The sequence below is a fragment of a genome, unplaced genomic scaffold, assembly GCF_019419815.1.
Source record: "Pyrus x bretschneideri cultivar Hongxiangsu unplaced genomic scaffold, Pyrus_bretschneideri_v1 Contig22, whole genome shotgun sequence".
Lineage (NCBI taxonomy): Eukaryota > Viridiplantae > Streptophyta > Magnoliopsida > Rosales > Rosaceae > Pyrus > Pyrus x bretschneideri.
In genome coordinates, this window is record NW_025999524.1 from 4,391,690 (window position 1) to 4,634,087 (window position 242,398).

Here is a 242,398-nt window from a genome sequence, read left to right on the forward strand (position 1 = left end):
AATTGTCACACGTATACGCGTGTGGCAAAAAACTAGTTATCTTTTAGAGAAAAACATTTTAACCTCAAAATTATAGGGAAAATTTGCTAATTATTCAACAATTGCCAAATACTTGAAAAAGTAATCAATTTGTGCCACAATTTTATTTGTTGTTAGACGAGTGGAGCTCACTCACTCCTTGATCCTTGTAAAAAGTTTGAAGCTTGAAACTCGAAGAGTAAACTGCCGATTTGCCCCTTAAACTATCATCCAACTTTTGATTTCTCTCATAAACTTTTTAATTGGAAAATTAAGGACTTAAACTAATTTTTAGGTCAATTTCCCCCTATCATTAGTTTTTCATAGATTTCATCCAAATTAACGTTAATTCTTATCATGTGCAAATCATGTAACTCTCATTTGTGAACAAAACTGTCACTTCACTAGACATTCACACACAAAAGTTATAGAATCACATATATTTGCATAGGTTTATAATTTAGAAATATAAGATTTTAAATTATTTTAAAGAATGAAGCGACCGAACTACTCACACATGTTGTGCACATGCTTCTATTTAACAAAAATTTGGATGGAATGAATGAAAAATTAACAGTAAGGGGCAAATCGGCCAAAAAAAATTAGTTTAAATCTGTAATTTTTAAATGAAAAAGTTGAGTAGAGAAATTGAAAATTGAATGATAATTCAAAGAGCAAATCGCAGGTTACTCAAACTCGAAATGTAGGAAATTCAAATCCAACCTCATCTAAAAAGCAGCGACAAATTCCCCATTTTTCTTCGCCAAAACCAAAAAATAAACAAAAGGAAAAGGAAGTTGCCCAAATTTCTTTTCTTTTTCTTCAAAAGCAGAGAGTGATATTTCAGTTTACCAACGCCACACTCTTGCAGAGAGAGACAACAATGGCAGTCTCAATACCCATAGTCGCCATCGTCACCTCCCTCCACCTCATCGCCTTCATCTTCGCCGTCGGCGCTGAACGGCGCCGTAGCACGGTACCCACCCCCATCTCCCTCTGTCTGTCCGTTTTAAGTTTTAATTCTTAATTTTTAATTTTTATATTTAAGTACTTCAAACCCTAACTGTTACTGTTTGTGTTTGTGTCTCTGAATTAGGCGAAGATAGTGCCCGATGAGTACGACGAGCGTACCTACTGCGTGTACGGCACGGACGCCTCCACGGTGTACGGATTAGCGGCGTGTGGGCTGCTTCTGGTCAGCCAGGCGGTGCTTAACGGCGTCACCAGGTGTCTCTGTTGCGGCAAAGGTCTAGTCACTGGCTCCTCCACGACTTGGACCGTCTTCTTCTTCGTCTTCTCCTGGTGATTTTACCCATTTTATCCCCCTCTCCTTAACCATTTTTAATTTCTTTATCTTGGTTTAATTATTTGATCAACGGTCTTAATAGTTCCATATCTTAGAAATAGTCAAAGTAACTAATTGACTTGGTCACTTGGTTGGTATAGTGTTCCTTTGGATGATCTAATTGCTTGCTTGTTGAGTTGTTACACATTGTCATTTACTTTTAATTGTTTGTATTTTTCTGGAATCTGATTTGGAGATAACTAAAGACTTGACGCAAAACTGAGTACTATGACGTTCTAAGATTCATACAGGCGGCTTCGTTTAGTGAGATAAGGCTTTGTCGTTGCATTGTTAGTGTACTGTGCTTGGTCCATGAGTGAATGTAGTTCTCTACTCTAGTATTGTGTTTGTGTAAATAGCAATCCCATTTGCTTCATTTTGCTAAACCAAAATCTGAAGCTTCTGAACTGTGAATTAATCAGGACAACCTTTTTGGGAGCGGAGGCGTGCTTGTTGGCTGGGTCGGCAAAGAATGCATACCACACCAAGTACCGGGGAATCTTTAACGCAGATGACTTGTCCTGTGCTACTCTGCGCAAAGGGGTGTTTGCCGCCGGCGCTGCTCTTACGCTGTTGTCACTGGCAGGGTCAAGTCTTTACTACTGGGCACATTCCAAAGCTGATACTGGGGGATGGGAGAAGCACCGAAATGAAGGCCTTGACATGAGCAGTTCTAACTACGGGCAGCATGAGCAGCAGCAACAACAAGCCAGTGGATTTCAGAAGGTATAATTCCGCTATTAGTTCTGCAGTTTTGATGGCTTTTGTCGATCGAGGGGAAAGAAATGGATGGAGCAAATATGAAATGAGCTAAAGACTTGTATGTGCTATGTTATCATATATATGTTAGAAGTGGAAGTAATTCCCCAGTCATATACATTCCCCAACTTTTGCTGGTTGCTTGATTTCCCATATTTATTTGACTCATGTGTGTTGTGTTTTGGTATTATACATATCTATGTTTGACATTGGTTCTCTGGATCAGGCAACAGCACCCAAAAAAAATTTTAGTCGGAGAGGAACTAACTCTAGGGGACTCGTTGTTTTGTTAAGTAATTGTAAAAAATGATGATAAACCAAATTTCAATTGTTAAACTAATCAATAACAAATATCTTAACAACGTATTGATAAAAAGTGAACGACATCGTTATCAGATATCGATTAGATACTTAAAAATTTATCATCTCTCTGTTGTGATGTGCTGCAAAAAGAAAATTGAAAGTTTCGAACTCGAGTACAAGTGGATGGGTAGGCTATTAATAATAATTTGATTTGAATTTGCTTTTCACGAAAATTGAATATAACTTTTCACCTACAAGTGAAGAGAAATATCACTAGACAACAGTACTAATTGGCATCAATGGTGCTATTTAAATACAACAACAACAAAATCTTATCTGATTAAGTGGGGTTGGCGATGAATCCTAGAATGCCACCGTGCTCGGTTTTGTGTAAAGTCTTCCATTAGCTTCAAGTACTCTGTCTTTTCTTAAAGTCTATTTCCAAGTCTTCCTAGGTTTCCTCTACCTCTTTTGCTCTAAACCTATTTTTCCTTGAGCCTTTGTCTTATAATTGCATTTTTTAGCATCTTAGGTCTCTGCTTCACTTGTCCAAACCATCGTAACCGATTTTCTCTCATCTTATATTTAATTGCAACCACTCCCATTTTACCTCAGATATTTGCATTCTTAATCTTGTCTTTTCTCGTGTGCCCACATATCTAACAAAGCATTCTTATCTCTACTATACTCATTTTTTGCACTGTTGATGCTCGAACACCCAACATTTTGTGTCATAAAGCATTACTGACTTTATTGTCATCTTATAAAATTTTTCCTTCAGCTTTAGTGGTATACAACGGTCGCCATAATGTAATGCTAGCCTTATTGCCGACCTATTTAAATGAATTGAATTTTTTACTTTTATCAACAAATCGGCGAACAATCCAGAATGTTTTTTTTTTTTTAATCAACGGATCCATTAAGTTTCTTTATTTTTAAGAAAATTAGATCAAGTTTCTTGAGCTCAATGAGCTGGACGTTTATGCTGGAGTGAAATGTAACGCGAAAGATTGGATTGAACTGTAGGCCTACGTAAAAAAACTTAGTAAAAAGCTTCATTAATATACCTTCAAGTTCAAGGCTTCCAATTCATGATAAATCCATCTCCCACAAGCACAAAAACGCCACTACTATTAGTTATTAGCGGCTGATAATTAAGACGATAAATAAGAAAGTGGTAGCTGAGATTAAAGGCTAATCAAGCTTAGCATGTGGGGAATGGGGAACCACAAGTGTCGGCGACCTTCTTGGCGTTTGGGGAGTTGACAAGCTTCTGGAGGTTGGGGTTCTTCACATACTGGCAGAGGCAAGGGCTCTGCTCCTTGAGTTTTCCGCAACACACGGCGGTGGGAGAGTTCGAGGACATGATTGCGGCGGCGCATGGGGCTAGCTCCATTGGGTTACAAGTCACGGCTGCCTCACCCACCTGGGTTTCACTGACCACGACAAGAAAAACTACAAGGCACAATATTCCAACGTTACAGTAAGACATTGATCTCATCATCTTCAAGCTTAAGTTGAAGCAATGTATGTTGCCTACTGTATAAACTTTGGTGCAGTGCAGGTGAAGCTCAGTTCCATCTCTTGCCAATTTATAGAAGAGTGGCCAGGGATAGTGATTAGTGCAAATACTTGGAAAGGGATCCTCTCCGGATCCCTTCCTCCTAATTCATTAAGTCCGGGGATCCAAGCTGTTGAAATTTGATCCAACGGCTACAAACAAGGGTCCACTTTATAAGTTATGATAACTTTAACTGTTGGATCAACTTTCAATAGTTCGGATCCCCGAACTTGGTGAATTAAGAAAAAGGAAATCCAAAGATGATCCCTTTTCCAATTAGTTGGGGATCTTCAACAGCGTTATCATACGCTAGTAGTAGTACACTACTCTTCTCATTACAAGTTTATACGTGAAAAAATGCAAAACGACTTGCGACTTATCTATATAACTCATATTTACAAGATTATATTATTTACGTACACAAAACTAAAACTTCATATTAAAGATCAAATTCACAAACAAAATGTGTCAACATATATTTTAGTTTTATATGTCAATATAAAGTTATACAGCATTTTACTTCGATCACGACCAATCTCCCCCTAATTTTTTTTTTATTAAAGCGAAATTCCCTACTTTTACTTTTACACTCGCGTTGTCATGATGATTAGCCCAACACCGAAAAATCGTACATGTGAAATATGTTCAACAGAAGTACTAATTTCATTTGGTCAATGGTCAAAGAATTTTTGGATCCAAAATGATTTCAAGATTATATGAATTTATGCATGCCTTATGCGCGATAGGTTTTTCAGTGTACTCTGGATATGAATAAATACATTATATGTTATTATATAAAATGAAAGATTTATGAAAAAAAAACATTCTCATTACTTGTTAATATATGACATATTATTCCGTGTTTTAGAAATATTGAAAATTCTCTCCATAGGAGCACTAATGATGATAGTTGGAGCATGCTTATCGGTGATCAACGTGTTCATATCCTCTGCACCCGTTATAATTATAACCAATGTGGTCCAATCACATAACCCACGAGTAAATTACGATTAACTTTCTTATCTGTTTTCACTTTTGTAAAATAAATTGGTATTATAAAAAGATCTTCACGCACTTTAATTTACATGACATCTTTAAAGTTAAACTGCTAGAAATATGATGTTTTTTTCCCCGTCTTTAAATCCAAAAATTGGACCAACAAAAATAACTAAGTCCAAAGATTGGTCCTCTATCGTTGGAGAAGAAAGGTCCAAACAAATGGCAAAGCCCAGTTAAGTTGAGTACATAGCCGTACTCTTTCGTTTTTCCTGGATAGTTTCATAGTTTCTGTGACCAAACAAGAGTTTCATAGTTTTTTCTTAGGAAAATGAAATGCTATTAGAATTTAACCTTAAAAACCAGCCATCTCATTCCTCACTTCACTGTTTTTAACTTTTTTCTCATAACCGTTTAACGCAAGATGATTATTTTAAAGTGCTAATAAATTGAATTATTGCAAATAAACTACGGTAGGAATGCCCTGCTCCATATTAATGTTCAACTTTCTACTTCAAAAAACTGTGACATTCAAAATCATTAAACGACATTTAACATTCCTTGCACGAAAATGTAAGATTTAGTGCCTGCATGAAGATTTTTATTAATACATATAAGCATTAATTTGAAATAGGCATGCGAGGAAGAACCAATCTTCTGCGCCATGCCAATTGCCCATTCCTTAATTTCTTCCTTTTTATAAATAAGCTTATAGATGTAGGCCTAGCAGAAAATTAGTAGTAATTAACATTGTCGCATTGAACACAACCATGTCTCATATTCGTGCCATTCTTGGAGGAGGAAAAGGTAACTTCTGTAATTTCATTTGCAACGTAACCATTTAGGACATGTTTGATAACTATTTCGTTACTTGAATTTGATTTTTGCAGTGGCTAACATATTATTATGGAAGAACAAGATAATATCTGCTTTAATCTTAAGCGCGCTCACAGGCATATGGATTTTTTTAGAAGTACTAGAATACCAGTTTCTTACTATTCTTTGTAACACCCTCACGATCACCATGCTTGGTATTTTCTTCTTGCAGCAAGGAGGAGCGAGACTAATCGCTCGGTAATCTGTTTTTTAATAATATAATCTGTCCACTTAATTAACATCAGTATCTAATCCGGTTTCTGGTTCTTAGTTTCTGTTTGTATAACGTTATTCATCGTAATTCCTTGTTAGGTTTGGTTTTGTTCCACCTCATTTGGATGACATTAAACTCTCATCGGAATCGACTTGTAGATACTTGTTCGAAATATTTAACCTGTTCTTGCTCAACGTTTTGGAAATTTCATCTGGAAAAGACTTGAAACTCCTATTTTTGGTAAGTAATCTTACTTGATTTCGACATTTTACGTACCCTGACCAGTGACCTTTCTCCAAGGATTTTGACATTGATAAGTGCTCAATATACATGCAGGCAATGGCTTGTCTATGGATATTGTCGGTTATTGGAAATCATATCAGCCTTCTGAACCTTTTATATACGAGTGAGATCTCCGACCAGACCAACGCCAATACACTACACACACAATACATTATTGCAGATCGATAGTTTTAAAGTTTGATTAATAATCTTGTTTGAGACTAATTGATCGTTTTCTGTGTTATCGGTATGAAGTCATCGTGTTTGGAGGAACAGTGCCAGCTTTGTATGAGCGATATGGTGCTCATCTGGATACATTTGCTGCCAAACGCATCCAAGATGTGAAGGACTTGTACCGATTGTTTCTTAACAAGATTCCAAGGCGAGAAGCGAGAGAAGAATAAGTTAGATATAGTAGTTCGTCAAATCATAAAATCATTAGTACCTGAATAAATTTGATTCAGAGTCAATAATCTCGAACAAATTTTTATAAGTACTTTGGCATGGAACATCATCAGTACTCTAGCAACTATATATATATATATATATATATATATAAAAACCTTGGTAACCTGCTTCATTTTAGTGACTGTCTGCTACTTTGTTGTCACTGATTCGATGTGGGTGTCACCACATGACTAGCCATCACCTTAGATTTCTACAAAGATTGAAAAGTACTCTCTCGTAATCAAAAGCGAAATTAACGACGGAATAAGACAATGTGCAAATAACTTTCAACATAATGAAACGGAGAATAAGGGGACAGAAAATGCACCTGGTTTATAAATGGCACTTTCTCGTTGTCACTAGCTGTGTTTGGTGAACTAGACTCTCCAGCTTGGTTAGCATAATTGAATATGCGGGAGAAATTTGTAGCAAATCGTGGCTGAACCATATTTGATGTAGCCGCGGTCGTGCTAGGCATTACTTGCGAAGCAAGGAATGGAATTTGCATTTGCACTTGAGGATTAACAGGTAGAACTCCTGGTCCAGACATCAGTGGCAACGCTGCAGTTGCTGAGTGAACTGACATGGTTGGAAGGCCTGTTGTATAACACATATTAATCATTCCCAATCCCATCCCAATTTCATACGCATTGCTCGTTCCCAGTCCCAGTCCCATGGGAAAATACGGCTTAAATTGGGACATTTGCGTGCCTTGAATCCCAGCAAATGATAAATTTGGAGTCTGGTACACAGCTCCTCCACCCATGGACATCATCTGATGTTTATAACAACATTTTAATTAAGGCAATTAAAAGTTTAATTGAAAAGAAAAAGGAAAAGAGATGTCAGGACATACTTGTACTTGAAGCTGCAAGGATTTGATATATTTAATCGCATCGTCCAGCATTGAAGCTTGGTCTGTCTAAAACTGGAAAAGCAGTATCTTTGATTCAGTAGTCTTGAAAGTTTTAAATAAATACTTCAAGGCACAGATGAACAAAGGAAAATAATATACAAGAAGATCATCAGTCAGTCTCAGCTAGCTTGTTCATCTTAATCAGCACCTTGCACAGTCAACAGATTCAACAGCTTAATGTTAGAGATGATGAATACACGAGTCAACAATCTGCTAGGTCTATTTAGATTAGCTTAATTTGGTGTGATTAATTAGTTGTTTAATTATGTTTAGTTACCCATCTAAGCCGGATTCTTGAAGATCATCTTAATTTATGGAAAATTAATTTCCACGAAACTATAAACTCTTTTTTTACAAGTAATTGCTAATTACAAATCATTCATCGTATTAATTACTACTAACACTGTCCAGATGGCATACTAAAAATACTTTGCTAGCTTAAGCATTGAAGCTCTTTGGCCATACAAAACTACTTACCCTAATTGATACCTACTGAACTTATGATTAGTGGAAAGCGAATCTGAGACTTCCACGAAATTTGGTATAATTAACCATTTTTTTTCCGAATTTTTTAATATTTTTGGATTATTAAATACATATATATATATATATATATATGTAATATATAAACAATCTACAAATTAATTAAAAGGTAATGCTAGGTAGACTAAATTGTTAAACCAAATGATGTGTTTATTGATGATTGAATTATTACTTAATTACTGTTGATTAAAGTGTTTATTTTCTAGTCATAACAGATTTGCAAATTTGATTTAGAAATTTAATCTATTACAAGATAGACTAAATTGTTAAACCAAATGATGTGTTTATTGATGATTGAATTATTACTTAATTATTGTTGATTTAAAGTGTTTTTTTTCTACTCATAACAGATAATAGTTGTTACCAAAGAAGAAAAAAACTAAATTGTAGTGTTTGGCTTCATAGGTGGGACAATCTGCTCTAATACCATGAAGAAAGTTGGGGTTCCACCATAAAACCAATTGAAAATATGGGAAATAGCCCAACTTCTTATAAGCTCATGCAATGTCCCTTATCCCATCAATGTGGGACTCATTCTCAACAATACATCACAACAAATTACAGTGGGGTGGCACCTATGTTAGAAGTCGGATAAGTGAAGTTATATATACAAACAAATAGTTTTGTGGGTACCATCTCTAGATCGATCGAAGCTAATTTAACATCAATATATATTAAGCGGCAAGGGGAAGAAAGAAGCCATTATATACGTATATATATACAACTTGTTACAGTTGGGTATAATCTCCTGTAGCACCTTCTGCTTCCCCCGGATTTTGTTCCTACGCATCTACTCATGAAAACAAGCAAGCGTAATTAATTAAGTTAGTTTGATTAGTAAAATAAAGTATATAAGTTGGCGGTGGGTGGTTGGCTCACCCTCTCAGACATATTATGCAGTTCAGTAGCACGGCGTCTTTTGGGCCGTTCGTCTTTGCTTGGCTTAAATTCTCCAGAAAGTATTACAGGTTTAGTCTCCTAATTAAACAAAAATAATTAATTAACAAGAAATACGAGAACTCCACACATTAGTTAGAACTAGTTAGTTAAGTTAAATATGTACGGACCATCTCATGGGACGTCGTCGTCTTTCCACTGAATTCTCCTTTTTCCAAGCTTAACCCACACAACATAACCTCTTTGTCGTGCGAGAAAATATTGGGTGTGGGCTGCTGCATTTGTAACAATGGATCAAGCTGAATATTCGACAAATTCTGAAATATTTCTTGAAAATGTTTATGGTCATCTCCTCCTCCAGCTGCCGCAGTTGCACTAATGCTACTACTAGTATTGTTCCAATGAGCATTATCAGTTGGAGGGTCAAGGACAACCGAATCAATAGGGAGCACACCGAAATTTTCATACGGAAAACCTTGAGAGTATTCACCCTCATATGTGGTGGTGGTGGTGGTGGACGACTTGGCGATGGTAGTTTTCCAGTCGGGCAATTGGTTGCGCATGTTAACTATAATGTGTAAACGCCACTTGACTTTAGCAGCTCAGGCCACAAACAAACAAATAAAAGCAACTCAAAGAGGTGCACCGCTATGTGTGTATATATTATTTACAAATAGAGAGAGAGAGAGAGAGAGAGAGAGAGAGAGAGAGAGATGAGTCCAAAGGGGTTTGTCAGAGAAACTGATAGAGAACCTTCAAAGCTCTTTTTCTTCCACCAGCACTCAACTAGCCTCTTCATCGCAGTCTCAAACTGAGAGTTATAATTTTCTAAACGCTTTGGTTATCCATCTTCCCATCTGAGAGAGAGAGAGAGAGAGAGAGAGTGGCAAAAGCTGCACTATTTGGGATATATTCGTAGCTATGAAGAGTTGGAGCTAGTGATCATGTGTGGTGCTGTAAGTTTTAGTTTTCAAAATCCATGAATCATGCACGAGCTAGAGATAGCGGGAAATGAACCAACAAAAAACCAACTAGTAGTAAAGACAATGTAGGAACAAGAGGTAGATTTATAAGGAAATATTATTTCGAGAAGATATGTTACGGGGTTATTCATGTACGTAAATATATAAATATGTTATTAAAATTATCTTACACAAGAAGATGGTGAATCAATAATACTGCGGGATTGCGTTACATACGCATGCGCGAAATTTTGGCGCGTTGTGGTTGTACATGCGTAATATTTTCGGGTAATCAGTAACATGATGATGAGTTTGTCTGTTTGCCCGTATAAATCCATAGCAGCTTTTCCCTTAGTCTTCAGCGTATCTCCAGAATCCTTGATCAGCACTGCTGTTCTGTAGTGTGGGCTACATGTCGGACCCTGGATGGCACACGTCTACACAAATGACTCGTGTCTACTCGGGGAGCTTCATCCCCATCAACTTGACTGTTTTTTTTTTTAAATTTGTTTTGTCTCTCAACTTACTCACACCAATGTTATTTTAAGGGAACAATGTGAAGCCGAGTTTTTTAGTATGCTCGAAATACAATTATATATGTCATATATTATTACATAACTAAGAATACATTGAAAAATCTCTCCTCGTCAAGATAATTAATGCATGTTTGCTTGCACCCTAAGAGATTATTGAATGGCATTGCTAGTTAGATTGTATACACTTATGAGTTTGTCTACCTTTTACGTGTTTATGTCTTCATCACATAATAAACAAAATTGCAATGCATTTAGTTGGGTGAATTACGTTCTCAGAGGCTACTCAAGATAGAACTTGTAGATACATGTATGTTCATCGAGATTTATGAGACTTAATTTTGGGCAGAATTACTCATTTTAGTTTGTGTTAAATCATGTAGGATGAGTTTCTAATTGAATTCGGCATAGATGTACGTCGTGAACAAGAAATATATATCGATCTTATATTCTTATATAGATTTATATATACTACTATTTATGCTACATACCATCCATGCTAGGGTTTTGAGTTTCAGATTAATTGCACGTTCATCTATTGGTTAAATAAAAGGAAATTGGACAGGAAAAGAAAAATATCTGTTAGTCGCTGCCTGAATAATATAACCCTAGTTCCAATGTTCTGACCAAGTTTGTTTCTATGATGGAAACGATCTTCACGGCTCATTTAGTGGACAGGACATGAAGGTTATTGTTTTTTAATTGTTAGAGTAGAATTTGAAGGTTAAGGTTGAGATACATGTCCAGTGTCTGGTATAAACAAGTCAATTAGATAGGTTGGAATATGAAAAACATTTAAAAAATATCTTTCAACTGCAACAACAAATTTTGTGTCATTAAGTGGCATCGACTGTATAAATTCTAGCAACTATCTCTCTACCAACAGGCATAATCTGCAAATAGACTGCAACAACGATCGCGATCTAGCAAAGATCAAAAGTCAACTCGCAACAATCGCTACCCACAACGAAAATCAAGCATCAATCCATGTCGAGGAAGATGAGCAGAAGATGATGCAGTGAGGAGAAGGCATCAAAACGGAGGCACGAGCGCGATTTGCTTCTGGACTTGTAACCCAAACCCCTGTTATCCTAGATTTATCTCATCCGTGATATTGTTTAGGCGCATTAAACAATGGTTGGTACTCAAATATAATTTACTTGATCACATCCCATCCAACTAGCGCACCAAACAGAACCTCTTATAAAAAAGCTTGGGATTTGCAGTTTGGAATCACAGCATTCAAATATTTGATTTGGTTAACGAAATGGAGGTGAGGACTGAACTATTTTTGTCACTAACTTACGTTATTTTTTAGAAATTAGGACAAAACAAGATGCGAGTCATATATGAACGTGTTCTTACCGGTAACAACACATTCATTAGTATAGTAGAAAATTACAATTGTTCTTACCGGTAATAACCTTTATAAATTTTTAGATCAATCAGTAAACATGTTCGTATCGATAAGAATTCTTCATATATAATTGCCTACTATGTTGTAGTAATTTTTCAAAAAAATAATTTAAGGCTTTGGGGTCCACTCTTTCTTAGATCATTTTTCCTTTTACATGCATTTTGCCAACACTTTTGCCTACTATATATTTTGGAATAATTTAGAAGCGAGGCTAGTGTCGGCGCTAACAGCGATGTTTTGGCGTGCCATAATGTGAGGGTTAGCGTGTCAAAGTGTTAGAAAAATGCATGACATGACACACTAACTAGCACTTCGTGGCACGGCAAAACATTAGTGTTGACCCCAACATATCCTGAAATGTTTTGAGTTGTTTATCGTGTAGACCTTGGTACCATAAATGATATTTTGATCAACATTCAGCTGCACCGTGTCAACTTGGCCGAGAGAGGATGAGATTGAGAGCACCACCACCTCCTCCTTTCTCTTACTCTTTTCTTCTGTCTTTGTCATGGTCTCTCTTCTATTTGATTCTTTTGGGTCTCTTTGCGTTTTCGGCTTCGACGGCCCTATATTAATTCTTTTATGACCCAAACAAGAAAACCCATTTTCCTCCCCACCTCACCGTAACACTTTCCACGTTGTGCTTTCGTACAGCGTTCCAGTTTATCTCCTATCTCGTCCAATTGGTTGAAAAAATCGAAGTTGTAGTACTACACAATATATATAAAGAAAGTAAATATTTCATTAAAAAATTAATTGACAATATGAAAAATAACTTAACTACATATAAGTACATGCAAAATTCTTCATTTTCTCGAAAAAAACAGAAAATGAATGGCATATTTAATATCAAACGTGGGCACATTATCCTTGGGGATTTATAATATTATCCATACTACATGAAAAAAAGAGAGAATAAAAAGACCAAGTAGAAACGACGCAGAATCGAAGACCTGGCATTGTCAATGTCAGCACCTTGATGATGCTGATACAGTCCTTGCCGTAATACGGATCCTTGGCTTCATATCTTAAATGAAACAAAGGCGATTGCGCCCAAGTCTTCCTTTCTCTAGGTCTTCACTTTCTAGGTCACTTATTCTCATTTTTGTAAACAAAGTCGGCATCGCCGAATTAGACCAGGAATAATGTGTCCATCTTTCTGCATCCGTTCTCTTTCAAACTATGCGGTCCATAATTTCGGTAAACTTAAGATGATTCGTTTACACTTTGGGCCAGTGGTGCATGCATTGAGCGGCAGGGGGGATCACTTCCTCTTGAGGATTTCGGTGAACGTTCATGAATACCTTAGATACTGATCTTACGAACTTCAGTGAATGTCCATGGATACCTTGGATGCTGCCTTTTTGAAGATTAGAGTTAGTTTCATACATACCCTCCAACTGTTTAATAAAATGTTTGAAAAAAAAAGTGAACGAAATGGTGATCTTAGTGAATAACAAAACATCATCATTCTTTAACAAACATATTAATGGGATGCAATGATATCAATCATTGTTAGTGTGTTCAAGATAAGTGTGTTTCTTTGTTAAGTATTCATATGGAAGCAGTCTTGGAACATGTTAGTTATCCTCGCAAATGAAGCATTAAAAGGTGTGCAGTATGTCTTTCCAAATAACTTCAAACCTACCTAGACTTGAAGAAATGACGATATACATGTTATTTCTGGTAAAAAAAATTGCACGTTGCGCACTATTCTTATTGATCCCTTTAATATTATTTCTTGGATCCTGACCATATTTTTAGTTTAACCATTTTAATATGTGTCCGTATACATACACGCGCACACCCCTCCAACGCGGAGAAGTGCGATTGGCTAATGGGCACCAATCACAATATATGAGGGCAACTGGAAAGAAATATAATACCTCCTTTCGACAAGATTAGACTACTAGTATGTTGGTCAGCTTATCAGAAAGCCTTATCAGCCATTTCTAAGAGAGAAGGTAGGAGCTTGCAGTTTATCACTTCATATGGTGAGGGACTGGAAAGAGCTCGGAGGTGGAGGTGGAGGGACTGGTTTAAGCGGCGGGAGTGCATCAGTTTTCGTGATGTTGTGGGCAGCTCTGGCCACCTTTGTTGTTATCTCAGCCATCATCTTCTCCTGTGCAGATGGTGTTCCCAAGGACAAAGCCTCCACCAAAGGTCACGATACTTACGGTTCTACTTGCGCCACTGCAGGCTGTGGAGCCGGCTGCGGTGCTTGATCAGCAACCGCCACCCGGCGCGCGACTGAAACTCAGCTTCCAAGAACCACGCTTGTGGCTGGTGAGATAGCAGCAGAACACAACTTTGAAACAAACAAATTGGCCGGGGAATAGGAAACTGTAAATTTTGGCTCTTTAGCCAAAATGGTTAATGAGATTGTTATAACTTTTTGTTATGGTCTCTAAGATTCAAAATCGATAGAAGTAGACTCTCAGATTGTCCATCGTCATTTTGGTCATTCTCTGAAAAATCTCCGTTAAATTGAAATAACCATCAGTACAATGGGAATGTTGGTTTGACAAAACTATCTTCAATTTAACGGAAATTTCTCACAAAAGACCAAAATGATTAACGGTGAACAATCTCCAAAACCACTTAATGATTGACCGTGAATAATCTCAAGAATCACTTTTATCGATTTTAGATCGCAGATACCAAAGTGAGGAATTATAACAATCTCATGAACTATGGATAAAAAGCTTGTAAAGTTTTATTTTTACTTTTTATTACTTGATTTTGATTGAATTGTTTATTTCGAAGATAAAGGTTACCTTTGTATTACAACCTTACAAATGGGATGTAATTATCATGATCAATGGATAATGAATATATTTTTTCCGAATGCAAGTAGTTCTCTTATCTGACCCTTTTGATTCCAGTGGCTGACATGTTGCCATGAGCTAGCGTTTGGTTAGGCAAAGTCACATGTCTAAAGCATAGCATACATCCATCAAACTCACCAGATGCCTTGAAGCCGTGAGAACAAGTTACACGCAAGATGACGACGATGTTCTTAACCATTCACACGACGCTATGTTGAAAGGTGTAAACATATGACACCACAATAATAGGTATAAAACAATGTCACCTTTACCGTGTCCCTCCCATGTACAACTTTTACTGGATATGTCCTCTCTTAAACATATGAAAACACTCTAGTTCTTGGTATCGCATTTTATTCAGCGACATATTTACTTTCCAAGCTGTTTCCTAATTTCGGTGGATGATAAATCCACGCGGAACTTATCTTCTGGTATTGAGATGAACATATCTCTTAACTGCTCAGGAATATCAAAATCTTCAAGAACCTGACGAGGTAATTACACAACAGATCGAATAAACAACTTTCGTAAAGAACGGTAAAATGGATGGATGGTCAGTAATGATCGCAAAGCTTACCTTGAAAACACCATGTACATTACGGCCACCCACAAGAAAAGTGGTCCCTGTTTTCTTGCATCCAAGAAGTATCTCCAGCATCTTCTTGTAGTCCCCATCATAGTACTTCGGCTGTAAGGGAAGAAAATTAGCTCGCAAAAGTGATTAAAGTAGTGAGAACTTCCATATGTAACTTCAGCATGCATATCCACCATCAAGATACAACTGTTATAAAACTAACTGCTCCATCTAACTTTTAACCATATGCATTGAAGGAGCATACATTAATCAGCCTCGCCGCTGTGTCCGCACCAATCACAAAAGCACTGCCCGGGAAAAGTTCAGCTTTCTTATAAAATAATGGCTGATTGGATATAATGATTGTTTTTCCTGTTAGACAAAGAGAAAAATTATGACTTCTACATCAAATAAGTAATGACTCATTATCCATGTTATACGCATATATAACGTGAAAAGATTTTCTCCTCAAAAAATTTCACCAACTAATCCCGTATAAAGACTCATTACCCCTCAAAATCCTGGAAAAGGAAAAGGAAGACAAACAAATGTCATAGATAATCAGCCTCACCAACTTTTTCAAACAGCTTGACACGATCTTTGATTTCTGATACTGAAAGTGGAGGTTTATCAGCATTGACTGCTGAAATCTCAAAGCATGGATAGCCATTGCCGCATAAGCTGCATATAAATGAGTGATTGGCGAGTATTATTATACATGCCTCTCAATTTTGGAAAAGAGAGAGTGCCAGTTAAAGCAAGCTGTTGTACCTAGTAGCAACCTCCAAGAGCTTCAAGTGACCTTCATGTAATGGATTAAAAGAACCAGACAATATTATCTTCCTTTCTGCAGTCGACATGTGTGGTTCTGCAAAACAGTCGATTAAAAACAAAGCATTATGCAAACAGCCAAGGACACTGACCTGTATAACTATAGAATACATAGTGCTAAGGTTATGTTAATTAAATCCTACCACTTGAAAACGGATACACCTTAAAGCATATTTGCCCATTAATAAGTTGCTCCAACTCTTCATCTTCACTAAAATTCGTTTCACATTCATCAGGTACTTCAGATTCAGTGAGCTCTGAAACAAATGTCCCGGGAACTTTGCATGAATTTGCAATTGCCTGTAACAAATTAATAGAAAGAAATATGAGTTTAAGCAAGTCACATTTAGCAAAGCTACGAAGCTAATAAAGGGGTAGAATTACGTTGCTAAATTTTATTTCCCTATATATAAGGTCCCCAGAGTAACTAGTAGAAATTTTCTCAGACCTTGAGTAAAAGATGACTTGCAACCATATCTTCTTCCTCTCGATTTCGTAGACCCTAAAATGACAACAAGCATGACATAAGAGAATGGAAAACTTGAAGATCATAATCAAGACAATAATAAATGACAATCACCTTAGAAAGGGTCACTGTTGACACCCAAAGTCTGTCAGATGTCCTTGTTGACAAGTGAAGCCTAAACATCAAGAAGAAAGAATGAAGTAAGCAGGCCTAGGTTGACGAAGCATGAAGAAAACACTAAATAATGAAGTAATCAGGCCTAGGTTGACGAAGCATGAAGAAAACACTAAATAAATAAAACAAGCCCTTATGGGAGGTGTTATGTGTGTAACATATCTTAAATTAGAAACCATAAGACAAAGCTATAATATGTACAATGGCACAAACGAATTGGATTTTATGAAAACCAACAAATGTCAAAATGCAGTTTCTTACCTGGATCCTCTGTTTCTGCAATCATTACTCAGTGGCTCTATTTATGCATGCTAGAACATACAACAAGTGCATATCCAACTAGATCAAATAAAATATGCACACATTCAAATTATACCTGTGGTCTCCGAGTTTTGGACGTGAGGTAGCCAAAGTAGCAGTAAAACCTACACCAAGAACCGGGGAACCTATTGCACAGAAAAAGATGGGGTATAAGAGCCGCATTCACATAATACCTAAAACAATATGCGTGTGTTCGTCGGCACTTAAGCTACAGATGCCACCTCATTATCCAGTGTTTGGCACTAGAGCAACTAGAAAGTTGAAGCTTTCCACGCCACGCAAAGCTAGTCAACCAACTAATCATATATATGGAATGATGTATAGCGTACAAAGCTTGGAGGAAATGCAACTCCAAGACATAGATTTAAAACACTATCCGAATCTGAATTCAGAACTCAAGTATGATTCTATACTTATAACCGTATATATGTACGTGTAGATATATATGGACCCTATATATGTATAACCACATAGTGAACCAGTGAGTGTGAATTAGCACTAACCTGGCGAGGAGAGCTTGAGAGCGCGATTGTAGGCCAACGAAGCCATTTCTTCAGCAGTGTGTGCACTACAAAACTGGTTCGGAATCTGCAGCAACACAGAAAGCAAACAAATTTCGATCAAATTCCATAAATTGACGAAATAATAAACAATTAAGAGCGAGAAATAGAAGAATTAAAACCTTGCCGAGCAATTGGATCATCGACATTCTGGAGTAGGGCACCACCGCTTCCAGGACCGTGTTCGATGCTCCGGGAATCGACAGCAGCCACGCCACGGCCTGATTTATGCTAATCCTGATTAATTAACCATGATAAATTCTCAATCACACACATTAATTTAGCTGTAAATGTTACCTGAGAGGCTCCGCCGACGAGATAGAGGACGGACTGCGTGGGGCTCGAGTGAATGGCTTCCACTAGTGTCCTTGTTCTCACGCTCATCATACTAGGGCGCGCAATCATGACAGCCTTCCTTCATTGACGTCTCCTCTCCTCCATCGTCGTCATCCATCGGATTCTCTCTCTCTCTCTCTCTCTCTCCCTCTCTCTCTTTCCTTTTCTTCAGTCTTCTTCTGTCCGCAGCCCGAAAACGGTGTCGTTCTATTCTGTGTTAAAGAGTTCTGTGGGACCATTCAACTATGGGTCCCGCCACCTGCCCAAATGATCATAATGGGGTTCGGCCCATTCCATTCTAGTACGTTGAGGAGCCCGATACAAAGGCCCATTAAATCTGGGGCCCAATTGATTTAGACTTGTCAGTGCCTAGCTATATAGCCACCATAGTCGTACATTGCAGGGTCTGTCGTTCAAATAATTTTGCGCTGCTTTGCTGATTGATTTGATCGTTCATCGGAATGAGTTGACTCATTTTTTATTTTATTTGATCGTGGAGAGATTTTCGTGCGCGATAGACGGAGAGGGCAGCGGGGTTGTTTTTCTTTCTCCAAAATTTCCAAGTTTTGACGGTCTCTGCTGCTGCCTAATTATGCTCTCAAATTCAAATAACGTCGGCTTGGCACTCATGACGAAGCACATGAGTTGCTTTCCAATTAAGATACCAATTATAACAAGATACATGTTAATACTAGAATAAAGTTCATTAAGTTACACATCGACAGCAGACGAAAGCAAAAGATTTTTCTCAATTATAAAAAGAGATCATTTTTCCACAATTAAGGGCTAATGCCATTATTCCACTTAACCCATTTTTAATACTTACTAATGGTAATTATGCTTGAACCTTTGTAATATGTAAAATTTATATTATTAATGAGAATTCCTTTACCCTCGTGGATGTAGTCCAAGTTAGGATGAATGACGGATATCTTTTGTTTACTTTCATATCTCTATCTTTTTACATATTATCTACATTTGGTGACTAAAGCAACCTTACGAAGATCACACATCGATAAGTTAGAGGTCAACCTGATTTTATACATTAACAGTGAACATTGTGAAAGACCGTTGTTATTTGCCGAACTCGAGTTGATTCACAGGCACATTCAGAAAGAAAAATCGAACAAATGAGATTTAAATTTGGCGTATAAACCATTTGAGTTACAAATTTTTTGCCAATGATGATTGTTGTGACGTAAATAAAATGTTCCTACTTTCCTCCATACCAATTTAGCAAGAACAAATGCACGATGAAATTGGACGGCACATATATATGGCTGATTGCTGCTAAAAAATGGAGGTCCATTCTCCGTTGTGGGTGCTGCCAAGAAAAATTCTTTGTATAAAGATATGTCAGTGAGTTGGCGTCGTCTCTCTCATTTGCAATGGCAATGCAGTTGCAGACAGACGCGAGTGGAGAAAAAGGAACCTTTAAATTAGACAAAGATACTTTCTGCTGTAAAGCTCCTTTTGTAGATGGTGGTGGCCTGGAAGGAGCCTGCTGTGTCTTTGTCCTCGCCTCAAGTCGCCATTTACCGACACACAAACAAGTAATTAACGTCATATTAACTTATTAATCAATTAACGTTGATCGGTTGCTATTTATTCTTACGTTGTTTTTTAATTAAAATCAGTTCATAAATTAATTAAAAGGTTGAACCTTGAACCGTTGGCAATGCCATCCATGTCCTGCCCTTTACAAAACTCGGGTCCAGCCAGCCACCCCAAATCCCTACACTGGAATTCCCAAATTGCAACTCAGGCCCTCCAAAATGATTTATTTACTCTTTAGTCTCTGTAAAGTACGAAGCTTTATAGAGTGGGCCTCACCACTGACAAACGGCTACTCTCTAGACTCTCCCACAGTCTGAACCGAAGTTCACATGTCAATTTATCTCCATTCCCCATTTCATTTTTTCGCGATATTTACAACTGTTTCTTTCTATTTTTGTCCAATGCCATGTCAGCAAGAGTTTTGGCCATGTTTCCAGTGAATTTAATAAGGGACCGGATTATGATTATGCCCCTTTAACGGTTTATAACCCGTGTGGAACAATCATCACCCTCTAATATGCACTATTGCACTTGTTGTATAAATTTTTCAGTAGATTAAGAATACGTAACGAAAAATCACATGTCATATAAATTTTTATATGTTTTTTAAATTGTACATTGACATGTTTTTTCAATTGTACAGTGATATGTGATATTTTGTTTCATATTCCGAACACATTGAAAAATTTATCCACTTGCTAGTTGCCTCCCTCGCTCTTCATTTCACCGCATCGTGATTAAAAGAAAATTTAGTATCCGATTGGCAGCGGCTTAAGTGTTTGTGCAATCAGACATACAAAAATTGGGTGTCCTATAGTTTGGTATCATCCATACTCACCCATAGTTTCACCCCATTTGAAAAACGATGCATGCGATTATTTCCATACAGGAATCCGTTCATATGTAAGGCATCTCTCTCAAGTGTGAGACCAATATCAGTGTGGATGTGAGACCATTGTGGGTCAAATCAAACCCTACCGTAGAAGCCCATATTTGTTTATAAGGGCTATTCCACAAATGATCATAAGTGATAGATCGTAATGAACGACAAGATTAAATATTTTAATTGAAGCATACAAATTCAATGAGTTTATTCCAACAGCCTCATTGTTAGCAAGGAATTAATTACTTTGGTGATTAGAACCTTTTTCATTAATCCGTTATGTTTAGAACTCAAACCCTACTCCATCTTTTTAATATAAATTAGCATAGAATTTCGACTTAGAAGTTAATATAAATTAGCATAGAATTTCGACTTAGAAGTTAATATAAATTAGCATAGAATTGTAATATAAAAGTAAAAATAAACAACTAAATTGCACTGTTCCCATGGACAAAAGCATAGAGTCCAACAAAATATCGCGACAAATTGAATTGGAGGGATTTGAGACACAGTTCCATATGGATCCCCACACCAACTTCTCTTTTGCCATTTTTCTATATTCCCAAGGTCCTTGCTTGCTGAGCCCCTCTACCGTTCTCCATCACTGTTGAAGCTTTCACACTTCCTTTCTCTCCCTTCACCTCCATTGTCTTTCTCAGCTTTCTCCACAAACCCCCACTTGGTTTCCGCAGCAGAAAGAACGGTAAAGGTAATCCCTTTGAACTCCGACTCTGTAATTTTCTGCTGGAAATGTTCTATAATTTCATTTTGGTGCTTCTGCTGCTCTGCAACTCTCATTCCCTGGTGGATTCCTTGAACGAGGAAGGCTACGCCCTTTTGTCGTTCAAGCAGTCCATTGCGGAAGACCCAGAAGGGTCTCTGAGCAACTGGAACTCCTCTGATTCCAACCCCTGCACATGGAATGGGATTACATGCAAGGACCAAAGGGTTGTCTCTCTCAGCATTCCAAAGAAGAAACTTTCTGGGTTTCTTCCTTCCGCCATGGGAGCCCTCTCCGAGCTCCGCCACGTCAATTTAAGGAACAATAAGTTGTACGGAAGCTTGCCCCTTGGGCTTCTCCAAGCTCTGGGGCTCCAAAGTTTGGTGCTTTATGGAAATTCCTTATCTGGGTCTGTCCCAAATGTGATTGGTAAGCTCAAATACCTTCAATCCCTAGATTTATCAGAAAATTTGTTTAATGGTTCGTTGCCCGCGTCGATTATACAATGCAAGAGGCTCAGAACCATCGATCTTAGTCAGAATAATTTCACTGGCTTTCTACCAGAAGGGTTTGGAAGTGGTTTTGTTTCTCTAGAAAAACTTGATCTTTCTTTCAATAAATTCAATGGCTCGATTCCAAGTGATATGGGAAATCTGTCTAGCTTGCAAGGCACTGTTGATTTGTCTCATAATCTGTTTTCTGGTGCAATCCCGGCTAGCCTTGGAAATCTTCCCGAGAAGGTTTACATTGATCTTACATATAACAATTTGAGTGGTCCAATACCGCAAACTGGTGCTCTGATGAACAGAGGACCAACTGCTTTTATTGGGAATCCTGGTCTTTGTGGCCCCCCATTGAAGAACCCGTGTTCTTCCGAAGTTTTGGGTGCTAGTCCACCATCCTCAATTCCGTTTCTGCCGGATAACTCCCCCCCTGGGGATTCTGACGATAATGGTGGAAAGAGTGGGAAAGCAAGAGGGTTGAGTAAAACAGCTGTCATTGCAATTATAGTGAGTGATGTAATTGGCATTTGCCTTGTTGGGCTGCTTTTCTCATATTGTTATTCGAGGTTTTGGGCTCGTAGTATGGTTAAGGATGAAAATGGTTTTGGCAAGGGAGGTAAGGAAGAAGGAGTGCTTGTGCTTCAGAAGAGATGATACAGAGACATTATCGGAGAATATGGAGCAGTACGATCTAGTGGCATTGGATACACAAGTGGCATTTGATCTGGACGAGCTTCTTAAGGCGTCTGCTTTTGTTCTTGGAAAAAGTGGAATTGGAATTGTTTACAAAGTTGTGCTTGAAGAAGGAATCACCCTGGCAGTGAGAAGATTGGGCGAAGGAGGTTCCCAGAGATTCAAGGAATTTCAGACAGAAGTTGAAGCAATTGGAAAGCTAAGGCATCCTAATGTCGTTACTCTGAAGGCATATTACTGGTCTGTTGATGAAAAGCTGCTCATATATGACTATATTCCTAATGGCAGCCTTACCACCGCCCTTCACTGGTAAGCTTACCCGTTTTTCCTTGTCTAATTTTGGGTATTCATACTCGTGTTAGTGGTTGTTATATTCTCTTATTAATGGTAGGTGTATTTAACTCAGATTTGCGAATAAAACTATAGGTGTGGTGTTTTTGTTGATTTGATTGTTTTGTTATGTCGTTAGGGAAGCCAGGGCTGGTATCATTTACACCGCTATCATGGTCTGTTCGGTTGAATATCATGAAGGGAATTGCAAAAGGCTTGGTCTATCTGCATGAGTTTAGCCCCAAGAAATATGTCCATGGAGATTTGAAGCCAAATAACATACTGCTTGGACAAAACATGGAACCCCGCATTTCTGATTTTGGACTTGGACGCCTTGCAAATATCGCTGGAGGGTCCCCAACTCTACAATCCAATCGAATCCCCACTGAAAAATCACAAGAAAGGCAACACAAGAGTGCAGCGCCAACTGAAGCTTCTGTGGTTAGTTTGTCCAGCAATTTGGGATCTTGTTATCAGGCTCCTGAATCTCTGAAAGTGGTTAAACCATCACAGAAGTGGGATGTGTATTCGTATGGGGTAATCTTACTCGAAATGATTACCGGAAGATTGCCAATAGTCCAAGTGGGTTCCTCAGAAATGGACCTGGTTCAATGGACTCAGCTCAACATTGAAGAGAAGAAGCCTCTTTTAGATGTTTTAGATCCAAATTTGATGCACGACGTGGATAAGGAAGACGAGATTATAGCGGTTTTGAAGATCGCAATGGCTTGTGTTCACAGCAGCCCTGAAAGGAGACCAATAATGAGGCATATTTCCGATGCTTTGGACAGGTTGACCACATCTGCTGTCTGAGATATGATGCGGCGAATTCAATCCACTTGTGAAGCTTGATGTTTGGGTTAGTTCAATCTTAGTGATCGTGCATTTGTGTATTTGGCGTAGGCATTCCAACAGTAAGATTTCTGCTTTCCTTACTGTTATTTGATAGAGCTAGGTTGAGGTAGTTCTGCTGAAAGAGCATTGTTAACTGGATTGTGCATGGATTGGCCCTTAACTAGTATATATGTGAAGGATGATATCTTCATGCTCTTATTGCAGGCCCTTTGTATCTTGTTGTCCTTGTAGGTTAATGAAGTTGTTGATTTGTTTCTTGTTCATTACCCTCTATCTCCCAGATAATCCTTTAACCATTGAACGAAACGGGTTTGCCTTCCCCCTCTAGGATATGAACGATAATCGCCACTGAATTTAGACTTTTTAGCCAAAAAGATCCTTGAGATTGGCATAACTCATCACTTTGGTCCTGGGATTTAAAATCGATAGAAGTCGTCTCTGAGATTGTCCACTGTCAATCATTTTGGTCCTTTCGTGATAAACGTCAGTTAAATTGAGAATATTTTTGTAAATCAACTGCTCCACTTGAACCGTTGGTTTCTTTAGTTTAACGAAAATTTTTCATATAAGGATCAAAATGATTGACTATAGACAATCTCATGAACCACTTCTATTGATTTTAAATCTCAAGAATCAAAGCGATGAGTTATAACAATCTTAGGTACCATTTTAACTAAAAAGCCTTGGAATTTATTCTTGTTATGTTAGCAACAAATGTCAGCTAAGCTACATTGTTAGAGCGAATGTGTTTACCTGTGCACCTAAGCTGGAATCTCGTTTATCGCAACTTAGACTAGTTTAAGGTAGAATATAAACTATCTTTTGTTAGCAACTGGCTGGTAAGTGTTTTCAACTGTCTCGTGATTTCATCACGTTGTTAAACAGTAGGATTAAGATTGTTGACTATCTATGTACCTACCATTTAGCGCGAACACAGGGGGAGTGGACTCCACCAAACTATTTAATCAAGATTAAGACAGTAAGATTCCAGCTGTCCTTTGATCAGTTTAGTAATTAGTAATTAGTAATTAATCTGCGTGTTCTGTTCTATTGACTTAAAGCAGAGTTTCTTTGTCCGAATGTATATGGTCTAACTTGTCCAATTTTGCATTCTGTCACTGACCCTTCAGTGGCCTTGTGGATTCTGATTTTCTCCCTCACTAGTCACTGCAGTAAACAAACACGTGAACGTCTCCCGTTTACGTGTCGGTGAGGTCGCGATATCTTAAGTGTAATCGGATATTTTTCACGTGATGCGAAATCTTAAGTGCAGAATGCTCGAGTTCTTCACGCTCAGGTTAACCCGGGGCCAATCTATCAGAGCATCATACCCCTCCAAGCTCACCACTAGACAAGAAAATGCAATTATCACACGTTAAAAGCAGGATGGCACAATTGTTAAAGAAAGAAAACGCAGACATATGTGAGTTTGGCCAGTTGGCCTGTCTTGAACCAAGTTGGAATTCTGCTTCAGACTAGTTTACAATATCTCTCGTGGAAGTGATCGAAGAAGAAAAAGGTAGGAAGAAGGAAGGTACAATGTGCAGATGGACGGTAAGTTTCAGGCTGCAGAGCTCTGAGGCTGAGACCAAGATCATTGATGGTAATTACCAGTAACAAGGCTTGTAAATATTTAGCTCAAATACTGAACATGTTCTTACCGATAAGAATATGTTCATTTTTAGATAAGAACATGTTCATTTTTAGAGCTAAAAATTTACAAGTGTTCTTACCGGTAAGAACACGTTCATTATTGTAACTAAATATTTACACGCATTCTTACAGTAAGAACTTTGTAAATTTTCAGCTTAATCAGTGACCTTCATATATAATTGCCTACTATTTTGTAGTAATTTACAAAAAAAATAATTTAAAGACTCCGGGGTCTACTCCTTCCTAGAATAATTTAGAAGCAAGGCTAATGTTGGGGCCAACAGCAATGTTTTGGCGTGCCACGATGCAAGGGTTAGCATGTCAAAGTGTTAGAAAAATGTATGGCATGACACTCTAACCCTCACATCATGGCACACCAAAATATGCATGTTGGCCCTAACGCGACAAGCGTCGCTAATTGTCAACAGAATGCATGTCATGACACACCTTGCATTCTGTCGACAATTCTCGAAACTTGTTATGGCGTGCCACTGGGAGGGCTTAGCGTGTAAGAAAGCTCGATGTATTCCGAGCCATTAAATTTGACTCACTACTTAGCTTTTACGACATCTGCTGCTGTATACTGGAAGCAGTAGTGAGTAGACATTGTACCATGGGAGACAGAAAGTGTGCCTCCATTACCAATCACCCAGTGTTGTGTTTGCTTATCTACTTGTGCTGCTACAAAACATGCAAGTACAAGTTAGGAACAAAACTCCACAACGACAAGGGATGGTCTCTGTGATCCTGACAGCATTGGTTAGATTCTGCAACCCAAGCTTGCTACAAATTAAGGGTTCGAAAATTCAAGTCGGAATTCAACGGAAATCGAACGCGGGAGATCAGCAAATTAAGGTCAGAATTCAACGGAAATAGGACGCGGGAGATTGGATTCATCAGCCGGTTCGACAAACTTGCAACGAATTAAAAAACATGCCCTCTAAAGATAAAAGACATGAAACTTTCAAAATAATAAGATTCTCAACTTCTTACTTTCTCTTCCACCGCTCCATGAAATTTATTGAGAACACGAAACGTACAGCTACAATAGTGGACCTTAACGTCACATGATGAGAAAGATACTAATAAGATATTACACTCTTTGTAGGACTTGTACCCAAGAATATAAGGAAGAAAACAAGATATTGATGTACGGCCACGTGGGTTTGTAATCCGTAACTTGGTTACACCACGTAGCTATGTTCTAGAATCATACAATAATTTTTCGAGTTCAGTACTATGCTACTTGCTGACAAAATGCTGAAGGTGAAAAAACTACTCCTCCATCATGCTGTCCTCAAACAAAATGGGTCACCTGTGTATTAAGTTATACTTTAGGAATTTACGTTCTTCCTGTTGTGGAACGCTTCTCTGCACCCGGTAATCGTAAAGAACTTGATCAGGTCGTGCACCAATAAACATGATGAAAGCCTTTCAAGCTGGTTGTGAAATAAAGCTTACTCCCGTAACAAGTTGAAGGGATTAAGTTTCATCGTTTTGCTAATTATTTGGAGTCGTGCTGACAAAGAAATTCGACTATACATGGATAGACCTGCTCCACTGCCTGCAGTTCAAACGCATATAGCTATAAACAAGTGACTGTGCAAACAAATATATCAATAGAGAACGTCACACTATTGTACCATAAGAGAGGGAGAGAGACGGAGAAGAAAACTTCGTACCAATTTGCCTCCGACCAAATCATAATGAGCGTAGTGTGGACCACCGGGTTCTCCAAATAGTTTATATGTAACCAGGTGCTGTGGAATCAGCTTCACAGTTTCTGGTTGACCAAAGTATCATGAGCACGAATCAAAGAAAATTTAGAGAGAACATAAGCCGTCTATGATATGAATTTACCTTCTACAGCTTCAGGTGGGCAAATTAGATCCTGGTCTCCAGCAATTGCCAAAACAGGGACACTACTTTTGTTTAAATGGTCCTTATACAAAAAGGTACCGCTCCTGTCACGTAATCCACCCTCCCGAAAAGCTGTTGTTAACTGCAATAGAAGTTTTGCGGGTATGGTGCCTGCCATTTGTAAAAAGCACAGAATCACTAATGGTTGACTTGTTGATGAATCAGTAAGAGACATCCATGGAGAGTGGCTCTAACAACTTCTTTTTAAATAACCACCCATCATGGTTGACTTCGAATTTCTCAAATGGAATTGACAAAGTATATCGTGTCAGTAGGAATACTTACAAAAGTTATTCAAAACGAGTTTTTTCAACAACTCTGGATGCATCATGTCCTCTGCTGAAATCAAGTTATTGAGCCAAGAGAAAACATAAGGAGGACGGTTTGAGAGAGGATAAGTTGCTGTCAGTAGTGTTCCTAAGGGAATAGCTGGCACATTGAGAGCCTGGGCGGGATCAGCCTGCATGACAAGTTCCTTGACATTAGTTCCTTAACAATGTTTAAGCTACACTTACACACATTCATTGTACTTAACTTAGAGATGATCTACCGCAACTCTGCATCCACTTACAAGGGGTATGAGCAATTTGAGAATTGACTTTGAAGATGTGTAATCAAGTGACGACGCTAATGTTACAACAGCTGCCAATTGAGACTCTCTTCCTTCAGAACCTTAAAGATGAAATAATGAAGCTACCAGATCAGATTCATATACTGGAGCATTTCTCACACGTATTACAAAATGAAAATAGTACCAAAGCATATCAAGGAATCAAATCTGGAAGCATTCAATCAATGCTATATGCTATCAGTATTTAAGCAAGTTCTTAAGAGAAATTTTCATGTAACTGAATAACACTCAACCGGACTCAATTGTATTGGGGAAAGAAAATAACACATTAAAACACTGCATGAGGGGTAGGAAAACAGCACGTAAACCAGTATGCAACCAATCAAGTATCAACAATGATACATAGAGCAGCAAATTCCACCCAAAAGGCAAATAAAGATAAAGAAAAAGAAATGCATGGGGGAAAAAGGGATTCTCACCGCATCGTGAAAGCATTGCATAAAGCAAAATACCACCCATTGAGTGTCCAATGGCTAACAACTTCCCATCCTTTGGCTTACTCTCTGCCATTATATATTCCATCTGTAAAGATGACATTTGAAGACCATAAATTCATCACGTAAAAGGAAGGATAATCATCTGATTCAATATAATAGAGAAGATACTATGTGTAATCAAAATGGATGCTTCTTCTAAAGACTAAATTCAAAAAGGGCAATCATATGAAAGCCTTCCATCAAGATAAATTGTCACCTCACCGCAGCAGGTACATCCTCTTCCAAGTAATGGTCAAAGTCCCAATCATATTTCACCATCAATTCAAGTTGTTTCTGGAAATCTTCCAGCGTGGAATTAAAACGCTCTTGCAAGTCAAACAATGGAGGTGAAACTGATCGCTGACCTTCTTCAATGATATTTACAAGCCTTTGACTGAGGTCCTTGATCTGGCTAGCAATAGATGAGTTTTGTCTCATCTCTAACAGGCCTGAAATCTTATCGTTTATCTCATTAATACGTTCAGATAATGCAGAACCAGCAAACAGTTCTGAAATTTGGTCAAGCAACTCAGCAGACATGATCTTCGATTGACCTTCACTAAGAAAGCCAGAAAATCTTTCTGACAGCTGCGTAAAAGTTTCTGTCAACTTTGTCACTGATTTTGATTCATCCCCTACAGTTATTATATTTGTAACGTCTCCACTGAAAGCTGAAATCACTCCTTGAGCAGGAATCTTAGATGCTGAGGCACCAGACTGCTTTTCTGCAGAAAATGCTCCATTAGTGGCACTCTTAGAAGCTGAATTATCATGTTTTTCTTCTCGAGCAGGAGTCTCAGGTGCGGAGGCAACAGGAAAACCATTTGACTGCTTTCCTGCAGGAAAAGCTGCATCAGTTGCACTGTCAGAAACAGCTTCCATCTCTTCAGATCTTTCATGGGCAGATTGCTGAATTTCCTTGCGATCCGATTCTTGCACGCTTAATCCAGCACCACGAACTTCGAGAACCCATGTCTCGAATCCTTGCCTAGACATGTAACGTGCAAACGAAGACTGCAGATATGCCACATTCATCAGCAATCACAAATAAACAAACTCATAAAATGCACACGTTGACACTGAAAATTCATTCCTTATAGTATTCTTTCTCAAAAATTATGAACAAAGCCGTAAATTTGGGATTTTTTTACAGCTTTTCTCTATCATCTGGCTATAAATTAACAATATTTTAACAAGAAAAATGATTTTTTTTTAATAGATATATTAATTAAACGATTAATTGAGCATTACTAACAATTATATCATGCAAATGTTACCTCAGGAGAGAGATCATATCCAATGGCGTTGGTCCCCACTCCTGATAACAGCAGCAACGGATGCTTCCTCTGAGGCGCCTGTTTCAGTCAACACTCAACCTCAATTTCTCGTAAATTATAAGTATTAATTCCTAAAATTTGTTCCATTTAAATCAAAAAAATTAAAATTGAACAGAAATTAATTCCTTTTCAAAATTTAAATTCAGTACCTTGGGGCACGGGTGGTATCGCCAGAGCGCGAGCTTCCAATCGGAGTTCGGCACGGACACGTAGTGGAGCTCATCGGCCGTGCATATCGACGGCTTCTCCGGAAGCTTGACGGCGGCGGCCTCTCCGGCGCCGGTGGAGAAGGCTCTGAGCCGGAACGACGTCGTCCAGCACGAGGTCGACAGCGAGAGGACTCGACGCGCCGCCGAGGCGCGCGAGCCGAGGAGGGTGGGGCAGAGGGACCTAATCGTGGATAACGACGGCGGTGACGTGGATGATGATGCGTGATGATTCAGGAGAAGCGCGCAGCGAATGTCGTACTGGATTGCCGCCATCTGAAGCTTGGTCTTTCGGTTGTTACAGTTTGAGCATTTCGCGGTGGAAGAAGCTGAGACGGTGGAGTGGGGCGTTGAATCTGAACCTGAGTCTATTGCGACACCTAAGGATTCAGGGATAGGTGTGTACAGACGGTTCGGCTTCCACCTGTACAACTTTTTATTTTGTTTTTATTTTTATTTTTTTAGTTTGTGGAATATTAATTTAGATTCAAACTTGGACAAGTGGACTGGACAAGAATCAATTGAAGTCGTAGTAATGGCCGCGCCACGTTCGCTCCGGCGGGTACACTCGCTATGGAGCTTAAACAATGTTTTAAAAGACGTTGGTGTCAAATTTCATAGATGATGAATTCGATATTAAATTAAGTTATTTATTGTGTGACTTAGTCGAACTTCCTCTTTATTTAGTGTAAAAATACTGTTGTACTCAAAACAAAATAATAAAAAAAAGACATTAGGGGCTAGTCTTGCAATGGGTTGGGACTAGCGCCTAAATAGTTTTAAACATACCAGGAGGGTTAGTCAATAACTAAGCGGGTCTAGACCAGCGCCTCAGTAAGTTAAAAGAACGTGTAAGCAGGTCTAAACACCCTTCTTAATTTCCAAACGCCTATTGCTTATTTGGGGCTTGAATACTCTAGATGGAAATTTTTACGACAATAATTTTGAATAGGAATATCGATATTTAGGTGTAATAGGGCTTGAATTTATAGTTTTTAGCCCCAAGAAATAGGTCTTAGATTTTGGGCCTCGCGCCATTTGTCTAACAACGGCCCAAACACTCCTTTCTTCCTTACTCTGACTTGTTGCCGAACCAGCAAAAGCAGAACGAGAGCTTCCAAGTTCCAACACCTGAAGGCTGAAGCCGCCGTCAGTCTGCCAAACCAGAGCCAGTTCTTCCACCATGTCTAGCGGAGATGATCGAGGGGGAGGGCGTGGGGTTGGAGTGAAGGGAGTGTTCATAGGAGCAGGCTGCAACAGAATCGTCAACAACGTCTCGTGGGGTGCTTGTGATTTAGTCGCTTTCGGTGCCCAAAACGCCGTTGCTATCTTCAATCCCAAGGTCCTCTCTCTCTCTCTCTCTCTCTCTCTCTCTACCTCCTTTATGAACTCAGTTTGTATTGAAACTAATTTTCTTTTCATTTTTTACAAAAATGGCTGCAGACTGCCCAAATTTGGACTACGCTTCCAGGTCACAAGGCTGCTGTGAATTGCACGCAGTGGCTCCCAAGTAACAAGTTTGCATTCAGAGGTACTTTTGGGACTTCTCAGAAACAAGTGAAGAAAAAAAAAGAGTATTTTTAGTGTTTTCTGAATTCAAATTTATATTTTTTAAGTTGTTATCTGGGTTTCTGACTAGATTTTGCGGATTTCCACAGCTAAACACTTGGACTGGCATTATTTGCTCTCTGGAGATGCTGCTGGTGCAATTATTTTGTGGGAGTGCTCTGTTCTTGAAGGAAAGGTATAATCTTGTCGTTACCGGTGTTCATGTTATCGCAGTTCTTATTGTTTTTTGTTGGTGTTTTCTTAAAGTTTCCTTCGCAACTTATCAGTACAGTAGGTTGCATTGAATTGCCGAACGAACGTATCGAATGGCTAGTTAAAACTGTGTGAAAAGTTGTAGTTTTAGGTCCTACCATTTATTTCCTAGCTAGTTCGTTACTTATTTCAGTCTCGGAAGACTGTTTACTTGAAAGAATTGTTTTCTGTTGAAATGTGTTATCTTCATGGACTCCCCTTGCTTTTCCTTTACAGTGGAGGTATGTGCAACAACTACCTCAGTTGCACAAGAAGGGTGTCACATGCATAACTGGAATTATGGTTTCTCAAACTGAGGCAGTCTTTGCCTCTACGTCTTCCGATAGTACGGTTTATATATGGGAGGTTGTGTTTCCATCAACTAGTGGAGGTGAGCCCAAAGTTCAATGGACTAAATCAAAAAATTTTAACTTTCATAAGTTTTATAGATTTAATATCTAAGTTGATTTGCTTTAGTTCTACACATTTGATTCTACTGACAATGTCAAAGAAGGGGTACAAGACAATTCATGAAGTGACAACACCATTCCTCCAAACTCTTCCCTAAATCGATCTACTTAGGTTCATGTTATGGACTTGAAACAACCATTATAAAAAAGTTTTGAACATCTCTCTAGCACGAAAATTTCATGTTTTTGTAATGAATGATACAGCCAAAAGTCCTCCCTTCACATCAAATGAAAGAATTTCAAAATCAATTGGAAACATGACTTTTCTGAGTTATTCTAGGTGACTGTGAACTGTTGCATCTGGATTCTCTCTCTGTTGGTACAAAACCCATGGTAGCGCTATCGTTATCAGAGTTGCCTGGAAGTACTGGGCACTTAGTCCTGGCAATGGGAGGACTGGATAACAAAATTCACCTTTACAGTGGGGAGAGGAGAGGAAAGGTATGTTGCATTATATTAATCAATCTTACTGTCTTATTTTTTTAGACATTTTTGTGCCTTAAATATGTTTTGAATTCTTGTCATATGTACATGTAGTTTGTTCGAGGGTGCGAATTGAAGGGGCATACAGATTGGATCAGAAGTCTGGATTTCGCATTACCTACGTGCACCAATGGCGAGGCAAGCAATGTACTACTTGTTAGTTCATCTCAAGACAGAGGCATACGCATATGGAAGATGGCTTTAAAGGAGCCTTTGGACAGCAACCAGAGTGCTTACCGGAAAGAAAAAGTAAGCTTAGCATCTTATATTGAAGGCCCTGTACTTATAGCTGGCACAACGTCATATCAGATATCATTGGAATCTCTTCTAATTGGACATGAGGATTGGGTGTATTCAGTGGAGTGGCAACCCCCGTCAAATGCATCTTCTGAAGGGATTGCCTACTGTCAACCCCAAAGCATCTTATCTGCATCTATGGACAAGACAATGATGATATGGAAACCCGAAAAGACATCTGGTATCTGGATGAATGTTGTTACCGTTGGAGAATTAAGTCATTGTGCTCTAGGGTTTTATGGTGGCCACTGGAGCCCTAATGGAGATTCAATATTAGCACATGGATATGGTGGATCTTTCCATCTCTGGAAAAATGTCGGCACTGACTATGAAAATTGGCAACCACAAAAGGTTCCATCTGGGCATTTTGCAGCAATAACAGATATTGCATGGGGAAGATCTGGTCAATACTTGCTGTCAGTCAGTCATGATCAGACAACTCGAATTTTTGCTCCTTGGCAAAATGAGGCGTCTCCTAGAGACAAGGAGTCTTGGCATGAAATTGCTCGACCTCAAGTTCATGGTCATGATATTAACTGTGTGGCCATCATCCAAGGAAAGGGGAACCATCGATTTGTCAGCGGAGCTGATGAGAAAGTTGCCAGAGTGTTTGAAGCTCCATTGTCTTTCTTGAAGACATTGGGTCATGCCATTTCACAAACATCTAACTTTTCAGATGATTCCCAAGTAAGTGTTCAGATTTTGGGTGCAAATATGTCTGCTCTTGGGCTATCACAGAAACCTATTTATGTTCATGGTAACTCTCTCTCTCTCTCTCTCTCGCCTTTCTTTCTTTTGTAATTTTAATGTGGTTTTAATTGAAGGTATCGTTCTCCTTTTTTTCCTTAATCAAGTTTTGTAAATTAGGAATTGTTTTTACGGGCTTAATTTATTCATTGATTCTGTTTCTTTTTGTCAGCTGAGCAGCATACCCCAGACAAGAATGTGAATGATGGCCTCGACACATTTGAAACCATTCCTGATGCTGTTCCAGTTGTGTTGACTGAACCTCCCATTGAAGATCAACTGGCATGGCATACACTATGGCCAGAATCACACAAACTTTACGGTCACGGGAATGAGCTGTTTGCTCTGTGCAGTGATCATGACGGGAAGTTTGTTGCTTCTTCATGTAAGGTATGTGGAGTCATTGTACTTGCTGGGATAATTACTGAAACATGGGTAATCTTATAAAGTTCTTAGGCAAAACATTGCTCCGGAGAATGGAGCGCACTTGACTGGTGGATAATTGAAGGAAATTATTTGATAGTCCCGAAAGAAGTGTAAATCATTTGAAAGTAAGGCATAATAAGAATAACTTGTTTCATAAGTTATCGTTAATTTGTTATACTAAACATGATTATGTTGCAGGCCCAATCAGCAGCGGTAGCAGAAATATGGCTATGGCAAATTGGTTCATGGAAAGCAGTTGGTCGCTTGCAGTCTCATACTTTGACAGTGACACAAATGGAATTCTCTCATGATGACAAATTCCTGTTGGCTGTGTCAAGGGATCGCCAGTTCTCTGTATTTTCAATCGATAAAGCAGGTACTCTTTAGTTTAAGCCAATTGGTACTTTCACTGTTACCAGTGCCCGTCAAAAGATTGTAAGACTTCCCGTGATACATAGTTCATCTGATGTCTTTGTTTAGGCACCGATGAAATTACTTACCAGCTCATAGCAAAGCAGGAGGCACACAAAAGAATTATATGGGCATGCTCTTGGAATCCATACGGGTACGAATTTGCCACAGGCTCGAGGGATAAGACAGTGAAGATCTGGACTGTGGAAAATGAGTCTTCAGTGAAGCTGCTTGCGACTCTTCCCCTGTTCAGTAGTAGCGTCATGGCCTTATCTTGGGTCGGTGTTGATTGCAAGAGCAACGAAGGGCTCCTCGCAGTTGGAATGGAAAACGGACTCATTGAACTGTGGAATCTATCTGTTAAAAGATCTGATGATGGAGTAGCAGGCGCAGTTGCTTCCCTTGTCGTACGGCTTGAGCCGTTGATGTGCCATGTCTCTGCTGTAAACCGTTTGGCGTGGAGAAACTGCAAGAATGAAGATTCCGGTAGCTTACAGCTCGCTTCATGTGGGGTAGATCAATGTGTGAGAGTGTTCGAGGTTAACATTAACTGATCATATTATCGTTTTACGTACATGTAAAATCATTTTTGCAAGGGCCAATATTAATTTACCAATTCTAACGTAAGAGCGAGTAATGTTATTGAGATAGGCAGTTTTGTTGGCGCATTTTTTAATACAAGTTCTAACAAGTGAGTAAGTGAAACGAAAAATATTTTTGACAATAGTGGGCCCCAGAATCCGCATTTTTGTGCTTGCATTATACAAGTAGAAATCAAATAAAGCTCTTGTGGTGGGAGCCACTGCAAATCGGATCGAATCCAAATCGAATTCCAAAAACAAAACTTTTCCTCTTGTCTATGAATGTGACATGAGATGATGAAGAATTAATGGCGCCGATTTCTTTTGTCAGAGCTTTCTTTGTCTTTCCCAAAGCTAGAGATATGAGATCTTATAAATAAATAATTCGTTAATTAAATAGTATACCCCATCTGCCAAACTAGGGATCAAAATATGACATTTCACATATTCTTCATGTTGAACATTCAATTGGATTTTGAAAGTGTCAAATTTCATGGTCCGTCCCTCTTTCTATTTGGACTTGTTTGATATCCGCTGCAAATTGCGTTATTCTAATCTAAATTACGGGTAGAACATGCTCTCTTGCATGACTAACTCGCTTAACTCGTATTTGCTTTCATTAGCATAGTAGTCGTAAATTGTTGCTTAAAACTTAAAAGTAATGAGCTACTTGCCTTCACTTAGACTGAAGTGGAGGCAACAAGAAATTTTTCAGTATGCCAAAAATAAGGCTTATTACGTCAGATGTAATAATACAATTTGGTGAAAACTTGGAAAAAAAAAAATTCAACCAATTATAATGTGACACTCGGTTTATCAAATCGTATTTCCGATACATTAAAAAAAATTCTGAAAAACAACTTTGGCGTGCCATGAGAGTTGAAAAACTTTGAAACACGTGTAACTTAATTATAATCACAGTAGTACAACTATCTCTGAAATCTCCCTCCCAGCCCAAAACCAAAACACAAACCTCGTACTATCACCGGCCATTTAATTACTAGGTTAAATAAAACAAGAAGAATCTAAAACGCTGTGTGTGACTGGTTTCCTCACATGAAAATCAGTGAGCTGCCGAATACGATGCACTTTTTGCTACGGGTCAATTTTGATCTGATGAGGTTAGCTGATTGTGGTTGGTCGACATTATTTTTTTATTTGTCTGTTTGTTAAGTTTTCAAATTTTGACGAGATCAAGATGTCGTTGTCGGTTGATGTTACTCAATTCCAATTCCACACAAGATTTGTCACCGTCCTCGCAGATGCCATTACCAAGTTTAAAGGCAAAGCTACAGCATTTGCTTTGGTGGGGATTTATCCAAATTATAATCCACAGATTTTATTACAGAGAGGTAGGAATTCATCGAACGAACAACAGTCTTTTTTTGTATACGTCAGGAGTTTTAAATTAGAGTGGTGGGGACTAGTGTTTTTTGACAATAAAAAAACGTTTATGAATATATTTAACGTAAAATCACTAAAAACGTTTTTAGTTTGTAGAGGATGATTAGCAACATTTGGATTGAGAAACGGCCCGGACTCCTGCGGGGGTTAATAATGGGGAAGCTTGACCCATGGGGAAAAAACCGGTTCCGAGAATATTTCGTGAGCGAAGAAGGGCAATGCCGTCGTAAAGCTCTTTCGTCAACTCGCAATCATGCCGGCAGTCAACATCAAGAAGCACATCCCATTATAACGAAAGCACTTATGAGCAGAAACGTTTCCTTGAAAACCAATCGCAAACGAACCAAAGTGACTGCTTGTGCTTCTCCCTCTCCCTCTCATCACGAAACTGCGATTACAGTGGCTGCTTCTGCAGACAAATTTGCAATTGAGTGGCGAAACATGCACAAGCCGTTCTCATCCAATATGCACTAAGCAAAACAATATTAAAAGAAAACCATATGTTACTTATAAAACATTTATTCAGAAACTGATCTGCACAAGCACACAATACTATGTTTGGTTGAGTTTTCCAGCTTTTACAGTATATAATTATAATCCCAGACACCAACTTGTCATATTCCTATCCACTTCTCTTGGATGACGACTACGGCAGCGGCAATGGAGCAGCAACCATATGACCTTACAAGAACGAAGATGAAGACGACGAGGAGGATGAGGACGACGAGGACGACCAAAGTTTGCTTATTATCTATCACAAATACATACCACAACCAAATACCAATACCAAAGCCAAAGACTCTAGAAACAGATATATAAGTTTTAAAGATAAAAATCAAAGCTTCCCACTTCCCCAAAATTGTTTCCTTCTCCAGGCATTGTTCACTTCCCTCATCTCTGCTGCTTGATGCTGTCGGTGGGAAGCTGAGCAGAGACTTCCGGCAGCCCCATGGCGGCCGCGGACGTCATGGTTTGGTACTGAGAAGGCATTGAGGGCGCCAGAGGCTGTGTGTAGTATATCTGCGCATGAGAGGGATCAGTAGCATATTCATAGGCATAACTGGCATTGCCCCCAGAAGAAGGAACGGCCGATTGGGACGGATGGTGCATCTGGGTGGGGTAGCCGACAAATTGCTGCTGATGCTGAGCAGATGGGACTTGAACTAGAGGCGGAGCTGCTGTGGTTGCCGTTCTGTACACCCCTGTTGGGGCACCCAGTTCGGGTTTGGCAATTTGGGGATTCCTTATCTGGTTGTAAGGCGCAGAAGGGGAGGACATGGCAGGGTTAGGAGGCGTTTGGGAGCGGGTCGAAGGGATAGGAGCGGCAGAATCGCTGATATTCGATTGCTGAACTGGCAAAGTGGTGTAAGGTTGTGGCTGCCTGGTAGGCATGTAATAAAATTGGTATTGCTGCTGCTGCTGCTGCTGATCAAGCTGGGGATGATGATGGTGGTGCTGTTGCTGCTGGGGCGGATATACTGGGTAGTACGCCGGAATGGGGACCGAACCTGGGTGTTGCTGGATGTAATGTGTTCCGGGGTGTATAAATTGATGTGGCTGTTGTGCTTGTTGTGGGTGTTGTTGGTGTTGCTGCTGCTGCTGTTGATGATCGAATTGCGATTGCAAAACGTACCCAGAATCGTGAACCTGTTGTTGCATCTGAATCCGAGTGTTTGGATCGGAAAGATTTAATTTCGGATCAACTAGGTTTGCCGGAAACCTGGCGTTTGCAGAGGGGATTTGAACCACTGGGTCTTGATAAATTACAGGTTTTGGGCGAGACATGGCATTTGATAAACTATTGTCACTGCAGAATTGAAATTATAATCCCCAATTAATCACTTGACCATCACCCCAAACAACAACTTATAAGTAATTTAAACAGGCAGATAATTAAAAACAAAAGTTCTAAACGATTAATCAAGCCAATTATCGTGAAAAATTAGGCATACCTTGAAACAGAATCTGGGGAGGGCAAATCAACAACGCCACTAGATTTAGGCAGCTGAGACTGAGGAGGCAGAGTCTGTGGCTGAAGCTGAGGCTGAGGAGGCGTCGGTTTCCGATACCCAACTGGGGCGCCGTGATCGGATCGCTCGTCGTCCGAAACTACTCGATTCAAGTAATCGGTGGCCGTGCTCAGTGGTGCGGCGGATGCCACGATGGTAGTGGGAATCGGAGGAGGCGATGAAAGGACCGCGAAGCCACCGTCGTCTTGCCTCTGCCCAACAGGGCCAACACCACCACCAACAGTCATCCGAGCGAACTGCTCTTCTATCCCCATCTTCTGATCCTGCACTCTAATCCGATCTCCACCTCCGCCGCCGCCACCATCTTCCACGTGGACCCGAATCGGCGGCAAGTTCGCAAGCGATGGCGACGATGACGTGGACCCAAACGAAGAGGAGTTCTCAAGCATCGGCGAATCGGGGACGGAGTGAACGTCCTGCCCGTTCCCACCGCCGCCACCTCCGCCCTGTTTGGCATTCTTGCAATTCGCAGGAACTGAAGCCTCGACGTCTCTCGAACCGGAGTCCAAATTATTGGCAGCCCCGCCTGAAATCGAATCGTCGTCGAGACCCAGCAAGCAATTGACGGAGGCGGAGTCGGAGAAGCCCCGATTGAGCATATCGGACTCGCCATTGAGCGCGTTCAAGAACCAGTCCTCAGACTTATTGGCTGAAATATCGAGAATGGGCCCCATCGATTGCGACGACTCGGGCTTCAGGGGGAAGAGAAAGAGACGGAGGCGTGAGGGTTTGGACGAAGCGCCGCTGTGGTTAGCCGTGCGTTCGTACTCGTCGATCATGTTGTCGAGGTCCTCGTCGGTGGTGACGGAGATTAAGGAATCGAGGTCTTCGCTGGGGAGCTGGTACTTGAGGGTGAAGGGTCGGCCGTTGAGTAGAGTCTTGGAGAGGCGGTTGGAGAGTTCGGAGAGGGAGGTCTGGCGGTCGACGACGACGATTCGGGTGTCGCCACCGACGTAGCATAGCGACTTGTCGTGGGGGCGGGGGACGATGTGGCCGCCGTAGCTGCACATGAGGCGGAGCCTGTTGGTGGAGGGGATGGGATCGTCCCATGAGTCGGTGTTGCGGGAGCGAGGGGAGGAGTCGAGGGACTCCGGGTAGTTGAGGTGGTGGGGTTGCAGCGGCGGGGCCACTGGTGGTGGGTCCATTGCGGCGGCGAAGTGGAGTGAGTAAGAGAGTATTGTGGGGGTTTTTTGGTGGGTGGTGGTGGTTTAGAATTTCAACTCTCTTCTTCTCCTTCTTTTGGGGGTGGAGGAGGAGAGAGATGAGAGAGAGAGAGCGAGAGAGAGAAAGAGGAACGGAAGAATGGGGAGTGGATGCTCATATAGTTACCCCAAACCTGGTCTGCTCTTCTCAAAGCTCCAGCTGTTTTTTTTAATTATATATTATATTTATTTTTTATTTTTTAAAATTTAATTTAATAATTTGTTTGGTAAATGTACTAAGACCATCTCTAATGGTTGGGCTAAAACCCAAATATTTTAGCCCTCCAATCGTTTCATCTTAAAATTTTAGCCCGGAATTATTAAAGAATGAACTTAGGCTTTTTTTTTGTTAAATTAAATTTAAAAAAAATAAATAAATATGTAGACTATCATAAATTAATTTTATGAACATTTTAATCTAAAAAAATTTAAATTCCGATAAATATTGGATGGAGTCCACTTCGATTTCTGGCCTAAATTTTGAAGGGAATTTGGCCTTGGTTTAGCATTTAGCATTTAGCCCAAAATTTCCCCTTAGGTTGAATTGGGTTTGGGGAAAAATTTTATAGGGTAATTTGACTTTTAGCCTACCATTGGAGTTAGTCTAATAGGGGATTTTGGGTTAATTCTTTGGATTAATTATGTTAAGTAAAAATAAAATTGTGAACATTTTATTGGGAGGGGGGAAACAGGAAGGGAACCGTGGGGAAAAGGCCAAAGTTGGAAATGAAACTGTGGGTATATTTTTGCTGATGGGTTGACACTTGACAGCTAGTTTACTGATGGTATATTTTCGTTCATCAAGTGACATTATGATGTCATGGTCATTCTCTTATTTATTATCGTTAATTAAGTTTAAATTTTTAAATTTGTGCAGTGAATATATTCAAAATTAAATTTAAGTAGAGTATAAGAAAATTTTCTAATTTTTATACGGATTATAAGAAAATTTTCTTTGAAAATATATTTTGTAGAACATGAAGATGATAGTTTTGTGTCGTTGTATGTGAAAAACAAAAATTTAACAAAAATAAAAAACAAAACATTAAATAAATAAATTAATGACTTAGGTGTAGGGAGACGCAACCCAAACTCATGCCCTCAGGAATGCCCAAGGTGCAACAGAAGTAGTGGAGGCCCATGAGATTTAGGGATTAGGGGTTTAGATTGAGGAAAATATTGCAAGAACTTTGGATATGGTCTACCGTTTATTAGGTTCTGAAACTATTTTTTATTGATTTTTAAAGATGAAAAATATCGTTAAATTTAGGTTTTAAATCGTTGATTCCAAGTTTTTCAATATGAAATATAATAAATTTTGCACGGAAAAATATATTTTGAAGAACATAAATATGATAGTTTGTTATGGTAAGAAAGATAAAAAAAAAATCACAACAACAAAACTGAAAATGTAAAAAAATTGAAAATGGGGGGATCGGTATGAAGTTAGCGACTTGTTTTATTAAAGTCGCTAACTTACTAACGATATATCTGACTAAGAATCGGTATGAAAGTACCGATCGTATCCTTTTCATTTTTTTATTTTTTTCTCCTTTTTTCTCTTTCCATTAATTTTCTTTTTCTTCCACGCTACTTTATCTAGATTCAAATACCTTTAAATTTATATTCTTGTTTTTGAATTTTTTTGACATGGATTATAAGAAAATTTTCACCAAAATACATTTTGTAGAATATGAAGATAATAATTTGGTGTTGCGGTATGGGAAAAACAAAATAATTTAAATTAATGGGTTAGGCGCATGGAGACGTAGCCCAAACTCATGCCTTCAGGAAGGCCCAAGGTGCAGCAGAAGCAATGAAGGCCCATGAGATTTAGGGTTTAGAGGCGTGTGAATAGTAACAGGTGAAGAGTATTGGGCCATGAAAATAACACCCTTAGTTCGGCGAGTTTCAGTTCCTGACACACTCAAATTTTTCCCTCACAGCATCGTTGTGAACAAATGTTTTTTTTAAGAAGGGGTTTCTATGTTAAAAGTTACAACTTTAGTGTGAATATGGTTGATAACGGTTTATAAATGCCCCACCTCGGCAACAAAGCTTCGTCCGACAACCATGGTTGACCCCCTGAGATCCCCTATTGATGCAGCCTACAAATGCCTACCCCTGGCACCAATGCTTTTGTGGGTGACAATGGTCGATCCATGAGATTAAAACTAAACCTACCCTATATAAATGCCTACCCCGGCCCATATGGTTCATACAGTAAACATGGTTGGCACATGGGATTAAAACTAAACCTGACATAAATGGTTCATATAGGCAACAATGGTTGACTTGTGAGATTAAAACTAAATTCTACCCTATATTGATAGCAGCTTATATATGCTCTACCTTTGACACCAATGTTTCGTGAGGGCAACAATGGTTGAACCGTACGCCTGGGCCAGCATTGTTTGGCATGCGTCGGTCTGCCTCAATTTTACATGCACTGACCCATCTCAATTTTCGTGTGCCAGCCTGCCTCATTTTACATGCCATTTTTTGGTCGTGCACTAAGCTTGCCTTTAGTGTATGGAGCACACTTTGTTTTTCTTGCCAAAAGCTCATCTTGTTTTTTGTCCTCGTTTAGGCATGTAGACAACAAAAACAAACAACACAAATAAAACCAAAACCTTAAACATCAAAACCCAAATTGCCGCCGCTGTCTCATTCCCAAAAGAAGCCATCACCAGAAAATTAAAATAACACCCACAACAAAAACTAGGTTTTTGGACCGAGAGTGTTCAGCAAGAGGTACAAGCTTCTTCCTACCATCATATTCACCCCGCAATTTTTTACTTGAATTCTTTAGCTTAATAGGCTTATTGTAGCCGCCTCCAGTGAAGAAATACGGGGGACCCATCGTTAGTGAAATCTCTTCTTTGATGACATAACCCACAAGGGCTTAGAGTCATAACATGGTGTTTGACGAGGGACATTGTTTAACTACTTATACGACGTGACATCACTTAAATATTTTATTTAATAAATATCGATCCTTTCATAGATGGATTAAATCAATATGAATCACACAACTTGATTATGATATTTAACACATATAAATAGACTTTAAATTAAATAAATTCTTTTAATTATGATATTTAAATAGACTTTAAATTAAATAAATTCTTTTAATTATGATATTTAGATGATGATAAAATAATAGCAATCTAAATTCTAACGTTTATGTGTGTAGGTAATGACTCGCTGTTGTGTAAAAAGATATAGCTCCTTACGTATATAAGAAGCCTAGAATTATATAGAATAAGTATGACTGCTAAATTGTGAGAGATCAGCCTTCAGGAATCAGTTCTAATTTCAGGTATTTTCTCATATTATAGGATAAAATGTGACATATTAAGGCCACTTGGTTCTACAATATAATGATATTTCTCTTTACTTGTAAGTGAGAGATTTTAGGTTTTAGGTTCGATTCTCACCAAATGCGAATTTAAACGACATTATTATGGCTAGCCCTGTGTGAGACTTATCTCACTTATCTATCGTTCACCATTTTAGTGTAGATAATATCATTTGTTAAAAAAAAAAAAAAAAAAATCTACTAGCTGTGCGTGGATTCAAACATAAAATCTGCAAAATAGTGGACAGAAAAGCAAAACCAAAAGGCAAATTTTACCTCAAAAATAAAAAGACATTATAGACACCGCAAACTTAAATTACTCGCAATTCACATAAGGAAACAAGCGTTTTAAATGCGTAGCGGAGCCTTGAATTATGCGGGCTTAATCCCAATTAGGAACGTGATTAAGAAATAAAACAAGCTTCCCCACTCCCACTTCACAACTTCCACACAATCCAAACGGGGTCTTAGCCGCAAATTTGGTAACTCATCACCCACCACCCACGCGTGACGTAATTATTCCTCACTTTTTTGTTACTTAAACAGATTACAGATCGGCCAAAATCAAAGAACCACGCTCATCCGTTTCACACGCGCCAGAACGCTTGCTGCGATTGGCGGTCATCTGGCAAAACCATGTATTATTGGCAGGTGTGATTGAGAAACATGATGGTTCACTTTACCAAAGGCAGACATGAGGACTCCCTGCTGTGAAGTGACGACGTTTTGTAATTGCCAGAGGCTGAGTTTTTATGTTTACCCGTTACTCTCCGCGTGCAAAAAAGCGTTATTTGTTCTATAAACATTGTAAATTCCTTCAAAATATTCGGTAATCTCATTTATTAAAATCTAATCAATGGTTAATTCTTAATCACATAATTGATGGAAAGTTTCAGCTACTAATTGTAATTGATGGCCTTAATTGATATGCTTTTTTATCTTCTACAATGATAGACTTTTTCTCCGTTTATAATTTAACATGATTTAGTGAACTAACTCATTTGCTTTACAATCGCAAAATAATCAAAAGAAAGGAAATCAAATTTTTGTATCCTTGGCTTTAAGATTGAGTACCGTAAAAAATTTACAACTCAGACGTTTAAAGAACATTTTTATATGCATCAGTGATTGTGTGTTCAATTTCTCCTTTTCATATTCTCAAGAAGAAGTTTAAGAATATTTTCTACGAAAAAACAATAATAGCGATAATGATTAACAACATAACTTGTTTACAAAGACAGGGTGGAGTATGAGTAATGAAAATGAAATTTGTATCTTAATCCCACCCTCATGACTCATGATGTAGATGACGAACCAAGTTGCACATTTTTTCCTTTTTCTTAGGCACATATAACATAATTGAGGGTAGATCCAATTTTAAATCATACACTACTAATTGTGTTGGGTGACTTTATTTATCAATCCGGGGCTAAATTTAGTTAACAAAGAGGCATTAACATTAAAAGTTTTTTTTTTCCTTTTTTTTCGTCAGGAAGTAAACTTCATTAAAGATGTGCGGAAATTATAATTTGTGATAAATGGATTAAGTCCAAACAAAGCACAAAATACAACGAAAAATTAACACAAACATAAGCCTGTAAGCAACATAAACAAACAACAGCATAAAAACCATAAGCTGAAGCAATAGAACTCAAACAGCCACCGCCGCCCCCGCTTCATCCCCAAAGGAAGCCATCACCCCCAAAATTAAAATAACCCCGAATCAAAAACTAGATCCGGAAGTGCTCAGCACGATATAGTAGGAACTTCTTCCTACCTTCATATTTCCCCTACAATTTTACTTGAGTTATATAGCTTTATAGGATTACTGTAGCGCCTTCAGTAAAGAAATGAGAGGAACCCATCTTGAGTGATATCTCTCTTTGATGACATAACCTATGAGGGTTTTACAAGAAATTATATTTTAATGAACAATGTCAAGCTATATTTAATACCATTTCCCATCGAAGAGGTCAAATGACCATATGCCAAACATAATTTATTATTTTAATTGAATTAATATAGGTTAATTGAATTGAACTATTATATTACAATAAGGTTTTCAGACATATTTTGAGCACCACTTGTCGCTAAATTAATAAGTCTTTGGATTTCTAATCTTTATAGAATGAAAAGGATCTGAAAATTGGTGAAGAATTGAAATAAAATGAGGTAAGGTAATATGAAATTGTGGAAATGATGTGAGAAATAAGGTAGATTTGGCTTAGGTATTTATATATAAAAAAATAAATTAGATTTTTATTTTAATTTTGTCAAAAAAAAAAATGTCAAACAGTAACTTGACATCAGCATGACATTAGGTAGCATGTGCTTGGGCTAGGCTATAGGGCATGAGCAGCCAACCCTTTTGGCTGGTTCTTCCATTTTTGGCCAGATGGGGCCCACGAGCCCTTTGGCTTGGCCCTTGATTGAAGACATTTTTCATAGCAAAATGAGCTATTTTTAGCTCTATGATCACTTGGCCAGGTCGGTTAAAGATGATCTTAGAACCATACCATGGTGTTTTGATGAAGGACATTGTTTAACTACTTATACAACGTGACATAACTTAATATTTTGTTTACAAAATATGAATCCATTCATAGATAGATAATACAAATAATGTAACGATATTATTTGTTATTATGATTGTAAATTTATTTGGCATATATAAATGGACTTTTTAAGTTTTTTCTAAAAAATAAATAATTTAAATTATGACGTTTATTCGTGTAAGTAATGATTCGCTGTCGTGTAAAAAGAAATAGCTCCTTACCTATTATCTAGAAGAAGTATGACCGCTGAATTGTGAGGGAGCAGCCTTGATTCTAATTTCAGCTGACGTTTTTCCAATTAAACAATTTATAGGGTTAAATGTGACCTAATATAATGTGGCGCATCGCACCGCTCTCCAGCTCACCCATGTGCATATATCATCTTAAATTATTGTTTTATTCTGAAAAATTAATATAATACAACACAAACTTGAATTGGAAACCTTCACAAATGATAATGATACGTGACGCATCCCAAAGCAAAATATAATAACGGTTCAACTAACGAACATCTTAAACCTGAAATTGAGGTGAGGTTTCTCTATAACTAATTTTTTTTTTTTTAAACAAAACTATCTGTTAGTTTTATTATGACAGTCCATTTTTAAGAATCCTAAAGACTCAAAGAAGCATTTTAGGTTCTTGCTGGCCACCATCGTGTAATTCATGAGTGCCAAAAATTGATCGAGGACATGTCGTGTGGAATTCGAGTATGGAATTCGTCATCAACTACTGGACATCCTATGGTGGTTGTCCTTTATAACTAATTAATGATACATGAAGTAGCACAACTTCTTTTAAGTTTTTTGCTGATGGGTTGACACTTGACAGCTAGTTTACTAATGGTATATTTTCGCTCACCAAGTGACACTATGATGTCATGTTCTTCCTCTTATTTATTACTGTTAATTAAATTTATATTTTAAAAGTTGTGTGGTGAGTATATACAAATTTCAATTTAAGTAGAGTATAAGAAAATTTTCGATTTTTTATATGGATTATGAGAAAATTTTCTTTGAAAATATATTTTGTAGAACATGAAGATGATAGTTTTGTGTTGTGATATGTGAAAAACAAAAATTTAACAAAAATAAAAAACAAAACATAAAATAAATAAATTAATGGTTTAGGTGTAGGGAGACGTAACCCAAGCTCATGCCCTCGGGAATGCCCAAGGTGCAGCAAAAGCAGTGGAGGCCCATAAGGTTTAGGGATTAAGGGCGTTGGAATAGTAACGGGTGAAAAAATTAAAATTTTAGCTTTAGGGATTAGGGGCATTTGTTATAACTCACAGTTTTAGCTTTAAAAAATATTTTCCGTCGCAGTTGAGGAAAATATTGCAAGAAATTTGGATATGGTCTACCGTTTATTAGGTCCTGAAACTATTTTTTATTGATTTTTAAAGATGAAAAATATCGTTAAATTTAGGTTTTAAATCATTGATTCCAAGTTTTTAAATATGAAATATAATAGATTTTGCACGGAAAATATATATTTTGAAAAACATGAATATGATAGTTTGTTGTGGTAAGAAAGATAAAAAAAAATTAACAAAAACAAACCTGAAAATTTTTTAAAAATTGAAAATGGGGGGATCGGTATAAAGATAGCGACTTATTTACTTTGAAGTCGCCAACTTGATAACGATTTCACCAAATATGGATCGGTATCAAAGTACCGATCGTATCCTTTTTTATTTTTTTCTCCTTTATTCTGTTTCCATTAATTTTCTTTTTCTTCCACGTTACTTTATCTAGATTCAAATACCTTTAAATTTATATTCTTGTTTTTGAATTTTTTTGACATGGATTATAAGAAAAATTTCACCAAAATACATTTTGTAGAACATGAAGATAATAGTTTATTGTTGTGGTATGGGAAAAACAAAAATTCAACAAAAATAAAAAAATCAAAATATTTTAAATTAATGGTTTAGGCGCAAGGAGACGCAGCCCAAACTCATGCCTTCAGGAAGGCCCAAGGCGCAGTAGAAGCAATGGAGGCCCATGAGGTTTAGGGTTTAGAGGCGTGTGAATAGTAACAGGTGAAGAGTATCGGGCCATAAAAATAACAACCTCAGTTTGGCGTGTTTCAGTTCTTGACACACGGGATTAAAACTAAACCCTTGTTATAAGTGTCTTACACCTGACAAAAATGGTTCATATGGGCATCAATGGTTGACTTGTGAGATTAAAACTAAATTCTGCCCTATATTGATAGCAGCTTATATATACTCCACCTCCGACACCAATGTTTCGTGTGAGTAACAATGGTTAAACCGTACACCTAGGCCAACATTGTTTGGCGTGCGTCAGTTCGCCTCGATTTGCATGCACTGACCCATCTAAATTTTCGTGTGCCAGCCTGCCTCATTTTACATGCCATTTTTTTGTTGTGCGCTAAGCTTGCCTTGAGTGCATGAAGCACGCTTTGTTTTGCTTGCCAAAAGCTCATCTCATTTTTTGTCGTCGTTTAGGCTTGTAGACATCAAAAACAAACAACACAAATAAAAACCTAAACCTTAAACATCAGAACCCAAATTGCCGCCGCCGTCTCATTCCCAAAATAAGCCATCACCCCAAAATTAAAATAACACCCACAACAAAAACTAGGTTTTTGGATCGAGAGTGTTCAACAAGAGGTACAAGCTTCTTCCTACCATCATATTCACCTACCATTTTTACTCGAATTCTTTAGCTTTATAGGCTTACTAGCTACCTCCAGTGAAGAAATACAGGGGACCCATCGTAAGTGAAATCTCTTCTTTGATGACATAACCCACGAGGGCTTAGAGTCATAACATGGTGTTTTAACGAGGGACATTGTTTAACTACTTATACGACGTAATATCACTTAAATATTTTATTTAATAAATATCGATCCTTTCATAGATGGATTAAATCAATATGAATCACACAACTTGACGTACTGTAAAGCTACTATTTATTATTGTAATTGTTAATTTATTCAATACATATAAATAGACTTTAAATTAAATAAATTCTTTTAATTATGATATTTAGATGATGATAAAATAAAAACAATCTAAATTCTAACGTTTATGTGTGTAGGTAATGACTCGCTGTTGTGTAAAAAGATATAGCTCCTTACGTATATAAGAAGCCTAGTATTATATTGAATAAGTATGACTGTTGAATTGTGAGGGATCAACCTTCTGGAATCAGTTCTAATTTTAGGCATTTTCTCAAATTATAGGATTAAATGTGAATTATTAGGGCCACTTAGTTCTACAATATAATGGTATTCTTCTTTACTTGTAAGTGAGAGGTTTTAGGTTTTAGGTTCGATTCTTATCAAATGCGAATTTGAACGACATTATTATGACTAGCTCTGTGTGAGACTTAACTCACTTCTCTACCCTTCACCATTTTAACGTAGATAATATCGTTTGTTAAAAAAAAACATCTACTAGCTATGTGTTGATTCAAATATAAAATCTGCAAAATAGTGGACAGAAAAGCAAAACCAAAAGGCAAGTAATTAAAACCAAAAGGCAAATTTTACCTCAAAAATAAAAAGACATTATAGACACTGCAAACTTAAATTACTCGCAATTCACATAAGGAAACAAGCGTTTTAAACGGGTATCGGAGCCTTGAATTATGTAGGCTTAATCCCAATTAGGAAAGTGATTAAGAAATAAAACGAGCTTCCCCACTCCCACTTCACAACTTCCGCGCAATCCAACCAAGGTCTTAGCCGCAAATCTGGTAACGTACCACCCACGGGTGACGTAATCATTCCTCATTTTTTTTGTTACTTAAACAGATCATCAATGCGCCGACATCAAAGAACCACACTCATCAGTTTTACACGCGCCAGAACGCTTGCTGTGATTGGCGGTGATCTGGCAAAACCATGTATTATTGGCAGGTGTAATTGAGAAACGTGATTGTTCAGTTTACCAAAAGGCAGACATGAGGACTCCCTTCTGTAAAGTGACGACGTTTTGTAATTGCCAAAAGCAGAGATTTTAAGTTACATGTTACTCTCCGCGTGCAAAAAAGCGTGATTTGTTCTATTAAAATGTTAAATTCCTTCAAAATATTCGGTATTGTCATTTGTTAAATTCTAATCAATGGTTAATTCTTAATCACATAATTGATGGAAAGTTTCAGTTAATCATTGTAATTGATGGCCTTAATTGATATGCTTTTTTATCTTCTACAACGATAGATTTTTGCTCCATTCATAATTTATTGTCAAAACATCACAAATGTAGCATGATCTAGTGGATCACCTCATTTGCTTTACAATCGTAAAATAATCAAAAGAAAGGAAATCAAAATTTTGTACCCCTGGCTTTAAGATTGAGTACCGTAAAAAATTTACAACTCAGACGTTTAAAGAGCATTTATATATGCATCAGTGATCATGTGTTCAATTTCTCCTTTTAATATTCTCAAGAAGAAGTTTAAGAATATTTTCTACAAAAAAACAATAATAGCGATAATGATTAACAACATAACTTGTCTACAAAGACAGGGTAGACTATGAGTAATGAAAATGAAATTTGTATCTTAATCCCACCCTCATGACTCATGATGTGGATGACGAACCACGAGTTGTACATTTTTTCCTTTTTCTTAGGCACATATAATATAATTGAGGGTAGACATATTAATTCGGGTCAAGTTTTAAATCATACCCTACTAATTATTTGGGTGACTTTATTTATCAATCCGGGGCTAAATTTAGTTAACAAAGAGGCCTTAACATTAAAAGTCCTTTTTTTTTTTTTTTTTTGTCAGAAAGTAAAATTCGTTAAAGATTCGTGGAAATTACAATTTGTGATAAAGGGACTAAGTCCAACAAAACAAAAAAATTTAAATAGACAAAACACAAAATACAACAAAAAAAACTCTCACAAACTTAAGTTTGTAAGCAACATAAACAAACAACCAACATAGAAACCATAAACTGAAGCAATGGAACTCAAACTGCCACTGCCTCCGTCCCTGTTCAGCAAGATAAAGTAGAAAGAGGTATGATATCTACACATCTTATTTTATTTCTTACACACCTCTTGTTAATTTCTATCAGTTGATTTTCTTCAATTCTTCCGATCTGACTGAAAATTAGAAAGATATATAAAAAGTAAAATAAGGTACCGTGAAATTTTGAATATCACAATTCTAGTAGGAACTTCTTCCTACCTTCATATTCCCCCTACAATTTTGCTGGAGTTATATAGCTTTATAGGCTTTCTGTAGCCGCCTTCAGTAAAGAAATAAGAGGGACCCATCTTGAGTGATATCTCTCCTTGATGACATAACCCATTAGGGTTTAGAGCCATACCATGGTGTTTTGATGAAGGAGATTGTTTAACTACTTATACGACGTGACATAACTTAATATTTTGTCTACAAAATATCAATCGATTCATAGATAGATAATAATCAATATGAATCAAACAATTTGAAGAGTAATGTTACGATATTATTTGTTATTGCAGTTGTAAATCTATTTGGCACATAGAAATATACTTTAAAATTTTTCTAAAAAATAAATAATTTAAATTATGACGTTTATTCGTGTAAGTAATGACTCGCTTTCGTGTAAAATGAAATGGAAATAGCTCCTTACCTACTATCTAGAAGAAGTATGAGTGCTGAATTGTGAGGGAGCAGCCTTCTGGAATGGATTCTAATTTCAGCTGACTTTTTTCCAATTAAACAATTAAACAATTTAGGAGGGATAATGTGGCGCATCGCACCCATATGCATATATCAGCTGACTTTTATTTTTATAGATATTGGAAACAATTTTTTTATTCTGAAAAATTAATATAATACTACACAAACTTGAATTGGAAACCTTCACAAATGACTATGATTTGTGGACGCATCCCAAAGCAAAATATAATAACGGTTCAACTAACGAACATCTTAATCCTGAAATTGAGGTGAGGTTTCTCTGTAACTAATATTTTTTTTTTTAAGAAAACTAACGGTTGATTTTGTTATGGCGATCCATTTTTAGGGGTCGTAAAGACTTACAGAGGCATTTCAGCTCTACTGGCACCATATTGATTATGAGTGTCGATTGATCAGGCTACTGTGTGAAATTCGAATTTGGAATTCATCATCAACTACTGGACATCCCGTGATGGTTGTTCTTTATAACTAATTGATGATACATGAAGTATTGCAACTTCTTATAAGTCTTTTTTCAATGTTTCATAACTTTATGCTAAGAGACAATTTTTCATACCCTCATAAAACTGCTCCATTTTTTATAACTAATTGATGATACATGTAAGCAATTATGTAAGGGCCACTCGCATTTTGTTTACAATTAGAAGGTTAAATTATTCATCTAGGTGAAGCTAAGTTTTTTTTTTTTTTAATTTTTTAATTTTTTTTAACAGATAATGTAGTTCAAATTCGTAACCTCATAATGAGCTATCAATAATGTAGTTCAAATTCGTATTTGGCGAGAATCGAATCTAAGATCTGTCTCTTACAAGTAAAAGGTAATATCACTAAATCATAATGCTAAGTGCTTTAAGATGCACCCATGTTTGTTTGTACTCTCGGTAGCATGCTTCCGAGATGATATTCCAAACGGTACAAGACATGTACAAGATTTTTGTATGAAACCACCTACTCGTGGGGTTTGTATTTTTCCCAGTTTGTTGAAGCTAGTTTCTAAGGGATAAGGCAGACTAATAATTTAGGTCTTGACGCAAAAGGAAAGAGCAATCGAGACGTTGGTTGAGTTGACATGAAATAAACGCAATCTGTCCCAATGCGTTTCCTCTCTTAAATTTAAAATAAGATGTCAAAATTTGGATTCTTTTGGCGTCTCTCATGGGGAATAATATATTGTTTACGTAAATATTGCACATCATTGCTTTAAGCTTGGACTCCTTTTTCAATAAGATGATGATTTCCATTGATTGATTGCAATTTTTTGGTGTGAAAAACATGACGGCATGGATAAAAAGTAAGTTGCATCCGTAACGTTGTAAGTAATTTATTATGCCAAGGCATTTCGGATGAATTGTATTAACCCGGTTTCATATGAATAAAATGATGGTATAATTTGAAATTTGCACGTAGTAAGTAATTTGGCATGAATAAAAAAAAGTAAGTCATAATCAAGATGTACTAGGTAATTTATTACATGAATGCTGCTTGGATGAGATGCAGTTGAATCAATCGTATGTAAGTGCATAAAATTGGCACATTGAGTCTTGCACTTATTAGTGCTTATTGTTGTGCTAGCATCAATCGCACGTGTTGTAGTGAAATTATTTTTTGGATATTTTAGAGTGTGTGCTAATTATGGAATTAGGATGGAAATGCAATTAACTAAGATAAAAGGATGGAATTAGGATGGAAATGCAATTAACTAAGATAAACGGGTGTAGGAAGAGACTGATTGGACATTGAAGGGAGGTGTTTTGGTCCAATGGTCTTACAGTAACACTGTTAGGACCACTTTAGGAAGCAGCTCAAGTATTCTGAGTGTTTTGTTTTTGTTTTAGAAGATCGAGATGTCGTCGTCAACGTTAACAAAGGGAAGTGCCACCTTGACTTCCCGGTTGGATCTGAGACGTTGGAACTTGGAACCCCTCCCTCTTCTTTTTCTATTATTTCTTTCCAAAACACTCACTAGAAATCCGGATGTTTGGTAAAAACTCTCCTTCCGTGTGAGAGCTTCTCTCCTTCTCGGTGAGCAGTGTGAGGGGAGGGGTAAAATGTAAAAGAGTGCAAGGTTCAATCGAAGCGGTTATTTTTACATTGGAAAATGTAAAGTTTTGAGTCAATATTCATAGCAGAAAATAATATCTTCACCAAAGCGATTATAAGCAGTTATATCAAAGCCAATATAAAAAGCTTAAACTGGATTCGAAAAAATGTTAAGCTATAGTCAGGCAACGAAGTGGGGCCAATCAACTACGCACCTAGGCGAGATTTAGGCAGGAGCCTAAATGAATTTAAATTATTGTAAAATAAGCATTAAACAATATTTACATTATTTTTAAAATGTAATACAATATTTATAGATAATGTAAGAGTTTAAGATAAATATGGTGGGGGTGTTTAAAGAGAAAACAAAAATACATACAAGAATAAATAAATAAAAAAGGAAAGAAATGGGTAAAGTGGGGTCAAAAGAGAAAAAAAAGGGGGGAAATGGGTAAACAAACAAGTGGGGCAGAAAGGTAAAGACTAGAAGATAAGTGGTGGGTGTGGGTCAGTACAGCGTTGTAAGAGAGAAAAAAAGTAAACAAATGGTCAGCATAATGAAATCGCTTTTTTTTTTTTTGCCAAACGACGCCGTTTTGTATAGGGAATATCAAACTCATAATCCTTCTTCTTCTTCCCAAGTTCGCCGCTCTGCAACAAGTGGCGAATTCAAGATTTTAACATTAGATGGTCCCAATATAAAGCACTAGAAAAATTAAACGAAAGCAACATTGAATAATTAAACAATGAATTACAGTTTTTCATTCATAATCTTTGTACAAACAACATTACAAGCTACAAGGACTAAATTTCTCCACGACGAGATTATACTTTGAAACGTGTCATGATAATTTTATTGTCAATACAAGAAAATACATATTTCTCAATGTGAACAACAAAATTATCATTTAACCATTGAATCTCTATTTTATTGCAGAATGAACTCTTAATGATATTTATGGCGGGAAATACTTTCCACCGTAACACTTACTCAAATTTTGGAAATGAGGGGATTATTAGGTGGTGTAGAAAACAAACAAATTAGAATTTGATAAATTGAATAGTTAATTAGGAAGTGGACCATATAAAGCACAACACGTGGCTTTTTTGAAATTTTTTAACAACAAATGTTGAGGCTTTCAGCCTCCCATGTAGCTTGGGAGAGTGTTTTCAAACCTATACCAAAAGCACACCGTTTTGCTTAAATGGTTAGTCTCCTTCTTCTTATGGTCTGCAGATAGCCATAGCAGAGCAGCCGTCACTGCTTTTTCCCTCCATCACATACCTAGACTTGGGTGGTCCAAGGAGGTTTCATAACCATTGATCTAAACTTTTGGTTGGTCCCGGGACCACCCAGGTCCCTTAATAGATCCGTCCCACCGAAGCGGGAATTCTCATTTCCAACAAGAGCAGAGGGGCTGAACCAGCTCTCCTAGGCGTGTTTTCCGACGAGGGGAGGGGAGGCCACCACTCCTCACCCTCACATAGCTTCGCCACTGTCTGTGAGAGTCATTCCCCCCTTTTTGTGAGGGTTTCCATCTTGTCCATCTTTTTTGGCGCCGACTCTAGCTTTGGCTGGAGTTGGTTGCCCATTTTCTCTTTCTTTTATTTTCTCCTCTTTTCCCCTTCTCTGTTGTGTCTTATTTCCTCTTTTCTTCTTCTTATTTTCTTTTCGCTTATCCTGATGTTTCTCCCCAATTTTCTCTCCAGCTTGTCCTGTTCTGCTATTCTTGTCGATATCCCTCCCCATCTCTCCCTTTGTTCGATCTTCAGTCACTTTTCCTCTCGAGTTTGTGTGTAGAGTTGGGATTTTTTTCTTGGCTTGGGTGTTTCCAACACCACCACGTTCTCCTTGCTATATGTTGTTTCGACAATGTTGCTCGTGGGTTTTCCCGAACTCCTTCTAGGTAGTTGGCTAATCCCTTTTTGGTGCCAACTATCTCTTGTTAATGGTTGTGATATGGTTGTTGTTCGAGGTTGATGGTGGTGTCTACATCGACAATACTCGATGGTGGATGACGCTTCAGTTGGCTAGTCTGGATCTTTGTTGGTGGAGGGGATTTCAGGAGAAGTTTCTCGGCAGTTATGTGTTTTTTGGGCTGCACTGTTGTTGGGCCCTCTTTCTATTTTTCTTTTGGTTTTGGCCCTTTTCTGGTTGTGTATAGTTGTAAGTAGGGCCTTTGGTTTGCTTGTAATTTTGGGCTTGTTTTAATAAAAGTTGAGGGAGTTTGTCTGTAGCTTTACTACAGTCAAACTTTTACCAAAAAAAAAAAAAAAAAAAAAAAACTCACTATAAATCTCGTTTTCCTTTCCGCACAGGTTTTCTATACACTGTATAAGCTTATTGACGTCATAGAATTGGCGTCATGACTCACGCCAATTCTACTAATAAGTCTTATCTCTCGTTTCTATTTTGTATTAGGGTGTTTTTCTTCTTGTACGGGACAAATTTAACTCTAATGGGGACAAAATTATCATGATGTTTAAATTATGCAATTTGAAAAAAAAAGACTTTCGCAAGCATTGTCCAACCCGTGAGATGTATGCAAGTATTACCTTTGTATTATTAGTCTAGAACGTCACTGTAACGTCCCAAATTGGAATCCTTCTTCTTTCCACCAAAACTGACCGGCAGTAATCCACATTTCTTAGTACTTCATATTAAATTAGAATATTGCTTACATTTAATAAAAAGAGCATAATTGCATCATGGCCCTTTTTTTGCCTGTAAAAATAATTGGGCTGGAGTATGCAGTTGGTAAAAGGCCCATATTCTATCTAATCCGCAACCTTATAGCCCATACAAAGCATCGCAAAGCCCTATTCGGCCCAAACAATTTGATTAGACTCCGGCTTAAACCCTATACCATAAACCCTAATGGAGAGGCAAGTAGCAGGTGCCTAATTTGTGAACCAAAATTTGCCGGCAATCCCATCATTAGGTAGTGGAGAGCGGGCCACATAAACTATTCTCAAATTTGATGGGCAGGTGTTCACGTGGAAGTGGGACCACTCGGTGCAACCAATTCATCCTTAATTTCCTCCCTAAACAAAAATTCTTCCTAATTAATTCAAAGTTAGATTCATATTAAAGGATAATATTCCTCGAAGAGCTTGTGGCCGTCGTTGTCAATGGTGGTGAGTGGAGAGTGGTGCTAATCATCTTTTAGTTTCTTTACCTTAATCATGGGTTAAATTAATTAAGTGACATTTGATGTGGATAATCACATCATTTAAATTAATTAGCATTTAATTTCAATTAAAAACTATTCAATAAATCAATAACTAATAAAAAGCTGGTTAATTAAATAATGATTGTAGTATAGAGCAGTTTCCTTCTTCCTTCCCCTTTCAATCAGCTTCTTCCTTTCCATTTCTCTTTCACATCAAATTTTAATTGATTTCTGTTTATTTCCATGATTATGATCAAGCTTTATAGAACTCGCTCATATACCACAATCGCCATTGATTTCTATTTCCAGACTCATGCCTCGTAGCCCCAATCCTCTTTTCCCTTCAAGTATTTTCGTCTCCAATCTTCACTAGTACTCCTTGGCTTTTCATCTCGTGATTTTTTTCTTTTTTCAAAATTTTTTGTGTGGTTTAAAAGAAGGATTTCATTTGATTATTTCATTAAATAATGCCTATTAGCTTTTATGAGAATTAGGAGTTAAAATCAAATGTGTATCAGATTAGGGTTCATACCCAATTAAGTTATTAACCCAAGAGAGAGACTTTAAGTTCGCAACTTTCCTTATTTAAGTGTTTTAATTAACAAGAAAAATTCAAATCAAAATTAAATGATGTGGCTTGTCCAACTCACGTGCCACCCTAAAATGGTAAATAAATGTGGTATAAAATTATGGTGAGAATAGCTCAAAGTATACGTAATTAATTCAAAGTTAGATTCTTATTAAAGGATAATATTCCACGAGGAGCTGGTGGCGGTCATTGTCAAGGGTGGTGAGTAGTGCTAATCATCTTTCAGCTTCTTTACCTTAATCATTGGTTAATGTTTCTTAATTATCATGGTTGCAAGGTGGCCAACTTCCTCATTTTTGGTAATCTAACCCCAACTCATGAATCACATCCCATCCACTATTTATGGGCTATTTGGTTGTTTACCATTCAGGATTTACAGAAAAAATGTTATATTAAATCTCGATCTAATAACATACGGTTAAAAACATAGCTACCATAATATTTCTAATGTAGCCAAAACAACAATAAAAACACCCAATACTTTTAAAGGTAAACTTATGAAAAGAGCTTGAAAATTGAGTTTTAACGAAAATGACAAACTAAAAGGTAAAGTAAATAGTACCAGGATTGACTTTTTAGTGTAAAAATATAATTTTTAGTTAAATTGAACAGTACCAAGAACTTTTCGTTAAAGTTCCATACTTTTAAACTATGTGAGATTTATTGGAAAAATTCTGTACTAATATCTCGATCTAATAATGTATGAGTTCAAACATCGTTACCTATTCAAAAAGTGTCAGTCGATTGTTGAAGTTAAGAAACTCATTACTCCACGTAAAGTGCGAACCACACACTCAACAAGAACAAAAGCAAACAAAAAAAAAAAAAAAAAAAGGAAGAAAAATCAGAAGAAACGGGTTTAGAAAATAATAAAACGACAAGTCGCTTAATGTATAGTTGTGAGGTGAATGGACCAAAAGCCCCGCCAACCGAAGGTAACCGTCGGTACCAATCACCCATTCCGGCATTTATCCATCCTTCAAAGCCCCATGTTACAAGCAGAGCTGTCATCCGCGATAAAACGACGCCGTAGGCTCGTAGCATTCAAAGCAATAATGCTCCAACGTGCCGCACGGCCGCATACGTCAGCAAACAGTTGATCCTTCTACGACGGTAAAGGTCAAGACATCGGACGGCTTCTGCGAGATCGCTTCAAAGTCTTGACCCCTCCAAACAGAAAACTGCCAAAAAATTTAAAACGGTCGTTATCTCATCCTCCAGCCTCGTTAATATTCACACAACTTTCTTTTTCCAGAGTTCACAGCAACCCTTCTTCTACTATATCCTACATTGTTGTTAACGTTGATGTTCCAAGAAATCTTAACCGTCCGCAGCCAGAAGAAGAAATTTTCCGCACTCAAATTTTAATGGAAAGTGCTCGCGTTTTTCTGGAAAAATATTTGAAGTCTTCTTTTATTAAGGTATTAGAGGCAGACCAAGTTGCTGACGCGTCCTTGCTTTGAATTCAATTCAGTTCACTACTCTTCTTCTTTTTCTTTGTTTCTTTGCTGTTTGTGAGTTTTTTATCCTCCTCTTTCTGTTGTGTTTGTTCACTTTGACAACTTTACCTGTGGATTTCTGGGTTCTGTAGGTTATGGCGTGGAGGAATCTGGGATCGCTTTTTAATTTCCGGGGTATCTTTCAGGTGGTAAATTAATCTTGCTTTTGAATGTACTGTTTATCGTATTGGAAATTGGAATAGTGACTGTACTCTGTGAAAAGTTGGACTCTCTGCTATCTCATGTTTTTGGCACAACGTTGTATAATATTGGGATGGGAATTGATGTTAAAATGTAGGGCAGCGGAGAATCTATGAAGAGTTCCACTTTTGAGAGAGAACCCTTAACATTTCTCATTCTAATTTACGCTGTCATCAGTCACATGCCTCTTTTAGCAGATTTTTACTTTGTTAAAGTATGATTTATTGTTTAAGAATGATTGAAGTTCAATGTCTCAGGTTAAATTGGTATCAAGTTTTTTGTGTTTTGGATGATTAATTTGTAGTACCTTCAAACTGTGACACATAAAGCGGTAAACTTTTGGGTTCTTTTTGTCTATTTGTTGATATAGATTTGGAGACATCTTTTACTAAAATTTCAAATGAAATCAAATATTATCTTGGCCAATGTATTTCTATTGGGAAGAGAAGTGATTTAGTGTATTTGTTCCAGCAGGGAAGAACTTCGGAAGTCGAACTGGGAAGGTACACGATTAAATCCCATGGAGCTGCACTTGCAAAGAAGCACATGCACGATTGGCTTATACTGGTGCTCCTTGGAGTGATAGATCTCATTTTGTTCATCATTCATCCGTTCTACCGTTTCGTGGGGAAGGATATGATGGAAGACCTTAGATATCCCATGAAAGAGAGCACGGTGCCTCTGTGGGCTGTCCCTGTACGTTTTTCGCTACTTCTTTTAGCCCAATTCTTTTTATCAATGTTCATTTGGTTGGATTGTATGGATTTGATATCAGTACTAAAGTTAACGGGATTGATTCTTTTGTCGATGTCTTTAGATGTACTCGGTTTTGTTACCTATTGCAATTTTCCTCTTTTTCTATATGCGTCGGAAAGATGTCTATGATCTGCACCATAGCATTCTAGGTAATATATTTCTTTTGCTGTTTGATTAGTTTTATCAAACGGAACCTTTTATTTGTTTATTGTTCTGTGGATTAATTTGGTTATATATCTATCTGCAAGAGCAGGCCTCTTGTTCGCCGTGTTGATTACTGGTGTTATCACGGATGCGATTAAAAATGCGGTTGGCCGGCCTCGACCAGACTTCTTTTGGCGTTGCTTTCCTGATGGACAAGATGTATGCTTCCATTAACATCCTGATGGAAAGTTTGTTGTAATGTGATATGGAAATTTGCTCTGTATCGTGTAAAATCTGATACTTATATATCTTTTTGCTTTGTGTAGGTTTATGATCGGTTTGGGGGTGTAATGTGCCATGGTAAGGACAGTGACATAAAGGAAGGACATAAGAGTTTTCCAAGTGGTCACGCTTCATGTAAGAAATGCTTCCTGCTGTTATACGCAGTTTAAGTCCACTAGACCCGTTTACTTCTCGAATTTCAGCATGTATGTCCAATTGTCCATACAACTGATACAGCTTGGCATTGTTCTACAGGGTCCTTTGCAGGTTTAGGATTTCTCTCGTTGTACTTGTGCGGGAAGATTAAAGCATTTGATCGCAAAGGGCACGTGGCAAAACTATGTATTGTCTTGCTTCCTCTACTTGCTGCATCTCTCGTTGCCATTTCAAGAGTAGATGACTATTGGCACCATTGGCAAGATGTGTTTGCTGGAGGCCTCTTAGGTCATGTTCATTCCCGATCTCTTTTCTTTAGTTAACGCTCTAATGTAAGAATGTGAGAGCTTTATACGCGGTTCATATTTTGCAGGACTTGTTGTGGCTTCGTTTTGTTACCGGCAATTCTTCCCTTCCCCTTATCACGATCAAGGTCACATCTTCTTCATCTGTTCCTTATTTTTCCTGTATACTTGCACAAAATACCGGTGGCTAGACTACGTTTGTTCTTTATGTTTGTTGTTTTTGCTTTTCAGTTTGCTAACTATTTCTTGATGAATTCAGGATGGGGTCCTTATGCGTATTTCTCTGCATTGGAGGAAACACGTAGCCATTCAAATCCGGGTGTCAATCCTACGAACAATGCACTGAGTGTGCAGGTGATCGGGGCTCAGAATGTGAACGAACAACACATACAAATTGACGATGCACTTGCAGCATTCTCTCACAACCGATACACAAGCATTAGTTCGCATGAAATGGAATCGGGCGAAAAGTAGTATTGTACATGGCGGGCTTTGTTTAGGTACTCCGCGTACTGCTTATGCTTATGTAGATATCGGTTTAAGACACATTGCGTAGACAGGTTATTAGTTTTTAGTACCATATACAGAGTTTAGTTTGCTAATGATGAATATATGAAGAAGTCTAAATCTGCAGTTGGCCTAACATTGCTTCCATTGATCTAAGTCTAAATCTGCAGTTGGCCTAACATTGCTTCCTTTGATCTAACTTTTCATTTTTTCCTGATCAAGGTGTGACTAGAGACTAAAGTAAAGATTTAGATACCGTCACGTAAGTAAAAATACGAAACATAGAGAATAATACGGTATCTGGGAAGTAATCCATAGACTCTACGGTACCGAGTACCTGACTATTTGAGGTAGATTTTATGTATGCCTCAAGATGAATGTGTGTATTTTTCCGTAAACTCTATGATCGTACTTCACCAAATAATCCTCAGGCTTTTTAGCCAAAATGGTCATTGAGATTTGCATAACTCATCACTTTGGCCCCTGAGATTTGAAATTAATAGAAGTTATCCCTTAGTTTGTCTACCATCAATCATTTTGGTCATTCCATTAAAAATTATACAAGTACCAAAATGACAAAAATACCCTCAATTTAATAAACAATGGGCCAAGTGATTTGGTAAAAATTGAGGGTATTTTCATCATTTTAGCCTTATTTAATGGATTTTTTCATAGAATGACCAAAATGATTGATGATGAACAAACTCAATGACTACTTCTATTGATATTCAAATTTCAGGGACCAAAGTGAGAAGTTATGCAATCTCAGGGATCATTTTGACTAAAAAAACCTAATCCTTAATAGCTTTGACTCCATGCTAGTTGGCACGTCCTGATTGGATTAAATTAAATTATTGGAATAATTAATCTTGCTAAACTAGCTTATCTTCTAATATAATTAAGTTAATCTTGATTATCTTAAACTCCTCCACAAATGGTGTGGTGCCACCTACTCTCTTTCCTTTAACGGTGAATTTTTTTGAAAAGATATAAAAGTAGAAAAAGCATGCCCGTAGAACAAGTAAAGAACACGGAGAGAGAATCACCAGTTTTGTGGTTGGTACATGAATGTTAAGCACCAAAAGAGCTTCTCTTTATAAAGACATTCCCTTTTGGAATTTTGAATCGAATCCCATTTGCCTGCAACTAAACTCCAATAGATGTGAGATTTGAATACATGATCTCGAGCCTCCAGTAGTAAATATTTTTAATTACTTGAGTTGCAAGTTATTTATTTTATTTTATTTTATTTAAGAGAATATTGAGTCAAAGATTGATGCTTTTAATTGCTCGAGTTACAAGATTCAAGCAAGATTTTAAGAAAAAATTTACTTTATCAAATTTTTAATTAATAGAAATTTGTTAGTTGATATTTTAAGAATTGCTTCTATTTTCTTTACCTTTGTTAATTTATATCATTTGATTTTATTCAATTCATTTAATGTTACGGTTGAAATTGAGAGGAGTGTATAAAAAAGATGAAAAAAATCACAAGTTCAAGCCTGGATATATTCATTTGCACGTTGTGAAGCTAAAATGACGCCTAAGCATGTTGTTAATCATTTCATTTCGGATAAACCTAAGTAATTAATACTATTAAACGTGATTAGTTTTGATCAAATTATGCTTGGATGTCCGCAATCAGCCCTCGGCAACAAGCCGCGATTTCTCACTGCTTTTGGTTAATATCCAAAATCCAAAATTCAAAATGTCTTTTGAAAACTCCGTTGTACTTTCTTTCACTCCACGCTTTTCCTTTTTCAGTTTTCTGGTTTCCGCTCTTCTTCCCCAAAAACCACTCACCCTGCTGCTCCCTCCACCGCCTTGAGATCGAAGCCGGAACCCCGCCCACTCTCACTATTACTTGCTCGGAGACTGCTCCTGTCGTACGGAATTTGCATGTACTTCTCACTCTCTTGCTCTCTCTGTAAGTTTTTGTAATTTTTTATGCACATTGTAATGTTCTTGTTTCAAATCGTTCATTTCGTTTTTAATTTTTACTCTCTGTATCCAGCTTACTATGGTTTGTTTCTTCAAATTTTCTGGCTTTTTTTTTGTACTTATGTTTTGTGTTTGGTTGCACTAGAAAATTTAGGAAAGTAAAAGAAACTAGAACTTCACGTAGTCGCTTTTGTTTTCCCGAAGAAAGAAAATTTGGAAAAACTCGATGTCAATCAAGCCGAAATGTTGAATTTAATTTTATTGTTTAAATTCATTTCTTAATTTGGAATGCCAGTGAGATTAAGATATGATTACAGGATAATTACAGTGTTTTTCTTTTTGTTTTTCATTTTCCAGCTAGTGAAAAATGCCAGAAATTCAGTTGGGTTCCCACACTGTAAGGTCCCATGGAGTTCAGGTGGCAAGGGTTCATATGCATGATTGGCTGATTCTGTTGGTTCTCGCTGGAATTGATCTCGGTTTGAACCTGATAGAGCCGTTTCACCGCTTTGTTGGGGAGGACATGATGACAGACCTCAAGTACCCTTTGAAAGACAATACAGTTCCCTTCTGGGGTGTCCCGGTAGGTTTTGTTTTTGTGAAAACAATGTCATGCTGGGAAAATTTGGATAAGTTTGAATTTTGCATTGGTCTCGCTTTTGTGATGACACTGTAAGGAGAAGAAGAATCTTATGTTGTACTTATGGTAACAGATAATTGCGGTACTGTTGCCGCTTGCTGTCATTCTTGTGTACTTACTTCATCCGAAAGGATGTCTATGATCTGCACCAGGCCATTTTGGGTAACTATCATCTCTTTCTTTTTCGTTTTTGTGATTTCTGCATTCGGTGATGTTGTTTGCGTGTTGTTGTATTTTGTTGAAGCTTACATTGTCTATGTATGCTCATTCAGGCCTTCTATTCTCTGTCTTCATAACCGCCATTTTAACTGATGCAATCAAAGATGGTGTTGGTCGACCACGTCCAGACTTCTTTTGGCGTTGTTTCCCTGATGGAAAAGGGGTGGGCCTTCTTTTCGTTGTTTAGTTTTGATCCTCCTCACTTATACACGCATATGATACACGATTGATCCACTGTCCACGTCCAGGTATTTGATCCTACCACAAAGGATGTCATGTGTACTGGAAGCAAGAGTGTCATTAAGGAAGGACATAAAAGCTTCCCAAGCGGGCATACTTCATGTAAGCATTTTGATACTTCGAGAAACTGTACATGAAAGAGGATTAAAGTTTAGGGCTGCATGCTGCCTATCTGTTTCCTATAGGTTATCTGCATATTCTGTCTTCGTGTTACCCATCTATTTTCTTTAGTGCATATATATGTTTGACATTGTACTGTGTAGCTCAAACGACAGTGCCATTGTCAACATGCAGGGTCCTTTGCAGGTCTTGGTTTCCTTGCATGGTACTTATCGGGAAAGTAAGGGCGTTTGATCGTAGAGGACATGTTGATAAGCTTTGTATTGTCTTTCTACCACTACTTATTGCAGCGCTGGTGGGAGTTTCTCGAGTTGATGACTATTGGCATCATTGGCAAGATGTTTGTGCTGGCAGCCTTATAGGTACCTTGTCTGCCTCTGGCATCACCGGCATGATTTTGTGGGAAAACAATGAGTTTGTCTGGTTTTCCCTTTTACTTATATGTTCTTTGTGCAGGAATCACCATTGCTTCATTTTGTTACCTGCAATTCTTTCCACCTCCATACGACGCAGATGGTAATTTTATCTTCCTTATCTTCTGTATATATAACTCTGTCTTCCTTGCAAAGGCTTTCTAATTCTGTCGAGTCCCATGAACATTTTATCTTGCAGTGAAAAACTGTGATTTCTAGAGTTCGTTATTTGAACTCGTGTGTATATTAGTAGCCCCGCGGACTCATTGTTCACGAGATTCTTTCTGTTTATTTGGTTGGATGGGCAGGTTGGGGACCTCATGCATACTTTCAGATGCTGGCAGAATCTCAAAATCGTGATGAATCCTCGTCTAACAATGCCAATAGTCTTAGTGTGCAGCCAGCAGAGCTTACGAGTATATACGTCCAACCTCGGAATGGTGCTGAATTATCGCGAGGCAATAGCGGAGACACGAACTACATGCTACACGGACACGAAAATGGGAGAAGGCACCCGAGTATAGGCTGTTTGTAGAGTAGGATAGTGTTAATGAGCAAATGTTCATATTCTAGGACCCATCAGTGTGAATTTGGTAGACGGATATAGTTGTTTATAATCTAGATGAATTTTGCGTTTTATGAGTTTTGCGTTGTTTGTACTATATTGTTTATTGTTGGATGTTAAGGTGAAAGATATTCTATGTATAACGTGATCATATACCTTTACTCAAGTTTTTCTCCGCCATCGAGTTGGAGTGTGAGGGACAGATTAGTTTGAGAAACAAATAAAAGAGAATAGTGACGTGACATGCTATATGCTTTGTTTGAAATATATGAGATTCGAGAAGCAGCCAAAGTCAAGCACAGGATTTTCTTGATCAACACTCCCTGCCAACCAGATGCCAATATTCGCGTTCACATTTCACATCATAAACTATATTATAAGCATGTGTTCGCGTCCAGAAGCACAATGTGGGGCGCATCGCTGATTTTTTTAATCAATGGGCCAACCACCATTTTCTTCTTCAGTGGGCCCAATACTGGTTGAGTGAAGTAATCTTCTAATAAGATGCGGAAACATCTTAATTTGGAGAAGTGATTTTGACACCATTTTAGTTTTTCACGCACATTTTTATTATTTTTAACCACTAAATTGAATAATCAAACGAAATCAACAATTAGAAATTTAAATGCACTTTGCCAGAAAATGGAAAATCAAGCTTCCATTTACATTTAATTGTGTCTTTATTTTAGTTTTTCTATAATACACTGATGTATTGCATTCGTCATTTAGAGCCGTTAGATCCAACCCTTAGAATTACATCAAAGGCTCCAAATGCAAGAATATTTTGTACTCAGATGTATTATAGTCAATACCCATATTTTCTTCGGAAATTGAAAAGGGAAAATGGGCATTGAAAAAATTAAAAATTAAAAACAAACCATTTAAATATCTAATTTTCTATCGAACCATTTAATATTGATCACACTTCAAAGCAAGCACCATTTGTTGGTATGTACGGAAGAGTCCTGTTTAAGTCAGAGTTAGAGCATTAATTAGAGATTAAACCTGGGATTACTACCGATTGGACTTGTTAATCCAATTCAATCATAGAATATTCGACGAATTAACCAAATAATATATACAAATGCCACGCATTGGATTTAGTAACCAATTTATCAATTAAAAGCATATTTTGACCCAACATATTAAAAGCATATTTAACTTAATCAAACCTAATTAATTATTCAACTGCATAAGATTAGCATCTGCCTGGTCAGTGGCCAGTGGCCACACACACGTAGACGGACAATATTGACCAAGTACACTGTGCCCTACAAAGCCCTCATTTCCTGGAGAAACCGTAGTAAGACCAAGCCCTCATATTTTGACTTGAAACCCAATTCTTCCCCTCCTCGCCTCTCTAATCTCTATATATAAACCCCCCTCTTCACTTCCTCTCTTCACACAACTCTCCGAAACCTCAAAACCTCAAAAACCATCAGTTCTCAACTTGTTTGTCTGTTTCAGTGGCTACGGCCGCGATTTGAGGCAAACACTACTGCGAGTGCGAGCTATTTATTCCTACTTTTTTTATTGAAATGGAGATTGTTCCGACTACGTACTACGACAACTTGAAGAGGTACTGGAGGAGGAGAAGGTACCAAAAGCTGAATGGTGAGCCTAGAAAGAAGATGAGGGTCACAAGGCTCGGCGGAGGAGCTAAAGGGAGCACTAGTCCTAAACGGAGTTGGAAGCTCAAGACCAAGCTGAGGCTGATGAAATTTGTTTCACCAATAAAGCTTTTGACAAAGTTGCATAACGGTTACGTGGACCTGATGATTCGGATGGCGGGAAAGGCCGGCGGCGTTGGGAGGATTTCCGCAAAGAAGATTGCAAAACCCCAGGATCAGGTTTCAGTGGCTGCCTGTGGTGATCAGTTAGTTGACAGCAGATTGGTTTTGGAGATTTACAAGAGATTGGCAGCTTCTCGCCAATTGGCTGATCATGGATTGATAGTTGAAAGCCAAAGCAACTTCTTCAACTTGATGGATATGTAGTTTCGTTTTTAATTAGTGTTACCATTTTGATAATTCTGTTTGTTAATTGTTAAACAAAAGTTTGGACGTCTACAGAAATTGTAAAGTTTTGGTACTCTGGGAGCCTTTAAAGAAACTCAATATAAATTGGTTGAATTTTTGGTACGTATGTCGGTTAATTTTAACACTCATACATATTTCATCCACCTAGACTTGGTAACCGAATATTTTTTCAGCACGAAAGAGAAGTGCATGAAGCTAAAAATGAGTGTGTATACAAAGTCTGCAAGCCATCTTTGAAAAAACGTTGTACTCCTGAAGCGGCATAAGCAATGAAATTTAGAGCTTGATTGAAACTGTTTTTTAAATAGATGAAAGTGCTTTTTGTGGAGATGTTTTTAGAACCAATCTTTTGTAAAAATATAAGTGAATATTTGAAGTGCTTTTAAACACCAGTTATCTGCTTCTTGCATGCAGGAAGCACTTATGTAACCCAGAAACATTTACTCTAAAAGCTTTTTTAGTCATTTTAAAAACATTTTCAAACGAACCTTAACTTTTCAAACTATGTGTGCCTTGTGAGTCAAACCACATTTTCCATAAATTTTAGAACTCAGTTTTACTATTTAGTAGAAAATATTGCTGTCCTAGTCTTTCTAAATAGTCACGTGAGAGTTTTTAGGAAAGCTAGGGTAAAATAGCTATTTATGTAATCAAGGGCTAAAATGTTATAGTTTTATTGTAAATAACCTATACTGATAATGGTTAATTAATTTGAAAAGGTAATGCTAGGGAGATCAATTATTTAGACCAAATTTTATAAATCATATGACGTGGTTGTTGATAATTGAATTATTACTTAAGTGTGGATTAACATGTTTATTTCTTATTGATGACATATCACATGATTTACAAATTTAGTCTAAATACTACCTAGCATTACCCAATATGAAAGCCTTAGAATTGTTAGTTTGAAGTTCTTACTGTTTAACTTTAGGACAATAAATTGCACAAATCAGTTATATATACTTCACGAATCATTCAACAGGAGCACAAGGATATGGGAATTATTTAATAATTAATAAGGATAACAAGAAAGTCGAGCCGCACTCCGCTTAAGAAATTTTTGATTGTAAATGGAACACCGGGGATACATCATTTGTTTTTATGTAAGTTATGATAAATTTTAATTTTGAAGTTATTAACATTTTAATACACATACCCATCATTTGTATAGTAACACGTAGTGTATCACTCCATGTTCCAATCACACTAAAAAATCTCTCATTTTACGGGTTGATCATGAGCTTCTAACTGGAATATATTTGGCCCTTCAGCGGCCAAGTCTTTTTCTATGTGCCAAATCTTGTTTTTTGCTTAAATAAAATTATTTGAGAAGAGAATATTATTGTTTTATATAATATTGATGTCGTTTCCATCGGAATGTGGTGTGAATTTGTTGATGTTGATTTTATACCCTTTTGTATTGTTTGTTTTTGTAATGGATGACAGCAATCATATGTACCAGGGACTGGATTAGTAATCAAATTCGAATATATAATATTATGTTGATTCATTATTCAAACAAAAAATGATTAGCCCTTGCCCAGTCAGACATATTGATCAAGTTCATTATACAAAACTGAATACATTCACATAGTTGTTTGATATTTCCCGCACTCAACCATAAGACCTAGCCTGCCGCCTTGACTTGGCACCCAAATTCTTCTCCTCCTCTATATAATCCCCATCTGACTTCCTCTCTTGACACACATCTCTCAAGCCATTTATACACACACAACTTAAGAAACTGCGTGCAGACGCATTAGTACTACTAGAAATCAATTAAAATGGAGATTGTTTCGACCACTTACTATGACAACTTGAAGAGGTACTGGAGGAGGAAAAGGTACCAGAGGCTGAATGGTGACACCAAGAAGAAGATGAGGGTGGCGAGGCTCGGTGGCGGCGGAGCTAAAGGGAGTCCTAGACGCAGTTGGAAGCTCAAAACTAAGCTGAGGCTGCTGAAGCTTGTTTCCCCCATAAAGCTTTTGGCTAAGTTTAATAACGGTTACGTTGATATGATGATTCGGATGGCGGGCAAGGCCGGCGGCGTGGGAAGGATTGCGGCGAAGAAGATTGCAAAGCCCCAAGACCAGATTTCAGTGGCTTCTTGTGGTGACGAGTTAGTTGACAGCAGATTGGTTTTGGAGATTTACAAGAGGTTGGCAGCTTCTCGCCAACTAGCTGCCTATTGAATCTTGATAGTTGAAGCCCAAGCAACTTCTTCATATTTAGTTTCATCTGCAGTGTGACCAGTGTTTGATTAGTTCTATTTGTTACTCAAAAGTTTGTAATTGTGTAAATTTTGTATTCATGGCAGCTTCTCAAGAACTCAGTTATTTATTCAATTAATTTTTCTTTGTACGTGTTTGTAATTTTATGACTTAATTAACCATCTCCGCTTCAAATTCAGTACCTTAAACTTTTATCTCTGCAAACAAAAGAGGAGGATAGAAAGTCAAACCACAAGTGTGCGTGTATGAAGCAATGAAATTGGGTTCATTTGAGAAATGATATAGCATATTGCATGCAGTGCGTTTATTATAAACATGTAGAGACTTTGATGAAAAATTAAAATACTTCTTGAAAATATATTTTTACCACTCATAAGTGCTTATATAATTTTTGACAGACGTAGTAAAAATATTTTGGGTTATTAAAATAACCTCTTCTAATCATTTTAAAAGCAATCTCAAGCAAACATTTAATCTTTTATTAGTCAAATCACATACGAGTGAACAATAGATTCATTTCTTTTTCTTTTTTTTTTAGCACAAGTTAAGTCAATTGCATGCGGTTGATGGCTTTGATCGGAAACGGGACCACTGTGAAATTGGATACCGATCGTGAGAAGATTATATATAGCTAATTTATGTAGTCAAGGGATAATCATCTGATGAAACATGGTTAATTTGAAAGCTTACAACTGTTGTTGTGAAGTTCTTAAAACTAAAACATATGATCATGATCAAAATTTGCACGCATACAACAAATTTAAGATGATCAATTGCACAAAGTCAGTCGTATATAACTCACCATTCATGCATATATGGATTTTTGATACGAGAGTTTCCTAAGTGAAATTTCAACCCCCAATTTTTTTCCCTAGCTATGTGCCAAATTGTGTCTTCCTTTTCATTGCTTATCAAATTATATAACAAGATAATATTTTTATATTTATATAATTGATTCCGTTTTCCATCTGAATGTGGTGTAAATTTGTTATATTAATTTTGTGCCTGTTTTCTTGTTTGTTTTTGCAAAGGATATGGATGATAGCAAAATGGCTCATTTGGAAGTATCTTTAAAATGACTGAAAGTACTTTTAGAGAAGATATTTTTGTGTTTTAAAAGCACTAGCTTGAAGTGCTTCATGCAAGAAGCACCCGTTATGTGTTTCTCACAAGAAACATCAGTTATGTGCTTCCTGCAAGAAACACTAGTTATGTACTTCTTGCAGGAAGCACTTCAAGTTATTTTCTAGGATTCACTTGAATTTTTACTAAGAATTGATTTAGAAAAAAAATATTTTCACCAAAAGTACTTTCAGCTATTTTAAAAGTATTTCCTGACAAGCCCTAGTAATTATACAGATATAAGTATGCCATGGATTGGATTTAGTGTAATCATTTAAGTATAACATGATATATCAATGTTGATTATTCAAATAAACAAGATTAGCCCACCTGGTCAGACGTACAATATTGACCAAGTACACCACAAAACTCACTTATATGTATTCTCATAAATTAGTATGATTATATTCCGAATGTAAGACCTAGCCTTACCATTCTGACTTGGCACACAGTTCTCCTCCTCTATATAAACCCTTCTTACTTCCTCTCTTGGCACACCTCTTTCAACTCCTCAAAACCGTATCTTTTTATATAAACACAACAAAGAAACTGGGTGCAGACACACTACTAGCTAGTAGAAATCAATAAAAATGGAGATCGTCCCGACAACATACTACGACAACTTGAAGAGGTACTGGAGGAGGAGAAGGTACCAAAGGATGAATGGTGAGACCAGAAAGAAGATGAGGGTCACCACGCTCGGCGGAGGAGCTAAAGGGAGCAACAGTCCTAGGCGGAGTTGGAAGCTCAAGACCAAGCTGAGGTTGCTGAAGTTTGTTTCACCAATAAAACTTTTGGCAAAGTTGCATAATGGTTGCGTTGACATGATGATTCGGATGGCGGGCAAGGCCGGGGGTGTGGGAAGGATTGCCGCTATGAAGATTGCAAAACCCCAAGACCAGATTTCAATGGCTTCTTGTGGTGACCAATTAGTTGACAGCAGATTGGTTTTGGAGATTTACAAGAGGCTGGCTGCTTCTCGCCAACTAGCAGATGACTGCTGATTCGAATTCAGATGTACATTTAGTTTCATTTTATTTACTTCACTTTTCTTCCTGTTTATCAGAAGTCCGAAAGTTGGGCTGTTTGAGACAGTGATGTCGTAATAACTAAACAGTTTGTAACTGTGAAAATGTTCTCCTCACTCCTCATGGGACCTTTTGAAGTACTCATCAAGTGTGTTTAAAATTTTCCTACGTGCCTGTCGTTTTTATATATTTTGAGAACTCAATCATCTCTCAGTAGATAACTTTGTGACTTTTCTTTAGACAAAGGTAATTTGTGATTGAATTCAATGATAAGACGAATTAATTATACAGTATGTAACTATTCCAGTCTTGCTTCAAAAAGGGTAAGTAGGAAAAGAACATACATGATGTGGATCATTCGCTGAGGACTTTTACAATATCGCAGTGTCAATATTTTAAACTAATAAGATATTATCATATAAGAAGTTAACACGTATAACATTATGTGATTATTTTCTGTTACATAACGCATTGACACACAAGTAAGATGAAGTGGAATTAGCTTGTTTGGTAAGAGAGAAGAAGAGAGAAGCCAACTAACAATTTTTTTTTGTGTTGTCAACATGTCACTCAATCGCAGCCGCAGGATCAAATCAGAAGGTAAGAAAAATATTCTGTATTCATGCTCAGTTGTACTGAAGAAAAATTGAACAATTACGGTAAAAAAGAGAGCAAAATAAAGAAAAGCAGATCCCCACAAGCCTCAAACTTGTCAATTTATGGCAGTTCAGTTGCCAGCAACGCAAACTAAAGATCATATCTAGCGTTTGGCCCCATTTGACTTAACTTTCTAATAAGTTCTACCCACCATTTGGAAAAATTGCTTTTAGCTTTTATGCTTGAACTCTTTGGTCCATGTGTTTCTGTTTGACTGTTAGGTAGCTATCTCTATTTATCAACAGTTGACAGATCTTTTAATCTTTCAGTGCTTCGAGAGATCGACCGATCGAGGGCAACAAGTGATAGCATGGAGGAGGAGGAAGATCCTTGTCAGCCTCTTCTAGGCGGAGACGCCATTTCTTCCGACGACACTCGCCTGAACCAGCTCGGTTACAAGCAAGAGCTCAGTCGTCACCTCTCGTATGAACCCTATCCCCTTGAATTTCTTTTTACCCTTAACTTCTTCTGTACTGGAATCCGATTCTGCTGTATATCTGAAGGCACTTTTGAGTTTTGACTTTTCTGTATTGGTGCTTCTGGGTTTATGCAGTTAAGCACTTTTCATTGCATGTCCATTTTGTTTCCCACATCACAATCACATATTTTGAAGTTCTGTTTACTTCTGGATGATTATCATTTATTCATCAAACAGCTGTTTTGGACTTTTAGTCGTTGAATATCGGTTCTAGCACGAGCACGTATAATAAGATTGCTAATTTCCACTAAAATATCGAAAATGCATCAGATATTTTGGTACATTTCTTGTCACTCTCAACTACTGTTTAAAACATTAACATAGGTGAAAATAACGAGAAGCAAATTTATAAAAATATCGATATAGATTGTCTTGGACATTTGTAATATGGTGGGTATATCAACTTATTTATATTTAGTCGAACTTAGAAAAAAAAATTAAAAAGAAAATTGAAAGTTTGAAACCTGCAATTACAAAATTTTTGTAGTGAATCTTCATAAATTTTCCTATATCCACAATTTCATAGATATTTTAAACTAGGAAAAGCTCTTTCTTTTAATTTTTAATGTTTCAAATTGCTTGTGGGGTTTCATGCCATTTATTTCTTTTGCATATTTTCCTGGCCGTTGTTTTTGAATATCATTCATTGATTCAACATGTCACATTCGAGAGTGACTTTGAATAACATTTTTAAACAAATATCTAGTCAATTTATTTTAATTTTCTACTTTTCCGCTTGATGATTCAATTGGTCACACTAAATAAATAACTTACTTAGCTACGACCCAATCTGCAATCAAAAAGTTACAAACGAAGAATAAAAAGAGAAATAACAACTAACGTGTATAGATAACATTACAAAATCGAATCTAAAATTCTTGATTTATAAATTAAGTAATTTGTTAGGCAAGACGAGAAAATCCAAAATTGTTCATAATCTCGTGTAACTCGTTTTTGTGATCTTGATTTTCAAGAGCAAAAAAAGGGTGGGGATACGCTACTCACACGGTGCATGTTATGTTGTGTAGGGCATTAGCCAACTTCTCGATGACTTTCTCCATCATATCGGTTCTGACTGGTCTCAACACAACGTACAGTGTGGGCCTCAGATATGGTGGGCCCGTTACCATGGTCTACGGGTGGCCCGTAGTGGGCTTTCTCACACTTCTGGTGGGCCTGTCCATGGCCGAGATTTGCTCTGCTTTTCCAACTTCTGGTGGGCTCTACTTCTGGAGCGCCAAACTCGCTGGCAAACGGTGGGGCCCTTTCGCTTCTTGGCTCACTGGCTGGTACGTTTTTTATTTGAGAATTTTAACGAAAAGCTTTCAGTACTGTTTATTTTAACGAAAAATTATATTTTTACATTAAAAGTTAATCCAATGCTATTCACTTTACCCTTTATTTTGTTCTTATCGTTAAAACTCAAAATTTTCAAGCCATTTTCATTAGTTATCTTTTTTTATTTTTCTCTTTTGATTTTTATTTTTTGTCAAAATATTTTTATTTGTTTCTGAAGTTTTTTTATTTTATGAAAGTATTAAATATAGCATTAGAATTTAGAATCGAATTATTTTGTTATTTAAGCGATTTTCTAATATGAGTTTAATCGTGGAAAAACGTTTCAAATTTAATTAGTTCGAAAGAAAAATAGCATGCTGTTCTAACCAAATTGGTCACGCTTAAATTCAACTCCTAAGAAATGAAGATTTATGCTTGAAAATTTGATGGATATGGGCCAATGATAATTTAGAGCCCAATTTATGAAGTGGGTCTCCACAATTCGTGAGCTCAAAGTATTAAGGAAGTGGTAGGCCCAGGGCCCACTTAGTGGGCCACCATTGTTGTTTGTCCATTGACGGGATATTTTTAGGAATTTTTTACTTGCTCATTGATTGATTAATAAATGTTTAATTAGACTGTTAGCACATGGGCAACTTGGTCAAATGCTCAGATTCTTCTTTCTGTGGCCATGTTCAAACCCACAGGGACTAATCATTTGAAATCAGAATCTCTTATAATTGCATTTTATTGATTTTTATGTTCCTAAATAAATCACGCACGGACGAGTGCATAATAATTAAGTTTGATTTTTGTGATAAACGAATTTGATCTACTTTATTGTTAGCGTATATTGAGGCTAGGCCTACTCCTCACATCCATTTGTGTATATTCTTTGTTCAAAAAACAAAAAACCAAAGTGATATTTTTTGTAATACGAGAAAATTTTTAGTATAGCGAAAACATGGCTCGGTAATCAAGTGTCATGATACAAATGATTGAAAGTTTTCTTTTTCAAATATTCACTACTTATATTATAATACTTAATGTACCAAACAGTGTTTTTGATATATGAAAAAAAATCTCTAGTGCAACATGGTATGTCTATCATATCATTTATTGGGGAAAAATCCGAGCCAAATGAGCAAAAAATCCGAGTCCTTGAAATTTAATTAAACGGCTAAAATTATTATAATTTTTAATAGGATCTCCTGTTTTTAATCATTTAATTAAATTTCAAGGATCTAAATTTCTTGTTCAGTTGACTCAGGTGAAAGGATCTGAAGAGGATCCCTTTCCATTTATTAGGGTTATCACTTATGGTATGACACCCCTTTCCATTTATTGGGGTTATCACTGACGGTATGACACTAGTTTGTCCTCCCATATTAATAATTGCCATGCAATCAATGACCTGACATAAAATAAGTTGTCAGCTCATGAAAATTCATTTCTCTGTTTTACCAGGAAAATTACACACACGACTTTGTCTGTTAATAAATCGTGTTTAATTCGGTTTCAATTAACAGAAAGTGAATTGATGAAATTTTATATTCGATTATATCTAAATTCGATAATTCAATTATGAATAAATTCGTATATATAGATTAATACAGATTTATTCTGAATCTTGTTACACACAAGTGTTAGATTCGAAATTTGCAACGTATCATATAACAAGCCTTTCCTCAGAGTTACGTGTTGCTTCATCTTTGAAGCCAAATTATACATGACAAGAAAATTCAACGTTCACACCAAACAAATAGGAACCCAAAGGTTTGGCACCAATTGCTGAAAATGTTTATGGGACGACGATGAAACGCCGTTAACAGAAAATTAAATTAAAATAATCATATTGTCGTTGGGGAAGTCCCACGTTGCAAGCATCATCTTCTCCGCGCGACAAGGTGCTTTGCCTACTGGTACTGGCTGATCTGTTTGGCCTCACCTCTTCTTCCAAAAGCTCCCTTCTTTGTTTTTCTATTCCCACCCATCCCGTTGACTATTCCTACCCTGCCAAGAAGTCAAGGAAACAGAGTACCAGAAGAGGTTTGATTCTTTGAATCCGAGAAAAAATGGTGTCTGGTGGCGGTGACAGAATGGCACTGCCGTCTCATCAGCCTCCAAACGGCGGCGTTTCACAGGATTCCGGTCACGCCCGCCTCCACGAACTCGGCTACAAGCAAGAGCTCAAGCGTGACCTCTCGTAATTTTTCTAAACTTGCACTCTTTTACTTCGTTTTGATTCCAAAGCTTCAAGCTTTTCTGATTTCTGAGGTTTTTTTGGTTGATGGGTTGGCTGGTTTGGAATCGCAGGCTGCTTTCGAATTTTGCGTTTTCGTTTTCCATCATATCGGTGCTCACCGGAGTAACCACTCTGTATAATACTGGGCTGAGATACGGCGGCCCTGTGTCTTTCGTTTACGGGTGGTTTATAACGGGTGTCTTCACCATCTTCGTTGGGTTGTCAATGGGGGAGATTTGCTCTTCGTACCCAACTTCTGGGGGTCTGTACTACTGGAGTGCCAAGCTTGCTGGCCCCAAATGGGCACCCTTTGCTTCTTGGCTCACTGGCTGGTACTACTTTCCTCTCCTTTCAGTTGTTTTACTTTTACTAACAGTGCTACTCACTCACTTAGGATTTGACTGCCTGGAAAATGAATAAAACTTTGGAGTTTTGTCTGTGAGTATGTGTATTAAGTTTAAGTTGTTTTTACTAGTTTGAAAATCTTTCCTTCTTCATTGCTATGATGCTTCATTGCTAGGATTGGATCGAATTGGATAAGTCACTAGATCCAGCGTATGTTGAAGACATGCATGTCAACTTCCAAATTTTGTGAAGGAAACTTGATTTGGCATAGGTTGATGTGTAGTTCTTTTTTTGGTTGCTCACAATCGTGGTGGGGATTAAATGTAGGACATGCTCACATGAATAGCTCTGTCTTTAGATAAGGTAAATTAGACATCAGGACGGTGATGATGATCAGTTTTAATAGAATTAATGTGGAATGGAGGAGGGAATAGGCTCTGATGCATCCGCTTTAGAGTTTTTTTTTTTTTTTTTTCCGCTTGTGATGTCTCAAAGGAGAGATTTTTCAGTGTGACCAGTACACAGGGTGATACATCTCATGTCACTATTCAAATGGTGGGACATATGTGCTAAAAAGTTAATAACTTAAAAAATAAAATTTCCCACCACTTCTATTAAAACACGTGGTGTATTCCCGTCATAATAAAAAATTTCTTGTCTCAAGGACACTAGAATGGTGATATGATTACCATGTTATTCTGAGCCTAAAACTGAAATGTATATTGCCCTGCAACTTTAATCACAAGACAGTTCCAAGTTGATCCTTCTGCCATACTATTTCTGACGACGGAAAATGTTTTTATGTTTTGCAGGTTCAACATAGTTGGTCAGGTACTTCCATGAATTTTTACGTTCTAGAGTTTAAATTCCTCCATTGTCCATTGTGATATCAAGCTTGTTAATGCTGTGATATAATCCAATACCTTTAAATTGCAGTGGGCAGTTACAACTAGCGTGGATTTCTCACTTGCACAGCTGATTAACGTGATCGTTCTCCTTAGCTCGCGTGGAGGGAATGGCGGTGGTGGCACTTCGATAAATAAGTATGGAACCATTGGTATCCATGCAGGAATCTTGTTTCTACATGCTCTTATAAACAGTCTGCCCATCTCGTACCTATCTTTGTTTGGACAAGTCGCTGCTGCGTGGAATGTTGCAGGTGTAAATTACAACGTATTTTCAAGCTCTTTTTTGCTAGTTTTCAGTTTACTGTTTGAGGCCTTCTATATCTTGGATTTCTTATTGCTTTTGGAATATTAGGCGTCTTTCTCCTCATGATTCTCATACCCTGTGTTGCAACGGAGAGGGCCAGTGCGAAGTTTGTATTCACTCACTTCAACACCGATAACGGGGAGGGAGTCAGCAACAAATTTCACATTTTTGTTCTGGGACTTCTGTTGAGTCAATATACCATAACCGGCTATGATGCTTCTGCCCATATGGTTAGTATATATTTCGCTTACTTTGAAATTACTTGGCCAAATAATTCTAACTAAATCCTTGTGTTTCCGTCGACTTCTGTTTCTAGACAGAGGAAACCAAGAGTGCTGATACGAATGGGCCAAAAGGAATAATTAGTTCCATCGTGATATCCATTATCGTTGGATGGGGTTACATACTCGGCATCACCTTTGCAGTTACTGACATCCCGTACCTTTTGGATGAGAACAATGAAGCTGGCGGTTATGCCATTGCTGAAATATTTTACCTTGCATTCAAGAGTAGATACGGCAGTGGAGTTGGAGGAATTGTATGCTTGGGAGTGGTTGCGGTTGCCATATTCTTCTGTGGTATGAGTTCAGTTACTAGCAACTCCAGGTAAGCGAGCCTGTTTTATTCTTCTCCTACAACAAGAGCCATCTGGGTAGGTTTTAGTCTCTCAGCTGTTCGCTGCACTTAATTTTCTTCTCAGGATGGCGTATGCATTCTCTAGAGATGGAGCCATGCCATTATCACCCTTTTGGCATAAAGTGAACAAACACGAAGTCCCCGTAAACGCTGTTTGGCTTTCAGCTTTCATATCGTTTTGCATGGCACTAACAGTAAGCACATGATCACTTGTAGCAAAAATTTTATCTCTGCTTTCTTCGGCAACTGCTAACCATGTTTGTTTCGATCTTTGCAGTCTCTCGGAAGCCTTGTGGCATTCAATGCCATGGTTTCTATTGCAACCATTGGACTGTACATTGCTTATGCCCTACCCATCTTCTTTAGGGTGACCATGGCACGCAAATCCTTTGTCCCGGGACCTTTCAACTTGGGACGCTACGGGGTCCTTATTGGTTGGATTTCAGTTCTTTGGGTAGCAACTATCTCTGTCCTCTTCTCATTGCCCGTGGCCTATCCAATTACCATCGAGACACTCAACTATACTCCCATTGCTGTTGGCGGTTTGCTGATCGTCACAGTTTTAGCTTGGATACTGAGCGCTCGGCACTGGTTTAAAGGTCCTATAACGAATATAGAAGCATGAACTTCTGTATATTCAATGATTTTCACTTCTTGCAATCATCTATAGACTAGGTTTAGTTTTTAAGAAAATCTACACATGGAATTATCAAAAGCTGATTGGCTTAATTTGTGTAAATTACTCATTGTATGGTAATAATTTTCCAGATTATAGAAATGAAGTCTCATTTGACTACAAATATTTGATTTGATACAAACAAACTTTTAACCAACATAAAGATGGAAGAGAAACAGGAAGTCTTCTCTAAACCGATACTAAAATTACGAACTTGAAGGAAATATAATGCATGCTTGAATGAAACCCTGCATCGGAGCCCATGAACTATAGTGAATCCGGGCTCTTTTCAAGGAAAGTTTCCGTCAGCCATTCACGGTAACGATTGGCATCACCTGCATTTGGTGCACTGTCAAACGGCTCAAACCAATTGAACTTCTCTGGATCTTCTTCAAGCAGCTTCAACAGATCATCATACTCCGACATGGGTTGGTTATTGTTTGAACTAGCTGGATGAGCCTCTCTTGCTGCAGCATCCAGCTCTTGGCTTCCACCGGTAAAGTTTGCTGGAAATGTTTCTGCATTGGTTGCATTGACTGAAGGTATCTGTTCCGGCACAACCTCAAGTACGTCAGTTGTTCCGGTGACTTCCGCTGAAAAGTGGTTCTGACTTTGGAAGTAGAGTGGGGCAGTCGGGGCTGGAGTATAATACTGTGGTTGATTCATGCCTGCTTCAGTTGTTCCCATGACATCCGCTGAAAAGTAGTTCTGATTTTGGGAATTGATAGGAGTAGTCAGCGCTGGAGCATAAAACTGCGCTTGATTCATGCCTACTTCAGTTGTTCTCGTGGCTTCTGCTGAAAAATGGTTCTGATTTTGGGAATTGATAGGAGTTGTCGGCGCTGGAGCATAAAACTGCGCTTGATTCAGGCCAACTTCAGTTGTTCTCATGGCTTCTGCTGAAAAATGGTCCTGGTTTTGGGCATTGAACGGAGCAGTCGGTGCTGGACAATAATTCTGCGCTTGATTCATGCTGACAGACGCATTCGGGACCTGAAAAGTATTTGCTGGTATGTAGGGAGAACCAAACTCTGGTGTCATGTAGTTCGTACTCTGTAAGGTTCTTTCGCTTGCTTTAAACATGATCTCTTCTAATCCAAGTGGTTGGTTTCTCTGGATTTCATTCATGTCAGCACCTAGTGTGAAACTGTTTGTTTCTAATATCTGGTCCAAATTCTCAAACTTTCCTTGAGTTCTCAGATAAAAGTCATAGAGGCTTTCGCTTTGATGATTTGTGTTGTGAGACATGACTCTGTGTTCTGTATACAGATTCTGCCTTCCGTAGTCATTGAATCCGGTGAAAGAATTCGGAGTCATTAATTGCGTTGGATTGCCTTTAGCTCCAGAACTTGAAGTCCCTTGTTCGTACGGGCGGCATACCAGAGAAGTCTGCCTTGCTGGTGGAAATTCATTTCTGTTATTCCAAATGGATGATTTGCCTAATGAAGGTAAGCTTGTCGTGCCAACCTCCTGAATCCGGTGTACGTTTTTTCTATATCTCTGGAAGGAAAAAGAACCTAACATAAATCCTTCTGAAAACAATTACAAATGTGAAAAAAAGTTACTTGAGATACAAGTAGAAGAGAAACCTGCAGATGGCTTGCAACCTGGCGCACCGTTATATCAGGCACATTCATCCATTTCAGAATCCTTCTAGGACGGGCTTCTGCATGCAAAAGAAAACCAGAAAACGAAAATAATTTAGCACCTTTTCAAGGTGAAAGGAAAACTACAACAAAATATTAGATTGTTTTATGAGAAGGAAGAATTACTTTGATCTCCTAACGCACTTATGGCTGCTGTAAACTTGAGATGAAGTTCCGTTGTCCAAACGGGGTGCCGCTTCTTCTGTTTGGAGCTGTCATCGCAATCTTGATTTTCCATTCCTTCCTCATCGCAATCTTGCTGTGTGTTTAGTTTAACCTTCTTCGCTTTTTCTTGGTCTTCTTTATCATCGACTGGTCTGTTTATCCCCAATGCTCCTTGTGTATAATTCTCTGCGGCTATCTGCGGTTCATTGCGAGTGTCTTGTGTGTCAAGACACAAATCGCGTCCAGTGGGAAGCCTAGACACACCGCCAACCTCATGGATTCTAATACCTCCAGTGGGAGGTCTAAGAACACCACCGGCCTCGTGAATCTTCTTGCCACAATTTGTTTTATGTGTGTCCCTCCTTGGGTTCCTTACCTTCCGATAAGCGTGTTGCCACACATTTTTCAGATCCTCTGAAGAAACTGGTTTCTGAAGAAAAAAGCACGCTCCTTCAGCGAGGGCCTTCCTGGCGACATCAATATTCACTTCGGAGGACATGACTGCGATGAAATATAAGTTATGGAACAGTTAGTACACATCTAGAAGAAAGTTCTAGAAGCCAATCAATCCGAATAGGAAAGTTCTAGATAGATTGAGGCTTACATATGACAGGAATCTCGTTCTTATGAAGCACCCGTAAAAGCGAAGATCTGTCTTTATCTGGCATGTTGATGTTAGCCATTACTAGATCGTAATGATACTTTGTTCCTTAATCATCGACAAAGCAACAGAAGCCAGGGCGGTTGTGGTAACTAGAGGAGAAACGAGAGAGAGAGAGCTATTAACCAAGTTACAAAATATCAAGATTTTTTTTCTTTCTTTTTTTTTTGAAACTTTATGTGCAAACAAATTATGTATATGAAAGAAAATTAATACATATGCCTATACACAATAAATGTTCAAGTGATAATTTTAACGAAAAATTATACAGACAAATAAACAGATAAAATCAGAAAAAATTTATCTTAATGTTTATTTAAGGAATTATCAACGAAAAATTATACAAACAAATAAACAGATAGAATCAAAGAATTTTATCTTAATGTGTATGTCAAGAAAGATTTAATGCAATATAGAGACAAACAAATTATATAGACTGATAATATTAGGATAAATCTTATATCGTTGTGTATGCGATAACTACTTTAATCATTTAAATGTCCCTTGTTCATAAGAAAATCCCTGTTATTCATAAGAAAATCCCTGTCATTTAAATGTCCCTTGTTCATAAGAAAATCCTTGTTATTCATGCCTTAGATCCACACAAACAAGTTCAAAATTTCGATCTAAAATCAATTACTTTGTTATAGACGTGTATACATAAAATGTAGGTGAAATTTCATATCGATGTCACTATGGAATGATTTACCTTTGAAGGAGTATTTTTCTAACGTCGACGCTGTGCACATGAGGGACAATGTATCATGATCTACCACCAAGATTTGGAGGCCATGGGCAAAGCTAGGGAGACCATTACTTTCTTTAGGGCTCATGTCTTCCATGGACACCAAAACAATTACAACAAAACTAAGTGCAACAGAGAAAGCACGAGATCCAAAAGCTTGAATCTGAACAAAAAGAAATCATTTAGAAGTTAGATTAGGAGGATTAATATCATAGAAAAAGGATTAGATATAGATTAAGAAGCTTCAAGGCCTTAAACCTTGAGAGAGAGATATAGAGAGAGAAAGATGTAGAGAGAAGATGAGGGTTACCACCAATGACATGAACTTTGAGGTGCTTAAGCAAAATTGAAATTTGTTTGTTGTGAGAGCTCACATTTATCTATATAACTGAAGAAATTGTAGTGAGCCTGAAATTTTGAGTGAAATGGCCACACTCTGGTCAACACAGTGTTGACCAATGTGGTTAAAACTAGAAACTGAAGTACCAAGAAAAAGTGAAGGAGATTTTCAATTATTTTCTTATTTTTCATGCATTTTTAAGTTTTAGCCATTCATTTTGTTTCTGAAAACAGAAAACATTACAACGAAGATTGTCGATGTAATTTTAAACCGTACATGTCCAAACTGTACTTAGTTTCTTACGGCCGGTTCCACTCAATTAAGACTTGATTGTTATTATACTTCTAAAAAAATTGCAGATGCATGTTCTGCATAATTACAAGGAAAGTATAGAACAAGAAAAAAAATTATGAAAAATTTCCCTAATATTAAGGTTTTTGACCAATGAGCTTTTTAGGCAAATTAATTCAAAAGTCTAATGACTAATTTAGAAGCCCTTATCCTGATTAACAATAATGTTTAATCCCAATTCTTAATTTTGATGGAAAGTGAAAAAAAATCCAAATAATGTTCAAAGTCAGCAACAAACTCTGACACGTGGCTTGAATTGACTTCTCTTGAAAGTATAAAATTGCTCCAAGAAATGATGAGTCGAAGAGTTAGTTATTTGGAGTTTTAATGAGGTTTTTTTTCTAAACTTAATTTCCTAATATTTAAAATGACTAGTATTATTTTAAAATAAAAATTATATTGCAGCTTAAGCTTATTACTCATGAGTACCAGATAATGTTACTAAATCTGTTAATTACGAATAACTAGCCCTATATATTACAGACGAATTTAATTGGAGTCAGATTACTCAATAATTAAATAGAAAATAATTTGAGCAACTAGTTTAGTCACGATTAGTGTGAATAACTCGTTATATTAAAAATTAAAACAAAGTTTGCGCCTGTTGGCGTGGCGGGAGTAGCCTTAGGCTTCTTGGTAAGCGCTCCCGCACTCCAATCATTTTTTAATTTGTAAAACTTCCATATATTATTAATTCAATATAACTTTTGTTTTACAAAAGAAAATTCTCGTTATATGCCATATAAAAAAAAGAGAGGAGTGAATTACCTAAAATTATTCAAACGTTCAGGTTGATTCCAAACTGCTACTTGAACTTTGCTGAGCCATCAAAATTCCGGTACTAATTTGAAGTCGACCTTAAACTTTGAGAGTCTTAAGTAGTTCACCCAAGTAAAAATGAATGATTATCTTTTTTATACAACAATTTTAAATGTCACCTTAAATAAGGGTTCAAGGAAAATATCATCGCAACTTTTCAAAATCCTGTCATCATACTTTAAAATCATCAAGATTTCTTAGACTCGAATTTCGTGACTGACGGGTTTGATATAAGTTTATCCCCTACTCGTAATGTATCATTGAATAATATAAAAATTTAAAAACCATCCAGTTTTTCAAAACATAATATGTTTTATTAAGTTGTCAAATATTTTAAGCATTTGGTCTTCACAAATCCGTACAATGAGAACCTTAGAAGAGCATGATTCCTGCAAAATATTTGGCACGTTGGATAATTGGATCAATAGATCAGGCCCAGCCCAGAAATTGAAGGACCCCATGTTCGGAATTAGGTTAGGACCAAACCCAAGGACAAATTACTAACCAGAAATTGAAGGAGCCCATGTTCTTAAGTAGTTTGCCCTTTTTTTCTTCGAAACTGTGTTTGATTAGGCTGCTTCTTTCGGCGGGACGCTAAAAAAGCATGAGGATTCCATATCCTCACATCTCACATGGAGTTTATCATATATTATTTGGTAAAAAATTATTTGAATTTATTATTTAAAATTAAATATATAAAGTATTAACGAAAATTGACGAGCATGATATACGAGGAATGGTTAGGATGTGGGAATCTTTTAAGATACCCACCATTTGGATCCGGATGGGATCCTCTGCTTTAAACCATCACTTGAATTAAATTGAATTGAAAAGTCGCAGAGTCTGATTTCTCGGGTCGACAATGGTGAGAGTCTCACTCCATACGCATTAGGGTTTTAATTTGTTCAAATTTCAATTTTTATTCTATAACTATACTCAGCAGTGGTAGCACATCTCACTGTAATTTCTGATTTTCCAGGAGGATTTTTCCGAAGAGCTCGAGCCCTTATTCGATTACAGTCGCGTTCAGCCCGTCAATCTAATATGCCTCGACGGTGAGCTCTTTCCTCCTAATTTTGGTCGATTCAGTTGACGGGACGCATAAATTATTCAACTTTTTCATAAAAAAAGCTTGATTCGATTTTTGTTTTTGTTTTTATGTTTGTATAGACGATGAATTAGATGCTCCGTCAGCTTCTCCTCCGAAAAGGAGGGAAATTTCCGATTCCGCGGTAACAATTTGTTATTGAAATTGTACTATGTCTCTGTGTGTGTGTTAAATTCCATATGATAAGGGGAATTGATGTAAATTGCAGTATCTGTTGACATTATTTTGGATAATATTGTGATTAGGTTGAGAAGGTTGACGAACCTGTGAAGGTAGTGAATGTTATTAGTTGTGAAGATAAGGAAGAGGAGGACTGGTTACGTCCTCCACCCAAGGTTTCTGCCGGCGCTAAGCGGAAGGGTGAGGATTCTACCATAATGGAACTGAGGTATTTGGATTTTGGGTTTTTGTGGGTTTTTTTATTGTAATTATTTTATCTCTCAAAACATATAGATTATCTTTGCCTCAAGAAGAAATTTGTGATGCGTTAGCGGCTAGTGCATGCGCTTTCCTGTTCATTAGATTCAAGTTGGTAATTGGAATTTATGCGTTTATTGTTTTATGAAGGAAGTATAGTTCAATGTGGCCAGTTATCTTAGAACATTAAGGCTTTATTTGGGTCTCAGATATAGTGATGACTAGTTATGCTTGTTGTTTTTGCTTTACCTTTTTTTCATTTTGGTTTCTCTGTTGCAATTCAAATTTTCCAATTAAGTGTGGTCTGTGAGTGTAGGAAAAAGAAGCAAGAGCTGGCATCATTTGCACAATCAGCTGAAAATGTGTTGAGGTCGGTAGAGGAGTCTGTGAAAAGAGAACTTAGTAGCTCATTGGAGGCTGTTGAAGAACAACCTCCAAAGCCCCGCCCTGAAAGAAACAAAATAGTTATATCTATTCAAGACAAAGATGGAGTTAAGCAGTTCCGTATCTATGCGGTATGTTGTGCAGAATTATTAACCTTTACAATATTTTTGTCTAGTACTCTTTGGCCTAATCTCTGATGTATGTACGGGCTATGTGATATTAAACAATGTAATATTTCAATTGTGTTTTCTTCTACTTCAACAGGACGACAAGTTTGAGCGGCTCTTCAAAATGTATGCCGATAATGTTAAACTTGACCTTCAGAGTCTGGTGTTTTGTTTTGATGGGGACAAAATAGGTCCAGCTGCTACGCCTGATGCCCTTGGGATGGAGGAAAATGACATTATTGAAGTGCATTTTACCTCGAGATGACATGGTAATGCATCAATTATGATTTCGCAATCTATCTTTCAACTTGCATCGCTTTTCACATTCTTGCTTTCGGGTACATCCTTACACTCATGATATTGACGTTTTAGGTATAAAAGTATAAATACATCAAATTTTCTGGAAAAAGGAAACTAGGAGCAAAAGCCTTGGCTTGGTTTTTCTTAAATTTGAAAGAGTGGACATGGTTGGGTTGGTTAAGAGCAAGAACCTGTTTTGCTGGCTTCAGAACTGGGGAATCTCATAAACATGTTGCCACATTAAAATCATTAGATGTACCAGGAAAGTCTGTTCTTAGGCAGAACCAAGTTACGAAGTTTTGATCTCGGAGTGGAATAATTGTCATATCGTGTAACCGTGGCTGGTCCTAAGGCTGAAATATCAGTACTCTAGATATTGATTCTAGCAGTTGAGTTTATTGTTTTAAGAAATCTAATCCAACTTTGCTTCGTTACTGCTGCTGTCGACAAATATTTGTTTTAGATGCTTATTTCTCGTATTTGCACATTGTCTGTGTTTTAGCTATAATAGTTTGTGTTTCTGGTTCCTTTCAAACTCATACGGCTTTCCTCTTTGAATTCAGGTGTTTCTTCAACCGAAGAACTTAATCCGTCACCTTGATGAATCTTTGACGGGGACTGGAAGGGCCTTTGACCGGCGTCTTTTGGTGTATGCTTGTAGTTTGTGCAGTACCTGCTCCTTAACTGTATAGCGTGTCATTATATTGTGAAATTATTGTTCACAAATCTCATGTGAACGTGGATAGTGGATCTGATTCAATACTCCCTAATTCTGTTTTGCATTAAACGGGCACATAACTTTTTTTGGCTGGAATTTGTGATTTGTTAGGATTCGTTTAGAAGTGCCTTTACAATGTTTGAAAGCGATTTTGGTGAAGATTTTTGGAGCAAATCCTTGTAAAAATGCAAGTGAATCTTGGAAAAACACTTTAAATGCTTCCTACAAGAGGCACATAACGTTTTTGGACTCAAAAATATTTTTTCTAAGAACTTTTTTAGTCATTTTAAAAACATTTACAAACGATCCAGTTATCTGCAGATGTTCAATTTTTTGAGGTGCTATTTCCATCTCTTAAGCCATTCGTAATCAAAATTCAAAACCAAAATGGCTATTTTCAGCCTATTTCGATAACGGGAACTGCAGAATTCTTAATTGTGGTATTATTTCAAATCAATCGTGTGAAGCGAAGATGTGTGGATTAGAAACCGAAAGAAAATTGAGAAAATGAAACAGCAAGTGAGACTTCGGATCACATGGATCGCGTAATTCACGTGCTTTCACACTTTGTCTCTCAGTCAATTGGAACTGGATAACATGGATGATGATCCTATTGCCAAGAGCCACGTATCCGAATCCACGCTGGAAAAGTTTCCCCTCTTACATGTCCACGTCAGACCCATAAAGTGCGATAAAAGCAGGAAGAAGAAGGAAGTAGAAGATAACCAAAACAAACGAGCTCTGTGCTCTCTCTCTCTCTCACTCACCTTTAATTCCCTGCTCTACGGAAGAGGTACTTTTTCTCCTAATTTCGTCTAACCTTTTTATTTTTTTTGAAATTATAATTGAATTTTCTATATGATGTTAAAATTTCAAACTTTAATGCAGCCTTAATAACTTGTTTAACCACGCATCATTAACTTAAACACACAATCCGAACAGTTTATTTTTTAGATTCTCGTTCAAAGATCATCTCCCTAGAAATTCACCGAAATCGGAAATCATTTAGCCGTTGGGTTAACGCATAAAGATTCATTGCCTTGTCTCTCAACCATCCGCGTCCGATCCAAAAGCTGAGAAACATGAAGCTCTGATCTTATTAAGATCTAATCAGAAAATCCCAAATAGTATATTTGTTTATTTACATGCAAAAAAGATTGTACATTTCCTGTTGGTTATATCTGACAGAAATAGGGCTCGGCAGATTTGGGGTTTCAAAGTTTGGAAGGATATTAAAATGGAGAAATTTTGTGAGTTCTGCTTGGCATTGAGGCCGGTTGTGTACTGCAAAGCTGATGCAGCACTTCTTTGCCTCTCCTGCGATGCTAAGGTCCATTCGGCAAACACACTTTTCAACCGGCATTTGCGCAGTATCTTGTGTGATTTGTGTAGACATTTCCCGGCTTGTATTCAGTGTTTGGATCACAAGATGTTTATGTGCCGTGCCTGTGACCGTGCTTTGCACACGATCGCCTCCCAACATCCAAAAAGGGCAATCGGCAGTTACACAGGTGAGTTTTTCTAGTACGCATCAATGTATGCACTACATTCTCAACTGGACAGATAGAAGATAGAACTGGTATATCTGACGGCCGCAAAATATGCAGTACATACATTGATGCATTGTAGAATTTTCGTACACAGGTTCCCCGTCTGCTGAGGACTTTGCAGCATTGTGGGGTTTCAAATTGAACGAGACAGACAATTGTAGTGCACATTTGGATTTGAATGGGACTCTGTCCAATTCTTGTGGCTCTTCGTGCGACTCAAGTGCGGTAAACTTGGATAGTCTAGAGCAGTCTTGCTCTCGAGCTGAAGGCCTTCTGGCAGCAAATTCTCTCACCCGGATTTCAGGTGCTGAATCTGAAGCGGGATCGAGCAGTCAACAATACAAGGTATGCAGGAACTTTTAATTGTTCTCCTTAAACTTGGCTGACAGTTTAATTGGCACTGTTTAAATATACAATATGAATTTGGTATGTAAATATTCGTTAACTAGTTTATATTTGTCCGCGCTTAAAAAGCGTGAGAGTATCAGAATTGGAGTTTCTCTTGATATTGAACATCCGCCGTTATTGATGAGGTGCAGTCTTCTGTGACTAGGTTTGGGAATTCGCTGTAGTTTTTGTGCGTTGAAGTGTATCTCAGTGCGTTCTATCTTGCAGATATCTCCTGAAGGTCAAGAGAACAATTTCATTCTGCACCAGATTCTAGATTTGAAAAGGATTCAGTTTTCTGAGGGAAATGGCCCTTCGCTGCTGATACCCGGTAGAGAGCAAAGTGACCTATCTTCCTCGGTACTTCAGACATCAAAGAGGCTCGATGTTCATCTTGATCAGCGTTTTCAACATTCTCAGAATGCCGGCATTAAATTTAAGCAAAGGGACAGTCCAGTTCAGGAACTGAAAGTTGATCATTTATCATTTCCATTTTCTCAAATGGAGCATAATATGCAACCATCTTCAACTGCTGGACTTCCATTGCATACAGAATCATTTTGGCAGTGCAGAAGTCCGGTTCAAAGTAATCAGGTTCGATCAATGCCTGTGAAATTGATTCATTTGGAATGATATGTAGTTACACACCACTTGTTATTCGTTTAAACACTGATCTGCTACCGTTTAGAAGTGCCACGAGAGAATGATTAAGTTTTAATACTGTCCAACAACAACTGAAAAAGTTAGGCCTTGTTAGTTAGAGATAAGAACACATTTATTGGTTTTGCAGCTGTGGCCTCAAAATATGCAAGACATAGGGGTTTGTGAAGAACTTGTTTGTCCCGATGATTTCAATATACCTGACGTTGATCTGACGTTTCAAAACTTCGATGAACTATTCGGAGGTGATCAAGATCCTATCACAGCAGTGCTTCATGATAAAGATGTGTCATACTCGTCAGTGGAGAAGGGCATATCCCTTGATAAGCAGATAATGGCAATGCAAGTGCAGCTTACGAATTTTGATTTTCCTTCTCTTCTGGTTTCTGACTTAAACTCTTTTCTCATTTCTATTCCTAAATGATCATTTGGCAGGAACATGATGCATCAGAGGCTTCGTCTGTTTTCATTAATCCGTCTGCTCACTTGGACAACGATAAGGCTTGTAACAAACCTGAAAACCAGTCAAGAAAACATGGATTCTCCATGTCCTATTCAACCGTGTTCTTCAACTCAGTCGTTCTGCATTTCAAGGCTCAGCACCGAAAGCAGTGGGAATGATTGTCATAACAGCGAGATTTCCCCCATCACCGGAGGGGAGCGCTCAAGCAGCATGAAAGCAAAAGGAGGAGGAACAAAGATTGGAAGCATTCCCGACTGTAAGTACAAGGATTCTCTGTTCTTCTAAACCTTTCAAATACGAGGTTCTTATCTAAATCAATAAAATCTGTTCTCGTCTATGTTCATACTTCAGAGTAAAAAATCGATATCCATCTTGAAAATCTACGCCTGACTTAAGAAGGCGGGCAAAAGGTAGAGTTGCGAGGAGAGAAGACTCTGATTTGGACGCGAATAACGTGACTTCTGATGAGAAGAAGAAGCTGATTAAACTTCTGCATTGGATGCGTCTTGTTCTTGTACATATACCTGTACAGCTTGATTTTCTGGTTCAAAAATACTTCACTTTTCATGCTTCGTTTAAAATTTTTTATTTCGTCTCACATTACGGTACACAATAAAAAAATTTACTTCAGTTAATGCCATATGATTTCCTTGTTGGTAAATATCACGTTTGGAAATTACTTTTCGAGCCTCAACGCAATGGAAAATTTACTCATTTGTGAAGAAAAGATCACGAGTTTGAATTATGGAAACGTCTCTTTACAAAGTAAGAGTAAGGTTGCGTACGAATTCGTAAACTCGACAAAAGAAAGAAATAAGATGGTTTAGAACGCGCCTTACGTGTGGTGAACCAGAAACCCAAAAACAGTTATTTATTGTCCACCAAATTGTGGTTAACGAGTTTTAACATACACTTGTCCTAATCAAAATGGTTCATTTTCTTAATTTACACTTAGATAATCGTATTTGCAAGAAACGTTCAAAATGAAAATGCTTTAGCCATCCTTTTTTTTGGTCTGAAAGGATAATTCCATTAATGCGGTTGAAAGTTACAGGCCAACATAAATGAAGGCAAAATAACTCAAATACATTGGGAGAAACATGTACATAAAAGTCCAACCTAATTAAATAAACTAAAATGGAAACCCAAATCCCTAATTTTTGAACGCAGAAAGCAGCATCCGTCATCAACGTCACCGCCACAAAAGTCTTGCCAGCAGCTACCGAAGTATCAACAGCAGAGAAAACGACCAAGTGGTGAAAACGAACAAGATATCACAACACAAACGTACCAAACCTGCAACAAGAAGCACACCACATCTAGATTTCTTCACCAAAGATGCGGAACCAAAAGATCGCCACCAGATTCAAATCGCATTCACAAATCCCTTGAAATATATACAAATACAGTAACACATGAATAGAATGTGAGGCTAAGGGGTATGTAAAATACCCTTACTTTGGCCGAAGCCACAGTACACTCGGCCTTGGGGAAAATCGACATGCCGTTTGGGGGAGACAGTGAGGGAAGAAAATAAATCTGGCAACCATATTTGACCCGGAGTCTGCAGATCAGAGCAAAGGATGAGGCAGGGACAGTTTATGGGGAAGGGAGGTAAGGGGAAAAGTGAGGGGAGATGGAGTTTTGTGTTTGGAAAAGAACGACTAGATGAGAAGGATGGGTGGAGAGAAGGGACATGAAGCCCAAAAGTGAGACAAACTCATGGGAAAATTTGAGACAAAGGTTAAGAAAACTAAGAAAAATTTTAGAGGAAAATTGAAAAAGAGAGAAGAGTACCAGGAGAAAGAGGGAAAGAGGACAAAAAGGAACTTGGACAGGGATAGCCACGGGCACCCAAGCCAAAGGCTAGGGCCAATGGCAAAGGAGTTTGCAAAGTTGGGAAACCAAAGAGAGAGTCTCACACGTTGTCAAACGAATAAACAATTAATCACAACCATCTTATTTGTTACCAAAATCATTAAGTGTTTCATACATATAAAAAACTAAACTATCTTCAAATTTATTGCATAGATAATCTTTAAATGATGAACAAAAAAAATGAACAGTCCTCTCATTAAATATGTACGATGAAAACTTGAATTTAAAAAATAAAAAAAAAGGTTGCCGTTCAATGCTACGGTATATTCTTCTTCATTTAGAAGTGAGATATTTTAGATTCAAAACTCTTAGATGGCGAATTTGATACCAAATTAGGCAGCCAATTGTGTAGTTTTGTCAAACGCCCCCTCTCCTTAATATAAAAATATCGATGTACTAAAAAAAAAAAAAAAGGTTAATTAGATTGAGGAGAACATGTGTTACTAACTAGTGGCAGTGCTATTGGGAGGCAGTCAATGTGGGATCAGTCATATTATTATCATTCACCACCAAACATCGGATATTAGATTTTGATGGGAGATCAACTCTCTCCAAAGCACAAGCTGGTTGTTACACCTGCGGCTGTGTTAAACAAGCAACCTCCTCCCCGTAACCATAACCGATAGAAAGTGATGATTATATTCCATCTTTCATTTGAATGCTACTCACGTCCTAATCGCTCCTTTAATTAACCCCCTTAATTAAAAATTAATGGAACAAGGCTAAATGAAGCAAGATCTCCCCCCTCACCCGTCTCTCAATTACCTTCCAAACCAAGCAATAACATAACCTACATCCTCTAGCTGTAGCTCTAGCATTCTCTCCTTTTAACAATATGTATATGGATAGCGATCACAATTCGGAAAAATTCGGAACATAACACATTACATGACTCGAAACTTTTACGAATACAAAACTTGATGTGTATATTGTTAACACTATTCAATTAATATTATATAAAAAATACAATGACATTTCTTTTATCTTTTTTTGTCTTATATCTGTTTTTAGTTTCCACACACCGTTATTGATTTTTTGTCATTGATCTTCTTTAATTTATTCGATTCGATGACTAAAAATTAAAAGGGATGTGTGAGAAGTAACAATGGTGTGTGAATATCACTACCCTTACTGTATTATTACCAGGGTTTTGTGAAGCCTTCTTCTACGAATTGGTTTAGCATGAACTAGTAAGGTGCTTGCTTTAAGTGGACCACTTCTTGCTCTTGCCCCTTCTCGGCTGATAGAATGTGTACGTTTATGTCAATTAATCCATAAGTTGATACAAATTAGACAAATGATTCATGACACAACTTTTGACATACGTTTTTGTTGAACCTACTTTGTAATATATTTTAACGATTCAAACCGTCTATCTTTTAGGTATTCCCTCAAAAATCATGTCCATAAAAAATTACCCAAACCTGAAACGATATGACTACTAGATTAAGAGTTTTTTTGTAAAGTCGTATTCGTTAATTTTATTCACTACAAATGTTTATCTTAGTAGTTTTGAATTTATCTTTTTTTTTTTTCAATAATTTATGAATAATGTTCTAAAAATAAACGATCGTTGATCAATTAAGTCATTTCAATTGGATGGTCGGAATTTGTAACATCTGTATTTGTTACTGTTTACTAATTGGCACTCTCTCAAAAGAGTAATCATCTGCGGGGGGCGCCGTTCGTTATATCTCATCATTCCCCGCGTTTGGCGGGACCTAGAGGTTTTGAATCCGTTCGATCAAGCACATAAAAATCCAAAGGCTCAAAGTAGCTAAATAAACAACTTCTTGCTTTTCAGTCTTAACTAATTGTTGCTACTGAATGACTTAAAAACCATGAAAAATGCAACGAAGCTGGTCTGATAGTGAGGGCAGATCAGGCAAAACAAGGCTAAGCCGCCTCGATTGAAATGCTGATGAGGCATTCAGTTAAGCGCTTGTCCAAAACAGTTTCGAATCTGTTTTGCTCCTCCCTTTCCCTCCAAATCTCTCCTCCACCGCCACACCTATAAAACCAGCCTCCGTACCCGAGCACCTCCATTCGTCACTCTTCTCACTCCAACGGAGGAGAAGGAGAAGGAGGAGAAGATCTTCTGTCGCTTCGGAAGGTAAACAACCTGCTCTCCGTTTTCCCTCTATCCAAACAGCTTTTCAGTCTCTGCTTTAATTCTTTGTTCGATTTCTCATCAATTTTTTCGATAATTGTGTTCATTTTTCCAATATATGTGAAATTAAACCTAGATCTGATTCCGTTATTTAATTAGATTGCTTCAGAAATTCACAACAATACTCCTCTGTTAAATTCCAGAGTAAAATTGAAGAAATCAAAGCGAAATTTCGAGAAAAAGTACGATTCCTGTACGCTTGCGTGCTTTTCTTGATTATAAAGCGAGAGGTTTCTTGTTTTCCTGTCGCGAATTGAATTTAACGCTACTTTTGTGCAGCGAAACAACAACAGCGCAGATGCAAAACGACACCGCGTATGGCGGCCACGCCACATCTGCAATGCCGCAATCCCACACAGACGACGCCGTCTTCGCTTCACTCTACTCGGCCATTTTCGATCGCAAGGCTTCGACCAGTCAATACGACGTCGAATCGGACCACAGCTCGTCTTCAGCTCACCGCCATCGCCAACTCTACAATTCGCTCCTCGTTCAAGATCATCAGGAGATGGTGAACCGCCACAGCCGCTGCCTCAAGCGCCTCCAAGAAACCTCCGAGGAAGCCGACGCTCTCCGCCGCGAGAACGTTCATCTCCGCTCTCTCAATCTCGAGCTCAACAAGCACCTCAGTCTGCTTATCCACGCCTCCGTGCAGAAACAATTCGGTTCCCCCTCCTCTGCTCAGACGACCGCGCCGTTTGGGATCGTTAACGGGCTTCGCGACATGACAATTGATGACAAGCGAGCAGAGCAGGACATGTCCGACGAGAGCCCTATGAGTGTGATTGAGAGCGAAGGCGGCGATGCCGAGAATATTGATGTGGAGAGGTTTTCGCTGCCTAAGAGCATATCTGTGAGGTCTGATGGATACGTGAAGGCTGCTCCTCAAGGCGGTGCTAGCACTGCCGCTCGGACTCGGACCGCCTCTCGACCACGCGCCGCCACTACATTCAATGCTTCGGTAAGCTATTTCCTACATCCTCCACTATTGATTTTTCTTTAATTTAATTCACAAAATAATATTTTTCAGTCTAATTTTAATGCCGTTTTGATTTTACTTAGTTTGTTTGATTTGCTTAATTCTTAATCTAATTTCGATGCGGCTTTTAATTTGCCACTTGTTTATTTCGGAAGTTCACCAATGGCGGATGACATACAAGGTGTTTGTGAAATTTTCCAACAGAAAAAGTGACTAGTTGGTTGCTTTTACAGTTTTTTAATAAACAGTGTACTAATTTTCAGTTTGATTTTGTGTAATGATGGTGGTGGGAACTGATGATGACGATGGATGATGCAGCAAAAGGTGTTCGTTCCGAGAGGGGTGAAAGAGGAGGACCCACCGCTGGAATTGGAGGTGTACAACCAAGGCATGTTCAAGACAGAGCTGTGCAACAAGTGGCAGGAGGTTGGAGAGTGTCCTTACGGCGATCACTGCCAGTTTGCACATGGGATTGAGGAGCTCCGCCCTGTGATCCGCCACCCACGCTACAAGACCGAGGTCTGTAGGATGGTGCTTTCGGGTGTTGTCTGCCCATACGGTCACCGCTGCCATTTCCGCCACGCCCTCACCGAGAATGAGAAGATGATGGTTCCAAACAAGCCCAGGCAAAGGCAGTTCAATCTGGACAGGTAAAATAAAGGGGTATTATGATGATGGAGACAACAGTAATAAGATGAGAAGGAGAGCCAAATGTTTATGTTACATATGCCTCCTATCGGAAGATATCGTATATAAATGGTATATACCAGGTATGAAGTAAGTATAAATACGGACATAAATACGTAAAATAAAAAATAATTAGTGTCATATGCTACGGTAAATTTGTTGAGGTAAAATGTGGAAAGACTTCATGGCCCGGAAGGTGGACAAAATATGAGCTCCTATTTCATTTTTGTATATGTTGATTTGGGTTCTAACTAAATTGAACATCTGGAAGCATCATCATATATACTTCAATTTTATATAAATCTACTTAAAACAAAAATATGAAACAAAAAAAAAGAAGAAAGTTTGTGGTTTCTGTTGGGCCGGCTCAGTGGGTCCAATATTGTACTGGGCCCGAATAGTTTTTGGTTGATTAGGGCTTCGTGACGCTCTCTGTGTCGTGTCTATAAAAGGGAGTAGGCAAGCGTTGCGTCGCGTCCGTCGTCCGCTGAAGGAAGAAATATGACGTGAGAGAAGGGGGAAAGGGAGAAAGAGTTTGAGGAAGTTATTGGACTTAGTTGCTCGGTGAGAAAACCTGAGGATCTGGAGTTCTTCTTCTCCTACCGATGCCACTAAGTCCCATGATTTCCTCTGCCTCCTCCTTTTCCCACCTTTTTTCTAATTAAATTATTATTTATCATTATTTTATGCGTTTTCAGATGCGGGTAAAGTCGTCAGATCCCTTACTCTCTCGTATTCAATTTCCTTTGTTTTTCCTTAATTTTCTGTTTATTGTTTATAATATGTTGATTCAAGAAAGTTGATCTGTTTTATTGCGTAGCAAAAATTTAACTGATGTCAACTAGCGGCTTAATTTGGTTCGTGGAATTGGTCCCTTGTTTGTAAAAGAAATGGATAAATTTGAAAGAAAAAAAGGGCTCACAGAAACTTTGTAAATTGCACTTTGCTTCCCTGAAATTATTTCTCATCTTGTTATATTTTAAGCTGCAAACTGTAAATCCTGCAATATTTTGGCATGGAATTTCCAACGCCATTGACAAATACAGGAAATCCTGCTACCTTTGCCTGCCTACGGGCAGGCTCTGTCCTTTTGTTAACGTTCACCGGACTTGGGTGTCGAGACTTTGCTGGCCTTGTGTTTATTCATTTGGCGTCTCCGCTCCTCCCAGACTCCAATTTCGAGTCCGAACCTTGCTCGGAATCCGTTGTATTGTAGAATTGAATGAGAAATTAAACCAGAGTAGAGAAATTGTAGATGAACGAGTTGGAACGCTAAAACATTTTGATGACCCTGCGTTGTTACCGACTGTATGGTTGCCCTACAACTCCAAACCGATGAGTTCATGAGTAAAAACGATAAAGAGTGAAAAACGTGGGATCCAATTTCCTCCCAAACACTTTTTTTATTTTTCAGTATATCTTGTTACGAATTTATGCACTTTACCATCACATAAAAAATAAAAAATGAAAAAGTTAATTTAAGGGGTAGGTTTGGGTGGGGGCTGCAATAGAATAAAGGGTAAAAAAGGAAACAAAAAAATAGCTTAGGCATTTCTTTCCCACCCCCTCCCTCCATTCCTTCAACTTCCAAAAATTTCTCCCGTTTCCTTCCCCTCTTGCGTATTTCAACATACATAAGCAAATAGTGTGTTTGTTTGTTTGTTTGTTTGTTTTGTCGGAAGAGAAAACGCGAGTGAAAACAGAAAATTGTGGAATAAGGGAAAAAAAGATGAGTTGCATAAAGTTGTGAAAATAGACTGCGTTTTGGGAAGAACACGAAAATATTCTAGAGTTGTCTCCAAAACTGCTCATTCTAATGACTTTTTGCATCTCTTTGTCTTTCCCTAACTTATCCTCCATCGGGTTCTACTTCTGCCTTGAGCTTTTGTGACAGGATCTTCTGCGCCCAAAATGGGTCCACACCCATTCTGAGTGAACTTCTCTGCGATGTGATCTCATTTTCCTCTTAACTAATCATCTTCGTACTTTAATATTTGTTTTTTGCGGCACTATTTTTTGTTAATAGTTACTTTTGATTTGCCCCTTTTTTGCATTGTTTAATATTTTGTAACATTTATTTTTTACTAGATACATGGATTAATTCTAAAATTCGCGATTGAGACCTTGATAATTTAAGATTTGTGTCTATCCACTACATATATCTCGAAATTTAAACTCATGTGAAAAATAAAATGTGACCATTACTATCACTTGAAGGTGGTAAACAAAAATGCACCTTTACAAAATTTCAACTCGTAATGATTGTATTTGCACTAACCGTGATTTGAAAGATAAAAGATATTCGTTCCAATTGTATTTAAAATAAATAAATAAACAAAATGAAACACAAAATATTTATTTACTACAACAAAAACAAAGACAAAGAATACAGAGTGTTCACCAGTACATATAGGATTTTATGGAATACGAAAAGACATGGTGCTCTCAATTCCCTTATGCGATGAGATGATATATGGTAAGACATACTAATAGATGAGTTGTGCCTATGACCAACAACACAGACCTAACTTTAGAGACTTGATAGAGAAGGTGTTGGAGGACTTTTAGGTCAAGGTGGATTTGATCTTTGAAAACGTCTTCTAGTCTACTTTGGTTCAGTTTCGAACCAAGTTTTGGAATATCTCGAAAGAGTTGCCTCGTCTAAGGAAATATCTTGGTTAGATCAATAATTTAAAAATGACATGATTAAGTAAATAACAACTTGTTCAAGAGAAGTGTGGCGTGAATGCTAGAAGATTATTGGTTTAGCATGAGAGAGAGGGTTTGCGTGGTGTGATTTACACAAATGCATGCCTTAATTAACGTGGCATATCATGATTACAAACATAACTTCTTCTTGATTCCGTACTTTGGCATGTATTTTGAGCTTGTTTGAGGCTTGTATGACAATTGGACTTTTGAGGCTTTATTGAGCTTACATTTGATATTTTGGGCTTCAACAGAAGAAAACAACAATTAACACCAAATTATTCTTTAATACAATTTTTTTTATATATAAATAAGTGAGCTATAATAATTTAATGTCAAACTAACCATGCACCTAAAAAGTACGACTTACAAATACAAAAAAATCCTACTCGACCTAAAACTAATTGACACACTCACACTCAAATATTAGAAGAAAATATAAACTTGAAAAATTAAAAGGAAAACTAATGAAAATGGCTTAAAAAATTTGAGTTTTAATTAAAAGGACAAAAAGATGTTGTAAGGAATAGTACCAGAAGTGACTTTTTAGAGTAAAAATGTCATTTTCATTAAAAGTGAACAGTACCGAGAGTGTTTCGTTAAAATTCCCAAAATTAAAAGGTTAATTTTGAGGGGTATGGTTAGGTGGGGGCAGTAACAAGAAGTTTAACAATATATTTGAGTAGTGATTGAAGGGGTACCTAGGTTTAGGGGTGGTTCGGTATGGGATACCATACCGAAATTAGTATCTCGAATCTCAAACCCAAAATTTTCGGAACGGGAATTTGAAGACCAATCTCAAACCAAATTTTCGGGATTCCCGAAATATTTTTGGAATTTTGGGACAAATCGGGAATCCCAAATTGAAATATGAAATTATGAATTGTTCTTCAAATATATAATTCAAGAACACATTCATGAACTAGGAATGTCATTTCATTCACACTACCATTTAATCGAACACTGGCATGCTTGACTGTTTTTATTAGAGTCAAAATTCAAATTAATTAAACCTTTTTTTCAATCTGTTGAGAGACAAAATGATCAGGCCTTCTGAAATCATCAGCCATGACAGCAGCAATAATAAAATCCAAATGAATATCAAACAGAACATGAAAAATATGCAAGGTGCAGGGCATTCCGGGTTGCAGAGCATGAATTAGAAACTACTAGCATCAATTATAAAAGAATAATATATATGTGTATATATATATATAATAATTAATATTATATATTTTCGGTTCAGTATAGGATTCACAAAATATCGATAAGCCAATTCCGAGTCCCGTACCGAAATTTCGGTTTGGGAAATTTTTTATTTAGGATTGAGATTTTTTGCGGTTCGGTTCGGGATTTTTGGGAATTTTTTCCACCCCTACGGCTAGGTTGATCAACAAAACGAATAAGGATTCCTAATGCAGAACATGGACATCGATTGGGCTAAGATCAAATTGAAAACTCAAGGCCCAAAATAAACAAGCCCAATGTAATGTGAAGCCCATATAACATAGAAAGTCGTCCAAGCAAGCACGCCAGCTGAATGCATTCAAGTTCCAATCGATGCGTGTTTCAAATCGTTCGAATTCCGAAACTAAAAGCCTCACCAACCTCTGTACTTTTATGATTTATCCTCTCCCTCTCCCTCGTTCTTTTCTCTTCTTTTTCCTTTTCCTTCCATCCCCTTTTATTTTAACGGTTATGGTTAAGCCACGTCAATATCTTATATTAGTTTTTTTTTTTTTATAGAAAGAGAAAAATAAAATAGAGAATGTGAAAGGAGGGGATGGAAGGAGGAGGGAAGAGAATCCTAGTCCCTCTCCCTCTCCCATTATATATACAAACACACCATCTTCTTCTTCTATGTGAGCTTTGGAAAATCAAATAAAAAGGAAAAGGGGGAAGGAGAGGAGTGGCATGGAGTTATTGGTGTAAGTGGATCGGAAAGAAAGAAAAAAAAAACCCACAAATATTTAAAAAACAAATCAAAAAGTGAAGATTATTCTTTCGGAACCACTTACACCCATAATTCCATGCTTTTTTACTCTTTCCCTACCGTTTCCTGTTTAATTTGAGTCGCTAGGGAAATTAAACTCAAATTAAAATATAAAGGATAAAGGGAAAAAGAGAGGAGAGGCATGGAGTTAGTGGAATGAGCGGATTGGAAAGAAAGAAAAAAAATAATTCATATAAATTCATAAAGTGGTGTTTTTTTCTCTCCCCAAAGCCCCTCATTCCAATGATTTCATACCTTTTCGTCTCTTTTCCTAGCTTTTCCTACTTAAGTTGTTCCATCAGAGGAAGAGGTGCATTTCTAGTTGTGGGGTAGATAAAATGGTGATCAAAGGAGTAAAGGGGAAAGAGAGGAGTGGCAGGAAGTTGTCGAAATGAGCGGAGTGGAAAGAACACAATCTTTGAAAAAGAAAAAGAAAAGTTCTTTCCAATACCGCTCATTTCAACGATTTCCTACTGTTAATCTCTTTCCCTTTCTTTTCCTGCATTTTCTTCCATCGGCAGCTTCATCTAATTTTCTTCCTAATTAGGTAGTATTTGTTAAAGATGCATTATATTAATTAATCATACTATGCAGCTTCATCTAATTTTCACGAAGATGATCCTTGGTTTTTGGTAATTTGGAGTTGTCTTCTAACAGTGAGAAATTTGGAAATCTCTTTGCGACTTCTTAATCCACTTTTCCTTTGTGTAATTATTTTGGACCTTTGTTTTGTAACTTTTCTTGGTAATGAATTTTACCATTGTACAAAAAAAAATTAAAATTCATGCTGAAAAATTTGGAACCAAATCTTATTTCAATCATTTTGACGATATTATTGACCTGGTTAACCGATCTTATTGAACCAAATGTTACAACGTTGTATTTTTGTACCATGTATTCTGATCTCATTGGACCATGTATATAAGACCTTGATCAATCTGAGACCATGAATGAAGTTGGATTCAATTGGCAATATGAGGAATTGTATAGCTCCTTATAAACATATACAAATTCGCTACTTTCCCTTATTGTGGGATTCATAATCTCAATAGTTTTCAGTCAAAAACTCAAACTGTTGTGCAAATGTTTGTTAGTATTAATTAATCTAGTCTATATTTTGCATCGTTTAAAGCCTGAAAATTAATTTGTATCATAATATTTTAAGCCAAAATTAATGAGACTATAGACGAGCTTAACCTTGACACATATGGTGAGCTGGATGGGATTAGGCCTTTGAATATAATTGGATTGGCAGAGACATGTAAGACAGGACTTGCAATGTATGTATAAGAATATGCTGGATAGACTCCTCTATTGTGGATTCATAACCTATCATGCATGTCCATTTATATCCATATCATATTTTGCCACACATGAATAAGGACCGGAATCAAACTATTTTAATTTGTCACAAACCTATCCCAAACAGCCCACCAAAAAGACATTGAAAGATTACTCATAGCCACAAGAGCTTAATCCCAATTAGAGAGTAATTAATTATTAAAAGTTGTTGTTATTGTTATTCGACAGATCAATGCAAGAGAGACAAGGGGTGAGGTTGCATGGAATTATGGCCTTCTGTGGACATGGACCGGGGATAATAGTAACACAACGCTCAAATATTTCATATATCATTCTTTAATGTCTAACAACGCAACTCTTGTCAAATTCGGGCCGGGTGAGATTATGCTTAACTCAATCGAACATGTTAACTTATCGTGTATAATTATGAACTATTTATAAATTTTACAATACGTCATGTCGTACTGTGTTGTATTTCACCTGTTTACTTGTTTCTTTTCTTTCATTTTGTCAATCGAACAAAAAAACATAAAACATATTCGAATCGTATCAAATATAACATAGAGAAAGCACGCTATATATAAAGCCATGAAATCTTATGTCAAAAGCATTCTTATATAACAAATGTCCAAACCATTTGACCATGAAAATCATACTTGGAAAATAAGTTATAACGTATACTAAATGATTTTCTTTCCTACAAAAAAAGAGATAAAATCATATATGACAAAGATAACATCTCATTATCGTGTTTCGCGAGTAAGCGCTGATCCAACCCTAAAACCAACATATGAGCATTCGTTTTGTTATCCTTGAAACTGAAAGTCCGAGATGTCTTATATTAATTTTTTTATAAAAATAGAAAGATAAAATAAAGAATGTAAGAGGAGATAATGGAAGAAAATGGAAAGATAAAGGAAAAGAATTCTAGTCCATGATAAATTGGTAAGAGAAGCCCAACATGAAGCTCGTATAGGCTGTCGTTTAGTGCTCTGGAGAGAATCAATAAGTCAGACTGCACCGTATCTCCCATAATCTTCCCAGGCAGAGGAGCCAGCTGCATGCAGTCTGCATGCATTCAAATTCAATGCTTTTGAATTCAGGAACTAAAAGTCTCACCCACCCTTTGTACTTTGATCTCTCCCTCTTCCACTATACATACACCCCCATCTTCTTCTTTTGGAGAGAATAAAATAGAAAGGAGGAGGGGAAAGGGAGGAGAGACATGGAGTTATTGGTTTGAGTGGATTGGGAAGAAGAAAAATCCACAAATATGAAAATCAGAAAGTGGAGTTTTTTTCTCTTCTTAAAACCACTCAAGCCAACGATTCCATGTCTTTTCATCTCTTTCCCTAACTTTTCCTGCGTAGGAAAAAAAGGCTTGTTATAAAATAGAGAGAAAGCAGTAGGACTGTACGAGGGAACGAGAGAAATAACATGGAATTATTGGCTTTAGTGGGTTAGGAAGAAGAGAAAACCTTAAACTTCATAAATCTGATATGATGGGAGGTTTTTCTTCTCTCCCTAAAACCACCAAGGCCAACGATTCCATGTCTTTTGGTCTCTTTCCCTTCCTGCATACTTTGTTCCCTCGAAAAATTAGGTGTATAGTTGTGAGGGGAAATAAAATAGAGAAAAGAGTAGAATGGGAAGGGAGAAGTAGCAGGAAGTTGTGGAATGTGGAGATTGGGAAGAAGGCAACAAAAACGAACCAGAAAAGTTGTGTACTGAAATGCTATATGTGACTATGAGCTAGTTCTCTGATTTAAATGTTCCATATATCCTTCGTGGTTCATAACTTGTATCTTACCTTGTTTTTTTTTCCCTCTAATCTTATTATTTGTTGCTTTTTTTTCCCTCTAATCTTATTGTTTGTCGTTTTACATGAGGAGGCTGTGTAGTATCCAATCCGTTTAATTTCTGTTTGAAAGTTAAGGCCTGTTAATTATTAAGATTTATGACCAAGGGGAGGAGCCTGGTCATTGTCTCTTTCCATATTGATGGTGGAATTCCCAGGACCCAAATCTCACAGAGAGAGACCGGAATCCTCAAATCCTCGCCCCCAGAAGTAATATTAAATCACTACCTTATGCAAAGGGCATATCCCTGAAATGATACATCATATCAAAGATGACAAATCAGTCCAAGACAATATAAAAGAATAAAGAGAGGATCCCAAACAGAAAATGTTAGATTCTCGACAAAAACAAATTTGAATCATATTATTATATCTTGCTCGTTGTGAGGATTAACCATCCTCCCACCATTAATGTAGATAATATCGTTTGTTTAGAAGAAGAAGAAGAAGAAAAAAAAAAAAAAAAAAAAAAGAGGAACCCAAAACAGAAAAGGGAAGGCCAAGTAAACTAAATAGATTGTTTGAAAAACCCATCATCAACGGAAAAAAAGGAGACTATTAATACTGAACTTATGCGTTATAGTGTCTTTTAAAATTTTATTTTAGCCAAAATCTCTTCTTAACAACTAACGTTGTTAAAATTAACATTTGCAGAAGTAAAACTAAACGAAAATAACATAACGGTAGCGGTGAATTTAAATATTTATAATTGTTCAAGTAGAAATTGCCCAAAATAAAAGTTTCGAGTGCAAATCAACAATTAAGGTAAAATACATGAAATACCCTAATTTATTTCTCCGTTAAGTTTGTAATCAGTCATGTTACCTGGCCTCCATTAACCACAGTTAATAAAAGAAGAAGAAAAGTAACTCTTTTTCTTTCTTTATTTGGGCTTTTACAAGCCTACGAGGGATCCAATGCGGAAGCGTGCGTGCTGGCTCGGTTGGACGCTGCTTTCTGGTCCAATGGGGCGCCGTATTTGACCCGAAACGGCTAAAAAAGGATAGGGGGTTGGGAGGGGACCAACGCGGTGCTAGCTGAGATGGACTATCGAGGCCTCACGCGCCGCTTCCTGTCCACCAACCACTGGACACTCAAGGAACACATGGCGCTTTATTGGATTTTCCTCACGAGGACGACGACAGTTCGATATATATCGAGTATCCAATGATTGTAATTTCATTTTATTTTATCTTCACTACTTCTGGACGTTGCTTGCATTCTCTCCTTCTCCTTTTACTGGCCGGATATGATGAAATTACCAATCATGAACTTGGGTTGGGATTCGGGATGACTCGACTAGTTTCATGGATTATCACTCTCAAGCTTAAAAAATGCTTATGTATGCATGGATAATCTGAATTTGTTATCTAGTTCTTATACGTGGCACAAAGATTTACCGTAGCATTTTAGCATTTTTTTTATTATCATGTGTGATTTACATCGCGTTAAGAATCAAATTCAGAATGTGCCGTATAAAATGAAAACTTGAAATTCGTTCTCAACCACTATGCCACTTCATAGGAGTTCACTTCTCTAATACAATTAGGTTGTTTATATTAGGTACAAGACTCAAGTTATACTCTCAATAAATTGATAGAGGATGTGACTAATTTTGGGTGAGTAAATAGCACAATTACTTTCAAAATTATATAAAAAAAGGTTTAACCCTAAGGCCAACCACTAGATGAAGAAGATTATCAGCGTTCACTTGATGTAACAAATGACGTAATCAAGACGTAAAACTTGGCGTTGTTAATTAATAACGATGATATGATCAACTTTTAAATATATTTTGCGGGGGGAGGACTGTAGGAGGCCACTCAGTGAGGCTGAGCATGAAAAATGCTAGTCCTCAAATTCTACGATCAGGAGCTGGGGCCCTACCTCCAAATGCGTAATGGGTCCCATTTATTATTGCTCCATGATGTATCAGAATGTCAACTTTCACGACAACTACCACACATAATTGTTGTCAAAACACAAGTCGTTTGATCAGGATCAGACGGCTGTTCGAGGTAATGTTCTGAAAAAACACAGATGGAGACAGTCCAACAACTTCTTGTAGACTGGTTGGCACAGTATCATCCATTTGTTCATGACAATTCAAAACACCAGATATATTTTTTTAAATAATTAATAGAGAAAATAATGGGTAAAGTGAGAGAAAGAATCTGAGCGCTGACTTGTGCATCGTCTTTATAAACTTTTGCTTTATCATGTCATGGACGTATCCTTGGCAAAGTGATTTTGCTTCATTTTCTTTGTTTGTTTCTTGGTTTAAGGCAATCAAACCACCCGCACGATCTCCCTTTGACAAACTATCAATAATTTGAGAGATTTTTTTATGGAAATCTAGAGACTACAAGTTAATATGGTGTATAATGTTACGTGTTAAATTGAAAGTTGACGATTTGGCTGATATTTCTCATTTCTAAAGTATATTTTAAAAAGAATAGTGTTGTTCACATATCTATTTGTATTTCTGATTAATTTTGAACATTAATCTTTTTCAATTCATTTGATCCGATGATCGAAAATTGAGAACGGTGCGTTAGAAGTAAAAATGAGTTATGGATAGCTTTGATCAGTACAATTTAACCTAGTATTTATATATTTTGGAGACATGTAAACATGCCGTGATTCCTTGCCAATACATAGTGTGAAAAGAGGAAAATCTAAGACATTTGTGATTTGAAAAGGTAGAGATCATTGAACCCACTGAAAATATAATGATTTAGCTTTAAAGTTTGAAGCATCAAAACATGCATGGCCAAAAAGATATCATGTGATCCGGTTTGATCATGCGGGCATATAGAGGAATATGCATGCTCGCTAATCATAACTCTACAAAAAGGATCATCTTAACGTTGCCTAAACTTAATCTTTATATTCTTCATTAGCTTCATCATTATTATTATTAGTTCATCCTTCTGCATTGATTAACGACTAAACTGACGTATTAAAACGTTGAAACAAGAGAGTCTTATTGCTCAATCATCCAGCCTTTTCCTTCGTATTGCATAATTCGCATGGCACAGTTGAGACACAGTCAGATTTAGCTGAAATCCGGACCATTTGTCTGCTTCGAAATTCCATGCATGCACAGGGTTCTATGCAAATGACCCACCACGCATTCACCTCATCCACCCAAAAACCCTAACCCTAGCTACACAATTATATGGTAATGGAGGTGGATTGTATGTCCTCCAATTTTCATACGCTCTCCATATCCTTCTGTGATGTGTGATCACGGTTAAGCCACGTCAACATTTTATATTAATTTTTTATAAAAATAATAAAACAAAAAGTAATAGGAATATAAAATGTTGACGTGGTTTAACTGTGATTATACAAATAAGAGGGCATGAAGAGAGTATGGAAATGGGAGGGCAGACAATCCATCTCCATATGGTAATAACCCATAAAGTTGCCCATTAATTTTTTTTTTGAGAAGCGTGTAGGGACTTTCTATAAATTGGATTTCTCTATGAATTTACCTCATATTTTTTACATAATATTTTATAAAGTCGGCACGAGAATTAACTTTAAATTGTAAGATAATAGAGATTTAATGCACAATATTTTATAATTTTGGCATAAAAATTAAAGTTAAACTATGAAGTGATGGAGGAGTTTTTCAGTGTGACCAAAACATAGATAGTACATCACGTGTTTCTATATAAGTGGTGAAAATTTTTATTTTTTAAGTTATTAACTTTTTAATACACATATCTCACCATTTATCTACACGTGATGTACCATTCCGTGTAACGGTCATGTTAAAAAAATTTCTTGAGATGATGAATTCATGAAAAACTCATTTTTAAGAAATTCCCTTTAACATTTCTAAGATGTTTTTGTCTTGAGCTCAATGGGAAAATTTGCAACTTTGTATGCAGCAAACAAGTCACGTTCACGCACACAGACAAATCAACCCCATCCAGTTCCACTTTTCTTTTTTTGTTTTCTCCTTTTTTTTGCTCTTCTCCATGAGAGAATAATATGAAAAATCCAAGAGCTTTGGAAACCGAGTTAGTGGAGTTATTTGCATTCCCCACAAACATGCCCTTAACCAGCTTGGAGCAAGAATTTCGACCTCACTTTACGAAAATGAAATTTTATCAAATAAATAAATAAAAAGAAAAATGTGACGCTCATATTTCAACAAAAAGCTTACAATCTCGTCTTTATATACGGCCTATCATGTCCCCTCAGTTCTACACTCATCACTCTCTTTCTGGTCCTTTCTTGCTAGCCATAAAATTTTCATCTCATCAACTACATAGCTTTCTCATTGACAACTTACGAAGCAAAGTCGACCATGATAGCCAGCTGCCACCAGTGGGACTTCGTCTACTTGTGTGGAGGGCATGAAGGTGGCGGCGGTTGGCAGCGGCAGTACTGCGGCGGAGAAGGGTTGTGTTGTAAATATGGATGAAAAGTGACAGAAAAACAACATACAAAACAAGCTTTGCAATTGCGCTCTCCTGAATTTCTAGCCTGCTAGCACACAAGTGCCGGGCAGAATCGGGAGAGCGGCATTATTGCATTGCGGGGAATTGAGGGTAGCGGTCCGAATTTACCTTAACAACTTAGGTCTTTAATTTTCTTTTATCACTTACTTGACTTTGGCCTCTTTGTGCTTGAATATGTAAGTCTTTGCTCTTAATTAGTTCTCCTTTTTATTTTTATCTTTTTTTGCATGTTTAATGTTATAAAACATGGGATGTAAGAGATGCATACGAGGTAGCCAGTCTGTATTAATTAAGTGGTTTTTGTTTGTTTGTAATGCTGCTGGGCATGCATCGCTTACACCTATCATGTAATTTGCTTTGTTATCAAGAATTAATGGAATTGAGAACTTTAATTTTCTTCTCGATCTTTTGTCTCTCCCCATTAAACCTTCTTTTCCTTTTTGTTTTTGGTGTTATCTCTCTTGTTCTTGTTCTAGCTAGAAGCTGATTCAAAGTAGAATCTGATTTTTGTGAAAGCTTGGCAGCGTGAAATTCCATGCTTTCCTTTTCTTTTTTCTGCACTTTGATCCTTTGATAATTAATTAATCTTTAATAATTACATTAATTAAGTTCATATTTTAGCCAAAATTAAGTAGTAGAATTTCACTAAATATAATGATAATCCAGATCTAGGGTTAAAACTGCGAGCTAGCTAGATGCGAATTTTTGTCCATTCCATAAAAAGAAAAGAATCGGCCATTGTTCCCGACGTTCATAATTCATTTATTCATAGTTTATCATATATAATATAATAACAAACTCCAGTGACAAATCGTCATTATATATAATTGTATATAATTATTATATATTTACACTTTTTTTTTTTGTTTCCCTGTCTATAGTTGGGTTCGTTTGAAATTGCTTTTAAAATAGTTAAAAATTATTTTGTAAAAATGTTTTTGAAATCAAATTTTCAGTAAAAATACAAATAAATTCTGAAAATAGATTTATAATTGCTTTTGGAACCAAAAATATTTTTTCAAGAAGTTCTTACAATCATTTCAAAATCACTTTCAGACGAGTCCTTACAATCATTATTGTTTTTTTTTTTTTTGTCCAACATCCCATTATTGTTGGAAGGAGGAAGATGGTAAAAAGAATTTTCTTTGATAATAATTCATAATATATCATTGAAAGAATCAAAAAGCAAATGCAACATCTGTCTCTGTGCCTGAAGTCTGGACCACACCTTCCCCGGTTCGTATGGGGAATTATATAGACCCACTATTCTTTGGGCCAGAACGACTTCGTTTTTGGCAGTGAACGATTAAACGCTTTAGGCCCACTATTGTACTAATGGTCAACGAAAAATGATTTACATGCTACTATCCTACTAGCATGACAACAAAAACTCCTTCGATTAAGTATTTTTAGGACTTGGATTCTCTCCGGATTCATTCATTCGGATCTTTCGGATTCTTCAATTCTGAAACTGGAGAGAGACTGTGAGAAAGAGATGGAGAAGAGGAAAGAAGATGAACATGAGAAGTGAACATGGAAAAAGACGGAAGAAGATGAACAAGGAATTATTTCTTGACCGTTCGATTTTGGGTGAATGGATAGGAATAAAGATTCAGATGGAAGGGTTCCGAAAAGGATATCTTATTCTGTATTTCTGGCTCATATATAAAAGCATTTTCTAGAGAAGCGTCAGATACCATGCTTCTTAAAGAAGCACTTTCAATTACTTTTTCATAGAACACTTGGATTTTTTATAAAATTTCTACGAAATTTAGTAAAATCACTTCTAGCAAGCACGCTTCTAAACAAAGTACTTTCTACAGTGTTCCAAACAAGCCATCATCGTTAATCGTTACATTCCCCAAAAGCAAAACAGGAAAAGAAAAATATATAGTGGCTATTCACCATTGTAAATCTTATTTCCCCTTTTGGCTGAAGATCAAAGCAGAGCTTGCATTATTTGTAACCTAAAGCGCAATGTTAATAAATTGATCATCATGTGAGCGAGCGTAGCATTACTTGAACTCCATGTTGCGGCCGCACTGTAAGAAGCCGGTAGGGCGAGTGGATGTAGGCTGGGGAAAGTGTGAAAGAGAAGCGTTGTAGAATCATCGACAGAGCAATCTTTGTTTCCATGGTTGCAAAATTAGATCCCACACAACTTCGAGGTCCCAATCCCCATGGTAAGAATGCGGCTATGTTGTTCTTTGTAGCTTTAGCAACACCTTCCGAGAATCGCTCCGGTTTGAAAAGTAGCACATCTTTTCCCCAGATTTGAGGCTCGTGCTGAAGGGCTAAGCATGGAATGGTTATTTCAACATTAGCAGGAAGGACATGTTTTCCCAGCCTAACTTCCCTTCCAATTTTCCTCTCCATGGCAACTACCGGTGGATATAACCTTAGCGACTCGTTGAAGATCATATTCATCTGCTCGAAAAATGAATCATGAAAAAGAATCGAAAACAGAACCTCGAGCTGCAAGGTAACATATATGCCGCAACAAAGACAAGAAAATGAGTGAGTTGTTGACATTCTTACAATTTTTAGTTTGGCAATGCCATCGAGATTAGGGTTTTGTTTTCCAAATATTTGGATCACCTCCTTCCTTGCTTCCTCTTGCCAATCGGTATGGATTGCCAGAAGAAAGACAGTCCAAGCAAGTCCACTACTAGTGGTTTCTTGTCCACCAAGGTAAAATGTCTTGCACTCGTCAACTATCTCATCAATCGAAGTTCTCTGGTTCTCATCGGCGTCATGATGAGCTTTTATGAGTACTCCAAGAAAATCATCACCAAAGCTGCCTTCTTCTCCAACCATTGCCTTGTCTTCTCGTTTCCTGATCATCTCCATGATAGAGTCGCGGATACTTTTCTCAAGCTTTTCTGATTCTATCTCATCCTTGGATTTAATAAACCTACTGAAGTATTGATCAAGGGCAGATTAAACATCAGAACCTAAGTAGTGCAATGTTCCAATTCATGGTTATTTAGTTAAATGGAAGTAGTTACCTGATGCCGGGAAACCTGAGGTTGAACGCATTTTTGAATGATAAGTAGGCTAATTTCTCCAGGTTCTCGAAAATGTTCTTCCCTTCTAAGTAGCTGCTGCCAAAGGCCGTCCTGGAAATCACTTCTGAGGTGTACAACCTAAATTCTTTAAACACATCAATCTCTTTGCCGTCGTGTTCTTTCCAATTTTCCAGCATCGTCTCAGCACTAGCTATCATTGTTGGAGCCATACCCTAGCAAAAGCAATTAACATATTTGTTCCCTATTTGCTCTTAGCTTATTGTACGACGAGAATGATTCAAACTAGAGTGCAAGAGAACGGGCACATTACCTTGACGGACTAACTTAACCAACACACAAGTAATATTACCTTTAAGATCTCTCCGTGGAAGGCATAGTTGGCTAACTTTCTCATTTTAGCCCATTTTTCACCATCACTTACCACAAGTCCATCTCCTAATAGCCTTCTCGCATAGCCTTTCGTCTCGCTTTTCGGATAAGCTTTATCTTTGTTCGTAAGTATCTCTTTGCACAGTTCAGGCTCTGTGATGATCAATTGGGCTTGAGCACCATACCATTGAAGGAAATTTGCTCCTGTTGTCAAAGACGAAACAAATTTAGATTAGAACAATGATTTGAAAACTATCAACTGGTAAAAGGTTCTTCACCATATGTCTTTGTCCACAAGTGTATGTGAGGTTGAACTTGAGAAAATATGTCATGTGATAAACTTTTGGGCCTGCTCATGGCTTCTTCTTGCATGCTGGAGATCTCTTTGGTATTTCCATGGACGAATCGGTAAGAAGGGCCTTTGATTCCCTGCAGAGCCACCAGATTCTGTATTCGAATCGGAGTCCACCATAGTTTATGAAAGATCTTGATGAGAGCTAAGAGGAGGAGCAAACACAGCAAGCTTGAAAGAACGATCACCGTGCCTCCCACAGATTTCATTTTTTCGTTTTGTCTTCGTCTTTCTCTTTGGCTGAAACCTACTGAGTTTTTAACATTTCACAAATTAATTAATGAATTAATTAGATGACATAACCCATCACCAACTTTAATATTATGAAATATTCTAGGCCATCTTACTTTTAAAATATGCATATATCAGTACCATTTGCTGATAAAATATATAATCCCTTTGATTTTCTGTTTGCTTGTTTGGCAAGCAATCCTCTCACCTATATAGTTCTTTGGCTTGATTCGATCACTAATCAGTGTACTCGACCGGCCTAATTTGTTTATTAAGGTGCTTAATTAATGAATCGCATTTGTTATAGACATAGATTAAGGCGCTGCTCTTCTTGAAATACGTACATCTTTCGATCTAAGTAATGCTTCATACTTTCTAGTCCGAGTCACTTTAAGGGAGCTTTCGAAATAATCTTCAAGGTTACGGTCACACTCTTTTTCGACTTCATGGATTAGAACATTACGAAATAGTTTTGGATTCCACATACAAGTTGAATACAGAACATTACAATCTCCTTGTACACGAAAATAGAACGAAGAAAAAAATTGAATCAAACTTTTTAATCACACACATAAAGGGTGAATAGGGTAAGGGTTCGTGATGTGGTTCAAGACTGGCTGATTGTTGGCGTCAAGGATTAATACTTAATTCGGCAGACTCTTCGCGGTGTTATCAGCTGCATTTCGTCTTCTCTGACATCTTCGGATAACGAATACCAATATAGCAATGGCAACCCCCAGAGCAATTAGACCTGAAAATGCAGAAAAAATATTTCCATCAGTTGCAAATCCCCACGAAATCGAAACCGGCAAGAAAAAAAACTAACAAGATTTTCAATGTTTACAAATAAAATTGTAAAAAATGCCTCCCACAACGATTGCCGCAATTATTAATTTTCCTTCAGTACTTGTCAGCGGGGCGAAACATTTAAAAGAAAACGACTAATTAATCAAGTGACTGTAACTGATATGTGTAATTAAATTACTAATCCTAAAGTTAAGAACGAAAAACGTACCTCTTTCACACCTGTAGGTGATCGGGTTAACCCTCGAGGTTACTACGCAGGGTTTACCTTTCAGAGCGCAATCCCTGCACTGAAGCGACCATCCAACTTCAAAGCCAGCTTTCAATAGTTCCATGACGTCCTCATAAGAATTGAACTTCGTAACACCTTTACGAAGACCGACACCAACGAAATGACAGAGCATGACGGTTGAGGAGAATAATACGAGTATTCGCCATCATAAACAGTGTAGACATAAGTCCCGTTTCTTGTCAAGCAAGGAATTGCTGTGTGATTAGCAGCTTCCGGCACGCTGCTGATGTTTCTTGAGCAGTGTAGGAATCTGAAACGGCTATCAGGGTCTGAGACACGTCTAAATCGTATATCTTTGAGAAATCCATCCGTTGTTAATACAGAACCAGACGGAAGGCTGCAGCTGTCATTGGCATCGGCGAAGTTGGCATCAACCAGACGGAGTGTTTGATCGTCGTACGAAATGCTTGTCACATAGAATTTTCTGGAGAAATTTCCAAGATTGTTTTGTTGTTGACACAAGAGAGTTCGTAATCGTGGTCGCCGCAGCCTGACGGATCTTCCTTTAGGCGAAAAGGGTAGCTGATGTTTCGGATTTCCCCACAGGAAGGAGCAGAAGAACAGAATTCTTTGTCACTTCGAGCTTCGCCATTGATGAAAATAAGGAAAATCAGCACAGAAAAGAGAATAGTGGATGCAGTTTTCGATTCTAATCCTCTCATCATTGTATTATCTTTGAACTAATTTATAAATTAACAAGATATTAACTATAATCCAAAGTTGTAATCCTCTTATGTATGGAAGGAAGTGTTGGATCTGTATTTATACTTGATCCCCTGCAAGTTGATGGGTGGGATTCGGTCAGAGTTTTCTGCTAGCTCTGTATCGTTTCTTCTCAGGTTAGATAATTAGGGTATGAACTTTGAAGCCGTCTATAGACGTGAAGTGCCATAGTTTGGAGGGAGGAGGGCTACGCGTTTTGTTAAAATAATGGATTTAAGACAATTCTCCCTCGTTATTCTTTTCGATCAATCAGCAAAGACGCAATTTGTGTTTGAAAAATCAAACGGTCAAGAGTCATTAGGTCAGGGTCAGCCAATCCATGACATATTATTTATTTTTCTATTTTTAAATAAATAAATGAGTGAGAATGGGTCATATTTTTTTTTTCCCCCGAAAAGAATGGTGTTATGTTAGGTAAATAATAGATGAACGTCTTGGTTATCGAATATGTTGTTTACGTGGTACATATGTAAATGGGTATGTAAGATATTTTATGTTATATAACAAGGTTAAGGCGCTAGGTACTACTAAGACAGCGGTTAGAGGCTTAGTGCCTAGACGTATAAACGGGTATAGGCATTTTATTTTTAGTTTTAAATTTATTATATAATATATAAATAAATATCCACTTATACTAAGAGAAATACATAATTATATTGAAATACATAAATTGAAAACTACAAGAAAAAATTCTTAGAAGCCGTTCTAGTCCATTTTCTCTCTTGCACGAAACAACCCCCCTCCCCCCTTCCCACCAAAAGTCCCCAGGCTTTACCACCGACCCCAACCAACCCCCTTGCTACTCCTTTTCTTTCTTCTCTCTAGCCCGCTACCCCTCCCTCAAACCCTCCTCCTTCCCTCCCATCTTCTCTCCCCTACCTCCCCATTCCTTCCAATAGTTTATGGTCCCCTCTTCTCAATTTTCCTGTTTTCTTTCTCTTCCTTGTTTCCAGTAACCTTCTTAATTTCTAGTTTCCTTGAAATTGTCTCAACCTCTCTGAGCTTGTCTCAAATCTGGATTTTATGCCTCTTTCTTCCCCTGTTGCTTTTACCCATCGTCAGTCCTCAACAGCTGACCTTTGATATTCAGCCCATCGTGCATCCTTTCTCGATGGCGCACTTTGGTGTTAGGTGGTTATTAAAGTGCTTTTAGCACTATTTGTAGGATTAGTGGAGTGCTTTTTATGCAGGTGGCTTGCTCGCCCTCATTTTCCCTTCATCCAGCTTGTTCGTGGGTTCTTTCTCTTGATGGTGCTGGCTAATCAACAATGGCTAGGGGTGGGCACGGTGCGGTTCGGTGCGGTTCCACCCCTAAATTGGAACCGAAACCGAAATATATTAACGGTTCGATTCGGTGCGGTTCCACTTAAATTTATTACTAGAACATTACGGTTTGGTCTACACCGGTTCCGATTCGGTTCTTGCCGGTTTACGGTTCCTAATAATAAATTATTTGAACACCAAATCATTATGCATTCAAATACATCTTCTAAAACTGATTACATAAAGTTGCATACAACACATCTTTTTTAATGCAAATGTCTTTGTTAGTGGCACCAAGTCAACAAAAAGAGACAACTAAAATACATATGCACTGGTCAATCAGTCAACAAACAAAAAAATGATGAAACAAATTGCAGGTTTTCAGACTTCAGAGAGCAAGCGAGAAGCAGCAGCTCCTGTACACAATTTTTCAACCTATTTTTCAACCTATTATACCATGACATGTGTGTGTGTGTATATAATTTATTTATTTATTATTAATAAAACGGTTCGGTTCCGTCGGTTCTTGGTTATTCGAAACCGGAACCGGAACCGGTTTGAACGGTTCGGTTCAGTTTTTCACTCAAAGTTGACTTTTCCGATCAACACGATTTTTTTCGGTTTTTTTTCTTACGGTTCGATGCGGTTTTGCGGTTTGGCGGTTTTTATACCCACCCCTAACAATGGCGGGAGCAGCTGCTATGGTGGAGGCAGTAGTCTTCCAAATCTAGGGTTTTTGTTGTTGTGGGCTTGTTTTTTTGGGCATTTCTATTGTAATTTCTTATGGGTTATTCTTTTATTTGGACTGCCTTTGGGCTTGTTATTTCATGCAATAGTTTTTGTAATTAATGAAAGTTTCTAGTTTGACCAAAAAATAAATTAACATATAAATTAAAAAATATGAGAACATATTGAAAACATGGGAACAACCATATAATGAACGTTTATTCAAGTATTTAATAAGTCTCTCACAATTTATTGAAAAAATAAAATGCAAAATGAAAGTTATCTGTTTTCTGCCTAGGTGAGAGTCACAACCTAGGCAGGCTAGACAGGCACCTAAGCATGTCTATGCGCTATTTCTTAATTTTCAAACACCTAAAAAGTAATCGGGACGGTGGTCAGTAGCCTAATACTGAGATTTTTACAGCAGTGGGTGTGTATATGTATATATATATATATATATATATATAAGGAAATTTAAGATATTTCACGTGTATGTTTTTTTTTTTTTTTTTTGAACCAACAATACTATCTACACTAAAGGAGTGTGGGAGAGGGTTATGTGCCATAATGACTAGCAATAATGTAGTTCAAATTTGGCTTTGGCGAAAATCGAATATGATACCTCTTACTTACAAGTGAAGAAGAATATCATTAAATCGTAGTACTAAGTGTCCATGTGTAATCTTTATATCAAACATAACAAATGATGGAATTCACGTATCCGATTACAGGCCAAAATTCACATTTGATTTATTTATCCTGGTAATTTACGAAATAATTTGGAATTACACTTAGTAATTTACTGAATTATACATCCAAAAAAAAAGGGAAAAATCGAGCTACATTCTTTAAAATGCATTACAAAAAAAAAAAAAAGGAAATAATTTTTTAAGGAATTCACGCATCCAAGAATTTCTGATTGTTGGCTCAGGCATCAATCCGATTCTGCAGATTCTTGTTCGTGTTATCTCCTGCATTTCGTCTTCTCTGACATCTTCGGATGACAACTACAATTATACCAATGATAACTCCCAGAGCAATCAGACCTGAAAATGCAGAAACAAGATTTTTATCAGTTGCAAATCGGAACGGAATAAAAAATGGGAAAAAAATAACAACTTTGTCAATGTATGTATGTATGTCCAAATACGATAGTAATACTACCTCCCACAACGATTGCAGCAATTATCCAGTTTCCTTCAGCTCTTGTCAGTTCTTTGTATTCTGCATTAAAAAAAAAGTGCAACGTTAGGGAAAAGAAAACATAATCAAGAGACATAAAGTGCAATTGATCAAATGTTACGAATTCGAACTGTGAAAATAAATTGCGTAATTAACGGTTAGACATGCGTTGAAGAATTTTAGGAAATTTAACAGACGAATTTAAACCACTTAAAGGGTAATGTAGGAACCGACCTTTTGCACAGATATAGATGAGTGGCTTATCCATTGATTTTACTACGCATTGTTTACCAGCCAAAGAGCAATCTCTGCACTGAACTGACCATCCAACTTCAAAGCCAGCTTTCAATAGTTCCATGACGGCCACATAAGAATTGAACTTCGCAACATCTTTACGAAGATCAACAGGAGCCAACGAAATGACAGAGCATGACTTTTGAGGTTCATAATACGAGTAATCGCCATCATAAACGGCGTAGACGTAAGTCCCGTTTCTTGTCATGCAAGGAACCGTTGTGTGATTAGCAGCTTCCGGCACGCTGCTGATGTTTGTTGAGCACTTGACGAACCGGAAACGACTTCCTGGGTTCAACCCGTATCCCCTGAATCGAACATCCCGGATGTAGCCGTCCGTTGTTTCGACAGGACCAGACGGAAGGCCGCAGCTTCCGTTTGCAAAGTTGACGTCGACCAACCGGATTGTTTGATCATAGTAGGAAATATTGTGCACGTAGTATTTCCCGGGGAATATCTCTAGGATGGCTTTGTTGTCGACACAAGAGAGCTCGTAATCGGAGTCACCACAGCCGGATGGATCGCCCTTTAGGCGAAAAGGGTAGCTGATGTTTTTTATTTCTCCGCACGAAGACGAACAGTTGGGTTGTGCTTGAATTTGAACGAAAAATAACATAATCAGCAGAGAATAGAGAAGAGAAGATGTATATTGGACCGTCCTCATGATAAATATTATATGCTTTTGCAGAATAATGATGCAATTCAGAACTTTGGGTGAATAATTTGGGATGAAGCTCTACGTATATATAGTCTCGTGGAATTTCAAAAAAATGTTTAGGCGTGTTGATTTTTATCCAAAGTTTGGAACGCCATGGCCCTATCTTCTTCTTCTTGAAGGAAATCTCCATTGATGTTCCTTTGTTAGTCAACGAAGGGGAGTGGGTCAAAACTTTCCAGCCACATGCTGTGGATCGCCCTTTAGGCGAAAAGGGTAGCTGATTCTTTTTATTTCTCCGCACAAAGACGTCCAGTTGGGTTGTCTTTTTCTAAAGATAGTAATGACTCTGTCAAGTTGCCTGCTATAACAGTTGGAATCATTGAAGGGCATTTTGTAAAGCCCACACCCACACTGTATCTTAAGATGTTAATCGTTTATCTGTTAGCAACATATGCAATAAGATGAGAGAAAATCAGTTAAGATAGTTTGGACAAGTGAATCGGAGACTTACAATTGCTTTAATCAGAGTTGCGATTATGAAATGTAACCTCAAGAAAAAAAGAGTAGAGGAAGATCTAGGAAGACTCTGAAAAAGACTATAAAAAAATATGAAGTACTTGGAGTTAACGGAATACTTGACACAAAGCTGAGTCCAACGCATTTTATGATTCATAAAATCGACTTCACTTAATAGGATAAAACTTGATAGTTGTTATTGTAAACGTCTATTTTATAGGGTCTTTTTTCAAAAATTATGTAGGACGTCTTTCAAATAAAATTTTATTTGCGAGACCCCTCACTAAATGAGTAAATTTGAACCTAGTGCAACTCACTAATATTCATATGACATAAACGCGTTATCTGAAATTCTGAATTTTGAAGACCGAAGATGTCTAGTGTCTTGGATTGGATAAGCTCATGGGCAAGCTGACTGTTTGTCATTGGAGCCATTTAATTGTTGGGACCATGGTGTGCCCAGTTTTTTAATTTATTAGCTGGTTATTTTTATAGGGAAGTGTTATTGGTACTCCAAAAATCTCATTCTACACTCCTTACAAGTGTATTTTTCTTTTCAAATATAGAAAGTTTAGAATGTAGAATGAGATTTTTGGAGTGACAATAACAATTCTCATTTTTATAATATGCAATTTCATGTTGGAAGGAGATTATAGTCTTTTGAGAAACAATTTATAACAAGTGGCCCAATGAAATGAGGCCTATTTGGAAAATGTACAAGGCTCAATGGCCCATAACCAAAGAACTAGACCAAACTGCCAATAGGCCCAAATTGACCCAATATCTGAATTATTTGCATGAGCACCCCAGGAGCTTTTGAACTAGACCAAACTGCTAATTACACAATAGTTTCATGACGGCTTCGTACGAAGTGAACTTCATGTCCGGATGATAATCTACAAGAGCCATTGCAACAAGCGAGCACGACGGTTGAGGACGATAATAATACTCAGGGACATAAACCGCATAGAAGTAGCTCTCATTTGAAGCAGCCAAACATGGAACTCTTGTGTAATTAGCAGCTGTTGGCAGGCCGCTGATGTTTTTGAAGCACTTGACGAATCGAAAACGACTAGTATGGTAGATCACAGCTCCTTGGAACTGAAAATCCTTGACATTCCCGTCGCCTGTTTCGACAGTTCCAGACGGAAGGCTGCAGGATCCGTAGGCAAAGTTGACGTCGGCCAAACGGAGGACTTAATCATCATATGAGATGTTGTGCACGTAGTATTTTCCCCGGAAAATTTCTAAGATGGTTTGTCCGTTCACGTTCGCAAGAAAACTAGTCGTCAGGATCTTCGCAGCCAGATGGATGTCCCTTTAGACGAAAAGGGTACTTGATGTTTTAGATTTCTTCGCAGGAAGTAGAACAATTATATGTTTGGGCTTTGCAATTATTTAACGGCCCAATCCTTTTCTTTTCTTTTTTTTCTTTTTTTTTTTTGTTTTATGTCACTTAGCATATATAATTAAAAATAAATAAAAATAATACAAATGATAGTACAAGTATATCATTACTCTAAAAAGAAAACATAACCCACATTTTCTCTCCCTCTTCTTTTTTTCACATTTCTCTTCAACTTCTCTATTTTTCATATATTTTTCTTTTTCTTAATTTTTATATTTACACACACTATGACTTCTCTCTTTTCTATATATTTTTCTTTTCTTTTCTTTTAATTTTTATATTTACACGAACATAGAACTAGTAAAACCCAAATTAGCATATAATTCCCACTTTTATTTACCATTTAGTAACCTTTTTAAATTTCTAATCTTAACATTCATCATAGAATATATTAAAAATGGCGGTAAATACAAAAACATCCCTCTTCCTTATTTAATTAGCACACCAAAAATTTATATTCTAGAAAAAAAAAAGCCAGAGAGTTTTTTTTCAAAAAAAAAAAGAAGTTAGAAGGACCAAAGAATCCATGGCCAACAACTCTCTAAAATATCAAAAATAAATAAATAAATAAAGGAAAAAGCAGAGAAGGAAAAAAGGAAGAAACCGCCGGCGGATGGGCGGATATAAGTGGACACCATGTGATCATATATTTATGATGTTATCTCCATTGATTCTCAGCGGATGGAAAGCCAGTGGCGGAGGTCGCGGGAGAGTCGGGAGCTCGAGAGCGCGCCGCCGTCGCGGTGTACGACGGGAGAGCGGCAGAGAGGGCAATTGAAGTTGAGGTGGTTGAGGCAGGAGTCGAAGCATTGCTTGTGGAACACGTGGCGGCACTGGAGCATGCGGACCTGCTCCCCATCCCTTAAGGTGCACAAGCACACCACGCAATCGCAATCCCGTGCGGTGGCCAACGGCGTCGTCACGGTCGTATGGATAGGATAACTGGCGGTTGATGGCGAGCTGGTCGGACAGGTTAACGGGACCCGCGAGTCCCGAGCCCACGGTCGGGCCCGCAATATCGCCTTCGTCGTAGTCTGTGCCTGGACCGGGATGGGGGCTGAGGCCCAGAAAATGAAGGAGGGTGAGGAGGGAGGAGCGGAGGTGGTTGATGGAACTGGCGATGAGTGCGATGAGTAGGAGTGGGATGGAGTCGGATGAGACGTCGTTCAGCTGGCTTTGTAACCCCATACTAAATTAATGGATTATGATCTCTCTCTCTCTGTATATATATAGCAACAATATAGTCTATAGATACATATATGTTATATATATGATATTAGCTTAGTTCTCAAGGGTCTTTCAATGGTGGATGTATATATATGAAGTGAGAGGAAAAGTGGTTGTGAATGTTGTGAAGGTGAGATATAATATACAGCTATGTATATATATATATATATATAGAGAGAGAGAGAGAGAGAGAGAGAGAGATTGGGCAGTGGGCATGGCAATTTGGTAAATACATAGGGTTAAAAAGGTAAGGAAATCAAAAGGGCAAAAGGCAATAGGTGGGGGGAAAAGTAAAAATTAGGGGAAAAGGAGGGTATACAGTGAATGTACTGGGTAGTATGTGTGGGGAAGAGAGGGAGGACAGCAGGCAGCAGGGAGGGAGGGGTGGGTGTCTGTGAAGGGGCGACTTTACGATTGCAAGTTGCAACCTTCAGGCCTCTCACTTCTTTTCTTCGCTTTCTTTTGTTTTGTTTCAGTTTTGTGATTGGATGAGGAAGGAAGCAGGCCAACTGTGAAATAGGATAAGACTGATTGACTGGAGGACACGGTTGTAGATAAAATTTTGGAAACTAAAATATACGAAAATTGATCATTGATTTATTATTTAAACGTTGATAAACGTGCTTATTTTTATTGATAACATATAATTTAATTTCTAAATTTTGTCTCCAAATGTTATCTCTCTAACATTACCCGGAGGAGGCAAGGAGCCAAGCGCTCCACACTTGAATTCGAACCTCTCTTTTATGCAACGGAAACTTGCATAAAACAAGAACATTAAAATACTGGCATCTTAAATAAACTATACTTAATTTAAGTTTTTAACACAGTTTACATTGTATGATTGATTAGAAGTACTTCCCCCACCATCACAATGAGCCCTCATTTAATTTTACACATTAAATGAATCTGATACACCTATACGTCAAAACAACCACACGAAACCCTGATTAGATTGATGTAAATTACATCTCCCACTCCACGTGAAAAATAAGGGGAAAGTGCAGGTGTGCATGCCAAATTGCCAACTGCAAAGCCTAATCATGCATGTTCATCCATGTGGTTTCTCATCATATATACTTTGGATCTTCTTGCATGAGATCTTGACAATACGAGGAGAACGACTTTTGTGATATATGTACGACTTTTGTGATATGAGCACACATTCATTCTTATTCCGTGTTAATAATATAACTCTATGTCGAGAAAATTTATACAAAATATTGTAGATATTAAAATAAAATGTCACATTGCTAGTATATCTGTAACATATAAGTTGCTTTTCAATACGGAAGAAATCATTAACCAATAAATATAGTTTGCGTACGAAATTACGAGTTGCCGTCCATCCAATATACTTTATATAAAATCCAAATCAACCCCGATCCTAGTCCTAATGAATATGAAAGTTTCTTTGACCTTTTCGAATTTTCGATGCATGCATTACAGTACATAACCAGTAGAGCTGTAGCTCAGCCTGTCTTAGTCTGAATATATGTGGCCACGCATGGCCCGTCGCCACTAGCTAGTTTCGAGCGTATGGTCATCATTTTACTCTTTCGAGTTAAGAAACCTATTTTCCTAACATTAATGTGCGATTGATACATTTGATTATTTATAAGATAATTATTGAATTAATATATAATTAGGTCCTCTCGAGCTAAAGACTATAAGCCACATTTAGCCATAAAAAATTGTAAGCATCAGTATCCAACCACAGGGCTAAAGGAATTCGGGCTAACAGAATCATGATTAGTTTGGTCACAAGGCAGGTAATATGTAGCCTCAGAGTAGACAAAGTTTGGCCCAAAAAAGTTATAAAATATGAAGGAGGAATAAAATAAAGCACCGCATGGTTTGAGATGAAAAAAAATTAGCCCTAAATTAGTCTGTAAAATATAAAACATTTACAGGGCTAAAACATAGTCAAGGGTTACGTTTAGCCTTTGATGACTGAAGATGACCCTCATTTGTAGGTGGTGGATTGTTCATTGCATTCCAAGTTCAAACTTTTCTCCCTCATCGTATAGATTAATGTAGAATATTGTTTATAACACTTAGACCCATATAATTTCTTTTATTTGCATTACAAATAAATTGATTTATTGGCAAAATAATATGGTTTGATCAATTTGTTAGTTAATTAAGTTTAAAATAATTATCTGTCCTGTTGATAAAGCCATGCTGCTTTATTGGTAGTAATCAATATAAAATTATTAAACAGGTAAAGGTCACATTTACATATCTTGCTAAAGAGATGATTAGCATGTTGATAAGGAAAAAATAGTAATTAAAAATAAAGAAAAGAGGATGTATGATAATAAAAGCCAAATCTTCTTCTATTTTTGGTTGGAATTAACCACATTAATAATTAGTGACAGTGACCATCATGTTTGAACTTCATGAAGTTGATTAGAGACACGACAATGTACTTCACCTTTTACACCTAATTATTGAATATTTTGTTGTAATTTAGATAATTTAATGTAAAGTATTGCTGATGTAAAAAACTTAAAAAAAAAATATTAGTAACGATCCATATCCAATAAATTATGTGCATGAACTCCAATTTTAACCATAAAAATAATTTTATAGCAAATACACAGATCATTCGTAATGTTTTACCAATTTTGTTTATCTATTTTTATACAATTCGATGACTAAACGATCTTAGTTCTATAAATTGTCGACGAATAGTTTTGAATAAAAACTCATACTCATCTTTTGAGTAGTAAAATATTGTTCTATATATAAAGAAACATGCGTGATTAGTGGAGAAGGATTTTTTCGTGATCTCCGCTGACTGGTTAATCAAGGATACATTAAAATTGAGGACTAAACCTACAAATAAATTAAGATTAGTGACCCCTGTGTTTGTTTATTAATTCATCAGAAAGAGAGAAATAAAATAATTAGAAGATGCATGATGCAATCGGATACGACCACACTGTTTTTTTTTTTTAATACATTGATATCAATATTTTTATACTAAGGGGAGGGAAAGTTCAGCTAAGCTACACAATTGGCAACCTAATTTGGTATCGAATTCGTCATCTACGAGATTCGAACCTAAGACCTCTCACTTTTAAATGAAGAGGTATACCACTATATCGTAGTATTGAATGATCAATCTCATTGTTAGTTGTCAACCCCCTCCCCCTAGATAATATCTCTTTTTTTTTCATAAATAAAATTCCAAGTTACCCAAAAGGCCTAAGCTTTTCTGTTGTTGAGAATAATTATTAAGGCTTATTTACATCAATGTCCCTCGAAACTCAATTATAATCTCATTTTGTTACTTAAAATTCAAAACGTCCCACTTAATCCTCTAAATGTCAATTTTGTGTCTCATTTCGTTAGCTCTGTTAAAATTTCAGTTAAATCATCTTATGTGACAAGGTGGGCCTATTAACTTATCACTTTTATCATTTTCTTTACAAGTATTTAGAAAGAAAAAAAAATTACATGTAAAAATAACGGTATTACAAATCAATTATGCAATATTATGTAAGTAATAAAAAATAATGCATAATAAAATTAGGATAATGTCGCTTTAACTTTCTGATTGCATATAAATTTTCAACATAGAAAACAATTGGTGCAAACGTGATATAAAATTTGCTAAAAATTGTGCACATTCATCTGGGAGTGAGGGAACTCAACTATTCACATTAAAGATGCAAAGGAAGAGCTAAACCAACTCAGCTTTCCAAGTTTAACTTCTTTCATTGAAGATGCTCTTAGACGAAATTAATCGCAACTCCTATTGTACCAAATCAAAACCTTATCATAAACAAAAGGTGCATAGGGGTATCCAATCTATGGTCTACTCGACGAAAAAGTGCCAATCATATACATATTATAATTTAGTCAGTCCAAAGACCTTATTAGAAGGATCAAGACAGGAGGAGATTGTTTGCCCTTCTGTTTAGGTGTCATTTTCATTCTCTTTTATTTTATGCGTTCACGGTTAAGTCACGTTAACATTTATAGAAATAATAAGATAAAAAACAATAAAAATATAAAATATTAACGTGACTTAACCGTGACCGTACAAATAAAAAAAAAATGAGAAAAACGGGCCTCCATCGAGACGATATTTGATTCATGATCAACAATGATATCGACGACAACGACAATGAAAAGGACGACGGGTAGGACGGTATATAGGACACCCTAGCAATGAATTAGAGTAAACTAATCACAATTACTTCAAGAAAAGGCTTTGAAATCATATTATAATTACACGATCACATCCCCGTAGGAACAGTCGAGAAGAAAAATAATATATTTATTAGCAGGAATCATTTTCGGATGCCTTGTTTGTAGGTATTCGAGAGTCGAGAAGAATCCCAGAGAAAATTTTGTAGGTAAAAGAAGATGACTTGGAAAATCATTCCCATTCATTGTACTTGAGGCTTGAGAGAGGCCACCTAAAGTAGAAACTTTATTTAAAATTAAAAATCACTACTACTGTGATTAAGATATGTTTATGTTTCTTTAATAGTTTGTGCCCAACACTAACGATTAGTTCTAGGGTTGAGAAGAAAACAGCAATTTTGTTTGTTGACGCTTAAAATTAGGAGGTCAACAAAGAGCAGTATGATTAACTCTTGATGGGATTTGAGATCACGATTTTAAGTAACAGACAATAATATTGAAGTTGTTCACCCCTAAAATTGAGTTATGTCTATTGTAGTTCTTCGTATTTATATGACATAGGTTATTAGAAACGCTCGGTAATAGTGTATCGTTCCATTCGATGACTACAGGAGGTACTTGCTCCTCGTTAGTCTTCACACAGGCCTTTTGTGAGCCAAAAAGTCTCACAAAGTCTTGGCACTAGAGTATTCCGCTGTTCTCGTATTGGATGGTCAAAACACACAAACCCAACCAACAAATTATTCTTCCACTATCTAAGTAACACGTGGAAGTGAAGTGACGTTTGCTCCTAGTTGCAATGTTTCCTAATCGAATACATGTCGAGCGCTTTGCTCAGCCCTGAGCTGTCAAGAGAATACCACCCCGAACACTTGGTCTGACAATCTTTATGTTTCTTTGTAAACTTCTTTGCTGATAGTCAAACGATACCATGGAGCGGTCAGGCCTCATTCATTTGGTCCTATCGGGTTGGCTTATAAACTCATTGACTTGATATTTTTTCCCACATTAATAGTGTATAATTAATCCTTCTATCTTTACCCCATTAATAGCACTAACACTAACACGTGTGCAGTGTGTTCATGAAATTAATTTCAGAAGGGTACTTTTACCTTGACCATTACCTATCGATATATTTTTTTCTTTCAAATATTGAGTATTTAAGGAATACTTCACATGTCATGAAAATAGAGGAAATGATATAACTTTTTGTATCCTTTCATTTATTTTATGACACGTAAAATACTTGTTTGAATACGGATATGGAAAAAATTTCTCTTATAAAAAGTTTAAAAACTTTATATCTTGTTTGGTACTCTACTTGAATATAACTTTTTAAACTCAAAAACAATTTTCAAATTTTAGGCCTTAAAAACTTGTTTGGTAGAACTATTTTCAAAAGCTGAACTCAAGACTAACTCAAAAATATAGTTTATTATCTAAAAACATAAAAAGTGAGTTTTTGAAGTTTTTAAACTTAAACTCACTTCTTTATTTTCTCTCCCTTCTCCCCTCTCACTCCAAATCTATCTCTCTATCTTTTCTTCTTTCTCTCTCCTCATTTTTATTTTTTATTTTTTACTTTTTTTGTCTCTCCTCCAATCCACTCCCTTCATTCTATCGGTTCTTTCTCTCACTCATCTTCCTCTCTATCTCATCCGATCATTTCTCTTCTTTCTCTTTGACTCAATCATCTCTTACTTTTTTTCCTCCTCTCCTCTTTCTCCCTCTCCTGCGATCCCATCTTTTTAGATATCTTTGTCTAGTTTAAGTTGTAAGATTTAAACTTTTAAATCGCAAACCAATCAAGTTTTTGAGTCTTAAAGAAAGTTGTTTTCAAGAAATGTTATTAAAAAATGTTTTGAGAAATGATAAAAATTTTCAAATAGGATACCAAATAAGCCTTTAGATCATCTCCAACCCTTGGGCTAATACCTAAAATTTTTAGCCCAAAAAATTTAGATTTTAGCTCAAAAACAGCTTTTATACTCCAATCCTTATGACCTAAATTTTTTAGTCTGAGATTATTAAAGAAAAAATTTAGGCTAATTTTTTTCTTTTAAAGTAATTAAAAAAAAAATTATGTACAGTATCATAATTTAATTTTATGAACATTTTAACCTAAAAATATCTAAATTCCGATAAATATTGAAAAATCACTAAATTTGGGTGAATTTTGAGTTAAATATATATTTTTAATTATTTCAGCCATTGGATTTAAATTTAGGTCGTTGGATCTTTTTTTTATCGTTAGATTTAATTATATTCGATCTCAGCCGTTAGATTCAATAAATCCTGGAAGACATGCCCATGTGGGTGGGGTCCCGTTGGTGGTGCCCACACCATTTTATGGGCTAAATCCTAGGGGGGGAATTTGGCTTTTAGCCCACACATTTAACATGGGTTGGGTTGGGTTGGTTGGGAGGGGGGGGTGGAATAAAACCTAAAAAATAACATTTAGCCCAGAGTTGAGTTTGGTCTTAAGATGTCCTTTTCTGACATTGAACACTATTCTTACCTAATGGTTATTTTTATTTTTAACACTCGGTTAAACTCACTTTCTTTGTAATCGAGTCAAAGTGTCACCGCCACTCATATTCACGTGGAAAATTGTGATCGGATGGTTGACATTCTTACTTTTATATGGTAATATGTGATGAATGCAGAAGGATAATTGACAGATTCATGCACGCGTAACGACCTTTGGGATATGGATTTAAGCAACAATATACCATTTGGTCCTAAATGGCTTGCTTTCTTACACCAATTCCTTAAGAGCTAGTGTTGTGGAGACAGACCTACTGAGTAGACAAACAGAGAAAGCATGTTTGACTTGAATATTTTGATCAAACGTGTAGAACGAGTTAAACTAAAGATGGTGTTGAGTAACATCGTCTTTCATGTTACCAGAGTGGGTTTTCTATACTTTGAATTTCATGAGATTTGTATGTGGATGGTGGGAGAGAAACTTACAGCAGAAATGCCATATTGCCATTGCGGGGTTATCCAAGCCAATCGCGCAATGTCAAGTACAGTCGTGTGTGACTACATAAAAAGGGCACAACACAACACAGTTACTTGTCGAACTGGGCATGCTAAAGCGTTGAAACACACAGTGAAACCACACCGCCACCGGCCTTTCATATTACTAACATATAGCCCGACTGTAGTCTGTAGTAATGGATGGAATACGAATTTGAAAATAGACACGAAAAACGTCTATGTGCTGATAAGGATGAGATTTTACAACTTCATGAGCAAAAGTTGCAAGATGAACAGATCAAGAAGAATCGGAAGTAAAAACATAAAAGAAATAAACAGCTCAAGCAGTTTGTCCATCTCTCTTAAGTATTTCCTGTGAGAAGAAAATCAGAGGTCAGAAGTTAATGAATGCCAAACATGGAAACACGCTGAATATTTTTCTCTGTCTCATCAAATATTCCATACCAGTTTGGTTGCGGCAATTGATTGGCGCTGCCTTTCTTTCTTCTCACGTTTGCACTCTCCACACCAGTTGGAAAAATCTTTCTGATATTTCTTCAGCTCCCTAAAGACCGAACTACAAGAAGATTGGGGATACAAAGTAAGTAATTTGGTAAACAAGAATGCATAATTGAGATAATCCTTGCAGTAAAACCCTATGTTTGACAGTTTTACTGTAAGCATACCTAGAAAAGCTTCTGCAAAACTGTTCCTAAGTAAATTCACCGGCACACAGGAAAAAAATCCTAGAATCTAACGAGCCCAAGATCCAAAGGTTACTTAGCCTTAAATAAATTCTATTAATTTCTTAGATGACACGTTTTGGTAATGTATGTTTACAAGGCCATTCAGTGTGTTTTGCAATGTGCACAATCAATTGAGAAAACAATTGAGGACATAGCGTTTAGGAGAAACCAACTGTGTGAAACCGGATATTCCAACATTTCACTGAACTCTACTTTAAGACCAGTTAGGGAGATTGTGCAGTAACCAGAAAGTTAGGGAGATTGTAATATCCTTGAAATCCTTGGGTTAGGTTTCTTGAAATTCTTCTAGGGGGGGATTAAATGTGGAGAACGGTACCTTCTGCACCATAATAGTAAGTTGACTCGACGCCCTGATGTCGTGGCTCTAGCACCATGTCGATGGCGACCACGATGAAGAATGGCATGTCCCGGGACATGAGGATAATCAAAGATTTCCTATAAATAGAATTCCAAGAAAAAGTTCAATACATATATGGTAAAATGTATGAAAATAAAAGATTTATTACAACTATTTATCATATATTAGAAATGATATCCAATATGATACCTGAAAGTCTTTGTATTACTAAAAGATGAAAAATATGACCCTACATAAAAAAATTGATCATAAAGAATAGCATACCTCAGATTGTGTCTCTGAATTAACATGTTTATCACATCGAACACCTCGAAAGAACAAATCTCCACCTGAAAATTGCTTTCCCAAGCAAACATTCAAGGTGACTTCTGAATCATCCACATGAAAACCTGCAATATAAAGCTGTTGCGGATTCATAAAAGCTTAACAAGCTATAAATCTAGCACAGGGGTTTAAGATGAAGACACACATACAGTATTGAACAATTGGACACAATTACGAAAACATAAGGAGAAATAATGCCATATCAGCTAAACCAACAATATAATCAGTAGAAATAACTCAAAAATGCAATAGAGTACATTATCGTCCCGTCAGATACTAAAGCCTCAGTATTTCTCTGCAGTCTACAGCATATCTCCCTCAACTAAGAAAATATAAAGAGTGGAAATGGCAGAGAGATAAAGGCTTAAGTACAAATGTTTCTTTCGAAAAACTAGATCTAAAACCTTTAGATGGATGAGCACCTACCAAGCTCTACATCCCTATCAATTCCATATTCAACAACAAAACCGTGATGAGTATCCAGTGTGGATCCACCAACTTCCGGGAAGAAAACTGCATCAACAAAAAGAAGTATAACCTTATTTCTAATCTTTCACATATAAGAACTTTTTCTAATTACAATTTCACAATACTAGAGATGAAATACCTTTGGAAATAGGACATATAAAGTCCTCCATCAACTTGTCAAGCATGGTTTCCAGGCCAAAGTCATCAAGAACACAACCGTATCTATTCATTGTATTTGGTCGCATGATTCTGAAATTTGTCTCATTGACCCACCCTTGAAAATTTTCCACCTAAGCAATCAGAATTTGATAAGAAAATAGAAAAGGTAACATAAAGGAAAATTAACTTTTATTCAAAATGATACCTCAGTTACTAACAATTCACAGAAATCCGGCTGAAGCATTTCAAATGTATAAACTCCAGGAGAGGGTTCAGACAGTATACTTCTAAAGCTATCCTCTGTGTTCTCACTGATTGCTCTGAGAAATGAGGGGACAAAGAACTTTTCAGCTTGCAGAGTGTACAACTCCCTTTTTAGAGGCTGCAAAGAGGAAGGACCGATTAAGAAGGAAATACTTAAGTTTGTTGACAAGCCATCATGACTAAATGTCTAATGCAGAACTCAAGCCCCCAATCCAGGAGTACCAAAAGAAGGGGCTTAACTTTAATGACTGCAACATTCGACCATGATCCATAAATGTGTTGTTTACATATTACAGCAAGTTTCAAAATGTTAACCGCATATTAGCTGTTAAATGCACCTGATAGTGTGTGATGATCTTCTGCCTGTATTCTCGATGTCGTTGAACCTGTTTATTCAAACAGAAAAAAACATATGAGCCACTCAGGAATGCAGTGACTGCCGGATTGACTAATTAACCAAAGCACATTGCCCCTGCCTGTTCTGACTATATGTTATTTCTACTCAAGCTTATCTCCCTGGACTAGGCACATAAACTAAATCCGCATCAACAATCAAAATTTAACACAGGAATTGTATATCCACATCAATCATTTCTGGAGAATTCAAAGAAATTACACATTCTACCCCAATCGCAACTGAAGCAAACTCATTTCACACATTCATCCAAATATTCAAATTCACATAACAAGAAATTCTGAAACTTCCAATATTCAAATTCATTTTCAGTTTCATGCATGCACCAAACTTGAGGGAGAGAGTTATCATATCTTACACGAGTGCGTTCGCTCTCGGGTGAGTACCGGAGGAGAATGTCCCTCATGTACTGGAGCTTGAGGTCACGTGAGGCATTGAGCATGGTGGGAGGCAAGTAGCGCTCCAGCGAGCTGAAGAGCAAGGGACTGAACTCCAACTGCTCCAGGTCCTCGTAGCTCTCCGCCTTGTGATCCTTGTTCGGCATCAGTCTCAGCCTGTTCGACAAGCTCATCACGCAGTTTCCGTTGTTGCCTGTTCTCAGCGTTTGCGGCGGTGGCCTCCGTCGGTCCGCCACGCCGTCCGTAGCCATAGTCTTCGACTCTTCGTGAGAGAGATTGGGGATTTTCAGAGAGATATAGTGACTGAATTGGCGGAATTTTGTTAGGGTTTTGAAGAAATGAAAAATGAAGAAGAAGAAGTTTGAGCTGCAGGTTAGGGCTTGGGTTCCCTGTGGCGTGGTTGGTTGGTTGGTTGGTTAAACACTTGACAGTGGACGCGCGAGCGGGATCTGGACGTAGGGTCCACCGTGATGACGTGGGGTGGTTTTTATTTTAGTTGTGGGGACGCTCTGACGTGGAGTGTTGGAAACTTATCCACAAATTTTCAAGTAGTGCATTTACTTCTTTTTCCCACCTTTTTCTTTCCACAACAGTTCATTGAGCATTTTTTTTTTTTGGTTTAAATTGTAATTGCAATTTTATCGGAATCTGATGTAATTAATAGGTTACAAACAATTTTTAATACGAATCCGTTGTAATTAAACCGGTTATCATTACAATCCTACTCGAATCTGATGCATTTTTTTCAACAACAATTCATTCCGCACTTTTATTTTTGAAAATGGCAATTACAATCTTATCTGAATGAACCGAATCTTGTGTAGTTAATAGGATACGAACAACTTTCTAAACGAATCCGTTGTAATTAAACCGGATATCATTACAATCCTATTCAAATTCGATGCATTTTTTCAACAATTCATTCCGCACTTTTGTTTTTGAAAATGGTAATTACAATCTTATCCGAGTGAACCGAATCTGATGTAGTTAATAAGATACGAACAACTTTCTACACGAATCTATTGTAATTGAATCGGCTATCATTACAATCCTATTCGAATCCGATGCAATCTTGACTTACTTTCTAATTATTTAGACAAGGGATAGCAGCCTTAGCTAAAAAAATAGTGTCTTAATATGCACTCAAAATTTGAATCTCTCTTTTGTATAATTTAATTAGTATGAATTAAGGTATCATTTGTATTAAAAAAAATGAACCGTTGAGTTTTGATTTTTTTTTTTAATACGAGAAATACTATATTAAATTAATCTAAATCACAAAAAAAAAAAAAAAAAAAAAAAAAAAATCGAACTTGAATGCATTAAGAGAAGCACACTGCTCCAACCAGGTAAGTGGACTGTTGATCTTGTTTTGGCAACATACACTTGGCACACCATTCTCCCCACATGAAACAAATAGGTAGAAGAAAAACATTGAAGAAACATGAGGGTCATTGTTTTCCCTTACATTTTCTTTCAAAAAGACAAAATGGATGTATACCCTTCCCCTCCCTACCTTGGTAAGCCCTGCATATGTAAGAATGTACACCCAAAAACCCTGGTTTTTCCCACTAAATCTTACCTCTTGACTACTGTTCACCAAAAACGAAAAGACCAAGGGACTAGAAAAACAACACTCATTGAGCTCAAGTTTTGTTACTTCCCCACATAGCCATAATTCTGCAAGCTCATCTCCTGGATTCCATAAGCCGCGTTCCATTCGCCTGTTGCGCTGCTGGCTCTGGGATAAGTTGTTGGCTTTGGTCACATTGTTGATGACGGGTAACTTGACAATGAGGTGAACCTGCATGCTGGACTACGATGGCTGCTGCACTGAATGCTGGAGCAATGATGTCATTTCCTGCTGCTGCTCCGTATTCTGTTGTAGCAGCTGGACTGGTGATCTCATTACCGGTTGCATCCGCTGTTGGACCGGTGATCCCAATTCCTGTTGATGCATCTGCCGTTGCATCTGCAGCTTAAGTGGTGATCCCAGTCCTGGTTGATACATCTGCGGTTGTAGCTGCTGCCCAACTGGTGATCTCATTTCCGCTTGATACATCTGCGGTTGTATCTGCTGCTGGACTGATGATTCCACTTCCGGTGGATGCATCTGTGGCAGTATCTTCTGCTCAACCAGTGATCTAATTTCCGGTTGTATCTGCTGTTCAAACGGTGATCTCATTTCCAGTGGATGCATCTGCAATTGTAGCAGCTGCTGGTTGCTTAATTTACTAGTCACGCCTGGAAAATTTGATATGTCCACCGAAACCCCAGTCCTCAAGGCTTTCCCTTGGCCTTCTGCGGCCCTCAGATGATCAGAAACCGGGCCAAGAGGCAGCTTGCTGTCATTTAAACCAGATATTTCACTGCCAAGATTGTTAAACTGACCTACATTGCCAACCCAAGGCATCCGTCCTCCCAATTCCGTAGGAGTAGAGGACCTCAAGCCCATGTCATTACCCAACAAACCAAGACGAGAATTTCCAAGTACCTGGACTCCACCCCGTTCAATCATACCTAAACCACTTGGAGTTACTCCTCCACCTCCTGATCCCCCCTGCATGAATTGATTTCGTTGTTGTTGTTGTATTTGCAGCGTCTGATACATTGAATAGGCACAATTATTCAGAATCTGCCGGACTTGCGGCATCATCAATTTTCTTGTGTAGCAATGCTGAGAGCTTGCTTGGGTATACCAGTGTCCGGGAGTTGTGCAGCTAACTGTATGATTTCAGGTGGGAGAAATTGACCTCCAGAGAAAATGTTCTGTGAAAGGCGTTGCATGGATATGGGACTAAGTCCTGAAGGTGATAACCTTGGGGTCAGAGTTGAGGAAGGTAGGACGATTGGTCGAGCTGATGGAGTGGCACTAATACTAGCACTATGCCACTGACTGCTGAAGCCCCCGTCAGCCTTGGGAGAAATCGGCTCTACTTGATAACTAGATAGGTAGTACCCTTCACGCTTCATCTGTCCAAAAGAATGACGAAAGAGTAAATACCGAAGTATTATTTTATGTTCTGAGAAACAAACCTAATCCATGAAAACACTTACCAGTGTGGTGAACTGAGTAGCCAAGAGGTATGCAGAATGCTGCCAAGAACAACATATAAAATCAGATGCTTTCTTCATCAAATCTACACAAGCAACGCGATTCTAAGATGTAAATTGGCTTCTGTTTCTTATTATATACAGTTTGCTAACGGAGGCTGGATAGATTTTAATCTCAGTAAAATTATAATCACAAAATAGACCTACTGTTGGTTCGAAAAAGAAAATTGGAATAAGGAAATATGGGACCGCGCAAATAAAAACATGGGACACCGCAATTCGGAAGTAGTTGACAAAAGATATAAGTGCTCATTAGTTACTTGAAATATCAGGGAAATATCTGTAAACCGTGAGCTTTGCAATGTAAAATAGACCACAGGGTAACAAACTCAAAACAGATGTCAGGGGATTAATAATCGAGATTTATTGCATTCCAAAAGGAGCGTCGCAATCATATATCAGAAGAGGAGACTCTGAATAATCACAAATGGAAACTCACAGTGCTAGTAGAAGCTGGTAGAAGAGGATAATCAATTGAAAACATCTCTTTTTCGGTTCCATAAACAACACTTGCTTTCATCATTCCCTCATTAAGCTTCTCCGATATGATCAGTCTGACCTGAGCCTCTCTATCAACGATGGGAGTCTCATTTCCTAGGATTGCATAGAATTACTCAAATGAGAAGAAAGGAAGCGATAAGGGTTGAAAATTACATATATGTACATATATGACATGCATAGAAGACAAACATAATCAGTTCTTTACCTTGATGGATGTGAGACTGACGTAGAAAAGTCAATGTCCGAGTTTCATAAATACCGATACCACAGTCCAGAAAGCATTCTTTGAGAGAAACTTTATCTGTGGAAGTATTCTCCCACTTTCTGTTATCTCCTGAAGATAAGAGTTGGTAAGAAACCAATGGAGTTACGGAAGAAAAGGGTTTCCTTCGCAAAAATGGGTCCAATTTGTACTCCCTGTTATGTAGTCCATACCTGATGCATTACAAGGCATTACACATCATAACAAGCAAGACTGCAGAAACAGAACTATTTGCAGTATAACTGGCATAACTTTAACTATGATATTACCTCACAGTCACTGCTTGAATCTTCAAAAAGCTCTCAGGGAAAGATCCAACTTTAGGTCTTGATGACCGAGATGAAGCAAGATTCATGGAAACATGGTTTGCATCAGCAGCATTGGTATTGCCCATGCAAGCACTAGAATCATCAGTCTTTTTTCTGGAGCGTTTAGGACGAGGATTTGTTTTCTGCTTTGGAGGAACAACTACCTCTGATGGCAGAAAGGTTATGTTTGGAGAACTTGCAGACGCACAATTCTCAGGAGCCGCAACCTGAAATATATCTGAATCCGTCCTCAATTGAGAGACACTTCTGTGCATCCTCATAGTTGTATTTTCGTCAACAGGTTGACCCCTGTGTATCCTCATATTAGTAGTTACATTATCTCTTAATTGAGATGATGATTGTTGCTTTTGTGATTGCTGGAGATAAGACTGAAAAGGTATCCTGTCCATCACATGGTGCTCATTTTTGGTCTTCCTAAAATTTGAACTGGGAAAACTATCTTTTTCAGGCTCTAACTTAACATTAGAAGTGTCGAAAGCAGCCTGCAGCTCTGAGATTCCTTGAAAACCTCGTGTCTGACCATTATTTATTATCACCGAGGGACGCACTTTCTCCTGGATTCTTTCATGTACAACTTTTCCACCCTCACTGCGTTGATGCAACAAATTTTTCTTCCACTGTAGATAAGGTAGAAGACTGGTTTCAGCTTGGCTTCCAGTAAGCTGCTGATAAGAGAAGTCCACAGGCTCTGGCTTGGGTTTCTTTAGCATTGGTGCTTGAACTGCTTGTGTTTCACATCTGACTCTCTTATCTAGAGCCGATGAACCAGGCATACCCAAACCATTATTTGAGTAGTTAAGACTTGGTTTGGGTAAAGTGGCAAAATCAGATGCTGCAACCATCGGTAAAGAAGCCTGGCTACAATTATATGCACCTTTAGATCGAGGCTTGTGATGTCAACAGATCGGAAAGTGAGCTCCCCAATTCTCTTGAAGAAGGTTGTTTTCTTGTGGATAATAAGTTCTCTCGTACAACATTGTGCTCTGAAAATGTAATGCCTCTTTCTTGATACGATAAACCAGCTAGAGAGCTGCAACTCTGAGTAGCACAATTAACGGTAATGTCAGCTACACGATGACAGTTGTTGAAACCTATGTCGGTGTCTGATGCATCACTCAGCTTTCGCCTTTTCCAGCTCCACACAATTCCAAGATCGATCTGCTACAAAATGTAAGAGTTAGGTAATATGCTTCATGCATTTGGAACTTTGGCACACATTACACGAATTCTATCACTTCCAGTACCTTCTTTCTTAAGGATTCTCCAGAGTATATGTCCTGCAATGGCTGTGGATTTAGATGAAGAGCAGGTTGCAGAGCCTTGACAATTTGGGACTCAACTTCCTGAACAAGAACAGGAAATGAACATGAAACGAGGCAATAAGCTTGAGTGGAAAGCCGAGGAGCATACAGATGCTCACTACGAAAGTCTACCAACCAAAAAGTCTCTGTAGGTCCAAGAATTATTGGAGATTGACAAGATGTCTTTGACAACATTTTCCGTGCGCATATGCAAGAGAACCTTGTGAACACTTGGAACTTTATTTATAGGAACAGTCGCTCTTTCTTGGATCAAACAACTGCGGTAATCTTGAATCTGCGAAGGAAACATCTTTCAAGAAGACAAACCTACCATATCTAATGCCAATGACCAACTAAACACTAAAACAAAGACATCACCTCACAAAGGATGGCTCCATTGACATATTTGCAGGGTAAGGCATCAAAAACAGCTCCAGGTAACCAACCACACTCAATCGCCTGATAAACACGACAAATATAGAAAACCAATCGCTTTAAGGTTAAGAACCTGCAGCTTGCTTTAAAATATTAACGAATCGCTTTAAGGTTGAACAATATTCGAAGATTTTATCTAAAAATAAAAGAAAAGAAGATATCAAAGTTCCATGACCGTTCATTCCAGCATTTGATGTTCAATAACAACTAAACAAACCCCAATATGTAGGAACTTTTTTTTCAATAGCTCTATCCAATATTCCCCTAAAAATTTGTGATGTTTGCGGGTTTTAGGAAAAGAGGTAAGCTGTTTATCTGGCGATAAAATGCGTATGGAAACTGACCTTCCTATCTTAAAATTTTAACCGGGTTTTAGGAACTCAAACAATTAACAAGCATAAAATGCAGCACAAGCAGCATAAGTAGAAGCAATCGACCATGAGTGTCGTCGTGAAAAGCCACTGGCTATGACCCGTTAAGATCTAAGTACAACAACAAGATAGCAAGGCTCATCTAACAAAAACTTAAAGTCACTGCCAAGACATTCCGGTGAATCGCACCGCGCAAATAATGAATCACAGACTTACCGTAAAAAGTTTCTCTGATGCTCTATCATATGGATGCAAGTGCTCTGGTACGCCATTGAGCAGCTACAAAAGCATTAAGGTGTGCGTTAATGGCCGGTGGAAAGATTACAAATGACACTATAGTTTAACAAATGCAAGCAACTTCTGTAAGAATCTATCGTCATAATTTCTGACCTCGTTAGCTTTTCCCACGTTAAATCCATTCTCAAACAACTTCAGTGAAAAGCATACCTCAAAATCTGCACGAAAAATTGACTCTCAACAAAAAAAAAATTCTCAGCAGATCATAAGCTTACAAAATCAAAGTGGTGCGTTACCCTCTGAAACTGAGTGGTTTTGAGGATTGACTAATACACTTGAAGGATCAGCAGCAGCAACCTTAGCTCCCATCCCAGTACAATTAACCTTCACAAAACCATTGGAAGATTTAATAATTTAAAACCCTTACAGGCACTTGAAAATGTGTTTCAACTAAACATCCAACTTATTAACTAAATTATTTTTTTAAAACGTCCATTTTATATAACAAAAGACAACAATTAAAGGCGAAATTTTGCATCCAAGCTCCCGAGTTTGATTCTCCTTTTCCAACATCGCTTGTATAAAAAAGGGCAATCTTTCGATAAAATAAAAAAAAATCGAAAGATGGGGGAAAAACAAAGACACATAAACAAGTGACAGTTCACTCTCCATCAACCTTCAACCATGCAAACAACAAATCACAATTACAGGGAAAAAAAAAAAAAAACAGGTGGTGCTATCCAAACACTCATTTTTATCTTCCACACCTCTCTCTCAATTTTTAACCGTCGGATCGAATAAATTGAAGAAGATCAAACGACAGAAATTAACGAGAATGTGTGAGAGGTAAAAATAGGTATGCATATAACACCACCCGAAAAGAAACCCATCAACCAAAACCACATAAATGTCATAGAAACCAGAAACCCCAAAATCCAACCGAGACAATAAAACAACAATACAACGAACAACAACCGATCAATCAAAATAATACTATGAAACAGGTTGAATAAAGGGTTGGCTGGTGAAAAACTCGAACTCATAACATCTACAAGACCTCGTTCTCTCGCTGCTGAGGGTCAGAACCCGAGTCGTTTTCACTGCTGTCTTTCTCCTCAGTCGGAAGCAGCTTCGGTCTGTACCTCGTACCCGTCTTTGCAACCTGGAACGACACACCCATGTCTCCCTCACTTCACTCAGAATTTCCTCCACCACCTTTTGGTTACACAGAAAGGAAACGATGAAATGGGTTTGAGAGGGACGGCGGGAATGTGCCCTAGTTGTATCGGAAACTGCCCGTTTCGCTCTGGTTCTCGGAGGGTCACGATTTATAGGTTGATAACTTAGCCATGAACAGAAACACGTAGTATATATACAGCTCCAAATCCAATATAGTATTACATGGAAACTCTATAAATTTACAGCTTATGCTGTGATGGCGTTATACAATTTTGTTTTATCTTTATATTGCATCGGTGGATGTGGGGGCTCTTGAATTCAATTCACTTTTTGGAATTTTTCTGGGACTTCTGTGTTAAGGCAACGGCCATTTTGGCACTTTATGGTTGCATGAGTGAAATGTGTTGATCATGTAGGTGATTTGGTGGGAAATGGATCTGGTCTTATTTGCATCTCCAATGTGATAAATCACTCACCTGGGGAATGCTGTGGTGTAGTTGGGCTGCATCGTTCTTTATGGGTTCTAATCCTTATACATGACACATCAACATCAAAACAAGTGGAGTTTTGAAGCATTTTCTTGAAGGCTTTTTAGCTTAAGGGTTTTATAAGATTGACATAACTCCTTACTTTGATATCTAACAATAAAAATTAATATAAGTGGTATCTGAGTTTGTCCACTATCAATCATTTGATGAGTTCGTGAAGAATTTGTCAACGTGCTCGTTAAGCGGAATGGTTGGTTTGACAAAAATACTCTTAAAAAGGTAATCACATGGTCATTTACATGACAACTTAATAAAGATATTGACAGATTTTTCCCAAAATGACCAAAATAATATACGGACAAACTCAATGACTACTTCAATCGACTTTCACTGTCATAAACCAAAGTGATGAGTTATACTAATCTCAAAAACCATTTTAGATTAAAAAAAAAAAACAACAAACCTATTTTGAATAGGGTTGAATGTTACACAAAGCGAAATTTTTACTATGCTTCAGTTTATGACATGTGCTAAATAAACACAAAGCTAATGCGGCCAAGGACTCAACAATGGAAGATTGTGGTGTATTTTATACATCAAAGCATACAAGAAAATTCATACTAAAAGATATACATCATTGTAATGTAACATTTATTTGTTTGTTCGTGATTCATCTGTTCAACTTCCAGCTTAGTTAATCTCGAATAATGATAAACCGTTACAAAGAACAAAAAAAACAAATACCATTAAATAGAAAAACACCTGACAACATATAGTGCAGCCAAACAAATACCAGTATCATAGCTGCAAGACACGAATGAAAACAAAAAACAAGATTGTTCAACTGTTCACTAAAAATAGTTAGTAACGTGATCTAATATAGAAAATTATTTTAACTGCATTATACGTTCCCATATGTAAATTATCACATCCCGGCCCGGGGCGGATCACTTCCCGGGCCCGCTCCACCACCATAGCACGATATTGTCCGCTTTGGGCTCCGACCACGCCCTCACGGTTTTGTTTTTGGGAACTCAAAAACAAAACTTCCCGATGGGTCACCCATCCTGGGAATGCTCTCGCGCGCTACTCGCTTAACTTCGGAGTTCCCATGAAACCCGAAGCCAGTGAGCTCCCAAAAAGCCTCGTGCTAGGTAGGGATGAGAATATACATATAAGGATCACTCCCTGGGTGATGTGGGATGTCACATAAATAGAAGAGCACGTCTAAACAAAAAAACACCTGGTAATGTATAATGCAGCCAAATAAATATCAGTATTATAGCACCAAGACACGAACGAAAAAAAAATATTTGTTTAATTGTTTACTAAAAATAGTCAATAATGCGATATGGTATACAAATTACTTTTGCTGCATTATACGATCCAACGTACAAATAGAAAATTACCTAGCAATGTTAGTGTAGCCAAACAAAACCCAGTATTATAGCTGCAAGACACGAACGGGAAAAAAAAAAAACAAAAAAACAAAAACAAAATTGTTCAACTACTTACTGAGGCATCCCATGGGTATAAAAGATTTTTTAGTGTGCTGGTAATGCGATTATAGAGACAAGCGTTATAGTGCAATTGATTGAAAACTGAAAAAGAAAATTCAACTAATTATATTATAACAATTAATGTTCAAAACTGTGTTTTTAGCATATTAAAAAATTCTGACCGCATGTGAAATAGAAATCAAGGTAACAAGTAAAACACTAATATCATTAGGAGTTGACAATCATTTGTTTATTATTTATTAACACGTGTTGAATTTAACGTTTGACTCAGTGTTCAAATTGAAAATGGGTGGGCCGTGGGCTTCAAAGACAAAAAGGAATGTTTTAATATTTTATGGGCTAGGCTAAGAAGAATTTAGATTTTCTCCTAAGCTAATGAAGAGGATCCTCTTCATCAATCATCCTGGGTCGTTGGATTTTTATCCAACGACTACAATCATTATAATTTTAAAAGGACCTTCCTGTTTGTAGCCATTGGATAAAAATCTAACGGCTCAGGATGATTGATGAGTAGGATCCTCTCCATTAGCTCAGCAGAGGATCCAAGTCCGGCTAAGAATATAGCTCACCAAATGAAGACATCATATAGAAGTAAATATTATCTTCCTTTTTTCTTATAAAACGGAAATTATCCGTTAATACTTAATTCACCATTTTCAGAAAAAGGAAATTCTCCTTGACCTTTACCAAACATAAAATAAAGCCTCCTTTTTTGTTTTTTGGAAAAAATAATAAAGCCTCCTTTGGCCTATGTCAAACTTGTCATACAAAGCAGGCGTCTGGCTCTTTTGTCATGTCCCGTGGGAGGTCGGTGACTCGGTTTCCTTTTCATTTCATTCTCTTTTGTTTTTTTTCCTAATTACATTTTTTATAACAAATAAAGAAAAAAATGAGATCAGTTAGTACTATGATTTAGTAGTATTCCTCTTCACTTGTAAGTGAGAGATCTTAGGTTCGATTCTCACCAAAGACGAATTTGAACCATATTGGTGCTATTCCATTGTGAGACTTAACCCATCATTTTTCCATTAGTGTGAATTATTGTTTGTTTAAAAAAAAACAAAATTTTCATTAAGTGTAACTTATAATTCTTTAATGTATAGCGTTATATCATTATTAAAAAAACAAAAATCAGTAAAAATCAAACTCGCATCAATACATAATAATTAATTTATGCCACCTCACTAAAGCGTTATTTGAAAAATGAAATAATCACAATTTCCTACATAATCATAGTTTTTTTTTTTATTTTTCCCCCGCCAACCTAAAACAAGCCGCATTGGCAAAGCTGTCAATTGTTAGGTAAGGGTAAACGTGACCCGACCCAATGATCGTCATTTGGCAAAGGGTAATCTGGTAAATCACACAATGATACAATAAGGGCCGTTTGGTAGTCTCGTATGTTGCTTGTCCCATTACAACTCGTAAAGCCAAGTGCGGACTCACCAAGAATAACGTCTTATTTTTATATCACACCCTCTCTCTTTCTCTTCGCACCCACCAAACCCCTCCGTCAGGCTTAAACATTTTCTCGGGAAACAAACAATCAGTCGACCTCTCCAAAGTAATTTCGAACGTCTCTGCTCGAAGCCATGGCCTGTTCCAGCTTAGCGAAGCTTAATGCGGCGTCGTCTCAGTGGATCGGACAGCAGTCCTTCACTCAGCGTCCTGGATCGTCGACTAGCCTCGCTACTCGCCGAGTCGCTGTCCCGATCCGTGCCAAGGCCTACACCGACGAACTCCTCCTAACTGCCGTGCGTATTCTCTTTAACTTGTTTTCGTTTCGCTAATATTTATGCACAATTCGAGGTTTTTGTTTGGTGATTTCATCGCTGGCTGAAAGTTTGAATCTATTTTAGACTGATCATTTTCTTAATTTTTTTTGTGATTTGATTTGATTTGATTTGTTTGTCCGGATGTGAATTTGATTTGTTTGCTTAATTCAACTGATTAATATGTCTTGCTTAATCAATTGATTAATATGTCACTATCACTGTCTTGTCTAGTAGTATTCCGCTTATGAAACGTCTCATGTTCGACTCGCTCAGACGGCGAGTTTCTTACCTAATTATTATGCTCATCGTGTGGTCTAGTGCTATTCCTTTCAGTTGATTAGTATATCACTATCACTACGGTGTCCAGTAGTATTCCGCTTCACTAGGAAGTGAAGGGTCTCATGTTCGACTCGCTTAGATGGCGAGTTTCATACCTAATTAGTATGGCTTATCGTGTGGTCTAGTGCTATTCCTCTTCAATTGATTAATATATATGTTCTTGTTTCCTATGGACTTCCTAAAGAGAATAAATAGATTTGGTGTTCGATAGAATTGTTGAAGATTTTGGTGACTAGATTGGAAAGTTGTGTTTCAACTTTCCTGTGTAGTTTGATCTAACACTGCTTGTAATTGATTTTATTGATTTCTCAGTCACAGCTCTATTATTATATATTTTAACTCGTTTTTGCTTGTTTTTGGATGGTACAGAAAACTATTGCATCCCCTGGTCGAGGTATACTCGCTATTGATGAATCAAATGCAACTTGTGGAAAGAGGTTAGACTCGATTGGGTTGGACAATACCGAGGTTAACAGACAGGCTTACAGGCAGCTTTTGTTGACGACCCCTGGTCTTGGTGAATACATTTCTGGTGCCATTCTTTTTGAGGAAACACTTTACCAGTCTACAACCGATGGGAAGAAATTTGTGGATGTTTTGCGCGACCAGAAAATTGTACCTGGAATCAAAGTTGATAAGGTAAGATGCCACTAGAAATCTGGGTTCTATATAGTTTGTGAAATTTCTTTACATACTTCAGATGAGATCCTTGATTGTCATTCACGTGCTTCTTTTGTGGTTCAGGGTTTGGTTCCCCTCCCCGGGTCTAACAATGAGTCTTGGTGCCAAGGCTTAGATGGATTGGCTTCACGTTCTGCGGAGTACTATAAGCAAGGTGCTCGTTTTGCTAAATGGTAAGTTAACTAGTATCTCTTGTGGACATCTGCTATATAGAGTTTCTACTATTGTTCAGTCCATTTGGTCTATTCTAGTTAACAGATAAACTTATCGAAGTGTCCTCTCATTGAAATGTGCAGGCGTACAGTTGTTAGCATTCCTTGTGGTCCTTCTGCTCTAGCTGTTAAGGAAGCTGCCTGGGGACTTGCTCGTTATGCTGCCATTTCTCAGGTATGTTCAATTTTAGATAGCTATGTTAGTTGGATTTGGTAAAACATTTTATGTTGTAAGAGTGAAATTATTTTTTGCCAACTTGAAAGTAAAATATAGATATTTCCTTTTTTTTTTTTACCCATTGGTAATAATTGTAAAACATTCTGGGTATGATTCATTGGTATGACATTATTTGCAGGACAATGGTCTTGTGCCCATTGTAGAGCCTGAGATTCTTCTCGACGGGGACCACCCAATCGAAAGGACACTTGAAGTTGCAGAGAAGGTCTGGGCAGAAGTATTCTATTACTTGGCCGAAAACAATGTGGTGTTCGAAGGAATCCTTCTTAAGCCTAGCATGGTTACCCCAGGGGCTGAACACAAGGAAAAGGCTACTCCAGAAGCCATTGCAAAGGCTACCCTCACAGTACTTAAAAGGAGAGTTCCTCCCGCAGTGCCAGGAATCATGGTAAGATTGTTGCAAACAATACCGAACTGTACAACTTGTTTTTTCACCTTCTGGCGTTGTTGAATATTACTACAATAATATTACTAAAAGAATGTAATACTCATGATATTTGTTACCATCGACCCATGGGCTAATTGATATTTCCTCTGTTTACTTCTCAGTTTTTGTCAGGAGGACAATCCGAAGCAGAAGCAACCCTCAACCTTCATGCAATGAACCAGAGCCCCAACCCCTGGCATGTATCCTTCTCGTATGCACGTGCCCTCCAGAACTCTGTGCTTAAGGCATGGCAAGGACGTCCTGAGAATGTGGAGGCCGCACAAAAGGCACTTTTGGTGCGAGCAAAGGCAAATTCCTTGGCTCAGCTAGGAAAGTACTCTGCCGCAGGTGAGGACGAGGAAGCCAAGAAGGGTATGTTCGTCAAGGGCTATACATACTAAGCCAGAGTCTGAGGTAATTCATTCCTCTCCTTGGGAGTTGAAACTCGAGACGGGTGTAATTTACAGCAGTTTCTTTTTCGGTGCTAGCGTATGCTTGAGTAAAAGCTTTTTGATTTCTTTCTTCCCCATTAGAAGACTCGAGGGCTTGAATAAGACCGATGATAAAACGATATGTTTTGCAAATTGTAACTTATGAAGGTGGGAGTAGTGAAAGTATTTCTATCCTCTCAAGGTTAAGATCCTCCTATTTATTTGTGATTGTTGAGATTGTTTCGTGCTTCCTGTCTAGTAGTTGACTGAGTTTGGAAATGCTTTTAAAATGATTAACAGCGCTTTGGAATCAATCTTTATGTAAGTGTATGTGAATCCTGGAAAGCACTCAAATTCTTTGTTCAAGAAGCACATAACTAGTGCAGTATTGCATAAAAATATAAGCAATCTTGAAGAAGCATCACTTCCAAATGAGGCCGATATGCACTTTTTCCTCTCAATGACATTTTTAGATGACAATAGCAACTCCTTTTCTGAAAATTGACGTGAAATATTAGAATTACTATGAATTTTTCTCAATTTCCTCAGGTACACAAATAAAAACTATGTGAGTGCCACAATAAATCCGTAACTCAATGCCTAAATAAAACCTTCCAACCCTATACCTTGCACATAAGTTGTCATCTAAAATAAATTTTTTATCTGGAAAAAGTGAAAAAGCATGTATATTTTCTTGTAAAATCCGGGTAGAAAGGAATCTGGATAGGATCATAGGATCCGAGAAGCGTGTTTGTTCATCGTACATCATCTGGTCAGAAATGATTTTAAATAATTTTATTTAAAATTAAACACAAACAATACCTGACAAAAATCGATCGCATAATATACTATGAACGGACATGATTTATGAATTCTCTGGATATTCACCGAAAGGATCCGGAGAGGATCCTGTTGGGGCAGAAGGGGGCATCGAATTTTGTTTTATAAAATAAAGATAAATAAATTGTAAATTCCAGAGTCTGAAAAGCGTTTTATCTGCAAAAGAGGCCCAGAGCATAAGATGTACCAGGTGCAGTTTAAAGCCCAAAGTGCAGCGCTAACGTGCGAACTCAAAGTACACTAAAACTCTTCGCTTCCGGAGACTCATTCCTCTGATATCGAACACGACGCCACTTTGCTGCCTCACCTTGCATGCCCTCTGTTTTCCTCCTACTCCTCCCCCATCTCCTCCGTCTCTGTACAATTCCCTTGGGGCCGTCGCCTTCGCATCCAAAACCCATTGCCTCCTCCTCCAAACCCTCACTCCTGGCGATGAAGGACCGGCCTCCTTCCTCGTACGGCTCCGTCTATGTCCCTCCCCACCACCGCCTCCGCTCCGTCATCAGCACCCCCAATTATACCTCCCCTGCTTCAATCGGCTCCAAGCTCCGCGAAAACCAGACTGCTGCTGCTGCTCTCAACCGGAGGAGCAGCACCAATGGTGCTCTGGCGTACTACCAGACTCAGCAGCAGCAGCTGCAGCAACAGGAGCAGTTTCAGAAGCCCAAGCTTCAGCACACTTCTGCTTACGACGACGGCGTTTCCGAGGAAGGCTCCGATCGCGAAGTTGAGTTACCGTCGCATCCGGTGAGGTTTTATATGTGAATTGTGCGCGCGTAGAGTTGTTAATTGGGTTTCAACTAGGGCTCAGACTCTGAATTTTGGAAGTGGTAGTTGGGTGTTTCATTTATAGCTTTTGATTTGGTTGTTGATCGAGTCGTGTACTTGGTGCGATGTGAAATGCAGTGTTGATTTTCTATTTGCGGTTCGGGTAGTTTATTCGAAGCTTAATCTGATTAGGTTGAGGACGATGATTGAAAGTAGTGGAGAGATTTTGTTGAGTTTGGTTTAGCAGCTTAAATCTTTCAATTTCATTTGTACTGCTTTCCATTGCATACTCAAAGGCATTGGGAGTTAAGAAAATCACTTTTGCCCGTTGGGAGTTAAGGTGGGGAGTTTTCCAGCCACATTTTCCCTCGCAGACAATATATGGAGTGTTTTCGTTAGCCCTGCATGGAGTTCTCATCAACCACTAATGGCTCGAAATTGCATATTAATTTAGCCTTTTCATGCCCGTACATCTTAGGTTAATTCAAGGCGTACCATTATGACTGATTTATTAAGGCATCAAAACATGATGTTTACAGAGATTTTTATCCAGTTGAAAGGTATAACATAGATAGATGCTTATGGTCTTTGTTTATCTGAACATTGCAGACACTGAGTCCTTACTCATCTGATATTGATGAGTGGAAACAGAAATTAACCATGCTGTTACGTGACAAGACGAAGCAAGAGTTGGTTACGAGGGAGAAAAAAGATAGACGCGACTTTGATAAAATAGCTGCTTTGGCAAGCAGAATGGGGCTTTATAGGTATCTTTGGTTTTTGTCAGCGTTTAAGTGTTTCATTAACTTTATAGAAGTCTGACTGTAAGGATTTTTTACAGCCATCTGTATTCGAAAGTTGCTGTGTTTAGTAAGGTTCCACTGCCAAACTACAGATTTGACCTGGATGATAGGCGCCCTCAGAGAGAGGTAATTCTGATTGTATTGTTTTCCTTAAAGTTGACGTTTCTGTTTAACATAATCTTATAGTCATTCAAAACATACTGCCTTTAATTCACTGAGTTCTAGTGCTAATGGGGATTCCTTTTGTTGATAACCCTCACTTCTTGCTCCACCATCTTCAGTTGATGTTTCTTATTTTAATTTGTCCCAACATGACTAGTTTACTTATGTGAAAATGTAATAATGGATTAGCTACGAGTTTAGGATGGCTTCCCTCCACCTCATGATGTTTTTAATGCCTGAATATTTTGTACTTCATTCTACACGGTTCTTACGTGAAGGTTTTTAAATTTGAAAGGTGACCTTGCCTCTTGGGTTGCTGAGGAGAGTTGAGAGCTATCTTGGAGAGTTCCTTTCCCAGAAGTCTAGGACAAGGAAAGCTTTCAAAATCTTTCCTTTTCTAGATCAAACAGTAGTGGCAGCATTGCTACTGACGAAGGGCTTTTTGAGCAACCAGAATCATTTGCGTCGAGTAAGGGTGTGATGGAAAAACTTCTTTGGCGGAGAAGTATGCAGCTGCGCGATAAGCAACAAGCTTGGCAGGTTTGTCTTACCTCGGCAGATTGCTCTGCATGATTGCATTCACTTATAACTCATAAGATGAATCATGTGTTTTGTTCTATGTGTTTGTGATATATATTTTTATTTCAGGACTCTCCTGAAGGTAAAAAAATGCTTGAACTTCGTAGAAGTCTTCCTGCTTATAAAGAGAAGGATGCATTATTGGCAGCAATTTCACGGGATCAGGTTAGTAATTATTTTTTCAGGAAAAATTCACGCAGGACTCTTATTCTGGCTTTGGTCCTAGTTTTACAATTCGGTAGTTGGCCTGTGTTGATGGTCAGCTCTTTTCTCTTGTAAGTGGTGGTCATTCCCTTCTTTGTTTTATGGGTTGCTTTCAAAGGTAAGGTAGTAGATGTGGATACATGGTGAATCATGCAATTATTTTAGTTCAATTATTCAAGGTGGCCTGTAACCTGACAGTGTACTTTTTGGCACGTTTGTACCTGCAGGTCGTTATCATATCAGGTGAAACTGGCTGTGGTAAGACTACTCAAATTCCACAATTCATTTTAGAATCTGAGATAGAAGCTGTTCGTGGAGCTGTTTGTAGTATTCTATGTACACAGCCTAGACGGATATCTGCTATGTCTGTTTCTGAAAGAGTTGCTTCAGAGAGAGGAGAGAAATTGGGTGACTCGGTGAGTTTCTCGGGATACTTGACCAAATTATTACCCTTAAATTAAAAAGAACTTCTGGTGGTTTCTTTTTCTTTTAACCTTTTCCTTGCATTCCTTTGGTTTTAGGTTGGGTATAAGGTTCGGTTAGAAGGTATGAAGGGAAGGGATACTCGCCTTCTCTTTTGCACCACTGGCATTTTGTTGAGAAGATTACTAGTTGATAGAAATTTGAAAGGTGTAACTCATGTGATTGTGGATGAAATTCATGAACGTGGAATGAATGAAGGTAACTTAGAGCTAGATCAAGGCTTCAATTTTGGATGATGAGGGGTGATTTCTCACTGTAATACTTTGATGCCAGATTTTCTGCTTATTGTTCTCAAGGATCTCCTTCCTCAGCGACCAGAACTGAGGTTGATTTTGATGAGTGCAACCCTAGATTCTGAACTTTTCTCATCCTACTTTGGTAGGGCTCAGATAATTCATGTTCCAGTAAGTTTGAAATTCCAGTGTATTTCTGTTAAAAGTTTGTATTTCCTATATTTGAGGTGGTTGTTGCGTATTTCCGTTTGCTTCCTGAGGGAAGTCTTAATGATGATTGCAGAGATGGATAATAATGTCTGATATGGTTTTTCTATCTCTGTTGTTTTCCCTCTAAACTAGGGTTTTACATATCCAGTTCGGACTCATTTTCTGGAGGATGTTCTGGAAATTACAGGATGCAAATTAACTCCATACAATCAGATTGATGATTATGGCCAAGAAAAGATGTGGAAAATGAGCAAACAGGCACCAAGAAAGAGGAAAAGCCAAATTGTTTCTGTTGTTGAGGTATACAAGTTACTGTGTAAACAGTTTTGTCCTTTTTTGTTTTCCGTATCATCTCAATTTATCCCTCATGGAATGTATTCAGGACGCACTTAAAGCAGCCGATTTTAAGGGGTATAGTCCACAGACTCGGGAGTCTCTAGCATGTTGGAATCCTGATAGTATCGGTTTTTATCTGATTGAGTATCTCTTGTGCAATATCTGTGAGAGCGACAAGCCTGGTGCCATTCTAGTTTTTATGACTGGGTGGGATGACATCAATTCTCTGAAGGAAAAGTTACATGCCAATCCTCTATTAGGCGATCAAAGCCGAGTCTTGTTGCTAGCATGCCATGGTTCTATGGCAAGTACTGAGCAGGTAATTTTTAGTGCTCCAATAGTTGTACTATCGCTAGCATGTTGTGCATGCTTGTTGTACACTGTTCGGCATATATTGACTTAATTGTCAATTAATTAATTAATGCTGCCATAATTTGTTTTCACATTTAGTGATCCATCCTGGATAGATAATTCCATAGTTCTTTGTTATCTATGGTGGTGAATTAAAGAATTACTACCGAATCTACTTTCTAGCCAATTTTCATATGGTGTTTTCTCTTATTTTCATCGTTTCCATGTTGTGACTGCATGCAGAGGCTAATATTTGATGAGCCTGGGGATGGAGTGAGGAAAATAGTGCTGGCTACTAATATTGCTGAGACAAGTATCACAATTAATGATGTTGTTTTTGTACTTGATTGTGGAAAGGCAAAAGAGACTTCATATGATGCACTGAACAATACTCCTTGTTTGCTTCCTTCCTGGATTTCCAAGGTTTCTGCTCAACAAGTAAGGATATGTTCTGGCTGAAGATTTTTCTCTCTTAGACGAAATCTATCCTAGGTTGTTAACTACATTGTTGTGTGCATGCAAGTGTGGTAAAATGAGTAGCAGAGAAAACGTTCCTGAAGGCAACCTCATCTTTCTGTTTTTTTAATTCTTTTGAGATCATTAGGTTTTCTGTATAAACACCCAGCAGGAGACGGTCTATAAATGCTTATTTACATGTTGGTCTTTCTTTATGAGTGTGCATGCTTATGTGATTTCTTGTGGGCAACTTTGGTTTTCCTTTATGTTTTTCAGCACATATCAAGTTTCAGTCTGTTACATTGATTGGTTACAATCTTCTCTGCTTATATATTGTAGAGAAGAGGAAGAGCAGGACGTGTCCAGCCAGGGGAATGTTATCATCTCTATCCTAGATGTGTCTATGATGCATTTGCAGAGTATCAATTGCCAGAGATTTTGAGGACACCTCTGCAGTCTCTCTGTCTGCAAATAAAAAGTTTAAACCTCGGAAGCATTTCTGAGTTCTTATCTAGGGCTCTGCAGTCACCAGAATTACTCGCGGTAACACTGTAGCAGTCAATTTATATTTCTCTACCTAATGTTATTTTAACTTAAATCTTCAATTGCATAATTTTTTGTTGCTGAAAGCTTATTGAGAATTGTTGTAATTTGCTTTTCATTGTAGCGTTACTTTCTTAAACTGATTAGAGCTAAAGATTGTTAATTCCTTAGCAATCAGTGCCTGTGCTTATTAATGTCTGTCATGTTATCTTAGTGGCATATGGTGGTTTAGTTGCACCCTGCACACGTGCAGCTCAAGGCTTACCCTAAATTGTTCCTCCTGAAATGATGTTGTGCTTATTTGTAAATTTTGCTGCTCATCTGCAATTCACCTTATGTCTCTTGATATCTTTTACAGGTGCAAAACGCCATAGAGTATTTAAAGATCATCGGGGCCTTGGATGAGAATGAGAATCTGACTGTTTTAGGTGGGGAGGGATTTATTATTCTTTTAATATTTCAATTATGCATTGTGATGCTTGCAACTCTTTGTAATGGTTGAGAGTTTAAATTTGAAAATCATTAGCCTAATGCAGTTTAAATCACTTGACAGGACGCTATCTAACTATGCTTCCTGTTGAGCCAAAACTTGGAAAGATGCTCTTGGTAGGTGCCATCTTCAACTGCCTGGATCCGGTTTTGACTATTGTTTCTGGCCTTAGTGTCAGAGATCCTTTCCTTACACCATTTGACAAGAAAGATGTAAGCCACTCTCCCATTTCATTATGTATATCGTGCTCTTTATTTCTTCGTCAGAACTGGAGGCCAAATAGTTGAATTGTTATTTTGACGTGCTTGCTCAAATTATTGTTTTTGTGGATATATTGCTGTGCCTGGCTGTACTAGTTGGATTTATTTAGTTATATTCCTTGTTCACATTGTAATTATGTATCACTTACTTTAAAACAAGACTATGAGGGAGGAGCGAGTCTAGAATTAAAGATAATATATTTTCTTCGCATCTGGTTTTGGCTCGGTGATTAGAGGCCTCTTAGCGACAAATTGTTGGCTGAAGTCGTTTTTAGTCATTTTCAGTGGGGATACAGCATTGTAAAGTTGCATCAGCCTGTATCATTATCATTAAAAACAATTTATGATAAATATTGTATTTGGTTGTCTTTGTAGCTTGCTGAGGCTGCAAAATCTCAGTTCTCCGGGACAATAGTGATCACCTTGCACTTGTGCGGGCCTATGAGGGCTGGCAGGTTGCTGAAAGAGACTTTGCTGGATATGATTATTGCTGGAAGAATTTTCTTTCAGCACAATCGATGAAAGCTATTGATTCCCTTAGGAAGGAGTTCCTCTCTTTGCTTAGGGATACTGATCTTGTTGATACCAACACCACCACTCATAATGCATGGAGTTATGATGAGCATCTCGTCCGTGCAGTTATTTGCTATGGCCTGTATCCTGGAATCTGCTCTGTTGTGGTAAGCATAGATCCATTTTCTTTTCCTTCTTTAATATAGCTGAGCAAGATCTATTCTGTTCACTTCCCTAAATTCTTGATGCTGTCAATCTCCTACATATGTTGGATTCATGATGTTTATATCATAATGAATACATGTCTTACTAATCAAATTGGGAAGTAAAGATAAGTTAACCATAAGAATGTAACTGAATTTGCTTTAGTGTTTGTTATTGAGTTATATGGTTTGTCCGATACGCACAAGTAGGATTCCATTTCTTCTCATATAATTTTCTTGAGGACTTACATATATTGAATGCAGCACAATGAGAAGTCATTTTCGCTGAAAACCATGGAGGATGGCCAGGTGCTGCTATACTCGGTAAGCATTCTTGTGCATCGGGTTACGAAAAAGTTGGCTCTCTTCTGTTTCAATTTAGTCTCATGCTCTTTTCATTTGTCTAGAACTCTGTCAATGCTAGGGATTCTAAAATTCCATATCCATGGCTGGTTTTCAATGAGAAGATAAAGGTGAACTCTGTTTTCCTACGGGATTCAACAGCTGTGTCTGACTCAGTGCTCCTCCTATTTGGTGGAAGTTTTTCGAATGGGGATGTTGTAAGTATTTTGGTTCTGGATGCCTTTTGTTTTCTGTACAAGTGATATAATGCAATTGATTCCTGTTCTGGCAGGATGGACACTTGAAAATGCTGGGAGGATATTTGGAATTCTTCATGAAACCTGCTATAGCAGAAATGTATCAATGCTTAAAAGAGGAACTTGATGAGTTAATTCAAATCAAAGTACGTGAAGCTATGAGCAAACTTCATTTCTCTTAAGTCTTAACCTGATGGAGCTCTGTTGTTTCTGTTATTATCGTTTCTTTTACTTCTCAATGTCTGGTCTCCTTTCTACTTTACTTTCCCAGTTGCCCAGTGAAGTGGATTTTGAATGTATTTTCTCCACATGTTACCGCTGGCTAATGTCAATTATTGTGAATCCTGAACAGCTACTGAACCCCAGGATGGACACACACAGTTATCATGAACTCCTTTCTGCAGTGCGGTTGCTGCTCTCGGAGGATCAAGGTGAAGGTAGATTTGTATTTGGCCGCCAGGTCCTTGCACCCTCAAAGTCAAAGCCGTCTGTGGTGGCAGCACAGCCAGCCTTGGTTTCAAGAACTGAAAGTGGACCCGGGGGTGACAATTCCAAGAGTCAGCTCCAGACATTGCTCACACGAGCAGGATATAGTGCACCCACGTACAAAACTACGCAGCTCAAGAACAGCCAGTTCCGAGCTACAGTAGAGTTTAACGGAATGCAAATTATGGGCCACCCATGTAACAACAAGAAGAGTGCAGAAAAAGATGCGGCAGCAGAGGCCATTCAGTGGCTGGTGAGTGGAACACAAATGGGCCATGAGTACATCAATCATATGTCAATGATGTTGAAGAAAAGCAAAAAGGAGCACAAATAAATCAACTGTTTGCTGTTTTCCCTCTCGAAAAAGGACTTTACGAGGGGGCGGTGAGCACAACTTATGGTGCATGCTTCGGAGAGACTTAGAATCAATGTGGTCACAATGTCCGACTTTCTACCTGTCGCAAAAAACAGTTAAGGTCGGGCAGCATTATCAACTAAAAAGCCAGCAGACCTGGCCTTGTATCTACATTCTTTTACACCCATAATTGATCAGACATCGCCAGCAAATAGTATCCGAGGTGCCAAATTTGTGGTTGGTTTTGGCTTCTTGGATCATCTGCATCGGGACATAAAGATACATCGGAGCTAAAGTTGAGGGGATGGAAGTCGACGTTTTTGGCCATTTCAGTTGTTGCATTTGGATCAAGACATTGATGGTGACCAAGGTATCTAATCAAAGATGGGTACAATTGTAGTTAAACATTACTTAGCGTCGAGGAGAAATATACACAACGCATTCGCACAAGTGAAAAAAAGTGACTTCACACGCCGGGCTCAGATTTTCACTTTGCTGTAACATATTATTCTTCTGGATAGCTTGCAAGGCTAGTGTAGTGTAATCGTAACTTCCTTCTCTCCCCTGTGTTAGGCCATCTTCAACCGGGATGGCTAAATATAGTCCTGTTCAATATTTTGGTCCGGTAAAAAATTATTTAAAAAAAATAGTATCAGGCTATACTCATACATCGTCTCCAATCGAAGGCCTAAACGTAGCCTCATCAATAATGGTTCGGTGAGCTTTATAGAATTATAACTCAAATCATCTGTTAGAAATAAATTTTAAGACAAATTATGCTGTTTTTAGGTTTTGTGCTTTTAGCCCTCAATTGGAGATGGCTTAATGGCTTCCAGTATTATCCTGGATGGATGGATTTAAACCTGACACACTTGGGCTCACCAAACGGGCAAGCGCACAAATGGTAGAGTGGGAGTGAAACTTACATAAAACGGAGAGTGATATGCAACTTGGGATAGGTAAATTTTTCTCGCAGAGATGTTAAACTTGAGTAAGCAAAGTACAAAAACACAGGCGGATTGGAAATTTTACATATTTTGCATGTGGGGACCTATCCATACCCAATTGCCCATATAACGACTTCCACCTGCATGTGACTGTTATAATAGCATGGGAGATAAAACCGTGGGTCTTTGATTTCGCTTTATTAAAACAAATTCTATTTCTTTCCAAGAAAAAAAAAAAAAGAAGGGACCACAATCACTTTTCAATTAAAATAACTTTTTGCAAAAAATCTTGAACCCGGCTTCTCTGCCCTTCCAGTTTTCATACATTCTCATCCCCTCTTATTTTGTGCGGTCATGGTTATGTCAACATTTTATATTGATTTTTTTTATAGAGATAATAAGAACAAAAGCAATAGTGATATAAAATGTTGACATGACTTAACCGTGATCATACAAATAGAAGGGGATGAGAGTGTATGAGAACTAGGAGAGTAGAGAAGCCAGATCTTAAGAGCAACTTAGACGGATCAGACCATGGTGCAGAGACATAATTTTAGCCTAGAAGGTCAAAAAGTCTCAATTTGAAACGCCTTCTTGATCTTATAAAAATTACCATGTCGTGTGGTAAGTAACCGACCATTATCGTTTTGAGTATAGTATGTTGTCCTCACCATCCTTTCCCTTAAATCTAAACCCTAAACCTGTATGATTATCTTACTCTCTCTCCCTCCACTGATCCCCAAACTCGAGTCTCAAAAGCAATAGATTGCATGAACTCCCTAGGAGCCACAAGCCTCAAATCAAACCCGATAAAAGAAATTAAAATAAAAAGTCAGATTGGAGTCTTAAGCCTACGAAAAACTTTGAAAATGATAAGTATAACACTAAATTTCTTTGCATAAAAAAAAAAAAAAAATATCAGGATGAGCCTTAAACCATCCTAGTACCTTCGTAGCTCTGCCTCTGAGACCAAATGCATTTAAGTCAAATAACACTGCACTAGGATTGTTCCCAGCCACAAACCAATTGAAGCATCGTTGGCATTTTGTGATGATAAACTAAATTAATTGTTTAAAATATGGAAAACACAGAAAGCAAATTTCGATCCCACTTCTTCCTCGAAATGCGACAACGATACGGCTGTCGGGTTTTAGGCTCTTATTGATTCGGTAAATAATGTTGAAAAAAAATATGGAATCTGAACCGTAAGAGACGAGTATGGGACAGGCTGGGAAAGCTCTCTGCCCCTTTCATGTCCAATGGTCCATATGACCGTCTAGTTCTTAGGACGCATTAAACTTGAAGCATATTACATTTTGGGTAGATATTTAGGGAGGTGACAAAGACTGGTTCTTTTTGTGCCCAAATGAAGCTCTCAAATCTCCTCAAAGTCTCAAATCATGAATTTTTCAGTATGTGCCATTGCACTTCCACATTATATTATTATTTTATTTATATTGTAATACGTTAATTAATGTGCTAATCATGCAAACTGGCAAATGGATCGTGTCGTGTCAAATCCGTTATTTCAACGGGTTCGTAACAAGTTACTTAATAACAAACTGATTTGTTAATACGTCGTGTTAGTTCGTGTCGGGTTAATGGGTCAAACAAGAAATTGTTATGCCTAATGTCAAAATCTGACAAACAATATCTTATCGTGTTCTTAACGGGTGACTCAATAATGACTTGACTCGTTAACGAGTTCTTAACGGATGATTCGATAATAACAAGACATGTTAACATGTTAACTCGAAACTTGTTATTTTCGTGTCAGGTGAACTTGTCAAGCTTAACTATGTTCATGACATATCAATCGTGTTGTGTACTCATTTTGTAACACATTAATGTAACAATATAACGATTACACTGAGAAAATTCTTGAAACAGAAAATTCTCGAAACCATAGGACCATGTGAGGAGGAGGAAGCAGATTCGTCGTTGCGCTGTGTGGTCGTTGGATCCGGTAGCGAACTGAAATTGACGGAAGTAAGTAAGGTTGGCGGACCCCGTTGGCCCTTATATGTTAACAAACTCAAATCAGAAAACAAATAAAAGAATGCAAGTGTGTGGGTGGATTGTGTGCGTAGGGAGCACAAGCTTGGGCCACTTAGTCCGATCGCACATCGCAGGGTTTGTGAATCCCGTGACATTAATTTAACGAGTCTCAACTTTTATAGAAAATAAAATACTAGGAAAAAGGAGGAACCTGTCAGTCTACATAGACCATGCAATTAAATACAACTGATTCCTAATCAGAGATCTATCTCGCGACCATTGGGTTGAAATGAAAATGTTAATTTAGGTACGCGTTTGATGGAGAAAGGTTTTGATTGGGATATCCAATCATGCTATTTGTGAAACAACTCTTACAAAAGTATATCATTTTTCTTGAATTTTGGTGCCACTTGACCTTTCGCTGGTCTCATCTGATGTAAGAGTTTTTTATTTAGGTGACCTTACCAAAATTGCTCGCGCATTAGAATAGGTTTAATCGTCAAATTTCACAAACATTTTGTTGTTTATAGTTACAAGAGAAACTAAACAAAGAAATGCATGTACAACAGAGGTTTGTACAACCAATGTTCTAAAAAACGGCTTAGGCGCTGGGCAATGGTGAGCCGAGATGTTTTCTTGCAAATCGGTGGGAAAAATCGGATGGGCTCTAGGCGGGGTAGGCGGTTTTTTTTTTTTTTTTTCAATGAAATGAAAAAAAAAAAAAAAAATCCTATCTAAGTCTAAGTGTTTAAAATTGTGAACTTATTGTACATGTGTCATCCTATAATATTTCTCACTAGGTTATATGGCATATATGCTTAATGTGTTTTTAAATTTTAGATTTGTTGGATACTCTTTTTGCATTTTATCATTATTTTATTATCTTATCTATGAATTTCATAAAAGTATAATTTTTTTGTAAGTGTCAATATGTACTTATTTATAAGATATACAAGAAATTTACCTAAATTCGCTTAGATCTCGCCTAACCGCCTAAGCGCTAAGCGCCAGAACACCGCTCAACTAACGCCTAGCGTTTTTTAGAACCTTACGTTTAACAAAGGAAATGGTTGAATGAGCAAGTTTTGAATTCAACGTTTTCGACTAATTCTAAAGTCAAATCTCATAAAATTGAAATTGATCCATAAAAATAAAAAAGAGAAATGCATGCACCATGGTCCATGAAGGGTATGTGTGTACAACAAAGGGACGGGTTTGATGAAGTCATAAGTGGAGCCATATCTTGATGTGGAACAACTCAAAGCAAATATTCCCCAAAACACAGAAGCGTTGGTAGTCGTAGTACCACCAGCTGGATTATTCTTCTTCCTACCTCCGTTCAACATCAAACTACTACAAATTATTATTATCATGATTATTATTATTATTTTGTGGTGCTCTCTCTTCGTTTTCTCATTCAATACTTATGAGAATATTTAATCACTCTCAAGAGTGATGATGATGCTCAGCATCTTATTTATTGTAGGTGAGTTTAATTTTTAAGATCTGTGTAATGAATAAATATAAATCTCAAACTTTAAACTCATCCGATGATACTAAATATGGTGGTGATCATTACTATCACTTGAGGGTAGTGAGCATTACTGCCACGTTAGGATAGTGAATAAAAATACACCCAATATTTATTCACCAATTATCCCGTTCACTTTGGCTTGTTTTATAATAATTGAAAGTGCTTTTAGAAAAAATGTGTTCGGGTTCCAAAATCATTTAAAGTGTTTTCTACAATAAGCACTAGTTATGGGCTTCTTGCATGAAACAATAAAGTGTTTTACAAAATTCATTTATTATTTTACTAAGGATTGATTTTAAAACCATTTCCACAAAAAATATTTTCAATCATTTTAAAAACACTTTCGAATCAACCTTTATTAATTCTATATAGAACCCCCAACCCTACACTTTACACGATTCTTCATCATCATTAAATCAACGCACACGGACCACATTCAGTCATAGTAATCAAGTACCCCAACAAAATTTCAACAAAGTACTTAAGTATTAATCAAATGCCTTTTGTCTTTGATTGGAGCATAATATTGATTAATTTCATTAATCATTTCAAACACACAAGGAAATCTGCAGTAGGTGGCACTAATTGCCAAGAATGATTGAAAGTGGATTTTGACAGTCAAATGTTTTTAATTACATCTATTAGGTAAAGTTAAAAGTGTTTAGGATATGTTTAGTATTCAACTTGAATTTAATTTTTTAACTTAAAAACAATTTTTAAATCTCAACTTGGTAATTCTTGTTTAGTAAGACTATTTTTAAAAAGTAAACTCAAACAAACTTGGAAAATTAGCTTATTCATAAAAAACCAAAAAAGCAGTTTTTGATGTCTTTAAAACTCATCTCTCTCTATTTGATATATTCTTTTTTTTTTTTTCTCTCTCCTCCCAGTCTCTCGTCTCTCTTCCTATATTGCTCTGATTTTTCTCTCCTCTCTCCCAAGGAGGTGGATTGTCTACCCTTCCATTTTCATAGTCTCCTCATGCCCTTTTATTTGTATGGTCACGGTTAAGTCACGTCAATATTTTATATTCCTATTACTTTTTTGTTTTATTATTTCTATAAAAAATTAATATAAAATGTTGACGTGGTTTAACCGTGACCACATATCACAGGAGGGCATGGGAAGAGTATGAAAATGGGAGGGCAAACAATCCACCTCCCTCTCACAATCCTTTCCCTTAGACCTCAACTTTCTCTGTCTCTGTCGTCTATCTCACTCCGGATTCTCTCTCTTCGTTCTCTCTTTGTTCTTTTGATCCTCTCTCTTCTCTCTCCCTTTCTTTGAATACAATTTTGAATTTATACCAAACAAGTTTTTTGGTCTTATGAAGTCTTAAGAAAAAAAAAATTTGGAAATAATAAATTTTTATTTTGGATAGAATACTAAATAGGCCCTTAATTACTTCAAACACATGACAAGTGCTTCTTCTTGCAATGCCTAAACTTTTGCTAATGGTTTGTGTGTGTGAATACTCATGGAAGAGTTAAAAGTGTTTTATGACAATGAACGATACTTTTGACTTTTGAGCGTGTTTGGCAGAAAAAAGTTTAAAATTACTTTTGAAATAAGGAAACAAGAATTTCTAAAAAAAACGCTTTTGAGTAGAGTAGAGGTGATTTCTAAATGGAACTCTCAAATGCTTTTACGTGGTAGTATCGAATGGCTCCAGAGCCGTCGAATTCTGAATTCTCAACAAGGCGTCCACTCGAGTCTTCAGGATACAAGCTGTACCAACATTTTGTACAAGTACCAACTTGTTTAAACGGAAAATGCATACTTTCTTTGGTCACACGGGCTTCTATTTTTCTTGGTCGTTTCCTGCTTGATTTGATCCCCTTTCCGTTTGATAGTCTGATTATTTTATTTGTGAATTCAATTAATCTGAAACGAAGACTTATAATGTTCAGGTTAGAGAATGCATTGTGAGACGGAAGCTCTGAGTAAAATAAGTAGAAAAAGATCTAGGAAATTTGAAAAGACTTTTAGAAAAGACATAAAGTACCTGGAACTAACAAAAGACTTGACATAAAAATGAGCGACACTGAATTCATACAACCGATCTACTTAATGGATAAAACTTTTGTTATTGTTGATGTTGAGTTGTGTGGCTCATGAGTCATAAGTGCTTCTGCTTTTTCTCATCGATGACTCTTTGCAGTGTCGTGCCCGAAGGCCCCTTTCATCATGACATGGACATTGAGAGCAACCCGTGTGTGCTGATTGAATGGCTATGAGTGCACATTTGGTGCTATTCGTCTTATCAATTGTTTTGGTCAAATTTCAACCCAATGTTTTAATTACTTTATAATTGTTTTGATTTAAAGCAATCGATTAAGTTCGTACACAACCACCAATGTTAAAAATGTTTCGTTAACAAGTGCCAGATTAGGTCGTCTACACGTGTAAACGAATCTGAAAATGAGTGGACATTGAGTGCTTTTGGTCTTACTCTTTATCACATGTTTTGGTCAAATTGCATTCTAAGTTTTAATTTTTCATTGTTTTGGATTTGAAGCAATCATATTAAGATCATACACAAGTAAATTAGTAATGCGACGACTAATGTTACAAATGTTTCCACTATGAGTGTCATGATAAGTCGATTATATGTTCAGGTGGATCGCGTGCTCAGTAAATAAGAACTACTAAAATCAGCATTGTCGATGTTTTTATTTATAAGGTACGAATGACAATTTAGTCAATTAATAATATCACAAATGATTCCAAAACAAGTGCTATGGTCAATTGAGTACATATGCAGGCGAATCGTATATCTATAAAATAGGAACAGCCAGAATCAGTATGATATTGGATTTCAATATAATCAATCATCAATGTCACATATGTTTCATAACGACTATTATGATCATTTGACTACATGTGCAAGCGGATCATTGACCCACAAAATAGAAACGACCAAAACCAGCGTTGCCAATGTTTTAACTGACAATATACGAATTCCAATGTAATCAATCATCAATGTCACACATGTTTGCATAACGACTGTTAGGATCAATTGACTATACGTGCGAACGGATTATGACCATTCATGCTTTCTCAAAATAGTAACTACTAGTGCCACGCCCTGATCTCATGACATGACTAAAAACAAACCATTAGTACTACATTGTAGTACCTTTTCATTTTATTTTATGGTTGTACCTAACCTTAAGATTAGACTATCTACGGACTTGATGAAGGGATAAAGCCAGTTGTAGTTCACCATTTTGTTAAACTAAAAAACATAAAGTTCCATAACCACTCAATGGAACTCAACAAGTATGAATCATTACATTCAAGACTACTCAATGGAACCATCCAACCACTAGGATTCCAGACAACTTCATGAAATCCCAAGAATATAGTGCTTCGGACCAACTAAAAAAAATCATGCACGAAGTAGGATTCCAAGCCGACATTGCCATGTTTATGTTGACAAGACAAATTCCCATCGATTAGAATTAGTCTAAACTGTAAAAGATGAATGATATAGTTCAAATAATTGGCCCCTTCAAACGTAATCGATATAGAGAATTCAACCTCGAACACAATGATACATTCTCTTAAACTGATGTAGGCCATGGACCCACGTCATTATTATATTAAACAAGTGGCAGCTGGAATTTAAGTATTATAATTAATACGTGCATTTTTGGAGCTACGATGCATGTGTGGTGCTTTAAATCTATGGCTTATGATTATCTGAAATCTTTTAGTTTTCTAGGAGTTATATTGTATGTCTTTATTTCATTTGTCTTCTTATAGTTCTCACTATAAGTTGCAAGTTTATAAATACTTGTAGTTGTACGGTATAAAAAGAGAGGAAGTTTTTGAAATTATCATATTGATATTTGAGTTGTAAACTCGTTTTTAAGTGTCTTTCTATTGTGAGATTGTTCATTTTTGTTCTTTTAGTTGTTTACGTCGTAGGTTAGTACTAAAAACGAAGTTTTTAAGATTTTTAGATCTCTTCTCGCACTAAAAGATGATAGACCATACGTACCTATTCTTTTACCTATCATTTCATTTTTATTTGACCACCACGTTGCATCCTTTGCATCATAAACTAAAAGGTTACCATCATATACTAGCATCTAAAATAAAATCAAAGGGAGTCAAATTTAAAAAGGCAAGCATGATGAAAAACATGGGAAAAAAAGGAATCAATGGATCATCAATGATAATATCCCGCAATTAAAGAAGATCCCCAGGGGTACTTTCGGCATAAAGGCATCGTTTTTCTTGCCTATTTAATCGTTGCATCAGGCATCTCTCTCAGGTTCTCAGTTCTCAATCCAACCGCATCTGAAAAAACATAAAAACATCTTCAAAATCTCTTCCCCTTTTATTTCTCTGCTGACACATCTTCAAATCTCCCTTTGACCGCCGTGAACTGTCTCTCTCCCCCTCTCTCTCTCCTCTGCAAAATAAATATATAAATACAAATAAATATATATAATTTGGTTTTCCAGTTTTTTTTTTTTGGGTTTTCTCCCATCATCATCCTTGGCCTTTTCGCCGTTCTTGCAGAGAAAGGCTCTACCCGTGTTGTGAGATAAAGAAGAGAGAGAGAGAGAGAGAGAGAGAGAGAGAGAGTGATCCCTTTCTTATTTCACTTTTGGTTCTCTCTGGCACTGCAAAAGCTTCACACATCGTGGATTGGATTGATTAAATACATATCTTTTTCTGTTTAAGTGCATCGCTTATCTCCCTCTTCATAATTTAACTCCCTCTCTCTCCCTATCTGCGCACGCCCTATCCGTCTGTTCGAAGTTCCAAAAAGCTCTGATCCGACGGCCACGATCTTCTCGTCCTTCACTCGTACTACCACTTCCTCTTTATTTCTCTACGTAAGTATTTCTCCCTCTTCAAATACATAGCCTTATTGACCAACCTTTCTCTCTCTTCACTCTTTCTACGCTGATATATGTACATGGGTATTTTTATATCACTATATATACACGCTTTCTGTGTTCTTCTCATTTGTTTAATGTTGTATCTTCATAAATCTTATGTTTTTGTTTCTTCTGTTTCATTCGAAATTATTAATTTTCATTTCGTGAAAAAAACCCATGTCTTGTTTTTAAAATCTGACACTTAATCTTTGATTAGTTCCAACATGCAGTGATTTAACTTTGGATTATATGACTTGTTAACTGATATGGGGATTCTGGATTTTAGCTACTGATATCTGATTTACTTTTTCTGTTGAAATCTGCTCAGGGGGTATTTGAGTTTCTGCATTTCGTTTGCTGAGTGTGTTTACTGCTTGTTAAGTACATGATCAAAGCAGTGTTTGATAGCTTTTAAAGCCGTAAATTTCGAAAATTGCTTGATGAGTATTTTTTGCTAGTGTTGTCTGCAGCTAAATTTGATCTTGTATATATGCGTGTGCTGGTACACCTTATAAGAGTTTGTTAGATTTCGGTGGTACGGTTTTGGTGAACTATTAAGCTTAGTTCGTGTTGTTGAATGTAATCTAGTGATCCTTGCACAGTGTGTATAATTGTTAATTCGTTTCAATTCAATGATGTGTAGAACTTCTTTTGCTTTCTGGGTTTGCAAAACTAGGTTAAGAATTTTGAGCATAGATAAAAACTATAGGGATTAGGTTTGAGAGTCTTGGACCTTAAGCACACATGGGTTAAGTGTGGGGAAGAATTGTTGATGAGCTTGCTTTAGTTTGAAATATTAGATATAAACAGGTATGCGCTTTGCCAAATCAAATACCCTCGAAAAGACATTGGGCAAATCAGTCTATAGATGCCTACTCAATTATGTCCAAAACACACCCCTAAAAGTTTGAACTTTATATGGTTTTGTAGGTGGAAGTGGTCTATATACTTGATTAATTGAAGGATTGTTGTATATTTCCGCTGTCTTTGTAAATTTCTATAAAGGAGAGGTAGAATTTTATGTGGGAAATTTTGTATGGAAGGGGATAGTTACTTTATAGAGGATGATGCTGGATGTTTATAGCCTGTAGGACAACCTGCAGGGACTGTACCTTTATGTAGGGCAAGATGCATCACATTGTGTGTGACTAGATTTTCCATTTCTTCGTCAAATTTATGTCCCAAACATGTAGGACTCAATGGTTTTGTGGGAATCGAATATCTGCTTTGTAACATTCATAACACTACAAGGAATGGGACCTTTACGGAACGGGACACTATACCTTTCTCTATTGGTCTTTGCTTTAGATTTTATGTTACATCAATGACAGTCATCTTGTATTAGGAGTTAGGACCCAATTTGGGAGGTTGTGGATTCTATATGATATGATCTTTTCAAAGCTGAATTCTTTTCAAGAAAAAAAAAAAAGAAAACTTAGGGCTTGTATGGGAAGTGCTTTTAATTCACTCAAAGCATTTTTTGAGAAAATGCTTTTGGGTTCCAAAAGCACTTCCTAGGGTTAACTTGCTTTTGTACTAAGTATTGGTTTCAAAAACATTTTCTCTAAAAATGCCTTCAGTCATTTAAAGGCCCTTCCCAAATGAGCCCTTAATCTTTATAAAGCTGAGGTATTGTGGTGATACTGTGATAGCATATGTGTCTAAAACTACCACTTGCATATCTGTTATAAGTGGGTCATGAATAATTTACTTTTCATAGCATTTTGAAAAGCTTGTGTTTATTTATACTTATCATGCAAAAATAATAACCTTAACATTGTTATATATTATTTGTAGTGAACAAGTAGGCATCCTTGTACTCAAGGCTGATGGAGCCTAATGGTCATAGGAGAGTAAGGAGAAAGGATGTCCTAGAAAATGGTGACATGAGTCAGTCAAATTCAGGTGATGAGCTGGATCCATGGACTGCGTGGGCTTACAAACCTCGGACCATTTCAATGTTGCTTATTGGCGCATGCTTCCTTATGTGAGTGCTCTTTCCACTAAGTAGATTTTCTAAAAATAGTAGGTATACAGGTTATTTTATGGATCACAAACTAAATACTTCTGGTCTTCTGCACCATTTAATACAATCCCTGCCAAAGCTATTGGGGCATCTGATGGTTTTGGCCGAGTAATATTCTCATGGATTTTATTTTCTTCTTCTTACAGTTGTCATATAGAAGTAGTTGAGTTGTTAGATTTCAAGCTTATGTGATTGCATTAGCACGTCAAATTGTCTACCACCGACATAGGTGATGCAATGGTGCTTTTAGGTCCCTCTATTAGGCTTACAGAATTTATTTTCCAATTGTAAATGGCGTTATTAGGTTTTTGTAGTCTCTTTTTAAGGTTTAACAGTGTATCTCTCTAATCATTTGATGAATTTTCGTTCATGCAATGATAGTGACTGTTACAAATTAGCATGCCTTACCCACCACATCCCAGGCCTTAGGTCTCCTTTTATACTCGGCTGGTCATTGTTGAAGAAATTGTGAGCTGTGTTTGTATTAAACAATTGGTTAATACATTTTCTTAGCTTGTTGTCTGTTTAAATGTACCAGTTGGGTAAGTGGATCCCTAGACCCAGAAAGCAGTGCATCTGGAGATGTTGTTACATCTGTAAAAAGGTTAGTTCTTATTTGTTAAATTTGGTGATTAGTTTGACAGTAATACTCTTATTTGCCCCTTACAAATACAATGCTGACTCTTTTCCTGCAGGGGTGTATGGGCGATGATTGCAGTTTTTCTTGCTTATTGCTTGCTGCAAGCCCCATCTACGTAAGTTCTTGGATTGAGCTAGTTGTATATTTTTTATCGTAGAAAAATGTTTCTGCTAACATTTTACTGGATGGTTGTTTCGGTAACGAATGGGATTAAAAAATTTTGATTGGTTTTACTTTTCCTTGTTCGTTTTTCCTATATGAAAGTACTTCTTTTGCTGCTAGTAGTCACAGTAGTAATTGGGTGAGAAATTGTTAGCTTTATGTTCTACTGTGTTTCATACAGAGTGCTTATCAGACCACATCCAGCAATTTGGCGCTTGGTTCATGGAATGGCTGTTGTTTACCTAGTTTCTCTCACATTTTTGCTTTTCCAGGTCAGTTTTTGGCTTTATTATTATCATTGTTTTTATTTTTATAGTATTATAATGAGATTTTTCTTTGTCGGTTCGGTGTATACATGTATGTATGTTGGTATATGCGAGTATAAAACCTGAAAGTCTGTTTGTTGGAAGTTCTAATGTCTTCAGTATTGTGATAGTTAATTTTGGTTTCTCACTTTACAGAAGCGTGATGATGCTCGGCAGTTTATGAAGTTTCTCCATCCAGATCTTGGTGTTGGTAATGCAATTATTATTTTTTCTTTCAAACCTATTTAAGTGGAACTTTAGCTGATAAGTTTCTAACCTAACCTTTCTTATCTTACTATGGGTCACAAGATTCCTTGTTATAAATTTTTAATATGGCGTTTTAACTGATAAGGGATGATTTATCATTCAATTTGTTATGCGTATGAGATTTGTAAAGCATTTTATACTCAAATTATTTGGGATGCTTTAGGTAGGCTGCATAATCAAGGTATTCATCCGTTGTTTGTATTTCTTGATTTCATACAGAACTTCCAGAAAAATCTTATGGTGCTGATTGTCGCATATATTTGCCTGAAAATCCTACTAGCAGGTTTAAGAATGTTTATGTATGATTTCTTCTTTCACGCCATGAATTTTAATTGTTTCTCATGTATCGTTATGTTCTCAATCTACATTAATACAGTATCAGGGTCTGAATCTTATAATATCTCTTTCTCCTTTCTCCCCAGGAAACTCTTTTTGATGAATTTGTTGTGGCTCATATAGTTGGATGGTGGGGAAAGGCTATACTGATCCGTAATCAACCCCTTCTGTGGGTGCTTTCGATCGGATTTGAGTTGATGGAGGTTAGATTCTCGACCCTATACCTAATTCTATGTACGCTCAAGTGGTTGACTTGATATTAATTGAAAGCTTATTTGGCACGTTCAGTTTACCTTCCGCCATATGTTACCAAACTTCAATGAATGCTGGTGGGATAGTATCATTCTTGACATTTTGATCTGCAACTGGTTTGGTGAGAATTCTCTTACATTATTTTGAGCTTCTCTTAGCATAACATCTTGCATATCTTAGCAAAGGAGTTCTGTTATTTGTCCCATTTTCTGTCGTTTATTTAACTTTTTGGTATATTAGCAATTAAAAGTTTAGTTTTTATTTTTAGTAAAAACATTGGGGCTACGGCTGTGGTGCATGGGATGTATCTTGGTCAGTTCCTTTGTAGTATACTGAAACTTTAGCTTACACTTGAGACTGTTCTTCGGATTCAAATAGATTGACTCACTTGACTAAAATCTTTTTGATTTTCCATTTGTCAGTTGATCATAATCTCTGTTTATTATTCGATTTGCTAAGAACTTTAAGACCACCAGTTGCTTATTATGCAAAAACTGGCACGATGAGATCTTGTATTTGCAGTAATCATTTGCCAAATCTACCATTGTTTTTTCAATAAAGTTTATAGTCAAAAGTCAATATCTAGAGATTATTGTTGTGGCCTCCTGAGTTTTCTGTTTGGGTACTTTGCAGGTATCTGGGCAGGAATGCATACGGTCAGGTACTTTGATGGAAAAACATACAAGTGGGTTGGTCTGAGCCGTCAGCCGAATATTATTGGAAAAGTATGTTTTGGGTTTCAGTTACACATTTTGGTTGACCATGATTGCATTATTTTTGCTAATTGGCTTGTAGAATTTTTTAACTGAAACAGTTGTAATAAATTGGAAGTAATCATATAACGTGGGCAAATTTCTTTAGCTACTGCAATTATAATAAATAGTTAGCGTGGTTTCGACATTGTTATTTGCAATTGGTTTTCTGTACGTAGTTACTCGCAATATGTGATTTTGGGAGATGCAATCTGTATGGTTTCAGGTCAAACGAACACTGGGGCAGTTTACACCGGCTCAGTGGGACAAGGACGAGTGGCATCCCTTGCTTGATCCATGGCGTTTCATTCAAGTCCTCACTCTTTGCATTATATTCATGACTGTAGAGCTTAATACATTCTTTCTTAAGTTCTGTCTATGGGTTCCTCCCCGGAACCCCTTGATCGTTTATAGGTTAATCCTGTGGTGGCTAATTGCAATTCCGACAATTCGCGAGTACAATTCATACCTTCAAGATCGGTACTCTCTCTCTCTCTCTCTCTCTCTCTCTTTTCTCTCTTTCACACACACACACACACACCACATTTCATCAGAAACTATTTGCAGTGATGTAGTTTACGGCTTACTCTTTTTGCTCAACTACCGTATTTGCAGTAAACCAGTGAAGAAAGTAGGGGCATTTTGTTGGCTTTCTGTAGCTATTTGCATTATTGAACTTCTCATTTGCATCAAGTTTGGACACGGTATGGCCTTCTTTTCTTCGGGTTCCTTGGTTTTGTGAAATTTCTCCATCCATTGATTGACAGATGCTAATTTACGTGATCAGGATTATATCCTAAACCAATGCCATTGTGGCTGGTAACGTTTTGGGCATCCGCCGGAGCGGCCCTCGTAATATTTTTGATAATCTGGTCATGGCAACTGCATCAAAGTATACGGCGAAAGAGGCAATGAATTTACAATTGTGTACATCATTCTTTGATTTGCTGCGTCGTCTCAAAGGGTTTCGATATCGATGCGTGTTGTAAATATTTATCAGCTTTTTATTAAATTTGTACATCCATCCTGATTTTCTTATAGATTAGCGGATCACAGTTCCTTGAGTAGAGAATATTCATTCTTTTCTTGCTAGGCAGCTCGGGAAATTACTGGTTTGCCCCCATTACTGGCAGATTTTTTAGAGGATGAGCCTTGCTCAATTACCGATTTCTTCATGCTAATGTTTAGTTTTTTATTTTTTATTTTTATGAGTTAAATTTTTGTTTTTTTTGACAAAAGGTTAAATGTCAGGGGAAGGGGAATCGGTGGTGATCGAATTTGTACAAGTGTGCATAAGTATTATTACCTTCTGTCATTGTGATAAAGCGTCATCTGCAGGTTAAAAAATTGTTAGTTGCATGAATATTTCATCTATGTAATAATGTACCAAATGAGTCATGGCAAACAGCTGAGTCAAATTTCCTTGAGAGTATAGAATTTGTCAATCCGCTTCACTCGTTCGATATGAGGAAATGTTCAAGGTATACCGATTGTATGGCACGTCTCGCAAAATGTGATATTTATATTTTGTACCACCCGACTTTATATTGGTTATATCTGACTTGAGAGTTGTCTTAATTAGTCCATTCCATTGTAGTTTCTCTCTAGAGTGGAAGTCGAAACGAGTAAAAGTATGTTCTGTAAACAATTTTAGTGATGAATTTACTATTATTCTTTACAAATAGTATTACGACAATGGCTGTACAAATTACAGACCCAAATGAAATGACTCTTTTTAATCAAAATCCCTGTACCCTTTACCATGAGGCTTAAAGTTCACTTTCTTACTTTCATGACCACACATTAGACTTATTTTCACATTATAGAATCCATAATGTTTCTTGTTTTTTGTTACCCTATTTTCGAAGACTCGTCATTTACACGTCTGACTCATTTATTAGGATCTTCAGTCAGCTTCGACGAAGCTAGCAAGATCCGAAACAATGAAAGATCCCGGGGCTTAGACCTAATCCACAGCATGCTCTTTACTATTCAGGGCATCCCATTTCCTAGAGGACAAGCTTCTAAGCTCCTTTGTGATACAATTTTTCTACATAGATTTTGATGCAATTTTTCTACATAGAAGCAAATGGGGAGGGCTCTGGTTTTTTCTTCCAAACAGTCCGTCCCCGAACAATCTCTTCATCTTTATGGTTCCCAGTTGTTTGGAGGAGATGTGTATATCTGAATGGCTGCTTCTCAAGGGAGCCCAAAAACACGCTGTTCTCAAGAATCCCAGCTCCCAGAGAAAATCCATTCAGTAGACTTGTGTCATGATTCTCTTGTTTCAGTCCCTCTATCAACATTCCATCTTTGTCTGGATCGCAAAGCGATTGAACAATATCTGAACTCCCACACTCCTTTCTGTATTCTAGTGTGATTCCAGTCAGTTGGTGAGACTCCAAAATATTGTCAGGAATCGTCTGTCGAAAACATAGATTAAATTGGTCAATTAAGAGTTAATTATGGTAAAAAGAAACTTAAGTGACCGTTTAGAACTACTTCCGAGATTTTAACCCTTTCAGAAGCAGTGCCAAACATGCTTTTAACGAGGGGAGATAGATTTTATTTACCTCAAGCATCCATCGTACGTACTTGACATTGTTGACATGCTGGTTCATGTCCAAATCACTTCTCTTGGGCTACAAGTAATAAGAAAATTGCATATTCAGCATATGCTTAATTCTCGCAAGTCTCAACTGTATATATGGATGTAGCTCTGAAACGTGGGAATAATTTGGACACGAAATGTTACCTTCAAATCGTTATTGACATACTTAGCGTTGTTGTCCAACTTGACGATTTTATCAGGGACATCGTCTGGGATTGCCTGCTTCTGTATGAACCAAGGTGCAATCTCACCCCTCACTCCCTCTGGCATTTTCGAAAGGCGCCTAGTTTTCTGGTTCATCATCACCCAGGTGCTGTTCCATGTTTTATTACAACCATGGTTAATCAATGACAAGACTGAAATAAATCATTCATCAGGAGATCATGAAAGTGATTGGAAGTTTGAAGAAATTATACAGTACCTGGTCGCACGAGCGAAAATATGGCCCGTAGCTTGGCTTCGGATCAACCAGTCTCGCTTCATACCATTCTTCCCTGATGCTTGAACCCAAGTGTCGATTTCCAGTACCTCTCCCCTGCAGGATGTGATTGTCACATTTATTTTAACTTAAAAACTGTTCAATGCTACAAAGAGTCCTACTACCTAGCTTTAAAATTTATAGAAAAAAGAGAACAACTCCATGTTCGAGTCCCCTCTCTGAGGTTTAAATTAGATTAGAATATCGCTCGATCACAATGAAAACCGATGATTGGACTTACCAGATTGGATACTGGTCAACTTGAACTTGCATTCTTGAAACAACCCAAATAAGATCATTCTTCATCATTTCATGTGTTGCTCCAAATCCATCACTCAGGAGTCCAGACATCCAAACATGATTCAATGCCGTCTCCTGCATCATACCCAAAAAAATTCAGTATTTTTGAGTTCCGAACACTGTAACACAATCATCACATGTAAGAAAAACAGCTTTCTTAACTTCATCACCTGAAGCAGATTGAGGATGCTCTCAAGTGTGGCAGTTTTATCCGGGCCGACCTCATAGGACCTAATGACAACCCTCTGCCTGTACCCCACGCCGCCTTCGATGCTAAACGCTTGTCGGAAATGATCAACGGACTGCTTGGTTGTCGGAATGTTCTGTCTAGCCTGCTGCTCAGTCACGAAGTCATTTCTGGTTGCCACACCAGCTGCCATATCAACTTTGGTTGCGGTTTTCGTGGAAGTTCCATTGATCTTGATGCTGCTCAGCTTTTGCTTATTGGAGTCGTGGCTATCTCTGCTGGAAGAACACCTCACTGGGAAGTAGGTAAGATAAGAGATGGTGGTCATGGCATGAAACCTTTTTTCTGGGGGGTATTTTTATTTCTTTTTTTGTTTTGGTTAGAAGAAAGGTTGAAATTTGGAAATGGGGAAGGAGATGGTTAAATAGTTGTTTGTGGACGGAAAAAGTTAGGAAATTTGAGAGGACAAAAGAGGAAGGAGTTGTATATCTCAAAGAATTGCCTTGTGTGTGTTGAAGGTTAAGTTTTTGGTGCTCTAAATTTTTGAGTTGTGATAACATAGGTTTCATCGACTTCACAAAGCAGACAAAAGGGTTAGTGTTTCTGTTTTTGTCGCATATTTTTCTTTTGTTTTGTCATGTTTTGGAAGAGAGATGCAAATACAAAGTGAACATGACTGGTTGGTCTAGCCACGTTTGGGTTTTCACTTACTTGAAGGGGGTGTTTTGAGTTTAACTCACGCAAATGTGACGATGATATCATATGTTGAAAGATTGAAGGATTGCGCATGTGCTAAAAAAAAGTTAGATTACTTCTAGTACTGTTGATTAATTTTATGACGAAACTTCAACTTCTTTTCAATTTATGTATATAGTGAGTTTGTCTCCATTTGAGAGTGCTTCTGCAAGCACTAAAAGTGTTTTTTGACAACAAAAAAAAGCTTCATGAGGATGCCTTTTCATGATGCACTTCCAAATGCTTTTCTAGAAAGCACTTGCAATTTTTTTTTTACGCATTTGCAATAAAAACGCTTTTAGCTGAAAGGCACCCTTTTTTTAGAGAAGTTAAAGTTAGTCTTTTTGGTCATATACGTATAGTATCGTTCGTATTAACAAAAATGCAAAATACAAAGCGAGGCGGATGTGGCGGTTTTAAGGCATGACAGCAGCGTGAGGATCGTAGTTTTGTACGATTTGATGCTCGTAGTCTCCGATTAAGCACGGTTTGAATTTAATGCATGATTGGATTAATACAAACAAACAATTCATTCCAAACCATTCCGTGGTAAAAGGACATTTGGGGGAACCAATTGCCTGTTGGATATAGAAAACCCAAACTCTTCCTTCTCTCCAAGACTTGCCTACCTTGATTTGATTTTGGTTCTTGCTTTTGAAGGTTACCTTTGTTTTGGAGATGATTCTTTCCTCTCTTTTTTCCCTTTGTTTTTTGTACATTTCTAGGTAGAAAGTAAAATTGATGTTATGGGATGTTTCACAGTTAAAAGTTATCGCAAAGTGATCTCCGCAAATCTTTTTTTTTCCATCTCAGCCTAGTAAGACATTGTTTGCTTTGATCATGCTAGCAAAAAATTTGTATCTCAGCTATTAAGCTCAAAATGCGTCTTTACATGGAAATGTAACGCACCGGTTAATCTACAAGTGTCCTTTCACAAGCTCACACAACCCTTGTTATTACTTCACTTTTTGTGAAATAAAACAATTGCATATTGACCAAAAAATAAAAATAAAACAATTGCATATGTTTAGTACAAGCTATGCCTTGAGTTGTAGGAGGTGACTTATGGTGAATAAATTTACATTTACCATTCTAATGTTACATCCGATGTGAAAGAGAATAAAACCACAATCAAGCCTTATCTTACTAGGTGAGGTTGGTTGTATGAATCTTAGAATACCACTGCATTAAGTTTTGCGCCAAGTTTTCCGTTAGCTCCAAATACTTCATATCTTTTCTTATAATCTCTTTCAGAGTCTTTCAAGGTCTTCTGTTATCCAATGAAAAAGAAATCCACAATGCTGCTGTAATACAGAAAACTAACACAAGACTGGCAGTGCATAATTTTTCACTGCCTCACGAAGTTGATTCTTGGGGTCCACCGTACACGTATTCCTCAATGCCAAGTTACAGTGTGAACTCAAACTCTTATCAGTATTTTTCTGTGGAAAGGATCCTCTTCGGGTTCCTTTCCTTTTTCTGCATCTAAGTTCTGGAAAAATTGTAACACGTCGGTGTCATTCAACATCAGCAAAGTCGGGAAATTGCTCTGTTTCTTTACGCCCAAGCAAAGTTTGACCTGCAACAATGACGGTGTCGCCGTGAGTTAGTGAACAGGCAAGAGTTAGGGAGATGAGGTTGGGGATGCCTTCATACGAAGGGAACAAACAAGCAAAGCCAAAGGGAGAATTAAGGAATGTGTCCATCAAACATAATGAGACAAGCAGTAGACTCTTCTGTTTGAACAATTAGTAAAACTAAGCACGACCGATGGCTACCATGTCGATTATGCAATTGTTTTCCCTTGGTCTGATTATGCTAAGCATCAGGTTGAACGAATGTTTGGACTTTTAGACATGTTGCTCTTCGAGATTAAGTGCGTAATTAATTACTAATTATCATATAAACAACATTCTGTCCCACATTGCTAACAGGTGGGTTCATCAGAAAGAACAAAAGAGGCGATTATAAATTAGAAGTGAATGTGTGCAAGTGAGACTCTTTGGCCCCCTTGACCAACATCTACAGATAAATTTTCTTTCAGTCACCTCACACGCACCTCATGCAGCAACCGAGGAGATGCAGACCAACAAGAATCCTGTGTTCATTTCTGCCCGGAAGGGTAACGAATGTAGCGGCCGTTATGTTTCAAGTTGAAGTTCTACTTGCCACATTTTACGCCTCTGGAAATAATTGAAGAGACAGGCAAACGTGAACAAAACTGAAACATGCATGTCCTCTGAAAAGAGTCTTTCTGTACTGTTAAAGTTCTTGAATCACAGGAACCTACATTTCATGGTTACAGGAAGGCTGTCCAAGATAACGCTACAGCAACATTAACGATATTTCAAGCTGAATTGGATAAACTAGAAGATTTCACTATCTGCTCAGTACTAAATAAAACTCTGTTAAAAACAAAAAGTAATACATCAGATTTTAAACTGGACAAAAACCACATTCGTTACAACAATCCGGAACATGGCAGCACTTCCATCCTTCCTATTACCTCATGAAACAAAATAAGAAGGAAAAGAATGAACCAATAATCTTGTCAGATGTTTTATTTGGAACAATATGATACACTTGAGAGTTTTATCTGTACACTCTGATGTTGACTCTTCCGAAAAAATGGTTTCTGATAACTAATCAATAATCCAATTCAACAACTGCTTTTGAGTATATTCTTCTAAAGTTGGCAACAGCAAAAAAATCTGGTAAATATGGACTCAACCTTTCAAGTTACAGGTTTGCCAAACTCACCAATCAACATCAGCAACCCTATTTAGCAAATGACCTGTAAAACATCGAACCGGGAAAGCTGTCAAGCCAAGAAGAATATTAAAAGTTTGAGAATGTGCTATGTTGAAGCGAAAGTTGAAAGGAGATATCTTACTTGCAGTATAACTCAAGGGAATTTGGTGGTTAACACAACAGAGTTCTCTCGGAGTTGAGAAATCCCTCTTACTATCACATGCCTCTCTTTGAATAGTCAGCTGATAAACCTTGAACTCCACCAATAGCCTCATCAATATTTTAAACGAGCAGTTCCTTCACTAGCTTGAAATTAAATTCTCAAGGTACCGAACTGCATGCAACTGATAGTCTTTGTCTAGATGCTTAAAAAGTGCACTGTGTGTACAAGAATCAGGCTCGATCTCTCTGTCAAGCATCTGTTTATACAACCTCAAAGCCTCCTTCCAGTTGCCTATGTTGCAGTTCTCATTTATTAGAATAGTGTATGTATACTTATTTGGAACTATTCCTTTCTCCTCCATCTCAGCAAACGACTTGTAAGCCTGATCCATTCTCATCACTTTACAAAGGCCATTTATCAGCGCATTGTAGGTGACCACATTTGGCAAAACACGCTTCTCTTGCATCTCTGAGAAGTACATATATGCCAGTTCTAGTCTTCCCTTAGCTGCGTGTGCATGAATCAATACTGTGTAAGTTATCACCGAAGGAGACAAACCTTTGCTAAGCATCTCATAGAACACCTCTCTTGCCTTCATGAGTTGGCCACTCTCCAGGTGAGCGTGAATGATGCTAGTATAAGTTATATGGTCTGGAACGATACCATCACGTACAATTTTCTGCAACAAGGTATATGCTTCATCCAAATTGCCCAATTTACAAATCCCATTCACAAAAATATTGTATGTGAACAAATCAGGAGGGAAACCCCCTGCCAGTATTTCTTCTTGCATGCTAAATGCCTTGGAAGGGTCACCAAGCGTCAATTCACCCACTATTCGAGTATTGTACGCAAATCGGTCCGGCTTCACTCCTCTATGCAACATCTCATCAAATAACTCCTTGGCCATCGATAAGTTTCCCGCCTTGCAAGATCCATTTACCAAGATGGTATATGTAAAAACATCAGGGCAAGTTCCTTGATTGGTCATTTCTTTTTTAAGCTGTCGAGCAACAGCCAAGTCTCCGGATCTGCAAAGACCATCCATAAGTGTGTTATAGGTGACGACAGTAGGAGTGAAAGTCCTATGCCTCAACTCATCAAACAATCTGAAAGCATCCCCCAAGTTCCCTAATCTACAATACCCGTATATTAGAGTGTTGTATGACACTATATCCGGCCTTATATTTCTCTTTAACATATTGGAAAACTGTTCCCTGGCATCAATCACTCTTCCCCGCTTGCAGAGTCCATACATTAACGAATTATAAGTAGCCACGGTGGGATTCGCTCCTCTAATTACCATTTCTTTCTCAAGACATAACGCCTCTTCAAGCAGTCCTTTGTTGCAATACCCACAAATCAAAGGGTTATAAGTAAATGCTGTAATCCTCAATCCAGATTTCATCATTTCCTGGATCAGTCCCTTGGCCTGCTCCAGCTCCCCTTTCTTTGACAGCCCATTGATCAACACATTATACGTTACATCGTTCGGAAAACACTCTATCTTTTGCATCTCTGACAAAAGGTCAAGTGCTTGTTGCACTTCTCCTTCCTTGCAGAATGAATCCAACATGGTGTTATAGGTAACAATCGTCGGCTTAATCCCAGCCTCGCCCATCATTCTGTAAACGTCTTTAACTCTAGCCACAAGGTGTTTATTTCTAAGTATCCTAAGAACCCTATTGCAGTTCTTCACGTCTGGCAACAACCGGTTTCGAACCATCTTATCGAAAATCCAGAGACATTGCTCAAGCATCGATTTTTTTGTATAAACCCAGAACAAGAGATCGAGAAGCTTCAACGAGACCTTCGAAAACACATACTCATTAATCAAAACATCCACAATCCCATGCATATTTACACTAATCACCCTCTCCATAACCCAATGCGCCGGCCTCATCAAATTGTTGTGAGCCAGAATCTCAAGAATCACACAGAACGCAAACTCGGATCTTTTAAAACCCGGTTGGCCCTCGACCCATCGGAAAAACCTCAGAGCGATTCTGGGTCGGGTCCTAATCTCGACGAGGACTCGAACAAACAAGTCGGGGTCGACAATAACAGCTTGGAAACGATCGGAGACCCACTTGGAGTTGCAAAAAGCCCAGGGCTTTTCGTCAATGGTGTCGAAAATAAGGTCCCGGTAATGCGTTTGGGAGAAAGCTGTGGTGGGTAGAGAAGTAATTGAGGAGCAGTTGTGGGAAGACCCAGAGAGGGCGAAGAAATGGCGTACCTTGAGAGGACGGTGGTGTACGGCGGAGGCGGAGGAGGCAGTGGCGGCTAAAGCTTTTGAAGCTCTGGCGCAGAGGGTCATTGAGTGCAGAGGCGACTCATCCAGTGGCGGAGGATCGGCGAGAGAGAGGGGTTTTGGGTTTTGGGTTTCGAGTGAGTTCGACGGTTGATGGACGGCTCAGATCGAAATGAGCTTGGGTAAGTGTGTGGAAGCAGCCATGGTGATGGTGGCTATTGTATTGCGGACCCCAGCCCAAACCAAAACACTGGACTTCGTAATCCGAATTTCAAGTGTACTGTTAGGTTTTACTCTATGATCCACAACTGTTTATTTTTTTAATTCACACTTTAAAGATCAATTCGACCAAAAATCAACTAAATTCAAAATTATTTAGACGAATCATGTTATTCATTTTTTTTTAATGAAACATGTAATACTGTTGAAGCCTCAAATTTTGAAAGTGTTAATCAAATAGAAACACGAACTGTGCAACATTAAATGATGAGAAGGAGAGCTCAAAAATATAACAAGAATGTCTAACTGAAAAAATCAGCAGCATTTCCTAAATTATATTAGACTGTAGAGTATCTCCAATCACGCTCTCTTTGCAGTTAAAATTATCAAACATTATGTTAAGAGCTCTTTAAAAAAGTTGTACTCCATTCATACTCCCTACTTTAGCGCGTCATAATGACTGCATATTGCGCTTTACCGCAATGACAGAAAGCAATAATGCTTTTACATAAATAAATTATTTATATTGATACACAAGCAAGATCAAATGAAACAAATGCTAGAGATTACACCACGTCTTGTGATTATGATACACATGAAGCACATGAAGCAGCTCCCTTCAGCAACTCTACTTCTGACGATCCATTAATTGTTGAAGAATTGCCTGTCAACAACACAAACAACAACTCATGATACCCACGTGGTCTGGTACACGTTATTTTCGTCATTAAGATCGACGACGATGACATAAAACCTAACAAAAAGTTCTGATACATGTTAAAAACTTTTCCTACATTGTGATTAAATTCCTCGAAAGATCGGATTCAGTTGAGCTTTTGATGTATTTTATCCACTGCACAAGTTATTTTAAGTTGCAAGCACATGCAGAAAAAAAAAACACAAAGTTTTGTTGTCGTGACTTACAGGACAGGATCCGTATGATTTCATCCCCTGATGTAGTTCATGGGATGAAATTAAAAGTTTTACAGGACTGAATTCAATGGATTGATTCTGTCCTCTGTTGTCTGCAAACCCAATTAGTTCACGTTGTAGAAGGTGTTCGAATGCCTGCAGAAGCAAAAAATGAAAATGTTCTGCTAAAATGTAACACAACAATAAGATTTGTTATAACACAATTTTAGCAAGGAGCTAAGCGTACCCGCAAGCAAACATTTCTTGCAAAATAGTCAGCTGTCTTGACCGAATCGTGTATGCTTTTGTACTCTGCCAGACATACCAAACATGTAAGCGAAAACTTAATAATAGGACTTAGAATGACAAGAATCACATATTCACCTTTCATTACAGCGTTGAAATTGTATGAGTTCTGCTCTTTAACTTCCAACCTCTTCATGCATACCAGAATGTAAAGTTCCAATACAGAGCAATCTGCTTAAATCGTTGATTTTCATAAGAAAAAAAAAGGAGAAAAGGAGAAAAGAAGAAGACAGGAAACAATACATCATTGCTTTGCTTCGCTTCATAGTTATATACACAAGTCTTTGGCAGGCAGAAATGATGGATATGGGAGGAACAAAGAATGCAGATAATGAAGTCCAACAAAGAAAGATATAAATTCTCAGACCTTTTATGCATTCCAACTTTGGATGCCTTTGGATATTTGAAAGTGCGGTTTTGAAGTTTTCTAGTGACAGCATTCCAGATTCTAAATCCATATCAGAAACAGCGCGGAATCTAGTACCATGGTCCATGACGAGTAACTTTAGTATATGACGAATGATGAACACTAAAAGCAATACATTCATTCAATTCTCTCACTATCAAAAGAAAAACTTACAGATATCTTAACAAATGTTTGACGGTTGAATCAAGATTCAGATATGTATTAATGATCTCTTTGAATCTCTCATCAGCCAATATAGTCTGTAAAATGTCAAGGACTTTACAAGCTGAAGGATCTGATCTGCTAGAATACTATAGAATGAAAAATTGTTTTAGATGAATATTCTATGTTATCTCATTAAAAGACATAGTCAGGAAAGGATACTTGAAGTTTTGCATTGAATGCAATAGCATAGTCTGGTGGAAAGCTTGAGTCTGTTGGCAATAGTAAAATGTGCTCCAACAATCTGCCTCGTTTGGAAATTAAGCAAATCAGAAAAGCAACTACTACATTGGAAGTGTCAATATTTGGGAAGAAACAATAACAGCACCCAAGCCATAAGTTAATAACTTTACCGTTGTATGTCTTCATAAGCAGGAGGAAGAAACAAAAGCTTTCTATGTGAAAAACGAGATCTTACTCGTTTGTCCAAAAGCATATCAGCATCCTGCATGAAAATTTCTTCTCAACTTTGATGCAACTAATCCATATGCTAACATTAAAACCTAGGCATTCACAGTTATGGCAACAAAAGTTAACAAGGAAAAGATCACAGCAATTTTAAAGCAACATACCAGTCGCGAACTCACACCAATGACAACAGCTTGAGATGTAACTGACTGCATTGCATCAAGTAAACTATAAAGCAATCTCTGTTTTCCCTGTAAGGAACCATAAGTGAAAAAGAAATATTGAGTCAATGGTTGTTTATTTTTATTCTATAAAGACAGCATGAATTTAAGAACTCAAAAAGGCATTTGCATCGCATGAGTTGCACAACTTGCAGAGATGCGACATGGGTCAAAATTCATATCAGTCAAGACTCATAACATATTCCCGTGAGTAACCGACAAGAAACTCTTTAAGGTATGCGTAGGTTTAGCTTGTAAGTCATACACTTCTTACACCTTATATGTTGCACAATATTCGTATACCAAATGGCGTCTTGTCTTAATATTTATGGTTGATACTTCAACCAAAAGCACCCAACCAGAGTCAATTTTGAGAAAACAAGTATGCTGATTTGAGCTCTGATCAAGCAAACCCCTTTCATGAAAGCTCCAGTAGAGAGAAAAAAGTACTATATTTTCTCTAGGTTATAATTACATTTTCATTGACATTCTTCCAACATTTAGTTTCAGTAGACCGAAGAGTGTGTGTGTTCTTTATGTTTCAGTCTGCACGTACTCTTCTTCAATAAAAGACTTAAATTACTCCTTACGAAAGGATAAACTTTCCTACGATTTCCAGTGTAACTTTGCAGCCCAAGATAAGATTCACAAGTTTTTACATGTTAACTAATTGCTTTTCACAAATCTTCACCAGTTTCAAAGAACGAAGAAGCCAAAGATAAATCATGAATGTCAAAGAGCAAGGCTGCAGAATTGAAAAACAAACGGGCAAAGGAAGATGAGGTCTTACCAGAGCAAACAAGTCAAACTCATCCAACACAAAAATAATTGTTTTATGCGCTAATCCACACTCCCTAATTAGCAGAGAAACAGATCTGTCAGAACCTCTAATCCATTTGACAAGAATCGCACCACGGAAACTTTATACGCACCTTAACATGGCTATCATAAACTGAGAGTTATCATCAAACGATGCCTACAAAATGATCACAACATCAAGAAACCAGAAGTTTTCGGAAGTACAATGCTTCAAAAGTGGTTTCAGATAAAACTATGCACTTACCATTCTCGAGAACACCAACTGATGCTCCACGCATAGCTGCCTAGCGATTTCCTGAATGACCAACAACCATATTAAACAAAGAAAAACATAATGTTACTATCTAGGATTCCTGAATGAATCATCACAATTTCAACCCCAGACCTGAAAAAATAAAAAGAAAAGTAGACAGAATCATCAACCTTGAATGCGCAGTTGTCACTGCTATGTAAAAGGCCACTCAACCTAATCTGCAGCACAATTTCCACTCCAAATTAAATTGCAAATAAACATTAAAACGGGAACAAAAAAAAAAGCAGGAAAATGCAAGGAAATTATAGAGAATAAAAGTGAAAAATGCAAGCATACCACTGAAATCATATCAGGAAATTCTTGTAATAAATCGCTGAGCACAAGCTCCAATACCTAAAACACGAGTAGAATAATAAAATCAACTGTATATTTATATTACAATTATAAGAGGATTGAAGAGGAACTACAATGGAAAATTTGGGGGGCATACGGCAATTTTTCCGGAACCACGGGGACCCAGAAGCAAAATGGAGTTGTTGCAGGCCTCAGTGATCGAACTCGAAACTAAAAATTTCAACTTGCTGCAAAAAAAATAAAAAAAATAAGAAAATCAAAGCCAAAAAGCCCCCAATTTTTATTTTTAAAAATTGAAATTAGGGTCGAAGCGTGTGACTTGAAGGAAATTGGGGACCTGTAGTTTGAGTCGTCGGAGTGAGAGAGAGCTTTGAAGGCGAAATTTGGGTCGCAGAGCCGGCTCCGGAGCAGACATAGGGCTTTCTCCGCCTGATTTTCCCGCGCCATTTCGAGAAGCAAGCTCGGAGCGGGATGAAATGAGACGAGAAAGAAATGGCGGGAAGGAATGCGCAGTCGGTTTATACAGTACCAACATGTGCCCCACCTAAGACCGAAGGCCCAAGTTAACTATGGGCCGAACTGAACCTTTTCGGTGGGCCGAAATTGCAACCGGGAAAGTGCTTGTGAGGCCCATTCTACGCCATACATTACGTCATCGGCGCATAGTAGAAAACAAATAGAGAACCCGCTACGATGCGCCATTGGCCTTGGCTGCGATTCCAAAAATATCGTCCCGACGAGCTGAAGAAAGAAGCACCGACCGGTCATTCGCATTCAGACATCGTTCAGAAGAACCAGAGGAAGAAGAAGAAGCAGCGAACTTGCGGTTGGAAGCGTCGGAGGAGAGATGGGAAGCATCAGTTATGCTTCCATTTCCAACTTGAACTTCATCCGGAATCGCACCCACAATTGCTTCGACTTGCGGGGACCAATCAGAAATCAGCTGGGTTCCGTTCGAGTCCACCACTCGAGGAGGCCGAGACCGGAGCTCAGTGCTCTGCGGATCCGGAGGAGCCTCCGCGGTGACGTCGTTTGCTGCGCTGTTGATGATGATTTGAGAGAGAAGCAGCAGGAGTTTGGCGCTGGACCTGGGGTTGGGTCCGCCGTCAAGGAGAGGCCTTCTACTGGTAACACTTAACATCCACAATTTGTAAAAAAAAATTCACTGAATTTGTTATTAAGTTAATAAGAGCTAAACATGGATTTTCTTACAATTGTTAGTAATTCTAGTGCTTTTGATTCTTTGCTAATCTGAGTAATTTGAGTATGTTTAGAAGCAAAATATACCTTAAATCTGATCTGGGAGCTCTGTAATATCCGTTAAGTATAATAATTGTCTGGTACTGATTCAAGAAGTAATTTGTAATTAACCCTGGTAAGCATTTTGCTGGCAGGAAGCACTTTTGCTAGAAGTGCTTTTCTTAGAAACACATTGAACTTTTTACTAAAAATCCAGTGCTTCTTGGAAAAGCAATTGGAAGTACTTCTTGAGAAGCACCTCTAGAAAGCGCTTCACTTCTAAGTTTTTCTTCCAAATGTAATTAGAAGTGCGTTTGATTGAGTGGAAGAAAGTGCTTTTGCTACTACAGAAAAGAAACCGAGTTTCTTTAGCTCCTAGTGTAATTTGGACCTTTTTCGAAAACAATTCGTTTGTACAGGTTTTGCTTCTGTAAAAGCATATAAATTTACTCACTTATCACAATTTAGATCTTGCCTTGAGAAAGTACGCGTTAATGTCTTCAGTTACAAGTTTGACATGCCATTTTGATGTACAATATAGATTTGGTTGATGGAGTGAAAGAAGACAATGGAGGAAGTTCGATTTCCAATTTTCTGTATCCTAGTCAAGAGCTCCTCCCGGATGATAAAGAGATGACCATATTCGATCATCTGGAAGAGCTGCGTCAGAGACTTTTGATATCAGTTATAGCGGTTGGTGTTTCTATTGGGGGGTGCTTTGCATATTCTAAAGACCTTATAGTATTTCTTGAAGCTCCGGTTAAAGAACAAGGTGTAAAGTTCCTGCAGCTAGCTCCTGGCGAGTTTTTCTTTACTACTATAAAGGTTAGACTCAGTGAATATCTATCCGGTCCTTGAAATGATTGCTGCATTTAAGATTTTGTTTTCCGGAAGTGCAAATCAGTCTGGCTAGCTATTGCGGAAGTGTAATGAAGTGTTGTAGGGACTTTATGATTAGTATTTCGCATAAGAATCTCAGTCTTAAATGAGAATATTACCTCTTGCCCCTTTTTTTCGTGTTTTCATTTGGTTATTTCAGAAGTAAATCACTTTAACAAGAAAGTTCTTTTGATTGTTTACTGCAGGTATCAGGATATTGCGGCATTCTATTGGGGAGCCCCATCATTCTGTATGAGCTTATAGCCTTTGTTCTTCCAGGATTAACGAGAGACGAGAGAAAATTTCTGGGGCCAATTGTTTTAGGCTCATCGGTTCTTTTCTATGCTGGTATCACCTTCTCCTATATGGTGTTGACACCAGCAGCCTTGAACTTTTTTGTTACGTATGCAGAAGGTGTTGTGGAATCTTTATGGTCCATCGATCAATACTTTGAGTTCGTACTTGTTCTCATGTTCAGCACAGGCTTGTCTTTCCAGGTAACGACTCTCCTCTCAAGTATTCTTAACCGAAATTTACTGTTGGTTTGTGCCCCTAAAATGCATGCATTGAAGTGGATCTCTCAGTAGAAGCTCCGTTAACAAATTACCTTTCATCTTATTCTAGGTTCCGGTTATACAATTTCTCCTTGGACAAGTCGGTCTGGTATCAGGAGACCAAATGCTATCAATTTGGAGGTATGTTGTGGTTGGCGCTGTTGTGGCAGCTGCCGTGGTTACCCCGTCAACGGATCCACTCACTCAGCTTCTTCTGGCAGCACCCCTCCTCGGTCTTTACTTAGGGGGTGCCTGGGTGGTTAAGCTTACTGGCCGGTGAACCCTATTAAACGCATGAAATTTATTTGCAGTATCGCGCATTCAGTGTTTGTAAGGATCTTTACATTTGCAACATGTAACATAAATGCGATCTTATATAGAACAAGGGTGGATTCTAAACTCGAATTCAAATGTCGAAACAAGATATATTTTCTTCTCGAAAACAAGGACTTACAAAGCTCTGCAAAATCAATTTCATCTCTCTCTCTCTCTTTCTCTCTCGCCTAACTGTTCAAATCAATATTCTGCACACTGGTTTCTAAATCAACAGTATTAGGAGAGGCCACTTCAGATTCGAGCTGTCTCAATGAACTCTTCAAACAATTGCACGCCTGACTAAAAGCTTCCAGATTTCCGTTGAGATTCTGCAATTCGGATTGCATATCATCAACAAAACTGGAGATTTTCTCGGATGCTGCGTTGATAGCGGGAACCTCTTGTGGGGGGTATAAACAAGCTCCAAGCTCGTCTATTTGTATTCCGATTTCTTTACACATTATCAACAATTTCTCCAAGGAATCCACAAGATTACCGCTGCCATTTGGGTTTTCCAGTTTAAGCAAACCGCTGATGGTGCGAATTAGTTCCTTTATTACCACAAGAGCCTCTGACACAACGGCAATTGCCAATTGAGAAACTCTCATCTCTTCAGGTGACAAGTCATTGCCCAGATCACCATCACTTAAAATTTCATCATCATCGGGTTCAATCTCTGCTTCAGTAGAAGGCTCGATAGAGGATTCATCTGTCGGGTCAGAGGAAGCTGGCTTAAGCTCCTTCATCTCACGAAGAACATCCTTCACCGAAACTGCAACCTTTGTCATTGCTCGCCCAATTGCTGTAATATTTGTGGCAGGTGTCATTTTGAGAGCAGAACACGCTTCCCATACTGCACCGACCCACTGTGGAATTGAGAGTTTCCCATCTTTATTCCGTGCTCCTGCAAGTGTATGTTCCAAGTGAAGATAAGGTTCCTACTAGCTAAAGTAGTCGTCAAATCTTTAGCCAAGACAATTGCACTTCCAACTACCATAATATGCAATCAAATAGACTCTAATGGTTATTAATCAGCATTAGCCTCCAAAATTTGATGTCAATGATCTACACGAAAGCTAACTCTAGAAGCTGAAGTTCATGGTCACTTTGAAGTCATACACCTGAAGTTCATGGTCACTTTGAAGTCATACACCAATGACAGTGTGTATGTGATTTCAACAAAAATACAAAGCATGCAGTGATTTTTAAGAACAAGAAATGCTACAGAAACAATGTATGGTTTAGAGGGGGGAGAGAGAGAGATTACCATACAAAGAGATAGATTCCTTCCACAGCTTAAAACTGGTGTCAACAACTTGCTTTACAGACGTATGGACACAAGAAGCCAGCGTAGGCCCTGCACCCACTGTACTCCCATGTGAAAGCAGAAGAAAACCTTGCAGGGTATTGAAGTAGGAAACCATGTTTTCTTCAAGTGATCTAACTTGCGGTGTTTCTCCTCCGGTCCAAAGCATTCCAACTGCATTATCAAGTCACATTTAGTCACTTGAGCATCAGGCATTATGCAACAGAAGGGAGAAGAAGAAACTATACAGCCAGATCACGAATCGAAACATAGATAGACAAAAACCATATACGTCAGATCTCCATGGCGCCTTTTTTCAGAGTACATGATCACTCAAGGCACATTGAAGAATATGGAAAAGTTGTTGAGTTACGGAAGCATATTTGTAAGGGTAATAATGCTAGGGAGACTAAATTTGCAAACTAAATGATATGTCACCAATACGATTGAGCATGTTAATCAACGCTTAAGAATAAACCAATCATCAACTTCCATATCCTTTAGTTTCCAAAATTTAGTCTCCCTAGCATTACCCTATTTGTAAAGTCCAGAAAGGTGAAATCAGAATTCCTTCTATAAATTTTCCAGATTTTTCCATTCGAAAGGACACGTTTTCGAATTAACTATACCAAGATATTAGCAGTGGACACAGATGAAAAAAAAAATTAAAATAAAAGCAAGAAAAATAAAAATTGAAGATTGATAGGACTTACAAATGGTAGCTTGTTTGGAGACTTGATCGCCCATCTTTGTGACCTCCACCCAGCTCACCTTCTCAAGTGTTGAAGGTGCGGTTTGATCCAACACCTGATTTCATCCAATTCAACAAACAAAACCATAAAAAAATAAAAAATAAATAAAAAAGAAGGAAAGATTGAATTTCTAGAGACAGAGAGAGATTGAACCTGGAAGGTCTCGTGGACGGTGTTGAGGTGGTGATTGAGAGTTCGAGTCAGTTGGTCTCTCTCGGCTCGGCCCATCGCTCGGCGTTTGACGGAAGGAATTGCAGCTGCAGCAGCGGGTTCTCAAAATTCTCAGAGGTTTAGGGGTTTTGTGGAGGGGAAAATCTTCTGCCGCCAAGTGCCAATAGGGTAACGCGATTAACAGCCAGTTCCGTTAATCGACGACGTCTCGTCTTTTGTATTGGGCTAAATGACCTTCGGCCCGTTATGGCAATGAGCTTTATTTTTATTTATTTAATTTTGTAATAGCGTATGAATTTTTTTGCTAGACCAATCTTAATTAGATAAGTAAACTAAATCTAGGATAACAAGGAAACTTAGGGAAGAGAGAATAGTTGAAACTAGAGTGGCTAAAGTGGGGGAATATTGGGAATACCGATTTGTGTATGTGGAACGGTGTGCTTTCTCACAACTTAACCACGAAACCTATCCATCACTTTTTTAGGAAAAGTATGATATTCGTTGATGAGGTAAATGAATAAGTACAATTGTTTGGACCCAAATTTACATCATCGGCCTATGCAATCAAGGCCGTTGAGTGAGCATAGCTCCCAACCTTCGGATGGAAAAATAAAGATAATTATGTTATTGTTAAAGGATAATATGATGGTTTTTATCATAATAATTATCTTTTAATATGAATTATATTGGCATCTTCTTAAACCAGATAAATAGGATGCAAATTATATCCCAAAGCAGTACAGTTCGAGTTGATTTGGGATGTCTGATGGCACTTGGAAGCTAAAAATGAATTTAAAAGGTAATGAAATTATGATGATGTGATAAGCGTGGGATTTGATGGTCTTGGATAATGGTGATAAGAAACCTAGGTAGGCTAGGTTATTTGAGTAGTGATGGATGTTGTTAGATGAATTGATGATGGAATCACAATGCATGCCGTGTGAAAGACTACTTCCCATATAATTATGTACTGCGAATTTGGTGGTGATTATCTCCAATAAAAGGAACCAACCACACCAGTGCAGGTGGATTGGTGGTTGTTTAGATGAACATTATTTGTTCAAATCCAAGCATGCAGGCTATATTAGGATTCAATGTGACAAGACGAAACACAAGGATTGAATTTGGTTGCATTTTTGACTAAGTTCAGAGTCTGGGGAGTAGTAAGGTTTATCCGAGGCTTAAGTCAGTGGAAGAGTTCTAATAGCATGGCAGAGTCTTTATTAGCTCATCAACCAACACAGACTCATCCTTATAAATACAAGACACCGTGCAGCAAAAAAAGCCCTCTCCAATTCAACACACAAAACTGTCCTGCACAAACTCTCGCTTTATGCGAAATCTCTCAATAACCTTGAGATTTTTATTTTCTTTTTCCGCCAACACATTTTCAGTTTGGATAAATAACACTGTGAAGGTAACCGACGAACATCTTCAGTTTGGATAAACAACGTTGTTGTCGTAAAATCAACCGACCGAGGAGCACCTTCAGTTGGATAAATAGCACTGCGTCGAGGCCAACTGGTTATTTATCCAAGTCTCGGTCGAGAAGGATTTTCGAATCCTTATTGGCAGAGGTCATCTCATTAGCCTTCTTGGCGAAGTAAGGTGTTACAGGTTACTACATTCAGCACATTGAAAGCCGAATTTGATATTGAGCTTCCCAAGACTAGCAGCCTCTTCAGACTCTAGAACCCGAAGGCCGATACGTGTTCCTTTCTCAGCCACAGTCGCAAGATCAAGAAGTCAGTAGCGCGCTTAACGCAGCATCAGCACATTTTACTCATCGGCCGAGCTCGGTCTACGAGTTGGCACATCCTACACACAACCGAAGGATGTAGTTAGTTTACTAATTACTCGGCCTGCGCGCCACGTAGGCTTGGTAGTTTTTAGGGCCAACAACAATACAAGGATATGATGCCTTTATTTAGGCCTGGATAAAACATTGTCAGAGATTTTAACCTGATCGAAAAGAAAAAAGTATCACACACTAATTACAATTAAATTTTATCTTCGAATAACAAATCACCAATTATATCTAGAAGGTCCTTGAACTTGCTCCATTGAAAGGCCATACCTTTACCACTTACTTTAATCTAAATCTAGATATATCACTTCCTCTTAAAAGTAGGAAATATATTCATACCAATTTCATATACTTTCCTGCTTTTTAATTCTCCAACAATATGTTGTATACGCTTAAGAAATCACAAACAGGCTTGTGAATTTCGAGTTCAAATATTCGAAATCGATGCTGTCCTTTTTAAGATCACACAACTTCTTCCTTTCCCTTTTGAATTTACCTTTTTATTCCCAATGTTGCACAGCTTTGGATTAATGACAGAGTAAGGAGCTGCTTGCAGACTTGTATTCCAATAGAAAATATGGGAAAGTAAAATATACAGCCTCTATCTTCTTAAACCTGAAGGCGAAAATAAACTCATTCCTAATATAATAAGTGAACCCATCCGAAAGGGAAAGAGATTTTCCCTAATATCTTTGGACTTTTAATGTATGTATGTATATCTATATATATCACGTCACAAAAACCAAGCTTCCCTCATAATAATATTCAAAGAATCTGATAGCACCACCACCATTCTCTTGTAGCTCCTCCTTGGCCTCCCCCTCCACAGCACAGTAGTGCATTCAAGAGATGGAAGCGCAAAATTCCGAACGTGAGCGTATAATCGAAGTACGTGAAGATGTTCCCGCTATAGAAACCAGCTTGAGTAGGACAAAGATATGTCGGGATGGATCCTGCGGATTTTTAAATGATAAATCTAGTTCCAAAGATGCACAGGGACGTTTTGCACTTCGTTGCGTTTTAATGAGCGTGGAAGTTGTTGGCAAGGGCGGAGCCAAGTACAAGGCTCCTCTAGGCTATATCATAGGGAGAGTATGACTCTTCAAGCTTAAAAATATTAATTTTTAGATTAGTTTATGATTTTTAATTGTCATATTTCACATAAGAAATGAAATTTTTTATTAGTAAGCTTATTTTTAAGAATAATAAGAGCTAATAGATGTTAAATAAACTCATCACTTTAACCAATGGTTCCTTATTTTATTTACTTGAAAGCTTTGAAGACTAGAAACCTAGAAAACATAGTATAAAATTCTTGCTTTAAATTACTACATTCAAGTTTTTACTATTATATAACTTTATGTAGGTAACGTAGGATTAAAAACTTGATAATTTTAGCTTAGCCTACCCACTGAATAATTTATGGCTACGCCATGGGTTGTTGGAGGTATCAAAGCCAACAGTCTTGCAATTCTCACCGATGCATCTCATCTGTTGACGGATGTTTGCAGCATTTGCAATTTCTTTGTTCTCAGTTTGGGCATCGGGATGGGAGGCAACTCCTCGCCAATCGTACGGCTTCTACAGGATTGAAATACTAGGCGCTCTAGTTTCGGTCCAGCTGATTTGGGCGCTTTCTGGGATACAAAGAGAAGGGACTTACCACTTTTGAAAAAGAAAATACTAGAAAAAAGAAAGGGGGGACATAGACCATACCCCTTTTGAAAAAGAAAATAAAAGAAAAAAGATTGGGTGGACATATACCCAAACCCCTCTATAAACCTTAAAAGGTAAGAACCTGCAAGACAAGCTGCAAAACGAAAAAGGAAATCCAAAAAGATTAGGTAAAAAAAGGAAATCACACATCAAGAATGGGAGACAAACCTGTAGGCTGGCATGCCCAAGAAATTTGAGTGCAGAAGAGGAAGAATCTCTATAGGAGGAGCAGAATGCCAAACAAGTGAAGATAAGAGAAGCCCTAAATTGGCTAATTTGTCAGCAACATCATTCCCTTCTCGAAATGTATGAGAGCAACGGAAAACCATGTTTTGCAATCGGAGAATACAATTGTTCCAGCGTGTCTGGAGTGATCAAGGAGGAGAGAAGGATCCAGAAGCGAAACAGGATATCGCGTTAGAAGAATCACTTTCAAGCCATAGATTTTGCCCACCCCGCGCATGAGCCAATTCCACAGCAATGATGACAGCATGGAGCTCCGCATAGAAAGAAGTACGATACCCCAAGCTTAGGGAGAAACCACCAAGAAAATAGCCTGCAGAATCTCGGAAAACCCCGCCACAAGCCGCAGGACCCGGGTTACCTTTAGCAAGGCCATCAGTATTCACTTTGACCCAAGAAAAAGGAGGGGGATGCCAAAGAACAGGGACTATAAAAGGAGCTTTACAAGATTTAGCCAAGATTCCAAGAGAGACTAAAAGTTGCCTATCCAAAATGCCTCGTACATGACCAGGGGTGAGAACTCCAACCTGGCTAATCCAAGCCAAGGTGGAATGGCAAAGGCGTGAGAAGGAAGAGGGTTTACTTTCAAACTTCACTTTGTTACGCATCTTCCAAATAGCCATTAGCAAGAAAAACCTTGAAGCTAGCCATACATTGCGAAGTTGTGGAGAAAACCGTTTTGACACAAAAGTAAGCCAAAAGTCAAACTTCACTTTCTACGTTTGGTTTAGTGGTTAACATTAGCATGGCATTCTTATTTTGTCATGAGATCATGGATATGGACATGGACACGGACATGATAATCATCCTCATAGTCATGAGGATCCCGATGAGACTCATAACCATGGGATTACTGTGACGACACATCACTCTTACCATCATGAGGTGCACTGCAATCACGATGGCAAACACCGTCATATAGTTGAAACCGCGGAACCTCTACTCAAGCATAGCTGTGAAGGTGAATAGAAACCGAAGCAAAATGTGCAGGGGGCTTATCTTCTTGTACTTGGCGATTCCATTCAGAGTATCGGAGTGATGATTGGTGGAGCAATTATATGGTACAAGCCCGAGTGGTAGATTGTTGATCTGATATGCACCCATGTATTCTCAGTAATCGTGTTCTCGACCACAATCCCGATGTTGAGGAACATTTTGGGTGTTCTGATGGAGAGCACTCCCAGAGAGATTGATGCTACAAAGATTGAGAAAGATCTCTGTGAGGTGGATGAGGTAGTTGACATTCATGAATTGCACATCTGGGCGATAACTGTTGGTAAGGTACTAATGGCTTGCCATGTTATCGTTAAGCCAGATGCTAATGCCGACATGGTACTGGAAGAGATTATAAACTACGTCAAGCGAGAATATAATATCAGTCATGTAACGATTCAGGTAGAGTGTCAGTAGAGTCTGAGAGAGATGATTTGCCAAAGTTTTTGAGTGTTTTAATTAGGTCAGTTTTGTGTTTTAAGACTTCAATTTTCCTCCATAGTTAGAAAGATCATCTGGTATCTCTTTGGTTGCTCTTATATATGTTTCTGATGTAAGACTTCACTTTTGTCAACATACTAAACCATAGTTACAAATAAAATTCCATCTATATATCATTCGTTCGAAATCGCCCAATAGGTTATTTTCTGATTTTTTTTTATACAAAGAATATTTTTATTTTAAATTAATTTAAACTGTGATCAATGTCGCAACTGACTCATGTGTGGGTAAGTTTCTCTCAATACACACAAATACTTGCAAAAATTTGGCATTCTAAAAGGGAACTGGGAATTTGGGAGGTCACTATAAGTCATATAGAATCAGGGTTTAATATCCCACTAATGTATGTTTAGTGTCGTTCGAGTTCATTTTCGATCAAAGTTTATAATCGGGCCTATTTGTGCATACTTCACCAAACACAAAACTTGCCAAATTTTGTATCTTGTAGGGCGTATGTTTGAGATTACTTCTAGAATGACTAAAAGTCTTTTCTGATAATAAAAAACACTTTTATGAACATGTGTGGCTCATGATCTCATGTATCACCACGTGATGTGTGAGACAACATGCGGATATATAGCCGGGTACGTTCATGGTTTAGTAAATTCAACTGCAAAAGTGCTGATATGTAAGATCTGATGGCTATGTAAATGATGAATTATCTTTGTGAGAAATCTTTTGTTTTTCCTTTTTCGTCCTATCGCATAGCTTCGAGCATGTCCTCTTCTTAGTTTAACTTGAAATAGAAATATCGTTTGTAAATTTGTAATCATTCTCTGATTGCACAGGGCACAAGGAAGATATGAGGCCAATCTCTTATCTTGCAAATGATTTCTTAACTCGATCAAAAACTCACTCTTATGGTTCTGATCGATCGAGATTAAAATATCAAATTATATGCTTTGTGCATACGAGTTCACAATGTATTTCAACAGTGTGAGTAAAATTGTAAATACCGAGAAATATAAAGCTCTGATAAATAATAAAAGAATGTAAATTTTGGCTTGTATAGGATAGGTGGATTTTTTCAAAGGAAATTAATTTCATCAAACACTACTCGCTCGTTATAGTTAAAGAGTCATTTCTCTTTACCTATAAAACCGTTGATAAATATACATAAGCGACGTATGAAAGCATTTTTGAACATGTGCTAAATTGTGGTATGCATGTACGGAGGAACAAGTACGAAGCCAAGATTTTCCGTCAACCTTTGCTTAGTGGCACAATTGATTATCCAATCGAAGCCTTCTTCTCAAATATCCTCTCCCTTGCCTTCCTTGCCTGAAAAAACAAAACCCAAATTCTATGAAGATCCGGAACAAAAACTAAGTGCTACTAGACTAAATGATCATATGCCGAAATTATGAAGAGATTGAAGTTAGAAATAGACCTGCTTTTCCCAGTTTGTACGAATTGTTACCAAGGAGAGCAGAATGGTTTGCACAAAAGAACCAACTTGTATCCCAATCCAAAGTCCCCTTCCTCTTTGGTGTACCAAGAAAGCCAATAGTGCAGCAACTGGGATCCCACAGAGATAAAATGCTCCAAGGTTTATGTAAGCCCCTATATGCTGCCACCCAGTTCCTCTAGCAACACCTGATTTTTAATCTCGAGATTAAAAATTTAAACAATGTAATTATCTCTAAGCAAGATGCTTAATTAGCTTATTGGCAGTAAAAATATAATAAAACATTTAACCTGTAAGGACCCCTTGAAAGCTGTCTAGAATAAGAGACAGACAAATTAGAGGTGCCATGGCTATGACATAATCGACGACGTCCTTCTCCTTGCTAAAAATGTAGCCAAATATGTACCGGCAGGCGAACAGGGTTGTGGTTTCTATACTGGTCTCTATGGCTGCTAGAAACACTGCGACGCGAGCAGCTAAACGCGCACCTTCTGGGTTACCGGCTCCTAGTTCATTTGCAACCCTAGTACTATACAATTTTACATGCAAAATGTAAAGTTAAATGATCGATTTGTTAGTTAATTTTTATGCAGATTTTAACTGTATTGATTAAGCATACCTTACTGCAGCACCAAAGCCATATGGTATTGCATAGAGTGTTGAAATGGTCTGGAGACTGTCCAGAAACAATTTGATTAGATCTAATCAAATCCAAATTCAAAAACTGGTTTTAAAATTTCTACATAAATTATAGAACGAAAACATAAAAACTTACCATACAGACAGTACTGAAGTTTCGAGGGCCGGATTTGGTAAAAGCCCGGAGAGCAAGATAAGCAATTCGAATGACCACCACTCAAGGCTACAAAAGCCATCAACAAGAATCAATCGGAAAGACTTTCGACGTTTACTGAGGAGCTAATCTCACCTAATCCTGTATTTATTTACTTATTTTTAATTTAAAAAAACAAGGAAATATTTTATGAAAACATGTCAGAAAATTCTAGTTGAAGAGCTACCATAACATTAGTGCAGAAGGGATTGAAAAGCGAAAGAACTCTCCGATTCCTTCGAATATCTCCTTAGAAATGGGAGCTCGGGTTTTCGAACAGGCAGAGGAAAACTTCATGTACATTCCAAGTAAAATCAAATTGAGCCAGTAGGATATACTGATTGCTAATGCTCCTCCAAGGTGATCCAGCCCGGACTTGAAGACGAGAGCCCAACAGAGAGGAATATGGATCAAGAGGGTGACGACAGAGCTTACAAGCATAGGAAATGTCAAACTTTGTGCCTGAAAGTATCTAACGAGTGGTTGAAGGGCAGCATGAGCGAAAAGACCAGGTAGAAGCCAGATTGTGAATTTTCTGGCTTCGCGAGAAATGTCAGGGTTTTGACCCATAAAAATTAGTAACTTGTCCATGAATATCCATATCAAAGATAAAGGAAAACAAACTAAGGTGAGGGAAAATATAGCAGTGTAAGTATGAAGTCCAACTTTCTTAAATTCTTCTGCTCCAAATGCTTGTCCACATAAAGTTTCCAATGCACTTGCCATCCCTAGCTGTTAGCATGTTACAAAAATATACTCAACTAGTTTCTACAAACAACGAAAGAACAAAAGTGGAGGATGAAAGGCTTACGAAAAGACTAAAGCCGGTGACCCCAGAGAGGGAGATAGCTATGGAGGCGCTAGAGAGAGCAAGCTCGCCAAGTTGACCTACCATCATCATCGAAACAACGCGCAATAAGCTCTGGGATAAGTTCACAGCAATCATGGGTGCTGCTATGTAACACAACCTCTTTGCTTCTTGGAAGGAAGAACGCCATGTTACAACGGGTGCTTTCACATCGACCATGACCTCTCTCTAGGATGAAGTAATAGTCTGTACTCTCCAAATTTCCATTATTTATGGAATTTTGAGTAAATTAAACTCACGTTTTCGTGCGATCTCTTGTTTTTATTCTCTTCCTTTAAGAAAATACAAAGTGAGATTATTGATTTAAGGGAGTTTTAATGAAAAGCTTATGGTACTGTTCACTTTAATGAAAAATTACATTTTTACACTAAAAAGTCACTCTTGATACTATTCATTTTACCCTTTATTTTGTCCTTATCATTAAAACTCAAATTTTCAAGCCATTTTCATTAGTTTTCCTTTGATTTAATCCCCACCAAAGTTTGTGTGTATGTGTGTAAACTCCAGGAATCAAAATAAACAAAATGTAAATGTTGGCTTGTATTGGATAAGTGGGTTTTATCAAAAGGATAGCAGAGTAAATGAATAAAACTCGACGTAGTTCTTTTAGCACGAAATGTTTCTCGATGAATAAAATTAAGCTCATCAAGCTTAAATCAGTTGTACAATGCATTATCCATCATTAGAATTTAGACATCGTCATTGATATATCCACTCCCTTGCCTTGGTTGGAACATAGAAAAACCCAACATATGTTAAGATCCTTGTAATTAACAAAGACTGATAAAATTGAGAGATTTTTCAATGGACTGGTATAAGGGTGGTACACCACGTGTCACTATACAAATGGTGGGATATGTATGCTAAAAAAGTTAATAACTTAAAAAATGAAATTTCCCACTTTTATTAAAACACGTGGTGTACCACTTATATTCCCGTCACAATTAAAAATTTCTCGGTAAAATTAGGCAATTTTAATAATAAAATGTTGTTGTTTTGTATTAGCTGCTATATCAATGAGTTTTACCATAACCTTTGTCGTTTGGTTGCCAAGACAATAAAAAGGAAGTACCAATACCGAGGGCGAAGTTTCAAGAAAACGATTTTCAGCTTATAGTATAGAAAAATGTTTGCACGAAAGCGAAAGCGAGTAGAATGGTTTGCACGAAAGATAAAGCCGGTGACGCCACAGAGGGAGATGGCTATGGAGGTGCTAGAGGGCAATAAGTACCGAGGTAGAATCACGGCAACATGCATTTTGGCAATAACAAGATCTCTTCCATATCTGTCTGTGAAGTGTCTTGGCCACCTTTTGCACGCTCAGCCTGCGTTAAAGTAATATACACACAACTATTCGGTCTTGGTTGGTTGATCACTAAATGACGGTACGGTCGTTACGACCGAATGACTAACTGTTCGGTCTTGGTTGGTTGATCAACTAAGTATCCGGTCTTGGTTGGTTGATCACTTATTTGACGTAGTGTGTCGAAATATTGTAGAAAATAGCGGCGGGATTCTGCTGAACATTATTTTAAGAAGCAATTTTACTTCTTTTTCCGGCCTTGTGTTCGATTAATTGATTTTCTTGAAGAATGATATGAGAATCTCTGAATTTAGAAGAAAAATGGAAGTCTTTCCAGAAAATAGATGCGGAAGGCGATCTAAATTATTGAGTAGTTGGTGTTGAATAAAAAAAGTTGTGATTCTACCATAACGATTTTTTTTTTCCTAAGTCAAATGCCTAGAAAAAAAATTGTATCAAAACATAGCCATTTCTTGTACATAAATAGGATCACCTCCTCAAAACAACAGGGATGATGGCTAGGACTGGTTCAATTGGTGCTCTGGCTGGGCCAACTACTGAATGGAATCAACAACTTACATTAGTACTTACATTAGCTTAGATGCAGTGGTATCCGCATTTTTTCACTGGGAGTTCCAGATTGAAGAAGAGGCAGATCAAAATATGGTGCGGAAAAACCCAAATCGAGATGAATGGAAGATGCATTTGGAACCAACTTGTTTTTCTAGATTAGTAGAGGTATTCATTGAAAAGTCTTAATGCTATCTTCGACAGTCTTGAGACCGTAAAAGCAATATGGGAAGTAGCCCAACCTATAAGCTCATGCAAAGTCTTTCCTCCCATCAATATAAAATTCATTCTCAACATTGACTGTACAAGTTGGGGAGCGGTAATGGAGGAAGAATCGGGAGGGGGGGTGTGGGTTTGTTGGAATTTTTGATTCGGTATTTTAAAATACAACTCTTCATTAGTCACTTAATACTATTCAATTTGTTTTAAAGTCTTAATTTCAGTTTTTATTTGTAAAACCAAAACTGATGCTTTAAAAGGGGTTTATAATGTTAGCATTTGATTGTGCAATAATGCTCTTTGAATTCACATTATCTGGCCAACGTCCTTTTGTGATTAAGCTTATATATACACTACTATTGCGTAAATAAAAAGATGAGAAATATAGAGCTCCAATCTTCTGTCCTTTTCACTTCTCTAAGTCTTCAATCCATATCTTTCATTGTTCACTTTTATACTAAAGTAAAAATTGGGCTGTTCATCCAATTCAAGTATTGCAAGTGTAAGCTTACAAGGATCATAGGTTGTTGTATTCTGAAGGGTAGGGCACCATAATCTGCTACACCGAGACCTAGTCTTAGAGAGGCGAAATCTACTCTTAAAGACAGTGAACTTACACGCCTCAACCTAAATCTTGTTCTAATCAAGGATCGATGAAGAGTATTCTCTACCTACCAAAGATAAGTATTTCATTGTTGTTTCATTATTTTTATATGGTTTACCATTTTTGTAAAGGAAATTTTATTTAAATCCATGTAACCTTTGTTTACACTCAACTTAAATTTTAAATGTTAATTGTCTATTACCCTATTGCTGAATTACTATTAAGTACAAAATGAAATTAATAATAAAACTCAAAATTATCAATAAACTCAAACACTATAATTAACTTTAAACCCTAGGATCACTCTTTGTCTATCCTACATTCATTCCGGCTAAAACCCTAATAGCTCTCATAGAGAAAACCAAGTTTATTTATTTATTGATGGATCGTGATTTTAAAGTTTTGAATCCTCCAATTTATCCTATGTTTATCAAAATACCAATGCACCAATATTAGTTCCAGCTTTACTAGCTAAACAACAGTCAATGGCATCAAACGATCGAAGCTCCCACAAAGAGCTTTAGCTCGACTCGATTTCTTCTTCTTCATTCCTCTTTTGATGATCTCCTCCTCTAGTCCCATAGATTTTTTCCCAAATGAAACTGAGGCCTGGGTCAAGATATGTGCCATATTACTATTGTCTTTTGTTGCACCTCTATGAATAAGTATCCTAGTAATCCCAACGTAGTGCAAAGACTCAGCAATCTGCAGTGCAGTCACACCTTTGTTAGTTCGAGCTTCAGCATCATCTCCTTTCTTTACCAACATCTCAATCTGTTGGAACCCCAGTCCCACATCGGACAGAGGGAGAAGAGAAGAGTGCTTTAAATAGAAATACCCCTCTCTAATCTGCAGTGCAGTCACACCTTTGTTAGTTCGAGCTTCAGCATCATCTCCTTTCTTTACCAACATCTCAATCACATCCGCATGTCCTGACTCCGCTGCACAGTGCAACGCGGTGTATGCAATCCAGACTTGAATATTAGAAAATGCCGATTGCTAATGATCCTCCAAGGTGATCCAATCCAGACTTGAATATTAGAATCCAGCAGAGAGGAATATGGAATAAAAGAGTGGCGAAAGAACTTATGACCATAGGCATTAATAAACTCTGAGTTTGGAAGTACCGAACGAGTGGATGAAGAGTTGCATAAGCAAATAGAGCAGGAATAAGCCAGATTATGAACTTGCCGGCTTCACGAGAAATCACAGGGTCTTGACCGGTGAAAATCAGTATCTCCTCCATATAAATCCATATCAAAGATAAAGGAAGACAAACCAAGTTGAGAGAAAATATGGCAGTGTAAGTTTCAAGTCCAAGTTTCTGATATTGTTCTGCTCCATATGCTTGCCCACACAGAGTTTCCAGTGCACTTGCCACTCCTGTCGGTTCAAACAGCAAGTTACAAATCAAATTAGTTTTTCGAGACAGATTATTTCTACGCTAAAATTTATGTGGTTATGCCAGTTGGTCATGGCAGTTTGTACCCGAGTTCAAATCTCATCTCAATAGACGTAGTAGCTTAGAATATCATATTGTGAAAAGATATGGACTTTTGATTCATAAAAAAAGAACAGAAGTTTCATGCATTCTATACATGGTAAGGTTAACTGGGATTTCTACCAACAGAAACCAAACAAAAGATGAAGAAGAAGATGGAAGGAAGATAGAGACTTACAAAAAGACTGAACCCGGTGATGCCGGCGAGGGAGAAAGCAATGGAGGAGCTAGAGAGAGCAAGTTCACCCAGGTGACCAACCATCGTCACTGAAATGAACCGCAGGATGAAGTGGGAAAGAACCACAGCAACCATGGGTCCTGCAATGCATCCCAACCTCTTCACTTCTTCGAAAAAAGAACCCCATGTCAGACAACAACTACTACTACTACTACTTGAATTTCTACTTCTTCTTTGTTGCTCTCTACTGTAATCTGACAATAGCAAGCTCTCTTCCATGGCTGTGTCTTTTGCTGTGGAACTCAATTGCCGTGGCGGCATTTGCAAAGAGTGGTTGTGTACAGCCAATATGACAGCAAGAGAAGCAAACCAGTTATGTAGCATCATTATTTGCATAGAGTGGTAGTTTACATATTTTCTATTGATTCTGTGCAGATTTTTTTAATATTATACAAAAATGGAGCAATTATTTGCTTGCTTTATTTGCTAGGCTACAAAAAAAGAGCCAATGTGATAGCAAGAAAAACAGAGCAAATATTATAGGGGTTGAGAAAGAAGTAATCCTTGTATTGGATGTGTGAATAAATTGCATAACTCAGCTGAGTTTTTGTCAACTTTACACATCTTATCATGATAAATTTGCTGATTCAGAACTCAGCTGTTCTTTCTTGCCGGATATTGCAGTACACTTTCCAGAGACATTCTGATACAGATGTTGGGCAGGAACTGCAATGCAAGCTATCAGTAGATTCAGGACACCATGTTGCATTCGAGAACGTCTATCTCACTTGATCGTAGTCAAGACCGAATACCACAAGTCTATATGTGTGAATCATATTCGAATATGTTATTACAAATTTTTTTAGTGCCAGAAGAATGGATAAAGCTAATACTTTCTTCTTATTCAAGCGACAGAGAAAATTGTGCTCCTCAAAACTCATTACTCTCTGCCTTGAAACACAAGTCATTAACTTGTGGGGAGCTTCCCTCAAATATCCTCTCCCTTGCCTTAGCTGCCTGAAACATTAAAATCCTTTCAGCAATGTAAATTGTTGCTTCTATAGATAGCTACTACCATTAAGGAAATACCAAAGCCATGGAGAGTTTGAAGAAATAGAACACATCTTGGGACAGTTTAAGAAAATTAGACTTGTACTCATAAGATTTGAAATGTTCTTCATCTCCCTCCCAAATTCTTTCCAACCAAACAGAAAATAGTGGAATAGAACAACATTATCAAGAAAGTTAGGGTTGATGAATATACCTGCTTTTCCCAATTTGTACCAATTGTTACAAAAGAGAGCATAACGATTTGCACAAAAGCACCAACTTGTATTCCAATCCAAAGGCCCCTTCCTCTCAGCTGTACCCAGAAAGCCAATGTGGCTGCAACTGGAATCCCACAAAGATAACACGCTCCAAGGTTTATGTAAGCCCCTATATGCTGCCACCCGGTTCCTCTAGCAATACCTGGTTTAACCATCCACAAAACACATAACATTAGACTAAAATGAAAAAACTCAATCGTTTATTGGTAATAGGAGAAGATAAAGAAAAAAACCTGAAAGGACCCCTTGCAAACTGTCTAGGGCAGCAGCCAGGCAAACTAGAGGAGCCATGGTTGTGACGTAATCGATGACTTCTTTCTCATTGCTAAAAGTGTAACCAAATACATTCCGGCAGGCAAAGAGGGTCGTGGTTGTTATACTTATCTCTGCGACTGCAAGAAACATCACAGAAAAAGTAGCTATTCGAGCACCTTGTGGGTTACCAGCTCCTAGTTCATTTGAAACTCTAGTACTGCACAATAGGCGAAGAAAGAAAAAGATAAGTTGATGGTATAAATGTAATCTGATGGTATAAATATGCTTGAGCATACCTTGCTGCAGCAGCAAACCCATAAGGCATTGCATAGAGTGTCGAAATCGTCTGCAGACTGACCACAATCAGTTAGAATAATCACTTTTCTTCTACATGGTGATCAAATTGACAAATTAATTTTTATTACACAGAATATATACCATACAGACAGAACTGAAGTTTCAAAAGCCGGATTTGATAAAAGTCCAGACAGCAAGATAAGCAGCTCATATGACCACCACTGAAGGCTACAACCATCAATAAAAATCAATCAAATAAAGAAATGATGTTTGAAATAAAATATTGTAAGAATCAAGCATAGCGAATCGTCTTCCTGAGACTAAAATGCAAAAATAAACTGGGTACCATATCATTATTGCAGAAGGGATGGCAAAGCGAAAGAACTCTCCGATTCCATGGAATACCTCCATAGAAATTGGAGCTCGGGTTTTAGAACAGGTAGCAGAAAACTTCATGTATAATCCAAGTAGAATTGCATTCACCCAATAAGAAATACTGATTGCTAATGCTCCTCCAAGGTTGTTCAGTCCAGACTTGAATACTAGAAGCCAACACAGAGGAATATGAAACAGAAGGGTCGCACAGGAGCTTATGAGCATAGGAATTATTAAACTTTGTGTCTGAAAGTATCTGATGAGTGGCTGAATAGTGGCATAAGCGAAAAGCGCGGGAATAAGCCAGATTGTGAACTTGCCGGCTTCGCGGGAAATTATAGGGTCTTGACCCATGAAAATCAGTAACTTCTCCATATAAATCCATATCAAAGATAAAGGAAGACAGACTAAGTTGAGGGAAAATATAGCAGTGTAAGTATGAAGTCCAAGTTTCTGATATTGTTCTGCCCCATATGCTTGACCACAGAGAGTTTCCAATGCACTAGCCATTCCCAACTGTTCAAACAGCAAGTTACAAAATCCACTTAGTTGTAAGAAAGAGATCCATAAAAAAACCAGTACATGATTTACCCTTCAGCAATGCATGACTAATGGTTTCAATCTTGCATTATCACACTAAAACCCGTCATTATTCGATGTTAATACTACATCTACGATGAACTTCGTACTCAATCATCATCAAAATTTGTTTCTTATAAGATTATAATGAAGTGGTGGTTTCATGATATACATCATAGCATCCTTACATCTGCAGTCTTTTTGCAAACCCACGGTGCACGGAGATTTAATTTCTACGTGGTTTGTGGACAATGTTTGCGCAGGAAGCATTTTTTAGTGGACAAAATAGTTTATGAGAAGAAAAATTAATCTGAAAGCGCAACTGTTGTCATGCAGTGAATCTTAGCAAAGATGCCCCAATAGCAGCAGCAGCAAAGTCCAATTAAACTCGTGATCAGCCGGTTGGTGGCAAAATCCTAATGAACCTCTTATACTTAATGAAGTATATCCTTAAACCTTTGGCCAAAACAAAAAGACAAATTTTTATGCTTTGTCTCGACTCTCTTGTCATAGATAGATACCCAGTGCAGTGGAACTAAGTCATTCATGATTCCGGTGCATATTTGTTGGTAATATTTACCACCCTATTTATTACTATTGAATTGGATTAAATTTTCAGATTTGTATTTATCCGCTACACATATCTCAAAATTTAAATTTAATGGTAATAAATGAGTGGCGAATATCACCATCACTTAAAGAGTGTGAGCAAAAATATTCCCCATATCATATAGTTCAATAAAATCGACAGAATCCAAAGGCAATCTTTGGTGCCGTGGTGTCGTATTCATCAGAGAATATCAGAAGAAGTGATTAAAAATACGGTAGTGCTATTCACACATTCCATGCACTTTTGTTAATTTTTATCCGTTGATGTTCTTCATTTCATTCGATCTAACGGCCAAAAATTGAGATAGGTGTAGAAGTAAAAATAAGTGTGTGGATAGCACCAGCATAAATATATAGCAAAATTGCAACCCAATACAAAAAAATTAAAACTGTCCAGATGCAATGCAACTGGGTGTAGATTAGAGCAAATATTCAAATACAATCATGCAGAAAGTATATTATAATCTATAGTGCTGGTTTGGTTTGTGTTTTAACTTTTTCACTCACGAGAAAGTTTTACCGTGTTAGGCTAGTTGATTGATTAAGGTCTTTTGCATCCGGATTCGAGTCTCTTTCCCAACAAATTATAGTAGTTTAGAATCTCGCATTTTGAAAAACAATGTATACTTGATTCATGAAAGAAAAAAGATAGAATGTTTATTGGCATTTCTACTAACACATAGCAAACAAAAATAGTTGGACATTAATTCCAAAAGATACGAATGAAGAAAGAAGGACGTACGAAAAGACTGAAGCCGGTGACGTTGGAGAGGGAGATGGCGACGGCGGAGCTTGAGAGAGCGAGCTCGCCCAGGTGTCCGACCATCATCATCGAAATGATCAGCAACATGTTCTGAGATAGAATCACGGCAACCATGGGTCCCGCTATGCATCCCAACCTCTTCACTTCTTGGAAGAAAGAAGTCCATGTCAGAATACTTGTAGTACTATTTATTCTCTGTTGCTGCTCTTCTTCTCTGCGTTTTGGTAATAGCAAGCTCTCTTCCATGGCGACGTTTGCTGTGGAAGCGTGGAGCTCAATCAATGAGTAGTCGCCTAACGACGTTGGAGGTTTGGATTTGGAATATATATGGGGATTGAGGAGGGAGAGGTGGAGAAATTTTATACCTTTTCAAGGACAGAGGCCAGAAGTTTTCATTTTTTTATGACTGCGTGGTGGTAGTATACGACCAATATGACAGCAAGAGCAACGGACCAAGTTGTACAATTTATTTGCTAATCTACAAAAACAGGCAAGATTTAAATTTAAAATAATATAAAAAAAAACTGACACTATTATAAGAAAATAAAAATGTTTTAGTATCGTTCTCTTCACTAAACCAAAGTTTAGTCTCTCTGCCAACAATCTCTCTTGATAGGTGATCTTGTAGTATGCACTCTCTCTCGGGTAGCCTCCTTTCCTCCTCAACTTTTGCAAATCAATAAAAATGTTTTATTTCCCCGCTGCCGGGTAAAAGGAAAACGTCCATCCTACCCCCCTTGTATTGCAGGATAAATTTTACGAGACAGTTGAGGGATGGAATGGTCGATGCTGGTAGATTCAGACTGCAACTATTGTGTAAGTTTAATTAATCCAAGTAAATAAATATTTGGACCAATCCCCCGGACAAAAACACGATTTCTGGTTAAAACTTCAAAAAACGTGTGTTGTTTGACTGTGGTTAGAGATGAGCTGAAATGCCTTTAGTTGCATTAAAAATAGTCTTACCCCGAAGAATACCTCATGCTTCAACCAAAAAAAATACAACTTGACAAGTGACAGACAATGAGACTTTTGGAAGTTCTGCTGTATCATATTATCCAACCCTCATATTTTTTGTGTTTTGTTATTTTCTATTCTCACTAAGTTTTTCTACATTTTGGATGGGTTTTCTCTCTGTGTGGTTAGCAGTAATAAACAAAGTCAAGTGGCAAAGATGCTAATTTAGTGAAAAATGGCAGAAGTGAGCTCAAGCGTTAAGACTCCGCTAATTCCAGACCATCAAGAATTTGATGGTGAAGCAATACCATCTCAAAGAGGAATTTGTAGAGATGAAATGTTGTTGAAAAAGCAAACTTGCAGCTATGGCTGGCAGGCCCTCTGATTGCAGTGAGCTTGTTACCTTGCAAGTCACATCAGTCATGTTTGTTGGCCATCTTGGAGGGTTGACACTCTCCAGAGCCTCCACGGCCTCTTCATTTGTTTCTGTCACTGGTTTCAGTGTATTGGTAAGTTGGGCTTCTCTTCAACACCAACATGAAATGAGGATGATCGGGTGACAATTTTTAAAAACTATAGCGCTTTGTCGTGCATTTTAACTTTTTTATATTGCCAATATGATTGGCTTGCGATAGAACGACCTTCTTTTCCCATTTTATGTAACTTGTCAACCGGTTGATTAAGATGATAATAAGATATGTATTATTCAAGTTTAACTTGATCCAATTCTTATTGCACCTAACTATATTAGACTGCAGACATGGACATCTTTCAAAACTTTGTTTCTTTAAGGTCCCGTTTAAAAAAAATGACAAGATTATAAGAAAATAAAAATGTTCTATTAGGGGTGTAGTTAAATAAGAATTTAAAAAATATTTTTAAGTGACAAATTTCATAAGATTATGCAGACTTCTACAAAGATTAAATAGATAAGAGTACCGCTATGGTCATGCACAAATTTATTTCACCACCTATTTTGTATGAAATTGTAGTGACACATTTCAATTTTTTTAGCAGCAACTGCAATGCAAGCTATTAGGAGATTGAGGACACAAGTCTATATGTTAGAATCATATTCGAATATGTTATTACAAATTTTTTCTGTGCCAGAAGAATATGGATAAAGCTTATACTTTCTCCTTATTCCCGCGATAGAGAGAACCATGCTCTCAAAACTCATTACTCTCTGCCTTGTCACACAAGCCATTAACTTGTTGGGGGGTTCCCTCAAATATCCTCTCCCTTGCCTTACTTGCCTGAAACATCAAAAGACCAACATCAAAATCCTCTCAGAAACATAAAACGTTGCGTCTATGGATGGCTACTACCATTAGTTTTGGATAGATGTTCTGTTTTAAGTGCCAAGATAAACCAAGGAAATACAAAAACAGTGGGGAGTTTGAAGAAAAAGAACACATCTTGGGACAGTTTCAGAAAATTTAGAATGGAAGTCATAAGATTCAAAATGTTCTTCGTCTTCCCTCCCAAATTCTTGCCAACCAAACAGAAAATAGTGGAATAGACGATCAACATTATCAAGAAAGTTAGGGTTGATGAATATACCTGCTTTTCCCAATTTGTACCAATTGTTATTAAAGAGAGCAGAATGATTTGCACAAAAGAACCAACTTGTATTCCAATCCAGAGTCCCCTTCCTCTCAGCTGTACCCAGAAAGCCAATGTGGCTGCAACTGGAATCCCACAAAGATAATACGCTCCGAGGTTTATGTAAGCCCCTACATGCTGCCACCCGGTTCCTCTTGCAATACCTGATTTAACCATTCACAAAACACATAACATTAGACTGAAACATGAAAGAACTCAATCGTTCATTGCTAATAGAGAAGATAATGAAATTGACCTGAAAGGACCCCATGCAAACTGTCTAGGGTAACGGCCAGGCAAACTAGAGGAGCCATGATTGTGACATAATCGATGACTTCTTTCTCATCGCTAAAAGTGTAACCAAATACATTTCGGCAGGCAAAGAGCGTGGTGGTGGTTATAGTTGTCTCTGTGACTGCAAGGAACATAGCAGCGAAAGTAGCTATTTGAGCACCTTGTGGGTTACCAGCTCCTAGTTCATTTGAAACTCTAGTACTGCACAATAAGCAGAGAAAGAAAAAGATAAGCTGATGGTGTAAATGTAATCTGATGGTATACATGTGCTTGAGCATACCTTGCTGCAGCAGCAAACCCAAAAGGTATTGCATAGAGTGTCGAAATCGTCTGCAGACTGTCCCAAACGATCAGTTATAAAATCACTTTCTTTTTTTTTTCTGTCTACATGGCGATCAAATTGACATACTGATTTTTATTATACAGAATATATACCATACAGACAGAACTGAAGTTTCAAGAGCCGGATTTGGCAAAAGTCCAGACAGCAAGATAAGCAGCTCAAATGACCACCACTCGAGGCTACAACCATCAATGAAAATCAATCAAATAAAAAAAAGATTTTTGAACTAAAATACCATTATTGCAGAAGAAACTGGGTACCATATCATTATTGCAGAAGGGATGGCAAAGCGAAAGAACTCTCCGATTCCATGGAATACCTCCATAGAAATTGGAACTCGGGTTTTTGAACAGGCAACAGAAAACTTCATGTACAATGCAAGTAGGATCACATTCACCCAATATGAAATACTGATTGCTAATGCTCCTCCAAGGTTGTTCAGTCCAGACTTGAATACTAGAAGCCAACACAGAGGAATATGGAACACAAGGGTCACACACGAGCTTATGAGCATAGGAGTTATTAAACTTTGTGTTTGAAAGTATCTAATGAGTGGCTGAAGAGTGGCATAAGCAAAAAGCGCGGGAATAAGCCAGATTGTGAACTTGCCGGCTTCGTGAGAAATTACGGGGTCTTGACCCATGAAAACCAGTAACTTCTCCATATAAATCCATATCAAAGACAAAGGAAGACAGACTAAGTTGAGAGAAAATATAGCAGTATAAGTTTGAAGTCCAAGTTTCTGATATTGTTCTGCTCCATATGCTTGGCCACATAGAGTTTCCAATGCACTAGCCATTCCCAACTGTTCAAACAGCAAGTCACAAAATCCACTTAGTTTTTGGACAGAAATCTATACAGAAACTTGTCATTATTTCGTTATAATTCGTACTTAATCATCATCAATTTTTTTCTTAATCATTAAGTAGCTTCATGATATAAATCATAGCATCCTCACATCTGTAGTCTTTTTACAAACCCACAGTGCAGACAGATTTAATTTCCACATGGTTTGTGAATAATGTTTGCACACGAAGCATTTACAGTGGACAAAATAGTTACGAGAAGACAGATTAATCTGAATGTGCCACTGTTGTCATTTAGCAAAGATGCCCCAGCAGGTAACAGCAGCAGAGTCCAATTAAACTCGCATATTTTGCTTAATATAATCAGTGATTAGCTGGCCCCAGATTGGTGTCGTATTCGTACTCATCAGAAAGTATCTTGCTCTGATTAGATAAAGACATTTTAGCCAAAATGGTTCATGCGATTAGCATAATTTTAAGTTCTTATATTTGAAATCGATAGTAGTGGTCCGTGAGTTTGTCCACCATTAATAATTTTGGTTATTCCGAAAAAAAACTCTGTTAAATAAGGATCAAAATGATGAAAATACCATTAATTTAATTAACAATATGCAAAAATAATTTAACAAAAATTGAGTGTATTTTTGTCATTTTATCCTTATTTAATAGAGTTTTTCTTCACAAAATAATCAAAATGATTGATGGTGGACAAACTGGACCAATTCTATAGATTTTAAAGCTCAATGATCAAAATAAAATGTTATGCCAATCCCTGAGACCATTTTGGCTAAAAAAAAACCTTAAATATATAGCAAAATTGCAACCAAATACAAAAAAATTAAAACTGCCAATGCAACTGGGTATGAATTAGAGCAAATATTCAAGTACAATCATACGAGAAGTATATATAATCTACAATGCTGGTTTGGTTTGTGCTTAATTTTATGTTACGAGAAAAGTTTTGCAAACATATGTTAAGTCAGTTGATTAATAAGTCAGTTGATTAAGATCTTTTGCACCCATCTCTTCCTCACACAAATTATAGTAGTTTAGAATCTCGCATTTTAAAAAACAACGTATTCTTGATTCGAAAGAGAAAAAACGATTGGATGCCTTATTGCCATTTGTATAGACACATAGCAAACAAAACAGTTGAACAGTCCTTCCAAAAGATACGAATGGTGAAAGAAAGACTTACGAAAAGACTGAAGCCGGTGACGTTGGAGAGGGAGATGGCGATGGAGGAGCTTGAGAGAGCGAGCTCGCCCAGGTGGCCGACCATCATCATCGAAATGACCAGCAACAAGCTCTGAGATAGAATCACGGCAACCATTGGTCCCGCTATGCATCCTAACCTCTTCACTTCTTCGAAGAAAGAAGTCCATGTCAGAATACTTGTAGTGCTATTTCTTCTCTGTTGCTGCTCTTCTTCTCTGCGTTTTGGTAATAGCAAGCTCTCTTCCATGGTGACGTCTGCTGTGAAAGCGTTGAGCTCAATCAATGAGTAGTCGCCTAATACGTTGGAGGTTTGGATTTGGAATATATATGTGGATTGCGGAGGGAGATGTGGAGAAATTTTATACCTTTTTCAAGAACAGGGGTCAAAAGTTTTCATTTTTCTCTGACTCTGAGTAGAGTGGCAGTATACGACTAACATGACAGCAAGGAAACAGATCAATATGTACAATCTTTACTTGCTAACCTTAAAGAAAGGCAAGAATATAAGAAAAATAAAAATTTATTAGGCTAATGAAGGTTGGTTGAGTTGGTAAAAAAAAAGGACTAAGCAACTCCAGCGTTGGAGCCCTCCCCTCAGGCAATGCACTATTCAATCCACCTAATGAACAGTAACTGCCCTTAATGAACAGTAAATAGCCCTGGCAATAGAATTTGCATCTCCACTGTTACACTTCAATAGCCCTGGCAATAGGCAATAAAATATTAGTATTTTTTTTATTTATAAAATAATACAAAATAATTTTAATTGTAATATCGGATAAGATTTTTAATCGTTATCGTTGCGCCACGTGTCATTATCCGAAGTATTATTAAATAATACAAAATAATTTTATAGAAAAGTAAAAACAATTTTTTTTACATTTTTTTTCAGATTTTTCAGATTTTTTTTTAATTTTTTTGAATTTTTTACAAATTTTTTTAAATTTTTATTCAATTAATTAATCTCTGCCGTTGGATATAAAAAAATTTGAATTCCAACACTCCAGATTGTGCCACGTGTCACAACGGTAACTTTTCTTAATTTTAAAACTATTTTTTCATTTATTTTTTTATTTATAAAGAATATTAATATCCACCGTTGATCTCAGATCGAACGGTGGATATTAAATCTGACTTTTTTTTTTTTAACCGTTGAGATCGAACGGTCCAAATTAAGTAACCGTTGAGATCTAACGGACCGTGGGAAGCCACGTGGCTTCCCAATGGTAACTGACAAACTTTTTTTTTTTTTTCTGATTTTTGTGTCGGCGACGCGCCCCCACGCGCGAGTGGGGTGCACGCGCCTGACACAAAAAAAATTTAATATTCCCTGACGCCAGGCTGACGTCAGCCTGACGTCACATAGCCCTCAGGCTCTCGGGCTGGCAATTCGCCACGGGCCCGGAGCTCGAGCCTCCACCTTCGGTCGGGCTAGCCCACGCTGGAGCCCTCCCACCGGCCCTCGGGCCCTTGTTTTCTCCACTGTCCCCCGAGGCAAACCCAACGCTGGGCTTGCTCTAATACTCTATCTGTAAGTTTTCAAAGAGACTTGCGCCCTGGAATAGGGTAGCTTCTCCTCCCTGTAAACTTTATTTATTTATTTTATTTTATGGAAAAAATAAATTTATTCAAAATGAAAAATCTGGACTACAAAATACAAATGTTTCCTATACAATAAAAAAGAAAAACTTTTTTAGCAATATTGGGTAAACAAGCATCATGAATGGAGTGTCCATCACTAGAAATGACATCAGAAAGAAAGTTAACATTTCAGAAGACATGAGCCCAAGGTATAGAAGAAAATGATCGTGCAAGTAATTTGATATCCACAATAATAGTAAGAAACTCACCATGGCGTTCTGCATTTGTTTAAAATGGAATCAATAATGGGTTGAGTCATCTTAAAACAGACATTCTTAAACATTTGATTTTTGCAAATTTCAATGCATCACGTAAGGTAAGTGCTTTAGTAATAAATATAGTATTCTCCCCAAGATTGTGCGTCCTGGCAACAATAGAATACCCGTTATAATCTTTAATGACAAAATATGCAACCACAGTAAAATATTATCGATGGGTTTATAGATGAGTTAACTTAACAAGTGAAAGGACAAAAACACAGATGAATCTGCGGTTGAAATTTTTGAAAACATGTGTATCATTTGATTGTGGCTAGAAATGAGTAGAAATATCTTTAGCCCATTGGAAATTGACCCTACCATTCAAAGTGTGGAATAATTCATGCTTCCATAAAAAACACTTGACAAGTGACAGACAGTGAGACCATTGAAGTTCTCCTCTGTCATGTTACCCAACCCTCATATACTTTGTCTTTTGTTATTTTCTGTTCTCACCAATTTTTTATACATGTTGGATGGATTCTCTCTCTGTGTGGTTAGCAGCAATAAACAAAAACAATCAGATTCAAGTGGCAAAGATGCTAATTTGGTGAAAAATGTCAGAAGTGAGCTCAAGTGTTGAGACTCCTTTAATTCCAGACCATCAAGAATTTGATGGTGAAGCAATACCATCTCAAAGAGGAATTTGTATAGGTGAGGATGTTATTGAAGAAGCAAAATTGCAGCTATGGCTGGCGGGGCCTTTGATTGCAGTGAACTTGTTGCAGTACAGCTTACAGGTTACATCAGTCACGTTTGTTGGCACTCTCCAGTGTTTCCATGGCCTCTTCATTTGCTTCTGTCACTGTTTTCAGTGTGTTGGTAAGTTGCGCTTCTATTCAACGCTCATATGAACAAAAAAAAAAAAATCATGTTGTACACGTTAATTTTCGGTATAGGGTAAAGAAGTAATTGTTGCAATGGATGCGTGAATTTTCATCATTTATTGTGGATAAGTTCAATGTTTTAAAAGGCAAAAACAAAACCACGTCGTTTTATGAATAATCTCGTCTAGACGATAGGCTTGAGGTGTGAGGCTAGAGTACCCAAAATAATTATAGTAGTTAATATATATAGTTTTTTGTTTGTGTGGGAACGGCAAGGGCTAGTGTTGAAACCAGGAAAAAAAAAACCTAAATGATTGATGCCATGTAGAATTATTATAATTTCATGAATTATATTAATAACACAAGTACAATATCTTATTTACTAGTCTATCACTTAAAGAGTACAAGTAATTCAAAACCCACAGGATTTTACAAGATCGAGCCCAATAAAATTCTAACCGGATTCTCCTACACTAACACATTCTTAACAATCAAGCAAGCAAGCCAAGGAATCAAATATTTGACTGCTATTATTTTTTTCTCTATTCACATCATAAAGCCATGAATTTTATGAAAAAAATTGTCCAAAATGACATGGTTTTGGGTTCGGGCTTTTTAAAAATATAATTTTGAGCAGCAACTGCGATGCAAGCTATTAGGAGATTCAGGACACCATATTGCATTCGAGAACGTCTATCTCACTTGATTGTAGTCAGGACTGAATGCCACAAGTCTATATGCATGAATCATATTCGAACGTGTTATTACAATTTTTTTGGGTGCCAGAAGTACGGATAAACCTAATACTTTCTCCTTATTCCCGCGATGGAGAGAATTGTACTAATCAAAACTCATTTCTCTCTGCCTTGTCGCACAAGCCATTGGCTTGTGGGGGGCTTCCCTCAAATATCCTCTCCCTTGCCATACTTGCCTGAAACATCGAAAGACCAACATCAAAATCCTCTCAGAAACATTAGTTTTGGATAGGTATTCTGTTTACGTGCTAAGAAAAACCAAAGCTGTGGGGAGTTTGACGAAAAAAAACACATCTTGGGACAGTTTAAGCAAATGGATAAGAATGGTAGTCATAAGATACGAAATGTTCTTCATCTTCCCTCCCAAATTCTTGCTAACCAATAGAAAATAGCAGAATCGTTGAAACAATTGCAGAAGATCAGCATTGTCAAGAAGTTAGGGTTGAGGAATATACCTGCTTTTCCCAATTTGTACAACTTGTTACTAAGGAGAGCATCATGGTTTGCACAAAAGCACCAACTTGTATTCCAATCCAAAGGCCCCTTCCTCCCAGCTGTACCCAGAAAGCCAACGTGGCTGCAACTGGAATCCCACAAAGATAAAACGCTCCGAGGTTTATGTAAGCCCCTATGTGCTGCCACCCAGTTCCTCTGGCAATACCTGGTTTAACCATTCACAAAACACAAAACACTAGGCTGAAACATGAAAGAACTCAGTCGTTTATTGCTAATAGGAGAAGATAAGGAAACAAACCTGAAAGGACCCCTTGCAAACTGTCTAGGGTAACAGACAGGCAAACTAGAGGAGCCATGGTTGTGACATAATCGATGACTTCTTTCTCATTGCTAAAAGTGTAACCAAATACGTTCCGGCAGGCAAAGAGGGTCGTGGTTATTATACTTGCCTCTGTGACTGCAAGAAACATCGCAGCAAAAGTAGCAATTCGAGCACCTTGTGGGTTACCAGCTCCTAGTTCATTTGAAACTCTAGTACTGCACAATAAGCAAAGAAAGAAAAAGACGCTGATTTTTTTCCTATAAATATGTAATCTGATGGTATAATGTGCTTGAGCATACCTTGCTGCAGCACCAAACCCATAAGGTATTCCATAGAGCGTCGATATCGTCTGCAGACTGTCCACAACAATCAGTTAAAATACTTACTTTTTTCTAAATGGTGATCAAATTGACAAATTTATTTTATTATACAGAATATATACCATACAGACAGAACTGAAGTTTCAAGAGCCGGATTTGGTAAAAGTCCAGACAGCAAGATAAGCAGCTCAAATGACCACCACTCAAGGCTACAACCATCAATAAAAATCAATCAAATAAAGAAATGACGTTTAAAATCAAATATTGTAAGAATCAAGCATAGTGAAACGTCTTCTTGAGACTAGCATGCAAAAAATAAACTGACTACCATATCATTATTGCAGAAGGGATGGCAAAGTGAAAGAACTCTCCGATTCCATGGAAGATCTGCACAGAAATTGGAGCTCGGGTTTTGGAACAGGCAGCAGAAAACTTCATGTATAATGCGAGTAGAATCACATTCACCCAATATGAAATACTGATTGCTAATGCTCCTCCCAGGTTGTTCAGTCCAGACTTGAATACTAGAAGCCAACACAGAGGAATATGGAACAGAAGTGTCGCACACGAGCTTACGAGCATAGGAATTATTAAACTTTGTGTCTGAAAGTATCTAATGAACGGCTGAAGAGTGGCATAAGCAAATAGCGCGGGAATAAGCCAGATTGTGAACTTGCCGGCTTCGCGAGAAATTACAGGGTCTTGTCCCATGAAAATCAGTAATTTCTCCATATAAATCCATATCAAAGATAAAGGGAGGCAGACTAAGTTGAGAGAAAATATAGCAGTATAAGTTTGAAGTCCAAGTTTCTGATATTGTTCTGCTCCATATGCTTGACCACACAGAGTTTCCAATGCACTAGCCATTCCCAACTGTTCAAACAGCAAGTTACAAAATCCACTTGGTTATAAGAGAGAGATTTATACAATCTACCCTTTAGCACTGTTAGACTGAAACTCGTCATTATTTCGATATTAACACTGCATCTACGCCGAAATTTGTACTTAATTATCTTCAATTTGTTGCTTATAAGATTATCATTAAGTAGTTTCATGATATACGTCATAGCATCCTTACATCTTTAGTCTTTTTGCAAAAGCTACACGGATTTAATTTCTTCATGGTTTGTGGACATTGTTTGAATGGAAACATTTTTAGCGGACACAATAGTTTGAGAAGACAAATTAAACTCGCATACTTAATATAATCCATGATTAGCTGGCCCCATGATTGATGGCAAGTGGGCCTAGACGTTAACAAAGTCAATTTTTTGTGCTGCGTCTCGACATTCTTGTCATAGGTAGATACCAAGTGCAGTGGAATTGAGTCCTGGATGCTGTCTAGATACCTAATTTTACTTTTCAAACTTTCTTTTCAATTTTTAGTCGCCGAATTAAATGAACTGAAGAGGCCAAACAACAAAAATTAAAAAAAGATGTGTGAAAAGTAAAAAAATGTGTGTGAATAACGCAACTCGCCTTCAATAGAATCTAAAAGGTAGTCTTTGGTGTAGTGTTTGTATTCATCAGAAAATATCAGAGGAATCAAGCGTCTCGGTCCGATCATTTGCTGCATCAACACTAGCAAATCGGCACATACCTAGCTTGTTCTGAGTTTTTGGCTACCAGCTAGTTCTAATAAAAACTGCCCAGATGCAATGCAACTGGTATAGATTAGAGCAAATATTCAAGTACAATCATACAAGAAGTATATATAATCTGGAAATCCTGATTTGGTTCGTGTTTAAGTTATTTAGTTTTGCAGACGTGTGTTATACCAGTTGATTAAGGTCTTTTGCACCCGAGTTTGCGTTTCTCCCCTAACAAATTATAGTCGTTTAGAATCTCACATTTTGAAAAACAATGTAATCTTATTCATAAAAGAAAAGAGATACGATGTTTTATTGGCATTTCTTCAAACACGTAGCAAACGAAAACAGTTGGAAATTAAAAGCATAATTCCAAAAGATATGAAGGAAGGAAGAGAGGGCGCTTACGAAAACACTCAAGCCGGTGACGTTAGAGAGGGAGATGGCGATGGCGGTGCTGGAGAGAGCGAGCTCGCCCAGGTGGCCGACCATCATCATCGATATGACCTGCAACAAGTTCTGAGAGAGAATCACGGCAACCATGGGTCCCGCTATGCATCCCAACCTCTTCACTTCTTCGAAGAAAGAAGTCCATGTTAGAATACTTGTAGTACTATATCTTCTCTGTTGCTGATCTTCTTCTCGGCGTTTTGGTAACAGCAAGCTCTCTTCCATGGCGACGTCTGCTGTGGAAGCGTGGAGCCCAATCAGTGACCCGTCGCCTAATGACGTTGGAGGTTTGGATTTGGAATTTTATAGAATATATGTGGATTGCGGAATGAGTGGAGGAGAAAGTTTGACCTTTTCAAGGACCGAGGCCAAAAGTAAATTGATCAACCGAGGAGGGAGGGGAGGGAATTTTATGTAAATTGATCAACCCACTGAGCTCTAGTTGTTGCTCACTGTTGCACCGATGATGTTAAAAATCTGTAACCTCTGTAGTCTGGATTTTCCATCTTCGTTTTGGTCGAAGAGCTTTGGGCTCTCCGTTTAAAACTTAGGACAAGGATTGGCTGCCTTCCACTTTCCACTTTCGGTGTCTTTGGTATTCTTCTGTTTGGTCCTGGTTAAATCACGTCAATATTTTATATTACTATTTATTTTTGTCTTATTATCTTTATTAAAAAATAATATAAAATGTTAGCGTGACTTAACCTTAGGAGAACACGGCATGACACCGAAAATAGAAGGACATACAATCCTTGTCCAAACAACCATCCAACGTTCAAACCCTAAGGCCTCGTTTGGCAGCTCGGATTGTATTGACTATTTCTGTCGGATAGGATAAATAGCCACCGGATAGTTAGACTAAATTAGTCGGCTGTTTGGTGCAGTATCGGACTAGTGACTGTATTATTTATACTGTGTTTGGTATTATACTAGATAGGAGGAATTAAACTTTAAAAAAAAAAAATTTAAAAAAGTGAAATCATTTTTTTGTTCCCAGATCTCTCCGCACCCCCCAAACACCCTCCCTCTCTCCCTTCTTCTTCCCCGACTACAGAAGAATCCCAAATAATTGTTCCCCAGCTCTCTCCGCCACACCCCCCAAACTCCCTCCCTTTCTCTCCCATATTCTTCTTCCCCGACTAAATAATCCGGGCGTTTTGGTTGGTTTTATTAAGCGGGTGTATATCGTGTTATCCTATCCGATCGGTTAAATTAATCCGGCGCTTATTTAGTACGAGTGAACGCCAAACACCCGAGTCCGTATAACTAATCATATCCGATCTTTTATCCGATCTGCCAAACAGAGCCTAAGCTTTTAATCATGATGGATCCTACCCCTCAAAATAGGTTCTCTAGTAGGAATGATTACTTAACAAAGTCATTCAATATATTAATGAGTAATGAACAGGAGTACCATTTACGAGTTTCAGAATAGGCTCCATGCTTGCGATCAGAGTTGATTACGAGAGAAGATCAATCACCAACCTGGACTTATTGTAACGATGTCAATCCTGAATAGGCTCCATGCTTGCATTCAGAGTTAGCAGCTTCCAAAGCTGATGAAGGAAAAGTCTTAGTGAATACAACGAACATGTATATAAAGCATAAAATATTTAACTTTTACACAACAAAAAATATGTAAAGTTGGTAGAGATATTTATGAACAAGACTAGGAAAGAGTAGAAAGTTAAGCTGTGGGACTTAAGGAAAATAAAATGCTTGATTTTGGATTTTTATTTTTCAAATGAATGTAAAGATAAATTTACATATTGAATTGGATTTGTGAGGGTATTTAAGGTAGTAAATTTGAGTTTTAAAAGATATTGATGGTTTAGTTAAAAACCAAATGGGTACAAGAAATAAGTTGGATATAGAAATAGGTTACATGGGTTTAAATAAAAATTTCTAAGTATTAATAGGCAAATATATGACACAAAATTTTAGAAACTAAAGTATATGAAAGTTGATGATTGATTTATTACTTAAACGTTGATAAACGTACTCATTCTTAGTGACATATCATTTAGTTTATAAATTTTGTCTCTAAATTTAATCTCACTAATATTACCAAATAAAAAAATGTGATCGTAAGACAAGAACTCAGGATAAAAAGAAAATGATAATTTAGGAATTTAAAAAGAAATTTTAAGAAAATATATTAATAACAAAACAACTAACGCAAAATCAAGTGCATTAACTTTTTAAAATTCGTTTAACAAACTATACCTAATGAGAAAATACTTTGTTATCGTCTTGTCATTTCACAAAATCGCTTACCTACCGTCGTACCCCTAGCCCCTAAATCACGCCCGTCCTCTTCCCCCTAAATCACGACCGTCCCCCCCACTTTCAATCACGACTGTCCTCCGCCCCCTCCCCGCCGGGCGCCCTCGGGGCAAAAGGAAAACGTCCGTCCTCCCCCTCTTTTCAAGCACTTTTTTGTATTGCAGGATAAATTTTACGAGACAGTTGGGGGATGGAATGGTTGATGCTGGTAGACTCAACCTGCAACTATTTTGTAAGATTAATTGATCCCCTTGTCAATAAATATTTGGACCAATTCCCTCACAAGATGATTTCTGATTGAAAACTTTAAAAAAACGTGTGTCGTTTGATTATGGTTAGGAAGGAGCTGTGTCAATAAATATTTGGACCAGTTTGATTATGGTTATGAATGGGTTGTGTCAATAAATATTTGGACCAATCCTCCGACAAGATGATTTCTGATTGAAAACTTCAAAAAAAAAACGTGTCTTTTAACTGTGATTAGGAATGAGCTGAAAGTTTACTCTCATTTTTTTACCGAAATCTCTATGAGTTGAATGATGTCACTCGAATGTTGAGCTTTAAAAGGCTTTTTAACAAGAAATGCTTAAAAAAATATTTGACACGTGACAGACAATGAGAGTTTTGGAAGTTCTCCATCATATTAGCCAACCCTCATATTTTATGTGTATTGTTGTTAGGAATTGTTATTAGCACTCCAAAAATCTCATTCTACACTCCAAACTTTTTATATTAGGAAAAAAAAAATACACGTGTGAGTGTGAGGAGTGTAGAATGAGATTTTTGGAGTGCCAAAAACACTTCCCTTGTTTTGTATTCTCTCTAATTTTTTTATACATTTTGGATGGATTCTCTCTGTGTGTGGTTAGCAGCAATAAACAAAAACAATCAGATTCAAGTGGCAAAGATGCTAATTTGGTGAACAATGGCAGAAGTGAGCTCGATTGTTAAAACTCCTCTAATTCCAGATCATCAAGAATTTGATGGTGAAACAATACCATCTCAAAGAGGAATTTGGAGAGGTGGGGATGTTATTGAAGAAGCAAAATTGCAGCTATGGCTGGCAGGGCCTCTGATTGCAGTGAGCTTGTTGCAGTACAGCTTACAAGTCACATCAGTCATGTTCGTTGGCCAACTTGGAGAGTTGGCACTCTCCAGTGCTTCCATGGCCTCTTCATTTGCTTCTGTCACTGGTTTCAGTGTACTGGTAAGTTGCTTCTCTTCACATGAAACGAAGATGCTAAGGTGGCAATTTTTCATCTTTGTCGCGCATTTTAACTTTTTTGTATTGCCAATATGATTGATTTGCTACACAACGACCTTTTATTCCCATTTCATGTAAGTCGTTCATTAGTTGAGTAACATGGACTTCTTTCGTTACCGTGATTCTTTATGGTCCGTCAGCGTTTTTGCTAAAAACACTTTAATTTTGAGGCCCACCAAAATTTTTTATTAAAATTAAGGTTCTTTATTGTGCTTTCACAACATAAGAGCACTTTCAACTTTTTCTATAGAACATTGCACTTTAAATTATCTGAAAGCCCTAGGTGATTTTCCTCTAATTTTCTCTCAAAAACATGAAATATGTCTCAGAGTTGGGAATGGGAAGTGCATTAGAAACCCTATGTGGACAAGCCTACGGAGCCAAACAGTACCACATGCTTGGAGTCCACATGCAAAGAGCAATGCTTACACTATTAGCAGTAAGCATCCCCGTAGCAGTCATCTGGTTCTACACAAGCACCATTCTCATGGCTCTTGGCCAAGACCATGAGATATCCACGGAGGCAGGAGCCTTTAACCACTGGATGATTCCGAGCCTGTTTGCCTAGTCTCCTCCAATGCCTCAACAGATTTTTACATACACAAAACAGTGTGTTTCCAATGATGATCCGTTCTGGAGTCACAGCTCTTCTTCACATTGTGGTTTGTTGGGCACTTTGTTTTGGATTCGGACTGGGAAACAAAGGTGTGGCGTTGGTAATTAGCATTTCAAATTGGGTTAATGAGGTGTTACTGGCATGTTACGTGCAGTTCTCGTCCACCTGCATGAACACTTGGACTGGATTTTCAGAAGAAGCCTTGAATGATATTGTCAGCTTTGTCAAACTTGCGATTTCATCAGCTATAATGATATGGTAAGTTTCTCATCAATGACATATATGTGAAAAACCCTTTTTTATTCCATCTGAATCACTAACTATACTCTTTCGCATTGCAGCTTCGAGTATTGGTCTTTCGAAATGGTTGTTCTCTTGTCTGGTCTTTTCCCGAACCCAAAACTGGAAACATCCGTATTATCGATAAGGTAACGTTATCATATGTAACAGATAAAAACAGAAACAGGAAACACAAAGTAGAAATTAAAGTTTCTCATCGTTAAAGAAAATTCGAATAGATTCTGAACTTTTATCATTAATGCAGCCTTAACATATGTTGGATGGTTTATATGATCTCAGTTGGTCTCGGCAGTGCTATAAGGTCCGTGATCCATGTAATTTTCTTTAGCATACGAACGTAAAATGTTGTACTTGTATACGTGTTTTATTCTAAGAAATTGAGAATAATATTTCCCTGTTATCATAAAAGCACTAGAGTGTCGAATGAATTGGGAGCAGGACAGCCGCAAGGCGCGCAATTAGCTCTACGGGTCATGACTGCAATGGCCTTGTTAGAGGGTGCTGGAATCGCAACAGCAACGGTTTTGGTACACTTTGTTTCGGGAAAGCTCTACAGCAATGAGAATGAAGTGATCGTATATGTTGCTAGAATGATGCCACTGCTTGCAGTTTCCGACATCTTGGATGGATTCCAATGTGTGCTTTCAGGTCCTAATCAATCTCTGTATATTACTGCATCGAACTGCTTGATGAAACTTTTAAATTAACATGTTTTTCTTGTCTAAATTCTGCTTTCGCTGCTAAAAAGAATTATAATTGGCTATCTAGGGGCTGCCAGAGGGTGTGGATGGCAAAATCTTTGTGTAGTCATAAACCTTGGTGCTTACTATGTTGTCGGAATTCCTACTGCTGTGCTTTTTGCTTTCTTCCTCCATATTGGAGGTATGGTGAGTCTCTCTCTCTTTCTCTACACACACACACACGTATGTGTGTGTGTACGTGCGTGCGCCATTGACGTCTAAATTTGTATGAATAGGGGCTTTGGATGGGGATCATTTGTGGGCTTCTTGTTCAAGTCACAGCGCTTGTTGCAGTAAATTTGTGCACTGATTGGCATGAAGAGGTAAGTCATTCATTTCACATTGCTAAAGCATTTTGTATATGTTTAATATAAGGTCTTATAGGTCTTTTCATTTTGCTGTTTCGGGCTACGAAAGCTGCGAATAGTGTCCAAAGTACCATCTTAGCCATCGACAAGGCGACATAGATTAGAAACGAAAGAACACCACATTGTAATAGGAGCAAAGGTTCAACATGTTTCCAGAACTTCAAAGAACTGCATTCCATTTTCAATTTAATTTCCAACACAATACATGAGTACAGAATTTCTCTAAAGATAGAAGTGCACTAGGAATCTGAATACCAAAACTCACAGTTCCGAGTACGAGACAGTCATGCGAGAATTATAAATACATAGAATCGTTAACCCCATGTACCACATCTTATCAGCCCAAACAATACAGATCAATCAACACTCAAGTCTATATGGTACAATATTTTTTAAAAAAATGGGGATGTTTGTAATTAGCATAGTTCTGTGAACTGAAATGATCGCCACGCCCAAATTTCTCGTAACAATGTGAATATCCATCATGAAGCCAATTCAACTTTACTACTGCACACAAACAGATGGTACAGTTGAGAGGGGTGGTTCTTCACCCTTGATGTTTGTTCCAGCTGCACTATCAGGTGAAGGAGGGGGCTGCCTTGTTTCAGTTCCACGATCAGGAGAAGAAGGAAGCTGCCTTGTTTCAGTTATGTGATCAGGAGAATGAGGGGTTTGTTGCTCTGCATTCTCATTGTTCTCGGGATGAAAATTAATAGGGAACTTTGTGACTCTCGGCTTGTCAGCTAAAATGTTTCTCTGAACCCTATCAACCAACACCTTAGAGGGAGGTTCCTCCCTCAGCTGTTCATCATCATAATCATTGTTCACATAGTACCCCACTCTAACAAACTCCTGCCCCAGATATGAACATGTCAGTAGCAGCACCGTGACACCAATGATATCTTCCTCACGTATTTTTGACGGATCTGGAGGGTCTGCCTGCCATAGTAACATAACACACCCACAAACGCACACAAACAGAAAATGATTCAGTTTCTTAGCGATTGCAATCCTAAAACATACTCGGAACAAGAATTTGGTGTAATTACCTGAAAGACAAAACGATAGTTACCAACGTTGACAGGACCAACAAGCACGCTCTCCAACATTTGGTCGTAAGTTTCATCTTCAGCAGATCCCACGTATATCAGCTTCCATTCCAAGTCTGCAAGAAATCAAATAGCATTACATGTCAAAACCATTGATGTTGCAGTAAATTATATCAAGAACCCTAGCTAAATCTCAATGATTGAACTATGTGATAGATCTACTAGCTGTGCAGCCCTTCAATTTTACATCCTAGTTTTACTAATAAAATAGCCCAATGTTTGAAATCCCTAATTGGGCAAATTATATTAAGAACCCTAGCTAAATCTCAAGCAAGACCCTCTAAAAATTTCCTATAAATTCAGCAAATAAATTAAATAAACTAATTTGAAGAATCATGGGTTTGATAAAATTACCGTCTTTGAGGGGAGTCAAGCACTCGTACGATATTTCGAACTGAAAAGGGCTGAGGAAAGCTGCCGGGTTGTCCAGAACGGCGACGTTCGTAAGGTTGACGGCGCTCATATTCTCAGAGCGAATCGAGACTCCGTTGCTTCTTTAAATAGACCAATCCTAGCTGTCGATTTGATATCCCGCGATGATCCGGCGGCTGGCGGATGGAGGAGAAGGGAAAGTAGGAGGAGGAGGAGATTGTGAGACGTGAAGAAGTGGGAAATGTGATGCGCTTTTTTTCGAGGAAATGTAATTATGTATTAATTAGATGGTGTGGAGGGAAAACTGGTACGGACTTTGGCGGGAGTTTCAACTCTGTTGGATTTAGGCCGTGAAAATTGCGGGGAGTTGGAATTTGGTTGGGCCTCATTTTACCCGACCCGTTAGCTTTTAGCTGACTGGCAGACGACGATTGAGCCCAAACCCACCAGTGGGTCAAGCTCCTAGCTAATTGTTCCCTATGGTAACAAATTAAGAGCTCATTGGCTCGCTTGGCTATGCTTTTAAAATGACTGAAAACGTTTTTTGTAAAAATATTCTTGATACCAATCGTTAGTAAAAATCCAAGTGAATCCTGGAAAGTACTTTAAGTACTTCCTGCAAGAAGCACATATCTAGTGCTTCTTCCAAAAAGCACTTAAAGTGTTTTTCAAACTCAAAATCAATTTAACCAAAAACGCTTTTAGATATTTTAAAAGCACATCCAAACGAGTACGAGGGCTCAAAACTTAATAACGTTCACAGAACAAAGTAGACACAGTGTTCAAAGTTTAAGTACCATTGCTAAAGTTTAGTTTCTCCACTCTTACTTGTGTAAGTTATGACACTAAGAACAAGCGAAATTGCAACTAAATTACATTACAAATTTACAAGAGTAATTTCCAAGTAATTGATTTACAATTTGCTAAATTTTGCTAGTAGTGTGACAAATTTTTGCGTGCATTATGGATTTTTCTTCAATGAATGAAAAGATGAGACCTAAACTTGTGACGTCTTTTAATGCTAAGAAGACAAGTATTATTAGATTAGTCAGTTTTTGTTGTTTAAATTTGTTGATCCTAAAAATTACAAAGTCTATGTGGCGCGCAGGCCGAGTAACTAATAAGCTAACTACGTTATTCGGTTGAATACGAGGCGTGCCAACTCGTCGTCCGAGGAGTAAAATTTATTGATGTTGTGTTGAGCGCGTTACTGACTTCTTTATTTTGTGACTGCAGCCGAGGAAGGAATAAATCTTGGCATTTAGATTCTCGAGCCTAAAGACAAGGCTGCTAGTTCTGCGAAGTTCATGAATCGTCGGTGTTGGATTCAGTCACGGTGATTATATTCATGAGAGTATAAGCACGTCGAATCGACACCAGACTATATGGACACAAGTATTCAAAGGTGACGTATGTCTTGATGGTGAATGTGGTTCGGCTGTCAGAATGCCGAACTCTGAAACTCACTTGTGAGTATCCAATCATAAAATCACTCGGTGTTCAATGTGCCGAATGTTGTAACTCGTAACATCTTACTTCACCGAGAAGGCTAATAAGATGACCTCTGTCAATAAGGATTCGGAAACCCTTCGTGACCGAGACTTGGATAGGTAACCAGTCGGCCTCGACGCAATGCTATTTATCCAAACTGAAGGTGCGCATCGGTCGACTGATTTTACAGTAACAGTGCTGTTTATCCAAACTGAAGGTGTTCGCCGGTTGCCTTCACAGTGCTGTTTATCCAAACTAAAGATGTGTCGGCGAGAAAAAGAAAAAAAAAATCTCAAGATGTTTGAGAGGTTTTGTGCATGGCAGTTGTGTGTTGAATTGGAGCTCTTTGAATTGCACCCTCCTTTCTCTATTTATAGCAGCAAAACCCAATCCTAACCATACTTGAACTAGGACTCCTTACCCCAATCCATCTTATCTTGCCCAATCCCACTTCTATTAGGATTTTGAATTCAACCTCTTACTAGGCCACATTCACTTCCACTTTCTGGTATCTTTACTTGGCCGAAAATCCTTATTGCATCAGGACTTAACCACTTCATTCATCTGCTTCGCAATAGGGCCTACCTACTTCCTATTCATCTGGAACATTCTTTTCCAAACAGGGCTTGGCCGACTTGTAGTTAGGCGGTCCATGAACGGGCTAGTTTGTAGAAATCCTCGAACATAGCTTATGGGCCGAGAATAATTCCACACTCGGCCCAACCCAATCATTTTGGGTCCAAACAAAATTACATCATTCCGACTATAGTATTTTAATTTGGTAACAATAATAAAATTGGAAGAAACAAAACAATTGTGTGTGAAGGCAAATCTAAAAATATGCTTTGACTTGTTAGTTACCTGGTTTTTTGGAAATGTGGAATCACCATACGACGCGAGGGCATGCAAAAAGCTCATGCGACCAAGCTTGCAAATCCTAAGGAAAATTAACTTGACACATGTAGCGCCACCGTGGACGTAGCTCCACTGCCCGTACCATGCATTTCACAACATCAGATAAAATTAAATTACCCTGTTAAAAAAAAAAGGAAATTTAAATACCAAAAAAAGAAAATAAATAAATAAAACAAAAAATTAAAATATGGAAAATTAAAATATAAGAAAAGTTAAACATGAGGGCGTGTTTGGCAACGAGATTTTTTAATATGTCAAACAACACATACAATTGATATATTAAGTGTTATAATACAAGTAATATATATAATAGTTGATACGGAAAATTGCCGAAAAGGTCCCAAAACAAAACAAAACAAAACAAAAGGAAAAAACGAAAAATAACAAAGTGAAAAAAGTAAAAAGTCAAAAAAAAAAAAAAAGAATATTCTAATTTTGGGGCCGAGCAGCTGTACATATACCAATTGCAACTGGACTCCGCAAACCCTAGTCTTTTCCTTCACTCTCTCTCCCTGCTTTCTCTATCTGAAGCCCTAACAAAAATGGCTTCGCGTAGGCTCCTATCCTCTCTCGCCCGGTCCTCCGTCCGCCGGGCGCCGTCCAAATCTCCGATCTCAAGCCCTAACCCCAGGGTCGCATACCCATCGCCGTCTTCCCGATCCGCTTCCCCCTACGGCTACCTCCTCAACCGCGTCGCTCAGTACTCGACCGCCGCCGCCGCCGAGCCTCAGACGGTTTCAGCCTCTCCGAAGAGCAAGGATTCCGGGAAGGGAAAAATCACCGACGAATTCACCGGGAAAGGCTCGATCGGGCAGGTGTGCCAGGTGATCGGAGCCGTCGTCGATGTGAGGTTCGAGGAGGGACTTCCCCCGATCTTGACGGCGCTTGAGGTGCTGGACAACTCGATCCGGTTGGTGCTCGAGGTGGCTCAGCACTTGGGCGAGAGCATGGTCAGGACCATTGCTATGGATGGGACTGAAGGGCTTGTGAGAGGACAGCGCGTTCTCAACACCGGTTCGCCGATCACTGTAAGCTATATATGATTCTTTTACGGTATGCGCTTTCTGATTTGATGAGAAATGTTAGGGCTTTAGTGTTGTTCGATCCTAAAAGTGTTGACTTTGGTGATTGGATTGATAGAAATGAGATGGGTTTTGATTGATTTGTGAATTTTTGGTGGGGTTTTCAGATCTTGGTGTTACTACTATGGATTGATTTATGGTACACATTTTTGTAGTAGAAATGTAGAATTGTTGATTGATTGATTTACACTTATGGTGCATTCAATGTTAGCCATTAGAATTACTCGTGTCCTCAACGACTAGATTTTCTTCAGAATTTATGTGGACAATTTGTGATCTTTTTGTCCGAGTTTTCCTATCTATCCTTTTTAGTTCTGATCATTTACAGTTTTGTTTTCACGAACTTGATGTGCTTATTGTTTTGGAGATGATTTTAGTGGTTACATTTGGATTTTCCTTGAAATCTAACTTGTATTTTGGTTTTTATTTGCTATTTTAGGTTCCTGTTGGAAGGGCTACTCTTGGCCGTATCATGAACGTCATTGGAGAGCCCATTGACCATAGAGGCGATATCAGTAAGAAATTTGTAAACCTTGAAATATATAATCACTTGGTTATGATGTGTGCATATTCTGGTGTATTACGTTAATACATTGCGCCCACTTTCTGATAATTTATGTGTGAACACTCCAACAGGCACCGATCACTTTCTGCCCATTCACAGAGAAGCTCCTGCTTTTGTTGAGCAAGCAACCGAGCAGCAGATCCTTGTTACTGGAATTAAGGTATGAATATTTACTATGTAATTTGTTTTAGAATTTGATTCTCTTGTTGCTTTGCTTCTCCATTGCCTTTGGATTCCATGTGGTGATTAAGTATACTTACTTCACCTGCTTCATATACAGGTTGTCGACCTTCTTGCTCCCTACCAAAGGGGAGGAAAGATTGGGTTGTTTGGTGGTGCTGGTGTGGGAAAAACTGTGCTTATTATGGAACTTATCAACAATGTTGCTAAGGCTCATGGTCAGTTTTTTTTAAAGATGTGCATGTTAACGAACTTGTTTGGTTGTTTTTATTGCTTGTTTACACATCCTTGTTTCATTGTTCAGGTGGTTTCTCTGTGTTTGCTGGTGTCGGAGAACGTACTCGTGAGGGCAATGACTTGTACAGGGAAATGATTGAGAGTGGTGTCATTAAGCTAGGTGAAAAGCAGGTAGAGACTGCTTTCACATGCCACCCCTTTCCATGCATTTGTTACTGTTACTGTTTTCTGGAAGTTGTTCCTTATTTGCTATTCTCCTTCTTTTGTTTTGTCAGGCTGACAGCAAATGTGCTCTTGTGTACGGTCAAATGAATGAGCCCCCTGGTGCTCGTGCTCGTGTTGGTTTGACTGGGCTCACTGTGGCTGAACACTTCCGTGATGCTGAAGGGCAAGATGTGCTTCTATTTATTGACAACATTTTCCGATTTACCCAAGTAAGTACTCTTGTTGGAGAACTGTGGAAGCTTATACGTCGCCTGTTCAAACAAGAAGATTATATGTCATCAGACATTGCATCTAATGGTCTGTGTTTTTCTCTGGTCCATCCTGCAGGCAAACTCAGAGGTGTCTGCTTTGCTTGGTCGTATCCCATCTGCTGTCGGGTACCAGCCTACTTTAGCTACTGATCTTGGAGGTCTTCAGGAGCGTATCACAACTACCAAGAAGGGTTCCATCACTTCTGTCCAAGCTATCTATGTGCCTGCTGATGATTTGACAGATCCTGCTCCTGCCACTACCTTTGCTCACTTGGATGCCACCACTGTGCTTTCACGACAGGTCTGACGTGTCTATATGGGCTAATAGTAAAACAATCTTCCCATGCCATCTCTTGCTAACCTTGTTGATATTTTGAATTGAACAGATCTCTGAGCTTGGTATCTATCCTGCCGTGGATCCTCTTGATTCCACATCTCGTATGCTCTCCCCTCATATTTTGGGTGAGGAGCACTACAACACTGCTCGTGGTGTCCAGAAGGTTCTTCAGAACTACAAGAATTTGCAAGATATTATTGCTATTTTGGGGATGGACGAGCTCAGTGAAGATGATAAGTTGACTGTAGCCCGTGCTCGTAAGATTCAACGGTTCTTGAGTCAGCCGTTCCACGTTGCAGAAGTTTTCACGGGTGCCCCTGGGAAGTACGTGGAGTTGAAAGAAAGCATTACCTCCTTCCAGGTACCCCCTCTCCCTCCTCTCTCTCTCTCTCTCTCTCTCAATCTCCTTTCTCCATATATTTCACACTGAAGTTCTTTCTATTATCATCTCAGTTACCTGTGTACAATTTAAGAAGGTTTTCTCATAGACAGTGATTGATTACTTAATATTAGTCTGTCCTGATAGATCCAGGAAAAATGCATCTGCTCCTCAAATTGCATTGTAGTTCAATTTGTTGTTTTTAGGAAAATTTTAGTTCAATTTGTTGAATCAAAGGATTTTTATTCAAACTAAGTAGTAACGTGAGAATCAACCTGTAAGAGTAGGGTGAGGTTAGCAAAATTCAGTATGATACAAGGCGGTGATGTTTATGCCCATCAAGATCTGTATAATAATTTGTTATCTCGATAATCATTTTGTTTATGACTGCGTAATGGTGAGATGTAGTTTGTACCTTTTGGCTATCAGTTCACGATCAATTGAAAGCGAGTAATTTGTTTGTTTTCATGAATGCATGCATCTATCAATTTGCACTCAGGAACATTACCAAAGCTTAAATAAGATGCTTTTAGAATAATGATACGAGTACTTGTGAGCTCAATTCGTATCATTGTTTTTGTAATTTTGTTGACAGGGAGTGTTGGACGGGAAGTACGATGACCTTCCAGAACAATCGTTCTACATGGTTGGAGGTATTGAGGAGGTCATTGCTAAGGCAGAGAAGATTTCCAAGGAGTCCGCTGCTTAATCATCTTTTCTGTTGTTTTATCTTGATAATTGCGAAAAACCCAAATAATTTTAGATGCAGCTGGCATTGCCAAGCGAACAGGATTTTCATTTTTTAGACAAAACTTTATGAGCACTTGGCATTTCAGATTTAAGCTTATTGCAGCAGAGTGTGAGAGAGAAATGGTGTCAATCGGCCGATCCCCTTTTTTTTCTGGTTGTTCAATAAGGGGAAGGAAAAGAAGGAGGACGACAGCGTGTATATTGTATTTTGTTCCTTTTCAAATTTAAAACATTTGAATTCCGATGCACCGGTGATTGTCAAAGTTATAAACCCACTTTTTCATGTTAATTACTTGAGTGGCTGCTCTAATGCTACTGCGTTACTGTCGCGGGATATCATTTGAATGTTAGTCGCGGATATCATTTTACTCCGATGCCCTTTCTTCCATTTTTGATCAAAAAATTAAAAGAAGAAATTCATTCATCCAGCGTAGGCTAGCAGAGAAGAGAATCTTAGGTGGATGTGTGGGCACATGAGGAATAATAGAATTAGAAATAATAGAATTAAGAACGTAGAACTGGTTACAATTAAAGATAAGATGAGAGAAAAACGGTTAAGGTGGTATGGACTTGTGAACCATAAACCTATAGAGGCCCCGGTTAGATTATTATATGGAGGCTCAGAGCAGAAGAGGCAAAGAAAGATAAAAGGAAGACTTGGAAAGAGACTAAGAAAATATATGAAATGCTTGGAGATAATAGAGGACTAGACGTAAAATTGAGCACAATGCCGTTTTATGATTTATACAGTCAACCCCCTTTGATAGAATAAAGCTTTGTTGTTGTTGTTGTTGTCGTTGCAGTGTTGGAGAAAGATTGCACGAAAGATATTTAACATTGTATTACTGAGTCGGGACCTCATTATAACAAGATGAATGACTCGTTTGAATGTGCTTTTAAAATTATTAAAACGCCTTTAGAGAAAATGTTTTTGGATTCCAAAAGCACTTTTTAAAGTGTTTTTCCAGGATTTACTTGCATTTTTACTAATAATTGATTCCAAAAATATTTTCACTAAAAACGCTTTCAGTTTTTTTAAAAACACATCCAAACGAGCTCGAACTTGTTTCCATGTAAATTACTATCCAATGGCTTCGATCATCTGCTTGATCAGTTATCCTCCACAGGTCTAGGATCTAGCAAAACCATGCCACGTGGACTCGCGGCTATCCAATTACCAGTCTAACCTCAACCCACATCGCTAGTAGAGTCTTCGTGTTAATCGATCACCAGCTTCGGCGCCGCCCTCCGCACCCCCACAACCCCCGGCCACAACATAAAACCGTCTCAAGCCCAAACCCAACAGCCATGTCACTCACAATCTTCCAACCCGCGTCGGTCACCGTCCACTCCCATGCGCACCTTAGCTCCCCCCTCCACCCCATGTCTATCCTACGCCGCCTCAACCCCCACCACCTAAAACTACGCCGCCACCGCTTCGCCACCGTCGCCGCCGCCGTACGCCAAGACACCGCCCTCTGGACCCCTGCCCCGCTCTCCGAGATAGAACCGGCCGCGGAGTCTCTCTTCCACGTCCGCGTCGACCTATCCGACGCCCCCGACCTCGCCTCGTCCCACACGCGAGCCGGCCAGTACCTCCAGCTTCGCGTCCCGGACGAGTCGAAGCCCTCGTTTCTGGCCATCGCCTCGCCACCATCGTTGGCGTCCCCAAAAGGGGTGTTTGAGTTTTTGGTGAAGAGCGTGGCCGGGTCCACGGCGGAGCTTCTGTGCGGGCTCAAGAGAGGGGCCGTGGTGGAGCTCAGCCAGGTCATGGGAAAAGGCTTCGACATTGAACGGATCGAACCGCCGGAAAATTACCCTACGGTTCTAATTTTCGCCACGGGATCTGGAATCAGGTTTGTAAAAGTAGAAAAAATCGAATTCAAGTGAATTTAATATAGTGTTACAAGCAATTTGACATGACGCAGCTCTTGAATATGTGCAGTCCAATCCGGTCTCTGATCGAATCGGGGTTTAGCGCCGATAAGAGATCCGCCGTGAAGCTATTTTACGGCGCTAGAAACCTTGACAGAATGGCGTATCAGGTATTTGCTCTGTTTATTTATTTTTATTTCCCCAATTCAATTTATGACTTTGATTAATTCCGCTACTTGATTGTCTAATTTCTCACAGGATAGATTTAAGGACTGGGAATCTTCAGGTGTTGAGATTGTGCCAGTATTATCACAACCGCACGGCGGTTGGACCGGACAAAGCGGTTATGTGCAGGTAGACCTTCACGGTTTCACCCCATGCGCTCTAAGTTTTATTCACTTCTACGTACGGAGTTAATGCCTTCTGTGGTTATACATTTTCAGGCTGCCTTTTCCAGAGCCAAGCAAATTGATAACCCTCTCTCTACAGCTGCTGTTTTATGTGGGCAGAAGCAGATGACTGAGGTATCCTTTCTGTCCAATTTACATTTATTAGTTTGCATTCGTTACGTTTGTTATTGTTATATTTCAAGTACGTGTGTACTTGTCTATTGAATATTGTCTTAAGCATCTTTTGGGTTCATATTAGATCTCGTGGCTACATGGTAACGAAAACTATAATCGGCTGAATGTCAATTTACAAGTTTGGTTATGGCCAGACCGGCTGAATCCCTCGTGTCTTTTTCCATGTTCAATGTTGAACAAATAACTTTGATATAAGACAACATCATATTCTGAGTCTTGATCTGCACCAGACAAGGTGCTACCATTGTCTTCTTTACTAGTTTAGCCCACAGTTAGGTGCAAATAATTTGTTATAAGACCACCTATTATAGTCTTCACCGGAGGGCCGATTGTATTTGGCCTCTAGGGTTCCGCATAAAAAAGAATTGTGCTCTCAGTGTAAGTAGTAAAGATAACCGAAAATGCTACACACTTTAATGGTCTTGGACCAAGCCATTTTACTGAAAGAAGCAAAGCTGTAAGGCGCATGTTGAAGGGAAGATTTCTGCGGTAGATGATGTTGAGGTCACTATCTGTTTATGAATGTATTCGACACCTTTTTTGTGTGTGAAAATTAAACAAAAAAAAAAGATATGAGCTTGTCCTCAGTCTAACTATATCTCATCTGCTTAGAAGCATTTGCTGATTACGAAACCAATTTTGGTCCTAGTTTCTGTGGGATTGCCATCCTTCACTATAGTACATCTATTGGCAGCTGCTAAGTTTCTCATCTTATGTTTCTTCACTGAAAAGACTTTCGTCTTCTGCGCTGCAATAGATTTAGTCACCATTTGTGATAATAAAATGGCCTGGTTGCCATGTGTTCAATAGTCCTCCTTGGATTGGTGTAGCTCTAACGGTTGATGTCCTGCATCTTTCTAAGTTGCGTTATGGTGAGTTGAGTTAAGTTGTTTAGGGTTCTTTTCCCCCTTTGTTACCAAAAAGTGGTCTGCCCTTGTCTGGGATGGCTAGACTTGGTCCACTGCCTACTGAATATTTCTTACCTTGGCGAATTACACGTAAAGAGAAATCTTAGATAAAAAGACTAACCCCAGCAAGGGAGGGGTCTCATGTTTCAAATAATTGCCACTTCATTTAGCTGCGATGCCTGTCTGTGTGGAAAAGTTTGAATGCTAATTCTGGCTATTAACATGAGCATCATCGCTTCTATTTCTAGCACGATCAAATTTCTACGCAGACGTGACATTTTTAAGATGATTTTTCTTTGCAGGAGGTTACCTCAATTCTTGTAGCAGATGGTGTATCAACTGAAAACATACTGAAGAATTTCTGACTAATCCATCAAAATTACATTGTTGTATCTTTACTGAGTGAACAGTATTGATTTGTTCCCCACTGCTGAGGATAAATTGTCCCAGCTTGGAAAAACGATAATAAAAACAATTTTGGGAGATTCTGACATATAAGCATGTTTGTAATTTGTATTTTCAAACTGGTAATTATCTCAGCAGTTAAATTGTAAAATCGACTCTTAAGTACATTATTTTTAGTCAAATTTCGTATCAACGGAGTGAGCGGTAAATAGACAATAATGACTGTCACAAGACGCTAATGCTGCTGTATTAGCTGCGGTATCTCTAATCAATCATGCATAATCGGAACAAGTTAAGCAAGGGAAACGCATCTGAATTGAAGAAGCAAAGTTTAGGTACAAATGCAGGCAACCGAGAATGCAATGCTTAGAGATCTGTCATTCACTTGCGTTTCTTCGGCTATCTTCTAAGTGCTTTCCGTCGGGCTCAGTTGAACCCCGAGGATGGTGATCTTTTCTCTCTTATGAATGGTGGTGACTATGCTTGTGATGATGATGGAAATGCTGGCGACTTCTCTTGTGCTTCAACTGTTTGTCAGCCTCATCACGGTTGTCATCCGAAGACTTCCCCAGAGATCTGCTCCTTCCGTCACGTTTGTGGGAATCAGACTCCGATGATCTCGAATCGACACAACGCGATTGTGATCGCCTATGAGGTGGATGGTGTTTTGCATGCCTTTTCCTTCTAACCTCACCATCCTCGTAACTAGACTCGGGGGAAACGGATCTCAAATGTCTCTGGCGTTTGTGGTGCTTAGCATGACCCCTTCGGATTCTTCTCTCGTCCTCATCACTATGAGAACCAGAAGATTCTGAGTCTGACCTCTAATGGCGCTTGTGGTGCCTCGAATGACTTCTCTTCACCGTATCATTATCATCATCACTGGAAGAATCGGGACCAGAATCTGATCCAGAATCATGATGCCTGTGCTTTTTGTGGCTTCTCTTCTTCCTCTTCCTATCTTCTTCGTAATCACTCTCATACTCATCACTGCTATCATCACTTGAGCCCGAGGAATGTTTCTTTAGCTTTCGCTTGGATTTCTTCTCCTTCCTCACTTCACTGTCACTTGCACCAGAGTGAGAGCGCTTCTTGTGAGTTCTTTTAATTGACTTTCTTCTCTCATCACTTCTGCCAGTGTCACTATCGCTATCAGACCGTGACACAGATATCTTATGCTTCGAAGATTTCAACTTCCTCTCCTTGGCTTCTGCATCAGCTTTTGCCTTAGCAGCAGCTTCTAGTTTCCGCTCCCATTTCAGCGGGGCTTCTTTCTTCTCCAAAGCTCGTTTCTTTTTCTCCTCAACCAGCTGCATGAACCTCCTGGTGTCCATTTAGATATAAAAACCAGCACAATATCTGCATGTTGGTACAATGATGACCGGAAGTGCATCTCAAAGAAGAGAAACAAAAATGTTAGTTCCAACACAAATTACATACTTCTTAGCATCACACATAAAGAAGACAAATACTAAACGCATGTCAATCCGATACGGCTAATCACCTAATGAGCTTACAGAAAAAAATCCTAATCATAATGTTCTCCTTCCATATAAAAATTCCAACCAACAAATAAAGTGAATTGTGTTCCACAAAACCCGGCAAACGAAACATCCTGAATCAGTCCTATACCAGGTTAATCTGTAACTCATTAGCGACCCAAGTTTACAATCAAAACAAAACCATTCCACCAAGGATAACATCCACAACATAAAGAAAAAAAATTCTCACATCACAAAAGAAACGGAACTCCGGAAATTCAATTCGGATTTCTTACCTTATCTGGAACAAACCACAGCTCTACAGACCAAAAATCCAGCGTCAAAAGCATAAAGCTGCAACTCTTCTTCCAAACCACCCTGCAAGGTAATGCCTATCTGTCAAATGTCAAAAACCCGTTACTCAATTGATGTGGTTATATTTTCATATATTATTATCATATATTTTCTTTGGATTTTGTCTATATGAACGGGTTAAATGCACTAAAATCTATTGTTTTATTTCATAGGCATTCAATTCCGGAGTTATGCTAAAAAGGAGTGGAAAATAAGATTTTCGGGTGTCTAGAGTAATTCCAATTGGGCAAGAGTCTACTCATGTACAAAGACATGCATTACAGTATAAGGAAGAAGCAACGGTTTTGGAGAACAAATGGACATGAGGCTAATTTCGGTTATCTAATTTTCGCAACATAACAAAAACCCAAATAAAAAAATTCTATGCTTCGTATCACGATGAATTGAAACATTTAAGAGCGCGCAATTTACTTTCGCTAACTAAAGTTTTCTTTTTCTCAGTAACCAAACAGAAACTCCAGAATGAACATATACACAGTTCCCTCATCATTAATTAAATACAAAAATCTCAAACCCAGAGACCCGCTAAACATTCAAAGACAGAAACTTTAGGATCAAAACCCCAAATTTCACGACAGATAACAGTTCAAAGCAGTCAATGCACCAAAGAAAAAAACCCTAAATTGACAATTGACTGAACGAGTTGATAGGATTAGCTGCAGTAACGTACCTGAAAGAAGAGAGAGACAGCTAGGGCTTGACTTTTAGCCTTCCAGAAGCGTCTACGCATTGGGCGTTGTTGATTGGGGGTGTATAAATAGAGAGGGACGCACACATCACATCACTCGGGTAAAAGGACTATAATGCCCCACTCTTTCTTGCTAAATAAAGGAACATAAATAGCTACCACTAAATATTACGGTTTGATAATATTATTTTTTATTTACAAATGTAAGATCTTATATTCGAATCTCATAAATGATAAATTCAATTAAATTGCCCATTGTGTGTGGTATAAAAATTGAACCTAAAATATAATGTTTGAATTTCGTAAATAACGAGTTCGATTAAGTTGCCCATTATGTTTGGTATGAAAATTGAACCTAAAATATAATGTGTGAAATACGAATTTGTAATTAGCTCCCAACCAAAAAACACCGGTAAGGAAATTTCTATATTTCTAGTTTGCTTTGTGAGGAAGAAAAAGAAAAACAACTCGGCACAAGGCAGACTGACCTGGTCAATTTCACTCGTTGAAACTCCAACTCTCTCTTCTTCTTCTTCAATTTTTTTTCTTAGAATTTCGATTCCGATCAAATCCAAAACCCAAAGATGGCGTCTTCCGCCTCCGGCACCGCCACCAACGTCATGCTCGCAATCTTCGAGAAGAAGACGACCCAAATCGACCTCTACCGCCCCCTCCGCAATTACATCGCCTTCAACTACTCCGAGCGCGAAGCCCAGAACCTCGAAGACGACCTCCAAACCGTCAAACAGCTTCGCTCCGACGTCGAGCGCCAACCCGACCCATCTCTCACCACCCGCCGCGACCTCCTCCAAAATTACTTTAAAGCCCTCTGCCTCGTCGAGACACGCTTCCCCATCTCGCCGGACAAGGATCACATCAACAACGTCATCTTCGTCTGGCACGACACCTTCAAGAACAAGCAGAAGGCTTCCCAGCAGAACATCCACCTGGAAAAGGCCGCCGTTTTGTTCAATTTGGGGGCCGTGTACAGTCAGATTGGGCTCTCCTACGATCGCGCGACCGTCGACGGTCGACGGCAGGCGTCGCACGCGTTTATTGCGGCGGCTGGGGCATTCGCATTTCTGAGGGACAATGCGGCGACCAAGGCGTCGATTGGGAGCTCCACGACGGTGGATTTGTCGGTGGAGTGCGCTGGGATGCTGGAGAGGCTGATGCTGGCTCAGGCCCAAGAGTGCGTCTTTGAGAATACGATTGCCAAAGGGAGCACGCCGGGTGTTTGCGCCAAGATCTCGAGGCAGGTGAGGATTGTATTGTGCTTGTTTGATTGATTACAGATTGGGTTTTAATAGTGTAGGTAGAACTTAATATTGATTGATTGATTGAACTGCAAATGTGGGTGTGTTTGAGTGAAGTGATTCTGCTATGCAAATGTTAATTTTGTCATTTTTTTTATAAGTTGTGGTAGCAGAGAGGAGAATGGATCGTATGGCTGTTGGAAAGCTGATTGCTTTCGGTATTCTGTTTGCAAGTTTGGGATTTTACCTCGCTTTCAACAAATACCATATAAATTATATTGCACCAAAGACTATGTTTGATTAATACTCTCAGAATCGTAACTTTTAGTTGCCTCTGGACTACCGTGTTTTCGGGTTTTCCTTGAATGGAGAAATAATGTTTCCATACAGGTTTTAGTGACCCACTTGATTTTGTATTGAATTGATTTGACACTGATGTGGTTACAGGTTGGGCTGTATTACGAGGAAGCTTTAGCGACATGTAATGCTCCGCCCTTGAACCAGCATTTTGACAGGGCCTGGATATCACACATGCAGTTAAAGGCAGCTCTCTTTTATGCAGAAGCTTGCTATAGGTATGGTCTAGAGTTGCATGAGAAAGAAGAGATTGCAGAAGAAATTGCACGGTTAAAGAGTGGGATCAGTGCTTTGTCTGAGGCTAAGAAAAACACAAAGGGGGCTGCTGCACAGATTCTGGACGCAATTAGCAAGTTAGAGGTCAATCTGAACCGTAACCTGGAGAGGGCTGTGAAGGAGAATGATAGAGTTTATCTCATGAGAGTTCCTTCCCCTGGTTCCTTACCACCTGTTCCGGCATTTTCTATGGTGAAGCCTTTGGCAATGAGCGAGGTCCTGGATGCAAGCAAGGAGAAGATGTTTGCCAGTCTTGTTCCAGACAGTAGTGCAAAAGCTCTTTCCAGGTACACTGAAATGGTTGATGACATTATCAGAACACAAGCAGAAAAGTTACAACAAGCCAGTGAACTGACCAGAGTAAGGCTCAAGGAAATGGACCTACCAGAGTCTATTCTTGCCTTGGAAGGGAATTTTACTCTTCCTACAGATCTTAAAGAAGATGTGGAGGCAGTGCAGATATGTGGAGGCCCTGCTGGTTTGGAAGCTGAGTTACAGCAGCTTAGGGATTTGAAAAGGGTAAACCAGGAAATTTTGATACATATTGAGGAACTCTTGCAGAAAGAGGCCAGAGAAGATGCTCAGTTTAGAAGCCAATTTGGAACACGGTGGACGAGGCCGCAGTCAAGTACCCTGACAAAGAACTTACAGGATAGGCTAAATAGGTTTGCAGGCAACTTGAAGCAAGCTGCAGATAGTGATGCTCGGATTGAGCGCTCGGTCCGAGAACATTCAGCTCTCATGTCAATCCTTGATCGTCGTCCAGTAATTCTCTTGGAACTCTTCTTCTTCTTCATGTTTCCCAAGTGTCTTCTTATATGTCTTAATTCCTTTATTTCATTTTGGATTTTATATTCTTTTTCATTTTAATAAAATTTATATGCACATGGAACGTTTGTCCATCATAGGTGGAAGTGTTTTTGTTTTTCGTTTGTCCTCGTTTCTTAACCAATGTTAATAATACAACCCAATCCACCAACAATTGTTTGATTTCATTGATTTATTCTTCTCCTCTCATTTTAATATGTTTAGTCTTTCATATTGACATGCTCCTTATTTGTTCTCCTAATTATGTTCCTCCTGTCCCTCTCTCTCTGGAAGTTCATAAGTTAATCCGGCTTAGTATATTTGAATCATGTATCTCCTGTATGTCGGTGTCGTGGCTTTCTAAATGGTTTTATGTTCTTTCTTCTCACAGATTGAATCTGCCCTTCCAACTCTGGCTAGGCCAATAATGTCTTTGGATGCCAGTGAAGATGCTATTTTGGGGGCCCTGAAGCAGAGCTTGGTAAGTTTTTCTCCCCTTTTTACTTCGTCTGTATAAAGGTTGCATGATAACTCGTATGGTTGTTCCTGTCTGTTTTATGGATTTATGTCTTATGATGCGCCTTTTCTTTTCTCTCTGTCTGATTGTGGTGAAATTTGTCCTGATTACTTAGTTGATGCAAGTGATATATTGCTTTTGGATCAGTTTAATATTTGAAAGAAAACGATTATAACCCCATGACAGTGTAGTGGTTCATCTTATATTTATCTGAATGTAGGCATATTGTTGTATCAATTTTATAATGTTAGTTTCATATGTGTGTGCGGTGTGAATTTGATTACTCGTATGAAGTACTCTCCCAACACACACGCGCGTATATATGTATAAACTCAGACCTGGTTTTCCTGTTGCATTGTACTGGAGAATAGATTAAACTTGTTTTCTAAACTTCTAACATGAGTGGTTTGGCCATTACTAGTTTTGTTATTTTTGCATTTTTAACTTTCTGTACTCAATGCAGAGGCAACTGGAAACCCTTGGTGCTCAACGAGCTGGTCTTGAAGACATGCTTAAAGAGATGAAAAGAAAGGTACGTTGATTATTTGATATTGGATGCAACTTTTTGAGAAATTTTTTTTGTTCAATCAGCAATTCATGATCAGCTTTGTCAATTGTTAATGATGCCTTGGTTCTTAAGTTTAGTGCTTTGTGTACTTATTATTTTTATGTGGCCTCAGGATGATATACTTCCTAAGTTGATGACGTCAACCGGCTCCTATGAGGATCTTTTCAGGAAGGAGATATCTAAATATGATAATATAAGTGAAGACATTGCCCATAATATTGAGGCACAAGAACAATTATTGCTGCAAATCCAGGTCCGTTTCTTTTCTAATCTTTGTTGGACTTTCTTTATGCATATTTCTTCAATTTCCCTCTTTTTTCCCCAGCATCTGTTTCGAGTGTCCAATTGGTAATCAACGTACCAATTGGAAGCTCTGCTGAGAAAATATATTTTATACTACTACCCTGTTATTCTTTTCTTAAAAAAAAAAAAAAAAATGAAATGCCTTTGTCAAATCAAGCCAGTTTGCTTACCAGTGAGCTGTCGCCTGTCTGTCATTTCATGTATTGAAAATTCATCCATATTATTTGCTATGAGTTTTGAAATTCCTTTCCTTGTATAATATTCCTAAATAAATGGAAATGGATCTTAGCGCTTAAATATCTCATTTTCAAAATGTGTGTTTGTCATCTGCAGGCCCAAAATGATGAATTTGCTGCAATCTTCAATCTAGAAGATTATAAAGGTAGGTCTTTTATGGAGTGGGCTATTTTTCATAAATGGTTTGTATACTTTAAGGTAGCATCTTTTGATGCATTATTTAATCATAGATGTTCATTGGTTGTATTATCCTACCCCTTAATGACCATGTTAAATGCTTTTGGGGAAGTCCTCCGACTGTCTCACGACATAAAATCTATTTCCTTTATTTTGTGATGCCATCTTTTTGCATATCATAATTAAAGTGGAGTGTATTCTTGTCTTTTTCCTGTTTGTTTCCTTCTCATTTTGTCCCAGCATCTCGTGAGAAATGTTACAAGCAGATTCAAGCTGCCATAGCAAAGTTCCGCGAAATTAAGGAGAACATAAATGAGGGGTTAAAGTTCTATGTTACTCTTCAGGTAATTTCAATAGTGTGCACTTACTTTATAACTATTTGAGCGCACTATTTTCATTTTTATGGTTGGATCTTTTCCGGTGTCTGTTGTGACAGCATGCTATCAATCTTCACACGGTTGTATTTGAGAATTTATTTCCGTGACTTCATGTTCCGTGTTCCAGTGGTTGATTGCTTTGTCCATTTTCAACAGGATGCAATAACGAATGTAAAGCAGCAGTGCAGTGACTTTGTGATGACTAGAAACATCCAGTGCAAGGAAATGATTGAAGATGTGCACAAACAAATGGCAGGCCTCAGTTTCCAGGATACTAAAACCACAGGTGCATACGACAAACTATCCTTCTGTGGGACATCAAGCTCAGAGATCTGGTTCACAACAGCCAACAGATCCTCGTCCTCAAACATCACCGTACTACCATCCTCCTGAGCAGCCAGCAATGGCTGGATATTCTCACCCTCCCCCCTATGGCTCAACACAGCAGATGCCATCTCCTTACCATGTGCCACCTCAACCTAGTAGTCCATACGCTCCTCAAGCTGGTAGTCCATACCCACCTCCTCAAGCTGGTAGTCCGTACCCACCTCCACACACCCAGCAACAGCCACCTGCAAACCATGACTATGGTCAACCTGCATATCCAGGGTGGAGGGGTCCATACTACAATACCCATGCACAACAACCTGGATCGCACCCTCGACCTCCTTACACCATTCCAGGTCAATACCGTCCTCCGCAACAGGGTGGTTACTATAGCCAACAATAGTGTTGTGAATTTTTTCATTTTAATGAATTCTCGGTAGAATGAAGATGTAGTCGTCGGAATATTTCGAGGTGACTGGTGGTTTTACTTGACGCTTTCGTGTGAAGTGCACATCTCGTTCAGACATTTTATTTTTCAGTGTATAGCCTGAGCATATTTTGATATATGTAGAAGTATAGAAAATAATGAATTCATGTATTTGAAATATTTATGGACCAGATTTTGTCAAGGTTATCTTGTAATACACACAATTTTTATGGAGTCGGAGTGAAGTGTCTGATTGCTTCTTGTTTGCTTCTTGGTGGCTGCCCGGCATGCGAAATTGTACGTGAGACATGTAGCATATTATACGATTAATATACGGGACTTTTCACTTTTAATATCATCGAGATCTTTTGTGATAAAATTCAACACCTAGCAAATAGGGGGTTAAGTTAAAACAATATTGATGATATTAGTGATAGACCATATTTAGCCTATAAAGTTTATCACATGCTAAGTAAGATGAGTACAAGGAGAGGGGAAGAATCACTTAGTGCAAGTACGAACATTGTTATTGGAACGTCTTGTGTCAATAATATATCGACATCTTAAAATTTTTTTATACATGCCATAGTTTGACACAAACGTTACGGTGATATCAACGCACTCGTCCTCTCTCCATTGCCGACAGGAATCTTCTCATCAGGTTTTTCTCTGGAGAAACTGATGACAATGGGCAAGCTACCTTCACCAGGTGCAATACTACTTTAGTTTTTCATACGATTAAAGGACAAGCACTAAATGGGAAATGAGAGAAATAAGGGAGCAACTAGTGGGTCACACTTACATGATCGAAAAATTACCTCTTAATTATAAAATAAAATTATATTAAAAGCTATTCATAACAAATTATTTTAAGTCAGTGTGAGGTTATTTGGTACTATGTTCTAATAATATTTATCTTTCATTTGTAAGTGAGAGGTTCTAGATTGAAATTCGTAAATGAAAAAACAGATACCATGCGTTTCGGCAAATTTTCTTTAATGAACCGGTAAATTTATAAATATTCATTGATTTTCTTATATTTCGCCGGTTGAAGTTTGCATTAATCCCCTTTCTTATATTGATCCTTATTTTTTCGGATAATTCTACCGAAACATCATCAATTTTGTGAATATTTTGAAC

The 242,398-nt window shown here is 37.9% G+C and overlaps 36 protein-coding genes, 1 long non-coding RNA gene and 2 pseudogenes across 53 annotated transcripts; 18 read left to right on the plus strand and 21 right to left on the minus strand.

Annotated features, from left to right (window-relative positions):
• Positions 1–685: 685 nt before the first annotated feature.
• LOC103947938 lies at positions 686–2,331 on the plus strand. Its single transcript, XM_009358920.3, has 3 exons — positions 686–994; positions 1,115–1,320; positions 1,786–2,331. Exons 1-3 carry the CDS (start codon positions 902–904, stop codon positions 2,093–2,095), a joined length of 609 nt encoding a protein of 202 aa, XP_009357195.1. The 5' UTR covers positions 686–901; the 3' UTR covers positions 2,096–2,331.
• Positions 2,332–15,021: 12,690 nt separating this feature from the next.
• Positions 15,022–18,340, minus strand: LOC103947964. The gene is made up of 12 exons (XM_048585247.1): positions 18,121–18,340; positions 17,946–18,044; positions 17,767–17,851; positions 17,319–17,388; positions 16,883–16,943; positions 16,751–16,804; positions 16,446–16,602; positions 16,243–16,339; positions 16,043–16,152; positions 15,737–15,843; positions 15,475–15,585; positions 15,022–15,383 (listed from the first exon to the last, which is right to left on the minus strand). The coding sequence occupies exons 1-12, from the start codon at positions 18,226–18,228 to the stop codon at positions 15,267–15,269; spliced, it is 1,176 nt and encodes a 391-aa protein (XP_048441204.1). The 5' UTR covers positions 18,229–18,340; the 3' UTR covers positions 15,022–15,266.
• A 2,882-nt stretch (positions 18,341–21,222) lies between these two features.
• LOC103947972 (receptor protein kinase-like protein ZAR1) lies at positions 21,223–23,964 on the plus strand. Its single transcript, XM_048585027.1, is given in 3 exon segments — positions 21,223–22,443; positions 22,445–22,823; positions 22,985–23,964. Coding segments are annotated over 3 exon segments (2,148 nt in total). The 5' UTR covers positions 21,223–21,349; the 3' UTR covers positions 23,660–23,964.
• A 2,331-nt stretch (positions 23,965–26,295) lies between these two features.
• On the minus strand, positions 26,296–31,109 carry LOC103947980. Its single transcript, XM_009358973.3, has 10 exons — positions 31,019–31,109; positions 29,868–30,304; positions 29,659–29,736; positions 28,604–29,395; positions 28,325–28,427; positions 27,846–27,946; positions 27,560–27,734; positions 27,215–27,385; positions 27,037–27,137; positions 26,296–26,918 (listed from the first exon to the last, which is right to left on the minus strand). Exons 1-10 carry the CDS (start codon positions 31,107–31,109, stop codon positions 26,859–26,861), a joined length of 2,109 nt encoding a protein of 702 aa, XP_009357248.2. The 3' UTR covers positions 26,296–26,858.
• On the plus strand, positions 31,022–35,185 carry LOC103947996 (elongator complex protein 2-like). The gene is made up of 9 exons (XM_009358985.3): positions 31,022–31,266; positions 31,368–31,455; positions 31,583–31,668; positions 31,962–32,115; positions 32,475–32,635; positions 32,732–33,731; positions 33,894–34,111; positions 34,346–34,523; positions 34,628–35,185. Exons 1-9 carry the CDS (start codon positions 31,108–31,110, stop codon positions 35,110–35,112), a joined length of 2,529 nt encoding a protein of 842 aa, XP_009357260.1. The 5' UTR covers positions 31,022–31,107; the 3' UTR covers positions 35,113–35,185.
• A 1,861-nt stretch (positions 35,186–37,046) lies between these two features.
• On the minus strand, positions 37,047–39,863 carry LOC103948005 (RNA polymerase II degradation factor 1). The gene is made up of 2 exons (XM_009358994.3): positions 38,496–39,863; positions 37,047–38,350 (listed from the first exon to the last, which is right to left on the minus strand). Exons 1-2 carry the CDS (start codon positions 39,716–39,718, stop codon positions 37,435–37,437), a joined length of 2,139 nt encoding a protein of 712 aa, XP_009357269.1. The 5' UTR covers positions 39,719–39,863; the 3' UTR covers positions 37,047–37,434.
• An 18,520-nt stretch (positions 39,864–58,383) lies between these two features.
• On the plus strand, positions 58,384–62,954 carry LOC103948040 (lipid phosphate phosphatase 2-like). 3 transcript variants are annotated; one of them, XM_048585396.1, is made up of 10 exons: positions 58,384–58,592; positions 58,763–58,816; positions 59,343–59,567; positions 59,689–59,776; positions 59,881–59,990; positions 60,098–60,188; positions 60,309–60,497; positions 60,583–60,642; positions 60,774–61,014; positions 62,786–62,954. In XM_048585396.1, the coding sequence occupies exons 1-9, from the start codon at positions 58,539–58,541 to the stop codon at positions 60,986–60,988; spliced, it is 1,086 nt and encodes a 361-aa protein (XP_048441353.1). In that variant the 5' UTR covers positions 58,384–58,538; the 3' UTR covers positions 60,989–61,014; positions 62,786–62,954. The 3 variants fall into 3 exon arrangements, with proteins under 3 accessions (XP_048441353.1, XP_009357311.2, XP_009357325.2); XM_009359036.3 differs by lacking the exon at positions 62,786–62,954 and having other exon boundaries at positions 58,386–58,592; positions 60,774–61,157; XM_009359050.3 differs by lacking the exon at positions 62,786–62,954 and having other exon boundaries at positions 58,392–58,592; positions 59,346–59,567; positions 60,774–61,157.
• Positions 62,809–65,339, plus strand: LOC103948031 (lipid phosphate phosphatase 2). Its single transcript, XM_018647671.2, is given in 10 exon segments — positions 62,809–62,948; positions 63,320–63,545; positions 63,676–63,717; positions 63,719–63,764; positions 63,875–63,984; positions 64,070–64,163; positions 64,356–64,400; positions 64,403–64,543; positions 64,638–64,697; positions 64,903–65,339. Coding segments are annotated over 9 exon segments (981 nt in total). The 5' UTR covers positions 62,809–62,948; positions 63,320–63,329; the 3' UTR covers positions 65,130–65,339.
• A 7,016-nt stretch (positions 65,340–72,355) lies between these two features.
• On the plus strand, positions 72,356–79,233 carry LOC103948014 (amino-acid permease BAT1 homolog). 2 transcript variants are annotated; one of them, XM_009359012.3, is made up of 8 exons: positions 72,356–72,662; positions 73,746–74,006; positions 77,398–77,416; positions 77,522–77,744; positions 77,846–78,027; positions 78,114–78,403; positions 78,498–78,627; positions 78,711–79,233. In XM_009359012.3, exons 1-8 carry the CDS (start codon positions 72,550–72,552, stop codon positions 79,056–79,058), a joined length of 1,566 nt encoding a protein of 521 aa, XP_009357287.2. In that variant the 5' UTR covers positions 72,356–72,549; the 3' UTR covers positions 79,059–79,233. The 2 variants fall into 2 exon arrangements, with proteins under 2 accessions (XP_009357287.2, XP_009357281.2); XM_009359006.3 differs by lacking the exons at positions 72,356–72,662; positions 73,746–74,006 and adding exons at positions 75,871–76,201; positions 76,312–76,572.
• A 120-nt stretch (positions 79,234–79,353) lies between these two features.
• LOC125477753 (putative two-component response regulator ARR13) lies at positions 79,354–81,603 on the minus strand. The gene is made up of 4 exons (XM_048585175.1): positions 81,525–81,603; positions 80,882–81,421; positions 80,699–80,775; positions 79,354–80,645 (listed from the first exon to the last, which is right to left on the minus strand). The coding sequence occupies exons 1-4, from the start codon at positions 81,601–81,603 to the stop codon at positions 79,377–79,379; spliced, it is 1,965 nt and encodes a 654-aa protein (XP_048441132.1). The 3' UTR covers positions 79,354–79,376.
• A 2,995-nt stretch (positions 81,604–84,598) lies between these two features.
• LOC103948069 lies at positions 84,599–87,026 on the plus strand. Of its 2 annotated transcripts, XR_007258593.1 has the most exons (8): positions 84,599–84,701; positions 84,816–84,891; positions 85,007–85,068; positions 85,190–85,332; positions 85,678–85,876; positions 86,010–86,181; positions 86,285–86,600; positions 86,776–87,026. XR_007258593.1 is itself a non-coding variant. In XM_009359069.3 (7 exons), the coding sequence occupies exons 1-6, from the start codon at positions 84,699–84,701 to the stop codon at positions 86,175–86,177; spliced, it is 651 nt and encodes a 216-aa protein (XP_009357344.2). In that variant the 5' UTR covers positions 84,599–84,698; the 3' UTR covers positions 86,178–86,181; positions 86,776–87,026. The 2 variants fall into 2 exon arrangements, 1 of the variants encoding a protein (XP_009357344.2); XM_009359069.3 differs by lacking the exon at positions 86,285–86,600.
• A 548-nt stretch (positions 87,027–87,574) lies between these two features.
• On the plus strand, positions 87,575–90,651 carry LOC103948082 (putative zinc finger protein At1g68190). Of its 5 annotated transcripts, none has more exons than XM_048584791.1 (7): positions 87,575–87,723; positions 88,119–88,441; positions 88,560–88,825; positions 89,096–89,461; positions 89,658–89,869; positions 89,963–90,246; positions 90,342–90,651. In XM_048584791.1, coding segments are annotated over exons 2-7 (1,404 nt in total). In that variant the 5' UTR covers positions 87,575–87,723; positions 88,119–88,167; the 3' UTR covers positions 90,344–90,651. The 5 variants fall into 5 exon arrangements, with proteins under 5 accessions (XP_048440748.1, XP_048440752.1, XP_048440749.1 ...); XM_048584795.1 differs by having other exon boundaries at positions 87,576–87,723; positions 88,575–88,825; XM_048584792.1 differs by having other exon boundaries at positions 87,591–87,723; positions 88,135–88,441.
• A 3,107-nt stretch (positions 90,652–93,758) lies between these two features.
• On the plus strand, positions 93,759–96,640 carry LOC103948091 (zinc finger CCCH domain-containing protein 15). Of its 3 annotated transcripts, none has more exons than XM_048584850.1 (4): positions 93,759–93,981; positions 94,138–94,220; positions 94,318–94,999; positions 95,336–96,640. In XM_048584850.1, exons 3-4 carry the CDS (start codon positions 94,337–94,339, stop codon positions 95,669–95,671), a joined length of 999 nt encoding a protein of 332 aa, XP_048440807.1. In that variant the 5' UTR covers positions 93,759–93,981; positions 94,138–94,220; positions 94,318–94,336; the 3' UTR covers positions 95,672–96,640. The 3 variants fall into 3 exon arrangements, with proteins under 3 accessions (XP_048440807.1, XP_048440806.1, XP_018503594.1); XM_048584849.1 differs by having other exon boundaries at positions 94,182–94,220; XM_018648078.2 differs by lacking the exon at positions 94,138–94,220.
• An 11,605-nt stretch (positions 96,641–108,245) lies between these two features.
• On the minus strand, positions 108,246–112,015 carry LOC103948102 (cytochrome P450 CYP749A22-like). The gene is made up of 5 exons (XM_048584796.1): positions 111,721–112,015; positions 111,423–111,646; positions 111,053–111,285; positions 110,583–110,961; positions 108,246–110,471 (listed from the first exon to the last, which is right to left on the minus strand). Exons 1-5 carry the CDS (start codon positions 112,001–112,003, stop codon positions 110,040–110,042), a joined length of 1,551 nt encoding a protein of 516 aa, XP_048440753.1. The 5' UTR covers positions 112,004–112,015; the 3' UTR covers positions 108,246–110,039.
• Positions 112,016–112,433: 418 nt separating this feature from the next.
• LOC125477874 lies at positions 112,434–113,889 on the minus strand. Its single transcript, XR_007258744.1, has 2 exons — positions 113,041–113,889; positions 112,434–112,776 (listed from the first exon to the last, which is right to left on the minus strand). It is a non-coding gene; the product is annotated as an uncharacterized LOC125477874 (long non-coding RNA).
• Positions 113,890–116,481: 2,592 nt separating this feature from the next.
• On the minus strand, positions 116,482–118,067 carry LOC103948111. The gene is made up of 3 exons (XM_009359107.3): positions 117,250–118,067; positions 116,998–117,057; positions 116,482–116,879 (listed from the first exon to the last, which is right to left on the minus strand). Exons 1-3 carry the CDS (start codon positions 117,971–117,973, stop codon positions 116,761–116,763), a joined length of 903 nt encoding a protein of 300 aa, XP_009357382.2. The 5' UTR covers positions 117,974–118,067; the 3' UTR covers positions 116,482–116,760.
• Positions 118,068–120,295: 2,228 nt separating this feature from the next.
• Positions 120,296–121,128, minus strand: LOC103948122 (E3 ubiquitin-protein ligase RHA2A). Its single transcript, XM_009359115.3, is given in 2 exon segments — positions 120,296–120,799; positions 120,801–121,128. Coding segments are annotated over 2 exon segments (513 nt in total). The 5' UTR covers positions 121,080–121,128; the 3' UTR covers positions 120,296–120,565.
• Positions 121,129–128,375: 7,247 nt separating this feature from the next.
• Positions 128,376–131,816, minus strand: LOC103948131 (2-oxoglutarate and iron-dependent oxygenase domain-containing protein CP2). The gene is made up of 9 exons (XM_009359129.3): positions 131,375–131,816; positions 130,940–130,987; positions 130,543–130,719; positions 130,318–130,468; positions 130,137–130,223; positions 129,651–129,775; positions 129,345–129,463; positions 128,727–128,838; positions 128,376–128,634 (listed from the first exon to the last, which is right to left on the minus strand). The coding sequence occupies exons 1-9, from the start codon at positions 131,663–131,665 to the stop codon at positions 128,602–128,604; spliced, it is 1,143 nt and encodes a 380-aa protein (XP_009357404.2). The 5' UTR covers positions 131,666–131,816; the 3' UTR covers positions 128,376–128,601.
• A 902-nt stretch (positions 131,817–132,718) lies between these two features.
• Positions 132,719–136,462, minus strand: LOC125477803 (protein PHYTOCHROME-DEPENDENT LATE-FLOWERING-like). Its single transcript, XM_048585276.1, has 5 exons — positions 135,561–136,462; positions 135,235–135,464; positions 134,968–135,122; positions 134,472–134,510; positions 132,719–134,387 (listed from the first exon to the last, which is right to left on the minus strand). Exons 1-5 carry the CDS (start codon positions 136,460–136,462, stop codon positions 134,070–134,072), a joined length of 1,644 nt encoding a protein of 547 aa, XP_048441233.1. The 3' UTR covers positions 132,719–134,069.
• A 34-nt stretch (positions 136,463–136,496) lies between these two features.
• On the minus strand, positions 136,497–139,497 carry LOC103949464 (protein PHYTOCHROME-DEPENDENT LATE-FLOWERING-like). Of its 2 annotated transcripts, none has more exons than XM_048585277.1 (8): positions 139,022–139,497; positions 138,261–138,348; positions 138,118–138,182; positions 137,944–138,006; positions 137,300–137,380; positions 137,058–137,216; positions 136,865–136,963; positions 136,497–136,781 (listed from the first exon to the last, which is right to left on the minus strand). In XM_048585277.1, the coding sequence occupies exons 1-8, from the start codon at positions 139,142–139,144 to the stop codon at positions 136,497–136,499; spliced, it is 963 nt and encodes a 320-aa protein (XP_048441234.1). In that variant the 5' UTR covers positions 139,145–139,497. The 2 variants fall into 2 exon arrangements, with proteins under 2 accessions (XP_048441234.1, XP_009358865.3); XM_009360590.3 differs by having other exon boundaries at positions 136,497–136,778; positions 139,022–139,495.
• Positions 139,498–142,639: 3,142 nt separating this feature from the next.
• On the plus strand, positions 142,640–145,455 carry LOC103948139 (fructose-bisphosphate aldolase 3, chloroplastic). The gene is made up of 6 exons (XM_009359139.3): positions 142,640–142,905; positions 143,635–143,904; positions 144,010–144,119; positions 144,243–144,333; positions 144,515–144,784; positions 144,946–145,455. The coding sequence occupies exons 1-6, from the start codon at positions 142,744–142,746 to the stop codon at positions 145,222–145,224; spliced, it is 1,182 nt and encodes a 393-aa protein (XP_009357414.1). The 5' UTR covers positions 142,640–142,743; the 3' UTR covers positions 145,225–145,455.
• Positions 145,456–146,335: 880 nt separating this feature from the next.
• Positions 146,336–154,743, plus strand: LOC103948149 (DExH-box ATP-dependent RNA helicase DExH5, mitochondrial). Its single transcript, XM_048584934.1, is given in 21 exon segments — positions 146,336–146,841; positions 147,472–147,629; positions 147,704–147,791; positions 148,123–148,192; positions 148,195–148,367; positions 148,476–148,571; positions 148,838–149,026; positions 149,132–149,291; positions 149,367–149,497; positions 149,669–149,836; positions 149,919–150,191; positions 150,467–150,661; positions 151,019–151,222; positions 151,581–151,650; positions 151,776–151,924; positions 152,348–152,372; positions 152,375–152,652; positions 152,953–153,012; positions 153,096–153,248; positions 153,323–153,433; positions 153,640–154,743. Coding segments are annotated over 21 exon segments (3,654 nt in total). The 5' UTR covers positions 146,336–146,406; the 3' UTR covers positions 154,108–154,743.
• Positions 154,744–162,891: 8,148 nt separating this feature from the next.
• Positions 162,892–169,405, plus strand: LOC103948159 (CDP-diacylglycerol--serine O-phosphatidyltransferase 1). The gene is made up of 13 exons (XM_048585018.1): positions 162,892–163,460; positions 165,303–165,492; positions 166,070–166,135; positions 166,227–166,286; positions 166,515–166,605; positions 166,795–166,849; positions 167,125–167,204; positions 167,328–167,444; positions 167,530–167,614; positions 168,127–168,218; positions 168,472–168,725; positions 168,861–168,949; positions 169,033–169,405. Exons 2-13 carry the CDS (start codon positions 165,335–165,337, stop codon positions 169,158–169,160), a joined length of 1,275 nt encoding a protein of 424 aa, XP_048440975.1. The 5' UTR covers positions 162,892–163,460; positions 165,303–165,334; the 3' UTR covers positions 169,161–169,405.
• A 181-nt stretch (positions 169,406–169,586) lies between these two features.
• Positions 169,587–172,569, minus strand: LOC103948168 (palmitoyl-acyl carrier protein thioesterase, chloroplastic-like). Its single transcript, XM_009359172.3, has 6 exons — positions 171,805–172,569; positions 171,576–171,709; positions 171,278–171,391; positions 171,001–171,169; positions 170,819–170,887; positions 169,587–170,668 (listed from the first exon to the last, which is right to left on the minus strand). The coding sequence occupies exons 1-6, from the start codon at positions 172,147–172,149 to the stop codon at positions 170,321–170,323; spliced, it is 1,179 nt and encodes a 392-aa protein (XP_009357447.2). The 5' UTR covers positions 172,150–172,569; the 3' UTR covers positions 169,587–170,320.
• Positions 172,570–173,600: 1,031 nt separating this feature from the next.
• On the minus strand, positions 173,601–178,053 carry LOC103948178 (pentatricopeptide repeat-containing protein At1g22960, mitochondrial-like). 2 transcript variants are annotated; one of them, XM_048584671.1, is made up of 4 exons: positions 175,450–178,053; positions 175,317–175,350; positions 174,616–174,739; positions 173,601–174,135 (listed from the first exon to the last, which is right to left on the minus strand). In XM_048584671.1, the coding sequence occupies exon 1, from the start codon at positions 177,785–177,787 to the stop codon at positions 175,610–175,612; it is 2,178 nt and encodes a 725-aa protein (XP_048440628.1). In that variant the 5' UTR covers positions 177,788–178,053; the 3' UTR covers positions 173,601–174,135; positions 174,616–174,739; positions 175,317–175,350; positions 175,450–175,609. The 2 variants fall into 2 exon arrangements, with proteins under 2 accessions (XP_048440628.1, XP_009357458.2); XM_009359183.3 differs by lacking the exons at positions 173,601–174,135; positions 174,616–174,739 and having other exon boundaries at positions 175,092–175,350.
• Positions 178,054–178,423: 370 nt separating this feature from the next.
• Positions 178,424–182,430, minus strand: LOC103948189 (origin of replication complex subunit 4). The gene is made up of 16 exons (XM_009359192.3): positions 182,179–182,430; positions 181,978–182,068; positions 181,824–181,880; positions 181,658–181,705; positions 181,479–181,529; positions 181,348–181,391; positions 181,206–181,269; positions 180,359–180,445; positions 180,140–180,231; positions 179,949–180,030; positions 179,739–179,824; positions 179,526–179,635; positions 179,237–179,329; positions 179,100–179,164; positions 178,865–179,008; positions 178,424–178,604 (listed from the first exon to the last, which is right to left on the minus strand). The coding sequence occupies exons 1-16, from the start codon at positions 182,286–182,288 to the stop codon at positions 178,569–178,571; spliced, it is 1,260 nt and encodes a 419-aa protein (XP_009357467.2). The 5' UTR covers positions 182,289–182,430; the 3' UTR covers positions 178,424–178,568.
• A 121-nt stretch (positions 182,431–182,551) lies between these two features.
• Positions 182,552–184,918, plus strand: LOC103948210 (sec-independent protein translocase protein TATC, chloroplastic). Its single transcript, XM_009359213.3, has 4 exons — positions 182,552–182,968; positions 183,622–183,905; positions 184,166–184,456; positions 184,584–184,918. The coding sequence occupies exons 1-4, from the start codon at positions 182,689–182,691 to the stop codon at positions 184,791–184,793; spliced, it is 1,065 nt and encodes a 354-aa protein (XP_009357488.2). The 5' UTR covers positions 182,552–182,688; the 3' UTR covers positions 184,794–184,918.
• LOC103948201 lies at positions 184,870–187,352 on the minus strand. Its single transcript, XM_009359202.3, has 4 exons — positions 187,040–187,352; positions 186,848–186,941; positions 186,096–186,308; positions 184,870–185,732 (listed from the first exon to the last, which is right to left on the minus strand). The coding sequence occupies exons 1-4, from the start codon at positions 187,112–187,114 to the stop codon at positions 185,017–185,019; spliced, it is 1,098 nt and encodes a 365-aa protein (XP_009357477.2). The 5' UTR covers positions 187,115–187,352; the 3' UTR covers positions 184,870–185,016.
• A 2,194-nt stretch (positions 187,353–189,546) lies between these two features.
• LOC103949473 lies at positions 189,547–192,412 on the plus strand (annotated as a pseudogene).
• An 888-nt stretch (positions 192,413–193,300) lies between these two features.
• Positions 193,301–195,687, minus strand: LOC103949481 (protein DETOXIFICATION 12-like). The gene is made up of 7 exons (XM_018647722.2): positions 195,369–195,687; positions 194,745–195,289; positions 194,501–194,587; positions 194,345–194,401; positions 194,016–194,254; positions 193,708–193,913; positions 193,301–193,598 (listed from the first exon to the last, which is right to left on the minus strand). The coding sequence occupies exons 1-7, from the start codon at positions 195,582–195,584 to the stop codon at positions 193,548–193,550; spliced, it is 1,401 nt and encodes a 466-aa protein (XP_018503238.2). The 5' UTR covers positions 195,585–195,687; the 3' UTR covers positions 193,301–193,547.
• A 4,744-nt stretch (positions 195,688–200,431) lies between these two features.
• Positions 200,432–204,423, minus strand: LOC103948247 (protein DETOXIFICATION 12-like). Its single transcript, XM_009359260.3, has 7 exons — positions 203,986–204,423; positions 202,027–202,571; positions 201,822–201,908; positions 201,680–201,736; positions 201,362–201,600; positions 201,065–201,270; positions 200,432–200,817 (listed from the first exon to the last, which is right to left on the minus strand). The coding sequence occupies exons 1-7, from the start codon at positions 204,250–204,252 to the stop codon at positions 200,731–200,733; spliced, it is 1,488 nt and encodes a 495-aa protein (XP_009357535.2). The 5' UTR covers positions 204,253–204,423; the 3' UTR covers positions 200,432–200,730.
• Positions 204,424–205,891: 1,468 nt separating this feature from the next.
• On the minus strand, positions 205,892–209,756 carry LOC125467826 (protein DETOXIFICATION 12-like). Its single transcript, XM_009359235.3, has 7 exons — positions 209,210–209,756; positions 207,466–208,010; positions 207,298–207,384; positions 207,143–207,199; positions 206,825–207,063; positions 206,527–206,732; positions 205,892–206,219 (listed from the first exon to the last, which is right to left on the minus strand). The coding sequence occupies exons 1-7, from the start codon at positions 209,474–209,476 to the stop codon at positions 206,133–206,135; spliced, it is 1,488 nt and encodes a 495-aa protein (XP_009357510.1). The 5' UTR covers positions 209,477–209,756; the 3' UTR covers positions 205,892–206,132.
• A 2,528-nt stretch (positions 209,757–212,284) lies between these two features.
• LOC103948230 (protein DETOXIFICATION 12) lies at positions 212,285–216,388 on the minus strand. The gene is made up of 7 exons (XM_009359225.3): positions 215,805–216,388; positions 214,136–214,680; positions 213,930–214,016; positions 213,787–213,843; positions 213,464–213,702; positions 213,165–213,370; positions 212,285–212,885 (listed from the first exon to the last, which is right to left on the minus strand). Exons 1-7 carry the CDS (start codon positions 216,069–216,071, stop codon positions 212,799–212,801), a joined length of 1,488 nt encoding a protein of 495 aa, XP_009357500.2. The 5' UTR covers positions 216,072–216,388; the 3' UTR covers positions 212,285–212,798.
• Positions 216,389–219,057: 2,669 nt separating this feature from the next.
• LOC103948265 lies at positions 219,058–221,813 on the plus strand (annotated as a pseudogene).
• On the minus strand, positions 221,580–223,164 carry LOC103948256 (probable histone chaperone ASF1A). The gene is made up of 3 exons (XM_009359272.3): positions 222,884–223,164; positions 222,470–222,585; positions 221,580–222,359 (listed from the first exon to the last, which is right to left on the minus strand). Exons 1-3 carry the CDS (start codon positions 222,990–222,992, stop codon positions 221,925–221,927), a joined length of 660 nt encoding a protein of 219 aa, XP_009357547.1. The 5' UTR covers positions 222,993–223,164; the 3' UTR covers positions 221,580–221,924.
• A 2,652-nt stretch (positions 223,165–225,816) lies between these two features.
• On the plus strand, positions 225,817–229,602 carry LOC103948276 (ATP synthase subunit beta, mitochondrial). The gene is made up of 9 exons (XM_009359289.3): positions 225,817–226,335; positions 226,829–226,904; positions 227,026–227,114; positions 227,235–227,352; positions 227,439–227,542; positions 227,647–227,805; positions 227,924–228,148; positions 228,234–228,545; positions 229,159–229,602. The coding sequence occupies exons 1-9, from the start codon at positions 225,850–225,852 to the stop codon at positions 229,270–229,272; spliced, it is 1,683 nt and encodes a 560-aa protein (XP_009357564.2). The 5' UTR covers positions 225,817–225,849; the 3' UTR covers positions 229,273–229,602.
• Positions 229,603–230,467: 865 nt separating this feature from the next.
• On the plus strand, positions 230,468–233,278 carry LOC103948286 (fruit protein pKIWI502). Its single transcript, XM_009359299.3, has 5 exons — positions 230,468–231,169; positions 231,259–231,358; positions 231,447–231,542; positions 231,632–231,712; positions 232,983–233,278. Exons 1-5 carry the CDS (start codon positions 230,622–230,624, stop codon positions 233,043–233,045), a joined length of 888 nt encoding a protein of 295 aa, XP_009357574.2. The 5' UTR covers positions 230,468–230,621; the 3' UTR covers positions 233,046–233,278.
• Positions 233,279–233,377: 99 nt separating this feature from the next.
• LOC103948317 (CAX-interacting protein 4) lies at positions 233,378–235,674 on the minus strand. 5 transcript variants are annotated; one of them, XM_048584882.1, is made up of 3 exons: positions 235,612–235,674; positions 234,863–234,962; positions 233,378–234,444 (listed from the first exon to the last, which is right to left on the minus strand). In XM_048584882.1, the coding sequence occupies exon 3, from the start codon at positions 234,417–234,419 to the stop codon at positions 233,910–233,912; it is 510 nt and encodes a 169-aa protein (XP_048440839.1). In that variant the 5' UTR covers positions 234,420–234,444; positions 234,863–234,962; positions 235,612–235,674; the 3' UTR covers positions 233,378–233,909. The 5 variants fall into 5 exon arrangements, with proteins under 5 accessions (XP_048440839.1, XP_048440838.1, XP_009357602.2 ...); XM_048584881.1 differs by having other exon boundaries at positions 233,378–234,478; positions 235,612–235,673; XM_009359327.3 differs by having other exon boundaries at positions 233,378–234,478; positions 234,863–234,944; positions 235,612–235,666.
• Positions 235,675–236,163: 489 nt separating this feature from the next.
• LOC103948307 (vacuolar-sorting protein BRO1) lies at positions 236,164–241,492 on the plus strand. The gene is given in 9 exon segments (XM_009359318.3): positions 236,164–236,888; positions 237,333–238,283; positions 238,717–238,806; positions 239,306–239,374; positions 239,523–239,663; positions 240,047–240,095; positions 240,368–240,471; positions 240,661–240,795; positions 240,797–241,492. Coding segments are annotated over 9 exon segments (2,652 nt in total). The 5' UTR covers positions 236,164–236,213; the 3' UTR covers positions 241,235–241,492.
• The last annotated feature ends 906 nt before the right edge of the window (positions 241,493–242,398 follow it).

What these genes read in the sequence shown, in the direction of transcription:
- LOC103948276 (XM_009359289.3), top strand. Translation starts at nt 225,850, where the DNA reads ATGGCTTCGCGTAGGCTCCTATCCTCTCTCGCCCGGTCCTCCGTCCGC. An exon ending in TGACCATAGAGGCGATATCA is followed by an intron (nt 226,905 to 227,025) that starts GTAAGAAATTTG and finishes ACACTCCAACAG; the next exon opens with GCACCGATCACTTTCTGCCC. An exon ending in TCCTTGTTACTGGAATTAAG is followed by an intron (nt 227,115 to 227,234) that starts GTATGAATATTT and finishes CTTCATATACAG; the next exon opens with GTTGTCGACCTTCTTGCTCC.
- LOC103948247 (XM_009359260.3), bottom strand. Translation starts at nt 204,252, where the DNA reads ATGGAAGAGAGCTTGCTATTACCAAAACGCAGAGAAGAAGAGCAGCAA. An exon ending in TCACCGGCTTCAGTCTTTTC is followed by an intron (nt 202,572 to 203,985) that starts GTACGTCCTTCT and finishes CTGTTTGAACAG; the next exon opens with TTGGGAATGGCTAGTGCATT. An exon ending in ACTTCAGTTCTGTCTGTATG is followed by an intron (nt 201,737 to 201,821) that starts GTATATATTCTG and finishes GATTGTGGTCAG; the next exon opens with TCTGCAGACGATTTCGACAC.
- LOC103948139 (XM_009359139.3), top strand. Translation starts at nt 142,744, where the DNA reads ATGGCCTGTTCCAGCTTAGCGAAGCTTAATGCGGCGTCGTCTCAGTGG. An exon ending in GGTGCTCGTTTTGCTAAATG is followed by an intron (nt 144,120 to 144,242) that starts GTAAGTTAACTA and finishes TGAAATGTGCAG; the next exon opens with GCGTACAGTTGTTAGCATTC. An exon ending in CCGCAGTGCCAGGAATCATG is followed by an intron (nt 144,785 to 144,945) that starts GTAAGATTGTTG and finishes TTTACTTCTCAG; the next exon opens with TTTTTGTCAGGAGGACAATC.
- LOC103948040 (XM_048585396.1), top strand. Translation starts at nt 58,539, where the DNA reads ATGGAAAGTGCTCGCGTTTTTCTGGAAAAATATTTGAAGTCTTCTTTT. An exon ending in TGAAGTCTTCTTTTATTAAG is followed by an intron (nt 58,593 to 58,762) that starts GTATTAGAGGCA and finishes TGGGTTCTGTAG; the next exon opens with GTTATGGCGTGGAGGAATCT. An exon ending in GTTTGCTGGAGGCCTCTTAG is followed by an intron (nt 60,498 to 60,582) that starts GTCATGTTCATT and finishes CATATTTTGCAG; the next exon opens with GACTTGTTGTGGCTTCGTTT.
- LOC125477803 (XM_048585276.1), bottom strand. Translation starts at nt 136,462, where the DNA reads ATGGTTGCAGCATCTGATTTTGCCACTTTACCCAAACCAAGTCTTAAC. An exon ending in TCAGTCTCACATCCATCAAG is followed by an intron (nt 135,123 to 135,234) that starts GTAAAGAACTGA and finishes ATGCAATCCTAG; the next exon opens with GAAATGAGACTCCCATCGTT. An exon ending in CTACTCAGTTCACCACACTG is followed by an intron (nt 134,388 to 134,471) that starts GTAAGTGTTTTC and finishes TCTTTTGGACAG; the next exon opens with ATGAAGCGTGAAGGGTACTA.
- LOC125477753 (XM_048585175.1), bottom strand. Translation starts at nt 81,603, where the DNA reads ATGGCTAACATCAACATGCCAGATAAAGACAGATCTTCGCTTTTACGG. An exon ending in AAGTGCGTTAGGAGATCAAA is followed by an intron (nt 80,776 to 80,881) that starts GTAATTCTTCCT and finishes TTTTGCATGCAG; the next exon opens with AAGCCCGTCCTAGAAGGATT. An exon ending in AGGTTGCAAGCCATCTGCAG is followed by an intron (nt 80,646 to 80,698) that starts GTTTCTCTTCTA and finishes TTGTAATTGTTT; the next exon opens with TCAGAAGGATTTATGTTAGG.
- LOC103948230 (XM_009359225.3), bottom strand. Translation starts at nt 216,071, where the DNA reads ATGGAAGAGAGCTTGCTGTTACCAAAACGCCGAGAAGAAGATCAGCAA. An exon ending in TCACCGGCTTGAGTGTTTTC is followed by an intron (nt 214,681 to 215,804) that starts GTAAGCGCCCTC and finishes CTGTTTGAACAG; the next exon opens with TTGGGAATGGCTAGTGCATT. An exon ending in GTACAAATTGGGAAAAGCAG is followed by an intron (nt 212,886 to 213,164) that starts GTATATTCCTCA and finishes TCGATGTTTCAG; the next exon opens with GCAAGTATGGCAAGGGAGAG.
- LOC103948082 (XM_048584791.1), top strand. Translation starts at nt 88,168, where the DNA reads ATGGAGAAATTTTGTGAGTTCTGCTTGGCATTGAGGCCGGTTGTGTAC. An exon ending in GGCAATCGGCAGTTACACAG is followed by an intron (nt 88,442 to 88,559) that starts GTGAGTTTTTCT and finishes GATGCATTGTAG; the next exon opens with AATTTTCGTACACAGGTTCC. An exon ending in GATAAGCAGATAATGGCAAT is followed by an intron (nt 89,870 to 89,962) that starts GCAAGTGCAGCT and finishes ATCATTTGGCAG; the next exon opens with GAACATGATGCATCAGAGGC.
- LOC103947964 (XM_048585247.1), bottom strand. Translation starts at nt 18,228, where the DNA reads ATGATTGCGCGCCCTAGTATGATGAGCGTGAGAACAAGGACACTAGTG. An exon ending in TCTCAAGCTCTCCTCGCCAG is followed by an intron (nt 17,389 to 17,766) that starts GTTAGTGCTAAT and finishes TCTGTGCAATAG; the next exon opens with GTTCCCCGGTTCTTGGTGTA. An exon ending in CCAAAACTCGGAGACCACAG is followed by an intron (nt 16,944 to 17,318) that starts GTATAATTTGAA and finishes CTTGATGTTTAG; the next exon opens with GCTTCACTTGTCAACAAGGA.
- LOC103947938 (XM_009358920.3), top strand. Translation starts at nt 902, where the DNA reads ATGGCAGTCTCAATACCCATAGTCGCCATCGTCACCTCCCTCCACCTC. An exon ending in CTGAACGGCGCCGTAGCACG is followed by an intron (nt 995 to 1,114) that starts GTACCCACCCCC and finishes TCTCTGAATTAG; the next exon opens with GCGAAGATAGTGCCCGATGA. An exon ending in TTCTTCTTCGTCTTCTCCTG is followed by an intron (nt 1,321 to 1,785) that starts GTGATTTTACCC and finishes TGAATTAATCAG; the next exon opens with GACAACCTTTTTGGGAGCGG.
- LOC103948131 (XM_009359129.3), bottom strand. Translation starts at nt 131,665, where the DNA reads ATGGCTACGGACGGCGTGGCGGACCGACGGAGGCCACCGCCGCAAACG. An exon ending in CCGAGAGCGAACGCACTCGT is followed by an intron (nt 130,988 to 131,374) that starts GTAAGATATGAT and finishes TTGAATAAACAG; the next exon opens with GTTCAACGACATCGAGAATA. An exon ending in GTGAATTGTTAGTAACTGAG is followed by an intron (nt 130,469 to 130,542) that starts GTATCATTTTGA and finishes CTGATTGCTTAG; the next exon opens with GTGGAAAATTTTCAAGGGTG.
- LOC103948189 (XM_009359192.3), bottom strand. Translation starts at nt 182,288, where the DNA reads ATGGCGCGGGAAAATCAGGCGGAGAAAGCCCTATGTCTGCTCCGGAGC. An exon ending in AAACATTTGTTAAGATATCT is followed by an intron (nt 179,636 to 179,738) that starts GTAAGTTTTTCT and finishes CCATGGTACTAG; the next exon opens with ATTCCGCGCTGTTTCTGATA. An exon ending in CAAGAAATGTTTGCTTGCGG is followed by an intron (nt 179,009 to 179,099) that starts GTACGCTTAGCT and finishes TTGCTTCTGCAG; the next exon opens with GCATTCGAACACCTTCTACA.
- LOC103948210 (XM_009359213.3), top strand. Translation starts at nt 182,689, where the DNA reads ATGGGAAGCATCAGTTATGCTTCCATTTCCAACTTGAACTTCATCCGG. An exon ending in CAAGGAGAGGCCTTCTACTG is followed by an intron (nt 182,969 to 183,621) that starts GTAACACTTAAC and finishes TGTACAATATAG; the next exon opens with ATTTGGTTGATGGAGTGAAA. An exon ending in TTTTCTTTACTACTATAAAG is followed by an intron (nt 183,906 to 184,165) that starts GTTAGACTCAGT and finishes TGTTTACTGCAG; the next exon opens with GTATCAGGATATTGCGGCAT.
- LOC103949481 (XM_018647722.2), bottom strand. Translation starts at nt 195,584, where the DNA reads ATGGTCGATGTGAAAGCACCCGTTGTAACATGGCGTTCTTCCTTCCAA. An exon ending in ACTTCAGTACTGTCTGTATG is followed by an intron (nt 194,402 to 194,500) that starts GTAAGTTTTTAT and finishes GTTTCTGGACAG; the next exon opens with TCTCCAGACCATTTCAACAC. An exon ending in CTTTCAAGGGGTCCTTACAG is followed by an intron (nt 193,914 to 194,015) that starts GTTAAATGTTTT and finishes ATTAAAAATCAG; the next exon opens with GTGTTGCTAGAGGAACTGGG.
- LOC103949464 (XM_048585277.1), bottom strand. Translation starts at nt 139,144, where the DNA reads ATGGGTGTGTCGTTCCAGGTTGCAAAGACGGGTACGAGGTACAGACCG. An exon ending in CTCAGCAGCGAGAGAACGAG is followed by an intron (nt 138,349 to 139,021) that starts GTCTTGTAGATG and finishes GGTTTTGTGAAG; the next exon opens with GTTAATTGTACTGGGATGGG. An exon ending in ATGGAGCCATCCTTTGTGAG is followed by an intron (nt 137,217 to 137,299) that starts GTGATGTCTTTG and finishes TTTCCTTCGCAG; the next exon opens with ATTCAAGATTACCGCAGTTG.
- LOC125467826 (XM_009359235.3), bottom strand. Translation starts at nt 209,476, where the DNA reads ATGGAAGAGAGCTTGCTATTACCAAAACGCAGAGAAGAAGAGCAGCAA. An exon ending in TTTGCATGGGGTCCTTTCAG is followed by an intron (nt 206,733 to 206,824) that starts GTCAATTTCATT and finishes TGGTTAAATCAG; the next exon opens with GTATTGCAAGAGGAACCGGG. An exon ending in GTACAAATTGGGAAAAGCAG is followed by an intron (nt 206,220 to 206,526) that starts GTATATTCATCA and finishes TTGATGTTTCAG; the next exon opens with GCAAGTAAGGCAAGGGAGAG.
- LOC103948201 (XM_009359202.3), bottom strand. Translation starts at nt 187,114, where the DNA reads ATGGGCCGAGCCGAGAGAGACCAACTGACTCGAACTCTCAATCACCAC. An exon ending in CCGTCCACGAGACCTTCCAG is followed by an intron (nt 186,942 to 187,039) that starts GTTCAATCTCTC and finishes GGATGAAATCAG; the next exon opens with GTGTTGGATCAAACCGCACC. An exon ending in CTCCAAACAAGCTACCATTT is followed by an intron (nt 186,309 to 186,847) that starts GTAAGTCCTATC and finishes TTGATAATGCAG; the next exon opens with TTGGAATGCTTTGGACCGGA.
- LOC103948286 (XM_009359299.3), top strand. Translation starts at nt 230,622, where the DNA reads ATGTCACTCACAATCTTCCAACCCGCGTCGGTCACCGTCCACTCCCAT. An exon ending in GCCACGGGATCTGGAATCAG is followed by an intron (nt 231,170 to 231,258) that starts GTTTGTAAAAGT and finishes GAATATGTGCAG; the next exon opens with TCCAATCCGGTCTCTGATCG. An exon ending in TTGACAGAATGGCGTATCAG is followed by an intron (nt 231,359 to 231,446) that starts GTATTTGCTCTG and finishes AATTTCTCACAG; the next exon opens with GATAGATTTAAGGACTGGGA.
- LOC103948014 (XM_009359006.3), top strand. Translation starts at nt 76,071, where the DNA reads ATGGTGTCTGGTGGCGGTGACAGAATGGCACTGCCGTCTCATCAGCCT. An exon ending in GAGCTCAAGCGTGACCTCTC is followed by an intron (nt 76,202 to 76,311) that starts GTAATTTTTCTA and finishes TTGGAATCGCAG; the next exon opens with GCTGCTTTCGAATTTTGCGT. An exon ending in TCAGTTACTAGCAACTCCAG is followed by an intron (nt 78,404 to 78,497) that starts GTAAGCGAGCCT and finishes TTTTCTTCTCAG; the next exon opens with GATGGCGTATGCATTCTCTA.
- LOC103948317 (XM_048584882.1), bottom strand. Translation starts at nt 234,419, where the DNA reads ATGGACACCAGGAGGTTCATGCAGCTGGTTGAGGAGAAAAAGAAACGA.
- LOC103948256 (XM_009359272.3), bottom strand. Translation starts at nt 222,992, where the DNA reads ATGAGCGCCGTCAACCTTACGAACGTCGCCGTTCTGGACAACCCGGCA. An exon ending in CTTGACTCCCCTCAAAGACG is followed by an intron (nt 222,586 to 222,883) that starts GTAATTTTATCA and finishes GATTTCTTGCAG; the next exon opens with ACTTGGAATGGAAGCTGATA. An exon ending in ACTATCGTTTTGTCTTTCAG is followed by an intron (nt 222,360 to 222,469) that starts GTAATTACACCA and finishes TTACTATGGCAG; the next exon opens with GCAGACCCTCCAGATCCGTC.
- LOC103947980 (XM_009358973.3), bottom strand. Translation starts at nt 31,109, where the DNA reads ATGGTGGAAGAACTGGCTCTGGTTTGGCAGACTGACGGCGGCTTCAGC. An exon ending in CTCTCGTTCTGCTTTTGCTG is followed by an intron (nt 30,305 to 31,018) that starts GTTCGGCAACAA and finishes CTGAATCCTTAG; the next exon opens with GTGTCGCAATAGACTCAGGT. An exon ending in TCAAATTGCTCATACCCCTT is followed by an intron (nt 27,735 to 27,845) that starts GTAAGTGGATGC and finishes CTTGTCATGCAG; the next exon opens with GCTGATCCCGCCCAGGCTCT.
- LOC103948091 (XM_048584850.1), top strand. Translation starts at nt 94,337, where the DNA reads ATGCAAAACGACACCGCGTATGGCGGCCACGCCACATCTGCAATGCCG. An exon ending in CCACTACATTCAATGCTTCG is followed by an intron (nt 95,000 to 95,335) that starts GTAAGCTATTTC and finishes TGGATGATGCAG; the next exon opens with CAAAAGGTGTTCGTTCCGAG.
- LOC103948159 (XM_048585018.1), top strand. Translation starts at nt 165,335, where the DNA reads ATGGAGCCTAATGGTCATAGGAGAGTAAGGAGAAAGGATGTCCTAGAA. An exon ending in ATTGGCGCATGCTTCCTTAT is followed by an intron (nt 165,493 to 166,069) that starts GTGAGTGCTCTT and finishes TAAATGTACCAG; the next exon opens with TTGGGTAAGTGGATCCCTAG. An exon ending in CCATCCAGATCTTGGTGTTG is followed by an intron (nt 166,850 to 167,124) that starts GTAATGCAATTA and finishes GATTTCATACAG; the next exon opens with AACTTCCAGAAAAATCTTAT.
- LOC103948111 (XM_009359107.3), bottom strand. Translation starts at nt 117,973, where the DNA reads ATGAGGACGGTCCAATATACATCTTCTCTTCTCTATTCTCTGCTGATT. An exon ending in CATCTATATCTGTGCAAAAG is followed by an intron (nt 117,058 to 117,249) that starts GTCGGTTCCTAC and finishes TTTTTAATGCAG; the next exon opens with AATACAAAGAACTGACAAGA. An exon ending in TGCTGCAATCGTTGTGGGAG is followed by an intron (nt 116,880 to 116,997) that starts GTAGTATTACTA and finishes CTGCATTTTCAG; the next exon opens with GTCTGATTGCTCTGGGAGTT.
- LOC103948069 (XM_009359069.3), top strand. An exon ending in GGGAAATTTCCGATTCCGCG is followed by an intron (nt 85,069 to 85,189) that starts GTAACAATTTGT and finishes TATTGTGATTAG; the next exon opens with GTTGAGAAGGTTGACGAACC. An exon ending in AGCAGTTCCGTATCTATGCG is followed by an intron (nt 85,877 to 86,009) that starts GTATGTTGTGCA and finishes CTACTTCAACAG; the next exon opens with GACGACAAGTTTGAGCGGCT.
- LOC103947996 (XM_009358985.3), top strand. Translation starts at nt 31,108, where the DNA reads ATGTCTAGCGGAGATGATCGAGGGGGAGGGCGTGGGGTTGGAGTGAAG. An exon ending in GTTTCCATCAACTAGTGGAG is followed by an intron (nt 32,116 to 32,474) that starts GTGAGCCCAAAG and finishes GAGTTATTCTAG; the next exon opens with GTGACTGTGAACTGTTGCAT. An exon ending in GAAACCTATTTATGTTCATG is followed by an intron (nt 33,732 to 33,893) that starts GTAACTCTCTCT and finishes TCTTTTTGTCAG; the next exon opens with CTGAGCAGCATACCCCAGAC.
- LOC103948005 (XM_009358994.3), bottom strand. Translation starts at nt 39,718, where the DNA reads ATGGACCCACCACCAGTGGCCCCGCCGCTGCAACCCCACCACCTCAAC. An exon ending in TCCCCAGATTCTGTTTCAAG is followed by an intron (nt 38,351 to 38,495) that starts GTATGCCTAATT and finishes TCAATTCTGCAG; the next exon opens with TGACAATAGTTTATCAAATG.
- LOC103948102 (XM_048584796.1), bottom strand. Translation starts at nt 112,003, where the DNA reads ATGAAATCTGTGGGAGGCACGGTGATCGTTCTTTCAAGCTTGCTGTGT. An exon ending in CTTGTGGACAAAGACATATG is followed by an intron (nt 111,647 to 111,720) that starts GTGAAGAACCTT and finishes CTTTGACAACAG; the next exon opens with GAGCAAATTTCCTTCAATGG. An exon ending in CTCAGGTTTCCCGGCATCAG is followed by an intron (nt 110,962 to 111,052) that starts GTAACTACTTCC and finishes TCAATACTTCAG; the next exon opens with TAGGTTTATTAAATCCAAGG.
- LOC103948178 (XM_048584671.1), bottom strand. Translation starts at nt 177,787, where the DNA reads ATGACCCTCTGCGCCAGAGCTTCAAAAGCTTTAGCCGCCACTGCCTCC.
- LOC103948168 (XM_009359172.3), bottom strand. Translation starts at nt 172,149, where the DNA reads ATGACCACCATCTCTTATCTTACCTACTTCCCAGTGAGGTGTTCTTCC. An exon ending in GTTGACCAGTATCCAATCTG is followed by an intron (nt 171,392 to 171,575) that starts GTAAGTCCAATC and finishes CACATCCTGCAG; the next exon opens with GGGAGAGGTACTGGAAATCG. An exon ending in ATTTTCGCTCGTGCGACCAG is followed by an intron (nt 171,170 to 171,277) that starts GTACTGTATAAT and finishes AACATGGAACAG; the next exon opens with CACCTGGGTGATGATGAACC.